Here is a 288,358-nt window from a genome sequence, read left to right on the forward strand (position 1 = left end):
TCTCTCAAGTACTATAAATTGACCCTTTTTAATGTTATAAAAATATAAATGATAAAAGAAGAAAAACATATAAGTGATACCATTTCATTTAACTGCTGCTCTTTATGAATACTATGGGACAATAGACACGTGTTGCAATTCCTTTCTACCTGAACAGGAAGAATGCTGCATGTATCAGAAAAGATGCAGAGACCCTGGCTGGTTAGCTAAGTGGTTAGAGCATTGGCCCATGAACCAAAGGATCATGGGTTCAATTCCTGGCCAAGGGCATATACATGGGTTGCAGGTTTGATCCCCAACCCCAACTGGGATCATGTGGGAGTCAACCAATCGATATGTCTTTCTCACATCAGTGTTTTTCTCTTTCTCTCCCCTTCCTTCCTACTCTATGTAAAAATCAATAAAAAAAATATCTAAGGGTGAGGATTAACAGAAAGAAAAAAAAAAGGTACATAGATCAGCATTTCTAAAAGAATACTATAAATCTTTTTGTTTTTGGTACTTTAGTAGCATTGTTCCCTTATCTTTACATAATGTGTCTGTGGAATATTTGGGCAAAATTGCAACACTTATTCCAGCTCTTATTTCATTATAACAAGATGACTGCAAAACCTTCTAAATGACCTTCATGAATTTTACATACTCTCTTCCAGATTAATTTCTGAATACACTTCAAGTAGGTTACCATCTTTTCAAAGTCTGCACTAATGCCACAATACTGATAGGAAAAAGCCATAATTACTTAGACTCTGAGACTGCAAAGTTTGTCCCAAATCTTTCAGGGTATTTTCATCTCCTAAGAATTCCCCAAATGACTTTTGTAGAAATGCTTGGTCTACTTGTTATCTGCCAAACATGGCTTGTATATTTTCCACCTCTGCACTTTTCTCACACTGTCCCACCCAAACAGAACATCATATCCTAACAACTCTGTCTCATCAAATCTTACCAACTTAGAAATTCCATAGTTTTCTAAAAGTATCCCATCCTGAACTACCTCTCATTCTTCTGAAATTCTTTTGACATGATCTGCAAGTTCCTTAGTTGTTATAAAATATTAATTGAATATTGTAACATGATTAAACTTTTCAAAGTTTAACGTCTGTAGACTTTAACCTCCTTGAAGATAAAAAAAAAAAAAAAAAAAGCCCATCTTACTCTTTTCACATTTTCACTGCGGCCAGCAGTTTGTTGTTTATAGTGGGTACCCAGTAAATATTTGCTAGTTTGACTCTACCCTTATTTAACTAATAAACTGTGGGAAATGGAAGAAAACCAGATTGCAAAGCACAAACCATGACCTTCCCTCTTAGCTCCACATTTCACAGAGAATTGGTCAGATTCGGTGGTTGTCTTTTAAAATACAGATTGACAATCTTTTCTGTTGGTATATTTAGATTTAAAACTTCCATTTTACTATAGGCATTTCATTTTTAACCATATGTCTACTGTTTTCTCTCTCCTTTCTTATCTTCTTTTGTTATCCCATATTTCCCATCAATTACTTTAGTAATTACTCTTTTTTAACTGTCCTTACCATGGTGAAATTGCCATTACACCATGCATCCTTGACTTTTCAATGTTAGTGGGTACTTTTCCCTTCTTCAATGCAAAGACTTTGACCTCTTTAGCTCTATTTATGTCCCATAACAAATTGTTTTCTAAAAATATTTTTTATTCTGCATGTTCTTCCAGTATCTTGCCATTCTCCTAGCAAAGGGGAGTCTATTTTCCCACCTATACCCACCCCTGTCCTTGCAACTGAGGAGACCTATGATGGCCTAAATAGAGAGTGCAGCAGCAAGTAATCCCAGAGGTAAAGTGATACCAAAGACTGGGCTTCTCCAGGTATTCATCTCTCCTGGACCTTCAATGCCTTGTGAGTTCTTTTACACTTTCAACCAGGTGGATTTGGTTTATTTAGTATGAATATTATTGCCTGGAAAAACTGAGATGAACATAAAAAGAAAGTGACAATAGAAAGGTCAAATAAAGGTACATTATGAAGAATATTTCTCTCATGTTGAGGAACTTGGACTTTGTCCTACAGGTAGTGAAGAACCCTTGAAGAGGTGTGCCATGATCTTTTAGAGAAACAATTCTGACATTATTGGAAGAAAGAGCAAAACTGAAGAGAAACAACTATTACAGTGATCCAGAAGGGGGATGAAGAGGCCACAGCAAATGGAAATAAGGAGGCTAATTAAGAGATGTTAAGAAAGTGTATTGTTCAGGACATGTTTGCTGATTGAATGTGGAATCTCAAGTGTATGGCCTGGTGGATTCATTCGCCAAATCTGAAACTACGGGAGGAAGAAAAAAACTGGAGGTGAGTCGAATGTGTTTTCTTTTGGATATGTTGATTATGAAGTCTCATATGGGGTATTTAGGTACAGAACTCACTTAAGAAGTGTACAAATAAAAAGGAATCAGAAACAATGCCAACAAGAAACAACCAGAGAATAGGGAAACAGAGTCAAGACAACCAATTAAGTAAGAAGAGAAGTTCCAAGTAAGATTTAACAATGTTCAGTCCTACAGAGAAGGTAACTAAGATGAAGATGAAAAAAAATTCTTTTGGGTTAATTTGCTTTGAATTGGACAATCAGATCAATATTGCTACTGTAACTTCCAAAAGTAAGTAGCTACTGGAGGAAATAGTGACAATAGATGGAGATAAATGGTCTAACCTATGAAAAAGTGGACAATGGAATTGACTTTCTGAAGTGAATGTTCCAGTGCTAGACAGTGAACTGAGAAAGAATTTAAATTCCACAGATCTTCCCCCACAGGAAAGATTCCTAACTAGATAATAAAAAATCTGACACAAAGTAGTTGATGTCTCAGAGAAAGATTTCAGAGATCAGTAATTCTAACAAGAAACCATCTCAACCACACCTCCACTCTCCACCTTGCTCAATTCCCTCTGGTTACGGGGGCGGAAAAAAAAAAAAAAAAAAAAGGAGAGAATATAAAATGTCCAGGTCTCAAAATATAAGACTAACTGGGAAACCAGTCGATACAAGTTCAAATGTGAAGAAAGTCAAGTGATACCATTTTTTATATAGAATGCACAGCACAGACCTCTAAGCATGAGCAAGATGAGAAAAAACATTCTGGTAACTGTATGCACACTGTGACAAAACCGTAATAAAAGAGTAAATAAATAAATAAATTGGGACAAAGCATTCAAACTATAAAGAACATGACCAGAAGAAACTCACACAAAAGAAAGAAATTCTTATAAACTGCTTCTTAAGGAACTTGAGAAAAATCTAAATGTAATAAGCAAAAGCTCAGAAACAAGATAATTTCACAAAAAAAGAATTTGGGAGATCACTGTGCTATAAAAAATGAGCAAGTAAAAAATGAGCAAACAACATCACCACATAATAAATTAATAAATTAGAAACAGCAGTAAACAGAACAGGCAAGGCTGAAAATAACACCCATTTATGCAACTGACACCAAATGTAAGTCTGGATCAACTCAAAGGAATGCAGAGCCCTGGGAACAACAAATATTTGAATAAGTACAGAAGGATATTTTTTTTTCTCATTAAAAATTGCTTTGAAATAGAAATAAGTGTTTAAAGCTAAAACAATAATGTATTCTGTGGATTATGATAGATACAGAAATAAAATGTAGGGAAATAAGGGACGAGATCAGAGAAATAAAAGAATGTTTTAAGAATCTTAAAATGTGAAGTGCCATACTTTTGGTGGACAAACTCAGGATGGCCTCCCTTATTTCTGATCCTGGTGTTCACATCCTTGCACAATCCCATCCCCTTGAGTGTGGCAGGACCTGTGATGTGCCTCTGACCAACAGTATATGGCAATGGAAGTGTGTGATTTGGTGTGATTACATGATTGCTGGCATCTCCTTCTCCCCTGCTGGTTGTGAGGAAGCAAGTGGCAATGTAGTAAGGAACTGCTGATGCCCTATAGGAACAGAGGGCAGCCTCTGGTCAACATCTGGCAAAAACAAACAAACAAAACAACTAAAGAAACAAAACCCTGAAGTTTTTAGTCCTCGATGCAAGGAATTAAATGCTGCAAAAAACCACGTAAATGTCCCCTATTACCAGCTGAGCCTCCAGATGAGACCCATCCAGGCTGACACCTGATGACAGCCAGCTGAGACCCTAAACAAAGGACCCAATCAAGCTGTGCTTGATCTCTGGACCCACAGAAACGGTGAGATAATAAATGTCTGTTGCTTTCTGCTAAGTTTGTGGTTGCCATACAGCAATAAAAAAAATGATTACTGAGATAACGTTTGGGTTTAAATCTGTCATCTTGCTTTGTGTTTTCTATTGGTCCCATCTGTACTTATTTCCCTCTTCCTCTTTTTCTGCCTTCATCAGGATTGGTATTATTTTAATGTTCCATTTTCTCTTTTCTTAGCTTACTGTTATAAATCTTTATTTGCTTGTTTTCTTTTTTTTTAATCTTAGGGTTTGCTTTAGAGTTCATAACTATAAATGTTTAGCACAATCTAAACTCAAGTTCTTTTACACTGCTTCCAGTGTAACCACCTTATACTAGTGTACTTCCATTTCTCCCCTCCCCATCTTTGTATTATTATTGTCATTTGTTTTGCTTTTACATGTTATAAACCTCACACCAACTGTTTTTGTTTAAACAGTAAAATGTCTTTTAAAGAAATTTAAAGATTAAGAAAAAAACCATATATTTACCTAGGCAGTTACCATTCCAATGCTTCTTTGTATGCCTGATTGTTTGACTGAATGCCAGACACCAAAAATTTATTTAACAGTGATAAAATATTCTTTTATTTACTTTGTTGAGTATGGGGGTCGTAAAAAAAGTTATTGCTGACACAGATATCAGGCAAACAGAAATGTGCTTTAGAAGTCCAGTTACCTTGGAGTGTATTTAAACTAAGAGGTCATAATGTTTTCCTGCAATATATACTTGATTCTTTAAATGATAATTATGACAAATAACAGAATTAAGGAATGCTGTACTTATGATCCATACAAAACACCAATATTTTGGGTTGTACATAATTTAAAGAAATGTTTCAAACACTTTTCAAAATACTGTTGTAGCCAATACATAAGACATAGTTCCTGTGTGATTTTTTTTTTTTTCTTTTCTAAACCGCAGACACTGAATTTTATAATTACTGGTTATATTTTTATTCTTATAAAATTTTAGCTTTGTTCTGGGATACATTTAAGTTGCTTAGAAACAGTCTGATCCTTTTGCCTCCTGCTTTTAAGATGTTTGTTAAGCCTAGATCAGTGCTGAGTCTTGAGATAATCATACTACACTACACCCTACCATTTTGTGCTCTCTACCCAATTCTTGGTCAATCCTGAAATCTCCATTCTAATTCATAGAAAATGTCAACCTTTGCCCCTCAGGTAGTCTCCTCATGGGTGTGCACTAATGGACCTTCTGTTCCAGAGTTCTGTCTGTGCAGTCATCCCTCTCTAGCAACCTGTCCTGTTTTGATCTCCCCAGATGCATATAACTCTATTTCCTCAACTCAGTTACTTCAATAGGCTCTGCCCCATTCCCCCACCTTGCGCCACAAGGTGGGAACTCTCTAAAAGCAAAAAGATGGCAACCTCAGGGCTCATCTCATTTCTTTCTCATCTCTTAGGTATCATGGTACTTTCTTTTTTTTTTTATCCTCACCCGAGGACATTTTTTGTTCAGATAGAGTAGGAGGGAGAGAGAGGAAGAGAGAGAGAGAGAAACATCGACGTGAAGGGACACATCAAGTGGCTGCCACCCGCACGACCAACCAGGGCCGGGGACAAACTGCAACCGAGATACGTGCCCTTAGCGGGAACCGAACCCGGGTCTCTCGGGACCGCAGGCCGACGCTCTAACCGCTGAGCCAAACCGGCCAGGGCGGTATCATGGTACTTTCTATTTTTAGTCTGATATCCCATGTTTTGAAAAACATTATTTCATTAATTTTGTCTATTTTTAGGTTGTTTTAGTCAGGAATATAATATGGTTACTTTGCCTTAGGTGGAACCATGAGTCTTGAATTACTTCTTATGAAAAAGAATGGTTGACTCTGGAGTTAAACCAAGGGTACACAGCACACAGCAAGGGGTCCCACAGGACAATCCTCAAGAATCAGTACCATGACCCTTATCAAGCAACTGGAACACAGCCTTGACTTCATTTTAGGATCACTAGTGAACACTGACTGCAATGTGCTTCAAGTTTCTAGTCTTTTTCAATGAATGTGCCCACTGCTATTGATGTATGCTCCTCTTACTACTGTATGGTGTGTGTGTGGTGCAGATAATTTGTCTCTTAAATCCACAGGTCTTCGGACTGAAGCACCTGAGTGGCCTCATCTCCATCTGGGCTGACGTAGATGAGATCCTGCATCCTGAGCCTCAGCTTAATGCCCTTCTGGGATAAGACTTTTCTGGATTTGGATATATTTGTCATGTGGGGGGAGTGTAATTTGTGGCCCGTGGGTAGACTGGGGTGGATTACAGATGGCCACAAATTACCTGACACTACTTCCATCAACTGGTATGGTGATGACCCCTTTCTCAAATGTAGGTGGGCTGTAACAACTACAAAGCAGGTGACAACTTTAACAAATGGAATATAGCAAAAATGAAACTACTCATTTCTGGGCCTTGTTCCTAAAATGGCCCTAGTCCTAAAAAAAAAAAAAAAAAAAAAAAAAAAAGTGGCACCTTCCACCTCTTCTCTCTTGAACCTGTCTTTTGGAGGAAGCCAGAGGGCATACAGCAAGTCCAACTACCCTGAAATTTCCATAAGGAAGAGAGTTATCAACCTGTCCCTAACTGTTCCAGCCATTCCAGCGCAGACACCAGACATGGGAACAGAGGCCCCATACATATGGTCCCAGTCATCTCCAGATGTTTGAGCCGCTCTAGCTGAGAACCCACACATCAGAAAGTGGAAACAAATAATCTAGCTGAGCCCTGACCAAATTTCTCATGCATAAAACCATGAGATATAATGGTTGTTATAAATAACAAACAGGTAGAAAACAAAGTTGTTTGGATATTCCTATTATAGACACATAGCAGAGATGTCAGGGTGGCATCTGGATGCACATTCTTTTTTTAAAATATGTTTTTATTGATTTTTCTTTTTTAGAGAGAAAGGAGGGAGAGATGGAAACATCTACGTGAGAGAGAAACATCAATCAGCTTTCTCCTGCGTGCCGCCTACTGGGGATTGAGCCTACAACCCGGGAACATACCCTGACTGGGTATCAAACTGGGACCTCTCAGTCCATGGGACGATGCTCAGTCCCATGAGTCACTGGAGTTCAGTGAAGATACAAAGTTGGGAGACATCTCTTTGTTTTGTTTTACTTTTCCTTTTTCCATAGTGGACATTTTCTAGATAATTTATTTGTTATGTCTAATGTTTACTGTCTGTCTTCCCTGATAACAGTGTGAACTCTGCAAAGACAAGGATTTTGTTATTTGCTAACATATCCCCTGCAGGCAGAACTGACCTACAGAAACAGACACTCAAATATTTGTTGAATAAATAAACCAACTGAAAAAATAGCACTTAAGACCATTTTAATGATGAGATTTGTTTGGGAGGGAGTGTATTCGAGAAAAGACAGGTTTGAGAATGGGCATTACAATACTTAGAGGCTGAAAAGATCAGAGGAACCAGCAAGGAGACTGGAAGGATGCAGCCAGTAAGGAGGGAGGATAAACAGAGATGGTGCTCTAGAAGAAAAGTAAAGAAAGTGTCTCAAGAAGAGGCAGTGACCAGTGTGTCAGTAATGCTGATGGGCAGAATAACATGAGCACTGAGCATTAACTACTTGATTTGCCCCTGTAGAAAGTTCACCGAAGACGTTAACATAATTAGTTTTAGTAGAAGAAACAGATTTTTAAAAATGAGTTTTGCTATCAACTGGGGAAGAGAAATGGCTGAGGAAGATAAGATGCCAGGGTATGCTGCTGACATACAATGATTTGTATGCTAAATAGGAAAACCCAATAACATTGAAAGAGTACAGGCAACCGAGTAGGTGAAAAAGGATGAAATCCAGTGCATAAATTAATAAGGATGTAAAAATAATGTATCTACAGTTAGTAAGAGCTAACTAGTACATGGGTACAGATGTGATATGTTGGAAGATATGGTAGAAATGCCCTTCTGTTTGGTTCTATTTTCTCAGTAACACAGGACAAGGTCCTCAGCCAAGAACAAAGACAGAGATATGAAACAGTCCTTCAGCATTGTACTTGCATACACTTGGCACGCATCTTGTTTTAGAACTTATACTGTGCTGTAATTATTTATGAACATGTCTCTTTTTCCACTAAACTATAAAATCAGTTAAAGTAGGGAAAGTAGTTTTTATTTTTGCACAACTGGTACAAAATGCCATGAAAATCGCTGACACAAAATAAATAAATGTTACAGACTCCTCTCAGACATTGCAGTAAGGCCAAAAGTTTGAAAACAACAATAAATAAAACAGTATCAAGCACCTATTTGATAAACATACTTAAATATTGAGAAACTGAAACCATGAAACTTCAACTTATTGTGAAATTTAAAAACTATAGATAGAACAAACATTTTCTTAATATACTAATAAGATGTCAATATTAAAATAACTATGTAGAATTATGAGTTAAATCTACAATATGTGTCACAGTGATCCTAAGTATTCACCATTCATGACAAGTTGTCAAAGTTCAGCTCCAAAAACTCAACATCTTCCAAGAAGGGTTACCACAGAAAATATCTTCCATATCAAAAAAGTTGCACTCTTAGACCGTGGCCATTATTTTGTTAACTATATGGTTTTCTCTTGAAGTCAAGTATAAGAACAAAGAAAAATGAAAAACCTTAGATCAAGTCAGGGAGAACAGAATGTGCTCCTGACATTTAGTATACTCTTGTTACTTAACATTTTGTAGTAATCAGTACTATGCAAAAATGATGATTTGGCTAAAATTTTTAACTTTTAGACTAATCCCAAATAACTGTAAATTGTGTTACTTAGAACAATTACTTTAAAACTCACCAAAACTCAAAGGCACTATTTTAAAAATCTAGAAATAAAAACAAATCACGAACACATTATACTTCATTTAATTCTTTATTACTTTTGGAATATTCTTTTTCCTTCAATAAAAATAGTGATGTATACCTACTTATAGAAAATTAAGAAATTTTTCTATTAAATGCTATAAAAAGAGATTTCGATTATTATTGAATATGCCAACTCTTTATTTTAAAAATGCAAAATAAGTCAATCAACAGACTTAACGTTGAAGCTAACCAATATCCTTCTGAACCAATGATTTGCTATGCTTCTTGGCTAATCCTTCAGAAAAGTCTTTCCATATATTCACTGAATATTTTAGAATACCAAGCAGGTACAGAGCAGGGACATGAGTAGGTCACCCAATACAACTGGCTTTACAGTCGTCCCTCACCACTTCGCGCTTCGACTTTTGTGGCTTCACTCTATCACAGTTTTTTCAAATAAATTCATTAAAAAGTTGATCGAGAGACAGTGAAAATCATACAGCGCATGCTCGGTTGTGTGAGTCAATTATATACCCCTGTATTACAATTACAATTAAAATTACTGTATGTGTGGACTATAGGCCTATGTATTCGAGCAGATCCTTCAATGCTGGGTGCAACTGTTTGACCACTCCTTGTGTGTGGGCAATAACTTTTTTCCAAAAAATAGGGTGTGGTGAAACCAAGCCAATCAGAGCATTCTGTTCACTGATTGGCTATCCTATCCTCTTCCTATCCTGGCCACTTATTGGCTCAGCCTCATGCAAGTTTGTTTCTCTTATACACGCTTCTACATCGCTATGCATTGGAAGCATCTTTGCTCTTGTGTTTGCGATTTCTGAGAACTTTTATCTAAGCCCCATGATGGTTCCTAAATGTGCTGCTGCTTCTAAGCCTTCTGACAATGAAACTAAGTGCCTAAAGGGTGTTATTTCATATCTGGAGGGCTCTGATAATGTCAAAAAACGTATTTAGAAGGTCATCAGCAGGTTTTCTATGCTCTAACTGCGAAAATATTTGATTTATAAATAAAGAATCCTACTTCGCGGAAATTCATTTATCATGGTAAAGTCTGGAACTGACTAATCATGATAAATGAGGGTGGACTATACTCCATTACTGCAGTAAAGTCCACAGGAGCAGGTGGGTGAGGAGACGACACAGTCCAATGATAGAGTGATCAGAGACCAAGAGCACGACTTTCCCTATGACCTGAGGGTCAGCTGTTTAGTTAGATGCAATGGAAATAAAACTGAAAGGTATGACTCAACATTTTTTACTTTTGGTAAAGTCAAATGGTTTCCACCACTGAGCAAACTGCAGAGCTTTTTTCCTCTGATCCTCAAAACTTTCTCGGATCCCTTTCCTCCAAAGTCTTGGTTCTATATCCAGCATCCCACCAATGATTTCCTTGAAAAGAATGAGAAAAATACAGAATGAGAAAAATGTATCAATACTGAAAACAGAAATGAAACTATTTGCTTATTCCGCTACTAAATACAGCATTGAGTAGTTCTCTGTAAAAATGTTCAAATTTTACATAAATATTAGTTTCAAGTTTTGAAAATCTTGTTTTTAATTAGTTCTAACTAAGCAAACCCTGTAATCTTAGGAGTCCTAGCTGTGTCTCCTTGTCAAGCAATCTGTCCATTTTGCTGCTTTTTAGCACATCCACCAGACAGCGGCAAAGGGGAGAAGGAAATAAATGTGAATTAATCTGATTCTTATTATCTGGTTTGAAAAAAATTTAATCAACATCTAACAATTATTAACTTTGTTGTTCAAATGGAGTTGAATCTCAAGCTAATGTTCTCTCTGCTACCCAGTATATTTATAAACCAATTTTTTCTACTATTATCTTTTTTCAGGAATCAAAAGCATATTTTAGCCCTGGCCGGTTTGGCTCAGTGGTTAGAGCGTCGGCCTGCGGTCCTGGGAGACCCGGGTTCGGTTCCCACTAAGGGCGCATACCTCGGTTGCAGTTTGTCCCCGGCCCTGGTCGGTTGTGCGGGTGTCAGCCACTCGATGTGTTCCTTTCACATCGATGTTTCGCTCTCTCTCTCTGTTCCTCTCTCTCCCTCCCACTCTACCTGAACAAAAAATGGAAAAATGTCCTCGGGTGAGGATAAAAAAAAAAAAAAGCATATTTTAATACTGATATATGTAAGCCAAGAATTAAAAATTTTAAATCACCTTCATTTTATTTTATTTTATTTTTTTAAAATTCATATTTATTTTTTTCTTTATTGATTTTAGAAAGGAAGGAAGAGGGAGAGATAGAAACATCAATGAGAGAGAACATCGACTGGCCGCCTACTGCATGCCCCCCACTGGGGATTTGGCCCACAACTTGGGCATGTGGGTCCTGACCAGGAATCGAACCGGTGACCTCTTAGTACATAGGTTGATGCTCACCCACTGAGCCACACCGGCCGGGCAGCACCTTCATTTTAAAAATCACATTCCCAATCCCTAAAAAGAATGGATTTTATCTCTTCATTCTACATTATTTCCTTCATGATTCTCTTCTTATGCTATTAGCTACAGAAATTAATCAAATTTATGCTTGTGTGTATCCATGTATCGAAAGATATGGGGCAGACTTACAATGCTTAGAAAGAGGACAGGATGACAATATAGGAAAACACCGGACTGAGTCAAGTTCTGTACATTGAGTCCAGCTCTGTGTGGTAAGATCTTGGACATAATCTAAGACATAGATTCTTCATTTTAACAATATACCAAGGGGATCTACTGTGTAAAGGAAGTGCCAAATACCGTAGGGGATGCAAAAATAACTAACAGACAGCTGTCTGTCTTCAGAGAGCGCATAACACAATGTGCATTTGTGGTGGGAGCCAGAATTATAACCCAACTATAAAAAGGGTTGTCTTTTTTTTATTTTTAATTAAAAAAAATTTTTTTTGTTACAGATATTTCTCCTTTTTTACCCCATTGACACCCCCCCCCCCCCCCGCCCTGTCCCCGGCTTTGTTGTCCATGTCCATTGGTTATGCACACATGCATATAAGTTCTGTGGTTTATCTCTTCCCACCCCCTCTTCTGAGGGATGTCAGTCTGTGCCCTACTTCCATGTTTATGGGTCTACCATATTCAAAAGGGTTGTCTTATAAAGCAGAGTAAGGTAAATGTAGACTATATAGAGACTCAAAAAATGGAGATTTTATTTGTTAACTAAATCAGGAAAAGTTTCATGGAAAAGTGAATCTCTTTCATTGAGACTGATAAATACAAAGCCAATAGTTTGTAGAAGACATCAGGAGAAAGAGGGTAAATTCTGATTTAATGCAAGAGTTTCTTGGCACCAGTCCAAGTAAGCAATGTTGTTTAAGAAAGCCCAGCTTATAAAGTGACCTACTATTGTCTCTATAAAACATCAAGTTTTGTCTTATGTGCACCATATAGGATTGACTCTTGTTCTGTTACGAAAGCAGTTTGTTAAGGAAGGAGAACATCCCTTTTTGCTTTCTGAACAACTGCTGAGGTAGCAGTCTAAAGGGAATTCTTGGGATCACAGGCTGTTTCCTAAAAAGCAATGTTTTGGAAAAATGGATCAATAATGCAATGTTAATTGAGAAAACTTTCCTTTTAAGATTAAAAGAGTATCATAAACCATAATATATGCATAATATTTGAGGGAGGGCAATCTCCTAATTAAATTTACACGAGTGAAATAAATAATAATTAGGCCCTGGTCAGGTAGTTCAGTTGGTTAAAGTGTCGTCCAGATACGTGAAGGTTGTGTACAATCTTTGGTCAGGGCACACACAAGAAGCAACCAATGAATGTATAAATAAGTGGAACAACAAACTGATGTCTCTCTCTCTGTGTGTCTAAAAAAAAAACCAATAAAAAAATCCCTAAAAAATAAAATAAATTAAATTAAATAATTTACTTCATTTTCACTAGAATTAAGTTTTAAAACAAATCCAGTCATGTTCAATGACAAAATTCTGTCGTCACTGAATAACAATAGAATTTTTCAGAGCAATGAAAACAAATTTTTTTTTTCTAGTTAAGCCTGGAAAAAAATATTCTGAAAATTCTCAAACAAGTTTATGTAATACATTTCAACAGTTCAAAGATGCATATGGTTTTGCGCCCCTGATTAATCCTTTAAGGATGGCAGCATAAAATGTTTTTAATCCAAATCTCTGAAGTTAGGATTGCCCCTGACATGTCCCTATTCACTGTTTACAGGAGATAAAGTGGGGAGGGAGCACAAGGACCCCTGGGAACTCACCAACGCTCCTCTAATTAGAGGATCACTTGAGCAGAAAGGCCAAGCTGCACTAAAGAAAAAGGTCGCTTCTAGAGCTGTTGTTGCCTGGACTTCTTCACACTGCTTCAGTGGCTATATTAATTTCATGCCAGTCCCTGACACTAACTTATATGCTGCCCAGAATCTCAGTAGACACATGTAAGGACTATACCCTAAAAGTAATCTGTAGTAATGAAAAGACCCCATTGGCCATCGAGAGATCTACACTCTAATATCTGCCCAGAAACCGGTATAAAATGAGTCATCGATGATTCTTGAACTATATGGTACTTAATTATAAATGAAGAGGTGAGACTATCTGTTCTCTAGTTCAATCATGAACAATGTACCCCTGGTTCTGTCATTTATTAGCAAATAATGTTGGGCAAGTTATGTAACCTCTCTGCGGCTCAGTTTCTTCATCTGTAAAATGAAAGTACTAACAACATCTATATAATGGAGTTATTGGAAGAATTAAATGAGCACTCAGAACAGCACCTGTCAGTGTAAGCCCTCAATAAATGTTAGCAATTATCATTCTCAGCACAAGGCTGGTTGATGCCACAGGAGAACACTAGGTCACTGCTGACATTGTCAACAAATCTTTGGTTCCAAAGTGACATTCCTAACTGTAACAAATATCCTGGGGTAATTTTATTAATAGTTTCCAGGCTGTCCCTCTAAAAATTGTGTGGAATAGTATTCAATCTCACTGTATATTGTGATCAAAGTTCTGACTTCCCTTCAAAAGGAAAATGCTACCAAATGGCTAAACACTGGAGTTTTATTAAATTTGTGAGCATACCTTTCCAAAGTAACGAGGGAATTTGTGTTGATCTTCAATGACATGGGCAAACCCTCCTTGGAGGCCAAAATCCACAGAGAAGTAAGGTAAGCCTCTGGGCACCTAAGTAAACAGATAAATCACAATGAATATAACACAAAATCAGAAAGTCATGCTTAACCCCTATTAAGTCTTACTCTCTGGCATGTCAGTAACTAAGTAACCCTCAAGAAAAAGTAAACAAGGAGGAGAACCGAAAAATGGCGGCGGAGCGAACGGAGCTACACAGACCGTCTCCCAGAACCAAACTGGAATTACAACTATAACACAGACAAATCGACGGGAAAAACCAACAGAAAAGCAGCTTGCGAGGACCATACAACGAGGGACACTGACTCCATCCCGGTAGGCTTGCGAAGGCACGAGACGGGGGCTGGGAGCCCACGGTCGGCAGCTCCAGCTCGGGAGCGGCCTCAGCTGTAAGCGGCGCCCTCGGGTTACACACCCAGGCGGCCCCACAGCGCAGAGCCGGGACAGAGGCTGAAACAGCCACAGCCACTCACCTTGGTCTCCGGCAGAGGAAGGGAGGTCTGGACTGGAAGGAACTGAGTCGGGACACTCGGGGTTTGGAGGGCGCTCGGAGCTTTGGCTGAGTGCAGCCACGCAGGACTGTGGGCATATTGCTCCTTCCCAGGGCTCTGAGGAGAGGCAGCAGCCCCTCCCTCAGAGATCCAACCCCACCCTGTGGGCCATTGAAGTGCTAATTGAGGCTCACTAACAACCACCATCTGCCCCACCCTCCTGAAAGCCCCTTGGCTGAGCACCAGAGGGAGTTTTTCAATCAACTGACAACCCAAAACTCATCAAGTAACCTAGACTGCTAGCCTCCAAGCAAAAAGCTAGAGGATCCTTTCCTGGGCTGGCAACTTTAACCAGGAAAGTAAGACTTGACAGTGGTGTTCAACGTGGGTCCTCCCTCGCTCATCTAAACACAGGAGAGGGAGCCACAAACAGCAGAACACCACCCACAGGGAGAACTTGACAGGCTCCAAAGCCCACAGTGATAGCCAAAATGGTGAAACACAGAAACAGAAGCCAAATGAAAGAGCAAGAGACCTCCACCGAAGATGAGATCAATGTGGAGCAATTAGGCATGTTAACAGAGCTAGAATTCAGAGCCATGATCTTGAGGAAGCTGAACAGCATGAGTAAGGACATAGAGACACTGAAAATAAGCCAATTGGAAATTAAAAACCAACAAGAAGAGATAAAAAATGACATATCAGAAATGAAAAACACATTGGAAGGTTTAAAAAGCAGAGTAGGGGAAGCTGAGGACCGGATCAGTGAATTAGAAGACAGGGTAGAAAAAATCAACCAATCAGAAAAACAAAAGGAAAAAACTATTAAAAAACAGTAAGACAGCTTAAGAGAACTATGGGACACCTGGAAACGTAATAATATTCGCATCATAGGAGTCCCCGAAGAAGAAGAAAATGAGCAAGGGATAGAGAATATATTAAAAAAAATAGTGAGAGAAAACTTCCCTAATTTGGTGAAGGAAGAAGGCATTCAAGTTCAAGAAGCACAGAGAGTCCCAAGTAAGAAGAACCCAAACAGGCCCACACCAAGACACATAGTAATTAAAATGCCACAAATTAAAGACAAAGAGAGAATCCTAAAAGCAGCAAGAGAGAAGCAAAAGGTTACCTACAAAGGGAACCCCATAAGGCTCTCATCTGACTTCTCACAAGAAACACTACAGGCCAGAAGAGAATGGCATGAAGTAATCAAAGTCATGAAAAACAAAAATCTGAATCCAAGACTACTCTACCCAGCAAGGCTATCATTCAAAATAGAAGATCAAATAAAGAGCTTCCCAGACAAAAAAAGGCTAAGGGAATACATTAGCACCAAACCAGCACTGCAAGAAATGTTAAAAGGACTGCTGTAATTAGCAGTAGAAATGGGAAGAAAAATAGAACCACACTAAACAAAAATGGCAATAAATAAGTACATATCAATAATCACCTTAAGCGTTAATGGATTGAATGCTCCCATAAAGAGACACAGAGTAGCTGATTGGATAAGAAAGCATGACTCATCTATATGTTGTTTACAAGAGACCCACCTCTCAACAAAAGACTCACATAGGTTGAAAGTGAAGGGATGGAAAAAAATTTTCCAAGCAAATGGAAAGCAAGCAAAAAAAAGCTGGGGTAGCAATTCTCATATCTGATAAAATAGATTTCAAAATGAAGACCATAACGAGAGACAAAGAGGGCCACTACATAATATTGAAAGGATCTATCCAACAGGAAGATATAACCTTGATAAACATATATGCACTCAATATAGGAGCACCAAAATATATTAAAAATCTTCTGGAGGACTTCCAAGGAGAAATCGACAACAATACAATCATAGCAGGGGACTTCAACACACCGTTGACAGCACTGGATAGATCCTCTAGGCAAAAAATTAGCAAGGAAACAGAGACTCTAAAAGAAGCACTAGACCAAATGGATTTAATAGATATCTACAGAGAATTAGACCCCAAAACTACAGAATACACATTCTTCTCAAGTGCACATGGGACATTCTCAAAGATAGACCACATGATAGGACACAAACTAAATCTCTACAAGTTCAAGAAGATTGAAATCATATCAAGCATCTTCTCAGATCACAATGGCATGAAACTAGAAATCAATTGCAACAAGAACATGCAAAGACATTTCAACACATGGAGGCTAAATAGCATGTTATTAAACAATGAATGGGTCACCGACGAGATCAAGGAAGAAATTAAAAACTTCTTGGAAACCAATGAAAATGAACACACAACAACACAAAATCTATGGGATGCAGCGAAGGCAGTTCTGAGAGGGAAGTTAATAGCACTACAGGCCTACCTCAAAAAACAAGAAAAATTTCTAATTGACTGTCTAACCTCACAACTTAAAGAATTAGAAAGCAAACAAAAAGAAAACCCCAGAGCAAGTAGAAGGAAGGAAATAGTAAAGATCAGAGCAGAAATAAATGACACAGAGACCAAAAAAACAATTCAAAGGATCAATGAAACAAGAAGCTGGTTTTTCGAAAAGATAAACAAGATTGATGGACCCTTAGCTAGACTCACCAAGAAACAAAGAGAGAGAACCCAAATACACAAAATCAGAAATGAAAGAGGAGAAGTAACAACCAACACCACGGAAATACAAAAGATCGTTAACAACTACTATGAACAACTATATGGCAACAAATTCGACAACCTAAGCGAAATGGACAAATTTCTAGAAACACACAGTCTCCCAAAACTATTCCCGGAAGAGATAGAAAACTTGAACAGACCAATAACAACTAAGGAAATTGAAGAGGTAATCAAGACTCTCCCAGCAAACAAAAGCCCAGGCCCAGATGGTTTCACGGGGGAGTTTTAACGAACATTCAAAAAAGAACTAACACCCATTCTCCTCAAACTATTTCAAAAAATTCAAGAAGAAGGAAGACTTCCAAACAGGTTCTATGAGGCCAGCATAATTCTAATTCCAAAACCAGAAAAAGACACTACGAAGAAAGAAAACTACAGGCCAATATCCCTGATGAACATAGACGCCAAAATCCTGAACAAAATATTAGCAAATCGGATCCAGAAATACATCAAAAAAATTATTCACCATGACCAAGTGGGATTCATCCCAGGGATGCAAGCCTGGTACAATATTTGCAAATCAATAAACGTGATACAACACATAAACACAATGAAGAATAAAACCAAACGATCATATCAATAAATGCCCCAAAAGCCCTCGACAAAATCCGGCATCCATTTCTGATAAAAATGCTCGGCAATGTTGCAATAGAGGGATCATATCTCGACATAATAATGGCCATATATAAAAGACCAACAGCCAACATCATACTCTATAGGCATAAACTAAAACATTTCCATTAAGAACAGGAACAAGACAGAGATGTCCACTTTCGCCACTCTTATTTAACATTGTACTGGAAGTCTTAGCCACAGCAATCAGACATGAAGAAAAAATAAAAGGGATTCAAATTGGAAAGGAGGAAGTGAAACTGTCATTATTTGCAGATGACATGATATTGTACATAGAAAACCCTAAAGACTCCATCAAAAATCTATTAGACTTAATAAATGAATTTGGCAAAGTAGCAGGATACAAAATTAACGTCAAGAAATCGACGGCATTCTTGTACATCAATGATGAACTCACAGAAAGAGAAACTGAAAAAACAATCCCATTTACCATCGCTCCAAAAAAATTACGATACCTAGGAATAAACTTAACCAAAGAAGTAAAGGACCTATTTGCAGAAAACTACAGGTCATTGAAAAAAGAAACAGAGGAAGATATAAAAAAGTGGAAGCACATACCCTGTTCATGGATTGGAAGAATTAACATCATTAAGATGTCCATACTACCCAAAGCAATCTATAGATTCAATGCAATCCCCATCAAAATACCAACGACATATTTCATAGAACTATAACAAATACTTCAAAAGTTCATATGGAACCAAAAAAGACCCCGAATAGCCACAGCAATCTTGAAAAAGAAGAACAAAGTAGGGGGGATCACAATACCAGATATCAGGTTATACTACAAAGCGACTGTAACCAAAACTGCCTGGTACTGGCACAAGAACAGGCATATAGACCAGTGGAACAGAACTGAAAACCCAGAAATGGACCCAAGGCAATACGCTCAATTAATATTTGACAAAGGTGGCAAGAGCATACAGTGGAGTAAAGACAGCCTCTTTAATAAATGGTGTTGGGAAAATTGGACAGCTACATGCAAAAAAATGAAGCTAAACCATCAACTTACACCTTACACAAAAATAAACTCAAAATGGATAAAAGACTTAAATGTGACCCGTGAATCCATAAAAATTCTAGAAGAAAATGTAGGCATCAAAATTTCGGACATCATACGGAGCAGAATTTTCACTGATACATCACCTAAGGCAACAGAAATAAAGGAGAAAATGAACACATGGGACTACATCAAACTAAAAAGCTTCTGCACAACAAAAGAAACAATCATCAAAATGGAAAGGCAACCCACTGTATGGGAGAACATCATTGCCAATGATGTATCAGATAAGGGGTTAATTTCCAATATATATAGAGTGCTCATACAACTCCACAAAAGGAAGACAAAGAACCCAATTAAAAAATGGGCAGAGGAGCTGAATAGACACCTCTCCAAACAGGACGTACAAATGGCCAAGAGACATATGAAGAAATGCTCAACATCACTAATCATCAGAGAGATGCAAATTAAAACAACAATGAGGTATCACCTCACACCTGTCATAATGGCCGCCATCAACAAATCATCAAACAACAAGTGTTGGTGAGGGTGTGTAGAAAAGGGGACTCTAATACACTGCTGGTGGGAATGCAGACTGGTGCAGCCACTATGGAAAACAATATGGTGCTACCTCAAAAAATTAAAAATTGAACTTCCATTTGACCCAGTGATCCCACTGCTGGGAATTTTCCCTAAGAAGCCTGAAACACCAATCAGGAAGAATATATGTACCCCCATGTTCATAGCAGCACTATTTACAATAGCTAAGATCTGGAAACAGCCCAAGTGTCCACCAGTAGACGAATGGATAAAAAAGCTGTGGTACATATACACAATGGAGTACTATGCAGCGGTAAGAAAGAAAGATCTCTTATCCTTTGAGACGACATGGAGGGACCTGGAAAGTATTATCCTAAGTGAAAGAAGCCAAGCAGAAAAAGACAAATACCACATGATCTCACTTATATACAGAATATAATGAACATAACAGTCTGAGGAATACAGTAGACCCAGACACATGGAAGTAGGGCACAGACTGACATCCCTCAGAAGAGGGGATGGGGGGTGGAGGGGTGGGAAGAGATAAACCACAGAACTTATATGCATGTATGCATGACCAATGGACATGGACAACTAAGCCGGGGACAGGGTGGAGGTGGGGTGGGGTGGGGGGTGCCAATGGGGTAAAAAGTTAAAATATCTGTAACAAAAAAATAAATAAAAATTCATATAAAAAAAAAAAAAAAAGAAACCCAAAACACTGATTCAAAAGAAAAAAAAAAGTCAACAAGGAATTTTTAATCTGGAGATACTGAAGTAATGACCGAACATTCAAAGTAACACATTTCATTTCGTAGCCTATCAGCCAGATAGCACTTCATAACATCCAACAATTATCATCAAAACCAATTAATTTCCTGTCTTTGGGAAAAACAGAAAAGAGGTACATTTTAAAGTTATAACAGCAGAATAATTTTCATTAAACTATTTAAATAGAGAATAAAAATAAGCTTCCTTTTATTTTCCTCACAACGTGAATAGGAAGAGGGGCCTAGCCATATACTTGGAGCTATGCTTATAATATCCCTCAAACTTTATTACTATTTATTTATCAAAGATAAATTAAATCCAAGCAAACATAATATTTTATTAACTGGTGACATAGGCATAGCAATACTTAAGTTTATTAACCTCACTTCAGAATATCTACAGGATTAACTACAGTTGACCCTTGAATAATGCAGGGATTAGGAGCACTGACCCCCCACAGCTGAAAACCAGCACATAACTTTTGACCCTGGAAGAACTTAACTACCTCCTCAGTATCCACGGGGGATTGGCTCAGGACCCCCATGGACACTAAGATCCAAAAATGCTCAAATCTCTTATTATAAAATGGCGTAGATCAATGCATACAGTCAGTTGGCCATCTGTATCCAGATTCCCAAGCACAGATAAAAAAGAATACAATTATTTATTTTAAAATTTCCATGTAGCCCTGGCCGGCGTGACTCAGTGCTTAAAGCATCAACCCATGCATCAGAGGGTCATGGGTTTTGATTCCTGGTCAAAGGCATGTACCTGGGTTGCAGGTTCGATCCCTGGCCCCTAGCCAGGGCTCATGCAGGAGGCAACCAATCTCTCTCACATCAATGCTTCTCTCTCTCTCTCCCCCCCTCCCCCTTCCCTTCTACTCTCTCTAAAAAAAAAAATCAATAGAAAATATATCCTTGGGTGAGGATTAACAACAACAAAAAATTCGACATATAAGTTGACCCACACAGTTCAAATCTATGTTGTTGAAGGGTCTTGATCTCCACCCCACTTTTTTCCCTCCCCCCCCCCTTTCTACACACACACAAACACAGAAAGTATTTTTTAACTCTATCTTGATTGGAAAAGGCCATAATTTACTGTTTTATCAATTAAATAAATCTCTGTCCATGCAAGTTTTTCCTCCAAACACCAATTCTGTCATTAGAAATTATTCAAGTGAGTCGATTAATAGCACTCTCTCTCCTCTCTAATCCCCTCATAAAGTCAGTATTTACTCATTTGGGACCTGAACCACCCTTGAAAGGTACTGAAAGAGTTACCTGTTTTTAACAATTACTATAATTGCAAAAAATGTGTATTTATGGTAGAAAAACAGTAGTATATGAATTTCCTCCTTTTAATATTCCAGCTGTTACTCCTGACTTCTTATAATTGTCCTTGAGTTTGAAGGTCTCTGGGTAAATTCAAATTTTCCTTGAGACTGACTTTCCTTGGTTTAAAATAAAATTAGTCCCTAAATGTCTTAGCTGTTTTTCACAAAAATAACTTATATATCACAACATTTAAAAGTTCACAAACAAGCCCTGGCCAGTTTGGCTCAGCGGTTAGAGCGTCAGCCTGCGGTCCGGAGAGACCCGGGTTTGGTTCCCGCTAAGGGCACGTACTTCGGTTGCAGTTTGTCCCCGGCCCTGGTTGGTCGTGCGGGTGGCAGCCACTCGATGTGTCCCTTCACGTCGATGTTTCTCTCTCTCTCTCCCTTCCTCTCTCTCCCTCCCACTCTATCTGTACAAAAAATGGAAAAATATCCTCGGGTGAGGATAAAAAAAAAAAAAAAAAAAAAAAAAAAATTAAAAGTTCACAAACAATTCATATAAATTTCAACAAAATAGCCTTGTAAAAAAATGACCACTTTTCTTCACAAGTTGTTTAATATCATGTCAACTCCTCTGCAATGAACATTCAGATCTCTTTCCCTTGTATATTTCCATAAACTTCACACTACACTGCAAAGATATTAAAAGACCTACAGAGAGTAAACATAATGGGCATTAAAAAAAAGCTTGTATTCACACAGCAAAGAAAAACAATAATCAACAAAGAATCAGAATGAATTACAATTATGTGAATCTCTACTAAAAATCAAGAATCTACTATGAAAAAATAATCATCCCACCCCCCCAAAGGCATGTCAAATACTTTATGATACTGCCAAAAACAGAGAGCTCTTAAAATAAATATAGTAAAGTTTTTTATTCTGAATAAAAATGTTAAAATAACTCAAGATTGTTCACTTCATGCTCAATACGCTTTTATTATTTTAAAATGACACTGGAGAGCTTGTTAACCTGAAAGTGACCTGCTTTGGAATTATTCTTTTTTTGAAATATGTTTTTAATTATTTTTTTTTTAGAGAAAGAGAGGAAGGGAAAGAGATCAAAATATCGATGAGAGAGAAACATCTATCTATTGGCTGCCTCCTGCAAGCCCCCTACTGGGGAATCAAGCCCACAACCCAGGTTTGTGCCCTGATCAGGAATGGAACCGGAACCTTTCAGTCCATGGGATGACACTCAATCCTCTGAGTCACATCAGCTGACTGGAATTATTCTTATACTCAAGTTCTCTTCATAATTCCACATAACTGTTAAATCCTAAAGCTAAGAGGGACTCCAAAAAATCACCTGGCTCATTCCCCATCTGCTGTGACTCAGATAAAACACTATGTGGTAACTCAGAAAAAGTGATTAGTGCTATATTTGAAATACTTCAAAGATGAATAAGCAACTATCAAGGATCTATACCTGTTTCTTATTTTCCATATTGGTTAAGTTAAAATATTAGAACCCCCTGGGTACTTAAGTACTTACCTTAGTTTTAAAAAATAAACTTATAAATAGGTAGGTGATGTTTTACCAGTAAGAAAACTGCACATGCAGTGTAGCAAACAAAGAAAATTACATTTCTTTTAAAATTTCTACTTCAAAATATTGTCAACTGCCATTAAAATTGTGTTCTTAAAAAATATTTAATGGCACTGGAAATTACGAGAAGTGAAAAACAGGCATAAAATATGTATGTACATTATATACCTTTTTCTATATGCTCATAAGATAACTACATAGGACATTTAGGAAGGTTTTTATGTTTTGTTCTAGCTCAACTCACTAGCATGGGAAGAACAAAAGGATCTTAGAAAATATTTTACCCCTGAAGTAAGACTATCTTCAATAATGCATGAAATCTTTATCTTTTGACTAGGACATACTAATGTTATAAAGAATCCTATCGGTCACATGTATCAGGAGTCTAGCTTCCCAAAAGAAGAAATGGGAGAAAAATATTCTAGTGACATTTACTACTAGAACAGGGGTCAGCAAACTTAAAAAAAAACAAAAAACTTATAGCTAGAAGTTGCAATTCAAATTAACTATTTCGGGGGATTTGTAGATCATAGTTTCTGTTGAAACTCTCAACTATGTCCTTGTAGCATGAAACCTGCTAAAGATAATACATAAACCAACTGGTATAGCTGTGTTCCAATAAAACTTTGCTTTATACAAACAGGCAGCAGATTGGATTGGATTTAGCACACAGGGTGGAGATTGCCAAATCCTGCACTAAAATATAAGCTCTATCAAGTCAGGGATCATCTATCTCTGTTTTGTTCCACTGTGTATCTAAAAGCACCTAAATAGTGCCTGGGGTAAATAGGAGGCACTAAGTAAATATTTGCAGACTAAATTAATTTTTTAATAGAAAAACAAAACAGAATTCACAATTCTATCTCTATACCATTTAATTTATATTTCTAGAAAGAAGAAAGATCATTACAAAAGTACTCAAGGTATATGAACCTTGTATCTGAAAGTTGACCTAGGCACATTCCCCCTCCCAAAAGCATGTCAGTATCTTTCTCTTGCCCCCCTTTTTCCCCCACAGGCATGCATTTCCTAAACCTTACCTAAGGGACCCCACGAGATTTGAAACCATAGAAGCAATGGGCAGCTGGGCTAAATTCTCTGAACCTGTGTCCAAGGCCCCCTTTTCTTTGACTTTTCAGTGAGCCAAAGTAGCCCCACCTAGGCTCTCTCTTGTTTCTTCTATGCCTTTCCTTGTTTCACTGACCCCAGCTTTAATAAATGTATTCTCAAAATAAAAATAAATAAATAAAGCTTGATCTTTAAATCAATATTAAACTATGAAAAATGGTAAAAAAAACAAAAACAAGAACAAAAAAACCCCCACAAAAGAATAATAAACCTGTAATCTAACTCAACTGTTGCAAAGAGATGTAACAGGAAGGAAACCTTTGTATAAGAAAATAAATAAATAAATGAGTCCTGGCCCTGGCCAGATAGTTCAGTTGGTTGAAGTATCATTGTGATATGCCAAGGTTGTGGGTTCCATGCCCAGTCAGGGAATGTACAAGAGTCAACCAGAGAATTCATCAATAAGTGGAAAAACAAAATCGATGTCTGTCTCTCTCTCCTTTTCTCTCTCAAAAAAAGAGTTCCAAATTCAAAATAGAGCCTCTAAGAAAATGTCTCTCACTATAAGTCTATTGATAAGAATGCCTCTCTTACCACTTGTTCCATTGTGGTTAAGAAGCCTAAGAGAGGAACTAACACTCAGATAAACATTTGAACAAATATGCATTTGCCAGATCAGACAGAATGAAAAGAATTTCTTCTTTATTTGTGGAATCAGTTAATTCACTTTTGGTCACTCAGACAAATGGTCTCTTTCTCAAATAAGATGTGGAAATTAATGAGGATCCTTAAAACTAGGGTAATTTCGTATATTAGGGGAAAAAAGATACTTACAGACTTTCTAATATCTTTGGAAGAAAGATCAATCAATTTCTTGTTCATAGACCACTCCTCATCAGATTCCATTATGGCTTTCTAAGAAAGTCGTCGTTAATGAAAAAATAATATATATGCAAATACAGTGAGACAGCTTAAAGTCATATTAATACAATAAATTAATTACAGGATATTTACATAGGTAAGTCATTATTTTGAATGGAAAGGCTTTAATTTCTGTTATTTAAAATGAGAACTTCTTGATATTTTTAAAGTCTTATCTTTAGTCAAGATATATTTTTCTCATTCTTAACTCTTCTACTGACGTTAACTTCAGCTAAACTTTATGACAAAAACAATCCTTAATAAGATCAGGCAATTTAATATTGCACATAATTTGTGAACATAAAAGTTCACAAATTCCTTCATAGAAATCTACTCAAGTATACTTAGTTTTATTGCTTCTCTTCCAAATATGAAAAGAATAATTTATATGCTTTCTAGCAACCAAGTAGTTAAACCATTTGTGGCTATATAACAAAGAAGTAAAAGTGCGGGGCGGAGGGGGGGGGTTAGAAATAGCATTATGAGACTTTCTAGGCTAAGATATATGACTAATATTTATGGTAAAAAAGTGTTTAATAGAAAAAAAAGGCTAGGGTGATGAGTATAAAATAAGCTAAATTTTGTATAGCATCACTATTAATGAAGCAAATTTTAATGATAAAATTTACACTCAAATAAGCATAATTTAAATACATCAGATATACTACTGTTCCCTATTTAAAAGGCAAGGGTTGCTTGTGTCAGCACTATAATGTAGCACAGTCTATATAAAATTGAAGCCAAATCCAATAAATGCATCTACAATGATTATATGGTGTGGCCTATATCTCAATGTCTACAGTCACAATCACCCAAGACTATACTAAGGAAGTACAAAACAAACTGACTAAAGAACAGTATAGTAATCTCTTTCTCAGTAATTTATTTTAACATAGGATTGACATGGATTTTGAGATTATCTGGCTTATCCTCCTATACTTTAATAGCATAATTCTACAAATCAAATATTCATATATTTTTTTAAATGTCTAGAGAGAATGTAGATTTTCACCACCTCACTAAGTTTTATAATCCTTTTTACTGAAATTTACAGTTTACATTAATAAACTGTACCATCCTAAACTATAGCGTCTAAACATTGCATTTGCAAATCTTCCAAAAAAGCACCTCACAAAACATTAGCTCCTCTTTTCATTGTGCATATTACTATTTCATATGTGGTTCTACACTTATGTATTTATATTATTCTATAAACTATACTGTATTCAGGTCAGCATGACACAGACTATTTAGTAAAGCTGCTTGAATATTATAATGACAATTAAGTAAATGAATATAGTCATTTACTCTATATTCAAAAATGTATGTCAAGGTTAGATATTAGTTTCTTTTTACAAAGAGCATAATAAGGCATTAAATACTAAAACTTACAGCAATAACTTGTTTCAGCAATTACTATTTGTACTGTTTGTATGTAACTGTCTATGGCTTTCATGAATTTCAAAAAGTTTTCTAGAGTTATGACTATAATTTTGACTTGGACATATCAAAGTAAAATTATTTTTCATTTGAAAAATGAGAAACTGAAATAGTAATTTTAAATTACCATTTGACAGTATATTCACACTTATAAAAAAGCATAATTTTAAAGGTCACAATCCCAAATTTTTTTCTATAGAAATTTACACAAAGTTTTTTATGATTTACTTTATTTCTTTATATACTGTAAAATTTCATTCAAATATACTGGAGGAAAAATAGAAGAATAAAGATAAGTGTATTATAAAACAGCACTGTAGCAAACAGAAGTATGCATGTAAAGACTGTAGATACCTTAAAATAGATGGGAGCCATATCAGCCACTTCCTTCGGGAGAGGAATGCATTCATAAACCATATGATACTGTTTCTTCATGTTCATATTAGTTTCCAAAAAGATGCAGTATAATCCTTTATCTTCAAACATCTTTACCAATGATTTTCTAAACATCTGGAGAAAGAAAAATGGTTAGGTAAATAAAGCACTTAGAGAAGATTCAAAATATGAAAGCCATAAAAATTACAATGAATCCCTTTAAAATAAAAAACAACTCTGGCGAGTGTGGCTCAGTTGGTTGAGCATTGTCCCATGTACCAAGAGGTTGCTGGTTTGAGTTAGGGCAATGCCTGAGTTGTGGGCTTTATCCCTAGTAGGGGATGTGGAGGAAGCAGCTGATCAATGTTTCTCTCTCTCTCTCTCTCCTCTTTCTCCCTATCCCTTTCTCTGTCTCTAAAATCAATAAAACAACATGTATTTTAAAAAAAGACTGGTGCAGCCACTATGGAAAACAATATGGTGTTTACTCAAAAAATTAAAAATTTATCTACCATTTGACCCAGTGGTCCCACTTTTAGGAATATATCCTAAGAAGCCGGAAACACCAATCAGAAAGAATATATGTTCCCCTATGTTCACAGCAGCACTATTTACAATTGCTAAGATCTGGAATCAGCCCAAGTATCCATCAATAGATGAATGATAAAAAAGCTGTGGTACTATACACGGCCGGTCAGTGTGACTCAGTGTTGGGCGTCGACCTGTGCACCAAGAGGTCACCAGTTTGATCCCTGGTCAGGACACATGCCCAGGTTGTGGGTCAAATCCCCAGTGGGGAGCATGCAGCAGACAGCCAATCAACGTTTTCTCTCATCGATGCTTCTCTCTCTCTCTCCTTCTCCCTTCCTCTCTCTCTAAACCAATAAAGAAAAATAAATAAACATGATGCATTTTTTAAAAAGCTGTAGTACATATACTCAATGGAATACTATGTAGCTGTAAAAAAGAAATTATCTCTTATCTCTTGAGATGACATGGAGGGACCAGGAGAGTATTATGCTAAGCAAAGTAAGCCAATCAGAGAAAGACAAATATCACATGATCTCACCTATTTGTGGAATATAATGAACAAAATAAGCTGATGGACAAGATAGACCCAGAGACAGAAGTACAGACTGACAAACCTCAGAAGAGGGGGACGGAGGGAAGAGAAGAGAGAAACCAAACAACTTACATGCATATATAAGTAACCAATGAACAGACAACAATGCTGGGGCCGAGGGGAAGAGAGGTGCAGAATTGAAGGGAGGGGGGCAGAATCGGGAAGAGGGTGTCAATGGGGGAAAAAGGAGAAACATCTGTAACAAAAATAAATTAATAAAAACTTTAAAAATAACCTAAAAAAAAAAGGAAAAAAAATTGTAAAATACTATATCTGAACTCAGAAATAATACTTTGTAGCAACTTTCTAAATCCACTAGATAATTTCACATATTTAAGCAACATGTTTTAAAAACTGAAACTCATGCTGCACAGTATTATATATATAAATAAAATGGTTCTAATGAGCTAAAATAAGAAAAGTAAGAGATAAAGTCAAATTCAGGTGGTAAAATATATAGAACAACAGTGAAATCACAGAAAAACATGCACAAACCAAAACATGTAGAACTCTGAGTGGGTAGGCATCCTTAAATTCTGACAAGCAAAATTTACTTCAAATTTTTTCCTATGCTCATAGTATCTTCATTTGCTTGTTCCTTTATGCGTCTGCTGACCCTTCAATTGTAACCTTGTACATTGAATAATCCCCTATTTTCACATATAATCTAGTCCTACCAAGTATATGAAAATATACTAAAGATGAAAAGAATGTTTTCTTTCCCCAAATAGTTCATTATTATAAAATCCCTGTTTTTTATTATTTTTACTTATTTATTTATTCACTTGTTTCACACTCCTAGACCTGAGGGAGAGTTGTCTGTAGAGGAGCTTAGTGCTAACACAATGTTATCATGTATTCACAGGACACCCCTTATAGTATACAACGAAGGCAGATTAGAAGAAAGGGGAGCAGGCTGAAGACCAGGAGCCAAAAGCCAACTCTCCCCACAGCACCACATGCCCCAAGGTGTCTGAGAATTACAAATCAAACTTGGTCTTGTAGAATGTTATGCAAGTATAGAGTGTCCCCCCAAAAAATGTATACACAGCTTTTTATAATTATAAAGCCAATGTTTATTAAAATACATTTCATTTTCAAAATTAATAGAATTTACAGACACCCTGTATACATTTTGGGGGGTATATCCCATATATTTGTCTAAATAGGAGAATGAAACACTTTATATTGAGATTTGTCAGTTTGATTTATAACTTAGAAAGGAAAGGAAGAAAGAAGAAAAAGAAAGAAAAAGGAAGGAAGGAAGGAAGGAAGGAAGGAAGGAAGGAAGGAAGGAAGGAAGGAAGGAAGGAAGGAAAAGGAGAAGGAGAAAGAGGAGGAGGAGGAAGAAGGAAGGGAGGGATGGAGGGAGGGAGGGAGAGAAATCAAATAATTATAATTTGAGGTGAATTAGAAAGGTACCTAATAAGCAACAGATATGGGATTCATTTTTCATTTCTGACTGCAGCAATATAATTAAGTTGAAAATAGCCTCTTTATTTTAAACACTCAATTTGTTGTTGAATTCAAAGTTTTGGCTAATAATGTAAGGGACTGCTGACTTTTCACCTATAATCTCATTATAGGTGATTGTTAGATAAACCATTATATACGATTACAAATAATTATTTCCTCTTTTAAAAATTCTGACTTAGATGTTACATTTGAAAAAATCACATTAATAGGTACAACATACACACACTTCTGAGGCTAAATTATGATAAATAATAAAATATAAAATACTGGTATAGGTCTCTCTATAGCAAAATTAATCATTCAAAATTTATGCTTGTCATGCCCCCAATCTGATTTCTGCAAAAAAAATGCTTCCCCAAAAATGGGTGTTATCTAAATTCTTTCATTTTCCTCATCCTAGGCAAACAAGAAGACTAAGTTTCCCAGCCTCTCTGGGACCTGGGTGGGCCATATTTAGCTCTGACAAATGAATGTATGTATTGCTTATGGACTGAAGCAGTTCAGCAGTGTGCCTTCTCATGTTCATTCTCTTCCATCCCAGGTGCTGAAAGAGAAGTGCTTCACCACAGGACAGACAGCCTTACCAGGAAAGGAGCCTGGATGCCTGAATTACTGCTTACAGGCGATCTGCCTTAAGGAACTGTCTAGACTATCATATATGAAATTAATGTTTAGAAGATGGCAGTGGGCAGGACCGGAGAAAGGGTGTATGTGTGAGAGAATGAGCCAGTGTGAGTGAGTGGATGTGAGTGTGAACGAGCAACCTCGAGCAGTGCAGAAACACAGGGCAGAAGGTTCCTGTGCTGTGGATGGGGAGCAGCCAGCTACTGCGGTAAGCGGCTTGTCAGGGTGCTTCTCCCTGCGTGGCCAGGAGGCCCCGCCATTTTGGAAGATCCCAGGTCTTCTCTGGGAAGAGGCAGCAGGAGCGGCTAGGGCCCAGCGAACTGAGCCCACCAGTGCACCTTGCACCACTGGACCAGTGGACCCTGCTGTGTCAACACAGACCAGTGCACAGTAGTGGCACTGTCAAAGTGCCTGCTGTGGAAGTTGCAAGCGGCTAGGAACCCAACTCTATTCCCCACAGAAGCAGCCTGATCAGAGCCGAGACATAACCCCAACAACAGAGGCTTGGGAGCAGAAATCCATCCCTAGGCAGCAGCAGCACAGATTGGCAGCTGACACCCATCCCCAACAGCATCAGCGGAGGCTGAGCAGAAGCTAAGCCCCACCAGGAAGCAGCACTCCCCAGCTGCCAGCAGCGGGACCCAGGGCTCCAGTGGATCCCACGCGATATAGCTGCCTGTGGTACCGTCAGGGACCTTGGCTTCAGTGGGGTCTGTGCGATATAGCAGCCTGAGGCACCAGAGGAGCCCGTGGCTCCAGTTGGGCCCATGCAATATAGCTGCCTGTGACACCGTGGGGACCGCGGCTTCAGTGGGACCTGTGCGACACAGAAACCTGTGGCACCAGTGGCGACTGCAGCTCCAGTGGGGCCCATGCGATCCAACAGCAGTACTTAGCAGGACAGACCAATACTGGCCGCCAGTAGTCAATACTCCAGGACCCACAGCAGGCAAGAGGCGCCATGTGCCAGAACAGTCTGGAAGGTACAGCAGCCTTATTTGATACACATGGACCTGCCTACACATCCCAACATCCCTCCTCAGGTCTAGAACTACCAGATAGCTAAAATGAGGAGACAAAGAAACAACACCCAAATTAAAGACAAAGAGGTATCACCAGAAAAAAATCAACATTAAATGGAAGAAAGCAATTTGTGAGATAAAGAATTCAAGCAATTATTTTAAGGGTACTCAAACAATTCGGTGAGAACTACAAGCAACTTATTGAGAATTATAGGGAGCCCAGCGGAAACTACATGAGCTTAAAAAGAAGAGGTAGAAGCTATGAATGAAAATCAAGACAAAAATAACCACATAGATGATATGAAAAATAACTTAGACGGATTCAATAGATTAGAAGAAGCTGAAAACTGAATTAGTGAGTTAGAAGACAAGGTAGAAAAAAATGCCTATTTGGGCAGCAAATAGAAAAAAAAAATTAAAAAACAAAAGGAAAGTTTAATGGAGCTTTGGCACAATACAAAGTGTAACAACATCCACATTGTAGGTGTACCAGAAGGAGAAGAATCGGAGAAAGGAATAGAGAACCTATTTGAAGAAATAATGACAGAAAACCTCCCTAGTTTAGCAAAGGAAAAAGTCACACATGTCCAGGAAACATAGAGAGGCCCAAGCAAGATGAACCCAAAAAGGTCCACAGCTAGACACATCATAATTAAAATGGCAAACATTAAAGACAAAGAAAGAATCTTAAAGGAAGCAAGAGAGAGACAGAAAGTTAACTACAAGGGAGCTCCCATTAGACTGTCAGCTGCTTTTTCAATAGAAACACTGCAGGCCAAAAGGGAGTGGCATGAAGTGTACAAAGTAATACAAGGTAAGGGTCTGAATCTAAGACTACTCTATCCAGAAAGGTTATTATACAAAACTGAAGGGGAAATAAAGAGCTTCACAGGCAAAAAAAAAAAAACTAAAGGAATTTACCACCACCAAACCAGCACTGCAAGAAATGCTAAAGGGACTACCGTAAGAAGAAGAAGAAATAGAAAGGGAAAGAGGAACAAAGGTATAAAATAAAAAAGGCAACTAATAAGTATCTACCAATAATAACCTTAAATGTTAATGGCTTAAATGCCCCAATCAAAAGACACAGGGTAACTGATTAGAGAAGAAAACATGACCCATACTTATCCTGTCTAAAAGAAACCCACCTCACAACAAAAGACTCACACAGGATAACAGTGAAGGGACGAAAAAGAATATTCCAGGCAAATGGAAATTAAAAAAAAGCTGGTGTAGCAATACTCATATCTATGAAGATAGACTTCAAAATGAGGGGCATAATACGAGACAAAGAAAGCCACTACATAATATTAAAAGGATCAATCCAACAAAAGGCTATAACCCTGGTAAACATATATGCACCAAACACAGGAACACCAAAGAATATTTAAAAACTTCTAGAGGCTTAATCAGAGGTTGAGAAAACAGCTGCTTATCAGGACCAGAAGAGAGAAAAAATGGCTGTGGAGTGAATGGAAGCTACACAGACCATCTCCCAGGACCAAACTGGATTTACAACGAAAATAAAGACAAATCTTCAGGAAGGGGCAACCGAAAGACACCTTGGAGGACCACATAATCAGGGACACCGACTCAATCCTGGTAGGCTTGCGAGGACACGAGAGGGGGTCGGGAGCCCACGGTCCGCGGCGGTCTGGGCGGGGACCAGCAGACTCAGCTGAGATCAGGGGACTCGTGGGAAGCTGCTGCTGCCGCCTTGGCTGCAACCCTGCCTGAGTCCTGCGAACTCTGTGGCCTGCTAAGCCCTCAGGTGGCGCTGCACAAACTGGCTAAGACCAGGGGACTCGGTGGGAAGCTGCTATTGCCACCTCGGCTGCAACGCCACCTGAGTCCTGCGAACTCAGCTGCGTGCTAAGACCTCAGCTGGTGCCGCACGGACTCGCTGGGACCAGGGGACTCTGCTGGAAGCTGCTGTCACCATGGCAGTGTCCGCTACCACGGCTTAGGCCTGTGGCCTCTGCTGAGTGCGACACACTTGGCTGGTGCCACAGCCACGGCCGCCCATGGCTGGAAGCAGCGCCCTCGGGTTAAAATTCCAGGCAGCTCCACGACGCAGAGTCTAGACTGAGGCTAAATCGGCAGCAGCCACTCACCTTGTGCTCTGGCAGAGGGAAGGCAGACTGGACTGGAACAGTGTGGAGACACTCGGATTTGGAGGGTGCTAAGAGCTTTTGCTGACTGCAGCCACGCAGGATTGTGGTCATTTTACTCCTTCCCAGGGCCCTGGGGAGAGGCGGCGGACACTCCCTCAGAGATTCAACCCCACCTGGTGGCCACTAAAATACTAATTGAGGCCCATCACAAACCAGTAGCTGCCCCACCCTCTGGAAATCCTCTTACACTGAGCACAAGAGGGAGTTTTTCAGGCAACTCAGAAACCAAGGTTCTTCAGATGACCTCTACTAATAGCCTCCAGGCAAAAAAAGCTAGAGGATAACTACCATTCCCTGGGCTAGCAACACTAACCAGAAAAGCTAAGACTTGACAGTGTGTTTAAAGTAGGTCCACCCTGGCTCATCCAAACCCAGGAGAGGAAGCCACAAACAGCAGAACACCTACACCCACAGGGAAAATTTAAAAGATTCCAAAGCGTACTGTGATAGCCAAAATGTTGAAAAACAGAAATGAAAGCCAAATGAAAGAACAAGAGACCTCTACTGAAGATGAGATAAATGAGGGGCAGTTAAACAAGTTAACAGAACTAGAATTTAGAACCATGATGTTGCGGAAGCTCAACAGCATGTGTAAGGACATGAGCACCATGAGTAAAGACATAGAAATGTTGAAAATCAACCAGATGGAAATTAAAAACCACCAAGAAGAAATGAAGAATGACATATCAGAAAAGAAAAACACATTGGAAGGTCTAAAAAGCAGAGTAGGGGAAGTTGAGGACTGGATCAGTGAATCAGAAGACAGGGTAGAAAAAAATCAACCATTCAGAAAATCAAAAGGAAAAAACGATTAAAAAACAGGAAGACAGCTTAAGAGAACTGTGGGACAACTGGAAACAAAATAATATTCGCATCATAGGAGTCCCTGAAGAAGAAGAAGAAAATGAGCAAGGGATAGAGAATATATTCAAAAAAATAGTGAGAGAAAACTTCCCTAATTTTGTGAAGGAAGAAGGCATTCAAGTTCAAGAAGCACAGAGAGACCCAAGTAAGAAGAACCCAAACAGGCCCACAAAAAAAACACATAGTAATCAAAATGTCAAATATCAAAGACAAAGAGATAATCCTAAAAGCAGCAAAAGATAAGCAACAGGTTACCTACAAAGGAAACCCCATAAAGCTCTCAGCTGACTTCTCACAAGAAACACTACAGGCCAGAAGGGAATGGCATGAAGTAATCAAGGTCATGAAAAACAAGGATCTGAATCCCAGACTACTCTACCCAGCAAGGCTATCATTCAAAATAGAAGGTCAAATAAAGAGCTTTTCAGACAAAAAAAAGGCTAAGGGAATACATTACTACCAAACCAGCACTGCAAGAAATGTTAAAAGGACTGCTGTAATTACCAGGAGAAATGGGAAGAAAAACAGAACCACACTAAACAAAAAAGGCAATAAATAAGTACATATTAATAATCACCTTAAATGTAAATGGCCTGAATGCTCCCATAAAAAGACAGAGAATAGCTGACTGGATAAGAAAGCACGACATCTATATGTTGTTTACAAGAGACCCACCTCACAACAAAAGACTTACATAAATTGAAAGTGAAGGGATAGAAAAAAATCTTCCAAGCAAACGGAAAAGAAAAAAAGCTGGGGTAGCAATACTCATATCTGATAAAATAAGATTTCAAAATGAAGGCCATAACTAGACACAAAAGGGCCACTACATAATATTGAAATGATCAATCCAAGAGGAAGATATAACCCTGATAAACATATATGCACCCAATATCGGAGCACCAAAATATATTAAAAATCTTCTGCAGGACTTCAAAGGAGAAATCGGTAGCAATGCAATCATTGTAGAAGACTTCAACACACCACTGACATCACTGCATAGATCCTCTAGACAAAAAATTAGCAAGGAAACAGAGACTCTAAATGAACCACTAGACCAAATGGATATAATAGATATCTACATAAAATTACACCCCAAAACTACAGAACTCACATTCTTCTCAAGTGCACATGGGAAATTCTCAAAGATAGACCACATGTTAGGGCACAAACAAAGTGTCTACAAGTTCAAGAAGACTGAAAGCATATCAAGCATCTTCTCAGATCACAATGGCATAAAACTAGAAATCAATTGCAAGAAGAACATATAAAGACATTTGAACACATGGAAGCTAAATAGCATGTTATTAAACAATGTATGGGTCACCGAGGAGATCAAGGAAGAAATCCAAAACTTCCTGGAAACCAATGAAAATGAAGACGACAACACAAAATCTATGGGATGCAGCGAAAGCAGTTCTGAGAGGGAAGTACATAGCACAAGAGGCCTACCTCAAAAAACAAGAAAAATCTCTAATAGATTATCTAACCTCACAACTTAAAGAACTAGAGAGAAAACAAAAAGAAAACCCCAGAGCAAGTAGAAGGAAGGAAATAGTAAAGATAAGAGCAGAAATAAATGACACAGAGACCAAAAAAAAGAATTCAAAGGATCAATGAAACGAAGAGCTGGCTTTTTGAAAAGATAAACAAGACTGATGAACCCTTAGCTAGACTCACCAAGAAACAAAGACAGAGAACCGAAATACACAAAATCGGAAATGAAAGAAGAGAAGCAACAACTGACAACACAGAAATACAAAATATCATTAACAACTACTGAACAATTATATGGCAACAAATTTGACAATCTAAGCAAAATGGACAAATTTCTAGAAACACACAGTCTCCCAAACTGGATCAGGAAGAGATAGAAAACTTGAACAGACCAATAACAACAGAAGAAATTGAAGATGTAATCAAGACTCTCCCAGCAAACAAAATCCCAGGCCCGGGTGGCATCACGGGGGAGTTTTACCGAACATTCAAAGAAGAACTAACACCTATTCTCCTCAAACTGTTTCAAAAAATTCAAGAAGAAGGAAGACTTCCAAACTCGTTTTATGAAGCCAGCATAATTCTAATTCCAAAACCAGAAAAAGACACAACAAACAAAGAAAACTACAGGCCAATATCCCTGAGGAACACAGATGCCAAAATCCTGAACAAAATGCTAGCAAATCGGCTCCAGCAATACACCAAAAAAATTATCCACCGTGAACAAGTGGGATTCATCCCAGGGATGCAAAGCTGGTACAATATTCGTAAATCAATAAGTGTGATACATCACATAAATAAAATGAAGAATAAAAACCACATGACCATATCAATAGATGCCGAAAAAGCCTTCGACAAAATCCAGCAGCCATTTCTGATAAAAACACTCAGTAGGGTGGGACTAGAGGGATCATATCTAGACATAACAAAGGCCATATATGAAAGACCTACAGCCAACATCATACTCAATGGGCAAAAATTAAAAGCATTTCCCTTAAGAACAGGAACAAAGCATGGATGCCCACATTCACCACTCTTATTTAACATAGTACTGGAAGTCCCAGCCACAGCAATCAGACAGGAAGAAAAAATAAAAGGGATCGAAATTGAAAAGGAGGAAGTGAAATTGTCATTATTTGCAGATGACATGATACTATACATAGAAAATCCCAAAGACTCCATCAAAAGTTTACTAGACTTAATAAATGAATTTGGAAAAGTAGTAGGATACAAAATTAACGTCAAGAAATCGATGGCATTCTTATACACCAATGATGAACTCACAGAAAGAGAAACTAAGAAAACAATCCATTCACCATTGTGGCAAATAAATTAAGATACCTAGGAATAAACTTAACCAAAGAAAAAAAGGACCTATTCACAGAAAACTACAGGTCATTTAAAAAAGGAAATAGAGGAAGATATAAAAAAGTGGAAGCACATACCCTGTTCATGTATTAGTAGAATTAACATCATTAAAATGTCCATATTACCCAAAACAATCTATAGATTCAATGCAATCCCCATCAAAATGCCAATGGCATACTTCACAGAATTAAACAATTACTTCAAAAGTTCATATGGAACCAAAAAAGGCCTCGAATAGCCACAGCAATCTTCAAAAGGAAGAACAAAGTTGGAGGGATCACATTACCAGATTTCAGGTTATACTACAAAGTCACTGTAATCAAAACAGCCTGGTACTGGCACAAGCACAGGCATATAGACCAGTGGAACAGAACAGAAAACCCAGACATGGACCCAAGGCAATATGCTCAATTAATATTCGACAAAGGTGGCAAGAGCATACAGTGGAGTAAGGACAGCCTCTTTAATAAATGGTGCTGAAAAAATTGGACAGCTACTTGCAGAAAAATGAAACTAGACCATCAACTTACACCCTACACAAGAATAAACTCAAAATGGATAAAAGACTTAAATGTGACCCGTGAATCCATAAAAATCCTAGAATAAACTGTAGGCAACAAAATTTCAGACATCATACGAAGCAGAATTTTCACTGACACATCACCTAAAGGCAATAGAAAGAAAGGAGAAAATGAACACATGGGCCTACATCAAACTCAAAAGCTTCTGCACTGCAAAAGATACAATGATCAAAATGGAAAGGCTACCACTGTATGGGAGAGCATAACTGCCAATGATATATTAGATAAGTGGTTAATTTCCAATATATACAGAGTGCTCATACAACTCCACAAAAGGAAGACAAAGAACCCAACTGAAAAATGGGCAAAGGAACTAAATACACACCTCTCCAAACAGGACATACAAATGGCTAAGAGACATATGAAGAAATGCTCGTCATCGCTAATCATCAGAGAGACGCAAATTAAAACAACAATGAGGTATAATCTCACACCTGTCAGAATGGCCACTATCAACAAATTATCAAACAACAAGTGTTGGCGAGGGTGTGGAGAAAAGGGGACTGTAGTGCTCTGCTGGTGGGAATGCAGACCGCTGTAGCCACTATGGAAAACAATATGGTGTTACCTCAAAAAATTTAGAATTGAACTTCCATTTGATCCAGTGATTCCCCTTCTAGGAATATACCCTAAGAAGCCTGAAACACCAATCAGAAAGAATATATGTACCCCCATGTTTATAGCAGCACTATTTACAATAGCTAAGATCTGGAAACAGCCCAAGTGTCCATCAGTAGACAAATGGATAAAAAAACTGTGGTACATATACACAATGGAGTACTACGCTGCTGTAAGAATGAAAGATCTCTTATCCTTTTGAGACTACATGGAGGGACCTGGAAAGTATCATCCTAAGTGAAACAAGCCAAAGAGAGAAAGACAAGTTTCAAATGATCTCACTTATTTGTGGAATATAATGAACATAACAGTCTGAGGAATGTGGTAGTCCCAGAGACGTGGGAGTGAGGTACAGACTGACAATACCTAGAAGAGGGGGTCGTGGGGAAGAGATAAACCACAGAACTTATATGCATGTATGCATGAACAGTGGACATGGACAACAAATTGGGGAAAGGGCGGGGAGGGAGAGGTAGGGCGCAATCAGTGGGAGGAAAAGGAGAAACATCTGTAACAAAAATTAATTAATAAAAAAAAAAAGAAAACATTTCAAATAAAAAAAAAAACTTCTAGAGGACATCAAAGGAGAGATCAATAGCAATATAATCATAGTAGGTGACTTTAACACCTCACTGAAACCACTGGATAGATCTTCTAGACAAAATACTAATAGGAACACACAGTCCTTAAATGACCAATTAGATCAGCTGGACTAAATTGATATTTACAAAACATTTTCACCCCAAAGCTGCAGAATATACATTCTTCTCAAGTGCACATGGAACATGCTCGAAGACAGACCACATGTTAGGACACCTGGAAAGTATTATCCTAAGTGAAACAAGCCAATCAGGTAAAGAGAAATATCACATGATAATCACTTATTTGTGGAATATAATGAACAGAACAAACCGATGAACAATATAAACCTAGAGACATAAAAGTAGGGTACAGACTGATAAATCTCAGAAGTTGGCGGGGGGGGGGGGGAGTTAAACCACAGAACTTATATACATGTATGGACATAGACAACAATGCTGAGGACGGGATGGACAATGCAGAAGGAGGGTGTCAATGGGGGAAAAAAAGAGAAACATCTGTAACAAAATTTAATTAATTTAAAAATTTTTTAATTAATAAAATTTAACAGATTATGAAAAAAAAGTAAATCTCTACAAATTCAAGAAGACTGAAATCGTATCAAGCATCTTCTCAGATCACAATGGCATGAAACTAGAAATCAATTATAGCAGAAACATTCAAAGGCTAAATAACATGGAGGCTAAATACCATGTTATTAAACAACAAATGGGTTACCAAGGATATGAAGGATGAAAATAAAAACTTCCTGGAAAGCAATGAAAATAAACACACAACAACACAAAATGTATGGGATGCAGCAAAAGCAGTCCTGAGAGGGAAGTTCATAGCACTAAAGGACTACCTCAAGAAAGAAGAAAAATTCCTAATTGACTTTCTCAACCCTACAACTTAAAGAACTAGAAAGTAAACAAAAAGAAAATCCCAGAGCAAGTAGAAGTAAAGAAATAGTAAAGGTCAGAGCAGAAATAAACGAGATAGAGAGTAAAAAGAAAAAAACAATTCAAAAGATCAACAAAACAAAGAGCTGATTTTTGGAAAAGATAAACAAGATTGATGGACCCTTAGCCAGATTCACCAAGAAACAAAAAGAGAAGAACCAAATAAACAAAATCAGAAATGAAAGAGAAGTAACAACTCACACCACAGAAATACAAAGAATCATTAAAACATACTACAAACAATTATATGCCAACAATCTAGATGAAATGGACAAATCTCTAGAAACACATAGTCTCCCAAAACTGCACCGGAAATAGACAGAAAACTTGAATAGACCAATAACAACTACGGAAATTGAAGATGTAATCAAGAAACTCCCAGCAAACAAAAATCCAGGCCCAGATGGCTTCACCAGGGAGTTTTACTGAACATTCAAAGACGATCTAACACCCATACTCTTCAAACTATTCCAAAAAATTCAAGAAGACAGAAGACTTACAAACTCATTTTATGAGGCCAACATAATTCTAATTCCAAAACCAGATAAAGGCACTACAAAGAAAGAAAACTACAGGCCAATATCCCTGATGAACACAGATGCCAAAATCCTGAAGAAAATACTAGCAAATCAAATCCAGCAATACATTAAAAAAATTATTCAACATGACTAAGTGGAACTCATCCCAGAGATGCAAGGCTGGTACAATATTTACAAATCAATAAATGTAATACACCATATAAACAAAATGAAAGATAAAAGCTATATGATCAGTATTTGTGAGGTTTTCTACCAACCAGAAGCTGTGCAGGTACTAAGTCAAATTCAGGAATGTGCTTGGGGCCCAAGGACCAATGGGCAAAGTAGAAAGAAAAAATAGTGGTGAAGTGAATGGAAGCTACACAGTCCATCTCCCAGGACCAAACTGGAATTACAACTACAATAAAGACAAATCATTGGGAGAAGACAACTGAAAAGCAGCTGGTCAGAACCACTACAATCAGGGACACCAAATCAAGCCTGGTAGGAATCACTCGGGGCATGGGATAGGAGTCTGGAGGGCAGTGGAAAGCTGTATTAATGGTGTGTGCTTCTTGCTGAGAATGTGGAGCTTTTTTCAAAAAACACTTTTTTTCTTTATTGATTTATCGGGAGAAAGAGAGAGAGAATCATTGATGAGAGAGAACACGAACCCACCAACTCCCACATGCCCTCCACAGAAAATCAGTCCCACATCCTGGGCATTTGCCCTGATTGGGAGTCAAACTGGCGAACTCTTGGTTCATGGGTTGATGCTCAACCATTAAGACACACCAGCTGGGCAGCGGAGCTTATAAAACAAAACAAAACAAACAAACAAACAAACAAAAAGCACCAAACCAGCTAGACACTCACCTGGGGCTCGGACAGAGAGAGGGCAGACTGTACTGTAACTGAGTGAAAAGAGGGCTCTTGGCTCCAGAGGGGTGGACACCAGGAGTTCGGTGCTGGGCCATTCTCTCACTGGACAGTGGCCATCTTACTCAAAAAGCCACTTCCTAGAGCTCTGGGGAGAAGCAGGGGATGCTCCCACAGGAATTCAACATCACCAAGTCAGGACAGAGAAATGCAAATTAAGGTTCATTAACATCACAAGTGAATAACATAGCAAGAGCCACCTGAGGCTCATCAAGCAACTGAGACTAATAGCCTCCAGGCAAATAGCTAGAGGATAACTGACCCTTTCTTTAGCTTGAAAATCTACCCAGGAATGTAAGCCTTGACAGTGGTGTTTAACCAAAGTTCTCCTACACTCATCCAAGTCCAGTAGAGGGAGCCACAACCAGGGGACACCAACACCCACAAGGAAAATTTGGAAGGCTCCAAAACCCACTGAGACAGCCAAAATGGTGAAACAAAGAAAGAAAACCCAAAAGAAAGAACAAGATAATTCTGCAGGAGAAAATAAATAAATAACATAAAATTAGGCAAGATATCAGGGGGAGAGTTCAGAGCAATAATCATGAGGAAGATCAACAACATGAGTAAAGATAAAAAAAAAACACTGAAAACCAACCAATTAGAAATGAAGAATGACATAGCAGAAATAAAGAACATATTGGAAGGAATAACCAGCAGAGTAGATGAAGCCGAGGACCAGATCAATGAATTAGAAGACAGGGTAGAAAAAAGTCACTCAATCAGAGAAGCAAAAATAAAAAAAATAAAACAACATAAAGCATAACAACATTTGCATCATAGGTGTGCCACAAGAGGAAAAAAATGAGCAAGAGTTAGAGAATATATTGAAGAAACAGTGACAGAAAACTTTCCTAGCTTAGTAAAGGAAAAAGGCATACAGCCCTGGCCGGTTTGGCTCAGCGGTTAGAGAGGAAAAAGGCATACAAGACCAAGAAGCCCAGAGAGCCCCTAGTAAGAAGAACCCAAGCAGGCCCACATCAATACACATAATAATTAAAATGCCAAAAATGAAATAATTTAAATGAAATAATTAAAATGTCAAAAATTAAAGACAAAAAGAAAATATTAAAGGCACCAAGATATAAGCAACAGGTTACCTGCAAAGGAACCCCCGTAATGCTATCAGCAGACTTCTCAACAGAAACACAACAGGCCAAAAGGGAATGGCATGAAGTAATCAAGGTAATGAAAAACAAGGATCTGAACCCAAGACTACTCTAAATGGCAAGGCTATCATTCAAAATAGAAGGTGAAATAAAAAAGCTTCCCAGACATAAAAAGGCTAAGGGAATATATTAGCACCAAACCAGCACTGCAAGAATTGTTTAAAAAAAACTGCTGTAATTAGTAAAAGAATTAGGAAAAAAATATAACCACAATAAACAAAAATGGCAATAAGTACATATCAATAAAAACCTTCAATGTAAACAGATTAAAACTCCGATCAAAAGACACAGAGTAGCTGAATGGATAAGAAAGCATGACTCCTATATATTTTGTTTACAAGAGACCAAACTAACAGCTAAAACCTCACATAGGTTGAAAGCGAAGGAGTGAAAAAAAATCTTCCAGGCAACCAGAAAGGGGAAAAAAAACAAACAAACTGGGAAAGCAATATTCATATCTGATAAATTAGACTTCAAAATAAAGGCCATAACAAGAGACAAAAAAAGGCCACTACATAATATTGAAAGGATCTATCCAACAGGAAGATATAACCTCGGTAAACATGTATGCACCCAATGTAAGATCACAAAAACACATTAAAAAACTTCTGTAGGACTTCAAAGAAGAAACCAACAGCAATACAATCATAGAAGGGGACCTCAATACCCCTCTGACATCACTCGATAATCCTCTAGATCAGCGGTTCTCAACTTGTGGGTCACAACCCACATATTTCCAATGGTCTTAGTAACCGAGACACCACTCCTCTATCCGTCTCCAGGCAGGTCCGCCCACACGCAGATACACCCACATATGAGTACTTGGCATGATGACATCATCATGCCAACCCCATCATACACCCCATACAAATACAGGTGTGTGTGATAGGATTGACGCCGTAATGTACTTATGCAGACCAGTTACACGTGTACAGAGAGCAGCTACTGTGTAGAAAGCAGCTACTCTGTTAAAAGCAGCCACTGTGTTGAAAGCAGCAGTATTGGAGGTAAAACGACACTTCATGAATTATAATTACTGGGTAAATGTAAAATCATGTACTGTAAAATCATCAACTACTGCAAAAAAAAAAAAAAAATCTGTACCATGGGAACTTAATCTGGATGCTGATCAGTCTTTTTATATTCAGCTGTGGTTGATGTGAATACTACCCCCTTGTGATAGTAAAAGGTATGTAATAAAAACAACAACACACAATGGTAAATCATAGAAAACTTTAATAAACTGTACTGACTAAACTATGCCATGTATCATCTTTTGTATTATTAAAACTACTGTTATGTATTATTTTCATTAGCAAACCATCCCATGACAATAGATTGTGTAGAGAAGAACGTTAAGAAAAGAAAATATAGTGAGGATTTTTTACCTCAATAATTACAGCAGGAATTGAGAAACCGCAATGTGTTATTTGTTGTGAAGTTCTATCAGCCAAATCTATGAAGCTGAACAAACTAAAACGACATTTTGATAGCAAGCATACGAGCTTTGCCAGCAAGGCTACCAACTATTTCAGAAGCAAAGCTGATGGACTCAAGAAAGCCAGACTTGACATTGGATGCAAGTACCACAAACAAAACGTAGCAGCCGTTGAAGCTTCATATTTGGTGGCACTCAGAATTGCCAGAGCTATGAAAACTCACACAATTGCTGACGATTTACTGTTGCCAGCAGCCAAAGACACTGCTTGAGTTACGATTGAAGACGAATTTGTTATGAAATTGAGTGCAACTTCCTTATCTAATGACACTGTCCACAGAACAATAGATGACGTATCTGCTGATATTCTTGGTCAGGTAATCCAGGAAATTAAATCTGCACCACTTCCAATATTTAGCATCCAGCTTGATGAATCTACAGACGTTGCAAACTGTTCACAGTTTCTGGTTTACATGAGGTATATTAATGACGGTGACTTTAAAGATGAGCTTCTTTTTTGCAAACCTCTAGAAATAACAACTACTGCACATGATGTATTTCATACAGTTGGTTCATTTCTGAAAGAGCATAAGATCTCTTGGGAAAAGATTTGTGGTATTTGCACAGATGGTGCTCCAGCTATGCTAGGATGTCACTCTGGATTTCAACGCTTGGTACTGAATGAGTCACCAGAAGTCGTAGGAACTCACTGTATGATTCATCGGCAAATATCAGCAACGATGGTGCTGCCACAAGAGTTACAAGAAGTAATGGAAAGCATCATAAGTTCTGACAATTATGTAAAGGCAAGCACTTTAAACAGTCAACTGTTTTCGCAACTGTACAACGAGTTGGATGCGCTAAACAATGCTCTGCTATTTCACACTGAAGTGAGATGGTTGTCAAAAGGGAAAGTTTTAAAAGGGAAAATCTGAGTTCATGATGAACTCAAAACGTTTTTTAATCAGAAAACAAGACCGCAGTTTGAAGCACTTTTCAGCGATAAAAGTGAACTGCAGAAAATAGCTAACTTGGTTGACATTTTTGCCATCTTGAATGAGTTAAATTTATCACTGCAAGGACCAAATGCAACATGCCTCGATTTGTCTGAAAAGATCTAATCATTCCAATGAAACTTCAGCTTTGGCACAAAAAATTGGATGAAAATAAAATTTACATGTTGCCTACCTTGTCTGCTTTCTTTGAGGAACATGACATTGAACCAGACAAAAGGATTACAATAATTTCTGTGAAAGAACACTTGTACATGCTTGCAGACAAAATTTCATATACTTTCCAAATCTACCTGACACCCCATTTGCACCTGCCAGAAGCCCATTCACAGTCAAAGTTGAAGATGTTCCCAAGATAGCACAGAGGAGTTCACTGAACTTATTAACAGCGATGCAGCGTGAACTGATTTCTCTACAATGCCAGTTTCAAAATTCTGGATGAAGTGTTTGCAGTCATATCCTGTTCTGTCTAAGACTGTGTTGTGCCTTCTTCTTCCATTTCCAACAACATATCTTTGTGAAACAGGGTTTCCAGCTTGTTGGTTATCAAAACTAAATACAGAAGTAGACCTGTTGTGGAAGATGATCTTCATTGTGCTCTTGCAAAGACTGCCCCAAGAATTTCTGATCTGGTGAGAAAGAAGCAATCTCAACCTTCGCATTGACATTGGCTTTTTACGCATACTGCCGCAAAATGTAGCAATGTAGTTTACTCTTGTTATACTAAGACTGTTACCCATGATACATCATGCTTCAGGACAAAACTTCATTTATTTGTAATTAGAAATAAATATTTTACAATACATAATTACATATTGTTTTTGTGATTAATCACTATGCTTTAATTCTGTTCAATTTGTAATAATGAAAATACATCCTGCATACCAGATATTTACATTACGATTCATAACAGTAGCAAAATTACAGTTATAAAGTAGCAACAAAAATAATTTTATGATTTGGGATCACCACAACATGAAGAACTGTATTAAAGGGTCCTGGCATTAGGAAAGTTGAGAACCACCGCTCTAGAAAAACAATTCACAAGGAAACAGTGTCTCTAAATGATGTACTATATCAAATGAATTTAACAGATATTTACAAAGAATTACACCCCAAAACTGCAGAATTCATTCTTCTCAAGTACATACTCTCAAAGACAGACCACATGTTAGAACAAACTAAGTCTCTATAAGTTCAAAACAACTGAAATCATATCAAACATCTTCTCAGATCACAATGTCATGAAACATGAAATCAATTACAACAAAAACATGCAAAAAACATTCAAACACATGAAGGCTAAATGGCATATATTAAACAACAAATCAAGGAGATCATAAGAGAAACTGAAAAACTCCCAGAAAATCAATGAAAATGAATGCACAACAACACAAAATCTATGAGACACAGCAAAAGCAGTCCTGAGAAGAAAGTTTATAGCACTACAGGCCTACCTCAAGAACCAAGAAAAATTTCTAATTGACTATCTAACCTCACAATTTAAAGAATTAAAAAGCAAACAAAAAGAAAACCCCAGAGCAAGTAGAAAGAAAGAAATAGCAAAGATCATGAAAAAATAAACAACATAGAGACCAAAAAAAACAATTCAAAGGATCAATGAAACAAAGAGCTGGTTCTTTGAAAACATAAACAAGATTGATGGACCCTTAGCTAGACTCACCAAGAAAGAAAGAGAAAGAACCCAAATAAACAAAATCAGAAATGACACCACAGAAATACAAAGGATTGTTAACAAATACTATGAACTATTATATGGCAACAAATTTGACAATCAAAATGAAATGGACAAATTTCTAGACACACAGTCTGCCAAAATTGAACCGAGAAGAGATAGAAAACATGAACAGACCCATAACAACTAAGAAAATTGAAGATGTAATCCCGATTCTCCTAGCAAACAAAAGACCAGGCTCAAACGGCTTCACAGGGGAGTTAGACTGAACATTCAAAGAAGAAATAACACACATTCTCCTCAAAGTATTCCAAAATATTCAAGAAGTTAGACTTGCAAACTCATTTTATGAGGCCAGCATAATTCTAATTCCAAAACCAGATAAAAACACTACAAAGAAAGATACTATAGGCTAATATCCCTGATGAACATAGATGCCAAAATCCTTAACAAAATATTAGAAAATCAGATCCAGCAATACATTTAAAAAATTAATATCCTGCCCTGGCCGGTTTGGCTCAGAGGTTAGAGCGTTGGCCTGCGGTCTGGAGAGACCCAGGTTTGGTTCCCGCTAAGGGCACGTACCTCGGTTGCGGTTTGTCCCCGGCCCTGGTTGGGTCGTGTGGGTGGCGACCACTCGATGTGTCCCTTTCACATTGATGTTTCTCTCTCTCTCTCTCCCTCTCACTCTATCTGAACAAAATATCGAAAAATGTCCTCGGGTGAGGATAAAAAAAAAAAAAAAAAATTAATATCCTCCCTGAGGACTGAGGGGTCCCCATCACACACCAGAAGCCCCGCTCAGGGTTCAAGTGCCAGAAAGATAAGTCCCCATAACGTCTGGCTGGAAAAACCAGCGGGAACTGAGTCTCAGGGAAGCTGACATGCTGGAGCCCGAGGCAGATCCTTAAAGGGCTGGCGCACGGACTTATTGGACTCACTACCTCTAAGCTTGTAGGGGAGGCAGCTCGAGGGGCACCAGAGACATACAGGGAAGAACTGAGCTGTTTGGCACTGGAGCGAGGACTGGAGAGGGGACGTTCTCTGGGACAAACGTGCTGTCAGAGGCCTTTGTTCCTTTGGTGAACCCTTCCCTGGGGCAGCAGACAGTCGCCATATCTGGGACTCCAGCAACCTGGCTCACACTGGTAGCCCCATCCTGGTAATTCCCTGAGGCCCTGCCCCACCCAACTTTCAGGCCCACCCAAGCTGTTGCCAGTTGCTTAACCATAGGATTGGCCTGTCTTGGATCCTGCTTCAGGTTTTCCTAAATTATTTCAAACAAGCAGCATCTGAACTCAGCTAGCCCCATACCTCGTGTTAAGTAATACATAGAAACAAACACAGGGAGGCAGCCAAAATGAAGAGACAAAGAAACAGGTCCCAAATGAAAGAACAGAACAAAACCCCAAGAAAAGAACTAAGTGAAAAGGAGATAAGCAACCCAACAGATGCCGAGTTCAAAATCCTGCTTATAAGGATGCTCAATGAACTTAGTGAGAACCTCAGTGAACTTAGTGAGGGCCTCAAGAGCATAAAAAAGGACCAGTCAGAAATGATGGATGCACAATCAGAAACAAAGGAGGCATTAAGTGAAATAAAGAATAATTTACACAGATTCAACAGTAGAGTACGTAATCCAAGAAGTAAACCATCGATTTAGAATATAAGGAAGCAAAAAACACCCAATCAGAACAGCAAAAAGAAAAAAGAATCCAAAAAAATGAGGATATTGTAAGGAGCCTCTGGGACAACTTCAAGCGTGCCAACATTCGCATCTTGGGGGTACCGGAAGGAGAAGAGTGAGAATAAGAAATTGAAAACTTGTTTGAAACAGTAATGGCAGAAAACTTTCCTAACTTGGTGACGGAAACAGACATAAAAGTCCAGGAAGCATAGAGAGTCCCAAACAAGATGAACCCCAAGAGGCCCACACCAAGACACATCATCATCAAAATGCAAAAGGTTCAAGACAAAGAGAGAATCTTAAAAGTAGCAAGAGAAAAGCAGTTAGTTACCTACAACAGAGTTCCCATAAGGCTGTCAGCTGATTTCTCAAAAGAAACTTTGCAGGCCAGAAGAGTGGCAAGAAATATTCAGAGTGATGAAAAGCAAGAACCTACAACCAAGATTACTCTATCTCGCAAAGCTGTCATTTAGAACCGATGGCCATATAAAGAATTTCCCAGACAAGGAAAAGTTAAAGGAGTTCATCACCACCAAACTGGTACTGTATGAAATGATGAAGGGTCTTTTTGAAGAAAAAGATAAAATATAGGAACAAACAAAATGGCAATGAATACATATCTATCGACAATGGAATCTACAAACAAAATGAACAGGCAGAACAGAAACATTCTCATAGATACAGAGAACATTTTGTTGGTTGCCAGATGGGAAGGGGGTTCGGGGAATGGGTGAAAAAGGTGAAGGGATTAAGAAGTACAAATTCACTGATAGACTGACAAACCTCACAGGGAAAGGGGTTGGGGGGTGGGAAGAAATAAACCAAGAACTTCTATGCATACCAGTGAACACAGACAATAGTGTGGGAAAAGGCGGGAGGGGGTGGGAGTGGGGAGGAGGGGGTCAATGGGGGAAAATGAGAAACATCTGCAATACATCCAACAATAAAGATTAAAAAATAATAATAAAATTTAAAAAAAAAAGTAGTCACCATGACCAAGTAGGATTCATCCCAGGGATGCAAGGCTGGTACAATATTCGCAAAAACAATAAATGTGATACACCACATAAATGAAAAATAAAACCTTATGATCATATCAATAGACGCTGAAATAGCATTCGACAAAATCCAGCACCCATTTCTTTTTTTTTTTTTTTTTATCCTCACCCGAGGATATTTTCCATTTTTTGTACAGATAGAGTGGGAGGGAGAGAGAGGAAGGAGAGAGAGAGAGAAACATCAACGTGAAGGGACACATCGAGTGGCTGCCACCCGCACGACCAACCAGGGCCGGGGACAAACTGCAACCGAAGTACGTGCCCTTAGCGGGAACCGAACCCGGGTCTCTCCGGACCGCAGGCCGACGCTCTAACCGCTGAGCCAAACTGGCCAGGGCCCAGCACCCATTTCTGATAAAAATGCTCAACAATATGGGAATAGAGGGATCATATCTCGACATAATAAAGGCCATATATGAAAAACCTAAAGCCAACATCATACTCAATCGGAAAAATTTAATAGTATCTCCCTTAAGAACAGGAACAAGACAGGGGTGTCCACTTTCGTCACTCTCATTTAACATAGTACTGGAAGTCTTAGCCACAGCAATTAGACATAAAGAAAAAATAAAAGGGATCTGAATTGGAAAGGAGGAAGTGAAACCGACATTAATAGATGACATGATATTGTAAATAGAAAACCCTAAAAACTCCATCAAAACAATAAACAAATTTGGCAAGGTAGCACGATATAAAATTAACATCAAGAAATCAATGGCATTCTTATACACAAATAATAAACTCACAGAAAGAGAAACTAAAGAAACAATCCCATTTACTATTGTGGCAAAAAATTTAGGATACCTAGAAATAAACTTAGCCAAAGAAGTAAAGGACCTATTTGCAGAAAACTACAGGACGTTGAAAAAAAAAATAGAGGAAGATATAAAAAAATGAAAAGCAGATACCTTGTCCATGAATTTGAAGAATTAATATCATTAAAATGTCCATACTACCCAAAGCAATCTATAGATTCAATGCAATCCCCATCAAAATACCAACGAAATATTTTACAGAACTCGAACAAATACTCCAAAAGTTTATATAAAACTAAAAAAGACCCTCAATAGCCACAGCAATCTTGAAAAAGAAGAACTAAATAGGAGGGATCACAATACTAGATATCAGGTTATGCTACAGAGCCACTGGTAATCAAAACAGCCTGATACTGGCACAAGAACGGGCACATAGATCAATAGAACAAAGAACCCAGAAATTGACCCAAAACATTAGGCTTAATTAATATATGACAAAGGTGGCAGGAGCATACAATGAAGTAAAGACAGCCTCTTCAATAGATGGTGTTCAGAAAATTAGAGAGCTAAATGCAAAACAATTAAACAAAAGCACCAACTTATACCATATACAAGAATAAACTTAAAATGGATAAAGACTTAAATGTGACTCGTGGATCCATAAAATTCCTAAAAGAATATGTAGGCAACGGAATTTCAGACATCATACACAGCAGAATTTTCACTAATACAACACCTAAGGCAAGAGAAACAAAGGAAGAAATAAACACATGGGACTACATCAAACTAAAACGCTTCTGCAAAGTAAAAGAAACAACCATCAAAATAGGAAGGGAACCCACTATAAGTGAGAGCATAATTGCCAAGGATATATCAGATAAGGGGATTAATTTGCAAAATATATAGAGTGCTCATACAACTCAACAAAAGGAAGACAGAGAACTCAAAAAATGGGCAGAGGACCTAAATAGAAACCTGTCTAAAAAAGACATACAAATGGCCAAGAGACATATGAATAAACACTCAATGTCACTAATCATCAGAGAGATGCAAATTAGAACAACTATAAGGTATCACCTCACACCTGCCAGAATGGCTGCCATCAACAAATCATCAAACGACAAATACTGGCCAGGGTGTGGAGAAAAGGGGACTCTAATACATTGCTGGTGGGAATGCAGACTGCTGCAGCCACTGTGTAAAACAATATGGTGTTTCATCAAAAACTTAAAAATTGATCTGCCATTTGACCCAGTGATCCCACTTCTAGGAATATATCCTTAGAAGCCTGAAACATCAATCAGAAAGAATATATGTACCCCCATGTTCATAGCAGCACTATTTACAATAGCTAAGATCTGGAAACAGCCAAAGTGTCCATCAGTAGATGAGTGGATAGAAAAGCTGTGAGAGATATATACAATGGAATACTATGCAGATGTAAGAAAGAAAGATCTTTTATCCCTTGAGATGACATGAAGGGACCTAGAGAGTATTATCCTAATTGAAAAAAAAAACAATCCAGAGAAAGATAAATATCACATGATCTCACTTATTTGTGGAATATAGTGAACAAAACAAGCTGAGGAACAAAATAGACCCAGAGACATGGAAGTGGGGTACAGACTGACAAACCTCAGAAGAGGTGGATGTGGGGGTAGGGAAGATATAAACCACAGAACTTATACGCATGTATGCGTAAACAAGTTTATAGACAATAATGCAGGGGCGGGGGGGGGGGTTGGGAGGAGCATATCAATGGGGGAAAAAAGGAGAAACATCTGTAACAAAAATAAATAAACACATTTACTCAGAAAAAAAAGAAGTTAACTTTTGCTCTCTCAAGGTACTGTGAGTTAGGTTTTCTCTGCAACACAATTGAAGAATAAGAAAATGGGCAATTAACCAACATCAGTGATATGACTGAAGCTACTGATGAACCAGAAAGTGACAAAGCTACCTTCCCATGCATAGTTTAACATGCAGAAAACAACTAAAAATCAAAATCAAATGGGAAAATATATAATTTTGGTTTTATAACATAGTTCATTAGATCATCTCTATTTTGTTAACTTACTATGTAAATTTTTATTTATTGTATATAATTTCTATTAATTGCTACTTATTTCATTATCCAGTTCTATGAAGAGAAGACAATTTTATATACTAGAAAAAGGAAAATCATGACTATAGTGGAGTTGTAGATTTGAAAACCAAACATTTTTGAAGAAGGGAAAAAGTGAATAAAAAGCAGCAACAACAATAATAAAATTTAGGTAATCCAAAGATTATCTCACAAACTTTCTTCATGTTTTTTCATAATCCTTTCCTGGTTTAACTGTTAGAAATAGTGAAGACAGACTCAAAATGTCTTGGATTATAAATAAAAACTCAAAAGTACTAAATTAATAGTGATAAACAAATAGTTCAATATTATAAAGTATATAAACATCATACTAATAACTTCAAAGTGCACAGACATACACATGTGAATACTTCACCTCTGTGTATATAAAAGACTTTAACTTTATTTATTTTATTTTTTTTGTTGTTCTTGATTTTTTCCATCACCTTTTATCCCTTCAACGCCTCTTCTATCTCCCCCATCCCCCTCCACTCCTGCAATCACCACACTGTTGTTCATGTCCATAGTTCTCTTGTTTTGCTCAATTCCACCATCCCTCTCCACCCCACTACACCCTCCCCCAGCTATCTGCCTGCTCTCTATGAGTCTGTCTCTATTTTGCTTGGTAGTTCAGTTTGTTCATTAAATTCCACATTGAGTGAAATCATATGGTACTTAAAAGACTTTAATTTTAAAATATGGATTTGATGGTATAATTTGAAGTTATCAACGCCATTAAAGCAGGAGTCCTCTCCCCAAGTTCAATATAATAAATACAGTATACATATTTAAATAATACTCACTTTTTATAGTTACATAAAAACTAAACAATGAAGAAAGCTCTTTAGTTCCTTATCATAAGACACCAAAACTCTTATGTTCCAGAGAGATACAGAGATCCCATGTAATGGGAATAACATAAAATTGCCATATTACTAGTAGAAAATACTTCATCCTTTGGGTAATAACTATTTTCCACATCTCTAAACTAGCTGCCATTCCTCATTTAGTTAACGGACCTGGACTAAAATTCCTTATGATATATTTAAGTAAATTATACTACAGGATGCTATAATTTTTAATATGTAGTAAGTTACATTACAAAAAAATCAAGTAGATATGAGTGAACAATTTTGAAATTAAAGTATTATCCTTAAAAATATCAAAACTATCATGTAATATTAATACTGTTATTTATTCAAGTTTTCCAAATAGAACATGTCTAAAGATAAAGTTATACAAAGATGAATGTTATGAGATAGAACAAAACATACATATTTAACTCTATGCCTTTCACAGAGTGACCCCTCAAAAATGACATTAATGTAATTTTTAAAACAGCACAAAACACCCTGGCCAGATTGGCTCAGCAGTTACAGAGTCGGCCCTCAGAGCAAAGAATCTTGGGTTCCATTCTGGTCAAAGGCACATACCTTGGTTGTGGTTCAGTCCCCAGCCCCGGTCAGGGTTGTGGGGAAGAAAACCAATCGATGTATCTCTCTCACATCGATGTTTCTGTCTCTATCTCTCTCTCACTCTCTATCCATCCCCACACCCTTCCTCTCTGTCTGAAAATAAATGGAAAAATATCCTCAGGTGACTTTTTTTTTTTTTTTAAAGCACAAAACTACTAGAACAAAGAATGAGAGAAAATACACTAAAAATCAGATCACCCGGGATTATCTGACTTAAACACTAGAAGCTGGTCACATCTGGGTATGGTAGGGGAGTGGGCATAGGAGGAATAAAGAACAAAGCCAAGTTGCAGAATCCCCAGAAGGCTCAGGAGCTGGCAGCACCAAGTAACTATGGAAGTAGACATGAAGGTGTGGCAGAAAACAGATGGTGCAGGTAAATGTCTTTTGAAAAAGCAATTAACACACCAGAACATCTCCTCCACACCAGCAGAACACTATAGGATTATCTTTTGGAGAAGGAGGCTGGGCTGGGAAAACCAGATAGTTGAGAATATCCAGTCTGAGAACAGGGGCATTATAGGAAGTGTTAGTTAATGTTCAACATTTTTTCACCCCAGCCTTCTTCCCCAACTCAGCTCCCAGAATACTGGCAAATTGGCTTAAATGCTCTAGGTAAGAGATTTAAAGAGTCTTTCCAGAGATTGTGATTGGCCCCAAGAAAAAGACCAACATTGGATGTTTCTGAATGAAATGGCCCCATCATTTCACTCCATAGTGACGCCCACTGTAGATGAGTATCAGCTACTCCACCACTATAATACTAATTTGGGATATTTTTTTTTTTTTGGTACATGCCCCTAGCGGTAACTGAACCCAGGACTCTCTGGCCCACAGGCCGACATTCCAACTGCTGAGCCAAACTGGCCAGGGCAATTTGGGATATTTTAAAAAATGGACCTGTGGTGTCTGACTATAACATATGTTCAAGTATATTTGTCAAATTGACAAAAATAAATGTAAAGGGGAAAGAGTTTCTTTATGTATTCAATAAAACTAAAAATTTGGAGCTAATTCATTCAACATTTGTGATTATTCCCACATGCTCTGCTGAAACTTATCTTTGCATTTTTATTAAATCTAAAATTAAATTTAAGTGTTATTAGAGGATGGTGAGAAAAATCACTTGAAAGAAATGGCTCCCGTATTTGCAAACAATATATTTTGCTAAGTCTAATTAATTTTTAAAATATATTCTCTAAATAAGGTGAATGACCATAAAGATATTCACAAGAGCATAATTTGAATTTTTATACTTATTTGAAAGTAAAAAAAAAAATCAAAAAAGTTACATTTCTTTAAAAGAGCTAGAATTCAGATATTTTATTCATTTACTATCTTAGAGTAATTTACAACTTCTAATAAATTTTTTCTTTTATCACACACACAAAACGAGCTATAATGCCATTATTTGCATCAAACAATTTGGTTTTTCCTCCCTCACTCAATTTTCTGTAATGCATATGGCTTACAAAATCTGCTAAACTATAATGTAACCTGTACTAGAATATGCCATGTCTTTGGGCAGAATCAATTAATGCCTTTGTCTGCATTTCTCACAAAACTTGGATTATCTTATACTCACGTACTCAGTATATGTAAACTGAATAAATTTCTTCTTTATTCACCTCAATATTTTTTATCAAGTAGCTTTATTTCTTACAGAAATATAAAACACATAGACTTGATTCCTGTATTACTTAAAATCTTTCTGGCATTGTAGTTTGCTCTAAGTTAAATCAGTTTTGCATATACAAATTTTTTAAAAGCATTTCAGAAAAGTCCCAAAATAATTCTGAAAACTAATTTGCGTACTTTCCATTTTAAATTATTTACTGCACTGGCATTCACCATTAGAAAAAATAAAATAAAATGTCATATAAAACATATTTGTCCACATTCTTACCTCTGCTTGGCCACAGATGCATTGAAACAGTCTGCCCTTTAACTTTCACAGCATAAACTTAAATATTACAGGGAGAAAGAGACTGAATTTCACTGAATGCAGTCAAAATATCTCCTCTTTTGGCATCTTTACCAGCATGATTAAAAGACTAGTATATGGTGTCTTTTGAAGTCTTACCATTTTCACATTTTCTAAGTAGGAGTCCCTGTAACCCCTATTCAGTTGTCAGGTATCAGAAAAAACAGGAGTTTTCTTTCTTTCTTTTTTTCTTGGTGATTATGAGATCTTTAAATAATTTAGCAGCAACTTCACCCATCCTGTGCCTTTCAATTTCTTGAAGCCCCTGCCCTCCACCCCAAAATCCCTGAATCCAAAAACTCTGGACCAAGTTATGAAAAGAAAAGTATGAAAATTAAAGCTGGTAACAAAATCCCTTACAAAAACCACAGCAGCAGAGACAGCCAGTTTCATTATAAAAAAATATAACAACTGCTGAATATAAACATCTAACTTCCAAAATTTATTATTATCTAAAAATATCTTTCCTTTTGGCTGTAATTTATTAGCTTACTGTGGTAAGAATGATTATCTCATGTTCCACAAATGCACAGATTAGAAATCTTACACTGATTTTTTTTAAGTAAAAATAATAATTACTTTGTCAATGTTTATTTAGTGGACAAAAGCTTTCAGTTGTACACCCTACACTATATATGTCAATATATATCTCAATACAAAAAGTGTTTTTTTAAACTTTCAAAACATGACCCTGGCTGGGTAGCTCAGTTGATTACAGCACTGTCCCAATATAGCAAGGTTGCAGGTTCAATCCCTAGTCAAGACACATATAAGAATTAACCAATGAATGCATAAATAAGTGGAACAACAAATCAGTCTCTCTCTCTCTCTCTGTCTCTCTCTAAAATCAATCAATATAAAAATAAAGCTTTCAAAGCATGTAGTACATAAGGGATCATGGTGAAAATATCATAATCCACAGATACACACAATTATGGAAATGTATACAAGAGTTTCAGTTCAAAAAGTTAAAATCATTGGATGAAGTTATAAAACTTGCTGAGATTTATCACAATAGTTTCTAAAAATTGCTTATGAACTTCAGAGATAATGAACATTATCATGCTGACCTGAATTTCCTCCCAGATATCTTCATCCAATAAGGTAGCTGCTCTGTGGTGCTGCAGAGGGACTATCAGGCAGTGACCTTCAGTAAGAGACCGAAAGTTGGGTAAACATAAATAAACCTATAAGAAAAAAATTTGCAAATGTGAAATGTTATTGCTATTTATTCTGCTGTGACAGATGAGCCCTTAGTAGGGAAATATGATTAACATTTAATAAAGTATACTTGTCTATAAGCAATATATTTTAATTTAATATTTTTAGACATCTAATATTTTTAAAATATTTTAAAAGCCATGAAGATAGCTTTTAATTAACTGAACATTAACAGCACAAGTCTCAGTTTTAACTGTTATATATCAAAGATTAAGCTTACCGAAGGGCAAAATGAATGACACTTTATCCTTGATATAATTTTTTAAGAATAAAAAAAAAAAATACACCCTGGCCGGTTTGGCTCAGCAGTTAAGAGCATCGGCATGCGGACCAGAGAGACCCAGGTTTGGTTCCCGCTAAGGACACGTACCTAGTTGCAGTTTGGCCCTGGCCCTGGTTGGGGTTGTATGGGTAGCAATCAGTCGTTGTGTCTCTCTCATACCGATATTTCTCTCTGTCTCTCTCTTCCTTTCTCCCTCCCACTCTATCTGAAGATGAATGCAAAAATGTCCTCAGGTGAGGATTAAAAAAATAATAATAATACACAGCCTGGTAATAGCAGAGATGTCTTACTAATGCTTATTAATTCAAGAGTTCTTTCTCTCATTGGCTGAGAAAAGAGAATTAATTCAAGAGAGAAAGGAAATAACCTCTGTATGACTTTATTTCTCTGGCTAAGTTCTACTTATTTATATACATGTATTACCCACAAGCTGGAGCTATTTTTCCATTATAAACTATTCTTTTTTTTAAAAAGGGTCAATTACCCTGGCCGATTTGGTTCAGCAGTTAGAGCATCAGCCTGCAGACCGAAGGGTTGTGGGTTCTATTCCTGGTCAAGGGCACTTACCTGGGTTGCAGGTTCAATCCATGGCCCAGCAGGAGTCCTGCAGGAGGCAACCAATTGATGTGTCCCTCTCACATTGATGTTTCTTTTTTTCTTTCTCTCTAACCCCCTCACCTGCCCCTCCACTCTAAGAATGGAAAATAAATAAAATAAAAAAATAAAAAAGGGTCAATTAGGCCATGAATGGGTGGTTCCGTTGTTGGAGTGTCACACCCATACACCAAAAAGGTTGCAGGTTCAAGTCCCAATCAGGGCATATACCTAGGTTGTGCATTTGATCCACAGTTGGGGCATGTATGGAAGGCAACCGATTAATGTTTCTCTTTCACATCAATATCTCTCTCTCTTTCTCTTCCCCCGCCCCTTACCCTCTCTCTAAAATCAATAAACATATCCTTGGGTGAGGATTAAAAAAATAGTTTAAAAAAGAAACCCTGGCCAGTCTAGCTCAGTGGTTAGAACATTGGCCCATGGACCAAAGAGTTGTGGGTTTGATTCTGGCCAAGGGCATGTACTTTGGTTATCCCTAGCCCTGGCTGGGGTCCCGTGGGATATGGCCAGTTGATGTGTCTCTCTCACATCGATGTTTCTCTCTCTCTCTTCCCCCATCTCCCCCTCCCTCTCTATCTGAAGATAAATGCAAAAAACATCCTTGGGTGAGAATAGAAGATAAATAAATAAATAAATATTCTAAAAAACAAAGTTGAAAGTAAAATAAATGAAAATAAAAAACAAAGTAAACAAAGTCTATTCTTTTTTTTTCTTTTTTAAGTAAAGCATAGCAGTAAGACAAAAAGGTGGCAAGATGACTTTTATTTTATAAGTAAAGAGAAGGCAGGAATACTGATGACCAGAAAATTATTTAACTGTCTGAGTCTAATGAGTACCAATCTAGTTTCATGAACACACTTGGATTTAAGATATTAACTTTAAATATTAGAAATTCAAGCTGACTGAGATTTACTGAATTGCTGAGGTACTATTTATCATTTCTGCTTCACAGCAAAGCAACTGTTAGCCTCATAAAGCAGGAGAAAGGTCTGCACCTCCCTGGACCCAGCCTGTCTCCTGCATGCGGGAAAATAAAGTCACTGAAATCATAAGCCAAACTTCTCCTATAACACTGTAGGAAGAACTTAAGTGTTACTTTATGTTTAATTTATTCTTACATACTTTTAAAGGTAGGGATACAACTAAAGGGAAATAAAATATATGGAATTTCATAATTTAAAAATGTAAATGTTTATGTAAAGGTCTGGAAAAGAACTAAGAAAAATTAATACAAGTAACTGGTTAAAGTGGGTTTTTTAATTGACTGAATTTTGAATACAATTTTTACATTTACGATTTTTATAAAGAATAGAGGGAAAGCCCTGGCCGGTTTGGCTCAGCGGTTAGAGCGTCGACCTGCGGTCCTGAGAGACCCAGGTTCGGTTCCCGCTAAGGGCGCGTACCTCGGTTGCAGTTTGTCCCCGACCCTGGTTGGTCATGCGGTGGCAGCCACTTGATGTGTCCCTTTCACATCAATGTTTCTCTCTCCCTCCCACTCTATCTGTCAAAAAATGGAAAAATGTCCTCAGGTGAGGATTAAAAAAAAAAAAAAAAGAATAGAGGGAAAGAAAGGAGAGGAAATAGAAGGATAAATTGACTCTCCTAACAACCTAAAGACATTAAAGACTAGAGTTGGAATGGAAAAGCCATTGAATATATGGGGAAGGGGTGTACACAAAAGAAATTAATTAAGAAAAATGTATACATATGTTCCCAAAACTAGAATTTCTTAAAACTAACATTAATTCATTCAACTTCCTCTCCCATCACTTTTTTTCATTCACTCCACTCCAGCTATATTAGTCTTCTTTCTATTCTATGAATATCAAGTTCATTTCCTCCTCAAGGCTTTTCACACACTGATGCCCCTTCCTGAAACATTATTCATTTACATCTTCAAGTTGCTTGCTCCTTGCCATCTTTCATATCTTTACAAAATACCTCCTCAGATACACCTTCTAGACCACCTTCTCAAAATAATACTCCCCATCATTTTATCCCATTTTCTCACTTAATCTTCTTTATGACAATTAACACTTTCTTAAATCAGGGAAATTATTACTTTATTTTCCCCCCTATTTCACTAGAATAACAAGCTCCACAAGTATCTCTGAGTCTCAATTTCCCCCAGTGATTAATTTGGGTCTGGCATATATCAGGTATATAATAATGACTTGCTTAATATAAGAATTAAGCCATCAAATATTTATTGAAATAAGTTACTATTAGTGACAATTAGATAAGTGATTAATAAATATATTGAAGCAAGTGACTAAATATGCATGTTCTGCATACAATGATGAATAAAAGTTATCTATACTCTCATGGAGCTTACAGACTCCTGGGGAAGAGACATAATAAACAAGTAAAACAAAATACAGTAAACTTCTTCAAATTATGAAATATTTTACAAAAAAACAAATAGGTTCTATGAGAAAGTTAGAAAAGAAGAAGCTACTTTAGACTGAGTATCTCTGAGGTGATTTTAATACAGAGAACCAAGTACCAATCATAAAAATAAGGTCACACACCTGGTAAATGGCAGAGTCAGAATCTGAATTCAGATAGTCTGACTCCAAAGTCCAGGGCCCAGTGCTGCCTCTCTAAAAAGCTAAATCATGCAAAATGTGAGTTTTGCGACATTGAAATATTTACACTCACTCTAAAAAAGATTTTAAGAATCAAGAGTCATGGTATCGTAGAAAAGAAAAGTACTTGAAACAGAGAATAAGAGAAGACAGGCAGACTGGAAGATGGCAGCACGCAGGACCGGAGCAAGGGTGAGTGTGTGAGAAAGTGAGCAAGTGTGAGAGACAGTATGAGTGAATGCGAGTGTGGACGACCAACCTTGAGCAGTGCAGAAGGTCCCTGTGCTGTGGACAGAAGGCAGCTGGCTACTGCAGTAAGCAGTGTGTCAGCGAGCTTCTCCCTGCATGGCTGGGAGGTCTCGCCATTTTGGAAGATCCCTGGTCTTCCCTGGGAGGAGGAAATGAGGGGCAGCCAGGGCCAAGTGACCTGAGTCCACCAGAGCAACTTGCACCATTGGTCCAGTGGACCCCGCTGTGTCAACCTGGATGCAGTGCTATCGAGATGCCTGTTGCAACAGCCGAAACTGGCTGGGAGCCGAGCACCATCCCCCACAGCAGAAGACTGATTGAAGCCTAGCACCTTCCCCTACAAAAGCAGTAACTGGGCAAGAGTGGAGCCCACCTCCAACAGCAACAGAGGCTCAGGAAGGCTCGGGAGCTGACACCAACTCCCAGCAGGCAGTAGCAGCTCAGACTGGCAGCTGAGACCCAACCCCAGCAGCATCAGCAGAGGCCGATGAAGAGTGGTGCCCCAGCCCAAGCAACAGCAAGGCTCAGGCAGCTGAGACCTGCCTCTGACAACTGCTGCAGTGGATTTGGAGTGGAGCCCCTCCCCCCCGGCAGCAGCAAAGTCGCAGGAGCAGAGCATCCTCAGCCCCCAAAAGCAGCAAAGGAATGGGACCTGAGATCACCCCCTGGCAACGGCAGCAACACTAGTAGTGCTAACCAGGAGCTGACACTCACCTCCAGCAGCGACTGCTCAGGAGCTGAGACCCACCAGGCAGCAGTATACCCCAGCAGCACACTAGCAGGACCCACGTACCCCAGAAGCACACCAGTGGAACCCACGCACCCCAGCAGAGTATCAGCGGACCCCACAAACCCCAGAAGCACACCAGTGGAACCCATGAACCCCAGCAGTGCACCACCTGGACCTACGCACCCCATGCAGGAGCAGCACAGATAGGCAGCTAAGACCCATCGCCAGTGGCATCAGCAGAGGTTGATCAGGAGTGGTGCCCCAGCCTAGGCAGCAGCAAGACTCAGGAAGCCAAGACCTGCATGACAGACAAATACCAACCGCCAGTTGTCAGTCCTCCAGGACCCACAGCAGGCAAGAGGCGTCATACAACAAAACAGTCTGGAAGGCACAGAAGCCTTATTTGATACACACTGACCCGCCTATATACTCCAACATCCTTCACTGGGCCTAGAACTACCAGATTGCTAAAAAGATGAGACAAAGAACAACACCCAAATGAAAGAGAAAGAGGAATCACCAGGAAAGGGAAGAAAGCAACTTGTCAGATAAAAAATTCAAAGGATTGATTTTAAGGGTACTCAAATAATTTGGTGAGAACTACAAGCAACTTAATAAGATTTATGAAGAGCTCAGTGGGAACTACTTCAGCTTAAAAAAAAGAGGTAGAAGCTATGCATAAAAATCAGGAGGAAATAAAGAATGACATAGCTATTATGAAAAATACCTTAGAAGGGTTCAATTAGAAGAAGCTGAAGACCAAATCAGTGAGTTAGAAGACAAGGTAGAAAAAAACACCCAATTACAGCAGCAAATGAGAAAAAAAAAATTAAAAAGCAGAAGGAGTTTAAGAGAGCTGTGAAACAATACAAAATGTAACAACAATTCACATTATAGGGGTACTGGAAGGACAAGAATCAGAGAAAGGAATAGAGAACCTGTTCAAAGAAATACTGACAGAAAACTTCCCTAAACTGGTGGGAAAAAAAAAGTCACACAAGTCCAGGAAACACAGAGAATCCCAAGCAAGTTGAACCCAAAAAGACCCACAACTAGACACATTATAATAAAAATGGCAAATATTAAAGACAAAAAAAAATCTTAAAGGAAGCAAGAAAGAGACAGAAAGTTACCTATACGGGAGCTCCCAATACACAGCTGATTTCTCAACAGAAACACTGTAGGCCAAAAGGGAGTGGCAGAAAGTGTACAAAGTAATACAAGGCAAGGGTCTGAATCCAAGACTACTTTATCCAGCAAAGTTATCATTCAAATTGAAGGAGAAATAAGGGGCTTCACAGGCAAAAAAAAAAAAAAATTCAAGGAATTTACCACCACCAAACCAGCACTGCAAGAAATGCTGAAGGGGCTGTTGTAAGAAGAAGAAACAGAGAAAGGAACACAGGCATAAAATAAAAATGGCAACTAATAACTATTTATCAATAGTAACCTTAATGGCTTAAATGCTCCAATCAAAAGACATAGGGTAGCTCACTGGATAAGAAAACACGACCTATATATATGCTATCTACAAGGGACCCACCTCACAATAAAAGACCCACAGTGGATGAAAGTGAATGGATGGAAAATTTTTTTCCAAGAAATAAAGAAAAAGCTGGTGTAGAAATACTCATAACTGACAAGATAGACTTCAAAACAAGGGCCATAATAAAAGACAAAGAAGGTCACAAAATAATAAAGATTCAATCCAACAAGAAAATATAACCCTGGTAAACATATACACACCAAATACAGAAGCACCAAAATGTACTAAAAACTTCTGGAGGCCTACAAGGGAGAGATCAGTAGCAATACAATCATAGTGGGTGACTTTAACACTGCACTGACACCACTGGATAGATCTTCTAGGGAAAAAATTAACAAGGACATAGAGTCCTTAAACGACAAACTAGATCAGTTGGACTTAATTGATATATACAAAACATTTCACCCCAACGCTGCAGAATATACATTTTTCTCAGTTACATACGGGACATTCTCAAAGACAGACCACAAGTTAGGACAAAAAGTAAATCTCTACAAATTCAAAAAGACTGAAATCATATCAAGTATCTTCTCAGATCATCTTTAGTATGAAACTAAAACTCAATTACAACAAAAACATTCAAACAGTTGGAGAATAAATAGCATGTTATTAAACAACAAATGGGTTACCAACGAGATCAAGGAAGAAATTACAAACTTCCCGGAAGCCAATGAAATTGAACACACAACAACACAAAATCTAAAGAATGCAGTGAAAGTACTCCTGAGAGAGAAGTTCATAGCACTACAGGCCTACCTCAAGAAACAAGAAAAATTCCTAATTGACTTTCTCACCCGACAACTTAAAGAACAAGAAAATAAGCAAAAAGAGAAACCCAGAGCATGTAGAAGAAAATAAATAGTAAAGGTCACAGCATAAATAAACATAGAGACTAAAAAAACAATTCAAAAGTACAATGAAACAAAAAGCTGGTTCACTGAAAAGACAAACAAGATCAATGAACCTTTAGCCTGACTCACCAAGAAACAAAAAGAGAGGACCCTAATAAACAAAATCAGAAACAAAAGAGGAGAAGTAACAACTGACACCACAGATATACAAAGGATCATCGAAACATATTATGAACAATTATACACCAACAAACTGGACAATCTAGGTGAAATGGACAAATTTCTAGAAATACACAGTTTCCCAAAACTGAACCATGAAGAGACAGAAGACTTGAACAGACCAATAACAACAAGGGCAAGACGAAGTAATTAAGAAACTCCCAGCAAACAAAAGCCCAGACCCAGATGGCTTCACAGGGGAGTTTTACCAAACATTCAAAAATCTAACACCCATTCTCCTCAAACTAATCCAAAAAATCCAAGAAGACGGAACATGTCCAAACTCATTTCATGAGGCCAGCATAATCCTCATTGCAAAACCGGATAAAGACACTACAAAGAAAGAAAACTACAGGCTAATATCCTGATGAACACAGATTCCAAAATCCTTAACAAAATATTAGCAAATCAGATCCAGCAATACATCAAAAAAATTATTCATCATGACCAGCAGCTGAAAAAGCATTCAACAAAATCCAGCACCCATTTCTGATAAAAACGCTCAGCAATATGGGAATAGAAGGATCATATCTCAACATAATAAAGGCCATATATGAAAAACCTACAGCCAACATCATACTCAGTGGGCAAAAACGAAAAGCACTTCCCTAAGAACAGAAATAAGACAGGGATGCCCACTTTTGCCACTCTTATTTAACATACTACTGAAAATCTTAGCCACAGCAATTAGACATGAAGAAAAATAAAAGGGATCCAAATTAGAAAGGAGGAAGTGAAATTGTCATTACTTTCAGATGACATGATATTGCGCATAGAAAACACTAAAGACTCCATCACAAATCTACTACACATAATAAATGAATTTGGCAAAGTAGTAGGATACAACAATAATGTCAAGAAATCGATGGCATTCTTATACACAAACAATTAACTCACAGAAAGAGAAACTAAAAAACAATCCCATTTACCATTGCAGCAAAAAAATTAAGATACCTAGGAATAAACTTAACCAAAAAAGTAAAAGACCTCTTCACAGAAAACTACAGGTCACTGAAAAAAGAAATACAGGAAGATATAAAAAAGTGGAAGCATACACACCATGTTCACGGGTTGGAAGAATTAACATTATTAAAATGTCCATACTACCCAAAGCAGCCTATAGATTCAATGCAATCCCCATCAAAATACCAACAATATACTTCACAGAACTGGACCAAATACTCCAAAAGTTTATATGGAACCAAAAAAGACCCCGAATAGCCACAGAAATCTTGAAAAAGAAGACTAAAGTAGGAGGAATACCAGATATCAGGTTATACTACAAAGCCACTGTAATCAAAAGGGTCTGGTACTGGTACCAGAACAGAGAACCCAGAAATTGACCCAAGACAATATGCTCAATTAATATTTGACAGAAGTGGCAAGAGCATACAGTGGAGTCAAGACAGCCTCTTGAATAAATGGTGTTGGGAAAATTGGACAGCTACATGCAAAAAAATGAAGCTATACCACCAACTTACTCCATAAACAAGAATAAACCCAAAATGGATGAAAGACTTAAATGTGACTCATGAATCCATAAAAATCCTAGAAAAAAATGTAGGCAACAAAATTTCAGATATCATACGCAGCAGAATTTTCACTGATACAACACCTAAGGTAAGGAAAACAAAAGAAAAAATGAACACATAGGACTACATCAAATGAAAAAGTTCTGCACAGCAAGAAAAACAACCATCAAAATAGAAAGAGAACCCACTATATGGGAAACCATAATTGCCTATGATACATCAGATAAAGGGTTAATTTCCAAAATATATAGAGTGCTCGTACAACTCAACAAAAGAAAGACAAAGAACCCAATTAAAAAATGGGCAGAGGACCTAAATAGACCCCTCTCCAAAAAGGACATACAAATGGCCAAGAGACATATGAAGAAATGCTCAACCACACTAATCATCAGAGAGATGTAAATTAAAACAACAATGAGGTATCACCTCACACCTGTCAGAATGGCTGCCATCAACAAATCATCAAGCAACAAGTGCTGGAGAGGGTGTGGAGAAAAGGGGACTCTAATACACTGCTGGTGGGAATGCAGACTGGTGCAGCCACTGTGGAAAACGCTACGGTGTTACCTCAAAAAGTTAAAAATTTAGCTGCCATTTGACCCAGTGATCCCACGGAATACACCCTAAGGAACCAGAAACACCAATCAGAAAGGATATATGTACTCCTATGTTCATAGCAGCACTATTTACAATAGCTAAGATCTGGAAACAGCCCAATTTTCCATCAGTAGTTGAGTGGATAAAAGGCTGTGGTATGTATACACAATGGAATACTATGCAGCTGTAAGAAAGAAGATCTCTTAAGTCCTTTGAGATGACATGAAGGGATCTGGAGAGTATTATTCTAAGTGAAATAAGTCAAGCAGAGAAAGACAAATATCACATGATCTCACTTATTTGTGGAATATAATGAACAAAACAAAGAGATGAACAAAATGGAAAGAGACATAGAAGTAGGGTACAGACCAACAAACTTCAGAAGAGGCGGAGAGGGGAGAAAGAAGAGATAAACCACAGAACTTACATGCACGTATGCATAACCAATGGACATAGACAACAAAGCTGGGTTGGGGGTAGAATGGGGAGGAGTGTGTCAATGGGGGGAAAAGGAGAAACATCTATAACAAAAATAAATTAATCATTTTTTGACAAAAGAGAAGAGAGATTACTTAGGAATCTTTTTTAAAATTAATTTTTGTTACAGATGTTTCTCCTTTTTCCCCCACTGACACCCTCCTCCTGTTCCCAGCGCCCCCCCTTACAACATTGTTTTCGATGTCCATTGGTTATGCTTATATGCATAAGTTCTTTGGTTTATCTCTTCTCTCCCCACCCCTCCCGTTCCCTCCTCTGAAGTTTGTCAGTCTGAACCCTACTTCTTTTATTCGTTTGTTTTTTGTTTTATTTTTATTCTCAACTGAGGACATTTTTCCATTTTTTGTTCAGATCGAGTGGGAGGGAGAGAGAGGAAAAGAGAGAGAGAAACACTGACAGGAAAGGAGCACATCGAGTGGCTGCCACCCACACAACCAACCAGGACCAGGAACAAACTGCAACCAAGGTACGTGCCCTTAGCGGGGCCGAACCCAGGTCTCTCTGGACCGCAGGCTGACGCTCTCACCGGTGAGCCAAACCGGCCAGGGCTGAACCCTACTTCTTATAAGAATATGAAAAAAGAGGCAAATCTACATACACCACTAAATCCTTTCCTTAGAATTTCTTACCTTAATACCTATTGCAACAATAAGGTGCTTGGGAAACTGAGAGCTGTCAAAACAATACAGACATCTTTCCATTTGTGAAACAAGACTCCGGTGTTCAGCAATAGCTTTTTCCCTCTGATTCTCTTCTTCACCAAAATGTCCTTTCTCGGCTGCTTTGGAGACAAACATGTCATCCAGAGTATAACAGTCTCCATCTGTTTTTCCCATAAACTGAAAAAGCAAAATAAGAAGGGGGAAGTAGAGGTAGTAGTTAAGATTCTACCAAAGTACTGTAGCCTATTTAATTCATATCTGTAAGTGATAAGATAAACTCTTACATTTAAAAAAAAAATGGAGAAAAAGAAAAAACATGATTAAAATTTAAGCTTAATCTTCAAGGGTTAATCCATTATCATCCTCATCATTACAGCGTATTTACTATGTGCAATTCTATGATTGTTTTACACTCCTATGAAGAGGGGACCATTTCATTTTGATTAACAAATGAGGAAATTGAACCAGAGAACCACTTTCACTTTGAATTAGCATATACTCTATATAGAACACAAAACATTTTCAACTATATCTCTAGGTGCCTTCTCCACACCTTCCTCAACATAAACTATAGCCTGTGTGATTCTTTTATAACACAAAACAAAATTTTATTTATATCCCTGAGTAAAACCATCGAAGAGCTCTTCATTGTGAACAGAATCAAGTTCAAACTCTGGTTTGGCCTACCAAATCACAGACACAGAAGGGCATGACGGTTAAAAGCTCTATAGCCAGAATAACTACGGTAAAATTCTACTGCCTGTCTGTATAACCTTGGGCAAGTTATTTCATCTTTGTGCTCTTTCTGTATGTTTTATTTCCTCATTTTACAAAATGGTTATAGCAATATTACCTGTCTAATAGGGTTATCTCACTTAATTCTCACAATATATGCCTGGTACACAGTAAGGACTCATAAATGTGAGCCACCATTATTACTACAAATCTCTGTGAACTGGAATTGATAGCGGCTCCAGCCATATCTGATCACATCCCTATAAAAACTCTATGCTCTAGTATATTTTCGGTCCCCAAAAGTACTGTTATGCTTAGGCTTGCACATATTACTCTCTGGCCAATTATGTCATTCCACTTCTACTCATATTTCAATCGGAGGCGTACGTTCAGTTGTCACCTCCATAAAATAACTCTCCAACAGCTTCTAAGCTCTTCCAGTACTGTACTCCTATCAGCCTTATGATGACTACATTGTACATAATTGCTCATCAACTTGTAGTTTTATTTCCATTAGACTCAGTTCTGAGTTCTACTTAGTCTACTAAGTACCAAAAAGAGAACTACATTTTATCATTAAGTACAAAGCAATAGCAAGATACTTTAAAAGATTTGAAGAAAGCTGGAGTAGCTCTACTCAGGTCAGAGAAAGTAGATTTCAAAGCAAACAATATTGTGAAAGATAAAGAAGGTTATTTCATAATGATAAAAGGGTCATACCATGAAGAGGACATAACAGTCCTGAGGTGTATATACCTAAAAATGGTGTTTCAAAATGTATGAAGTAAAATGTGACAGAATTGCAGGAGAAATAAAAAAAAAAATCCACAGTTATAGTCAGAAATTTAAACACCAGTGTTTCAAAAATTTATTGAGCAAGTACAAAATCATTAAGCATATAGAAGACTTGAATAAACTATCAGCCAACTTTATCTAATTGTTAATGCTAGAAATTCTATCCAACATCAGCAGAATACACATTCTTCTCAAGTGCACACAGAACTTTTACCAAGATAGATGACATTCTTGGCTATAAGACAAGTATCAATAAATTTAAAAGGATTCAAGTAACATAAAATATGTACTCTGCACAATGGAATTAAATTAGAACTTATAACAGAAAGATATTTGGAAATGTGCTGACTATTTGAACATTAAATAGCACACTTCCAAATAACCCAAGGTCAACAACAACAACAAAAAGAAAAGTATAAAGTATTTTAAACTGGAAAAAAAATACAACATATGTGGGACGTTGCTAAAGCAATATTCCCAGGGAAAATTAAAGCACTAAACACCTATATTAGAAAACAAAAAAGGCTTCAAATCATTATGTCAACTTCCACTTTAAAAAACTAGGGAAAAAAAATGTAAACAGAAGAAAATTTCTAAAATATCATTGAGAAAATCAGATAAAACGATTAGTAATTAGGTATTTCCCAGAGCTCATTAGCTTCCTTGTCCATACCAGAAATTTATTTTTACCTTCTTTTTCTCTATATTAATCCTTGATTATCTCTTTATTCTTTCAGGTTTGTTTATTTATGTAAACCACCCTAACTTACAAATCATTATTTTAACTTCAGACCTGTATCTCAACCATATATTACTTTTTGAAAAATATCAGAATTGATCTTTTTCATAATAGTGACCAACTATGTGCTAGGTATTAATATAAACTTTAGGTACTCTCCCATCCAAATATCCCTGCAACATAGGAGTTGTCATTCTCCCTCGACAAATTACAAAGCTGAGGCTGAGCAAGACCAAGTAACAATCTAAATTACACAGCCATTAAGAGACAGAGCAAGGAAACAAACACAGGTGAATCTAACTAGAAATCTGAAGAGTGTCTAGTATTTATTGGGCCTCTCTCACTTAAGAAACACATCTTTTAAACACAGAAAGGGTAAACTTTGAATACAGTTTTGAAGCAGAATAGAGAATTTGAAGAAAACTTAAATTTCATCCAGAGTAAACAAACCCAATTACCCAAGAGAATATAAATATCTAATAGGTATTTATCTTATCTAAAAATATATTAGTAGGAGAAGAATATGCACTTTTATATATAACTGAGACTTCATATGAAGTATTATTATAAAAACACTATTAAAAATTAGTTCACAACTGACCAGAGAATATATTCAATTCCAATAAAATCTTCTGTACACGAAAGATAGTATTTCTATTCTTTATATCTATGTTCATGGATATTGCCAAACTTCTGTCTTATTTATAGTGTTTGAATTACATAGGGCACAGTCTTGCCAATTAACACTGAATGATTCACACAACTGAAATAAAATACAATATACTCATCTAAGAACAATAACTATAACTCCCTCCTCCTACACCCTCCAGTATTTGCATTTTCCCCATTATCTTCTCTTTTGAGTTAGATCCAAAATGTTTTAAATTTATCAGTCATGTACACATCTTCTATGACCTTTAGCCTACCATGTTCTTATATTTGACAACAATAATCAACATTTTTTTAAAAACACTTCTTTTTTAATGGACAGAATGTTAACAGAGAGTGGAGAATGTATTCAATCTAAGAGGGGAGAAAAGTGAAGGGAAAAAAAAAAAACTGCTGGAGGAAAGGAGGTCAAGATGACCACTAGACAATGGCCTGTCCCATTTAATTTACTATGTTCCTATCATCCTGAAGTAGCTGGCTCAATACAACATTGAACTGGCCCTTTCAAGATTTAATTACAAGTGCTGGATAGGTGACAACTTGTGGGGCTGGGGCAATCGTCTCCAGGATGAAGCATATGCTCTAAATAAGCATCCCAACTATGATGTTATCTCTCCCACAGCCAGATTCACAGGTCTGGGAATGTAGTGGGGAAAAAAGGAGTGAAGTATCTCACTATTGCCTCTTTTGGCATACTAGCAAAATTTTTGCTTCCTATCTCTGTGACTTGAGGCCCTACTGATTTAGAGGTATTATTCCAAAGGGAGGAATACTTCTACAAAGGGGCCAACAATAACTCATTGAACTTGAAGTTAAGACTGCCACTTGGCTGCTTTGGCTCCTCATTCCACTAAATCAACTCCACTGAAGGGAGTTACCATACTGGCTGGAATAACTAATTCTGACCATCCAGGGCAATTTCTGTTGCTATTACACAGTGGAAGTAAGGGAAGTATACCTTAAATGTAGGCAATCTTTTAGGGTACCTCCTAATATTATCATGACCTATGATTTAAGTCAGTGATAAACTACAACTCAATTAAGGCAGAACTGCCAATCAATGGCCCAGAGCTTCAGTGGCTAAGGTGCTGTTGGGGCAAAGGGAATATGGATTGGCTAACAGAAGAAAGCAGTTATAAATACTAGTTAAAACCACATAACCTGTTTCATAATACTTTGATAGTTATAATATCCCTTCAATATTTTATATGAATATGTATACGTGAATATACATTTAAATATTAAACATTCTTTTACTTTTCTTCTCCTCTTTTATCCCTGTACTGTCTAACACAAAATATATTAATAGTAACTATATTCTGGGGAAAGGGTTAGCATGCTTCTGGTTGTATACGGGGTAGTTAGAGCATGCGAGACAGAAGCAGAACTTCGTTATTTTCTTTATTTGGAGATTAAATATAGTTTAAGGAGATGTACCAAGGTAACAAGGCATGGGGTTTAGTCAATCTGTCAATTTGACTCATCTGAGATACATTTACCAGAATTTCCTTCTCTGTGTGTTATGGTTAAGGTGGGCAACAAAAGAGATGCTTATAGGAGGCTTAGAGAGTAAGAGTGAAGCAGCAACCATTTCATAGCTTGCATACATTGTCACTTATCTGTGGTCCATCTCTTGATATAAGTCAGCAGATGCATCTCAACTGTTCCACCTTTCCCTCCATCCTCCTTCAGCTTCTCTGACTTCCAGACCAGATGTGTGCATTTAGCTCTTGGCCTGGTCCGTAAGATATCCATATACTGTACCATCAAAGTCAGAGGCAACAAGATCTGACATGTGTTTCTGTCCATCCTTGGCAGCTCCAGCTCATGCTTGTGGATTCCAACTTGTTCTTGCTTCTCCCTCCCTCTTTTTACATTCATTTTCCCTCCAAAGTGCCTGCCCTCTGGATTTTAAGCTCCAGCATCAGTTATAAATACAATAGCCTTAAGGAGACTGCTTAACCAGCTCCCACAATTTCATGAGGTCCCTGTAAGAAATCCGTGTCTACATCTCTCTTAGTAGTTATTTCTCTGATTGAAAGGTGACTGACACAGATTTAACCTTCTAAAAACAGCAATGACAAATTGCTTTTGTTCAGGAGCTCTGCTTGCATAAGAAGAATATTTTTTTCAAGAATATCCCAGGAATAATATTAAAGTTAATATCATTAACCACTGTTTAAAAACAGTATTAAAATTCAGACAATTCAAATGTCAACTGTATAATATGATAGTTGAAAATTAATGTAATAATACAGTAAAGTCATTCCTTCTCTGCTTCAGATCACTATTTCTAATGACTAAAGCCAATGACACTGTCTGAGTCCGATCTAAACTGAATGCAGCCAATATTTTCCTTCTCTGATCCTATGCCCTAGTTGCCACATTATTACAGAAAAGTCACTAAATTTTGCCAAAGGTTTCATTATAGACTCATAAGCTGAACTGGCGTGTCAATACAATTAGAAAAACCTACCATTTTTCACAGTGGCTATTTCAGATCACTATTCAATTTGGGCACTTCATCAACTCCCCTCTCACTCTGAGTAGATAACTTCAAAGAGAAAATTAAAATCAGACAAATTTCCTTCCAACCACCAAACCTGCAAAACCATCCAGTAAGCACAGGCCTTGTACTTCTTCTTCCCTGCTATAATAGGAGGGCACATGTGCTGTTATTTAAACTAATTTGTCACCATGCACTGAACCCTAACCCCTCTCTATACTCTGGATAGAACTGACTCTCTACAGTCTGCTCAGATATGCCACTCGTAAGTTCTCTCTCTTTTCCTTTATTATTGCCCTTTCTTTCCCTTGCCTACAACTTTTCCAAATCAGAATTTAAGCATTTAAGCACACTCAAGAATATTCTGCCTTAAACATTCCTTTGGAATACATATCACAGCCAAAGCTAAACCTCTTAGATATATTTTCAAGGGAAGAGAAGTCAGGATTTTATTAACTAGTAACTCATAACTGTTAATAACATGGAAGATGTCATATTATCACTGATGTTTAGAATACAACTGTTACTGTGAACTGGCAGAATAAGTCTTTCTGAACCAATTTCCAAATAGCTAAGGGTTTACATTTAAGTATAAAAACATTTCTTACTGTAGTCATCTTGAAAGGAAATGTTTTCAGTGTTATAAACTTTCCTGCTTTTTAAAACATAATATATGTTAATTAAATAAATTATGTTTATTTAATTAAATATATTTAATTAATCAAGATTAACTTAATCTTTCCCTGATAGTACAGGATAATGATTGGGACAATTACTATAATGTGTCATAATTCCAGAATGGCCCTCTGGAAGGCTACTTACTTCTATACTAGCTATAGAAAACTAAGATGTCCATGACTTTTTAGTTATTTCTCTCCATTTCTCCGTCTTATTCTTTGTTCTCTAAGTTGTCAGTTTCCATTGCTGTAAGCATTTCTTGTGGTAATCTGTTTCCCCACTTCTAATTTGATGCTTTTATTATACTTCTGGTCTAAAACTGAATAACCAAGTACAATAGCATTACATATAATAAAGTAGGATTCTTAAGGCACCTTCTCCAGGTAACCAATAAATAATTGTTTTATTTAGAGTAAAAATGAAAAAGCTAGCCTATAACCTATTAACTTTTGATTAACATCAAGAGAAGAGACACAAATGCTATATTTTAAAATGATGACATATCGTGGAGGGAAAACCTATATGTCTGTCTTATTCTCTGGTCTACAATGACATTCTAGCTAGAAGCAACTTCTTGAATCCTGTTTCTCCTACTTCCAATTATCTTTTGTATATTGCAGTATTATGACACTAAAATATTCACTATAGAGGAATAAGAACACTGATTCTATACATTTTTAAGATTATTTAAAACCCAAAGACTAACAAGGAATTATTTTTCAAAGTGGAACTAAAGTCAACTGGCAAAGACAAAGAAGAGTAAATAACATATTAGGACAACATAACTGAACTGTGATTTTGGTCTTCACCTTACACATTCTCAACATGTGAAGTACCATATTACCTAGCTCTTTTGCAAATAATTAAAACCCTCATAGTTAATAAAGAACCAGCATCATTATCACCCATTTTATTGATGAACACTAATTTTCAAGTACCTGCTTTATAAAATGACTACCCATATTCCAGTTATGAATAACTACTAAATAAGCATACGACAAAGTGAATCTTTTGATGCACTGCCTGCAGATTATTCAATAACCATAAAGTTTAAGTTTCAGTTGAGAGAAAAATCTCAAATAAAATATATCATACTATAGCACCTCTCAGCTGAAAAACTCTATTTCTGAAAATTGTTCTGCCCTGGCCAGTATGGTTCAGTGGTTAGAGCATCGGCCTGCAGACCAGAGAGGCCCAGGTTCGGTTCCCACTAAGGGCACGTACCTCAGTTGCAGTTTGTCCCGGCCCTGGTTAGGGTTGTGTGGGTGGCAGCCACTCGATGTTTCTCTCACATCGATGTTTCTCTCTCTCTCTCTCTTCCTCCCCCTCTCCTTCTTGCTCTATCTGAACATAACTGCAAAAAAAATAAAAAAATAAAGTCCTCAGGTGATAAAAAAATTTTTAAAAAGGATAGTTTATCTATTGAACCAGTATACCCAACTATCAACAACTTATACTTAACAGGTCAAAATCTGAGAGAACTGCCTACAGTTCTTGTAAAATCTCACCATGGTCAGAACTAAAACTGGACCACAATGAGATACATTTCACATCCATTAAGACAGCTCCTATAAAAAAATAAAAATAACAAAACAAATAAAAAACAGAAAATAAGTATGGATGAGATGTAGACAAATTGCAACCGTTGTGCACTGTTGGTGGGAAATGTACAACGGTGCAGTCACTATGGAAAAGTTTGGTGGTTCCCCAGAAAGTCAAACATACCATTTCTCAGCCTTTTGGCTAAGATCAAGCATAGAAAGTCAAACATAGAATTACCATATAATCCAGCAATTCCACATCTAAATATATATCCAGAAGAAATAAAAGCAGGGACTCAAAATAATCAAAAGATGGAAAACACACAAATGGCCATCAATAGATAAATGGATTTTAAAGTACGATATAGCCCTGGATAGTGTGGCTCTGTTGGAGCATCGTCCTGTGCACGGAAAGGTTGTGGGTTCAATTCCTCGTCAGGACCCATACCTAGGTTGTGGGTTTGATCCCAGCTGGGGCATGTGCAGAAGGCAACTCATCAATGTTTCTCTCTCTCTCTCTCTCTCTCCCTCCCTCCCTCCCTTCCACTCTCGCTAAAAAATCACTAAAAAAAAAAAAAAAAATCAATGGAAAAAATATCCTCAGGTGACAATGAACAAAAACAAGTAAACAAAATAAATAAAGTGTGATATACATACACAATGGAATGCTGTTCAGCCTTAACAAAGAATGAAGTTGTGATACATGCTACAACAACGGATGAACCTTTAAGTGCAATGAGCCAGATAAAGAAGGACAAGTGAGCCCTGGCCAGTTTGGCTCAACAGTAGAGTGTTGGCCTGCGGTCCAGAGAGACCCGGGTTTGGTTCCCGCTAAGGGTGCGTACCTCGGTTGCAGTTTGTCCCCAGCCCTGGTTGGTCGTGAGGGAGACAGCCACTCAATGTATCCCTTTCACGTCGATGTTTCTCTCTCTCTCTCTCTTCCTCTCTCTCCCTCCCACTCTATCTGAACAAAAAATGGAAAAAAAAATCCTCAGGTGAGGATAAAAAAAAAAGGACAAATGTTATATGATTCCACTTATATAGGGTACCTAAAATAGACAAATTCATAGAGACAAAAACAGAATAGAAGTTACCAGGGGTTAAAAGAGATAAAGGAGTGGAAATGAGAATTGTTATTTCAGGGGAATAGAGCGTCTGCTTGGGATAATTTAAGTCTAAAAATGTATAGTGGTGATAGTTATACAACACTGTGAATGTACTTAATGTCACTGAATCGTACAGGTAAAAATGATTACAATGTTAAATTTTGTTATGTATATCTTACAGTAAAAAAATAAATGGTACCTTAACTAAGATATATGTGAAATAAATCACTTTTCTGGTGTTCCCACCCCTAAGTAATGTTCAGAAAAAGAAAAACAATTTCATTAAATAGCTTGGACTGGATTCAAGCCATTTTCTAAAAGAAACTGGATTTCTTTTAGAAAATGAACAAACTAAATCAAAATATATTTTATTTAGTTCCATGTAGAAGCAAAGTATCACTTCTACCATTTTATGAAACCAAATTTCAAATTTTCTCTAAAGGATGTTACAAGAAAATATACCTCACAGGGCAAAAGTATGTTTACAGTTGTGAGTCCTCAAAACAGTTTATTCTCGTATTTTTATTACTTATTGCATTATTTTCCATATGAACATCTGTGAACCTACTTCTGCCCCACCCTGTACATGATTTCACACTCCTGGAGTGGTCTTTTCCAACACTAATACCACCCCTTATCAATTAAAGTATATGAGAATAGTATGAGAACTGAATGACGAAAGGATGCTGCAATGAGCTGGAATTTGACATTCCGTAGCTTTGTCTAATCATGCTTTTAAGGAAGGTGTGTCACAATCTCTCAAGATTAGTTTATTAATATTACAGTTTATTGAAAATAAAAAATAAAAGGATTTAGGTTCTAGTATGTTATAGAGACATGTACTTTGTATTTTAAAGACTACTTCCATCAGAAAATATATTATGCCTTGAGTGTCACAAATTCAGAAAAACAAAACTATCAACAGAAACACAAGCATATTTTATTAGAAAATAAAAATCTTGTTTTCTTACAATGTAAGGTAAAACCCTAATTACTCTGAGTCTTTCTCTTCCTATTCTTCTACCTTTCATTTTCCATCCCTTCCAGCTTGTTTTTACGGCACTATCAGTACTAAAAGTATAAAATTACTGCCTACAGTACTAACAAGATTAATGAGGAAAGATGTATATAGATCTCATGAAGATGTGCCTAAGTTTACATTACCAAGAAAACGCATTTTAGATTTTAAATGGAAGAGTTTATATTTAAAGAATGTTGGAGTCAATAGAATGTATTTTAAGAAATACTGACTAAGGGAATTACCATGAAAATAAGTATCATTTAGATATCCTATACCAAAGACTGACAAACCATGGCCCACAGGCCAAATCAGGACAGCCACATGTTTTGGTCAATAAAGTTCTGTTGGAATATAGCCATACCATTCATCTACATATTCCCTACAGCTACTTTTATGTCACAATAGCAGAGCTGGTAGTTGTAACAGAAAGTTGAAAATATTTACTATCTAGTCCTTTAGAGAAAAAATGTGCCAACCTCTATCCTAGACCAATGCCTTTCAATTAATAAAAGAAGCATAGGGTAATGAGCTCTTGTGGTCTCTTCAAAATAATATTTATCATATCTAAACTTAAATTATACTATCCCTAAAAATGCAGTAACAGCTACATTAGTTCATAAACTTTTAAGAGTGAAGGGATTAGCACAGTATTAAGAGAAATGGTCAATATTCCAATTAATTTGTATTATAAGCTTTTAGCATTACTTCAAATTTTTAGCAGAGCTGATTTTAATTATTAAATATACAAAACAAATTGCTACTATGCTATGGTTAATTATTAGCCATGATGAACAAAAATCACAATGCCAAATCAACATTTCTTCTATAGTAATCTGTAATTCCATCAGCTCTACTACATTTAGGTCATTACTTCTGTGTATTTAAAACAAAGTTTATCCTTTTCTATAAGAAATTACCTAATCTGATTCAAGCCAACTCTCTTCCTTCTACTATCATAAACAAACCAATCTTTAGCCAAAAATAAATAAAAAGAAAACATGATGAAGTTAAAACAACTGACTGAAGGAGAAATGTGATGGCACTTACTTCATTTCCTTAGCTGCTACAACAGAATTAACAACTTCATTAAATAATGTATAAAAATAACTTGCTCAGAATAAAACAACACTCTTTCCCAAATCTTAATACCACATGACTACAAATTCAACAGTATATAAATTGGCCAATCCATGCCCTTTAACATCTGAATTGTATGTGTATCAGTTGCACATTCAAAAAGCTTGTCCAGTTTGTAGGTTTACTTATTGCTATCAGTTCTAACTGTAGCATTATTAGGCAATCTTTTTTTTTTTTAATCCTAACCAGAGGGCCTATTTTCCACTGATTTTTTTTAGAGAGAGTGCAAGGAAAAGGGGAGAGGGACAAGGAGAGAGAGAGAAACATTGATGTGAGAAAGACACATCGATTGGTTGCTTCCCACACATACTCCAACTGGTGCCTGGGATGAATCTGCAACCCAAGTATGTGCCCCTGACTGGGAATTGAACTCTCGACCCTTGGGTGGGTGGGCCAATGCTCTAACCACTGAGCAATGCCAGCCAGGGCTCTAAATTGTTTTTAAAAACAAGTATTTACTTATGAATAGTATAAAAAATGAATAGAAGAGAGGGAAAAAAAAACATATATTAAGTGCCTACTGTCTACCCTAGGAAGACTTCTTATAGATTCATTTAATAAAGATGATTTCATATGACTATTTAATCCAAAACCTGTCATTTTATAAAATTAGGACATCATTTTGTAAGTAAAAAATTTCTATGGTAGATAATGTAGACTGGGAATAAAATTTTAAGAGTCAAATGTCATTGGCAAAAAATTTAACATCAACAAAGCATCATTAACATATGCTTTACCTTACATAATCACCATTTTGTAATTTTTGTTATAGTTAGACCATTACAGCTCTGCTCATAGCAACCTTCAAGTATACAATACAGTATTGCTAATTATAATCGCTATGCTGTACATTAGATCCCCCAAACATAGTTATCTTATAACTGAAAGTTTAACCTTTTGACCAGTACCTGTCTGACTTATTTCACTTATCATAATGCCTTCAAGATCCATCCCTGTTGTCGCAGATGGCAGAATTTCCTTGTTTTGTTATGGCTGAGTAATATTTTTACGTATGTATATAAATGTATATATGTATCAATATACATACAAAGAACAGGGCAAAAGTAAGTTTATAGTTGTGAATATACAAGATAGAGTTTGTGTATTATTACTTATTCATTATTGTATTATTTTCCATATGAATAACTGTAAACCTACTTTTGTCTCACCCTAATGATTAGTGATATTGATTATTGGACATTTGTATGTCATCTTTATTTTTTTAAACTCATCTTTATTGTTGGATGTATTACAGATTGCCTCCCCTTCCCCCCCCCCCACTGACTCCCTCCTCCCCAATCCCACCCCCCTCTGCCTTCCCCACAGTATTGTCCGTATCCAGTGGTTATGAATACATGCACAGAAGTTCTTTGGTTTGTCTCATCCCGCTTTCCCTCCCCTCTTCCCTTTGAGGTTCATCAGTCTAACAACCAATTTGTACTACTTTCCTTCATCTTTTTCACCCATCCCCCAGTCCCCGCCCATTTGGCAAGTAATAAAAAGTTCTCTGTATCTATGAGTCTGATTTCTGTTCTGCTTGCTCATTTTGTTTGTAGATTCAATTGTTGATAGATATGTACTAACTGCCATTTTATTGTTCATATTTTTGTTCTTCTCCTTCAAGAAGAACCTTCAACATTTCATATAATACTGGTTTGGTGGTAATGAATTCCTTTAGCTTTTTCTTGTCTGGGAAACTCTTGATATGTCCATCGATTCTCAATGATAGCTTTGCAGGATAGAGTAATCTTGGTTGTAATCATTGCGTTCATCACCTTGAATATCTTTTGCCACTCCTTTCTGGCCTGCAAAGTTTCTTTTGAGAAGTCAGCTGACAGTCTTATGGGAGCTCCTTTGTAGGTAATGAAATGCTTTTCTCTTGCTGTTTTTTTTTTTTAATCCTCGCCTGAGGTCATTTTTGCATTTATCTTCAGATAGAGTGGGAGGAAGAGAGAGAAATATCGATGTGAAAGAAACACATCGAGTGGTTGCCACCCACATAACACCAACCAGGACCTGGGACAAATTGTAACCAAGGAACATGCCCTTAGCAGGAAGCGAACCAGAGACTCTCCAGTCGACGGGCTGACACTTTAACCACTGAGCCAAACTGACCAGGGCTTTAAGAGTCTCTCTTTGTATTTTACCTTTGGCATTTTGATGATGATGTATCTTGGTGTGGACCTCTTTGAATTCTTGTTTGGGACTCTCTGTGCTTCCAGGACTTGTATGTCTGTTTTCTTCACCAAGTTAGGGAAGTTTTCTGTCATTATTGTTTCAAATAGGTTTTCAATTTCTTGTTTTCTCTCTTCTCCTTTTAGCACCCCTATGATGCAAATGTTGGCACACTTGAAGTTGTCCCAAAGGCTCCTTACACTATCCTCATTTTTTAAAATTCTTTTTTCTTCTTGCTATTCTGATTGGGTGTTTTTTGCAAACCATTGATATTCCAAACTGATGGTGTGCTTCTTGGCTTTACCTACTCTACTATTGATTCCCTGTAAATTATTTTTTATTTCAGTTAGTGTATCCTTCATTTCTGACTGGTCCTTTTTGATGTCGATGTTCTCACTAAGTTCCTTGGAGGTCTCCTTAAGATCTTTGAAGGTTTCACTAAGTCCCTTGAATGTCTCACCAAGTTCCTTGAGCAACCTTATAACCTGTGGTTTGAATTCTGCATCTGATTGATTGCTTATCTCCATTTTGTTTAACTCTTTTCCTGGAGTTTTGTTCTTTTTTTTCATTTTGGACATATTTCTTTGTCTCATTTTGGCTGCTTCCCTGTGATTGTGTCTATGTATTAGGTAGAGTTGCTGTCTCCCAAGGCTTCATAGGGTGGTCTATTGCTGTAGGTGTCCTGTAGGATTGAGTGGCACAGCCTCTCTGATCACCCTAGCTGGGCCCTTGAGGTGCACCCCCAGTGTAGACATTACACCCTTCTGTTGTGTCTTGATTGCTGTTGGCACATCAATGGGAGGGATTTATACAGGCTGAATAGCTGCAAGGACTGGCTGTGCCCACTGACCACTGGTTTCTCACTACCTTTGAAGATCATCTGTGTAGGGGCCCACCACTTACTTCATCAGGGCCCTAGTACCCACCGAGTCCACTCATTGAGTATGTCACTTAAGGGAGTAGTTGGGCGGTGGTGTTTTGATGTGTTCTAAAGCTGTCCACTGAGTGTGCTGGCTCTGAGGAAGGTCAGCAACTGTCTGTGTTCTATCGATAGCCACCGGCATAAATTACAAAGCAGTCTGCAGATGGCTGCTTCTTGTGCTGAGCTTGGAGGTGCCCAGGAAAAGCCAAGTTGTAAACCAAGGCTGGCTGCTTCTAGTGCCAGGCCTGGGGCCACTTAATGAGAGGTATGGGGCTTGCTGAGACCAGATGCTTCTTGTTTGAGAGATTTTAGGAAACTCTGAAGCAGGATCCAAGAGAGGCCAATCCTATGCTAAAGCCTTTGGAAACAGCTTGGATGGGCCCAAAAGTTGGGTAGGGCAGGGCCTCAGGGAATCAGCAGGGCAGGGCAAACACTGTGAGCCAGGTTGCTGGAGTCCCAGATATGGCAGCCACCTGCCACCTCAGGCAAGGGCTCACCAAAGGAACATCGGCCTCTGCCAGTACATCTGTCCAAGGGGAAAGCCGTCTCTCCAGCCCTCGCCCCAATGCCAAAGAACTCAGTTCTTCTCTGTATGTCTCTGACACCCCTCAAGCTGCCTCCATCTGAGCTCAGAGGGATCAAGTCCGAGTAAGTCCATTCACGGACCCTTTAAGAGGATCTGCCTGGGGGTCCAGCAGCCTCAACCTCCATTAGCCTCAGTTCCCACTGTTTTTTTCAGCTAGAAGTTTCTTACTGGCACTGGAGCCCTGATCTGGGCGCCTGGTGTGGGACGGGGACCTCTCACTCCTCAGGGAGGACCTTCATAGCTGAGGTGTCCCTCCTGATTTTTGTCCGCCATATGTGGGTGGGGACCAGCCTATCTGCGTCCGCCCCTCCTACCAGTCTCCATGTGGCTGCTTCTTTAATTTCATAGTTGTAGGATTTCCATTCAGCTCAATGTCAGGCAGATCTGAATATGGTTGTGTTGTAATTTTAATGTGATTGTAGGAGGAAGCAATACTGCCTTAACCTATGCCGCCATCTTGACCGGAAGTAGTACGTCATCTTTACAAAAATTTGTTCAAGACATCTGCTCATTTTTAAATGGATTATTTGGTTTTTTGCTATTCAGTTGTATGAGTTCTCTATATATTTTGGATACTAATCCTTTATCAGAGAGATAGTTTGCAAATATCTTCTCCAATTTAGAAGAATGCCTTTTCATTTTGTCAATAATTTCTTTTACTGTGCAGATGCTTTTTAGTTTGATGTAGTCAAACTTATTGATTTTTGTTTTTGTTGGCTTGTGTTTTTGGTGACATATAGAAAAACTCACTGCGATGAGGAAAAAAATGGCAGCGGAGTGAATGGAAGCTACACAAACCATCTCCCAGGACCAAACTGGATTTACAACGAAAATGAAGACAAATCATCAGGAAGGGGCAACCGAGAGGCAGCTTTGAGGACCACATAACCAGGGACACTGACTCAATCCTGGTAGGCTTGCGAGAACACGAGAGGGGGCCAGGAGCCCACGGTCCACAGCAGCCTGGGCTGGGACCAGGGGACTCGGCTGGAAGCTGCTGCCGCCTCGGTTGCGTCCAGCGACTGCAGCTGACTGGCTGGGTGCTACGCCCTCGGCTAGTGCCACAGCCTCGGCCGCCCTTGGCTAAGAGCAGCGCCCTCGGGTAAAAAGTCCCAGGTGGCTCCACGACGCAGAGTCTAGACAGAGGCTAAATTGGCAGCAGCTACTCACCTTGGGCTCCGGCAGAGGGAAGGGAGACTGGACTGGAACTATGCGGGGAAAACTCCGGATTTGGAGGGAGCTCAGAGCTTTTGCTGAGTGGATCCACAAAGGACTGTGGTCATCTTAATCCATCCAAGGGCCCTGGGGAGGTGTGGCAGCCCGTGCCCCAGAGATTCAACCCCAGCAGGTGGCCATTGAAATGCTAATTGAGGCCCATTAACAACCAGCAACTGCCCACCCTCAGGAAATCCACTTACACTGAGCACATGAGGGAGTTTTTCAGGCAACTCAGAAACCAAGGTTCTTCAGATGACCTCTACTAATAGCCTCCAGGGAAAAAAAGCTAGAGGATAACTACCATTCCCTGGACTAGGAACTCTAACCAGGAGAGTTAAGACTTGACAGTGGTGTTTAAAGTGGGTCTTCCCTGCCTCATCCAAACCCAGGAGAGAAAGCCACAAACAGAAGAACACCAACACCCACAGGAAAAATTTGGCAGACTCCAAAGCCCACTGCGATAACCAAAACGGTGAAAAACAGAAACAAAAGCCAAATAAAAGAACAAGAGACCTCTACCGAAGATGAGATAAATGAGGTACAGTTAAGTAAGTTAACAGAACTAGAATTCAGAGCCATGATCTTGAGGAAAATCAACAGCATGTGTAAGGACATAGAGATGCTGAAAATAAGCCAATTGGAAATTAAAAACCACCAAGAAGAGATAAAAAATGACATACCAGAAATGAAAAACACATTGGAAGGTCTAAAAAGCAGAGTAGAGGAAGCTGAGGACCAGATTACTGAATTAGCAGAAAGGGTAGAAAAAAATTCAACCAATCAGTAAACCACACACACATCCAAAAAAAAAAAAAAACCATTAAAAAACAGGAAGACAGCTTAAGAGAACTGTGGGACAACTGGAAACGGAATAATATTTGCATCATTGGAGTCCCCAAAGAAGAAGAAAACAAGCAAGGGTTAGAGAATATATTCAAAGATATAGTGACAGAAAACTTTCCCAATTTGGTGAAGGAAGAAGGCATTCAAGTTCAAGAAGCACAAAAAGCCCCAAGAAAGAAGAACCCAAAAAGGCCCACACCAAGACACATAGTAATAAAACTGCCAAAAATTAAAGACACAGAGATAATCCTAAAAGCAGCAAGAGATAAGCAACAGGTTACCTACAAAGGAAACCCCATAAGGCTCTAAGCTGACTTCTCAGAAGAAACACTACAGGCAGGAAGGAAATTGCATGAAGTAATCAACATGAAAAACAAGGATCTGAATCCAAGACTATTCTATCCAGCAAGGCTATCATTCAAAATAGAAGGTCAAATAAAGAGCTTCCCAGACAAAAAAAAAAGCTAAAGAAATACATTAGCACCAAACCAGCACTGCAAGAAATGTTAAAAGGACTGCTGTAATTACCAGGAAAATGGGAAGAAAAATAGAACAACACTAAACAAAAATGGCAATAAATAAGTACATATCAATAATCACCTTAAATGTAAATGGATCGAATGCTCCCATAAAAAGACACAGAGTAGCTGATTGGATAAGAAAGCATGACTCATCTATATGTTGTTTACAAGAGACCCACCTCACAACAAAAGACCAACGTAGATTGAAAGTGAAGGGATGGAAAAAAATCTTCCAAGCAAACGGAAAGGAAAAAAAAGCTGGGGTAGCAATACTCATATCTGATAAAATAGATTTCAAAATGAAGGCCATAACTAGAGACAAAGAAGGCCACAACGTAATATTGAAAGGATCTATCCAACAGGAAGATATAACCTTGATAAACATATATGCACCCAATATAAGAGCACAAAAATACATTAAAAATCTTCTGGAGGACTTCAAAGGAGAAATCGATAGCAATGCAATCATAGCAGGGGACTTCAACACACCACAGACATCACTGGATAGATCCTCTAGACAAAATATTAGCAAGGAAAGAGAGTCTAAATGAACCACTAGACCAAATGGATTTAATAGATATCTACAGAGAATTACACCCCACAACAACAGAATTCACATTCCTCTCAAGTGCACATGGGACATTCTCAAAGATAGACCACATGTTAGGGTACAAACTAAGTCTCTAAAAGTTCAAGAAGACTGAAATCACATCAAGCATCTTCTCAGATCACAATGGCATGAAACTAGAAATCAATTGCAACAAGAACATACAAAGACATTTGAACACATGAAAGCTAAATAGCATGTCATTAAACAATGAATGGGTCACTGAGGAGATCAAGGAAAAAATCCAAAACTTCCTGGAAACCAATGAAAATGAACACACGACAACACAAAATCTATGGGATACAGCGAAAGCAGTTCAGAGAGGGAAGTACATAGCACTACAGGCCTACCTCAAAAAAACAAGAAAAATCTCTAACAGACTATCTAACCTCACAACTTAAGTAACTAGAGAGCAAACAAAAAGAAAACCCCAGAGCAATTAGAAGGAAGGAAATAGTAAAGATCAGAGCAGAAATAAACGACATAGAGACCAAAAAAACAATTCAAAGGATCAATGAAAAAAGAGCTGGTTTTTCGAAAAGATAAACAAGACTGATGGACCCTTACCTAGACTCACCAAGAAACAAAGAGAGAAAACCCAAATACACAAAATCAGAAATGAAAGAAGAGAAGTAACAACTGACACCACAGAAATACAAAAGATCATTAACAACTACTATGAACAATTATATGGCAACAAATTCGACAGTCTAAGCGAAATGGATAAATTTCTAGAAACACATAGTCTCCCAAAACTGGACCAAGAAGAGATAGAAAACTTGAAAAGACCAATATCAACAGAAGACATTGAAGATATAATCAAGACTCTCCCAGCAAACAAAAGCCCAGGCCTGGATGGCTTCACGGAGGAGTTTTACCGAACATTCAAAGAAGAACTAACACCCATTCTATTCAAACTCTTAAAAAATTCAAGAAAAAGGAAGACTTCCACACTCGTTTTATGAAGCCAGGATAATTCTAATTCCAAAACCAGAAAAAGACACAACAAAGAATGAAAACTACAGGCCAATATCCCTGATGAACATAGATGCCAAAATCCTGAACAAAATGCTAGCTAATCGGCTCCAGCAATATACCAGAAAAATTGTCCACCATGACCAAGTGGGATTCATCCCAGGGACGCAAGGCTGGTACAATATTCGCAAATCAATAAACGTGATACACCACATAAATAAAATGAAGAATAAAAACCACAAGATAATATCAAAAAAGCCTTCGACAAAATCCAGCAGCCATGCCCTGGCCGGTTTGGTTCAGCGGTTAGAGCGTCGGCCTGCGATCCTGAGAGACCCGGGTTCAGTTCCCTCTAAGGGCGCGTACCTCGGTTGCAGTTTGTCCCCGGCCCTGTTCGGTTGTGTGGGTGGCAGCCACTCGATGTGTTCCTTTCACATCGATGTTTCTCTCTCTCTGTTCCTCTCTCTCCCTCCCACTCTACCTAAACAAAAAATGGAAAAATGTCCTCAGGTGAGGTTAAAAAAAAAATAAAAAAAAAAATCCAGCAGCCATTTCTGGTAAAAACGCTCAGCAATGTGGGAATAGAGGGATCGTATCTAGACATAATAAAGGCTATATATGAAAGACCTACAGCCAACATCATACTCAATGGGCAAAAACTAAAAGCATTTCCCTTAAGAACAGGAACAAGGCAAGGATGCCCATTTTCGCCACTCTTACTTAACATAGTACTGGAAGTCTTAGCCACAGCAATGAGACAGGAAGGAAAAATAAAAGGGATCCAAATCGGAAAGGAAGAAGTGAAACTGTCTTTATTTGTAGATGACATGATACTATACTTAGAAAACGCCAAAGACTCCATCAAAAATTTACTAGATCTAATAAATGAATTTGGAAAATTAGCAGGATACAAAATTAACATCAATAAATCAATGGCATTCTAATCCACCAATGATGAACTCACAGAAAGAGAAACTAAGAAAACAATCCCGGAGAACCGAAAAATGGCGGCGGAGTGAACGGAGCTACACAGACCGTCTCCCAGAACCAAACTGGAATTACAACTATAACACAGACAAATCGACGGGAAAAACCAACAGAAAAGCAGCTTGCGAGGACCATACAACGAGGGACACTGACTCCATCCCGGTAGGCTTGCGAAGGCGCGAGACGGGGCTGGGAGCACACGGTCTGCAGCTCGGCAACGGCCTTAGCTGGGAGCAGCGCCCTCGGATTACACTCCCAGGCGGCTCCACAGCGCAGCCAGGACAGAGGCTGAAACAGCCACAGCCACTCACCTTGGTCTCCGGCAGAGGGAGGGCAGACTGGACTGGAACTGTGTCGGGACACTCGGGGTTTGGAGGGCGCTCAGAGCTTTAGCTGAGTGCAGCCACTCAGGACGGTGGCCACATTGCTCCTTCCCAGGGCTCTGAGGAGAGACAGCACCCCTCCCCCTCAGAGATCCAACCCCACCCTGTGGGCCACTGAAGTGTTAATTGAGGCTCACTAACAACCACCATCTGCCCCACCCTCGTGAAAGCCCCTTGGCTGAGCACCAGAGGGAGTTTATCAATCAACTGGCAACCCAAAACTGATCAATTAACTTCGACTGCTAGCCTCCAGGCAAAAAGCTAGAGGATAACAGTACGTTTCCTGCGCTGGCAACTTTAACCAGGAAAGCAAAACTTGACAGTGGTGTTCAACGTGGGTCCTCCCTCGCTCATCTAAACACAGGAGAGGGAGCCACAAACAGCAGAACACCAATACCCACAGGGAGAACTTGACAGGCTCCAAAGCCAACAGTGATAGCCAATATGGTGAAACACAGAAAAAGAAGCCAAATGAAAGAGCAAGACACCTCCATCGAAGATGAGATCAATGTGGAGCAATTAGGCATGTTAACAGAGCTAGAATTCAGAGCCATGATCTTGAGGAAGCTGAACAGCATGAGTAAGGACATAGAGACACTGAAAATAAGCCAATTGGAAATTAAAAACCAACAAGAAGAGATAAAAAATGACATATCAGAAATGAAAAACACATTGGAAGGTTTAAAAAGCAGAGTAGGGGAAGCTGAGGACCGGATCAGTGAATTAGAAGACAGGGTAGAAAAAAATCAACCAATCAGAAAAACAAAAGGAAAAAACTATTAAAAAACAGGAAGACAGCTTAAGAGAACTATGGGACAACTGGACACGTAATAATATTCGCATCATAGGAGTCCCCGAAGAAGAAGAAAATGAGCAAGGGATAGAGAATATATACAAAAAAATTGTGAGAGAAAACTTCCCTAATTTGGTGAAGGAAGAAGTCATTCAAGTTCAAGAAGCACAGAGAGTCCCAAGTAAGAAGAACCCAAACAGGCCCACACCAAGACACATAGTAATTAAAATGCCACAAATTAAAGACAAAGAGAGAATCCTTAAAGCAGCAACAGAGAAGCAAAAGGTTACCTACAAAGAGAACCCCATAAGGCTCTCAGCTGACTTCTCACAAGAAACACTACAGGCCAGAAGGGAATGGCGTGAAGTAATCAAAGTCATGAAAAACAAAAATCTGATTCCAAGACTACTCTACCCAGCAAGGCTATCATTCAAAATAGAAGATCAAATAAAGAGCTTCCCAGACAAAAAAAGGCTAAGGGAATACATTAGCACCAAACCAGCACTGCAAGAAATGTTAAAAGGACTGCTGTAATTAGCAGTAGAAATGGGAAGAAAAATAGAACCACACTAAACAAAAATGGCAATAAATAAGTACATATCAATAATCACCTTAAACGTAAATGGATTGAATGCTCCCATAAAGACGCACAGAGTAGCTGATTGGATAAGAAAGCATGACTCATCTATATGTTGTTTACAAGAGACCCACCTCTCAACAAAAGACTCACATAGGTTGAAAGTGAAGGGATGGAAAAAAATTTTCCAAGCAAATGGAAAGCAAAAAAAAGCTGGGGTAGCAATTCTCATATCTCATAAAATAGATTTCAAAATCAAGACCATAAATAGAGACAAAGATGGCCACTACATAATATTGAAAGGATCTATCCAACAGGAAGATATAACCTTTATAAACATATATGCACCCAATATAGGAGCACCAAAATATATTAAAAATCTTCTGGGGGACTTCCAATCGACAACAATACAATCATAGCAGGGGACTTCAACACCCCGTTGACAGCATTGGATAGAACCTCTAGGCAAAAAATTAGCAAGGAAACAGAGACTCTAATTGAAACACTAGACCAAATGGATTTAATAGATATCTACAGAGAATTACACCCCAAAACTACAGAATACACATTCTTCTCAAGTGCACATGGGACATTCTCAAACATAGACCACATGATAGGACACAAACTAAATCTCTACAAGTTCAAGAAGATTGAAAACATATCAAGCATCTTCTCAGATCACAATGGCATGAAACTAGAAATCAATTGCAACAAGAACATGCAAAGACATTTCAACACATGGAGGCTAAATAGCATGTTATTAAACAATGAATGGGTCACCGAGGAGATCAAGGAAGAAATTAAAAACTTCCTGGAAACCAATGAAAATGAACACACAACAAAAATCTATGGGATGCAGCGAAAGCAGTTCTGAGAGGGAAGTTCATAGCACTACAGGCCTACCTCAAAAAACAATAAAAGTTTCTAACTCACTGTCTAACCTCACAACTTAATGAATTAGAAAGCAAACAAAAAGAAAACCCCAGAGCAAGTAGAAGGAAGGAAATAGTAAAGATCAGAGCAGAAATAAATGACATAGAGACCAAAAAAAACAATTCAAAGGATCAATGAAACAAAGAGCTGGTTTTTCGAAAAGATAAACAAGATTGATGGACCCTTAGCTAGCCTCACCAAGAAACAAAGAGAGAGAACCCAAATACACAAAATCAGAAATGAAAGAGGAGAAGTAACAACCAACACCACGGAAATACAAAAAATCGTTAACAACTACTATGAACAACTATATGGCAACAAATTCGACAACCTAAGCGAAATGGACAAATTTCTAGAAACACACAGTCTCCCAAAACTATTCCCGGAAGAGATAGAAAACTTGAACAGACCAATAACAACTAAGGAAATTGAAGAGGTAATCAAGACTCTCCCAGCAAACAAAAGCCCAGGCCCAGATGGTTTCACGGGGGAGTTTTAACGAACATTCAAAAAAGAACTAACACCCATTCTCCTCAAGCTATTTCAAAAAATTCAAGAAGAAGGAAGACTTCCAAACACATTCTATGAAGCCAGCATAATTCTAATTCCAAAACCAGAAAAAGACACTACGAAGAAAGAAAACTACAGGCCAATAGCCCTGATGAACATAGACGCCTAAATCCTGAACAAAATATTAGCAAATCGGATCCAGAAATACATCAAAAAAATTATTCACCATGACCAAGTGGGATTCATTCCAGGGATGCAAGGCTGGTACAATATTCACAAATCAATAAACGTGATACACCACATAAACAAAATGAAGAATAAAAACCACATGATCATATCAATAGATGCTGAAAAAGCATTCGACAAAATCCAGCATCCATTTCTGATAAAAACGCTCAGCAATGTAGCAATAGAGGGATCATATCTCGACATAATAAAGGCCATATATGAAAGACCTACAGCCAACATCATACTCAATGGACAGAAACTAAAACCATTTCCATTAAGAACAGGAACAAGACAGGGATGTCCACTTTCGACACTCTTATTTAACATTGTACTGGAAGTCTTAGCCACAGCAATCAGACATGAAGAAAAAATAAAAGGGATTCAAATTGGAAAGGAGGAAGTGAAACTGTCATTATTTGCAGATGACATGATATTGTACATAGAAAACCCTAAAGACTCCATCAAAAATCTATTAGACTTAATAAATGAATTTGGCAAAGTAGCAGGATACAAAATTAACGTCAAGAAATCGACGGCATTCTTGTACACCATTGATGAACTCACAGAAAGAGAAACTGAAAAAACAATCCCACTTACCATCGCTCCAAAAAAATTACGATACGTAGGAATAAACTTAACCAAAGAAGTAAAGGACCTATTTGCAGAAAACTACAGGTCATTGAAAAAAGAAATAGAGGAAGATATAAAAAAGTGGAAGCACATACCCTGTTCATGGATTGGAAGAATTAACGTCATTAAAATGTCCATACTACCCAAAGCAATCTATAGATTCAATGCAATCCCCATCAAAATACCAACGACATATTTCATAGAACTAGAACAAATACTTCAAAAGTTCATATGGAACCAAAAAAGACCCCGAATAGCCACAGCAATCTTGAAAAAGAAGAACAAAGTAGGTGGGATCACAATACCAGATATCAGGTTATACTACAAAGCGACTGTAACCAAAACAGCCTGGTACTGGCACAAGAACAGGCATATAGACCAGTGGAACAGAACTGAAAACCCAGAAATGGACCCAAGGCAATATGCTCAATTAACATTTGACAAAGGTGGCAAGAGCATACAATGGAGTAAAGACAGCCTCTTTAATAAATGGTGTTGGGAAAATTGGACAGCTACATGCAAAAAAATGAAACTAGACCATCAAGTTACACCATATACAAAAATAAATTCGAAATGGATAAAAGACTTAAATGTGACCCGTGAATCCATAAAAATTCTAGAAGAAAATGTAGGCAACAAAATTTCGGACATCATATGGAGCAGAATTTTCACTGATACATCATCTAAGGCAACAGAAATAAAGGAGAAAATGAACACATGGGACTACATCAAACTCAAAAGCTTCTGCACAGCAAAAGAAACAATCATCAAAATGCAAAGGCAACCCACTGTATGGGAGAACATCATTGCCAATGATGTATCAGATAAGGGGTTAATTTCCAATATATATAGAGTGCTCATACAACTCCACAAAAGGAAGACAAAGAACCCAATTAAAAAATGGGCAGAGGAGCTGAATAGACACCTCTCCAAACAGGACATACAAATGGCCAAGAGACATATGAAGAAATGCTCAACATCACTAATCATCAGAGAGATGCTAATTAAAACAACCATGAGATATCACCTCACACCTGTCAGAATGGCCGCCATCAACAAATCATCAAACAACAAGTGTTGGCGAGGGTGTGGAGAAAAGGGGACTCTAATACACTGCTGGTGGGAATGCAGACTGGTGCAGCCGCTATAGAAAACAATATGGTGCTACCTCAAAAAATTAAAAATTGAACTTCCATTTGACCCAGTGATCCCACTGCTGGGAATATAGCCTTAGAAGCCTGAAACACCAATCAGGAAGAATATATGTACCCCCATGTTCATAGCAGCACTATTTACAATAGCTAAGATCTGGAAACAGCCCAAGTGTCCACCAGTAGACGAATGGATAAAAACACTGTGGTACATATACACAATGGAGTACTATGCAGCGGTAAGAAAGAAAGATCTCTTATCCTTTGAGACGACATGGAGGGACCTGGAAAGTATTATCCTAAGTGAAAGAAGCCAACCAGAAAAAGACAAATACCACATGATCTCACTTATATACAGAATATAATGAACATAACAGTCTGAGGAATACAGTAGACCCAGACACATGGAAGTAGAGCACAGACTGACATCCCTCAGAAGAGGGGATGGGGGGTGGGGGGGTGGGAAGAGATAAACCACATAACTTATATGCATGTATGCATGACCAATGGACATGGATAACTAAGCCGGGGACAGGGTGGAGGGGGGGTGGGGTGGGGGTGCCAATGGGGTAAAAAGGTAAAATATCTGTAACAAAAAAATAAATAAAAATTCATAAAATAAAATAAAAAAAAAAATTAAAAAAAAAAAAGGGGGTGGGCATTTGGGGTAGAAAAGCAGGGTAACCTGTAACTTCTTTGTCATACATCTTGTGAATGGCAGACACTATTCCTTCCCCACCTAAAATCAGTTTTAATACTGGGGGGACGGGGGGCACCACTATTTCCTGTACTCATACAAATATTTACAAACATCAAAATATATATTGAATTTGTTTTTGAACCAAAATTGGCTTTAGTCCACACACATTATTCAGCCTCTTGCCTTTTTTCTCTTAATGTCTGATGGTGAATGCCTTCTAGTATAATAAAGAGGCTCTAAAATTTAAAAAAGAAAAAGAAAACAATCCCATTTACCGTTGCAGCAAAAAAATTAAAATACCTAGGAATAAACTTAACCAAAGAAATAAAGGACCTATTCGAAGAAAACTACAGTTCATTGAAAAAAGAAATAGAGGAAGATATAAAAAAGTGGACGCACATACCCTGTCCATGGAAGGGGAGAATTAACATCATTAAAATGTCCATACTACCCAAAACAATCTATAGATTCAATGCAATCCCCATCAAAATACCAAAGGCATATTTCACAAAATTAGAACAAGTACTTCAAAAGTTCATATGGAACCAAAAAAGACCTCGAATAGCCACAGCAATCTTCAAAAGGAAGAACAAAGTTGGAGGGATCACATTACCAGATTTCAGGTTATACTATAAAGCTACTGTAATCAAAACAGCCTGGTACTGACACAAGAACAGGCATATAGACCAGTGGAACAGAACAGAGAACCCAGAAAAGGACCCAAGGCAATATGCTCAATTAATATTTGACAAAGGTGGCAAGAGCATACAATGGAGTAAGGACAGCCTCTTTAATAAATGGTCCTAGGAAAATTGGACAGATACATGCAGAAAAATGGAACTAGACCATCAACTTACACAATATATGAGAATAAACTCAAAATGGATAGAAGACTTAAATGTGACCCGTGAATCCATAGAAATCCTAGAAGAAACTGTAGGCAACAAAATTTCAGACATCACACGCAGCAGAATTTTCACTGATACATCACCTAAGGCAATAGAAACAAAGGAGAAAATGAACACATGGTACTACATCAAACTCAAAAGCTTCTGCACAGCAAATGATACAATCATCAAAACGGAAAGGTTAGCCACTGGATGGGAGAGCATAATTGCCAATGATATATCAGATAAGGGGTTAATTTCCAATATATATAGAGTGCTCATACAACTCCACAAAAGGAAGACAAAGAACCCAATTAAAAAATGGGCAGAAGAACTAAATAGACACCTCTCTAAACAGGACATACCAACGGCTAAGAGACATATCAAGAAATGCTCATCATCACTAATCATTAGAGAGATGCAAATTAAAATAACAATGAAGTATCACCTCACACCTGTCAGAATGGCCGCCATCAACAAATCATCAAACAACAAGTGTTGGCGAGGGTGTGGAGAAAAGGGGACTCTAGTACACTGCTGGTGGGAATGCAGACTGCTGCAGCCACTATGGAAAACAATATGGTGTCACCTCAAAAAATTAAAAATTGATCTTCCATTTGACCCAGTGATCCCACTTCTAGGAATATACCCTAAGAAGCCTGAAACACCAATCAGGAAGAATATATGTACCCCCATGTTTGTAGCCGCACTATTTACAATCGCTAAGATGTGGAAACAGCCCAAGTGTCCACCAGTAGACGAATGGATAAAAACGCTGTGGTACATATACACAATGGAGTACTATGCAGCTGTAAGAAAGAAAGATCTCTTATCCTTTGAGACTACATGGAGGGATCTGGAAAGTATCATCCTAAGTGAAACAAGCCAAGCAGAGAAAGACAAGTATCATATGATCTCACTTATTTGTGGAATATAATGAACATAACAGTCTGAGGAATGGGGTAGTCCCAGAGACGTGGAAGTGGGGTACAGACTGACAATCCCCAGAAGAGGGGGCGGGGAAAGATAAACCACAGAACTTATATGCATGTATGCATGAACAGTGGACATGGACAACAAACTGGGGACAGGGCATGGGGGGGGGATCAGTGGGGGAAAAAGGAGAAACATCTGTAACCAAAATTAATTAATAAAAAGGGAAAAAAAAGAAAAACTCAGTGCCACACTGACATCAAGGAGCTTTTGATCTGTTTTCTTCTAGGAGTCTTATAGCTTCAGGTCTTACATTTAAGTCCTTAACATTTCTTGTTAATCTTTGTGGTAAGTGTAAGATAGATGTCCATTTCATTCATTTGCATGTGGATATCCAGTTTTCCCAAGACCATTTGTTGAAGAGATTATCCTTTCCCCATTCAATATTTTTGGTTCCATTGTCAAATATTAGTTGACCATATATATATCATGTACATTTACTTGTGGTTTCTCAATTCTGTTCCATTGTTCTCCTTATCTGTTTTTATACCAGTACCATACTGTTATGATTATAATACTTTGTATTATAGTTTAAAATCATAAAGTGTGATGCCCCAACTTTCTTCTTTCTCAAGGTTTCTTTGGCTATTTAGAGTCTTTTGTGGTTTCATAAAAATTTTAGAATTGTTTTTACTATTTCTGTGAAAAATGCCAATGGAATTTTGATAGGGATTGCATTCAATCCATAGATGGCTTTGGGTAGTTTGGAAACTTTGCCAGTATTAACTCTTCTAATCCATGCATATGGAGATAGCTTTCTATTTATTCTGTCTTCAATTTCTTTTATCAATATCTTATAGTTTTCAGTGTACAAATCTTTCACCTCCTTGGTTAAATTTATTCCTAAGTATTTTATTGTTCTTCAAGCTATTATAAATAGGATTGTTTTATTTCTTTTTCAGACAGTTCATTGTTAGTGTATACAAATGAAACTAACTTTTGTATGTTGAATCTGTATCCTGAAATTTTATTCAATTGTTTATTTGTTCTAATCGCTTTTTGGTGGAATCTTTAGGATTTTCTATATACAAGATTATATCAGCAGCAGAGAAAATATTATTTCTTCTTAATGTGGATGCCGTTTACCTCTCAAAAGCAACCAACACAGTTATTTAAAACCCCCTACCTCGCCCTGGCCGGTTTGGCTCAGCGGTTGGAGCAGCGGCCTGCGGTACAGAGAGACCCGGGTTCGGTTCCCGCTAAGGGCACGTACCTCGGTTGCAATTTGTCCCCGGCCCTGGTTGGTCGTGCAGGTGGCAGCCACTCGATGTGTCCCTTCACATCGATGTTTCTCTCTCTCTCTTCCTCTCTCTCCCTCCCGCTCTATCTGAACAAAAAATGGAAAAATGTCCTCGGGTGAGGATAAAAAAACAAAAAAAACCCCTACCTCTCTTCTCTGGCTTCTGAAACACCACACCCTCAGTTTTCCTTCTCAATGTAACAGAGAAATATCAATCAGCTGCCTGCCCTGTAGGTGCTCCAACTAGGTATCAAACCCGAAACCTTTTGGTGTATGGAACAACGCTCCAAATAAACTGAGCCATCGGGCCAGAGCTAAATGCTTCTCTTTTATAAAAACACTTAATGGTAGTGCTTGGTAAGGATTGCAATGGAAGAGATTGAACAGAAAATGCTATTTGTAATAAAAATTCATCCTACTACATAATTATGTATTAATATATATTTCACACAAATATAAAGACAAGTTTATTCCAAGATGTCTTCTCTACAATCTATAATCTATTACACCAAATAAACTCCTTGAGCATAATTATGAAGAACTGGAGGAACATTAAGACAGAATAGATAGGCAACCTAACTAGTAACATGCTGTCAACATTAAACTCTGGCCCAAAACTTTCCCTTATATGGTAAAGCAAATAACATATAATCAACATTTTCATGGAATATATTTAAAAACTAAACCAAAGGTCATTAATTAATAACAAACTAAATCCTAAATATACATTTCCCGATCAAATCAATTCCAAAATGCATGTTCCTAATATGTCTAACACAGATTTTAATTTAATAAATCAAGATTAGAAAAAAACAGCTCAGTCTGAAAAGTAGATCATTACTAGACTGAGTAAGCAACTTCTCAAAATCAAAGGTATCCTAGAATATATCTTACCTTAGATGCCATTCTCATAAAAAGTTTGTTTTGATTTTCTGCTGTTCCCATCTTCTCATTCTTGACTAAATCATTTAGGTTTAAATTGTCATCATCATGAAAGTATCTGACCCTTTCTTTTTCCTCATGGGTTGAAGCCTATGACAAAATAAACATTATTAATTTAGTGAAAAGTTAAGTTTCTAAAATATATATATATATATTTTTTTGGTTAATCTTCATCCAAGGATATTTTTCCATTGATCTTTAGATAGAATGGAAGGGACGGAGAGAGAGAAAACGAAAGAGAGACACACACATCGATGTGAGAGACAAACATCAACTGCCTCCTGCACAACCCCGACCAGGGTGGCGGATTGAACCTGTACATGTGCCCTTGACCAGGAATTGAACCCACACTACCTGTCCATGGGCTGATGCTCTAACTGCTGAGCTGAACCAGCCAGGGCCTAAAGTATTATAATGAATTATCTATATCTGATATTAAATGTACAAATACCACTATGTATCACAGTTAATCTCTATTCAATTTGCTTCCATGTGGAAGAATTTCCATTACAATAACTCACTGCTTTTCTGCCCCTTTCTTTTCCTCTTTCCCAGGGATGGAGGCATAACATTATCTGATTTCTGAGTTTTGGAGGAAAGGCAGAATTGTTTTATCCCTTCTCTCCTCTCTTCTTTTCTCCTCCTTGTAGTAACAATTCCCCACCCCTGTGGAGGGAAGTCTGAAGTTATCCAGAGATCAAAAAAGCATATTGAAAACTGAGGTGAAGTATTAGCAAATGCACTTCAAACAACTCTATCAGAAACAAAGCTGATATTCTGATTCTTATCTAAATCAATCCTGAGTTGTTCTATAAGTTGGTTCCATAATACATGTGAAAAATAAAGAGTACTATTTATTTCCTCTCAAATCAAATCCCCAATATTATTGTCACATTCCTTTATACAAATAAAATCTGCTCTTCAACTTCTTTGAGAACCACAGTCCCAATATTTTTTCCCAACTATTTCTGTCTTCACTAGCTTAAACCTCATATTCCATGACGTCAATCACTTTCTAGACCCTGACCCTTAATTTCTGGTTCTGTTATCCTTTCATTATACTTTAAAAGTAAACCTCAATCTTGAATGGGTGTGTCTACCCTCTTTATTCCTATACCTAGATAACTTGGTAGCAGGCAACTCAAAAAGAGCCCTCGATGCCATATGGCAATGCGTCTATGGATCCCCAGTTAGTTCTGTCATTTCATATAATTCAAACCTTGACTAGTCTGCCTCATCCCCCTTCAAACTCCTAGTCCCTTACACTTCATTAGAAGAGCTATCTATTCCAGGCCTATTTGCTGAATGAGTTCATAACTATCTCTAGCAGCATAGGCACTCAGCAAGCAAATAATAAACATGTGACAGAAAAATTCTGAATGAACTAATCTTTTATAGGCCCAATCACCACTTGTATGGCATTACCAATTTAAAACAAAAAAACCTAATTTGGGAAAACTAAAAACATTGTTTTTACCATCTACAGAGCCTCATTGTAGTGCTAAACACTAACTGCTAGAGCTGAAAGATGGGAAAAAAAATAAGGTTTATAAAGGATCCCGGCAACTACATAATTACTATGTTACTATACATGGATATCCTACTTCCAGGTCTCATATTAACTAACACAGATAACAGGTCTGGGAGACCAAGGTTTTCCCTAAAAGCTATGATAAGTATATCAAAAGAAGCTAAAAACAATGTCAAAGAAATGTACACTAAAATTTAAATTGCCTTAAACAGTCAATGTTCACAGCTATTTGAAAGCTGTAGTTGAATTAGATTACATTTTATAAAGGGCGAAAGGATATAACTAAGAATAAAAGTAATAACATAATTTAATACCTTCTAATATTTGCATTATACAGCTACATTTCAAGAAATATTTTGAAGTATTCATATGCAAAGAAAGCCTCAAGGGGAAAAAAGGAATTCTAAAGAAATAAAAAAATACGTGAAACATACCATCTGCCTCCTCCTTCTTCCTCCTTTAGATTCCAGAGGTTTCCCTGGTGTGTTCACAGGCCAAACTCTTCCAGACTGATCTGTTCTGACAAGAACCACTTCTTGCTGGTCTTCAGTCTGTTGGAAGATTTAGAGATAACTATCAAAATTATTGTGAAGAGTGTTGAATGCTTATATTTAATAATGACAAGGATATAAAAGCAAAAAAATGATTCTAGCTTTCACTAAGATATTATGGATTAGCTAAAGTCTCCTGGACTTTCATTATGCACTATAATGTAAAATGACCATAACCTTTTCAGGGAGAAGGTGGGAAAAAATATCTAAAGTTCATTTTATTGTTTGTTTTTTTTAAGCAATCACAGAAGCAAACTTCAAGTCAAGTTTTCACCTAGACAATATTAAAAGATGACAAAGAACAAATATTCAAACAGACATTGTGTGAGAGTATCTATCATTTATACAGATGTTGTGTCTAATTAATTTTAAAAGAGATGTGGAAGTGGGGTACAGACTGACAATCCCCAGAAAGGGAGTGGTAGGGGAAAGATAAACCACAGAACTTATATGCATGTATGCATGAACAATGGACATGGACAACAAAGCTGGGGACAGAGCATGGAGGGAGGGGGAGGGGGGAATCAATGTGGGAAAAAGGAGAAACATCTGTAACAAAAATAAATTAATTTAAAAAAATTAAAGAAAAAAACTTTCTAAATTGCAAAAAAAAAAAATTCTGCTGAAACTTGCTTCTAAGAAATAAAGCAAATGACAAAACAAACTTGTTAAATTAACACTCTACACAACTGTTAAATTGGATACTTTACACACAATGACACTACACACAACTTCTATTTTTTCCATTAACAGTGCTGAAATGCTTTGCACTTCTCTGAATCTTCGGAAGAAGTTATATCTCACACGCTTTCAATCTGTAATCTTTCTCCTACAAATTTTTAGCCAAATATATATAGGCCTGGTATAGTGTAGAATAAGAGTTAACTTCATCCTATGATAAAAAGAGAATGTTACTGGAAAGGTTCTAATAAAGAATTACATAAAGAATACTAGATAACTACTTTATTAAAAACCAATTTGAAACTAGCCCAAGCAAATTATTCACATTTCAATTTTCTTCTCAAATTAGAATCAGTTGTTAAAAATAAATTCAATTTCATAGAGATTTAGTTCTCCTGTTGAAATGTACTAACAAAATGCATACCAATTCCGATCTTACATTCACACACAATATTAAGTAAATGATAAACATACTACTTTTCTTGTTCAGTTAATTAATTAACATTAATTAATGAAGTATCATATTTTAAAGGGCATCTCTATTCACTCTCTTACTGGATAACAGAGATAGGCAAAACACTGTAATGTGGTTTTTCAGTTTATCTTACTATTAAAGCTGATCTCCTAAGGACTTTCAAATTACTAAATCTAATAAAATACTTACCAATTATTATTTAACTTAATTAGAAAGCATTTGATTCTGTTTATTATATTCTCAGCCTAAGTCGTCTTTGTCCAATTTTAAATACTCTACTTTCCTGGTTCTGCCTTACCTCTCTGACCCATTCATTCATTCATTCATTCATTCAATATTTTTAAGTGTTTACCTTATGTACTAAGTAACTAAAAGAAATCTAGTCCCTGCCTATAAGCTTACTACCTTTTCAACAAATTATTCTCTACGTAAATTTCTCTACAAAGAAAGTCAATTTCACTTTCTCCTGTTTTTCAAGTTACGATTCAATGATGATTCCACCAGGATTCCTTGGTTTCCAGCCCTCCAGCCTGAAACCTAATTATTACTCATACTGTCAAAAAATTCATTATGTTAAACATAAATATAATTATGTCATTATTTGGTGAAAAATCTGCAAAGACCTCATATCATCTAGGAAATCAAGAGCACTAAAAGTGTCAACACAGACCAGTGCCAATCTGAGAATCACCAGCCAGGATGAGTCAAACACAAAAATGAGTGTATAAAACTTATACAACAAGCCCGGCCGGTGTGGCTCACTGGTTGAGCATCGACCCATGCACCAAGAGGTTGCTGGTTCGATTCCTGTCAGGGCACGTGCCTGGGTTGTGGACCCAATTCCCAGTGGGGCATGCAGGAGGCGGCCAATCTATGTTCTCTTTCATCGATGTTTCTCCGCGCCCCCCCCCTTCCCTTCCTCTCTCTAAAATCAATAAAGAAAAAAAAATTTTAATAATGATAACATTAAACCCTTTATATACTAAAATAAATAACATTTTCTCTATTTTCAAAAACTATATTTTCCAAATCAAAAAGAAATTAGCAAGAAGGGTCGCATTATTTTACATTTTTGCGAATCTCATGAATGCCTGGCTTCGCAGAGGATAGCTAGGTTCTCCTCCCTTTCTGCATGCAGTGTTCCCATAGCAGCTAAGAACTAAAAGTGGCTGCCTTTAGGATCAGATCAAGTCTGGAAAGGGCTCAAGACAATGTTCCTCTTTGATACAGGCCTGTTAGCACTATTTGTATGTAACACGTTGATTTTAAAAAAAAGGAAAGAAAAAAGCATATATTACTTTGATTCAAAGCTGGCAACAAAAATTTTAAATGTTTATTTGAAAGTCTTTTCTAGCACTTTTGAGAATAAAGAAAAGTCTTCCACTAGATCAGATTTTCCCACCAGATGGCATTCTGCAAGTATGCCATCACTGAAAGCCATATAGCAGTTATTATTGTTCTTAGTACTTTCATGATTTTTGAACCATCTCTACCGTATGTCTAATTATGTCCACAGAGAGAAGGTTGTTTATACACACAAGTACCCAGCAAAGGCAGTGAGTAGACTGAACACCAAGCTACATTACATTCACTGAGATGTATATCCTGATTCAAGGCTACTTTGTGAGTTACACAAAGATATTCACAGGAAGCATCTGCTCAAAGGATGCACCTAAATCCCATAAAGGTAACAGATGGACTCAGAGCAGCTTTACTTATACCTCCTCTTTTCAATTCTTAATTCTGTTCATTTTTGTCTTTTATTTTTCCACCCTTGATCAGTCTTAGATGCTTATCTATTTTATTAGGGTCACCCTAAAAAAAACCAACCAACAAACAAAAAACCTCTTGGTTGTTTTTTAATCACTTCCACTTATTTTTGGTTTTCTATTTCAGTAATTTCAACTCTCATCTATCCATCATATCTCCTATATACTCTTTGATACATTTTCTTTTTTGTCTTCTGTGTTGTCATTGGCCAATACCACAGGTAGCACTGTGTGTGGTGCGGACTCTAGAGCCAGAATGCCCAAGTTCCAATCCTGCGTCATTATATAACCTTGCAAGTTATTCAATTACCTCAATTTCCTCATTTGTAAAATAAACAAAATAATAAGGTGTTTTCAGGATCACATAAATTAATACATGTCAAGTATTTAGAACAATGCCTAGGTATAAAAGTAAGTGACAAATAAATATCAGCTCTAATTTCTAGTTCCCTTTCAGTTAATGAAATACTTCTTTCACTGACTGTGTCCTCCCTGGGATTTATACCAGGGCATCCTTCAAATTCATAGGACACTGTTTCTTCTTCCTATCTACTTATTATTGTTTTACTTTTGCCTGGTTTTATTTCCTAATATCTTATTCTTTTTATGAATACTATGTTCTCATAACTGAAGCTACTAAACATAATTAATTTTAAAACCATTTTAAGACTGTGTTACCATTTTAAATTTACAGGCAATGAGTGTTTATATCCCAATTATTATTTTTTTTTACTATCTTTCTGAGGGAAAACTAAATTTTTTGGTATGCTGGTATTAGCAAGCTTATCTTAAGTGGGAGTTTATCCCTTCCTTCCTGTCTCTCTGCATCCTCTTAACCCTCACTAACTGGTAGTCTGAAAACTGTTTCCACTCAGTCCATCAGGATTCCCAGTTCTTACAATGATATCTCACACTGTGATATTAGGGATATTTCACATGGCTGTAAGGTTATGTCCACTTTCTCTACACTTCCCATCATAAATAATTTCCTAGGAGCTACAGCCTTAAGTATTCAAAGCATTTTCCAGACTCATTTCCAAGAACACTCAAACCTGGTTCAGGTACAGAGATGCTGTGTGAGTGAATCTTTTACATCCTATCATATCAGATGAGCTCAAGCCTAAATCTGATTAGTTCTGAAGCTGGATCCCTGCAAGCTCCAGCTCCTTATTGTTTTGTTTCTATTCAGTTTCCTATTCACAGAGAAGTGTATCTTTATTTTTGAGCCATGTTACATCTCTTTCAATTTTCTCATTTTATATTTTGGCTGTGATTGCTATGTTTTAGAATAGAGTTAAGGCCTTAGCTCTAATCATAGCACTCAGAAATGCCGCTCAATAATTTTCCAAATTCTTTAAGTTATAGAGACCATCGTGCAAACTAAAAATATATTCCATGAACACATCTTTTAAGTTGTTCAAGCCATCTTGTCAATCCTAAAATTCTTCCAGAGCATACTCTAGAATTAAAATGAAGGTACATATTTATTTTAGCCTCAGTTTTATTTCTTGTCAAATTGGTATAATAATAACCTGCCTAACCTCTCTCTCTCTCATAAAGCTGCTGACAGAATATGAAATATGTATAACCTTGAGAAAATTAAATATTAATGTAAAATATCATTACTTAAAAATTATGAGCAATATTTAAGACTAGACTACAGTTTATTTCACAATTTCAAAAGTGGATTACTTGGGGCCACTAATAGTTTTAGTTTTGCTAAGCAGATGTTGTCTAGAGCCAGTATAATATCTGGTTCTAGCATAATATGAAAAACCAATTCAGTTCTTCAGTCTTCTTGTTTCATCATTGCTCCTTTGTAATCCTTACACTGAAGCTAGCTATGAGAATATAAATTTATATTACATTTCTAACCAGGTTCCTTTCAGCACTTACCAGGATGGGAAAGGAGGAGAGGATTTAAATTTTGTTCTAATGTTGACTAATATTTTAGAATTTTTTCACATTAAAATAATAGAATTCATTTAGATGTGAAAAATATCTTAGCTATTTTGACAGTTACAAAATAGGCACATTTAAGAACAACAAATGCTATACTTCATACATAACAATAGCAGTGAAATCTGAACTGCCCTATATTTGTCCTATTTGAAAACAAACCAAGACAATTTTTCCAGACAGAAATTAATATTGATATAATTATAATTGTATAAAGTTGTAAAATATACCTCATTTAATTTTAACAACCCTGTAACATAGGTATTAAGCCACATTTTACTAATGAGGACACTAAGGGGCACATACAATAAGTAATCAAATTCCAGATCCAATTCTAGGATCTTTGGCTTCAAAATCTCATGTAATTTCATCCCTATACTTTTTCCATTACATGCTATTTCTATTACTCAATGTCTCTAATAAAATGAATTAGTAATAACATTTTACCAAACACTGTCACTTTTTTCCCCACATTTTACCAAACACTGTCACTTTTTGAAAAGCAAAAGTAAGTTGACAATGCTTTTTTTTTTTTTTTACTAGTTTTTTAATTATGGAAAATTTCTTTCAAAACAATAAAAATTTGCCCACCTTTTGACTGAGAATGTTTGAGTACTTTATTAAGGACTCAACAACAAAGCCATATTTTAACTGTTGGTTGGATATATTTTATGAGACTATCTGGCTTTGCAATGAAACTGTGGGCAATTTGAAAAGATATGTCCACAACTGATATAAACAGTAAATTAAAGACACTGCAGACTTTTCATTTTTTAATATTCTATTTCATTTCATTCTTTTTAATCAATGAACTCATAACATTCACAATTACTTTTATATTATATAATCCAATGGCATAAATGTGTCTAAAAGGATGAACAAGATATGGTTCCAGTTGCTAGGGAATTTATAAATAATATATATAGCACAGAGGGGGGGAAAGGAGGAAATAGGGGTTTATACAAATCTTCATAAGAATACTAAGTAAGAGAAAGTTTAAGTCAAGTAGAACTAGATCACAAGGGATGGAGAAATGGATCCTTCCTTGGGTACAAATGAAAATGAGTCTCCAGAAACAAAGATAGCCAGGTAAGAAAGGGCTTAGAATTAAAGGGGAAAAAAACTGAACAAAAGCAAAAGATCTAGTAGGGCTTAAAATTTTCTAAGCAAAGCAATATGCGTGTTTTGGAAAAAAATTAAATTCACTTTATATTTTAGTTCTCAATAATATTTTAATGGATCTTGTCTCAAGATAAATAACTTAGCTAAAGAAGTAAAGAAAGGGAGACATAAACTGAGGTTCTAACTCCCCAAATACAGAGTTCTTTCCACTATACCAAAAATGCATTTAGATTAGTTCTAGTAGCAACAGGAAGGGCATTTTTATGCATCAAGAAATAGTGGCAAGAAGATTACTTAGGATATTACTGTAATACTCTAAGCAAGAGATGATGAAGCACTGAATTGGAGCAGTGACTGATGAAGTTAAAAGGATGAGATGTGTATAGAACGGAAGGTAGAATAAAACTTAATTTAGAAAAAGAGACAGATGATCATGCAATTAAGAGAAGAAAAATTATATATAAGGGGATGATTTTATATATCCTAAATTTATGGTACACCCATAAAAGTCTAGCAGATAACTGAAAATACTAGCCTAAACTTCAGCCGAGTTCAAAGCTAGATTTACACATCTGAGATCCACATTTCTCATAAAGATGTTAACTGAAACCATGAGGGAGATTATAGTCTGGATGATCCTTGTCTACCTATCCAACCTATTCTTCCTATACCCTCACTCACACCTTACTCTATAACCTTTCAGAACAACATACCATCTTTAAAACACAACATCTTGCTATCACCTTCTCACACTTACCCATGCAGCCCACCCTTTCCTATTGGTTTGCCAGAGAACAGTGGTAAAGTTGCTTAGAAAAAAGAAAGTTGTTTTTGTTTGTCTTTAAGAACATTGAGACTTAAGAATATTTGCAAGTAATGGGAAAGGGATCAACAGAGAGAAAGAAACTGAAAATTCCATATAAGAAAAGAGTTAACTGGTGGGAACTAGTTGCAGAGCACAGAAAAGGAAAAAAATAAGGAACACTGGAAAGAACTTAGCCTTAAAGAAAATGAGAATGCTGCCCCATTGCCATATAGAAGATGAAGAAAGATTTATTTTCAGGGAGAAAAGACAGACATTCAAACATTCCTAGTCATCCATTCCTGAATAGTAGAACTTCCCTGAAAACATTCATATTTACAATCTCTATTTTCCAAATAGGGTAGGAAGCAAAGTACTAAGTATAAAGTGCAAAATCTGTGAAGAATGGCAAAAGTTTTGAGTAACTGTTGAAGAAATGTAACATTTTGGGGGTGGGGCAAATCTGAAACAACAAAAAAACACATCATTCTGAATTTCTTCAGTATCCTTTCCTTAAACAAATTTTAAAAATTATATTATTAAGACACTGAATATACTGACATGAGTATAATTTCATTAAATGATAAATATTGTGCAGCGTGACAAAGGCTGACACAATGAGTAGAAAAAAAGATTACAATTATGTAAAATAATGCATATGCACATATTTATAACGGGCAGAGAACAGAGAAACACACCCATATTTTTTGCTTTGTTAAGTGTGCAAAAATATTTAACGTGTCATGAGGGAGGCCGGGAGGGAGGGAATATGGAGGAAAATATTTAAAATATTTATCAGTGGGTTATCCCTGAGTGGTAGGATTTGGACTCTTTTTTATTTTCTCCTTTATGGTTTTGTTGTTTGTTTATTTGTATTTTCCACATTTGACAAAGAATGTATATTGTACTTATAATAAGAAGTGACCTAAGAATGAAAAATATAAAGAAAAATATACTTCAATTTATTTTTTCAAGTCCATATACAAAATCACTTTAATGGACATTTTTCTATTTTATTATGTGAGCACTTTTGGATAACTTAAATTTTTGTGTTTAGAGCTTACATATCTGTCGCATATAAAATTAATTTCAACATCTAGGCAGCATTGTCTTTATATCTCAAATATCAATCAAAGCAACTATTCTATTTTTATTTACTTTAAATAATTTTTTTTCTATATTGATGTGAGAGAGAGAGAGAGAAAAACATCGATGAGAGAGAAACACCGATTGGCTGCCTCCTGCATGCCCCCCACTGGGGATTTGGCTCACAACCTGGGCATGTGCCCTGACCAGGAATTGAACCAGTGATCTCCTGGTGCAGGGTCAATGTTCAACCACTGAGCCACACCAGCTGGGCTTAAATAATTTTAAATTCCACACACATATCTAACCTTATTTCTTGCCACCAAATTAAAATTTAATTGAGACTCAACTCATCCTATACTTAACTTATTAAAAAAATTAGAATAAATGACCTTATAGATTTTAATGAGAATTAAATAAATTTCTATATCTAAAGTGTTTAAAACAAGTCTTGGCACAGTATACCCTCAAAAAATATCATCTATTACCATAATAATGATAGCTGGAGTAGTAGTACTATACATGTCAATTAATATGATTGTCTTGAAAAATAAAATTGTCTTGAAATTCAATTAAGTAAATTTAGAAATAAAACCTAAGTAAACATAAAGTATTAAAAGAATAAAAGTAAATTGGTTTTCTGAAGATAATAATTCTTTACTCCCATATGGAGTAACATTTCATTTTCCCTTTACATTTAAATATACAACAGGAGCCCTGGCAAGTTTGGCTCATTGGTTAGAGCGTCAGCCCATGGACCAGAGAGTCCCAGGTTCAGTTCCCACTAAGGGCATGTACCTTCGTTGCAGTTTGCAACTTGTCCCCAGCCCCGATTGGGGTCGTGTGGGTGGCGACCAACTGATGTGTCTCTCTCACATTGATGTTTCTCTCTCTCCCACCCCCCACATTCCCCCACACTCTATCTGAAGATAAATGCAATAAATAAATAAACAACAGGAAAAGAAATGTTGATGATAGACTTAGTAAAAAAAATCTAATGAGCACTTGGGGGAATTGAGGCAGAGAGAGGCTGCTGCTGAGTCATTCTTCATTCTTCCTTCTCTAAGAAAACCTACTATTTATGGCTTCAGTATCTGTTGGGAGAGTCCTGGTTCAAAATTTGAGTGAGTCCACAAAATAATTCTTCACCTCAAAATTCAATCTTGTAAATATAAAATCACAACTATCCAAAATAATTACAGGTTTCTCTAAATCATTATACTTGAGAATACTTTTCACAAAACAAAATAAAAAACTGCTTCAGAAAGAATGAACAATTAAATATGGCCAACGGTCATATGAGTGGGTATTTCTTAGTCCATAACTGATACCTATGGGTCATCACTCACATCCAGGATAATACTTGACAGCAATGTTAAAGATTATTTCTGTGGCATAGAAATAAATCATACAGATAGTAGTCATAAAGGAAATAGCTTTCCCTTTGGCAATGTTACCAAAACAGTGATAAGATTTAAAAAATAATGGCTATAGCCTCAAAACATTCTTTGGAAGCCCAAATTGCACCAGGTCAGCAATTCTCAACCTGTGGGTTGCAACCCCTTTGGGGGTCGAATGACCCTTTCACAGTGGTTGCCTAAGACCATCAGAAAACACATTTTCCAATGGCGATTCATAACAGTAGCAAAATTACAGTTATGAAGTAGCAACAAAAATAATTTTATGGTTGGGGGGTCATCACAACATGAGGAACTGTATTAAAGGGTCATGGCGTTAGGAAGGTTGAGAACCACTGCACTAGGCCCTCTTTACTACCCCTATATTTCTACACTTTTCCTTTGAAGTACCATCAAAGCGGTAATTATATATTCATATGATTAATCTTATTTATATGCTGTTTCCAGAGAGAATGTTTTCCAAAGATAAATATGATGTCTGAGTTAAGATCTAAAGGAAAAATAGGCGGTAACTAAAACAAGAGTGGTAAAAAGGATAATATTCTTTTTTTTTTTATCCTCATCCGAGGACATTTTTCCATTTTTTGTACACATAGAGTGGGAGGGAGAGAGAGGAAGAGAGAGAGAGGGAAACATCGATGTGAAAGGGACACATCGAGTGGCTGCCACCCCCACGACCAACCAGGACCTGGGACAAACTGCAACCAAGGTACATGCCCTCAGCGGGAACCGAACCCGGGTCTCTCTGGACCGCAGGCGGACGCTCTAACGCCTGAGCCAAACCGGCCAGGGCAAAAAAAGGATAATGTTCTTAACAAAGAAAAGCCTTTGTGCAAAGGCACTGAGGCAGGAAGTGTTGTAGCTCACTGTCCTTAGAATCCAACTTGTCTTTAAGCTGCCCCAATTAACAACCTCAGAGACAGCAAGATGAATAATGGGGAATGTTATAGAGGGCTTTAGCCCCATAAAAATTAACTAAAGTTTGACCTTCACTGGGAATTTGAAAAGCAACATCCTTCAAGAAAAGGGAGGACAGAAACGGCCCCAAGGCCAGAGTGTCCTGCATGCTCTGTAAAGAAACTGATAGGGAGAAACTGAAGCTCCCTTTACCCCATAAAACTGTAACTGTTCAACATGTATATATTGCACCTGACTGACCGCTGATATCCGTCTCGAATTTGTTAGTTTTTAAAACTTAGATAATAAAATGAATAGCAGGACAGATATATGCTGACCCAGTTTACCCAGTTCCCTTTCGCCTCAGCTCCCTCCCACCTCCGTTCCCTCCTGCTTATCGCTAACTGCCTCCGCTTCTGTACAAGCAGCTTGCTTGCTCTGCTAAACTCTTGAATGACCCCTGCCCTATATAAGCAACCCTCCCCCTGAGCTCGGGGCTACAGTTCTCCTCTGTGTAGGTTGGCTGCAGTCCCTGCGCAGGTAATAAAACATCCCCAAAAACTGAAAAATGGAGTCTGAGTGTGGTCGATCTCCTGGGTTACAACAGAAGGAAAGCAGCCACTTCTGAGGCCCAGATGATGATGAAGACATAATGGTCATCTTAGTGTAGTAAATAAGAAAAGCAAACTGCAGACTTAAGATTTAGCAGGTAAAATTGACACTAATTCATGATGAATTTGATGTGACATGTGACAAAAGCACACAAATATAAGACCATATACACGGGTATGCAAAAGTAGGTCTACAGTTGTTAGTATGGAAAATAATACAATAATTCAGAAATAATAATACAAGAATAAACTGTATTTCACATATAAGTGTAAACCTACTTTTGCCAACCCCTGTATGTTACTATTAAGTTTGTTTGCATTTCTGTATCATCTATGAAAGTGTTTTGCTTTCATTTAGCTTAAAATGTTTGCTCTTTAGCCCTGGCCGGTTTGGCTCAAAGGTTAGAGTGTCGGTCCACAGTCCAATTAGTCCTGGGTTCAATTCCGGTCAAGGGCACGTGCCTCGGTTGCAGTTCATCCCTGGTCGGAGTCATGTGAGAGGTAACCAGTCGATGTCTGTCTCTCTCTCTCTCTCTCTCTCTCTCTCTCTCTCTCTCCATCCCTGGTCGGAGTCATGTGAGAGGTAACCAGTCGATGTCTCTGTCTCTGTCTCTGTCTCTCTCCCTCCATCCCTCTCTATCTGAAGGTAAATGGAAAAATATCCTTGGGTGAGGATTAAAATAAAAAGTATGCTCTTTAGTAATAGTCTATTTAAAGAAATAAGCCCTCTAGTAATATATAAGATACTATTATTTCTAATTGTAGGTCACAGATATGAGGGATACTTTTGGGATGGTAAAAAAACAGGTTGAACTCTTTACAAAGTAGGTACATCCACTGACCTATTTTGCTTGGCTGGGGAAGAAACTAGCTAAATGACTAAAAGGAGGTAACAGTTTTGTGCACTAACTCAGTGTTAGGAAATGCTATACAACCGAGTAAAATGTACCTATAGTAATATGACATGGTCAGTAGTGGCATAAATGTCAAGCTACAGTGTTTATTTTAAATTGAAAATATTTGATTTGGAAAATTGAGAATGCAAAGTGATTTCTACAAAGAAGGAACTAAAAAATATTTGTTGAATAAAGATTAAGCCTCAGTGCTTAAAAATAAAAGGTAAATCAACAACAAAGTTTTTTAATCTTATAATTAATGTTTTCTGTTTTACTGTCTTTATGGGTATCAGTTACAGAGACTGGGATGCCAAAACAAAGAAACACCGTCTAAGCATACACATATTCTAGGAATCACAGCAATGGTAATATAGTGAACTTAAAATATATCTAAGAATCAGATTCAAAATACAGTGTTAAGGTAATAATAAATTATGGACAAACTATTGGAAATACTTTCAAGTACCTGACTTTATGTACAAACTGCCACAGCTGAGTTTACTTCATTAGTTATTAGTTAATGTTTCTCTATGACCATCTAAGACTAATTCAGTTAATTCTCCAATTTCTTTCAAGAGAATGTCTATTTAACGCTCTCCACACAGCTGCCTAGGGATTATAATAACATATTTCTCTTTCTTTGTCAGCAGTGTGAAGTAAATATTACAGTTGCTACACCATTATGCAGTGACTATTTCATTATTTATTGCAAACAGTAAGCTGAATTTACTGGACTACTAGAAAAAAAAGCATAGAGCTGAATTCCCTGAGATTAAATGTGTCTTCCACTGAAGTACTACTAACCAGCATAAGTTATAGAAGGGTAGATTACCATCTAATATATTAAAGAATGACGATTAGATTTGTCCTGATATAGAACTGACAATTTTCCCAAATTCAATGACTCTCATCACTCAGTGTCCAAGCACAAGTTAGGTGGAGATACTGCGTTAACTGGGTTATTATTTAAAGAAGGAAGCTATACTTGTAGGAAGGCAAGACTAGAGGATTTAGAAATTCCTGGATCATTTTAAGATTTATAGTAGGAAACTACAGGGAAGAAAATAACTGAAGACACTATACAATAAATATTTCAAGTATTTCTTGGTTATTTACAATGTGCCACGCATTTCCCTAGATATGAACTGAAAGAGCAAGCCCTTGTCCTAAATATTAAATAGTTCACCCTATAAAGAAGAAGAGAAATAAGCAAATCAATAATCTTAAATGCTGATGGTTTTGCACTAAAGCCAAACAATATTCACAAATCATTGAATCAAGAGATTTGCCTTATTCACATAACCTAACATTTCTAACCAATTAGCTAGAAAATGAAGATTCTTCCCTGTTCAACTGTTCTATGAATGGGATTTTCTTTTCTCTGAAAGGGCAAAATTTCTATCAGAAGTATTTCAGGATTTTCCTCTAAAATATAAGCACATTTCTGTGGTGTAGTAAACAAATTTGAATTCTATTCTCATATCTTAACAAAACTACTTTGAAAGGAAGGTGAGTCATCAGGCCCTGACCCTGATGAAATATATGACTTGAATGGCAGTAGACATTTATTTCAGAATTGTTGCAGAGGTTTGTTTTAAGAATATGCATGGTAAAGCCTGAACAAATTGTGTAAATATCCCATCTCTGCAAAGAAGATAAATTTTCTTTCTGGTCAAAGGATCCTTAGGATAAAAACCTTTCTTTGAGAGCTTTAAAGAACTATATAGGCCCTAGCCAGTTTGGCTCAGCGGTTAGAGTGTTGGCCTGAGGTCCAGAGAGACCCAGGTTCAGTTCCTGCTAAGGGCATGTACTTCGGTTGCAGTTTGTCCCAGGCCCTGGTTGGGTCATGCGGGTGGTAGCCACTCGATGTGTCCCTTTCACGACGATGTTTCTTTCTCCCTCCTGGTCTGACTGAATAGAAACTAGAAAAATGTCCCCGGGTGAGGATAAAAAAAAAAAAAGGAACTATATAGTTTCCAAAAGAGGCTGACAAATAGAAATTGTACTTTGTTCACTACTTTTAATACAGCTTTGAATTCTATTCCACTGAGTTATGAGGTCCAATGTTCAAAAGCTAGCAGGAGCTGAAATACATAAAGACATCAGTGCCCTGGCCGGTTTGGCTCAGCAGTTAGAGCATTAGCTTGCAGTCCAGAGACCCAGGTTCAGTTCCCGCTAAGGGCACGTACCTCGGTTGCAGTTTGTCCCCGGCCCTGGTTGGGTCATGTGGGAGGCAGCCACGCGATGTGTTCCTTTCACGTCGATATTTCTCTCTCTCTTCCTCTCTCTCCCTCCCACTCTATCTGAACAAAACATGGAAAAATGTCCTCAGGTGAAGATAAAAAATAAAAAAGAAATTAAAAAAAAAAGACATCAGTAATAATATAGAGTTACATGCTCAAGGAATAAGATACTCTATAATATCCTTAAACAGAAGAAGAAATGTTGTTTAAAAGAAGACCTACCTCAATTTTTTTCAGTTGAATTGCTTTCAATTTCAAGAATAACCTGAAGTCCAGCCACAGCTTTAGGGGCCTTTACGTATATAGTGACAAGTGTCAGAAAAGAGATAGGTATAGATTAGAAGGTAATGACAAGAATACAAATATATGTTATTTGAAAAGATAAATTCCGTTGTGAATACTTAGGCTTCATAAAGGAGGCAGAGAGAAACTGGAAAGTGGACAAGCCTCAAGAGGGTGATATCTGACACAGATAATAGCACATGTATATGTCAAAGAGACATGTAGGTTATAAAAGTGCCTTGAAAGTAAAGTTGAAAGTGGGGCTCTATTCTGGGAGGCTATGCACTGCAGAAGACTTAGTATTTAGTACAGTCACTAAGAAACCACATAAAAGTTTCAGAGTATAAAAGCATTTCAGGTGACCACAGGACACCTGAAAAAATAAATCTGGCAAAAGTATACAATAGGTGGTACAGTATACCTAGTTTTTGCTTTATTCCTTTAGTGCCTACTTTTTATTTTTTTTTTTATCCTCACCCGAGGATATATTTCCATTTTTTGTACAGATAGAGTGGGAGGGAGAGAGAGGAAGGGAGAGAGAGAGAAATATCGACGTGAAGGGACACATCGAGTGGCTGCCACCCGCACGACCAACCAGGGCCAGGGACAAACTGCAACCGAAGTACGTGCCCTTAACGGGAACCGAACCCGGGTCTCTCCGGACCGCAGTAGTGCCTACTTTTTAAATCTATAAATAGTTTCTCGTTCTCAATTCCTTAATCTGTGCAAGAAATTCTTTATTATCCACTTGCTAGTACAACTTTGTATAAACAGTTAATTTCATAAATATACTCTCTATACTATTATCTAAGTCATTAATAGCAGCTTGAAAAAAATTCTATGGAACTTGACTTCACGCATTCTCATCTCCACTTCATACTGACATTAAATTATGTAAATTAATCTTTAAGAACAGTCCTTTAAAGTTAGGTATAAACCTCATTATAAATTTCTCAACACTGTAATTCACCCAACTCAACCCTTCAACTTTTTCTATCTACATTTATTCTCATGGTGACTTCATACAGTATTAGATTAAACACCATTTATAGCCCTGGCGAGTTTGGCTCAGCAGTTAGAGTGTCAGCCTGCAGACTAGAGAGTCCTGGGTTCAGTTCCTGCTAAGGGCATGTACCTTGGTTGCAGTTTGTCCCCGGCCCCGGTTGAGGTCCTGTGGGTGGCAACCACTCGATGTTTCTCTCACACATTGATGTTTTTCTCTCTCTCTCTCTTCTCTCTCTTCCTCCCACTCTATCTGAAGATAAATGCAAAAATGTCCTCAGGTGAGGATAAAAAACAAAACAAAACAGCAACAACAAAACACCATTTATATACAAATAACTACATAATTTCTGTTTTCAGCCCAGGCTTCTCCCAACTCCCAACTTCATGTATCTACCTGCCTACTTGACATTTCCACTTATTCCACATCTAAAAGACATCTAAACTCAGTAAGAACTTCTAATTGTTGCCCAAAAAGCCGAATCCTCTTTTCCTCTACATCTCAAATAACGGCCACTCTGTTTTTCCAGTTGTTCAGGAGGCTCAGGCCTCCTCTCTTTATCTCATACTTCCCTCCACCTAAACCATCATAAAAATCCTGTCAGCCCTCCTTTCAAAATATATACAGAAAACATGTATGCATATGCAAAAAAATAATCACTTCTAATAATTTTCTCAGCTTTCTTAGTCAAAGCCACTATCATTTCTTGTGTATATTATTGCAAAAGTTTAACAACACTCCCACTTCTGCCCTTAGTCTCTTTTCAATCAATCTACTCTTAACAAAGAAGCCAGGTTGGTCCTGTCAAAACATTTAGTATCTTTCATTTCACCCAAATAAAAGCCCATTTCCTTACTATGACTGTCAAATTGAACAGGAACTGGCCTCCTATAGTCTGATTTAGATCTCCTATTTCCCTCTCTCATTCATTCCACTCCAACAATACTTGTCTCCTTGCTGTTCTTGCTACACATCGGACATGTTCCCATCTTTGGACCTTTAAAAATTCCTTATGCGCAAAATGCTCTTCACTCAGATACATAGGGATTCACTGCTTTACTTAAATTAAGTCTTTGCAGGGATGTCACTTTTCAATGAAATTAGTCTGTGTACCCCAAGCCACCAGCACACCTGGCATTCAAGATCCCCACTACCTTTCCATAGGATGTATAACTTTCTAAAAGGCTAATTTATTATTTTTATTGTAATTGTCTCTCTCTACCCAGATGAAACTCCATGCAGGGAGGTATTTTCATCTGCATTGCGCACTAATACATAAATGAATGAATCATGGAACAAAATGATTTTACATAAATGGACACAAAACTAAAGTCTCTTATTCTGTAGGAGGAAAACTTAAAAACCAGTTTGACTTTCACAAAGTCAAATAGTCAGTAAATGACAGAGTCCACAATAAAAGCAGGTCTCCTTCGCCTGGGCTTTTTTCCATCAGGACATACTAGTGGAACATAAGACATTTCATATGAAAATAAATTTTACATTTATCTTCAGATAGAATGGGAGGGAGAGAGGGGGAAAGAGAGAGAGAAAGAAACATCTATGTGAGAGAGACACATACACTGGTTGCCACCCACACGACCCCAACTGGGGCCAGGGACAAACTGCAACCAAGGTACACGCCCTTAGTGGGAACCGAATCTGGGACTCTCTGGTCCGCAGGTCAACGCTCTAACCACTGAGCCAAACCAGCCAGGGCTGAAAATAAATTTTAAAAACAAGCAAACAAGCATTAAACCAAACACAAACACAAACACAAACACACCGATACAATTAGAGATACATTTTATATTAAAATATTACTGCTGCTGCCTGGCTGGTGTGGCTCAGTGGTTGAGTATCAATCAACCCATGTACCAAAAGGTCGCGGGTTCTATTCCCAGTCATGGCACATGCCCAGGTTGTGGGCCAAATCCCCAGTGGGGGCATGCAGGAGGTGGCAAATTGATGTTCTCTCTCATCAATGTTTCTCTCTCTCTCTTGCTCTCCCTTCCTTTCTCTAAAATCAATAAAAAAATAAAAATAAAAATATTACTGCTGCCAAGTAGTATTATACAAGGTAATCATATATCTACAAACAACTTTTATTACTTACCTCTACCCCAGATTTTTTTGATGATATCTGTGTTATAGTTTCTTTGAATTTATTTGCCTTTTCAAGTTGGGCTTTAAGTTGTTCAGCTAATTCCTTCAAACAGAAAAACAAGAAAAATAGGTGTGAATATATAAATTTCTCATTGTGTAATATTTCAAATGTATACAATAGAAAGAAAAATAGCATAGTAAACAGCCATATCACCTAAATGCAGTTACCAAATCACAGCTTAGTATATTACTTCTAAACAAATTGATCTCAGTTACAAACTTCTCAAATACCTGTGGCATTTATTTATGCGTTGAAAGTAAATAATTACAAGGACATATATTTTGGGAATATAAGAAGATGGAGGAAATACATAACTTTAAGAATGACATTTTTATAATTTCTTAGCTATTATAAACTTCCATCTTCCAACTCTCAGTTATTTGTAAGGGAGATGTCACAAGACTTAAAATATTACCTTCTTCATTGTTGATAAGTAATTTAGATGAAAATTCTAAATATATTTTATTTTTACTCTAGAAAGTCTACAGGAATTTATTTAAAATAACTGACATACAAAGCAATAAATCCAAAGAAATAAACAGATTTATATGATAAGCAAAAAATAGCATTCTCTATTGCAGTGGTTCCAAACACAGGAACATAATCCTTTAAAACATGTTAACCTCCTAACTTGGTGACCTCTCTTTCACTATTTTTGTTTGTTTGTTTTTTTGGTACGTGCCCCAAGCGGGAACCAAACCCGGGACTCTCTGGTCCGCAGGCCGAAGCTCCAACCACTGAGCCAAACCGGCCAGGGCTCTCTTTCACTATTTTAACTGACTTTTTTGTGCTTTCAAAACTCAAACTTTATTTTCTTGTTATTGTCATTGTTGTTTTGTACCTCTTACCAATTTCTGGGTTGAAGTTCTGTGTTACCAAGGACCAGACTCAAAGAGGGAGAGCAGCATACAAAAGATAGGCTTTTTATTAGACGTAAAAATGAATAAAAATAAAAGTATCTTGTTTGGCCACCTTTAGCTCTACTAAAGACTGTTGTACTGATAGTATACAAAAACAGAAGACTTTATTTACATTTGAGTTTGAGATGAGTACATACTTATGATCATGAGGGAATCTATTCTGTCAAGACATAAAAAGCTATCTGACTTTGCTAATCTGCCATGTGCAATGTAACATGTATAACTGAAATGTGACAATATAACAGACAGATAGATGCAGATCTTACCAAATCATCACTATTTCCTTCAATTTGAGGTAAATCAGTCTTAAATCCCAACATTAGTACAGAAATTAAATGAGCTAACCTATACAAAGTATCTAACACACTATCAGGCACAAACATACTGCCTTAAAATTCTAATAAATTACCCTAACCAGTTTGGCTCAGCAGTGATAGCTTCGGCCAGAGGACCAAAGGGTCACAGGTTCAATTCCCAGTCAAGGCCACGTGCCTGAGTTGCAGGTTAGATCCCTGGTCCCAGCTGGGGTCATATGGGAGGCAATCAATTGCTGTCTCACACTGATGTTTCTTTCTCTCCCTCCGTCCCTTCCTTCCACTCTATCTAAAAATCAATCAATGGAAAAATATCCTCGGGTGAGGATTAACAAAACAAAACTTAATAAGTTAATTAACCATCCTCTTCAAGAGCTTGTATTTTAGGTTCCTGTGTATGGGAATATAAGAAAGTAACAGATGTCCTTAACAATGCATGATTAAAAAAAGAAAAAAAAAATCAGTGATATCTTTATCTCCCTCAAATGCTCAATAAGTTAGAAATGCAAGAATAAAGCATATAGCAAAGTAAAAAAGAAATTAAAAATCATTTAGTTCCCTAGGATCTTAAATTTCAGAAATATGACAAAGACAGTAGGTAATTCATTTAGAAGTAGACGAACAGTACTGCTTTTAGAAGTGTTCAGTTTCTTAGATCTCTTATCCTTTGAGATGACACGGAGGGATATCCTAAGCGTAACAAGCCACACAGATAAAGACAAGTATCATATGATCTCATTTATTTGTGGAATATAATGAACATAACAGTGTGAAGAATAGGGTAGTCCCAGAGACGTGGAAGTAGGGTACAGACTGATAATCCCCAGAAGAGGGGGTGGAAGGGAGAGATAAACCATAGAACATACATGCATGTATGCATGACCAATGGACATAGACAACAAAGCTGGGGACAGGGTGGGGAGGGAGGGGAAGGAAAATGTCAATGGGAGAAAAAGGAGAAACATCTGTAACAAAAATTAATTAATTAATTTAAAAATAAATAAATAAATAAAAACAATAAAAAAAAGTATTCAATTTCGTTAAAGAATCAATAAGCAGCAGTTATCCACATTGCTAAGGAAAATTCCAAAATTACTCATCAGAAGTTAAATATTTAATATTTAATTAGCTTATTTAATTACATATAAATCTTACCATATTTCCCATCATCTCTGCCTTGATAATCTTGGCTCCCAACTTGTTCTTCTCATCAACACTCAGGATGTGAATGGGCTCATCCTCTGCACGACATCTGTTTGAATGGGGCAGATTAATAGCATATGAAACACAGGTATACCACAAACAACAGCATCAATGTTCCACCATAAATTAATAGTTTAAGGTTCTGTGTTACAATGCAATGATGGCCTATGGCAGTTATAATAATAATTAAACAAAGTCCCATTAACAATAAGGTAAATAATATAAGTCAACTATGCCTCATTATTTAATATTCCCATACTCATTATAAAACAAGGAAACAAACAAAAATAAATAAAAACACTACAATCAGGCCATAATTCTACACATGTGAGGAAACGTTTTTCATTAAATGTGATATTATTAATAATCCACGGAAATGACACATTTAGCTGCAATCAAAGAATAAATACAATGATCATGTGCTCTTTTGCAAAGTCAACCCAAAATTAGTCACACAACTTAAACTAATATACAACTAATTTCACGTACCAAATCTATACTAAGAAAGCAACGGAGAAGAAAACAGAAATTTCAAGCCAGTGTCAGATTCCTGGTACATAAATGCCCCAGTTAATTGCCTTAAGAAAAATTTGAGACTAAAATGCAGAGCCTAACTCCTCAGTAAAGAAGACACAGCTAAAAAGTCCAGAATTCCCAAGCAGCTAAAGAAGAGAGAGCCATAGAGAGCTCCCCTGAAGTGTTCAGCAAGAAGTTACCCATAGTAAAAAAAAGAACTATCTTGCCCTGGCCGGTTTGGCTCAGCGGTTAGAGCGTCGGCCTGCGGTCCGGAGAGACCCGGGTTCAGTTCCCGCTAAGGGCATGTACTTCGGTTGCAGTTTGTCCCCAGCCCTGGTCGGTTGTGTGGGTGGCAGCCACTCGATGTGTCCCTTCACGTCGATGTTTCTCTCTCTCTCTGTTCCTCTCTCCCTCCCACTCTACCTGAACAAAAAATGGAAAAATGTCCAGTTTTTGAAGGTGAGGGTAAAAAAAAAAAAAAAGAAAGAAAGAAAGAAACAGCAGACAAGGGCACTAAAGGTTATGACTGTATTGCATATGTTCAAAATGTCAGAAACAACTAAGCTATAAAACAGATCAAACTGAATTTCTACAAATAAAAATTACAATGTCTGAGATTTAAAAAAACCACTGGATAAGATTAATAAAACATTAGACTGCAAAAGAAAAAATTAGTAAACTTGAACATTAGAAATACATAAAGAAAAAAAATATTTAAAGTGAAAAGAGCATCAGAGAGCTGTGGGACAGTCTTAAATACCCTAATATGCATGTCACTAGTGTCCCTAAAAGAAAGGAATGGGAGATAGAAGAAACAAAAGCCAAAACTCTCTAAATTTAAAAAAAACCTACACCAATGCACATCGATTACTCAAAACTAGTGATAAAAGGAATATTCTGAAAGCAGGCATAAAGGGGAAAAAAGACAAATTTATTCACATAAAAACAAAGATAAGTAAGACAGCAGATTTCTCACCAGAAACAATGCAAGCAAGTCAGCAACAACATCTTTAAAGTCAACCTAGAATTCTGTATCAAGTGAAAATATCTTTCAAAAACAAAAATGAAATGTAGACTTTTTCAGACAGAACAAGAAGAAAGAATGTTAAAGAGAAGCCTTCAAGCAGGAAAAAAATTATATCACACTGAAATATGGACCAACCCCAAGGAAGAAAAAGCAACAGAAATTATGACTATAAAGGTCAATATATAATACTTTTTTCTTATTTAAATCTCCTTAAGATAACTATTTAAACAAAAATAATCATATATGAGGGGTTTATGAAACGTAGAAGTAAAATGTATAACAACAGTATCAGAAAGAATAGGACAGAAATAGAAACAAATTATTATAAAGTTTCTATGCCATATAGAAATTGCCTAATATCACTGGAAGATAGGTAAGTTAAAGACATATACTATTCAAAGCTAAAGAAACCACTAAAATAACAAAAAATACATATCATATAACAATAACAGAAATTGAATAGAATCATAAAAATACTCAATCCAGGAGAAGTGAGATAAAGACTAATTAGAAAACAAAGAATAAGAAAAATAGAAAACATACAGAAAAACTAAAGATTTGAACCTAATTATACCATATTACAAATAAACGGTCTAAACACTTGAATTTAAAAGCAAAAATAGGGATTCCAAAATGGTGGAAGAGTGAAAGGAAGCTACACAGACCATCTCCCAGGACCAAACTAAAATTACAACAAAAATAAAGAAAGATCATGGAGGGGAAAGCAACAGAAAAGCAGCTTACGAAGACCACATGACTAGGGACACCTATAGATCCTGGCAGGACTGCGGAGGCACGAGAAGGGGGCTGGGAGCACAGGAATAGCAGCAGACTTAGCTGTGAGCAGTGCCATCAGGGTTAAACTCCTAAGCGGCACCACAGAACAGACAGCTGAGAGAGAGAGAGGGCTAAAATAGCCAGAGCCACCCAACTTGGGCTCCAGCAGAGGGAGGGCGAACTGGACTGGAACTGTGTGGGGGATACGCGGGATTTGAAGGGCACTCAGAGCTTTTGCTGAGTTACAGCCAAACAGGACAGTGGTCATCTTACTCTTTCCCAAGGCTCTGGGGAGAGGCAGGAGCCCTTCTCTCTGAGATTCGAACCCACCAGGGGTCCACTGAAATGCAAATTGGGGCCCATTAACAACCTGCATCTGCCCAATCTCAGGAAATCCCCTACAATGAACACCAGAGGGAGTTTTTCACTCACCTGAGGACACAAGGCTCTTCAAGTAGCCACTACTAAGAGCCTCCAGGCAAAAAGCTACAGGAAAACTAAACCTTTCCTGGGCTTGCTACTCTACCCAGGAAAGAAAGAATTGACAGGGATGTTTAACGTGGTTCCTTCCTCGCTCATCCAAACCCAGCAGAGGGAGCCACAAACAGCAGAACACCAACACACACAGGGAAAATTTGGCAAGCTCCAAACCCCACTGTGATAGCCAAAATGGTGAAACAAAGAAACAAATCCCAAATGAAAGAACAAGAGACTTGTACCAAGATGCGATAAATGAAACTCAGGTAAGTAAGTTAACAGAGCTAGAATTCAGAGTCATGATCTTGAGGAAGCTCAACAGCATGACTAAGGGCATCAAAAACATGAGTAAACACATAGAAACACTGAAAATCAAGCAACTGGAAATTAAAAACCACCAAGAAGCACTGAAGAATGGCATAGCACATTGGAAGGACTAAACAGCAGAGTAGAGGACACTGAGGACAGGATCAGTGAATTAGAAGACAGGGTAGAAAAAAATCAACCAATCAGAAAACCAAAAAGATAAAACCATTAAAAAACAGGAAGAAAGCTTAAGAGAATTGGGGGAAGACTGGAAACGTAATATTCGCATCATAGGAACCCCTGAAGAAGAAGATGAGCAAAGGTTAGAGAATATATCTGAAAAAACAGTGACAGAAACTTCCCTAATTTGGTGAAGGAAGATGGCATTCAAGTTCAAGAAGCAAAGAGGGCTCAAAGTAAGAAAAACCCAAACAGGCCCATGCCTAAACACATAGTAATTAAAATGCCAAAAATTAAAGACAAGAGAGAATCCCAATGGCTGCAAGAGATAAGCAACATACAAAGGAACTCTCATAAGGCTATCAACTGACTTCTCAACAGAAACACTAGAGGCCAGAAGGGAATGGCATGAAGTAATCAAGGTCATGAAAAACAAGAATGTGAATCCAAGACTACTCTACCCAGCAAGGCTATCATTCAAAATAGAAGGTCAAATAAAGAGCTTCTCAGAAAAAAAAAAAGTTTAAGGGAATATATTACTACCAAACCAGCACTGCAAGAAATGGTAAAAGGACTACTGCAATTATTAGAATAAAAAAAATTAGAAAAACACTCAACAAAAATGGAAATAAATAAGTACATATCAATAATCACCTTAAATGTAAATAAATTGAATGCTCCAATAAAGAGACACAGAATTGCTGATTGGATAAGAAAGAATGACTCAGTATATGTTGTTTACAAGAGACCCACCTCACAACAAAAGATTCACATAAGTCAAAGTGAAGGGATGGAAAAAAATCTTCGAAGCAAATGGAAAGGGAAAAAAAGTTGGGGAAGCAATACTCATATCTGATAAAATAGAGTTCAAAATGAAGGCCATAACTAGCGACAAAGAAGGCCACAACATAATGTTGAAAGGATCTATCCCACAAGAAAATATAATCTAAGTAAACATATATGCACCCAATATAGGTGCACCAAAATATATTAAAAATCTGGAGGAATTCAAAAGTGAAATCAACAGAAATAAAATCATAGCTGCAGACTTCAACACCTCGCTGACATCACTGGATAGATACCCTAGATAAACAATTAGCAAGGAAACAGTAACTCTAAATGAAGCACTAAACCACATGGATTTAATAGATATTTACAAAAAATAACACCCCAAAATTGCAGAATTCACATTCTTCTCAAGTGCACATGGGAGATTCTCAAAGATAGACCACATGTTAGGGCAGAAACTTTCTCTACAAGTTCAAGAAGAATGAAATCATATCAAGCATCTTCTGACCACAATGGCATGCAACGAGAAATCAATTACAACAAGAACATGGAAAGACATTTGAAAACATGGAGGCTAAATAGCATGTTATTGAAAAATGAATGGGTTACAATGAAGATCTAGGAGAAATTAAAAACTAACTGGAAACCAATGAAAATGAACACACAACAACACAAAATCTATGGGATGTAGAGAAAGCAGTTCTGAGAGGAAAGTTCAAAGTACTACAGGCATGCGTCAAGAAACAAGAAAAATTTCTAATACACTATCTAACCTCACAACTTAAAGAATTAGAAAGCAAACAAAAAGAAATCCCCAGAGCAAGTAAAAGGAAGGAAATAATAAAGATCAGAGAAGAAATAAATGACATGGAGACCAAAACACAATTCAGAGGATCAATGAAACTAAGAGCTGGAACTTTGAAAACATAAACAAGATTGACGGACCCTTAGCTAGACTCACAAAGAAACAAAGAGAGAGAACCCAAGTACACAAAATCAGAAATGACAGACGAGAAATAATAACTGACACCACAGAAATACAAAGGATTGTTAACAAATATTATGAACAATTGTATGGCAACAAATTTGACAATCTAAGTGAAATGGACAAATTTCGAGGAACACATAATCTCCCAAAACTGAACCGGGAAGAGATAGAAAACTTGAACAGACCAATAACAACTAAGGAAATGGAAGATGTAATCAAGACTCTCCCAGCAAACAAAGGCCCAGGCCCGGACGGATTCACGGAGGAATTTTACCGAACATTCAAAGAAGAACTAATACCCATTTTCCTTGAACTATTTCAAAAAATTCAATAAGGACAAAGACTTTATAGCTCATTTTATGAGGCCAGCATAATTCTAATTCCAAAACCAGAAAAAGACACTACAAAGAAAGAAAACTACAGCCCAGTATACCTGCAGAGCATAGATCCCAAAATCCTGAACAAAATACTAGAAAATCGAATCCAACAATACATCGAAAAAATTATTCACCATCATCAAGTGGGATTCATCTCAGTTATGCAAGGCTGGCACAATATTCGCAAATCAATAAATGTGATACATCACATAAACAAAATGAAAGATAAAGACCATATAATAATATCAGTAGATGCAGAAAAAGCATTTACCAAATCCAGCACCCATTTATGATCAAAACGCTCAGCAATCTGGGAATACACGGATCATATCTTGAAACAATAAAGGCCATAAATGAAAGACCTACAGCCAACATCATACTCATTGGGCAAAAACTAAAAGCATTTCCCTTAAGAACACGAACAAGACATGGATGCTCACTGTCGCCACTCTTATTTAACATAGTACTATAAGTCTTAGCCACAGCAATCAGATAGGAAGAAAAAATGAACGGGATCCAAATGGGAAAGGAAGAAGAAAAACTGTCATTATTCACAAATAATACAATACTATATGTAGAAAACTACAGGTCATTGAAAAAAGAAATAGAGGAAGATATAAAAAAGTGGAAGCACATACCTTGTTCATGGATTGGAAGAACTAACATCATTAAAATGTCCATACTACCCAAAGCAATCTATATATTCAATGCAGTCCCCGGCAAAATACTAACAACATACTTCAGAACGAGAACAAATAATTCAAAAGTTCATATGGAACCAAAATAGATCTCGAACAACCACAGCAATCTTGAAAAAGAACAAGAAAGTTGGAGGGATCACATTACCAGATTTCAGGTTATACTACAAAGCCACTGTAATCAAAACAGCCTGGTACTGGCACAAGAACAGGTATATAGACCAGTGGAACAGAACAGAGAACCCAGAAATGGACCCAAGGCAATATGCTCAATTAATATTTGACAAAGGTAGAAAGAACATACAGTTGAGTAAAAACAGTCTCTTTAATAAACGGTGTTGGGAAAATTGGACAGGTACATGCCAAAAACTGAAACTAGATCATCAACCTACACTATACACAAAAATAAGCTCAAAATAGACAAAAAACTTAAATGTGAGTCATAAATCCATAAAAATCCTAGAAGAAAATGTAGGCAACAAAATTTCGGACATCATACAGAGCAGAATTTTCACTGATACATCACCTAAGGCAACAGAAACAAAGGAAAAAAGGAACACATGGGACTACATCAAACTAAAAAGCTTCTGCACAGGAAAAGAAATAATCATCAAAATGGAAGGCAACCCACTGTATGAGGAAGCATAATTGCCAATGATATATCAGATAAGAGGTTGATTTCCAATATATATAGAGTTCTCATACAAATCAACAAAAGGAAGACAAAGAGCCCAATTAAAAAATGAGCACAGGCGTGTCAGTGTGGCTCAGTGGTTGAGCATCGACCCATGCACCAAGAGGTCGCCGGTTCAATTCCTGGTCAGGGCACATGCCCAGGTTGTGGGCCTGATCCCCAATGGGGAGCATGCAGGAGGCGGCCAATCGATGTTCTGTCTCATTGATGTTTCTGTCTCTCTCTCCTTTCCTCTCTCTGTCAAATCAATAAAGAAAAAAATTTTTTAAAAATGGGCAGAGGAACTAAATAGGTACCTCTCAAACAGGACATACAAATGGCTAAGAGACACATAAGGAAAGGCTCAACATCACTAATCATCACAGAGATGCAAATTAAAACAATGAGGTATCACCTCACATCTGTCAGAATGGCCGCCATCAACAAATCATCAAACAACAAGTGTTGGCGAGGGTGTGGAGAAAATGGTACTCTTATACACTGCTAGTGGGAATGCAGACTAGTGCAGCCACTATGGAAAACAGTATGGTGTTATCTCAAAAAACTAAAAATTGAACTTCCATTTGACCCAGTGATCCCACTTCTAGGAATATACCCTAAGAAGCCTGAAACACCAATCGAAAGAATATATGTAACCCCATGTTCGTAGCAGCACTATTTACAATAGCTAAGATCTGGAAACAGCCCAAGTGTCCATCAGTTGACGAATGGATAAAGAAGTTGTGGTACATATACACAATGGAGTACTATGCAGCTGTAAGAAAAAAAGATCTCTTATCCTTTGAGATGACATGGAGGGACCTGGAAAGTATTATCCTAAGAGAAACACAGAAGGACAAGTATCATATGATCTCACTTATTTGTGGAATATAATGAACATAACAGTCTGAGGAATGGGATAGTCTCACAGACGTGGAAGTGGGGTACAGACTGACAATCCCCAGAATGGGGGGGAGGGAGAGTTAAACCACAGAACTTATATGCATGAACGAAGGTAATGGACAACAAAGCTGGGGACAGGGTGCGGAGGAAGATGGAGGTGGGAATCAGTGGTGGAAAAAGGAGAAACATCTGTAACAAAAATAAATAAATTAATTAAATAAAAATAAAATAAAATAAATAAATAAAGAATTCAACTTATACCCAGGATAATGTTGAGACAAATTAACAACTTCTAATAATCTTTTACTGAAATCTTTCCAGTCCCTAAAAATAGGCATTCTTCAAGGTCCTACACAGGTCTCTTTACACCACTCAATTTTTTCTTTCACATACATGTAGATGACTCCTAGACTGTTCTTTCCCTCTCCAGTTGATTGAGGAATTGGTGGAAAGCCTCAAACCATCTGTAACATCAAGATTAAGCCCTGGGTGGTTTGGCTCAGCGGTAGAGTGTCAGCCTGTGGACCAAAGAATCGAGGGTTCGATTCTGGTCAAGGGCATGAGTCGAGGGTTTGATTCTGGTCAAGGGCATGTACCTCGGTTGCAGTTTGTCCCGGCCCTGGTCGGGGTTGTGCAGGAGGCAACCAGTCGTTATGTCCCTCTCGTCTCAATGTTTCTCTCTATCTTCCTTTCTCTCCCTCTCTCTCTCTCTCTCCCACTCTATCTCAAGATAAATAGAAAAATATTCCTGGGTAAAGATTAAGAAAAAAAAAAAGATTACTGCAGCTTCCCTGGCCAGTTTGGCTCAGGGATTAGAGCTTTGGCCAGTGGACTAAAGAGTTGCAGGTTTGATTCAAGGTCAAGGGCATGCACCTGAGTTGCAGGTTCAATCACCAGGCCAGTAGGGATTCTTTGAAAGGCAACCAATCAATGTATCTCTCTCACATCAATGTTTCTCCTTCTCTCTCTTTCCCTACTCCCTCCCTTCTACTCTATTCTCTCATCAATGTTTCTCTCTCACTCTCTTTCTATCCCCACTCCCTCCTTTCTACTCTACCTAAAAGAAAAAAAAAAAATTAATGGAAAAATATCCTCAGGTGAGGATTAACAACAACAAACATTAATGCAGCTCACAAAGAATACCGTTTTCAGAGCAAAAGATAGAGCTTTTAGTAATTGCCTATACCACACTATTTCTATCAGAAGCTTACAATTTAAATATGACAGGCACTTCCCATTAAGATGGCGGCGTACGTAAACGCGGTATCGCGCCCTCCCACAACCACATCAAAGTTACAACTAAACAACGGAACAGCCCTGACCGGTTTGGTTCAGCGGTTAGAGCGTCAGCCTGCGGTCCTGAGAGACCCGGGTTCGGTTCCCGCTAAGGGCGCGTACCTCGGTTGCAGTTTGTCCCCGGCCCTGGTCGGTTGTGCGGGTGGCAGCCACTCGATGTGTTCCTTTCACATCGATGTTTCTCTCTCTCTCTCTGTTCCTCTCTCTCCCTCCCACTCTACCTGAACAAAAAATGGAAAAATGTCCTCGGGTGAGGATAAAAAAAAAAAATTAAATGAATAAATAAATAAATAAATAAATAAAAACAACAACGGAACAACCATCATTCAAAACCACCTGAAATCAAGCTGAATGGAAGTCCTACAACTACGGAATTAAAGAAGCAGCCACATTGAGACTAGTAGGAGGGGTGGAGGCGCGACGAGCTGGTCCCACACCCACATGTGGCGGATAAAAATCAGGAGGATACCTCGGCTGGAAAGGTCCTTCCTGAGGATTGAGGGGTCCCCATCCCACACAGGTGTCCTGCTCAGGGTTCCAGTGCCAGGAAGAGAAGTGCCCATCACTTCTGACTGGAAAAACCAGCGGGAACTGAGACTCAGGGAAGCTGACGTGGCTGGAGCCCCAGGCAGCTCCTTAAAGGGCCCGCACACAGACTTTTCGGACTCACTCCCTCTAAGCTCAGAGGGGAGTTAGCTCCAGGGGCACCAAAGACACACAAGGAAGAACTGAGCTGTTTGGCACTGGAGTGAGGGCTGGAAGGGGGCTTTCTCCGGGACAAATGTGCTGTCAGAGGCCTTTGTTCCTTTGGTGAGCCCTTCCCTGGGGCAGCAGACAGTCCCCATACCTGGGACTCCAGCAACCTGGCTCATACTGGTAGCCCCGCCCTGGTGATTCCCTGGGGCCCTGCCCCACCCAACTTTCACACCCACCCAAGCTTTTACGAGTTGCTTAACCATAGGATTGACCTGTCTCAGATCCTGCTTCCTAAATTCTTTCAAACAAGCAGCATCTGGTCTCAGCTAGCCCCATACCTCGGGTTAAGTAATACACAGAAACAAACACGGGGAGGCAGCCAAATTGAGGAGACAAAGAAACAGGTCCCAAATGAAAGAACAGAACAAAACCCAAAGAACTAACTGAAATGGAAATAAGCAACCTAACAGATGCTGAGTTCAAAATACTGCTTATAAGGATGCTCGATGAACTTAGTGAGGGCTTCAAGAGCATAAAAAAGAACCAGTCAGAAATGATGGATGCACAGTCAGAAATGAAGAAGGCATTAACTGAAATAAAGAATAATTTACACAGATTCAATAGTAGAGTACGTAAATCCAAAAAGCAAACCATCGATTTGGAATATAAGGAAGCAAAAAACACCCAATCAGAACAGCAAAAAGAAAAAAGAATCCAAAAAATGAGGATAGTGTAAGGAGCCTCTGGGACAACTTCAAGTGTGCCAACATTCGCATCTTGGGGGTACCAGAAGGAGAAGAGAGAGAACAAGAAATCGAAAACCTGTTTGAAACAATAATGGCAGACAACTTTCCTAACTTGGTGAAGGAAAGAGACATACAAGTCCAGGAAGCATAGAGAGTCCCAAACAAGATGAACCCCACGAGGCCCACACCGAGACATATCATCATCAAAATGCAAAAGGTTCAAGACAAAGGGAGAATCTTAAAAGCAGCAAGAGAAAAGCAGTCAGTTACCTACAAAGGAGTTCTCTTAAGGCTGTCAGCTGATTTCTCAAAAGAAACTTTGCAGGCCTGAAGGGAGTGGCAAGAAATATTCAGAGTGATGAAAAGCAAGAACCTACAACCAAGATTACTCTATCCTGCAAAGCTGTCATTTAAAATCGATGGCCATATAAAGACTTTCCCAGACAAGAAAAAGTTAAAGGAGTTCATCACCACCAAACTGTTATTATGAAATGTTGAAGGGTCTTTTTGAAGAAAAAGATAAAATATATGAACAAACAAAATGGCAATGAATACATATCTATTGACAATGGGATCTACAAACAAAATGAACAGGCAGAACAGAAACATTCTCATAGATACAGAGAACATTTTGTTGGTTGCCAGATGGGAAGGGGGTTGGGAGAATGGGTGAAAAAGGTGAAGGGATTAAGAAGTACAAATTCGTTGCTAGACTGACAAACCTCAAAGGGAAAGGGGTTGGGGGGGGTGGGAAGAAATAAACCAAAGAACTTATATGCATAACCAATGGACACAGACAATAGTGTGGGAAAAGGCGGGAGGGGGGCAAGTGTGGGGAGTAGGGGGTCAATGGGGGAAAAATAAGAAACATCTGTAATACATTCAACAATAAAGATTTAAAAATAAAATAAAATAAAAATAAATGACAGGCAGCCCTGGCCAGTTTGGCTCAGCAGTGAGAGAATCAGCCCATGGAACAAAGAGTTGCAGACTTGATCCCAGTCAAGGGCACGTACTTTGGTTGCAGTTCGGTCCCCAGCCCTGGTCAGGGTGGTACAGGAGGCAACCAATCGATGTGTTTCTCTCTCTCTCTGGCATTGATTTTTCTTTCTCTCTCTCTCCCTCCCTCCTTCCCACTCTATCTGAGGATAAATGGAAAAATATCCTTGGGTAAGGATTAATGGATAAATAAATAAATATGATGACATTACAGAACCAGACAGAATAATAAGACTATATGACTGTAGCCCATACTCTACTTAGCTATCACAGAATTCAAGACCTACAATCACCCAAATGCTAAGCCAACCCTAATGATTAACAGGAAATGAAAGCTTCATCCCACTTAGCAACTGGGGACTGGAATTAGTCTACCCTCCTGAGTACCTGGAGTAAAGCCTGGACAATTACATATGCATACAGCCTTAGACATTCTCTAATCCCTGTCATGTTTATAAAGTCAATACAATTAGATTTCTCCTCTGATTTCCTGGAAGCAAAGCCCTGACTTGAACCAGAGCCCATTTGACAGCTTCAGATGGAGTCATGGACAACACAATTTACCAAACTTATGACCCTGAATCACAAGGCTTAAACCTACTACTGCCACCACTGAATTATTTTATGTCCTAAAACCTCTTCCTTTCGGGTCATATTCATTTGGTGGTATTTTGATGATCATTCAAGTATAATTTAGTCATTATCCTTGTACACTCACTATTTATGGTTATCTCCTAAAAACCTACCTCTATGGCTAAATCAAGTTTTCCTAGGCCTGATTTCACGCTACCTGGGTTTCCTATTCTACTAACCCAGCCTTATATATAAGTACAAGAATAATAAAACAAGTACTACCTATTTCCCTAGTCATTACAGATACAACCACCATCCTACCTGTATTTTGCTCTGAAAACTCTAACATTACCTTTAAAACCTGTCAACTTTCCAAAGTGGATTATTTCTTTCTCTGCAAAACCACCACCATAAATCATGCTTCCCTGTGCAGGATCTTTCACATTCCTTTTCACTTCTTATTTGGTCTATAGCAAGATATTTTTCATTAGTCTCCTAGACCTCAAGTAGGCATGTGACACTTACAATTACAATTATTCTTAACAATGGAGTAATTTCCTTTGAAAGTAATATGGAATCAATACCAAAATATTTCCTGTAGCATGTCCCCTTAAAGATATTATTAACTTACTCAGTTTTTTAGGTTGCAAAAAAGCAACAAATTTTGAACAAATATAGGTATTGAATTCTTCCAGTTTATTTTGTTAAATAAAACTGAAAAGAAATGCAATCCATAATATGAAACTACTGAATTGTTAAATGTGCATATCTTATCTCTTCCATCAAATTTAAGAAATAGGAGATCACAACCCACATCTAATTAATAAGTGATGTTATAATATAGTTCAGTTCGTTGTATCCTCTGGACCTTAATATTAATTTATCAGTTTAAAAATAAATGCCAATATACCCAGCAACTGAAGACTTTGTGTCCTGTAGACGTTCTTTATTCAGAGAGTCGTCCCTCAAGCTTTCATCCTGTGATATTTGTCTTGCATCTTCTGAAATGTGTTGATACTCAACACTGCAACCGGTTTCTAATGGCTTTCGAGTTGAATGCTTCCTCTCTCCTTCCCTCTCATCGTATGGACTCCATGATAAACTTTCTTTGCTGTTCTCTGTGGGTTTTCGAAAACCATAATGTACAGAACCCTGAGCGACCAGTGCTGAAGATGAACTAGATGGTTCAAAGTTTCTGCCCTTGCGATAAAATGACAGTTCATCATCGGAGGGTCTTTTAAATTTAGTTCTCAAATTTCCAAGAGAAGAAAACTCTTGATTTTGCCTTGAACTGGAATCTTTTCTACATGTTTCTGAAGACCCAGATTTATTATCTTTTTCATCACCACTAAACTTATCTTTAGCTTTCGTAATATCTGTTGAATTACGTCTGTCCCTTGAGCTTTTATAATATTTTTTCAAGTTTGATTTTCTACCTTCTTCACTACTTTGTGCCTTATCTGAATATGTTGGCTTCCTCCAACGCTCTCGTCTACAGTCTTCTTTCATGAATGCAGTTTTTTCAGCTTCTTCTAATTTCAACTGAAATATTTCCACTGACTAAAAAGGAGAGAAATTAAACAAGATACATAAAATTTTAAAAGGTTCAATGACTTGTACCTCATATGCCACTGTGCCATGATGTAATGTTATTTACACAATGAAAGAAAAACCCAACAAAGAGGTCAAAAAAAGATCCATATAATCATCCTACCTGACATGGGACGAACCCATACAATCATCCTACCTGACATGGGCTGATTTGTTCCCCCCAACAAAGTTACAAGTTTAAGTTCTAACCCATAGTACCTCAGAATGTGATGATACTGGGAAACAGCCTTTAAAACAGTGATTAAGTTAAAATTGTAACACTGAGGGGGGAAAAGCAAAAGTAGTAATCATTTCCCTGTAACTATCTTCCCATATAACCCAATTAAAGAATTAGATTTAATGAGTTTAAAATACTGGCATTTAGAAAACTGACCGACTAGCACATCAGAAACATATTAAATCAGGAAAAGATTCAATATACAATTGAAAAAATAATAATTTAAGATAGCCTTAAGTATACACAAAAAAACTGCACAGAGAAATTTACTAAAAAGCATAAATGAAAATTTAAATAGGGAAATACCTAGTACTTCAGGATAATGTGACTCTACATAATAAGATATTAATTGTCCTTGATTTTTCTATATAGTTAATGAAATTCAAATCATAATTCCAAAAAGAGTTGTAAGTTTATAATAGATTTTGGAAAAATGTTTCTGTTGAACTTGACAAAGTGATTCTAAATTTAACAAAAAAAAAAACACATAGGAATAAAAACCTGACTTTTTAATGACACATAAAAAAGACAACAATGCTACCTAGTAAATGTTCATTAATTACTTGCTACCTGCATGAGTTACTAAAAACTATAATAATCATAACAGTATGATACCAATTCCAGGAAATAGCAAAAAAAATCAGCAATAGCTTTGAAAGTAAAAGAACAGACCTATTTATAAAAGACGATTTAATATATAATGAATATGTCATTTCAAATTAGTAGAAAAGAATAATCCATTCAACATATTGTAAACAACTATCTAAAGATTTGTTGAAAGTTACATGTATACTTTACACCATACACAAACATATTTTAGATAAAGATTACAGAAATGCATAAAAAATGAAACTGAACAAATACTCAAAGCAAACATAAATGCATATCTTTATGATTTGGGGAATGAAGAAGGTCTATTAATGAATAACACCAAGAATATTAAATCACAAAAGAAAAAACTGATGTAATATGTTAAGCAAAAATAAAATTATCCATAGCAAATATAATCCTTCCTCCCTCTTGTCTCCCTATACACCTGATAAGAGTTCTATTACTAATCTTATTACAATCAGCTTGGTGTTAATTTATAACTATACATCTGATTTATCTGTATAGTTCTGCACATAGTAGGTGATCAATAAATATTTTGTTAACTGACCTAAAAAAAAAAAAAAAACATGAAACTGAGAGGAAGAAACATAAACAGATTTTTTTAATTATTATTTTTGTTAATCCTCACCCCAATGATATTTTTTCCATTTTTTATTAGAGAGAGTAGAAGGGAGGGAGGGAGAGAGTGAAAAAAGGAGGGAGAGGAAGAGGAGGAGGGAGTGGAGAGAGAGAGAGAGAGAAACATCAATGTGAGAGAAACACATCTATTGGTTGCCTCTTGCATGCATCCAGATCAGAGATGTGTCCTTGACTGGGAATCGAAGCCAAGACCCTTCAGTGTAGGGGCCGACGCTCTAACCACTGAACACACCAGCCAGGGCTAAACAAAATTTTTAAAAGGTCTTAAATAAATCAGTATCCTAAAAGCAAAATTAGTAAATACTATCAATAATGAATTCACTCAAAAATACAAATGGTCAGAAAAAATATTTAAATACTTCAATTCACTAATAATTATATAAAAATAAAAGCAGCCCTGGCCGGTTTGGCTCAGCGGTTAGAGCGTCGGCCTGCGGTCCTGAGAGACCCGGGTTCTGTTCCCGCTAAGGGCGCGTAACTCGGTTGCAGTTTGTCCCCGGCCCTGGTCGGTTGTGCGGGTGGCAGCCACTCGATGTGTCCCTTTCACATCGATGTTTCTCTCTCTCTCTCTCTGTTCCTCTCTCTCCCTCCCACTCTACCTGAACAAAAAATGGAAAAATGTCCTCGGGTGAGGATAAAAAAAATAAAAATAAAAATAAATAAATAAATAAAAGCAAAGAAAAATCTGTTTACCAAGTCATTATAATAAAAGTATAATTTGATCAATCTTTTCACAGAGAATTGTGACTATGTCTATATCTCACTTAAGTGTCTATATCCTTTAAAATAGCAATTTCATTTTTAGTAATTCATCTTAAGAAAATATCCAGAGCCCTGGACAGTTTGGCTCAGCAGTTACAGTGTCAGCCTGTGGACTGGAGAGTCCCGGGTTCGGTTCCCACTAAGGGCACGTACCTCGGTTGCAGTTTGTCCCCAGCCCCGGTTGGGGTTGTGTGGGTGGCAGCCACTCAATGTGTCTCTCTCACATCGATGTTTCTCTCTCCCTCTTCCTCCCTCTTTCCCTCCTGTGCTATCTGAAGATAAATGCAAAAAATCCTCAGGTGAGGATAAAAAAAAAGAAAAAGAAAATATCCAGATAAGTATGCAAAACGCATTCTACAAAGATGGTCAGCACAGTGCCATTTAATAGGAGAAAAAATAAAAACCTACAAATGTACCTCCATTGACAAATAAATAATGGTAAAACCATATAAATATATATTAAAAAATTAAGACGTCATTAAAATGTTATTTACTGACCTCTAACTGTGTCTATATTAGTAAGTGAAAAAAGCAGCATGTATTCTATTAACCTATTTAATAAAACTATAAGCCTAACTGAATAAAACTGATTTTATCCAGAAAAATGTATGTATCAAAATGTTAAAGATTATGTATCTTAAAACAAAGGACACTTTTTCTCTTTTTTTGTGTGTGCTAGTCTATATTTTCAAAACCTTACTACTTTCTAAACTTGCTTTTTTCTGGAAAATAAGCAAAAAAGGACATCAATAACTACTGAAACAGTAAGATTATCCACAGATGAGGAATGGGAGAGTTGGTCCTAAAATATCATGTACCATTGCATGGTACCATTGTTTAAAGAATACACGGATGGGCAAAAGTAGGTATACAGTTGTTAATAGGAGAAATAATAAGATAATAAATAATAATACAAGAATAAACTCTGTTTCATGTACTCACAACTGTAAACCTACTTTTGCTGACCCCTGTATACACACACACGCGTACGTACATACTCTTAAAAAGTTATATTCCAAAATTCGGAAATACAACAAAAACTCTTAGGAGAAAAAAAATATATATATATCGAATTTTCTACCGTGGTTATCTACAGAGGTAAACTATGGAGGCTTTCCTGTATTATTTATACTTTCCTCACAATGAGAAAATGCTATTTTTACATTAAACACATACACACTTAAATTTTAGGTACTTATATTTTATATTCATTATGTCAATAAAAATGTTAAAGTTTACATAATAATGAAAAGCAGAAAATGGCTTCAACAGTATATACATTTAAAATTTAATACCAAATGAATTCAAAAGTGTTTCATGGCACAAACACTGACAAAATTAAAGAACTTAATTTCCCACATAACTCTGAAAATAACACATATCTTCTTAATGTGAATACTCACCCCATATCTTTCAGCTACAATGTCTTCAAAACTTCTATTTTGTTTCTCAGCTTGTTCCTTCATTCTTTGATAAGACTTGGTTAGCCAGCTTAATCCACCATCTTCTATTACTGAAACTAAATTTCAATATTAAATGTCAGTTAATACTTTTCATTTGGCATAAGAGAATTAATGTTTATTACTTGTAAAATCACTTCTAAAGTATAAACTTAATATTTTTCTTGAAAGTAAAAAACATACGTGCATTTAAAATTTAACATATATTTGAGTGCCTATACAAAGTATAGAGTTTTGTGACTATCAGGAAAAAATAAATAAAACCATCCTCAAAAAACTACAATCTCAGAGAATGAGGATAAAAGAATACAATAAAGGTATTAGCTAAATATTATAAAAATATAGAAAAATTAGAAAAGAGAAGGATTTTTTTCTAAAAGGAAGGTAAGAAAAAATTTCACAAACCAGGCTAAAAAAAAATAAGTTGCATTTCTTCAAACAAAGAGTAGGCAGGGCATTCCCAGAAATAAATGAGGAATAAAGGTACACACATAGAGGGGAAAAATCTACCTCCAGTATAGCATACAAATAAATAAGAAAATTATAGATGATAATTCTTAAATGTATATTAAATCAAATTATTCTATGTTAGTCAAGATTACCATGAAAATCTGAATGCCTTCAATGAACTTTATTAAGCCGCTTACATTTCCTTCTATACACATCACACTTTGATATGCATAAAGAAGAAATCTATTAAATATTTATGTCAAAACCCTGTTCCTAATTTTTCTTGTCCAAATATAAGAATACATCACCCCAGTTCTATCCAATAAAAATAGCCCTGACCGGTTTGGCTCAGTAGTTAAGAGCACTGGCCTGCGGACCAATGAGTCACAGGTTCAATTCCAGTTAAGGGCACGTACCTTGGTAGTGGTTCATTCCTGGCCCTAGTCGAGTCGTGCGGGAGACAACCAGTCGATGTGGCTTATCACATACATGTTTCTCTCTGTGTGTCTCTCTCTGCCTCCCTCCCACTCTATCTGATGATAAATGGAAAACTATCTTCAAGTGAGAAATAAAAAACAAACCAAAAAATTGCACACACACAGACCGCAAAAGACATGCACATTCAAGAATCTTCATTAAAAATCTGCAGTAAAACCTAGCTGGTTTGGCTCAGAGGTTGGAGTGTCAGCCTGCGAGCCAGAGTCCCGGATTCGGTTCCCACTTGGGGCACGTACCAAAAAAAAATCTGCAGTAATCACAGGCTAGAAAATAACTCATGTTTATCATTAGACAAGTGAATATATAAATATATATAAGTTATGATATATTTCTAAAGCAGATACTATATAGCAATGAGAATGAGTAACTACAACTGTACAAACATGGATGAATCTAAAAATGTGGACAAAGAAGCAGGAAACAAAAGAGGACATAGTATATAATTCCAGGAAAAACGGATTTTTGGTATAGAAGCCAGAATAGTAATTACCCTTCTAGCAAGAGCATAGAGACTAGAAGGACCACAAAAGGAGCTTTTGGGATGTTAATAATGTTCTGTTTCTCAAACTGTGTGTCAATAACACAGATGTTTTCACTTTGTGAAAACAACTAGTCTGTATACTTATAAGTTGTGTACTTCTCTATAAGTGTTAAAGGTCAATAAAAACGTTACTTAAAGAAAAAACAGATTTTTTAACCCTCAAATTCTAGTCCCTCATTCAAACCTGAATTTATCTTTACTAAGCAATCTGCTCTAAGATAAGCGTCTTTCTTTACAGGTCTAAAATACTTTGTACTTCAAAACCTAGATCTCTAGTTAACTCAATGACTCACTTTTTATTCAAGTTTATTTTGCTCTTTCTCTTTTGTTCTTATTATCTAGTCTTTGAGCTCAAAATTAACAATGCAACTACTCAAGAAAGTTAATCTAAATCTGCAATTTATACAGTGATAAGAGAAACCCCTTGCAATTAAACCTATGTTAATATCCCAGCTATGTAATTAAATTATTTATTCCAAAGATTTGTGAAACTAATAAAATGGCTGATAGGCACAAAAATTTCCTGAACAATCACCAATATATTAACAGTTTTCAGAGACAAAAATTCTCAGAGAAAAAGTAAGACTACTTTTATTCCCGTGTTGATAGTTATGAAAATCTAACAGGAACAAAAATTTTCATTCAATTCAGTCATTATTAAAATCCACAATTTTAGAAATATTTTTTTGGTAATGTCACCTTCAATTGATTATATATTCTATTTCAATAGTCTATTATAATATTTTTAACAAGAGAAATAACAAAATTTAGTATTTAAAAATAAAAGATACAAATTTGTAGCACCATCAATCATGAAATGCAATCCAACAATATTTGGTGAAATTTACTATGAATATGAAAATGTGTGGAAATTTATTATGAATATGAAAATGTGTGGAACACAGCAGGGAATAAAAACATGTATAAGACATAGTCCTGTCCTCTATGCTGCGATAGATATATCAAAGAGTTATAGTAAGTTCATTGGTACACAACACTTAAAATATACCTGTATCTAAAATTATACTTTATAAGTCAAAAATTAAGAGACTGAAAAAAGTATGTTTCCATCATATTTAAAAGTTATATGGTTATAAACCAAAATCAACCAAATGAATCTGTGCTACATTCCCCATTTTTCACAGAAGACAGGATAATATAAATATAGCAATAGACTAAAGATCAGGAGACCTAGAGATTTTTAGTCTTGCTGCTGCTACTAACTAGTTTAAAGATCTTAAGCGAGTCACTGACTTCTTTGGACCTTTGTTTCTTTATCTGTAATATAAGACAGCTGATTTAAAACACCTTTGAAATTTCTTCCAACTCAAAAGCTTCTAAAAGAGAGACCAACAAAATTGAAGGGAAAAGTCTATAATAAGAACAGAAAATATCAGAAGAATTTTTTGCAAGCAAGTTTTTGTTAGTTTTCAACTAACTACATGATAACAAATATAGTCTTTTAATGAAGAATCTGAAGTAACTAACACTGGACTAGAAATCAGAAAACCTGAGTTCTAGTACAACTCACAGGACTAAAAGCAAATTACCTTAGTTTCCTGAGCTATAAAATTAGGACAATAACATCTACTTTGCTATCTTCACATAGTTGCTACAAAAATAAGCTGATATGTAAATATGCCATGTAATCTTTAAAATGTACAAATATTTCCATTACTAAAATATGATTAAAAATAATTTTGTATGATTGCTGAAAAGTTTACTTATTTTTCCACTTAATTTTGTCTAAAATAAGAAAAATCAAGATTAATGAATTATTAAAAATATGGCACCTCAATTACTACAAAAAAAAAAAAAAAGTTGAACATTTAATCATAAGGAAAGTACTATTTGACATCATCGAGTGTTTACTATTATTACAGACACTGAGCTAAGAGATTTTCTCATTTAATCCTCACAATAACTATATGATAGGTACTATAATTAGTCCCTATTACAGATGAGTAAAATGGACACACACATAGAGATCAGGAAACACTTTCCCAAAATCATGAAACTAGTAAGTGGAAAGGCAAAGTTCCAATCCCAAGTATCCTAACTCCAAAGTATGAGTCCTTAACTATAACACCATGTCACCACTACATACCTCAATACTAAACTTTTAACACTTTTCAGTGCCTAATGATTTCAGCTCTATCTTTAGTCTACTAAACAGAAAGATCATACTATCTGCATTTCAACTTTGGGATCTGAACCTCTGACAGACATAAGTTTTCTGTCATTTTCCCTTTGTAAGTAAATACAATATGGAAAAGGGAAGTGGTGAGAGCATGTTGTGAAGGGGAGGAAAGAAAGAGTATTTAAAAGCTTTATGAAAGGTCATTTTCTCCATTTAGCCCACTGAAAGATACTACCTAAGGTAGAACTTTGGGTCTTCTACACTCAGTGAAGTTAAGAAGCTATTGACTAAAAACACCGAAAAATTGGGTTGGTCAATTCTAAGTTTTCCTCATAGATCATTCATTGACTGTCTCTGACAATACTGGTGGCAAATGCTCAGATCATAAAATCAGCCTTATGTAGTAATGATTTACGGTGCTAAATTACTAGTCCCCAAACTTTTAAGTTTCTGAAAAATAGTGTTTCAAAGTGATCCTTGTATGACTACGGCTACTATTATATAACCCAACAGAAACATTTCTTCTCAAGCTGAAAAGCAATAAAGAAAATGTTATAATTATTAATAACTCTGGTAAACTACTAAAATCAAACTATTGCCCGGCCAGTGTGGCTCAGTGTTTGAGCACTGACCCATGCACCAGCAGGTCTCAGGTTTGATTCCCAGTCAGAACACATTCCCAGGTTGTGGGTCCAATTTTTAAATCAAACTATTTTTTTTTAAACTGCAAGGTGGCTCTTGAGATAGTTCTATATAAAATACAAAAGAGTTTTAAATGGCCAAAATAAAAATAAACTATGTAGTCCTGGATGGTTTGGCTCAGCAGTTAGAGCATTGGCCCGCGGACCAAAGAGTCACAGGTTCAATTCCGGTCAAGGGCACAGTCAAGGGCACGTACCTCAGTTGCGGTTTGGTCCCCGCTCCTGGTTGGGGTGGAGCAGGAGACAACCAATCGATGTCTCTCTCACATCGATGTCTCTCTCACATCGATGTCTCTCTCTCTCTTTCTTTCTTTCGCTCTCTCTCTCCCACTCTATCTGAAGATAAACAACAGTAAAATATCCTTGGGTGAGGATTTAAAATAATAATAATAATATAATAAATAAATAAATTATGCATTAAAAAACAAAAAATATTCTGGCAAATTACTAAAATGAAAAAAATCATGATTTACAATAGTATTGTCTGTACACTAGGTTAACTGTAGTTAAACTTTTACTTGAGTTGTCAATGTAACACTTAATTGGCATTTTGGTATTTTTTAATTATGGTATCAAGTATAATTATGTGATTTTTAAATGTTTTGCTTCCATCTGCTGGAAAATGACAGCACTATCTTTAGGTCAATACAAATTTTATGAATGCTGGAAAAGTAGGAATTTCTAAATATATGAAATCACATCTTTAATGTTTATACGTTATTTTCATGAAATTTCACAGACAATACATTTTACGTTTTGTTATAGAATGTAACAAACCAAAGCAATATTATTCCCTCACAGAATCATACTTTGTATTAATCCATCTAAAATAAAAACTCAAATTTAAAATCATTAATAAATAAAAAATATAATCAGTTTGATCCCAAATATATCATCTTCCCAATTACTAATAATTTAAATAAGGCCTCACAAAGACTGCATTTTATCACTGCTTATCATATGTAAACTGAACATTCAGTAATAATCCATAAAAATTTCACATCAGATAATCAATACACTCAGAGTTGGTTTGCAAACATAGACACACACAGATAATTATGAATGTGATCAAAATTACAACATCAACCAGAAATATTAAAATAATCATTTATAATATTTAAATTTACTAAATCTCAAAATCTTATTTGGATTATTAAGTATTTTTGAAATTCATAATACATCTTGCCAATCTATAAATCAACAAACTCAGTTCACTGCCTTAGGAATACCAAGTTATAAGAAATGGCTGTGTGGCCACAACCAAAATATAAAGATACCTTTAGTAACTGATGACATATTACAGTCTTCTGGTGGAAGACCTGTCCCACCATCCTTCCAGTATGGATTCAATTCTCTTTCCAGCAGTCTTGACTAAAACAAAACATTTCCAGGGGTTATAATTTAAAAGTAATCCCACCATAAAATGTGTTAATAAGTAACGTATCTGAGACTCAGTTAACAGTTGTTACCTTTGACAAATATTTAAAACGTTGTTAGGACATACTATTCTGCAACTTTCAGAAAATAATGTCTAAAGTAACACTGACCCAATGTTTCCATTAAATGCCTATTATGGCCCTTACTGGGTAGCTCAGTTGGTTGGACACCAAAAAGGTTATGGGTTCAATTCCCGGTCAGGGCACATACCTACGTTTTGGGTTTGATCCTCGATCAAGGCACATATGGGAGGCAATTGATCAGTGTTTCTCTTCTCTCTCTCTCTTCCCCACATCCTCTCTCTAAAAATAAAAACATATCCTTGGGTGAAGATTAAAACAAAAAAGCATACTATGAATCAGAACTGTGCTAGAAACAGAAGATACAACAATCAATATGCCTCACTCTGCCATTGCTAGTTTATGAGACAGGAATACAGACAACAATCAATCAACTGACAAATGCTTTGAAGATAAAAATACAGAGTACTAAGGCCACACAAAATTCAAACACCTCTCACACTGAAGGATTAGAGACTTCCTAGAGTAATATGTACAGTCTTAGACCTATGGATGAATAGAAATTAGCCAAATTTTCTTTTATGGAAGAAAAAGGCACGGAGATGTTCCAGGTAAAAGGAACAACAGCATGCTCATAGACCCCTAGAGAAAAGTGAAAATATAGCACTTTTAGGGAAATTAAATTGAGAAGCATAACAAACAACAGTTAAGAGATTAGGTTGTGCAATAATCACAGATTAGGACACATAAGCCATTTTATTTATTTATTTATTTTAATATGTTTTTATTGAATTTTTAGAGAGAGAAAGAGAAAAACATCTATGTGAGAAACACCGATCAGCTGCCTCCTGCACAACCCCCTACTGGGGATCAAGCCTGTAACCCGGGCATGTGGCCTGACCAAGAATTGAACTGGGACCTCTTAGTCCCAGTGGATGGGACAACGCTCAATCCACTGAGCCACACTGGCCAGGCATGAATAAATTATTTTTAAAGGCTCTTAAAATGTATCAATGAGCTGACCAAAAAAAAGGCCAGTGTGGCACAACTGGCTGGAGAGTCATCCCATATACCAAAAGGTTTCAGGTTCCATCCCTGGTCAAGACACACATGGAAGGCAGCTGATCAATGCTCTCACTCACATCAATGTTTCTTTCTCTCTCTCTCTCTCTCTCTCTCTCTCTCTCTCTCTCTCCTTTCTCTCTCTCTCTCTCTCTCTCTCTCTCTCTCTCTCTTCCTCCCTCCCTTCCTCCTATCCTCACTCCCTCCCCTTTCTCTCTCAAATCAATAAGCATATCCTCAGGTGAGGACTTTTTAAAAAAGTACAGAAAGTTCAAAGGACAAAATTTAGGTTAAATGTTAACTTAGAGGGATAAGCAAAATGATAAGGATTTGATTTCTTTTGTACCAAAAAAGATTATGTCATCTTGACTACAAAATCTCACAGTATTTATCATCAAGGAATTTCTGCCAGTAGTCTCATCTAGACACTCAAAGAGAAACACATCACATACTCAACAGGATAAAAAAAGGCTGGAAATACATACTGAGGAGAACAAATGACAATAGGCAAGAAAAATCATGAGATACTATCTGAAAATATACAAATGAAAAAGGATTGAATATGTAAATACTGCAAAATAGTAAGAAAAAGAAAGCTTAAGAAGAAAAATAAGCAAAAAACCTAAACAAGAAATTCACAGTATTGGAAATTTGAATGCCCAAACAACATAAAAAGCTCCCGCATAGTAATCAGACAGATGCATATAAAAACAATAAAATGCCATTTAATTAGCATGACAAAAATTTTTAAATTTGACAATACAGATTCTTAGTATGGTAAAAGAACATACATTGTTTGGGCAGTATATGTTGTTATAATCTCTTTGTTAAGTATTTATAAAAGATAGGTGCATATTTTATAACTTAGCAATTTCATTTCCAGATATGCACCATGGAGAAATTTGCACATATGTGCATGAAAAAAAATACAGGGTGGGGCAAAAACAGATTGTTCACATGGAAAACACAATAATTAATAAATAAATAATACAAGAATAAATTCTGTGTTTCATGTACTCAAAAATGTAAAACTTGCTTTTGCCCAACCCTGTACATAAGGACCTTCACTTAGCATTGTTTGTAATAGTGAAAAACAGCAAACAATGTAAATGTCCACAGATACCCAAAATGAATGGATATTTACAGTATGTCATAGGCAATGTAAGTGATGAAAAAGAGTGAAATAGAAATAAAAATATATCAACACAGACTGGGTCTATAGGTACATGCTATAGGCCTATAACTTACAGCACAATGTGGGCATAAGAAGCCCAGAGGACACAGACACAACCTTGAGCATTGGTTTTTAAACTTTTTGTGACCTTGACCCAAAGAGAGATTGTGTGTGTGTGTGTGTGTGTGCATCTATCTCCAGAATTAAGGAAACAAAAGGTATCTTCATTACATGTAATACATGCTGATATCTTTTTAAATGCTGATTGCAATAAATTAATTTCACAATCCACATTTTGAAAAACACTAGCCTAGAAAATCAAAAAAATTATATTCTCAAAATCAAGAAGAGATATAAAATCAACACAAAAGCTTCAGTTAAAAGCCATCATTTTAGACTTCTTCCCATTATATTCACTTTATCCCCACTCCCATTACAAGAATTAACATTTGGTTCCATGGCTAGGGCCAAATGTTAAGAACATGATTACATGCAAAGACCAACACACTCAAACTGATATGCAGATATTTGAAAATTGGCTAGTCTCAGTCACTAGTCTCAATGGTTTAGTTCTGCACACAACAATCTGAATTCTTAATGAAGCAAAAATCAAAAATTACTACAGATTGTGAACTTCAAAACTAAATCCAGGGATTTAAGGAGCAACAAGATAAACTCATGGAGAAAATGATAATAAATTTCTACAATTTCAATTGTACAAAAAATAAAAAAACACCCAGTATATGCAAAGTTCTATACTAACTGCTAAGGAAGACACAAATATAAACAAATATAAACAGGTTCTCATAAAGCTTATAATCTCATAAGGGAAATAGGATTAAGACTATTAAACTATAATACTTTACAGAAAACTATAAGTACTATAAAAGAAAGGAGCAAATAAAGTGCTATGGAAACATAGAGAAAGAATACTTTTATTTCAGTCAAAGGAAATAGGAAGAATTTCATAGTATATATTTAGTTAGGCCTTGAAGGATAAACAAGATGCAGACATTTAGAGGGAGGGAATTCACCCAGAAAGAATTAGATGAACAAAAATTCAGAAACAGGAATTTGCAGAGAAATATGAAGGAAAGTAATTAACGTAGTTCAGCTGAGGTACAAATTACCTATGAGAAGGAGTCCACTCTAATGTGTTTGGACTCTATTTGCAGGCAGCTTTTGAGGAGGGCTTTTAAAGAGAACAAAAAATGCAACACCTTTTTTTTTTTTTTCAGTCCAGGCCCTGAACAAGTTAGGAACTACAGTAAAAAGCACAAGAGGGGGAAAAAAAAATTACCTTTATTGATGATAAAGGTTAAATTGGAAGAGAATTTTTCTTTCAATGAAAGCCAAATGGGCCTGTCAGCTGACTGACAATGAGGCCGACTTTCCCAGGCAAGAAACAGCACTGAACTAACGCCCAACTCACCTCATTCCCCACATGGTCTCTGCAGGCAGCCTATTCCATATGCAGGAAAGGCAGAACTAAGCAAAGCATGCCCAGTTTATTCTTTCCAAACTCAATACAGATAATTTACTCCATATTCTCAAGGACAGAATGAGAAAAAGGAGTGGCACGAAATACCACTAGTAAAGTTTCTTCAACCAGAAAGAAACATTAAAAATGGCAAAGACACATTCTTTAACTAGAATCGCTGAAGACTTCTAAACAGAATACCATGATCAAAACTGTGCTTTGAAAAAATTACCCTGACATCAGCTGTAGGATGCTGAGAAACAAAGAGGTTATTGTAATTGAGTTTACTATGTTCTAGTGTTTGATATGGAGAATATCAGCAAAACAATTAGCCCACAAGTCAACAAAGACTAACAAAGCAGACTGTCAATGTCCACAAATAGCACAGCATTATTTCAGACACAAGCATGTAATTGCAATGGATGAAATCAACTTCTAGACTTCATACATCACCCCTTTTTTGTTCTACCATGCACTAATTATCCCCCTATTGTACTTTCCCTTTTTCTTTTAGTACAATGAGTCCCAACTTCTTCAGGTCTAACTCAGAGAAAAAGACATTTTACAGAACTTAGTCAAGATATTCCAAAAACCCCTAGTTTCCAATGTTCCACATGGATACGTGCTTAATTATAAACCAATATAATTAACCACACCTACAATTTCAGAATTAAAATTAAACTGGATAAAACAACACTGATCATAGAATTCTTATGGTCACTCCTTCATATTTTTCCTTTATTAGTCCCTCTAATGCTGCACCCAAGGTAAATTCTTAAAGACTCTTCCATTTTACTAATTCTCTCTTCAGCTATATTCAATCTGTTGTTTAACCATTGACTGACTTTCTAATTTCAACCATAATCATTTTCATTTCCATAAGTTCTTATTGGTTCTTTCTCTAATTTGCCTTCTAAATATTTTATTCATATTTTCTATAACTGTTACTATATAAACCTATTCAATATTCGAACAGATTAAGTTTCATAGGTATGATTCTGCTGTTTATTGTTTTAGATAACTCTTATTCATGACTATCCTTGTATTTTCATGTATTTTATAATCTTAGATTATGAGCATAAATTCCACAGAACTTACTTCTGGGAAATCGATGATGTGTAAATTGACAATGTGATTGATCCTCCAAAAAGGACTGGTGCACTTCAAGGCACTACCAACTCAAAAATACTTTAAAATAATTTCTCACCTTAAAGATTATCAGACCATACAGGTAGCATAGTTCAAACCCTAAACCCTTAAAATCCAAGCTATAAACCAAACTCAATTATCACTCAACTATATATGCCCTAGATTTATAAATCTAGCATACCTTTAAAATGAGTTCCTACAGCTCTGACTATTGGGGCTCAGTTAGTTGAGCATCGTCCTATGCACTGAAAGGACACAGGTGCGATTCCTAGTCAGGGCACATGCCCAGGTTGCAGGGTGCATACAGGAGGGAATTGATCGATGTTTCACATCAATGTTTCTCTGTTTCTCCCTCTCTCCCTCCCTTCCTCTCTAAAATCTATTAAAAATAAATAAATAAATAAAATGAATTCCTACAGGAAACTTATTTTAAAAGAACTTATATCATATTTCATAGTTGTTCCTACTAATTTTTATTAAATAACACACACAAAATAATACAAGTAAAACTGCAATTGCACAAATATCTTATTGAGTCATTAAGGCAAATGAGAAAGTTAAAGTGTTTTAAGCATCTTACCTGTTCAAGTGCTTGGATTTTCTCTTGCTCTATTTTCTTTATAGTTTCTTTTTCAGCTTTGAGTGATGATGATGACACAGTTTTAACAGACATAAAATCAACAGCCATCCACTCATCCCTCTGTTAAAAAAAAAAAAGTCATTTCGATCTAAACTAATTAAAACTTAACACTAAATACTGAGTAGCAAGAGTAGGCACTTTGGAGGCACTCAAACCTAAGTTAAATCCTTTGTGACTAACTTGAGACAAGTTTCTTAGTCTCTCTGACCTTTATTTTCTCTCCTGCAAAATAGAATAAAATCCCTACTTTTCAAGATTGTTTGAAGAAGTAAACAAGAAAACAAGTTTAAGGCACCCAGACCAGAACCCGACAACAGACACTCCAACATTAGTTTCTTTCACCTTTCTTTCTTTCTTCCCTGTGGCTAATAGTGTATAAATAGCATTCTTCCTCAGGCTAACGAACTATACCCCAAAATCTGTGAACTATCCAACTATAAGTATTGCTACAAAACTTATAACATGAGGAGAAGGTAAAGAAAAACTGATTGAACTCTACTCACTGTAGAAAGGTCAGACAAAGGTTAAGAGTACAAGGTTTCAAGCACACAAGGAGAAAGAGCCACTTCTCTATCAAGAACCAGAAACAGGAAACCTTCTAGAATCTAGAGGGACTAGAATAGAGATAAGCACTTACTTTCTCAAAGAAGGAGGAGGGGAGGCTAAAGGCTCAGCAAGTAGCATTACTGCCAGAATTATTCATAGAACTATACTGCTTTCAAGGTCTAATTTTTCTATTTAAGAAATTAGAATCATTTTTAATTTAACATTCATCTATTCTTATAAATTCACACTTCTTTGTTTAAAATCAGGTGGCTTACCCGAATACTTTGGTTGTCTCCTTCTTTTTCTGACTTTTCACCTTTCAGTTTCCATGCCTTTTCCTTGCCAGGAGTCTGGGATGGAATGGCCTCAACCCACTCATTTTCAGAGCTCTAAGAATATTTAGCATATAAGTAAACTCTCAAATTTGCATACTTTCACATTAAAATTAGGTGCTATTGTTAAATAGCAGAAATTCAGCTTCCTAGAGAAATTCATATACTATACTTCCCCTTTAAAAGATGACAGTGAGCCTGGCCAGAGTGGCTCAGTGGATGAGCATCTTATCATGGGTTGAGAGGACCAGGTTTGATTCTCAGTCAGGGCATATGTCCGGGTTGCAGACTCGATCCCGTTGGGGGAGTGCAGGAGGCAGCCAATTGATGTATCTCTCTCGCATCAATGTTTCTATCTCTCACTCCCTTCCTCTCTCTCTAAAAAAAAAAATCAATAAAAATATATTTCTTTTTAAAAAGAGTTGAAATTCCCTTAAAAATAAAAATAAAATAAAAGATGACAATGAAAATTTGAAGAACACATAAACTCTTTATTTAGGAATGAGCTCACGAAGCACCAATTAAAGCATTTCTATATTCTTACTAGTTTATTGTCAAGTCAAGGGAAAGCAAAACAGAGATTAGAACTGCTGGATAGAGAACTACTTTACCACAAAGCTGCAGTCCCTTCTAACGTCTAGTAGTACTGACATCTTTGCTTAACCTCAAAGTTTCAACTGTTGAGAGTTCTCTAGATCTAAAAATGCAGACATCTCAGTTAACAGCTAGGCTGGAAAAGCACTTTGCTGACTGTGCTTAAATAACAGATTTTTAAATCAACAAAGTGGTATTTAATCAACATCACCTGTGTGCTGGAAAGGTTTTGGGTTTTGTTTTCAACAAATATATCGATCAAGTCTTCTATGTTAAGTACCATAATAAGTATTTTCACATATGCTATCATGCTAATTCCTTAAAACAACCCAGCATGAAATATTATTTTGGTTTTACAGACAAGAAAAGTTCCTGAAAATTAATTAATGTGTCCAGGTTACACGGTATCCAAATAGGAGAACCAGAATAGAAATGTAGATCTGTCTGGCTTTAAAACCCATTCTTTAGAGCTGTACAACTTAAGTGTAGAAAAGATCCTAGAAATCACACACTGTAAACCATTTATTAATACACAGCAGAACTCTGAAGCCAGGGAGGAAAAAATGGGTTCCCTGAATGAAACCAGTATTCTTTCATTCCACAAAGTTTCTGGAAATTACCTAACTAGAGAACAGAAATATGTTTAGTAAAAGATAAAATCCATATGGTGTAAACATATTTGTTCCTGGCATTTCAACTGTTTCCCAGTGCAGAGCAGATTTTATTAATTTATTCATTCATTTACGTCTTGACTTCTATTTAGAGAAAAACCTTAGAACTACTTATTTATATATGTAGTTACATTTTAGGAAAATCACTATAAATGTATTTCTGGTTTACTCATACTTATATCGTTAAATCAATCTAGAATTAAATCTTCCTATCATTCAAAATATGCTGGCTACTCGACAAAACTATCCAGTTGTATTTCTCACTATGAATTAGTATACTGCATTCTCATGTAAAATAGTTTTGCATGAGCCAATTATCATCTGAGGGTATACTGCCAAAACTTTACTTTCTGAAACTAAGTGATGAGGGCCAGACTATAATAATTCACCTGAGAGTATAACCTGTGAAAATCATAGCTAAGAAATCAATTACCCTAACATCTCTAATTCATTGTTCTGTAAGCACAATATACTTCTTTCTTCCTGAAAACAAGTATGAAGAATTGGCCTGCTTTTCTTTCCTTTGTGAGTCCTCTCATCCCAGAACTGGCTAGAGACAGAACAGACCCAGCATTCTCTTTCTTTTGGCCCCAAAGATAAATATATGAACATTCTCTTTCAAAGACTTAAATGTTAATTTCTCTGAAAAAACAAATAGAAGTAAAAGACTTTCAAATGTCTTGGAACTCCTTTCCTATATTTGCACAGTACTGCTATTCCTGCTTCTCCTAATTTTCCAACTGCTTTTACTTAATGTCCTTCATTGGCTCCTCAGTGCTGGTTGGTGTTCTTCCTTTTCAGTTTCCGTAGGCAATTCATTTATTCTAATGACTTCAACAAGCAATGACTCCCACATCTCATCTCCGTCCTTACCTCTCTCTTTAACCTAAGATTCATATTTCTAATAATTCCTGAACATTTCCAAATAGATGTCTCCCAGGCATTTTCATATCCTAACTAGTAAGTTCTCATACATTCATAGACATGGACAACAGTGAAGTGATTGCAGGGGTGTGGGAGAGGAAGGTGGAGATGAAAGAGAGCACAGAGGGATAAATGGTGGTTGAAAAAATTAAATTAAATTTTTAAAAAACTGAAAAAAAAATTTTATTTTTCTATACCATACATTCTTTCTTTAAATAAAATGTTCTCAAGTAGATGCCTTGGTTAGTTTTTATACATACTTACTGATGAACTAACATTTGACTCATTGTTTTTTTCATACTTCTGTCCCTTGCTCTTTTTTTTCTTCTCTTTCTTTACTTTTTTTGAATGCTTGTCTTTTTTCTTCTTCTTCTTTACAGAGTGTTCCTATAAGTAATCATTTTGAAGACGAAATTAGATTGTATCTTACTTTAAAAGGAAGCATTTTAAGGAAAAAAGAATCTATTTTCTAAAATACTTTAAATTTGTCAGGAAATGAGGTAAGAAATATGAAAAAAATGAGTAAGATATTCTAAGAAACCTTAACATGCTTTTACTAATAAATCATAGAACTGAGATATCAAAATATGAGGGACGTTTTATTTGTAGACTCATTTGACAGATGCAATCAAATACACACACACACACACACACAAACATGTGTATGTATGTTTATATACATGCATATATCCTTCTATATATACATGCATATATCCTTCTATGGCCTTCTATGGCCCCAAAAGAATTTGTAGAAGATTATTAGGCCATTTAAAATACAACAAAATGGCATAAATTAAAATTATGGAAAGAGAAAACAAGGATTGAGACAAAAAAACATGACATTAAGCTTAAAATGCATAAGTGGGTCCGAAATTTGAAGCTAAGCTTTCTACCAGCCAATTCAATTAACAAAATCTGTCCTATATCACAATGTCCAATATATTAATATATATTATTTCTGCCAGAGAGATAAAAGTACTCTGTATGTGATATTCATTCAGTAACTTTTGAAATAGTCTATAAAGGTGCTCCTCCAAAATTAACTTGAGCAAGTGCAAAAAAAGTTAGACAGGCTTACATCAAATGAATTTGTTAGTATTCACCTGTGAGAATTGTTCAATCCGCTCATTTACATCAGGTAGCATCCATGTATCCTCACCTCGAAGTCGTTTCAGTTCTCTACGCCTTTCTTCCTTTTCAAAATTGGCTTTAGCCTAAAATGAGTGGGGGGAGGGAGTAAAACAAAAGCTTCTCCCACTTTCATATATGTTCTCATGAATCAATTGTTTCTTGCCAGGAATTTTCTTCTACCAAAGTGTAGGAAAAATTTTAGAAGAAAAAAAAAAGCTTTCATGGGATCTATTCTAGAAACTCCCCTTTCCTTACACTCCCAACCTACAGTCTGACTTTAATCTCTTTCCCCATCACCATCCCAGTGTTACTACTGCCTGAGACCTTTGTAATTGATAAAGTGACTGACCTTCATATCTTCAATCTGCAATGCCCATAACCCTCTATCCACACCCCAAAAAGGCTTCAGAAAGAATCATCTTTCTAAAAACAAAGAATCATATTGCTAATTTTTATTCATCCTTCAACAGTCAAATAAAGGAAGTTCTTCCTAGGAGGTTGTTTCTGCACTTTCATTCTCTCTCCAAACTCCAAAGCTGGGTTTGTCCCTCTCAAACTCTACGTGTATCTCTATTATAAAATTTATCACAGCTCACAAACCCAACTCTCTCCAAAAACTGCCTGAAATACCAAAGAGACAAGGATAAAATATTTTATTATTCATGTATGTTACATACGCTGAAATCAAAGAACAATACTGACTGACCTTTCTCCTGTTCAGAATTAATCATGCACTCTTCCCCTTTAAAATCTGGCTGTAGCCATTATGCCTTCCCCTCCTGTGTCCTCTACCTGCTCCTTCTCATCTGCATTTAAACCTATTTAATATATTCCACCTTCAAATCAATAAAAACAAAAACCCTCACTAGTATTCTATGATGTTCTTCCCTTCATTGCCACGTTTCTTACATCTTTTCAGATAATTCAATACAATTTACTTCCTCCATTCTCTCAATCTTAATGAGAAATACAACGTTTCTCAACCTTCTTCTAGGGTCTCTGGTGTCAACCCTTGTTTGGATCAGTAAGTGTGTACAATACGCCAGGAATTGATACCAAGAGTAGACAGGAGAATGAAACGACCAAACACAATGGACTCCAATGCGTCTTACATGTGTTCCTGAAAATGAAATTTTTCATTTCACATACAGCAAGAGCGAGGGCTTGGGCCGTGAAATACGCTGGGGAGACTCGTTTTTGATGGCGGAGTCCCTCGAAAGTGCGCAGCCTAGGTGACAGTAATACCAAAGAAGGATTATGTAAAAGGTAAGAAACGGCTTCCTGAAAAGAAAAGGAGCAACCGGAGCAGAACATCTAGAAAGCGGGAGATACCCAAAAGTTCGCACACATCCCAAAGGGAGAACCCAGCTAAAGTGATACTGAGGTGGTGAGGGGAGTCAGGGAAGGAGAGCCAGAGGCCTAGCTTCCACGAAGCCTCCATTCCCACAATTCTAAATGGTTCCAAAGCCCCAAAACGAAGATACCTGGCGCAACACCTCGGCCCTGGCCAGCCGGGTCTGCTCTTGACGCTTTTCGATACTCCTCGCACTTTCAAATCGACCACCGGCAGCCGCCATACTCGTTCTCGTCGTAAAGTGAGGAAGCCGTCAGAAAAATCTCAGGTTACGGCTGTCGTAATTTAACAAACAAACAGTACTTCCTACTCCCCAAGAGAGCATGCGCAGATCTGAGTGGTGCTTGGGTTCCGTTGATTGCTCTCCAACGCCAGGTTTGGGGAGTGGACTTGAAGACTGAGCTGAGGCACTGCTCTCCTGCAAATATTGGGATTCCCCCTGAGCAGAATTAATGTCATTCTTGATTAATTGCGCAGTTTGCACAATACCAGCAGCATCCTCACCTACTTCCTCTTAAAATCACCTAAGTTCGAAGCTCACAGAGGTTAAATTCGTACATCTCAAAAGTTTCCACTGAAGTGCCCTTCTCGCCAAAGAATTTCCCTGGCTGGAGGAACGGACTAAAGGGAAGTTGGCCTGAAAGATAGCCGGAAAGGCAAAGTAACTTTGAAGATTTGGTGGATTGCTTTGGTGGATTTTTTTCCCCACAGTAAAGGAAAAAAGTCATGTGAATTTTGCATTGTACTCCATCATTTATCAGTGCTTACTTAGGCTGTTATAAATTTCACATCATTTTTTTTCTTTGACTTCATATTACTTGCTCACGCTTTTTCATTACAGTGTGCATTACCTATTATTTGTGTAGTTTTTGTTGTTTTATGTTTGTATCTCTCAAACTTTTAAGTTTCATTTAGAATAAGACATTCACTGCCTGGCCACAGTGGCTCAGTCTTTGAGCCTAGACCCACGCAATTTGAGGTCGCTTGCTGGATTCCTGGTCAGGGCTCATGCCCATGTTGTGGGCCAAATCTCCAGTGGGGGCCATGCAGGAGGTGGCCAATCAGATGTTCTCTCTCACTGATGTTTTTCTCTCTCTCTCTCTCTCCCTCTCCCTTCCTCTAAAATTAATAAAGAAAAAAAGAGAAAATTCGGAAGTATTAATCAAGGGCTTTGCGCTTACATTTATAATAATAAAGAAGTCTGGAGAATAATTATAAATTAGATACCTTAAAGATATTACAAATAGTTAACATAAGCCATGTTAGATAAATATACTTTCTTTCAGGTTTTGTAAAACTGAATTTGTGTTTATAAAAAGCTTTCCCAGGAGTTTCTACATCAATCTATGAAAATTTTAACTTTGACCATGTTATATTTACTTGTTTGATATATAAAATAGAATATATAAAATAGAATGTATTCATATTTTTGTTACAGAAAAGTGAATTTTAATTTACTAATTGACATTGGAATATTCATCCCACTAACTACCTTGACTGATTTTGTCATAACTAACTCAAATGACATGAAAGTTTTTTTCAGATTTTGCAGGGCTTCAGAAAAACATCTGTTCCCCCTTGCATCAATTATGAGGCAAATAAAAATAAATGGCAATTATAACAGAACATGCAATATTATATGACAAAAACTTTTCAGTTCTACTCAAGGTACAACAGAAGACTAGAACAAATGAAGACATATACTATGTGCTTGAAGAAGGCTCAACATCATAAAGAAATTAATTGTCCATAGATTAATTTATAAACATAATACAATACCAATAAAAATAACAAAAAAAAATGTTGGGATCGGGGAGAGGAACTACACAGGTTAACAAAGAAAAATAAGGGAAAACCAAGTTGTTTTGACTAGTTTGCATTTGGCCACACCTGATAGAAATCCATGGTTTAAGTAAATAAGGGGCAATATAATAAGGAGCCTGAAGGTACCATGTTCAGGTTTGTTGTAGGTGCTAAAGGAATCCGGTTGTTTCTCTTCTGCTTTGTAACATTTAGTTTGTGACTTATGTCTTCATAGTCACAAGGAATGCACTGCATTTTCCCACATTATGCACAGCATCTATAAAGACAGATGTAAGAATAGGAGGGTAGAACAAAGGGCAAAAAGTGTATGTCAATTAAGCCTACCCCAATTTTATTAGAAAAATGACTTTTTCTAAAACCTGGTCCAGTATATTCTATTTAAATCTTATGTACCAGAAAGAGGTCACATGACCACAACTTACTACAGAAGAATCATGACGATTCCAGGATAGTTACCTTATAGAATGACACTCAGGTAGGGTTTGTCTGCGGTTTCATTGTGATCAGACTCGGGTTAGGCATCTTGAACAGAATTATTGCAAAAGTGTGACTGAGTTTTCACTGGGATCTGTTAAGTAACACACAATTTTTATTTGTTCCATTACTAGCGATGTTAACACTGATCTTTTAAAGTGGTGCCGGCCAAACTTCTTCCCTGCAAAGTTACTCTTTTTTCTTTTGTAATTAACAAGAATTTTTTGAGGCAGTTCTTGAAACTATGCAAATTCCTCATCAAACTTTCAAATCATTCATTTTTTTATAGCAGTATGGACTTATGATTTCTATTTTATTCAATAGATTCATATTTTTATTCAGAAGGATAGAGTTGTACCTCGCCACTTCGCACGTCAACTTTCGCGGCTTCACTCTGTCGCAGCTTTTTCAAATATATTCATTAAAAAGTTGATAGAGACAGTGAAAATGATACAGTGCGTGCTCAGTTGTCTGAATCAATTATACGCCCCTGTATTACAATTAAAATTACTATACATACGGACTGTAGGCCTATGTATTCAAGCACCCCCGCAAATCCTTCAATGCCAGGTGCAACCGCTCGACCACTCCTTGTGTGTGGGCAGTAACTTTTTTTTTTTTTAAATCCTCACTCGAGGACTTTTTTTCATTTTTTGTTCAGACAGAGAGGGAGGAAGAGAGAGAGAGAGAAACATCCACGTGAAAGGGACACATCAAGTGGCTGCCACCTGCACGACCAACTAGGGCCGGGACAAACTGCAACCAAGGTACACGCCCTTAGCAGGAACCAAACCCAGGTCTCTCTGGACTGCAGGCCGACGCTCTAACTGCTGAGCCAAAGCCACCAGGGCTGGGCAATAACTTTTTTCCAAAAAATTGGATGTGGTGAAACCAAGCCAATCAGAGTGTGCTGTTCACTGACTGGCTATCCTATCCTCTTCCTAGCCTGGCCACTGATTGGCTCAGCCTTCTGCAAGTTTGTTTTTCTCATACACGCTTCTACATCACTATTCATCGGAACCGTCTTTACTCTTGTAAGTGTTTGCAATTTCTGAGAACTTTTATCTAAGCCCCACGATGGCTCCTAAACATGCTGATTCTACTAAGCCTTCTGATGATGGAACTAAGCACCGAAGGAAGATGCTTACCATCCAGGAGAAGGTGAAACTTTTGGATATGATCGAAGATGGCAAGAAAATCATGAAGGTTGCCCACCATTACGACTTGAATGAGTCTACCATTTGCTCCATCCATAAAGAGGAAAAGAACATCTGTGCAATGACTACTATCTCTTTCAAAGGAAGCAAAGCGCATTGTGACAAGTCGTAATAAGTTCATAGTGAAAATGTAGTCTGCCCTAGCTGTTTGGATCAGTGACACCTGCAAGAAAAACATTTCATTGGATTCGTTGGTCATCTGGGAGAAGGCGAGGCAGCTCTATCAGTGCTTTACAGTGAACGAACCTCAACCAGGACCCTCTTCTGCAGCGTTCATAGATTTCACGGTGAGCGAGGGTTGCTTCAAGAAGTTCCAGAAGAGGTATCATCTGAAGAGTGTCATTCTCCACGGAGAAGCTGCCTCTGCTGACGAGCCTGCAGCAGAGGACTACGTGAACAACACATTCCAGAAGATCCTTGGGGAGGGCAAGTATCATTCAGAACAGGTGTTCAATACAGATAAAACAGGACTGTTCTGGAAAAGCTTGCCTTCCCGGACATTCATTTTCAAAGATGAGGCCAATGTCCGTGGCCTCAAGGCACATAAGGATCGCATGACTATCATTATGTGTGGAAATACTGAGGGATTTTTGCTTAAGCCTGCCCTTATCTACAAGGCCAAGAACCCTAGGGCCCTGAAGAATAAAAACAAGAACCTGCTGCCAGTGCAGTGGATGCACATCAAAGCGTTATTAGCGCATTTAAGACCCTCTGGACCGAATTATTATTATTTTTTATCCTCACCCAAGGACATTTTTTCATTTGTTTGTTCAGAAAGAGTGGGAGGGGGAGAGAGAGAGAAAGAGACAGAAAGAGAAACATCAACGTGAAAGAAACACATCGAGTGGTTGCCACCCACACAACCCAACCAGGGCCGGGGACAAACTGCAACTGAGGTACGTGCCCTTAGCAGGAACCAAACCCGGGTCTCTCCAGACCGCAGACCAACACTCTAACCACTGAGCCAAACCGGCCAGGGCTCAGGACCCTCTGTATGTGAAACACCCTGCAGCACCTCGTCAAAGGCATGGACCTTGAGGAGAGCTTCTTGCTGAAGGAGTACTGGTGGCAGTATACCATCGCGACCTGTCTGAAGAACGTCCAGGCCATGTTGAAGGACATAAAGACAGAGACCGTGAAGGTCAGCTGGAAGATGCTGTGGCCTGAAATTGTCCACGACTACAGAGGATTCACCCTGGAGGATATAAGCAACTCGGCAGTGGATAAGACAGGCTAGCCCGGATGCTGGGAGAAGAAGGTTTCGCGGATATGACCCGCGATGACATGGATGAGCTACTTACTGGAGACACATTCGGATCCCTTAACTGACGAGGATCTGGTGGAGATAACTAAGTCCGCGAGTGAGGAGGAGAAAGAGCAGCCAGAGGTTCCTGGGGGTCAGGAGGAGGAAGTTGGCCTTACACTTGAGCGTCTCTTGCAAGTTGTGAGCACTATTAAGATAGTACAGGACATTCTTGGTAAATGGGACCCACAAATGATGCGTGCATTGTGGTTTCAGAATACACTTGATGGAGCCATAGAATCCTACAAAAGCTTCTTCACGCATATGAAAAGACAGCGCCAGCAACTACCTATCATGATATTCTTCAGCCGCGCACCCAGACACCCACTGCCTATTCCTAGTATCCTTTAGCGGAAGAAGACGATGAATGCATTTGCTGAAGATACTGCATAACCTGTAGACTCTCCTACTGAGGTCATCCCTTCAGAGGAGCAGTAACCTTGCTCTTCTTTTTATTTTATTTTTTTTTTACTTTTTTCTTTAATTTTTATTTCTCTTACTAGCAAATACTATTAAACCATGGCTATAGCACTTAAATGTGTGCATTTTCAATGGGCAAAGTGTAGAGAATAATGTGAAAATATCAGCAGGTTGATGTATTAGAATCTTTTTGTGAGAACATTAAAAACAACTATAGTAAAACTTTTTCATTTATCCTTATGAGAACTATTGCTTAGAGTATTTTTGTATTATACAAGGTGGGGCAAAAGTAAGTTTACAGTTGTTTGTATAGAAAATAATACAAAAATTAATATATAATAATTCAAGAAGAAATTCTCTGTTTTGCATACTGACAACTGTAAGCCTACTTTTGCCCAACCTTGTATTTTGTAACTACTATATTGTCCTTTTTTTTTATTTTTTTTAATTTTTTTTTACAGATGTTTCTCCATTTTTACCCCATTGGCATCCCCCTCACCACCCCACACCAGCCCCATCCCCAGCTTTTTCGTCCATGTCTATTGGTTATGTATACATGAATATAAGTTCTGGGGTTTATTTCTTCCCACCTCAACCCCCCCCTTTCTGATGGATGTCAGTCTGTGCCCTACTTCCATGTTTCTGGGTCTACCGTATACCTCAGACTGTTATGTTCATTATATTCCGTATATAAGTGAGATCATGTGGTATTTGTCTTTTTCTGCTTGGCTTATTTCACTTACAATAATACATTCCAGGTCCCTCCATGTTGTCTCAAAGAATAAGAGATCTTTCTTCTTTACAGCTGCAGAGTATTCCATTGTGTATATGTACCACTGCTTTTTTATCCATTATTCTACTGACGGACATTTGGGCTGTTTCCAGACCTTAGCTATTGTGAATAGTGCTGCTATGAACATGGTGGTACATATATTCCTTCTGAATGGTGTTTCAGGCTTCTTAGGGTATATTCCTAGAAGCGAGATCACTGGGTCAAATGGAAGTTTAATTTTTAATTTATTGAGGGAACACCATATTGTTTTCCATAGTGCCAGCAGCAGTCTGCATTCCCACCAGCAGTGTATTAGAGTCCCCTTTTCTCCACACCCTCACCAACACTTGTTGTTTGATGATTTGTTGATGGCGGCCATTCTGAGAGGTGTGAGGTGATATCTCATTGTTGTTTTAATTTGCATCACTCTGATGATTAGTAATGTTGACCATTTCTTCATATGTCTCTTGGCCATTTGTATGTCCTGTTTGGAGAGGTGTCTATTCAGCTCCTCTGCCCATTTTTTAATTGGGTTTTTTGTCTTCCTTTTGTTGAGTTATATGAGCACTCTATATATATTGGAAATTAACTCCTTATCTGATATATCATTGTTCTCCCATACAGTGGGTTGCCTTTCCATTTTGATGATTGTTTCTTTTGCTGTGCAGAAGCTTTTTAGTTTGATGTAGTCCCATGTGTTCATTTGTTTCCTTTGTTTCTGTTGGCTTAGGTGATGTATCAGTGAAAACTCTGCTCCGTATGATGTCCGAAATTTTGTTGCCTACATTTTCTTCTAGAATTGTTATAGATTCACGGGTCACACTTAAGTCTTTTATCCATTTTGAGTTTATTCTTGTATATGGTGTAAGTTGATGGTCTAGTTTAATTTTTTTGCGTGTAGCTGTCCGATTTTCCCAACACCATTTATTAAAGAGGCTGTCTTTACTCCAATTTATGCTCCTGCCACCTTTCTCAAATATTAATTGAGCATATTGCCTTGGGTCCATTTCTGTGTTTTCAGTTCTGTTCCACTGGTCTATATGCCTGTTATTGTGCCAGTACCAGGCTGTTTTGATTACAGTCACTTTGTAGTATAACCTGATATCTGGTATTGTGATCCCACCTACTTTGTCCTTCTTTTTCAAAATTGCTGTGGCTATTCGGGGACTTTTTTGGTTCCATGTGAACTTTTGAAGTATTTGTTCTAGTTCTGTGAAATATGTTGTTGGTATTTTGATAGGGATTGCATTGAATCTATAGATTGCTTTGGGTAGTATGGACATTTTAATGTTAATTCTTCCAATCCATGAACAAGGTATGTGCTTCCACTTTTTTATATCTTCCTCTATTTCTTTTTTCAATGTCCTGTACTTTTCTGCAAATAGGTCCTTTACTTCTTTGGTTAAGTTTATTCCTAGGTATCTTAATATTTTTTTGCCGCGATGGTAAATGTGATTGTTTTTTTGGTTTCTCTTTCTGTAAGTTCATCATTGGTGTATAAGAATGCCGTCAATTTCTTGACGTTAATATTGTATCCTGCTACTTTGCCAAATTCATTTATTAAGTCTAGTAGATATTTGATGGAGTCTTTAGGGTTTTCTATGTATAATATCATGTCATCTGCAAATAATGACAGTTTCACATCCTCCTTTCCAATTTGGATCCCTTTTATTTTTTCTTCATGTCTGATTGCTGTGGCTAAGTCTTCCAGTACTATGTTAAATAAGAATGGTGAAAGTAAACATCCCTGTCTTGTTTCTGTTCTTAATGGAAATGTCTTTAGTTTCTGCCCATTGAGTATGATGTTGGCTATTGGTCTTTCATATGTGGCCTTTATTATGTCAAGATATGAACCCTCTATTCCCACATTGCTGAGCGTTTTTATCGGAAATGGATGCTGGATTTTGTCAAATGCTTTTTCAGCATCTATTGATATGACCATGTGGTTTTTAATCTTCATTTTGTTTATGTGGTGGATCATATTTATTGTATGTGAATATTGTACCAGCCTTGCATCCCTGGGATGAATCCCACTTGGTCATGGTGAATAATATTTTGATGTATTGCTGGATCTGATTTGCTAGCATTTTGTTCAGGATTTTGGCGTCTACGTTCATCAGAAATATTGGCCTGTAGTTTTCTTTTTTATTATTATTATTATTTTTATGAATTTTTATTTATTTTTTTGTTACAGATATTTTACCTTTTTACCCCATTGGCACCCCCCACCCCACCCCCCCTCCACCCTGTCCCCGGCTTACTTGTCCATGTCCATTGGTCATGCATACATGCATATAAGTTCTGTGGTTTATCTCTTCCCAACCCCCCACCCCCCAACCCCTCTTCTGAGGGATGTCAGTCTGTGCCCTACTTCCATGGTCTGGGTCTACTGTATTCCTCAGACTGTTATGTTCATTATATTCCGTATATAAGTGAGATCATGTGGTATTTGTCTTTTTCTGCATGGCTTCTTTCACTTAGGATAATACTTTCCAGGTCCCTCCATGTCGTCTCAAAGGATAAGAGATCTTTCTTTCTTACCGCTGCATAGTACTCCATTTTGTATATGTACCACTGCTTTTTTATCCATTCGTCTACTGGTGGACACTTGGGCTGTTTCCAGATCTTAGCTATTGTAAATAGTGCTGCTATGAACATGGGGGTACATATATTCTTCCTGATTGGTGTTTCAGGCTTCTTAGAGTATATTCCCAGCAGTGGGATCACTGGGTCAAATGGAAGTTCAATTTTTAATTTTTTGAGGTAGCACCATATTGTTTTCCATAGCGGCTGCACCAGTCTGCATTCCCACCAGCAGTGTATTAGAGTCCCCTTTTCTCCACACCCTCGCCAACACTTGTTGTTTGATGATTTGTTGATGGCGGCCATTCTGACAGGTGTGAGGTGATACCTCATTGCTGTTTTGATTTGCATCTCTCTGATGATTAGTGATGTTGAGCATTTCTTCATATGTCTTTTGGCCATTTGTATGTCCTGTTTGGAGAGGTGTCTATTCAGCTCCTCTGCCCATTTTTTAATTGGGTTCTTTGTCTTCCCTTTGTGGAGTTGTATGAGCACTCTATATATATTGGAAATTAACCCCTTATCTGATACATCATTGGCAATGATGTCTCCCATACAGTGGGTTGCCTTTCCATTTTGATGATTGTTTCTTTTGCTGTGCAGAAGCTTTTTAGTTTGATGTAGTCCCATGTGTTCATTTTCTCCTTTATTTCTGTTGCCTTGGGTGATGTATCAGTGAAAATTCTGCTCCGTATGATGTCCGAAATTTTGTTGCCTACATTTTGTTCTAGAATTTTTATGGATTCATGGGTCACATTTAAGTCTTTTATCCATTTTGAGTTTATTTTTGTGTATGGTGTAAGTTGATGGTCTAGTTTCATTTTTTTGCATGTAGCTGTCCAATTTTCCCAACACCATTTATTAAAGTGGCTGTCTTTACTCCACTGTATGCTCTTGCCACCTTTGTCAAATATTAATTGAGCATATTGCCTTGGGTCCATTTCTGGGTTTTCAGTTCTGTTCCACTGGTCTATATGCCTGTTATTGTGCCAGTACCAGGCTGTTTTGGTTACAGTCGCTTTGTAGTATAACCTGATATCTGGTATTGTGATCCCACCTACTTTGTTCTTCTTTTTCAAGATTGCTGTGGCTATTCGGGGTCTTTTTTGGTTCCATATGAACTTTTGAAGTATTTGTTCTAGTTCTATGAAATATGTCGTTGGTATTTTGATGGGGATTGCATTGAATCTATAGATTGCTTTGGGTAGTATGGACATTGTAATGATGTTAATTCTTCCAATCCATGAACAGGGTATGTGCTTCCACTTTTTTATATCTTCCTCTATTTCTTTTTTCAATGACCTGTAGTTTTCTGCAAATAGGTCCTTTACTTCTTTGGTTAAGTTTATTCCTAGGTATCGTAATTTTTTTGGCGCGATGGTAAATGGGATTGTTTTTTCAGTTTCTCTTTCTGTGAGTTCATCATTGATGTACAAGAATGCCGTCGATTTCTTGACGTTAATTTTGTATCCTGCTACTTTGCCAAATTCATTTATTAAGTCTAATAGATTTTTGATGGAGTCTTTAGGGTTTTCTATGTACAATATCATGTCATCTGCAAATAATGACAGTTTCACTTCCTCATTTCCAATTTGGATCCCTTTTATTTTTTCTTCATGTCTGATTGCTGTGGCTAAGACTTCCAGTACAATGTTAAATAAGAGTGGCGAAAGTGGACATCCCTGTCTTGTTCCTGTTCTTAATTGAAATGTTTTTAGTTTCTGTCCATTGAGTATGATGTTGGCTGTAGGTCTTTCATATATGGCCTTTATTATGTCAAGATATGATCCCTCTTTTCCTACATTGCTGAGCGTTTTTATCAGAAATGGATGCTGGATTTTGTCGAATGCTTTTCCGCAGCTATTGATATGATCCTGTGGTTTTTATTCATCATTTTGTTTATGTGGTGTATCACGTTTATTGATTTGCGAATATTGTACCAGCCTTGCATCCCTGGAATAAATCCCACTTGGTTATGGTGAATAATTTTTTTGATGTATTTCTGGATCCGATTTGCTAATATTTTGTTCAGGATTTTGGCGTCTATGTTCATCAGGGCTATTGGCCTGTAGTTTTCTTTCTTCGTAGTGTCTTTTTCTGGTTTTGGAATTAGAATTATGCTGGCCTCATGGAACGTGTTTGGAAGTCTTCCTTCTTCTTGAATTTTTTGAAATAGTTTGAGGAGAATGGGTGTTAGTTCTTTTTTGAATATTTGGTAAAACTCCCCCGTGAAGCCATCTGGGCCTGGGTTTTGTTTGCTGGGAGAGTCTTGATTACCTCTTCAATTTCCTTAGTTGTTATTGGTCTGTTCAAGTTTTCTATTTCTTCCGGGAACAGTTTTGGAACACTGTGTGTTTCTAGAAATTTGTCCATTTCGCTTAGATTGTCGAATTTGTTGCCATATACTTGTTTATAGTAGTTGTTAATGATCTTTTGTATTTCCGTGGTGTTGGTTGTTACTTCTCCTCTTTCATTTCTGATTTTGTGTATTTGGGTTCTCTCTCTTTGTTTCATGGTGAGTCTAGCTAAGGGTCCATCAATCTTGTTTATCTTTTCGAAAAACCACCTCGTTGTTTCATTGATCCTTTGATTTGTTTTTTTGGTCTCTATGTCATTTATTTCTGCTCTGATCTTTACTATTTCCTTCTTTCTTCTTGCTCTGGGGTTTTCTTTTTGTTTGCTTTCTAATTCTTTAAGTTGTGAGGTTAGACAGTCAATTAGAAATTTTTCTTTTTTTTTTGAGGTAGGCCTGTAGTGCTATGAACTTCCCTCTCAGAACTGCTTTCGCTGCATCCCATAGATTTTGTGTTGTTGTGTGTTCATTTTCATTGGTTTCCAGGAAGTTTTTAATTTCTTCCTTGATCTCCTTGGTGACCCATTCATTGTTTAATAACATGCTATTCAGCCTCCATGTGTTGAAATGTCTTTGCATGTTCTTGTTGCAATTGATTTCTAGTTTCATGCCATTATGATCTGAGAAGATGCTTGATATGATTTCAATCTTCTTGAACTGGTAGAGATTTAGTTTGTGTCCTATCATGTGGTCTATCTTTGAGAATGTCCCATGTGCACTTGAGAAGAATGTGTATTCTGTAGATTTGGGGTGTAATTCTCTGTAGATAGCTATTAAATCCATTTGGTCTAGTGCTTCACTTAGAGTCTCTGTTTCCTTGCTAATTTTTTGCCTAGAGGATCTATCCAGTACTGTCAACGGGGTGTTGAAATCCCCTGCTATGATTGTATTGTTGTCGATTTCTCCTTGGAAGTCCTCCAGAAGATTTTTAATATATTTTGGTGCTCCTATATTGGGTGCATATATGTTTATCAAGGTTATATCTTCCTGTTGGTTAGATCCTTTCAATGTTATGTAGTGGCCGTCTTTGTCTCTAGTTATGGTCTTCATTTTGAAATCTATATTATCATATATGAGAATTGCTACCCCAGCTTTTTTTTGCTTTCCATTTGCTTGGAAAATTTTTTTCCATCCCTTCACTTTCAACCTATGTGAGTCTTTTGTTGAGAGGTGGGTCTCTTGTAAACAACATATTGATGAGTCATGCTTTCTTATCCAATCAGCTACTCTGTGTCTCTTTATGGGAGCATTCAATCCATTAACGTTTAAGGTGATTATTGATATGTACTTATTTATTGCCATTTTTGTTTAGTGTGGTTCTATTTTTATTCCCATTTCTACTGCTAATTACAACAGTCCTTTTAACATTTCTTGCAGTGCTGGTTTGGTGCTAATGTATTCCCTTAGCCTTTTTTTGTCTGGGAAGCTCTTTATTTGATCTTCTATTTTGAATGATAGCCTTGCTGGGTAGAGTAGTCTTGGGTTCAGATTCTTGTTTTTCATGACTTTGATTACTTCGTGCCATTCTCTTCTGGCCTGTAGTGTTTCTTGTGAGAAGTCAGCTGAGAGCCTTTTGGGGTTCCCTTTGTAGGTAACCTGTTGCTTATCTCTTGCTGCTTTTAGGATTCTCTCTTTGTCTTTAATTTGTGGCATTTTAATTACTGTGTGTCTTGGTGTGGGCCTGTTTGGGTTCTTCTTACTTGGGACTCTCTCTGTGCTTCTTGAACTTGAATGCCTTCTTCCTTCACCAAATTAGGGAAGTTTTCTCTCACTATTTTTTTGAATATATTCTCTATCCCTTGCTCATTTTCTTCTTCTTCGGGGACTCCTATGATGCGAATATTATTACGTTTCCAGTTGTCCCATAGTTCTCTTAAGCTGTCTTCCTGTTTTTTAATAGTTTTTTCCTTTTGTTTTTCTGATTGGTTGATTTTTTCTACCCTGTCTTCTAATTCACTGATCCGGTCCTCAGCTTCCCCTACTCTGCTTTTTAAACCTTCCAATGTGTTTTTCATTTCTGATATGTCATTTTTTATCTCTTCTTGTTGGTTTTTAATTTCCAATTGGCTTATTTTCAGTGTCTCTATGTCCTTACTCATGCTGTTGAGCTTTCTCTAGATCATGGCTCTGAATTCTAGCTCTGTTAACATGCCTAACTGCTCTACATTGATCTCATCTTCGGTGGAGGTCTCTTGCTCTTTCATTTGGCCTCTGTTTCTTTGTTTCACCATTTTGGCTCTCACAGTGGCCTTTGGAGCCTGTCAAATTTTCCGTGTGGGTGTTAGTGTTCTGCTGTTTGTGGCTCCCTCTCCTGGGTTTAGATGAGCGAGGAAGGATCCACGTTAAACACCGCTGTCAAGTTTTACTTTCCTGGTTAAAGTTGCTAGCCCAGGAAAGGTACTGTTATCCTCTAGCTTTTTGCCTGGAGGCTAGCAGTTGAGGTTACTTGATGGGTTTTGGGTGTCAGTTGATTGGAAAACTCCCTCAGGTGCTCAGCATAAGGCAATTTCACAATGGTGGGGCAGATGCTGGTTGTTAATGAGCTTTAATTAACACTTCAATGGCCCACAGGGTGGGGTGGATCTTCGAGGGAGAGGCTGCTGCCTCTATCCAGGGCCCTGGGAAGGAGCAACATGGCCACCGTCTTGCGTGGCAGCAACTCAGCAAAAGCTGAATGCCCTCCAAATCCTGAGTGTCCCAACACAGCTCCAGTCCAGTCTGCCCTCTCTCTGCCGGAGCCCAATGTGAGTGGCTATGGCTTTTTCAGCCTCTGTCCCGGCTCTGCACTGTGGAGCCGCTTGGGAGTGTATCCTGAGGCCGCTGCTCCCAGCTAAGGCTGCTCCGAGCTGCTGTCCGTGGGCTCCCAGCCCCCGTCTCGTGCCTTTGCAAGCCTACCAGGATGGAGTCAGTGTCCCTGGTTATATGGTCCTCGCAAGCAGCTTTTCTGTTGGTTTTTCCCGTCGATTTGTCTATGCTATAGTTGTAATTCCAGTTTGGTTCTGGGAGACGGTCTGTGTAGCTTCCGTTCACTCAGGTGCCATTTTGGAATCTCCAACCTTGCTCTTCTTTGCTGTGCAGTACATCTCTTCATCTAAATCACTTCATGATCAAACAAGTTGCACTATTTTCATAGGTTAGTGGTTATGTGTAAGAACTGTGTGTGTGTGTGTAATTAAATGTACAATAATAATACAATATTGGTAACATCTAATATGTCTTATTTTGTCTTATTTTGTCTAATATATTGGGTAATACAAGTGTAATGTTGACCAAAAGGTGTCATTTCATGTCTACAGGGCTCTAATAATGTTAAAAAACACATTTAGAAGGTCATAAATAGGTTTTCTATGCTCTAACTGCGAAATATTTGATTTATAAATAAAGAACCCTACATTGAAGAAATTCATTTATCACAGTAGAGTCTGTAACTGATTAACTGTGATAAACAAGGGCCGACTGTATACATTATTATTAATATTTATTTTGATACTCAATTGTTCCAGGTTTGACCAGTGAGAGCCTCTTTACTGGCATTTTTCTTGTACAGGAAGCTCATTGTATGTCCATCTATTATAAACGATAGCTTTATAGGACAGAGTAATCTTGGTTGTAGGTTATTGCTTTTCATCACTTTGAATGTTTCTTGCTACTCCCTTCTGGCCTGTAAAGTTTCTTTTGAGAAATCAGCGGACAGTCTTATGGAACTCTCTTGTAGATAACTAATTGCATTTCTCTTCTGGCTTGTAAGATTCTCTGTCGAAACCTTTGCATTTTGATGATAATGTGTTTTGGTGTGAGCCTCTTTGGGTTCATCTTGTTTGGGACTCTCTGTGCTTCTGCACTGGTGTGTCTGTTTCCTTCCCCAGTTAGGAAAGTTTTCTGTCATTTATTCAACTTTCAATTTCTTGCTCTCTCTCTTCTCCTTCTGGCACCCCCATGATGCGAATGTTGGTACAATTGAAGTTGTGCCAGAGGCTCCTTACACTATCCTCATTTTTTAAATTTAATCAATTTATTTTCATTGGAGATGTTTCTCATTTTTCCCCCACTGATATCCCCCTGTCACCCCTCCCTGCACTGTCCCCAGTTATGTTGTCCATGTCCATTATTCATGCATACTTGCATATAAGTTCTGTGGTTTATCTCTACCCCACCACCCTCTCTTCTGGGGATTGTCAGTATGTACCCCACTTCCACATCTCTGGGACTATGCTGTTTCTCAGACTGTTATGTTCATTGTATTCCACAAATAAGTGAGATCATGTGATATTTGTCTTTCTCTGCTTGGCTTGTTTTGCTTAGGATAATACACTCCAGGTCCCTGCGTGTCGTCACAAAGGATAAGAGATCTTTCTTCCTTCCTTACAGATGCATAGTACTCCATTGTGTATATGTACCATAACATTTTATCGATTTATCTACTGATGGGCATTTGGGGTGTTTCCAGATCTTAGCTATTGTAAATAGTGCTGCTATGAACATGGGGGTACATATATTCTTCCTGATTGGTGTTTCAGGCTTCTTAGGGTATATTTCCAAAAGTGGGATCAATGGGTCAAATGGAAGTTCAATTTTTAATTTTTTGAGGTAACACCATATTGTTTTCCATAGTGGCTGCACCAGCCTGAATTCCCACCAGCAGTGTACTAGAGTCCCCTTTTCTCCACACCCTCACCAACACTTGTTGTTTGATGATTTATTGATGGTGGCCATTCTGACAAGTGTAAAGTGATACCTCATTATTGTTTTAATTTGCATCTCTCTGATGGTTATCGATGGTGAACATTTCTTCATATGTCTCTTAGCCATTTGTATGTCCTATTTGGAGAGGTGTCTCTTTAGTTCCTCTGCCCATTTTTTAATTGGGTTCTTTGTCTTCCTTTTGTTGAATTTTATAAGCACAATATATATTGAAAATTAACCCCTTATCTGATTTATCATTGCCAACTATGCTCTCCCATTGAATGGATTGCCTTTCCATTGTGGTGGTTGTTTCTTTTGCTGTGCAGAAGCTTTTGAGTTTGATGTAGTTCCATGTGTTAATTAACTCCTTTGTTTCTGTTGCCTTAGGTGATGTAGAGTGAAAATTCTGCTGCGTATAATGTCTGAAATATTGTTGCCTACAAGTTCTTCTAGGATTTTTATGGATTCATGAGTCACACTTAAGTCTTTTTATCCATTTTGAGTTTATTCTTGTGTATGATGTAAGTTGATGATCTAGTTTCATTTTTTTGCATGTAGCTGTCCAATTTTCCAAACACCGTTTATTAAAGAGGCTGTCCTGACTCCACTGTATGCTCTTCCACCTTTGTCAAATATTAATTGAGCATATCATCTTGGGTCCATTTCTGGGTTTTCTATTCTGTTCCATTGATCTGTATGACTGTTCTTGTGCCAGTACCAGGCTGTTTTATTACAGTGGCTTAATACTATAACCTGAAATCTGGTAATGTGATTCCTCCAACTTTTTCTTTTTTTTCAAGATTGCTGTGGCTATTCGAGGTCTTTTTTGGTTCCATATGAACTTTTGAAGTACTTGTTCTTGTTTTGTGAAGTATGTTGTTGGTATTTTGATGGGGATTGCATTGAATCTATAGGTTGCTTTGGGTAGTATGGACATTTTAATGATGTTAATTCTTCCAATCCATGAACAAGGTATGTGCTTCCACTTTTTTATATCTTCCTCTATTTCTTTTTTCAATGACCTGTGGTTTTCTGCAAATAGGTGTTTATTTCTTTGGTTAAGTTTATTCCTGGGTATCTTAATTTTTTTTTTTTGCTGCAATGGTAAATGTGATTGTTTTTTTGGTTTCTCTTTCTGTGAGTTCATCATTGGCATATAAGAATGCCGTCGATTTCTTGACATTAATTTTGTATTCTGCTACTTTGCCAAATCATTGATTAAGTCTAGTAAAGTTTCGATGGAGTCTTTGGGGTTTTCTACGTGTAGTCTCATGACATCTGCAAATAATGACAGTTTCACTTCCTCCTTTTCAATTTGGATCCCTTTTATTTTTTCTTCATGTCTGATTGCTATGGCTAAGACGTCTAGTACTATGTTAAATAAGAGTGGCAAAAATGGGCATCCTTGTCTTGTTCCTGTTCTTAAGGGAAATGCTTTTAGTTTTTGCCCATTGAGTATGATGTTGGCTGTCACTCTTTCATATATGGCCTTTAGTATGTCGAAATATGATCCCTCTATCTCCACATTGCTGAGCGTTTTTATCAAAAACGGGTGTGGGATTTTGTCGAATGCTTTTCTATTGATATCATAATATGATTTTTCTCTTTCCTTTTGTTTATGTGGCGTATCACATTTATTGATTTGTGAATATTGTACCAGCCTTGCATCCCTGGGATGAATCCCACTTGGTCATGGTGAATAATTTTTTTGATGTATTTCTGGATCCGATTTGCTAGTATTTTGTTCAGGATTTTGGCGTCTATGTTCATCAGGGCTATTGGCCTGTAGTTTTCTTTCTTCGTAGTGTCTTTTTCTGGTTTTGGAATTAGAATTATGCTGGCCTCATAAAACGAGTTTGGAAGTCTTCCTTCTTGAATTTTTTGAAATATTTTGAGGACAATTGATACTAGTTCTTTTTTGAATGTCCGGTAAAATTCCCCCATGAAGCCATCTGGGCCTAAACTTTTGTTTGCTGGGAGAGTTTTGATTATGTCTTCCATTTCTTTTGTTGTTATTGGTCTATTCAAGTTTTCTATCTCTTCCTGGTTCAGTTTTGGGAGACTATGTGTTTCTGGGAATGTGTCCATTTCGCTTAGATTGTCAAATTTGTTGCCGTATAATTGTTCATAATATTTTTTAACAATTTGTTGTATTTCTGTGGTCTCAGTTATTATTTCTCCTCTTTCATTTCTGACTTTGTGTATTTGGGGTCTCTCTGTTTCTTGGTGAGTCTAGCTAAGGGACCATCAATCTTGTTTATGTTTTCAAAGAACCAGCTCTTAGTTTCATTGATCCTTTGAGTTGTTTTTTTGGTCTCCATGTCATTTATTTCTGCTCTGATCTTTACTATTTCCTTCCTACTACTTGCTCTGGGTTTTTCTTTTTGTTTGCTTTATAGTTCTTTATTTTGTGAGGTTAGGTAATATATTAGAAATTTCTCTTGTTTCTTGAGGTAGGCTGGTAGTGCTATGAACTTCCCTCTCAGAATTGCTTTCAATGTGTCCCATAGATTTTGTGTTGTTGTGTCTTCATTTTCATGGGTTTCCAGGAAGTTTTTAATTTCTTCCTTGATCTCCATGGTAACCCATTCTTTTTCCAATAACATACTATTTAACCTCCATGTTTTCAAATGTCTTTGCATGTTCTTGTTGCAATTGATTTCTAATTGCATGCCATTGTGGTCTGAGAGGATGTTTGATATTATTTCAATCTTCTTGAACTTGTAGAGACTTAACTTGTGCCCTAACATATGGTCTATCTTCAAGAATGTCCCATGTGCACTTGAGTAGAATGTGAATTCTGCAATTTTGGGCTGTAATTCTCTGTAGATATTTATTAAATTCATTTGGTCTAGCACTTCATTTATAGTGTTTGTTTTCTTGTTAATGTTTTGTCTAGATGATCCATCCAGTGATGTGAGTAGGGTGTTGAAGTCCCCTGCTATGATTGTATTGTTGTTGATTTCTCCTTTGACCTCCTCCAGAAGATTTTTAATATATGTTGGTACTCCGATATAGGATGCATATAAGTCTACCAAGTTTATATCATCCTGTTGGATAGATCTTTTCAATATTATTTAGTGGCCTTCTTTATCTCCAGGTATGGCTTTCATTTTGAAATCTACTTTATCAGATATGAGTATTGCTACTCCAGCTTTATTTTCCTTTCTGTTTGCTTGAAAGATTTTTTTCCATTCCTTTACTTTCAACCTATGTGAGTCTTTTGTTGTGAGGTGGGTCTCTTGTAATCAACATATATGTGAGTCATGCTTTCTTATCCAGTCAGCTACTCTGTGTATTTTTATCAGAGCATTCAAACCATTTACATTTAAGGTGATAATTGATATGTACTTATTTATTGCCATTTTTGTTTAGTATGGTTCTATTTTTTTTTTCTATTTATTCTACTAATGATAGCAGTCCTTTTAACATGTCTTGCAGTGGTGTTAATATATTCCCTTAGCCGTTTTTTGGCCGAAAGCTCTTTATTTGACCTTCTATTTTGAATGATAGCCTTGCTGGACAGAGTAGTCATGGAATCAGATCCTTGTTTTTCATGACATTGATTACTTCATGCCACTGCCTTCTGGCCTGTAGTGTTTCTGTTTAAAAGTCAGCTGAGAGCCTTATGGGGTTTCCTTGTAGGTATCCTGTTGCTTATCTCTTGCTGCCTTTACGATTCTCTCTTTGTCTTTGATTTTGGCATTTTAATTACTATGTGTCCTGTGGGCCTGTTTGGTTCTCTTACTTGGTGCTGTCTGTGCTTCTTGAACTTGAATGCCTTCTTCCTTCACCAAGTTAGGAACCTTTTCTGTCACTATTTCTTCGAATATATTCTCTAACTCTTGCCCATTTTCTTCCTCTTCGGGGACTCCTACGATGCAAATATTATTATGTTTCCCATTGTCTCACAGTTCTCCTAATCTGTCTTTCTGTTTTTTAATTGTTTTTTCCTTTTTGTTTTCTTATTGGTTGATTATTTCTACCCTGTCTTCTAATTCACTGATCTGGTCCTCAGCGTCCTCTGCTTTGCTGGTTAGTCCTTCCAATGTGTTCTTGTGATCTGAGAAGATGCTTAATATGATTTTAATCTTCTTGAAATTGTAGAGACTTAGTTTGTGTCCTAACATGTGATCTATCTTTGACAATGTCCCATGTGCACTTGAGAAGAATGTAAATTCTGCAGTTTGGGGGTGTAATTCTCTCAAGGTATTTATTAAATCCATTTGATCTACATCATTTAGAGTTTCTGTATTCTTGTTAATTTTTTTCCTAAAGGATCTATCCATTGATGTCAGTAGGGTTTTGAAGTCTCCTGCTATGACTATATTGTTGTTGATTTCTTTTTTGAAGTCCTCCAGATTTTTAATATAGTTTGGTGCTCCTATATTGGGTGCATATATGTTTACCAAGGTTATATCTTTCTGTTGGATAGAGTCTTTCAATATTATGTACAGTTGTCTCACCACTTTGCACTTCGACTTTTGTGGTTTTACTCTATCGCAGTTTTTTTCAAATATATTCATTAAAAAGTTGATTAAGACTGTGAAAATGATACAGCATGCACTCAGTTGTCTGAGTCAATTATGCATCCCTGCATTATAATTAAAATCAAAATTACTGTACGTATGGACTGTAGGCCTATGTATTCAAGCACCCTCACAAATCCTTCAATGCCACGTGCGACCACTCAACCACTCCTTATGTGTGGGCAATCACTTTTTTCCAAAAAATTGGATGTGGTGAAACCAAGCCAGTCAGATCATGCTGTTCACTGATTGACTATCCTATCCTTTTCTTTTCCTGGCCACTGATTGGCTCAGCCTCATGCAAGGTTGTTTCTCTTATACACACTTCTACCGCTATGCATTGGAAGCAGCCTTGTTCTTCTTCACTGTGCAGTACATCTCTTCATCCTCACTGCTTCATCATCAAGCAGGTTGCACTATTTTCATAGATTAGTGGTTGTGTGTAGTGTGTGTGTATAATTAAATGTACAATAATAATATGATATTTGTAACATCTAATGTGTCTTATTTTGTCTAATATATTGAGTAATACAAGTGTAATGGTGACTAAAAGGTGTTATTTTATGTCTAGAGGACTCTAATAATGTTAAAAATGTATTTAGAAGGTCGTAGACAGGTTTTCTATAGTTTAACTGAAAAAAATATTTGATTTATAAATAATGAATCTTACTTTGCAGAAATTCATTTATCCTGGTAGAGTCTGGAACTAATTAACCGCGATAAATGAGGGCCAACTGTAGTGGCCTTTTTTGTCTCTAGTTATGGCCTTCATTTTGAAGTCTATTTTGTTGGATATGAGTATTGCTGCCCCAGCTTTTTTTTCCTTTCTGTTTGCTTGGAAGATTTTTTCCATTTTTTCCACTTTCAACCTGTGTGAGTCTTTTGTTTGAGGTTGGTTTTTTGTAAACAACATATATGTGAGTCATGCTTTCTTATCCAGTCAGCTACTCTGTGTCTTTTTATCAGAGCATTCAGTCTATTTATATTTAAGGTAATTATTGATATGTACTTATTTATTGCCATTTTTGTTTATTCTGGTTATATTTTTCTTCCTGTTTCTTCTACTTACAGTAGTTCTTCTAATATTTCTTGCAGTGCTTGTTTGGTGCTAATATATTCCCTCATATATATCTGGGAAGCTCTTTATTTGACCTTCTATTTTGAATGATAGCCTTGCTGGATAGAGTATTCTTGGATTCAGACCTTTGTTTTTCATAACCTTGATCACTTCATGCCATTCCCTTCTGGCCTGTAGTGTTTCTGTTGAGAAGTCAGCTGATAGCCTTATGGGGGTTCCTTTGTAGGTAACCTGTTGCTTATCTCTTGCTGGCTTCAGGATTCTCTCTTTGTCTTTAATGTTTGGCATTTTAATTATTATGTGTCTTGGTGTGGGCCTGTTTGGGTTCTTCTTACTTAGGGCTCACTGTACTTCTTGTACTTGCATGCCTTTCTTCTTCACCAAATTAGGGAAGTTTTCTGTCACTATTTCTTTGAATATATTCTCTAACCCTTGCTCATTGTGTTCTTCTACTGGAATTCTTATGATGCATATGTTGTTACATTTTATATTGTCCTAAAGTTCTTTTAGGTGTCTTCCTGTTTTTTAATTGTTTTTTCTTTTTGATTCTCTGATTGGGCAATTTTTTCTACCTTGTCTTCTAATTCACTAATGTGGTCCTCAGCCTCCTCTACTCTACTGGTTATTCCTTCTAATGTGTTCTTTATTTCTGCTATATCATTCTTCATTTCCACTTGGTTGGTTTTCAATGCTTCTATACCTTTACTCATGCTGTTGAGTGTCTTTATTACTCTGAACTCTCCCTCTGATATCTTGCTCAATCCCCTTTTATTTATTTCATCTTCTCTCCAATTATCTTATTCTTTCATTTGGGATTTGTTTCTTTGTTTCACCATTTTGGCTGTCTCAGTCAGTGTTGGAGCCTGCCGAATGTTCCCTGTGGTGTTGGTGTTTCTCTGGTTGTGGCTCCTTCTTCTGGGTTTGGATGAGTGTGGCAGGATGCATGTTAAATACCACTGTCATGTCTTTCTTTCCTGGGTAGATTTGCAAGCCCAGGAAAGGTTCAGTTATCCTCTAGCTTTTTGCCTCGAGGCTATTAGTCTCAATTAGTTGATGAGCCTTGAGTTGTAGCCCTCAGCTGAATGAAAAAAAATCCCTCAGGTGTTCAGGGTAAGAGGATTTCCAGAGGGTGGGGCAGGTGCTTGCAGGCTATTAATGAGCCTCAATTTTTATTTCTTTGGCCTAGCTGGATGGTGTTAAATTCCTGAGGGAGGGGTCATTGCTTCTCCCTGGGGTTCTGGGAAGGGGCTATTAGAGCTATATGGCTACTGTCCAGTGAGGGGGTGAGAGAGTGATTCAGCGAAAAAACTCACACTGCTGCCCCAGCTCTCCAAGTTCCCAAGTTTCTCCACACAGTTCCAAATCAGTATGCCCTCCCTCTGCTGGAGCCCAAGGTGATTGGCTGTAGCTAATTTAGTAGTGTCTCAGCCCTCTGCACCGTGGAGCCAGCCCTCTGTGCTGTGGAGCTGGTTTTAAATTTTAACCCTGAGGGAGCTGCTCACAGCTAAAACAGCTGCTGTCAGTAGGCTCCCAGCCCACCCTGTTGCCTCTCGCACCTCCGCAGTACTTAACAGGCTCAATTTTGTGTCCTCTTTCTGACCATTGTTATATGGGTCCTCTCCAACTGCTTTTTTGTTGTTTTTTTCCTGATGATTTGTCTTTATTTTAGTTGTAATTCCAGTTTGGTTCTGAGAGATGGTCTTTGTAGCTTCCATTCACTTGCTTCCATTTTGTAATCCTCTGGTGAAGATATTTTTATATGCTGATTTGCCATGTGTATATCAGATGAAGTATCTGTTCAGCTTTGATTTCTTATTGGTTGAGTTTTAAGAGCCTGTTGTATATTATAAATTAGAAGTCCTTTATCAGATATGTGTTTTATAAATATTTTCTCCCAGTCTATGAATTGTCTTTTCATTCTCTTGACAATGTCTTTCACAGAGAAGATTTTTAACAATATGTTTTCATTGATTTTTTTAGAGGGAGATAGAAACATTGATGTGAGAGATATGCATCAGTCAGTTGCCTCCTGCATGGCCCCTACTGGGGATCGATCCTGAAACCTGGGCATGTCCCCTGACCAAGAATTGAACCTGGACCTCTCAGTCCATGGGACAATGCTCAGTCCATTGAGTCATACCAGCAAGACAAGAATTTTTAATTCTAATAAAGTCTAACTTGTTAACTTTTTCTTTCATGGATTGGGCTTTTGTTGTATCTAAAAATCTATTACCAAGCCCCACGTCACATGGATTTTTCTCCTATGTTTTCTTCTAGTAATATTCTATATTTTTGCACTTTACATTTAGGTTTATAACATAATTTTAGTTATTTTTTGTGAATGATGTAAGGTCTGTGCCTAGGTTTATTTTTTGCATATGCTTGTTTAATTGTTCTAGTACTATTTGTTGAATAGACTGTCCTTTCTTCATTGAATTGCTTTTGCTCTTTTTTCAGAGATCATTAACTACATTTCTATTGGTTATTTCTGGACTCTATTGTTTCACTGATCTGTGTCTATTCTTTCACCAATATTATGCTGTCTTGATTAGTGTAGTTTTATAGTAAATCTTAAAATTGGGAAATGTGAGTCCTCCAACTTTATTTTTCAGTATTGTGTTGGCTATTGGAGGGCTTTTTTCTTTTCCTTTGAAATTCAGAATATTTGTCAATATCTACAAGATAGCTTGCTGAGGATACTCTCATATATTTTCTATAGTCTATATTTTTAGATTTATATAAAATGGTATGATATTAAATATGCATATATTAAATAAAATTCTTCAAACTAAGGCTAGAGATTCTGATATGCCCCATTCTATACCACAAAAAATATCATTTGTTGCTATCACCTTTCAAAATCATTGCTCCTGAAGGTACTTTATTAACCAAACACAGATAGGACTTTATATTACCAGACCCTGTTCTAAGAACTTTAAAAAAAAATTGTTCACTTAGTCCATAACAACGCCTTGTGCTATAGGATTTATTATAATAATATTTATTCTTCATATGGAAAACTGATACATGGAATGTTAAATAATTGGCAAAGATTATATAGCTTGTAAATTATAGAGCCACTATTTGAATTCAGATAGTCTCTGTCCCCTCTGTATGTGTTTAACCACTATTATAAATATTGCCTGTCAATAACAAATGAGAAACTTGGTCCTTTAGTGAGTTATTTCTTGCTTGTTAATGAGTGAAAATGGTTTAACAATATTTTTAACAAAGTAAAATATTCATTTACTTTACTTATTTTACAAAAATCTGAGGGTTTTTTTTCCTACTACTTTTTAATAATTACAGAAATGAGTTAATCAATCTTAATCATGCCAAATAAGTTACACATTATAAAATCCACTTGGTAGATTTACATGATAACAAAATTCTGAGTCAGGGAACAAGCCTATAAAACTTGATTGCTTAGGCTTAAAGTTTAAATGATTAGAAATTCTTTTGTGTTTGGAACCATTTAATTATGACCACCCTCAACAGATTATTATATCTAATTTGTATTTTTTCAAGATAATTACTAACATGGTTCTAGAACCAGACCTTGGGAAGAAAATGAGGGCTCAGTTATTAGGAACAAAAGTGAATCTTCTTCTCATATCATTTATTTATTCTATTTTCTTAGTGCACATTCTTTGGTGATGGCATTTATCACAACAAAGAATTACAACAACAAAATGACCACAGCAGCACGTTTTCCTTCTTGAAGACTATAGCGTGTGCAATGCTGCTCTCTTGGCACCAAGGAGTTAATTTTTTTTCTAAGTAAGATTTGACATCTGTTGTCTATATTAAATATAAAACTTAGACATGTTCAATATTCAGAACTTTAGAAACAGACATTTTATTGACATTATTTATACATATGATCACTGACTCATCCATATCTTCAAGAATTAGCTAAACACCACTTCTTCAACTGAATGTTCCTCACCCCTCAGGACTGGAATATTTGCTCCCATACCACTTCTTCTTTCTTTTGCCATATTACTGTATTCCCATACAGATGAAGCTGCTGTAACAAAGGGACCCAAAAATACAGTAGCTCAAGTGAGACAGAAGTTAACCTGCTGTTGTATAAAGGTCTGACTATACAAAGGTAGAGACAGGTGGTGGTCCTCCTGCATCATCCAGAGACCCAGGTTCTTTGTTGCTTGGCCAACCTCTAGGGCACTATCCTTGTCTACAAGGTCAAAGCTGGCTCAACACCACTACATCTGTATTGCATCCCACAAGAATAATGACCACTAGCAACATGGAACTCTTGAGAATTAAAATGTGGTCAGTGTGCCATGGTTGGTGTGACTCATTTGTTTGAAGTGTTGTCTGTACACTGAAGGGTCTCAGGTTTGATTCCTAGTCAAGGCACATATCTAGGTCGTGGATTAGATCAATGGTCGGGGTGCATACAGGAGGCAGCCGATCCATGTTTCTCTCTTAGATCAATGTTTCTCTCTCTCTTTCCCTCTCTCTTCCTCAAATCAATTTTTTTTTAAATCCTTGGGCAAGGCTTAAAAAAAAAAAGGAAGATGCCTGAAGTGTTACTTTCCAAGGAGCACTATGTGTTTTTATGTGTTTTGGTTTCCCATGTATATTGAAGATCTTTAATAGCATGCTAGTATTTCAATTTTGCCTCAGTTATCCTGTTTTATAGACTTTCTAATCTTCCTTTGATTCATCAAAGACTGATGAGGAAAGTTATAAATTCATTAACTTATGGCAATGAGATTCCAAAAGTGCCTTATGCTTCTTTTTTCTCCCCCTGTTCATGACACTGAATGACTGGATTCAAACAACCTTTCACTCATTTATTCAACAAACATGTATCAAACATGGAATATGTGTCAGGCACTATATAAAACCTGGATCTACTAAGATGAAAGCCATTACCCTATCCTTAAAAGCTTACAGTCTAGCAGGACAGGCAAACAACCTGAAAATTATTCAATGACATCATTGCTCTTCCCAAATGGACCAGGCATGTGCAGGTCATTTGCGCATCTTATTCCCTCAGCCTGGAGTGCTCTGTCAAAATTATGTAAGTATTTATATAGTTTCAACAAGACACACTCAGAGAAGTCTTATTTATATCCCTGTTCAGTCACTTCCCTCTGGGTAATCATTTTTACTAGCCTTTGGTCATACTTTTCCAGTTTCTTTTTTAAAGCTCTAAGCACAAAGGGAAGCATACTAGACATTATGTTCTTTATGATGTGACATAATAGGAAGTACATAGCATCACTGATAAGGCATTTTTGCCAAAACAAAAGACAGAACATATGGATTCAATCCAACATCTAGATCTAACTAGTTCATTGGAAACACAGGAGCCAGAGAAACAGGTTAAGTGACATCACATGGAAGTGATTGACCAAATCCAGAATTACGCTAGATAAATAGTACATCCTGGAGATCACTCCATAGGAAGATATATATATATATATATCTTTCCAATTCCTCTTTTTACCTGCAGAGCATCCTATTACAGAATGTATTCATTCATTTATAGCCTGTTTTCCCCACCAAAAATAAGTCCTATTAGAGTAGGTGTTTTAGTCTATTTTTGCTTCAGTGCCTAAAACAGTGTCTATCATAAATACATTTTTGTTGATGGAATTTCAAAGCATGTGGGCTCTGGCAGAGGAATCCCTGTGGTGATTAGGACTGCAGATAGTGGGGCAGGGTGAGGGATGCTCCGAGTTCAGTGTTGAGATTTCTGAAAAGTCTTCCCATTGGCAATAATCCTAAACTGAATCTTGAAACATCTGTAAGAATTAGCAGGGCAAGGGATGGGAGTGGGAGGGGGACTTATGGGAAGAGAGCATAGTGTGACTAAATGTGCAGAGGCATGAGAAACATGGCACATTGGGAGGGGGAAAACAGGTGCACGGTCTGCCCCTACACTAACAGATTAGCTGGGAGTAAATTAGAATGGCCCCTTCTTCTGACATAACAACCTTGGAGGAATCCTGCTTCTTTGAATGGCACTCTGACACTGACTTTATTCCTGGGCTCCTCCCTCAAAAAAATCTATAGAGGTTAGAGGTTTAGTATTGCATAAGCTTGGTACAAGAGAACCACAAGGAAAGATGCCTCAGTTATGAGATTATTTCTCAGCAAGGCACCTCCTCCTTGGTCTTCTTTACATCCCAAAAAATAGTTCTCCGCATCAGGAGCCTGGCATGATTGCTTAATTAAGTTGGTCCATGTACATAGATAAAGGAAGATTGGGAAAGACCATTTCTCTTTCCTTTTTGCCTCTGGCAACTCAGGGATTATCTAGAACATCTATATCTAAGGGGAGAGATCTGATAGGTAGCTGAACTTACATATCTGAGGTAAGAATTTGTAAGAAGCCATGTACTTTTCACTATTCTAGATATGAATTCCATCTTTATGGAATGTGTGCTGGCTATATTTCATTGCATTTATATTTACAAGTCAAGTAAAAACTAAGAAAACCATTCCTCAGTAAGTCCACCATGCCAGTACTTCTCCAGAATTGCCACAGTTACCTATTTCTCTGCTTTAGCTCCAGACAAAGCAGCTAGCCTATATTAAGAGACCACATTGTCCAAAAGTCATCTTCACCTCCTCTGGTCCACATTAGTTAAGTGCTAATGTGTTTAACTTTAATTGATTGAATTATTAATAATTGAATTTAAGATTAGAGATGTCACTGCAATGAACTTTCATTATCGTGTATTGTTGTAGTAGAATTGCTTTGAAAATATTTTCTCCCCTCTCTGTCTGATATACCACGACTACTGTGAACACTGGAGTTCTACTACCCAATAAGTTTGGCTCCACCACATATGTAACCAAAATCTAAATTAGGAGGATATTGAGAGCACTTCATATACTGGGGAATTAGGTGGCTACTGTTTCACGAGCATCTGATGTTCCCGGGTTGAATCTGGCACCGTGGGTGCTTTCCTTTCACATCCCCACTCCATGTGGTCTATCCCCATGACTAGTCCTCACCAGTTTTTAGTTTTTCCTTTCACTGGGGTACAACTGGGCTTGATTCTAAGGCTACAACCTGGTCCTGAGCTGCAGTTCAGTTGGAGGAGAGATTTGGAATCTCCCCTACCTGACAGCCTCTTGTGGGGCTGGACCCTACTTTTGTTATCTCTCATACTATTTTGAAAGGAACCCCCAACCTACATGATTCTGATCCCTACCAGACTACTAAGAATCCCCATGGTCTGCCCCTTGGCCTGACCCCCTTGAATACTGACACCTGCCCTAATTAGAGCAGAAATGGTTAAACTCCCTTGATCTTAATAACTTAGCAATGCTATTCCTCCATGGGAGTGGCCATATCTTCTGCCACTGATAGTTTCCTCAAGTTCTTGCTAGTATTTACTTGTACTCCCCACTCAATATAAACACTGATATGTTGTGCGGCAAGGGGTCAAGATAATTGGTCCCTTTCATCTCAGTAGGTTTGAGACCTCCACTATTTTGCCAGTATTTCAGAATGTGGGATAGCTGAGTTTATAGTCATCAGATTTTTAGTCCTCTGAGGAAGGAAGTTAGGGAATAACAAACTATGAATTTGTTTTCACATACAAAAGTCCATTGTGTTTTTAAGTAGCAATTGGCAGAGAGTAATGGCATATTTCTATGCAACGTAATCCTAAATCTCATATACTTTGGAGCACAATTATTTTTCCCAGCAGCAGATTTACTTTGCTAGTTATGCTGTGCCTGTAATTTTATTAAAACAAGTCTGCTTTCCCTGAGCATTGTGCCTTATAATAATATGAGGAAACATCACAAAAGACTGTTAAGTGGCAGGAGCCAGTCAGTCTTGGCTTAGATATTTTGAAGAGCTGTTACTATAGAAAAACCCCATGCATTGTGGCATTAGACATCAGGTAACAAGATCTTTAATGGTATTAGGGTGGAAGCAGGGTATAATTTGGAGTGAGGCACTAAATATGAGCATAGTTATGGTAACCACACACTAATAGGAGAACAACCTAGACAGAAGGAAAAAATTAGAGAATACATTTATTCAATGACAATGTGACACAATGTTCACATGTTTAGGAACCATGGTTGTATACTTCACAGTAACTATTTTGTACTAAAAAGTCAAAACTGAGAGAGTGGGGAGAAAGAGGATAAAGAGAAGAGAACAGAAAGAGGGAGGAGAAAAGCCCACATTTATTTATTTATTTATTTATTTGTTCTTTGTTGCTTTTATTTATTTATTTATTTTTATGAAATTTTATTTATTTTTTTGTTACAGATATTTTACCTTTTTACCCCATTGGCACCCCCCACCCCACCCCCCCTCCACCCTGTCCCCGGCTTACTTGTCCATGTCCATTGGTCATGCATACATGCATATAAGTTCTGTGGTTTATCTCTTCCCACACCCCCACCCCCCATCCCCTCTTCTGAGGGATGTCAGTCTGTGCCCTACTTCCATGTGTCTGGGTCTACTGTATTCCTCAGACTGTTATGTTCATTATATTCCATATATAAGTGAGATCATGTGGTATTTGTCTTTTTCTGCTTGGCTTCTTTCACTTAGAATAATACTTTCCAGGTCCCTCCATGTCGTCTCAAAGGATAAGAGATCTTTCTTTCTTACCGCTGCATAGTACTCCATTGTGTATATGTACCACAGCTTTCTTATCCATTCGTCTACTGGTGGACACTTGGGCTGTTTCCAGATCTTAGCTATTGTAAATAGTGCTGCTATGAACATGGGGGTACATATATTCTTCCTGATTGGTGTTTCAGGCTTCTTAGGGTAAATTCCCAGCAGTGGGATCACTGGGTCAAATGGAAGTTCAATTTTTAATTTTTTGAGGTAGCACCATATTGTTTTCCATAGCGGCTGCACCAGTCTGCATTCCCATCAGCAGTGTATTAGAGTCCCCTTTTCTCCACACCCTCGCCAACACTTGTTGTTTGATGATTTGTTGATGGCGGCCATTCTAACAGGTGTGAGGTGATGCCTCATTGTTGTTTTAATTTGCATCTCTCTGATGATTAGTGATGTTGAGCATTTCTTCATATGTCTTTTGGCCATTTGTATGTCCTGTTTGGAGAGGTGTCTATTCAGCTCCTCTGCCCATTTTTTACACATTTACTGAGTGTGTTTTCCATGACAATCTTGATTACAACAACAGATCAAAATATATTATGTTTTTAAAGTGTCCCTGTTTGGGGCTGAACTAATCTGAGGAAAAAACATGTGATAGTTCATGATAGTGAAAGTGAACAGTCTTTGGGAGCCAGAAAAGGAAGAAGCTAAGAACAAGCATTAGCCATGTTGTCCAAGAGGAAAAAGCTGAGAAGACTTTGACATGCTAGTCACCAGAGAGATGTGGTCTGTTGTTTTCTCAATTCTTATCATGGAATAAGAACAATGTCTTTCAAAACTCTTCAATTTTCTGTTTGGATTCCCAGGCTGTCACATGGCATGAATCCAGGGGACACCATTTCCATTTTACCCTATGGATTCCACACTCTCTTGAGGACTAATGCTACCTCCTAAGAATCTTAATACTGACAAGGGAGTGGAACTACAAGCAAGAAGATATAACAGGTGTTCTTTGTTGAAGTCTTGTCTCTGGAAAGAAATGTCTTCCATTATACAGGAACAAAAAGGACTTGACCAGTGTCTTATGACCTTGGGTACTGAGACTTCCTATCAAAATTCAGTTTCTGGACCTGCAAACCTGAGGCCCAGCACACCTTCCACTCAAGTAGGAGGCCCTGTCTGAATGGTAGCAAGTCTTCTCATTGTTCTGTAACTGCAATAAATTTTATAATTCTCTATATTATGTTATGGTAATTGAGTGCCATTACTGAGCGGGTGCTAAATATCTCACAAAGTAAACATGGTCATTCCCCAGTAAGTTTGTCATCTAAAGGGGAAACTCTCCAAAGCTATCAGTGGTGCCACATAGAGTCATATGCTAGGAGGGTTATGCTGCAGAAGTTTGAGTACAACCACTTATCTGGTTTCTGCAGATTTCCTCAAACTCTAGCTAATTTTTCATCATGACTTATCATCTTTGAGTAAAACCCAAAGGTCTGCATTATTTTGCTATTACCTAATTTCTTATGGGACTATTTCCCACAGACCACAAAAACCTGTACAATTCAGAGTCAGTGTATTTCTAGAAAATAGGTAGAAAACATTTGAGAACAATCAAATCATTAGGAAACCCCATTCTATTTGCAAGATTATAGCACATTTTCCCTTCAAAGTGCCTCAGCTCACAGGATGTGGTTATAGTGCATATTGTGAGCTCATGTTGCATCTAACATCAAGTTGTGTTCATGAACAAGTGTACTGAAAAAGAGCATTTACCAAGGGGAGGGGAGATGTAAAAAGTACATCATGGCATGGTGTAGAATAATGATGCCATTTTAAATATTTTAGTCCCTCAAGCCAGATTCCCAGAGAAGTGCTCCTGGGATTGGGGCAGCTTACTTTATTTTAAAATTTCCTATAGCAGTGCTTAAGGTTAAAATTTCCTATACCGCCCTGGCCAGTTTGGCTCAGCGGTGAGAGCATTGGCCTGTGGTCTGGAGAGACCCAGGTTCGGTTTCCGCTAAGGGTACGTACCTCGGTTGCAGTTTGTCTCCAGCCCTGGTTGGGTCATGTGGGTGGCAACCACTCAATGTGTCCCTTTCACGTCGATGTTTCTCTCTCTCTCTCTCCCTCCCACTCTATCTGAACAAAATATCAAAAAAAAAAAAAAAATTTCCTATACCAGTGCTGTCCAATAGAACTTTTTGCAAAGATGTAAATATTCTATATCTACACTCTCCGATATGGTAGCCAAAGCTAAATGTGGCTACTGAGCACTTGCAATGTGAAAAACTGAATTTTTAAATTTTATTTCATTTTAATTAATTTAAATAACTACATGTTGTTAGTAGCTACCATATTGGACAATGCAGCTCTGGAAGAAATAGGACTTCAAGAAATTGATTCTGGCCCTGGCTGATGTGCTCAATGGTTTGAGTGTCAGCCGGAGGACCAAAAAGACCCAGGTTCAATTCCCAGTCATGGGCATATACCTGGGTTGCAGGTTCAGTCTTGCCCTGGTCGGGCTGTGTGCAGGAGACAACCAATTGATGTATCTCTCTCACATTGATGCTTCTCCCCCACACCCCCACCATCCACGCTCTCTAAAAATCAATGGAAAAAATATCCTCAAGTAAGGATTTAGAAAAGAAAGAAAGAAAAGAAATTGTGTCAGAGAACCATTGGAAAGTTCTCTCCCTGCTTCCACAGCACTCCTCATTGAAGAATAATGACAATGTCACTCGTGGTGATCAGGACCAAGGGATGACAATGGTTTGCAATTTCTTTCTGTCATTCAGTGAACTGCAGGAGACCAGCAGCTGCTAAAGACCTAGGGATGTTTATGACCAATGGATGCTGCTTCATAAACAAAAGCTTGGCTTACATCAAACAAGTCTTCTAAATGTGATTATGCTTACAGACTGGGTTTACCAGTTAGATACTGTAATACAAAATACTCAGACAAAAATTATTTTTTAGCATATGTCCAAGTTTTACTAACCCATTAATGAAAGAACAAGCAGGAGGACGATCACTGGTTTCAGAAGCATCTGAACAACTGAAATGTATAGTCTGTTAGGAGAGAAATGCTGAAATAAAATTGCTACATTAGCCCGGCCAGTGTGGCTCAGTGGCTTGAGCATCATCCCACAGACTGAGAGGTCCCGGTTTGATTCCTGGTGAGGGCACATGCCTAGGTTGTGGGCTCGATCCCCAGCAGGGGGCGTGTAGGGGGCAGCCCATAAATGTTCCTCTCTTACATGGATGTTTTTATCTCTCTCTCCTTTCCTCTCTCTAAAAAAGTCAATAAAAACATATTTTTTAAAAAACTGCTACATTAGCCCTGGCTGGTTTGGCTCAGCAGTTAGAGTGTTGGCCTGCGGTCCAGAGACACCTGGGTTCGGTTCCTGCTAAAGGCATGTACCTCAGTTGCAGTTTGTCCCTAGCCCTGGTTGGGTTGTGCGGGTGGCAGCCACTCGATGTGTCCCTTTCACGTCGATGTTTCTCTCTCTCCCCCTCCCACTCTATCTGAACAAAATGTGGAAAAATGTCCTCGGGTGAGGATAAAACAAACAAACAAACTGCTACATTAGGTACACAACTGGTTAGTTTTCTATAGGGCAATAATCTTTGGGGTTAGCTTCTCTATCTGCCCCAAGAAGGAAGAAGAGACACAGGTGGAAATGAAGAAGGGAGGGTGGCACCTCAAACTGTGGAGTAACTCATGCTGGATTTATCTTTCTCAACACCCAACATCTCTTTCAAATATCTGGATTTCTTCCAAGGACACCAGCTAGACTCTTTTGCCCTTGCTCTCACCCATCCAAGTAGTCGATAAGCTTCTTTCATAGGATTCCTGACCATTCCTTTCTTTTACTTCCCATTGCTACCCAATCACTTATTTTTTTATCATGTAACTGTCAAAGTCAGTTAAGCAAACAAAAATTTTCTGTGTTGTTTAAGATTCATTAAAGCTTCTCAAATCACTTTTTATCTCTACTGTGATAAGTTGTTCATTGACTACCACAAAGACAAGTAGATCTGTTATGTCATGAAGACCCTGCCCTTTAAGAAAAGCTTAGTAAGTTTTTATGTATTTAAAATCTAATACATTTTAAAACCACCTTTAATTTTCACAATTACAATTGTTTTCTGAAGTATAATGATCTAAACAATGTTTAAGAAGCATTTGAAACAATTAAAAGGCACCAAAAGTCTTTAATATGTTAGAAGAAAGGAACAAAGAGAGGGAGGGGGAAAAAACAGTAAACCCTCAAATTTCTGAGTGCTAAAAGAATCATCTTCTTTTCTTTTTAAGTTAGGTGGTTACAGCTCAATTATTATAGTAGAAAGGAACCAGACATACATTGGTCTGCAGTGCTTTGAAGCTGTGTACCCTCCTTAAAGAAAAATATTTTTTTATCTCATTATTATTTTTTAATAGAGTGGGAGGGAGAGAGAAGAAGAGAGAGAGAGAGAGAGAGAGAGAGAGAGAGAGAGAGAGAGAGAATCAACGTGAAAGGGACACATCGAGTGGCTGCCACCCACACGACCCAACCGGGGCGGGAGACGAACTGCAACCAAGGTACGTGCCCTTAGCAGGAACCGAACCCAGGTCTGTCTGGACAGCAGGCTGACACTCTAACTGCGGAGCCAAACCAGCCAGGGCTATCTTATTTTTTGTTACAAGAGCCTTACTTGTTTTTCTTTTTCTTTTTTTTTTAATCTTTATTGTTGAATGTATAACAGATGTTCCTCATTTTTCCCCCATTGACCTCATCCTCCCCACTCCCGCCCCTCTCCCGCCTTTTCCCACACTATTGTCTGTGTCCATTGGTTATGCATATAAGTTCTTTGGTTTATTTCCAACCACCCCCTAACCCCCTTCCCTTTGAGAACCGTCAGTCCAGCAATGAACCTGCTCTTCTTAATCCCTTCACCTTCCCCACCCATCCCCCAGCCCTCCTCCCATCTGGCAACCAACAAAATGCTCTCTGCATCCACGAGAATGTCTCTGCTCTGCCTGTTCACCTTGCCTGCAGATTCCACTGTCGATAGATATGTATTCATTGCCATTTTGTTTGTTTATATATTTTATATTTTTCTTCAAAAAGACCCTTCATCATTTCATATAATACTGGTTTGGTGGTGATGAACTCCTTTAACTTTTTCTTGTCTGGGAAAGTCTTTACATGGCCATCGATTCTAAATGAGAGCTTTGCAGGATAGAGTAATCTTGGTTGTAGGTTCTTGCTTTTCATCACTCCGAATATTTCTTGCCACGCTCTTCTGGCCTGCAAAATTTCTTTTGAGAAATCAGCTGACAGCCTTATGGGAACCCTCTTGTAGGTAAATAACTGCTTTTCTCTTGCTACTTTTAAGATTCTCTCTTTGTCTTGAACCTTTTGCATTTTGATGATGATGTGTCTTGGTGTGGGCCTCTTGGGGTTCATCTTGTTTGGGACTCTCTGTGCTTCCTGGACTTGTATGTCTGTTGCCTTCACCAAGTTAGGAAAATTTTCTGCCATTATTGTTTCAAACAAGTTTTTAATTTCTTGTTCTCTCTCTTCTCCTTCTGGCATCCCCAAGATGTGAATGTTGGCATGCTTGAAGTTGTCCCAGAGGCTCCTTACACTATCCTCATTTTTTTGGATTCTTTTTTCTTTTTGCTGTTCTGATTGGGCGTTTTTTGCTTCCTTATATTCCAAATCAATGGTTTGCTTCTTGGATTTACGTACTCTACTATTGAATCTGTGTAAGTTATTCTTTATTTCAATTAATGCCTCCTTCATTTCTGACTGTGCATCCATCATTTCTGACTGGTCCTTTTTTATGCTCTTGAGGCCTTCACTAAGTTCACTGAGGTTCTCACTAAGTTCATTGAGCATCCTTATAAGCAGTATTTTGAACTCAGCATCTGTTAGGTTGCTTATCTCCATTTCGTTTAGTTCTTTTCCTGGGGTTTTGTTCTGTTCTTTCATTTGGGACCTGTTTCTTTGTCTCTTCATTTTGCCTGCCTCCCTGTGTTTGTTTCTGTGTATTACGTAACGAGAGGTACGGGACTATCTGAGACCATATGCTTCTTGTTTGAAAGAATTTAGGAAAACCTGAAGCAGGATCCAAGACAGGCCAATCCTATGGTTAAGCAACTGGGAACAGATTGGGTGGGCCTGAAAGTTGGGTGGGGTGGAGCCTCAGGGAATCACCAGGGTGGGGATACCAGTGTGAGCCAGGTTGCTGGAGTCCCAGATGTGGAGACTGTCTGCTGCCCCAGGGAAGGGCTCACCAAAGGAACAAAGGCCTCTGACAGCATGTTTGTCCCGGAGAAAGCCCCCTCTCCAGCCCTTGCTCCAATTTCTTTCTTATCGCCCATGGACTACTCTACTAGCCTCCTAACTAATCTCCTCACACCCTGTTCTGCCTTCTCTCTTCCCACCCCAGCTGACTCCTTATATCTTGACCTGATTAATCTCCCTGAATTGCTGCTTTAATGTAACCATTCTCAAGCTTGGAAAACTATTAGGACTCTGTTCCAGTTATGTAAGTTCCACTTTACTTAACTAGCAAGCTCTTTTTGCTGGTATCCCAACCTCTCTCCCCCACACAGACAACATTGTCTAAAATGGTTCTCAGCCCAAGCTACCCATTAGAATTACTGGGCGTTGCCTAGGACCCAAATCTCAGATATTCTTGTTTCACTGGCCTGCAGTGTGGCCCAGACCTCAGTATTTTTAAAAGATTCCTGAAGTGCAGGAGGCAGAGAGCCACTGCTCTAGTGAAACCAGACTCAGAAAGTAGGTATGTGACTTTCTGCGTTCAACTCTGTAACTCCCTCACCACTTTCACCTACTGAACACCTTACCTGTTTTTCAAAGTGTAGCTAAAACACCACCCCTTCCATGAATTTCTTCCCTGGTTACCCTACCCATATGTTTCTCAGCCTTTCTCTCAAATCCTACACCAGTCTGTTCTGCTTACAGACTCTCTTATTGCTATAACCAATCAATTATTTATTTTAGGTCCTTGCAGTTCACAAAGTTCTTCCATATCTCTCTCCTCTAACCATTTTTCATTGACTATATGATGGAGGCTTTATCTTGTTTGTTTGTTATTCCCAAGCTCACACAGTTGGTAAATGACAAAGTCACCACCTGAACCTGAGTCTCCTGATCTCATTGGAAATATTTCACACAGAATCAAACCTCCTTTTACAATGAAAGAAAAAACATTACCATTATGAGCCTGTCAAATGCACACAGATCTGGGTCCCAGCCTTAGAGAGTCTAGTTCATCTGGCTGCACAGGCCCAGGAACCTGGATTTCCAGTAGGCAAGACCACATAATTCTTGTGGAGGTGATTTACTTTGTGCTCAAGAGTATTTCCTCTGTGACTGTGAAAGTTGCTTTTTAGAACCACATCTGTTGGTTTTCCACACCAGTAGGTAATGGCTGACCAGAGTCTTCGTGGTGGTCACTGCAGACCTCCCTCTGGGCTGTGACATGTGGGCTTGCTTTGTACTTCTCCTCTGGGAAGCACAGAGATCACCTGTGGCTTTTCTCATTTCAGAAGGGGTTTGGAAGAACTTATCTGGTTTCCTTCAGAGAGACTCTTCAATGACATTTTGTTCAGCTGACTAGAAAAATGGTTCAAGGTTGCCTGGGGTAAAAGCTCTACCTAGATAGAAGCAAGACAATCCCCTTCTGTGGGGAAAGTTTCCAGTATTTTAAATTGTGCCATTTCACAACATCCTGACATTCTGAAGGAGATGTCCATTTAGTGGAACCCAAAATAAAAACTGTCTCTGGACATTTGGCATGGAGTTTCTCCTCCTGGTTAGATATGTTGATGGTATCCTGGCTTATGTGTATGAACTTTGTGTAAACCAAGATTACTTGGGTCTGTTCATTTCTCAAGCAGGATTTTTATAAAGGCTATGTTCTAACTAGAGGCATGTAGATTTTTCATTCCTTAAGGGAACTTTTCTTCCTCTATGTAGCATTATGTAGCAAGAGAATAGAACACTATTGGATGAACTACTCAGTGAAAAGCTACTTAGTGGTGAAGCCACTAAATGCCTTTTTGTGTTTAAATTTTTTTGAAGTAGGTGACTGTATTCCTTATTAAAGTTTTAAAATTAAAAATGTATTAACATTTTGGTAGCCTCATCAGTCCATAGGAGCTCTCTGTCAGCATATCCAATTTATTTAGTTAGAACACGTATCAGAATTTGTAACTACAAAACATTTGCATATTAACTTGTTTGTTTACCTCACACTATATTAAGTTTTAGGAAGACAAGGGCCAGGTCTGTTTCATTCACCATTGTATTTTCAAGGACGCCCAGTGCCTGGTACATAGCAGGCATTTAATAATTAGATTGGATATTGAACAAATCAGTGAATGCTGCAAGCACTAAGAGTGACAATGTGTCCTCTAAAACCCAACAGCAAGAACATGCAAAGACATTTGAACACATGGAGGCTAAATAGCATGTTATTAAACAATGAATGGGTTACCAAGAAAATCAAGGAAGAAATTAAAAACTTCCTGGAAACAAATGAAAATGAACACACAACACCACAAAATCTATGGGATGCAGCAAAAGCAGTTCTGAGAGGGAAGTTCATAGCACTACAGGCCTACCTCAAAAAACAAGAAAAATTTCTAATTGAATGTCTAACCTCACAACGTAAAGAGTTAGAAAGCAACCAAAAAGAAAACCCCAGAGCAAGAAGAAGGAAGGAAATAGTTAAGATCAGTGCAGAAATAAATGACATACAGTCCAAAAAAACAATTCAAAGGATCAATGAAACAAAGAGCTGGTTTTTCAAAAAGATAAACAAGATTGATGGACCCTTAGCTAGACTCACCAAGAAACAAAGAGAGAGAACCCAAATAGACAATAACAGAAATAAAAGAGGAGAGGTAACAACCAACACCACAGAAATACAAAAGATTGTTAACAGCTACTATGAACAACTATATGGCAACAAATTCGACAATTTAAGCAAAATGGCAAATTTATAGAAACACACAGTCTCTCAAAACTGGACTGGGAAGAGATAGGAACTTGAACAGACCAATAACAACTAAGGAAATTGAAGAGGTAATCAAGACTCTCCCAGCAAACAAAAGCCCAGGCCCAGATGGCTTCATGGGGGAGTTTTACCGAACATTCAAAAAAGAACTAACACCCATTCTCCACAAACTATTTCAAAAACCTCAAGAAGAAGAAAGACTTCCAAACTCATTTCTGAGTCCAGCACAACTCTAGTTCCAAAACCAGAAAAAGACACTAAAAAGAAACAAAACTACAGGCCAATATCCCGGATGAACATAGACGCCAAAATCCTGAACAAAATACTAGCAAATCGGATCCAGCAATACATCAAAAAATTATTCACCATGACCAAGTGACATTCATCCCAGGGATGCAAGGCAGGTACAATATTCGCAAATCAATAAATGTGATACACCACATAAACAAAATGAAGAATAAAAACCACATGATCATATCAATTGATGCTGGAAAAGCATTTGACAAAATCCAGCATCCATTTCTGATAAAAACGCTCAGCAATGTGAGAATAGAGGGATCATATCTCGACATAATAAAGGCCATATATGAAAGAACTACAGTCAACATCATACTCAATGGGCAGAAACTAAAATCATTTCTCTTAAGAACAGGAACAAGACAGGGATGTCGACTTTCACCACTCTTATTTAACATAGTACTGGAAGTCTTAGCCACAGCAATCAGACGTGAAGAAAAAATAAAAGGGATCCAAATTGGAAAGGAGGAAGTGAAACTGTCATTATTTGCAGATGACATGATATTATACATAGAAAACCCTAAAGACTCCATCAAAAATGTACTAGACTTAATAAATGCATTTGGCAAAGTAGCAGGATACAAAATTAATGTCAAGAAATCGACGGCAGTCTTATATACCAATGATGAACTCACAGAAAGAGAAACCGAAAAACCAATCCCATTTACCATTGCAGCAAAAAAATTAAGATACCTAGGAATAAACTTAACCAAAGAAGTAAAGGACCTATTTGCCGAAAACTACAGGACATTAAAAAAAGAAATAGAGGAAGATATAAAACAGTGGAAGCACATACCTTGTTCATGGATTGGAAGAATTAACATAATTAAAATGTCCATATTAGCCAAAGCAATCTATAGATTCAATGCAATCCCCATCAAAATACCAACAACATATTTCACAGAACTAGAACAAATACTTCAAAAGTTCATATGGAACCAAAAAAGTCCCCGAATAGCCACAGCAATTTTGAAAAAGAGGGACAAAGTAGGTGGGATCACAATACCAGATATCAGGTTATACTACAAAGCGACTGTAATCAAAACAGCCTGGTCCTGGCACAAGAACGGGCATATAGACCAGTGGAACAGAACTGAAAACCCAGAAATGGACCCAAGGCAATATGCTCAATTAATATTTGAGAAAGGTGGCAGGAGCATAAATTGGAGTAAAGACAGCCTCTTTAATAAATGGTATTGAGAAAATTGGACAGCTACATGCAAAAAAATTGAAACTAGACCATCAACTTACAACATACACAAAAATAAACTCAAAATGAATAAAACACTTAAATGTGACTCATGAATCCATAGAAATTCAAGAAGAAAATGTAGGCATCAAAATTTCGGACATCATACGGAGCAGAATTTTCACTGATACATCACCTAAGGCAACAGAAACAAAAAAGAAAATGAACACATGGGACTACATCAAACTAAAAAGCTTCTGCACAGCAAAAGAAACAATCATCAAAATGGAAAGGCAACCCACTGTATGGGAGAACATCATCGCCAATGATACATCAGATAAGGGGTTAATTTTCAAAATATATAGAGTACTCATACAACTCAACAAAAGGAAGACAAAGAACCCAATTAAAAAATGGGCAGAGGACCTGAATAGACACCTCTCCAAACAGGACATACAAATGGCCAAAAGACATATGAAGACGTGCTCAATATCACTAATCTGCAGAGAGATGCAAATTAAAACAACACTGAGGTTATCACTTCACACCTGTCAGAATGGCCACCATCAACAAATCATCAAACAACAAGTGTTGGCGAGTGTGTGGAGGAAAGGGGACTCTAGTACACTGCTGGTGGGAATGCAGACTGGTGAAGCCACTATGGAAAACAATATGGTGTTACCTCAAAAAATTAAAAATTGAACTTCCATTTGACCCAGTGATCTCGCTTCTAGGAATATACCCTAAAAAACCTGAAACACCATTCAGAAAGAATATATGTACCCCCATGTTCATAGCAGCACTATTTACAATAGTTAAGATCTGGAAACAGCCCAAGTGTCCATCAGTAGACAAATGGATAAAAAAGCAGTGGTACATATACACAATGGAGTACTCTGCAGCCGTAAAGAAGAAAGATCTCTTATTCTTTGAGACAAAATGGAGGGACCTGGAAAGTATTATCCTAAGTGAAATAAGCCAAGCAGAAAAAGACAAATACCACATGATCTCACTTATATACAGAATATAATGAACATAACAGTCTGAGGCATATGGTAGACCCAGAAACATGGAAGTAGGGCACAAACTAACATCCCTCAGAAGACGGGGTGGTGGTGAGGGAGAGATAAACCACAGAACTTACATGCATGTATGCATGACCAATGGACATGGACAACAAAGCCGGGGACGGGGTGGAGGGCGTGGGGAGGGGGGTGCCAATGGGGTAAAAAAGGAGAAACATTTGTAACAAAAAATAAAATAAAAATAAAACCCAATAGCATGATATAGTTCTGATTCCATTACTATTCCTCTACATAACAGATTATTTTCATACACCTGTGAGCTTCTTGGAGATTAATTAAACCTGATACAAGAAGTATAAATAGATATAAAATGTCTTTTGCAAACTTTAGCTCTAATATTTTTAATTATGATATTCTTTCAACCAATAATTATTGATTCCCTATTGTGTATCTTATTCTTATCAAGTTTGCATTCTACAATAAATAAATCATTCATACACATAAATGAGAGACAAAAAGCATCCCAGATAAAATTATTCATTAAAAAAGAAATTATTCTGAGGGACTGGGAAAGAGCTTTATGGAGGAGATAACATTTAAAGTAGGTCTCAACATGGAAGTGGGGTACAGACTGACAATCCCCAGAAGAAGGGCTGGTGGGGGAGAGATAAACCACAGAACTTATATGCATGTATGCATGAACAATGGACATGGACAACAAAGCTGGCGACAGGGTGGGGAGGGGGGAAGGGGCAAATTAGTGGGGGAAAAAGGAGAAAAATCTGTAACAGAAATTAATTAATTTAAAAAATAAATAAATAAAACCTGAGATTTGAAAAATAAAAAAAAAAATAATAATAAAGTAGGTCTCAAGGTAAGATCTGAATATGTGAAAGTAACAGAAAAGGACATCTTGGGAGCAGGAAGTGTAAGCATCAGTATACAATACAGGGAAAATGTGAGTGTGCATGGGAAGGAGCAAATAATTTGGTATGAATGGAGCCCTGAGTGTGAGGTGGGGAGCAGAAAGGTTTGAGAGAAGAGATCTAGCAGAGAACAGTTTGAAAGAGTTGTATTTATATGAACTGGACTTTAAATTTCATTGCTGAAAATCACTGATGTAGTTCAGTGAAGGAGACTAATCTTCATATTTTATAAAATTGATTTTGGTAGCAGTGTAGAAAATCAGAGGTGAGGCTTAAGACAGGGGAGAAGAAATCAATGTATGAAACATTTAGAAACAGTACTCAGCATGACTTGGTGAACTAAAATGCAAGAAATGATTGTGCACAGCACAGGACAGAATCAATTCACAGCAATAAATTTTGTGGTATAGGCTGTATGTGGTATGGAGTTCAGGGCAAGGGATAATTATGAGCAGAAGAAGCCTGGGAAGATTTTTGAATACCTAGTTAAGAGATTGTACCTGCTGTGTGTCCTTGAGAAGCTGGGGTTTGCTGCTAAGTAAATCACAATCTCAGTTTTAAAGAACTAAGCTTTTTATTCAAGTGCAGATCAAGAATCCAAAATGTGGCTTGCTTCTCATTATTAAAATAATACAGTATTTAGATAGAATAATCTAAGAAAAAGTAAAATGAGTTGCAAATGTATTTTGGTAGTTAATCCAGCTACAAACCAGGTACCAGGAGATGCCTTAATTTGCTTAAGGAATTAAATCACATCTATAACAACAGCTTAGTTCCAGGTCAGGCCCTGGGCTAGTAGTAGAGGTGGTGAATCTGAATGCGGTAAGGAAGACTCTGGATGTTCTGTTTAAGACTTCAAGAACTTTGAATACTTGCTTAGATGTTGAGACTCTATCTTTGTGAACAAGGAATTGATCCAGAAGTTTTATCGTCAGTTATGAAGGAATTTCATGGGGCCATTGAAGCTCTCAAGGCAGCTGAAATAGGAGAAGCTGACTTTCTGGAGAAATCCTGATGAGATGTCTAGCTCTGCAAGAGGATTTGAAGATCTCATTGTACTCAAGAACGTACATTGAAATTACTGCATCAGCAGTGTAGCAACATTCTCCTTTTTAATAGAACCACAAAATTATAGCTTTCTAAATCAATAAGAAGTGGCTTATAGACAGAACTCAGATGAGTCTACATCACATTTTCTTTCTTTTTTTTTTTCAATCCTCACTCAAGGACATTTTTCTTTTCCTATTTATCTTCAGATAGAGTAGGAGGGAGGGAGAGAGAGGGAAACATCAACATGAGAGGGACACATCGACTGGTTGCCTCCTGCACGACTCAACCAGGGCCAGGGATGAACCACAGTGGCAATTGAGGTATGTGCCCTCAACCGGAATTGAACCCACAACTCATTGGTCCACAGGCCAACGCTCTAACCACTGAGCAAAACAGGCCAGGGCACATCTTCTTTTTTAAACCCTCACCCAAGGATATTCTTCCATTGACTTTTTTAGATAGAGTGGGAGTGAAGAAGAGGGAGAGAGAAACATTGATGTGAGACACATCAATTGGTTGCCTCCCACATGACTCAGGTCAGGGATTGAACTTGCAACTGAGGTACATGCCCTTGACTTGGAATCGAATCGGTGACTCTTTGGTCCGCAGGCTGACGCTCATAGCTGAGCCAAACTGGCCAGGGCACATCTTACTTTTTTAAACAGCTCTAATGCATTGGCATTGCAATGTTCATAGTTACATATTCCTTATTTATAGCTCTGGTAGCTTTAATTTTCTAGGCAGTTTGTCAGTGTGCACATCTGCTGTTTGGTTGCAGTACAGTATTAATGTAATAGTTATGACATGTTGACATTTTCATTATAAACTTTAATTTCAAATTGTTTATGCTAAATGACTGTGGATTTATGTTGCACTGGGCTCAGAGTTGACAGAATTTCAGCCACCATTTGTGAATTTTGATTTAGATTCATGATGCATATTTGAATCTTATTTTTCATAAGAGCACAAAAAGCTTTTGTTGTAATCTGCTCTTTAACAAAGAATATTTAGTATTTTAAACATAAAGTTTGTCTGGTAGTTAATAATAGTGTGAACCAGATCAATTTTGAATTGATTAAAAAATTAAACTTTTATAAACTCAGATTTTAAAAGTAATGATAGCACTTAGTATTTGTCATTTGAATCATTTAAAGTTGAACATATTAATTAAGAATAATTTTGTTCTAAGTTTTATACTCTATAAATGACAGCCTAAAATATAATGCCTGATATGTTTTCAACATGCAAAACTCTTTTTACTTTTATTACATAAAAATAATTTAAGTGCTTATCTAATATATCTTGAGTGGTTATCTAATAATTCAGTAGGTAACTGGTGGTTCTCTTAGCACTAAACAGATGTCATCCAACAAATATGTTACTATTTTCTGAAGGAATAAAGATTTCCAGTCATTAAAAAAAAAAAACAACCAAATAATCAAATGTTCCATAATGTCTAAGATTATTTTTGTGTGTAATTATTTTTACCCTGAAAGTTTTAACAAGTAAAAGTTTGGTTCAAAATAAATATAAGAAAATTTAAGATAGTATTGACTCTGTTTCTATAACAAAATCTCAATGAAATATTTTCCTCAAGACTGATACAAATTTAATCTGGTTTTATTTTAGACTTTGTTAGTTTCCATTTAAACGATGGTGCAAGCATTTACTCTTTAGCAGCATTTTTTGTTCTTCAGGGAAACTGAAGTGAGTTTAATAATATTTAAATGGAAACCTTCTGTATTGTTTTTAAAATTTAGTCGTTTGACCATTTTAACTTTTTAAATGCATGGTATCTTTACCAAGTGCACAAGAAGGTCTGTTATTGGGAGAACTGGTTGGGAGATGATAGGAATTTGTGATGAGAGGACTTCTGGTCAAGATGGCGGCGTGGGTAAATGCAGTATCACCTCCTCCCACAACCACATAAAAGTTACAACTGAACTACAGAACAAACATCATTCAAAACCACCTGAAATTGAGCTGAATGGAAGTCCTACAACTACGAAATTAAGGAAACAGCCACATTGAGACTAGTAATAAGGGCAGAGGCAGACGGGCTGATCCCACACCCATGTGTGGCGGATAAAAATCAGGAGGGACACCTCAGCTGGGAAAGTCCTCTCTAAGGAGTGAGGGGTCCCCCTCCCACACCAGGCCAGCAGCTCAGGGTTCCAGTGCCAGGAAGAGAAGTCCCCATAACTTCTGGCTTTAAAGCCAGTGGGAACTGAGGCTGAAGGAGGCTCAGGCTGCTGGAGACCCGGCAGCTACTCTTAAAGGGCCTGCACATGAACTCGGACTTGCTCCCTCTGAGCTCCAGCATGGGGGAGGCAGCTTGAAAGGTACCAAAGACACACGGGGAAGAACTGAGTCATTTGGCATTGGGGCGAGGGCTGGAGAGGCAGCTTTCTCCGGGACAGATGTGCTGTCAGAGGCATTTGTTCCTTTGGTAAGCCCTTGCCTGAGGTGGAAGGTAGCCGCCATACCTGGGACTCCAGCAACCTGGCTCACATTGTTTGTCCCACCTTGGTAATTGCCCAAGACCCTCCCTCACCTAACTTTCAGGCCCACCCAAGCTGTTACCATTTGCCTGATATAAATATTGGCCTGTCTAGGATATTGCTTCAGAGTTTCCTAAATTCTCTCAAACAAGCAGCATCTGGTCTTAGTGAGCCCCATACCTCTGGTTAAGTGGCCCTAGGCCTGGCACTAGAAGCAGCCAGCCTTGGTTTTCAACTTGGCTTTACCTGGGCACCTCTAAGTCCAGCACAAGAAGCAGCCATCTGCAGACCTCTTTGCAGCTTATGCCTGGTGGCCCTGGGTAGAACACAAGCAGTGGCTGACTTGACCCCAGAGCCAGCACACCCAGTGGACAGCTTCAAAATACTGTGAAGCACCACCATCCAACCACTTCCATAAGTGACACACTCAAGGAACAGATTCAGTGGGTACCAGAGCCTTGCTGAAATAAATCTTGCTCTGTGTGGTGGGCCCATACACAGTTGATTATCCAAGGTAGTCAGAGGTCGGTGGCTAGTGGGCACAGCCAGTCCTTGCAGCTTATCAACCTCAGTAAAACTCTCTCATTGAGTTGCCAACAGCAATCAAGGCCCATTTACAACTGAAGGGTAGAAAGTTCACATGAGGGGTGCACCTTGAGGGCCCAGCTGGGAGACCAGGGAGGCTGTGCCACTGGGCTTTACAGGACATCTACTACAATAGGCCACCCAAGGAAGCCCAGGAGACATAGCAACTCTACCTAATACATAGAAACAAACACAGAAAAGCAGTCAAAATGAGGAGACAAAGAAACATGTCTCAAATGAAAGAACAGAACAAAACTCCAGGAAAAGAACTAAACAAAATGGAGATAAGCAATCTAACAGATGCAGAGTTCAAAACACTGCTTGTAAGGAAGCTCAATGAATTTAGTGAGAACTTCAGTGAACTTAGTGAGGGCCTCAAGAGCATAAAAAAGGACTAGTCAGAAGTGAAGCATGCACTAACTGAAATAGAGAATAATTGACAGCCCTGGCCAGTTTGGCTCAGCGGTTAGAGCATCGGCCTGTGGTCCAGAGAGACCAGGGTTCAGTTCCCGCTGAGGGCATGTACTTTGGTTGCAGTTTGTCCCCGGCCCTGGTTGGGTTGTGCGGGTGGCAGCCACTCGATGTGTCCCTTTCACATTGATATTTATCTCTCTTCCTCTCTCTCCCTCCCGCTCTGTCTGAATAAAAAAAATGGAAAAATGACCTCAGGTGAGAATTAAAAAAGAAAAAGAGAATAATTTAGAGATTCAATAGTAGAGTAGGTAAAGCCAAGAAGCAAACCATTGATTTGGAATATAAGGAAGCACAAAACACCCAATCAGAACAGAAAAAAAAAAAAAAAAGAAAACAAAAAAGCATCCAAAAAAATGAGGATAGTGTAAGAAGTCTCTGGGACACTTTCAAGCATGCCAACAGTCGCATCATGGTGGTGCCAGGAGGAGAAGAGAGAGAGCAAGAAATTGAAAAACCTATTAGAAAAATAATGACAGAAAACTTCCCTAACTTGGTGAAGGAAACAGACATACAAGTTCAGGAAGCACAGAGAGTCCCAAACAAGATAAACCCCAAGAGACCCACACTAAGACACATCATCATCAAACTGCAAAAGGTTCAAGACAAAGAGAGAATCTTAAAAGTACCAAGAGAAAAGCAGTTAGTTACCTACAAGGGAGCTCCCATAAGACTGTCAGCCAATTTCTCAAAAGAAACTTTGGAAGCCAGAAGGGAGTGGCAAGAAATATTCAGAGTGATGAAAAGCAAGAATCTACAACCAAGATTACTCTATCCTGCAAAGTTATCATTTAAAGAGTTTCCCAGATAAAAAAAAAAAAAAAAGCTAAAGAAGTTCACCACCACCAAATAATTACTATATGAAATGTTGAGGGGTCTTTTTGAAGAAAAGAAGATAAAAAATATGGACAAACAAAATGGCAATAAATACTTATCTATCGACAATTGAATCTACAAACAAAATGAACAAGCAGAACAGAAATATTCTCATAGATGCTGAGAACATTTTGTTGGTTTCCAGATGAGAGGGTGATTGGGAGAATCGGTGAAAAAGGTGAAGGGATTAAAAAGTACAAATTGGTTGTTAGACTGACAAACCTCAAAAGGAAGAGGAGTGGGGGGCTGAGAAGAAATAAACCAAAGAACTTATATGCATATATGCATAAGCAATGAACACAGACAACAGTGTGGGGAAAGGCAGGAGGGGGGCGGGAGTGGGGAGGAGGGGTCAATAGGGGAAAAAGGAGAAACATCTGTAATACATTCAACAATAAAGATAAGTTAAAAAAAGAAAAGAAACATCGATAAGAGAAAACATCAGTTGGCTGCCTCCTACATACCCCCACTGGGGATGTGGCCCGTGACCTAGGCATGTGCCCTGACCTGGAATCGAACTGGACATCTCTTGTTGCATGGGTTGAAGCTTGGCCACTGAGCCACACCGGCCGGGCTGAGTAAGTTATTTATTTTAAAAGACTACATACAGCTTGGCCGATGGCTTGGTAGATTGAACGTTGTCCCAAGGACTGAGAGGTTCTGATCTGGTTCCCAGTCAGGGCATGTGCCCTGGTTGTGGGCTCAATCCGCAGTGGGGGGTGTGCAGGAGACAGTATATCGATGTTTTCTCTCCCACATCAATGTTTCTATCTCTCGCTCTTTTCCTCTCTAAAAAATCAATAAAAACATATTTAAAAAATAAATAAGAATTTGTGATGATGATTCATTTATCTGATAATAAATACTCCATGTTTTTATTTATAATATCATAGGACACTTTTGTCAAGTTCCAAAATTTGTGTATACTTTAGGCCATAACAGTTAATAGTTTTATTTATGACTCTGTAGATTAAGTTACTATGTATGAGACAAAACAGGGAAATATACTGAACAGAAATTATGTATACAGAGGACTTCTTTAATATGTTACATTTCTTAAATGTAAACATATTTTTAATGTTAAGTGATATTTAAAGAAACTAAATAAAGTAATGATACAATCGCAATGTCGCACCTTTTGTTGGTGACAAAATAAGACAATTTTGGTGGTTAAAATTTTTTTTAATTAAAAAAATAATAAAACAGCAGCTTCAATTTCAGTTACCACTTTACAATAATCCACAATCATCCTCCAAGATCCATATATTTTACACCAGCCAAAAAGGTGAATTTATGGGCATATGGTAAGAATCACTCTCTTCAGGAATGTGGCATTGCCTTTGGTTTACCATTTTCCTTAAGGAGGCAGGTCTAGTGGGTTCTACTTGGCATTTTCTACAATAGGCCTTACTCCACAGGGAACCAATGCAGGAATTCTAGCAGTTTCTGAGTATGTCTATTCCAATTATTCATTCTGGAACTGGAAAGTAACCACAGAGTGGGTTTGGGGGACCCACTGGGCCTGCTGTGAGAGGATCTAAGCTAAAACTCCATTGACCACCTGACTTCCATAAGCCCCTGCTCTGCCTGGTGGACCACAGTGATGTCTTGGGTTTCCTGGAATTAGTGTCAGTTCACAACCAGAGTCCAGTAATCCTCAAAAGGTCTAATTACTTACTTTCCTCCAGTACACAATCACCTGGTTAATGGCTGTGTGTCCCTTTCAGGAAGGCTGGGAGAAAGATTTGCAGTACATGTTCTTAGCAGTGCACCAGAATCCTTCCTCAAGGAGACCCAGCCTCCTCTTCATTGAAGGAGTTCTGCATCTGTAAACTGACTCAAGTCTTGGAATTGTGGAGGGGCCATGACTCTGTTTTGGTGATTCAAGTTATAATTGAACTATAACTTTTCTGCTTATACTGACCAAATAAAAATTTAGTAAAATCTCATCTAATTGTTTTTTAGGAACACCCTACTCAACCAACCAGTACCATTGGTCTCTGGGAGTCACACTGTTCTGATTGTTGCTTTGCCTCTTCTTTAAGTAACTACGCCCATCCTGCTTTTGATGGTTGAGGATAGCTACCCCAAAACTGAATTAGCCCCATTGCATTTTGGATCCCAGTTTGTTGGCAGCAGTTCCCACTGTAATTTCAGAAAGCAGAGCAGCCTCAGAGCTCTTCAAGGATCCTAGGGTCTCCTCATAAATTTGAGATCTCTTTGGGGGTACTTGAGTGCCAACTCTATTCCCAATGTCACCATTGCACTGAGTGGCAATGACACCTCTCTCTGGCAACTACTTAGAATCAAGATAGTCCCTGATGTTCTGCCTATCATTGTCCACATTGCTATTAATCCCATGGGTATAATGGTCCTGGCCAGAATATGCTGCTACATCATTTCTGCCCTACCAGACGTCTGGTGGTGCCAATGCTGAAAATCTGATGCAGGTCCATCTGTTCCTTTTTAGAGGGGATCTAGAGCAACAGTAAAATCCTTGTTGTTGGCAATCCAGTATCCATTGCCATTCTGGTTAGTGTAGGCCAAATTTCCTTTGGGAATCCTTTTCCTCATTCTCAATCCCATAGTTTGTGTAGTACTAATGCTACCCAAAGATACACAAGAGGGCCCCGATTGTTTAAGCCAAACAAGGTACTCCATTTCTCTGGCCACAGTGTTAGTGCAGAGTATTGCACAAAGCCCAGGCCTGAGCCAATTAGCACTCCATTCTCATGGTCATAGTGGTAGTACAACAGATCAGAGATAAACCTATACCACCAGTCTTATGACTATACGTTCCAGTAATCAATGATAATCTGCAAAATGTTTTTTTTTTTACTTAAATCCACATTTTATATTTTTGTTTATATCTTTTGATTTTTCAATTTTTTTTCAATTACAGTTTGCATTTACTATTATTTTGTATTAGTTTCAGGTGTACAGCACAGTGGTTAGATAATCACATACTTTATATTAAGTGTTCCCCCTGATGGTTCCAGTACCCACCTGGCACCATACATAGTTATTGTAATACTATTATCTATATTTCCTATGGTGTGCTTTATATCCCAGTGACTATTCTGTAACTACCAATGTGTACCCCTCAATTCCTTCACCTTTTTTCACCTAGACCCCCAACCCTCCTCCCCTCTGAGAACCATCACTCTGTTCTCTGTATCTATGAGTCTGTTTCTGTGGTGTTTGTTTGTTTATATTGTTCTTTAGATTCCACATATAAGTGAAATGGGTTTTTTAAATTGGCTTAATGTTTCCACTAGTCTCACTGAAAGTCATTACTATAGATTTAAATTGCTGTATTTAACAAGGAGACTTATTAGTCTAGCTTTTTTTTTTGTTTATTGTCCAAGAGAAAAATTAAGTAAGTTTTCTATAGGAGAATCCCTGGTATCCTATTTAACACCTATCTTACCTTTCCTATCCCTGCCCCACGGTCAAATTGAAGAATACACTTCATACTCTTTTAGTTTTCACTTAGTCTTTTCTCAATATGGAATCCAAATATGTATCCAAAAGGCTGGATCAAGAACTAATTCAAGTTATAGGGATACAGATATATTATACCCCCACCCCAGCCCCTGGCCACATACACACACATGCACTCCTACTACACGTTTGGGAGCTTTGCATGCTGAATAATCCTGGGGGCACCTTTGCATCCTAGAGCAACAGTACTTCTGGTGCTTAGACTTTGGGGCTGCCTTTAAATCTCATGAGCATAAGCAACGGAAGGTCATTGCCTGGAGGCTATAGCTTGAGTTTTAACTTTTATGGAAAGCTGACAAAAATATGACCCTCTCCTATGGAAGATGTACAAAGTTTTGTGTGTAGTTGTGGGTCATTTGCAAAGCCTCTGACACTTGTTCATAGCCCACAGGTTAAGAACTCCTTCCTTAACTCTAGGGAGCTCTCTTCACTCTTCCTGTTGATCCTTTTAAACAGCTTTTAAAAGCTTTTATTTCCTTAAATGAACTATTTTCCTTGCTGAAAACTGTAAAAGTCAGAATGCACACTCTTTAGAATTGGATTAGATGCTATTTGCTATTTCTTATTAATCAATAACAAACTCCAATTGTTTTTGCCAGAGTGAAGACAATAAGACTGCACTCTAATAGAGTTAAGTGTTTTTTCTTTTCCTTTCACAATTTTTTTCAGGTTTCTTGAGACCTGTAAACAGCCACAACAGACGGTAAGGCAGCAATAAAGCTCTTAACTCCCTCTTTTCATCAGCATTTATTCTCCCCTTGCTTCAGCAAAGGGCATTGGAAGGTTGTGCTCATGCATGCCTTGCTCTTCTTGGGGAAAATTTTTCTCTTTAGAGATTTACTAAAAATAAAGTGCCACCAGTCATCTGCCAGTCCATTGCTTACAATGATTTGGAATCCCTGGATACATGTTTGTCTTGGTCAAATGGTCCCTAAAGGAAACTATGATACGGAATCCTGAATTCTGTTTATGCTTTCACACATTGACTTAACATCCAACTGATCAGTGATGCATGAAGTATCTGAACTCAAAGTATAGTATTTGCTGCGTTTATTTGCAGATGTGTTGCCAGGAAGATCTACTCAGGGCAGCACCACAGTGGACTCCTGCCTAAAAGCAAGAAGGAAAGGGCAAACCAAAACTCCATTTGACCTAAAGGGTAGCAGCCCCACAGGAGAGATCCTAAGAACCACAGAGAAGTCCCACACTCAGCAATGGGAACATCATTGACTTCTATTCACCTACACTCCATATCCAACCCACAAGAAATCCTGGTGGTTCTACCCTCAAATTACATATCGAAAAGCATGTTATCACTCACCACCTCAACCACTGCCACACTGTTGCAAGCCAATCACTGTCTGTCATCTGGCTTGTGTAGATCCTCCTCCTGTCGGAACTCCACAGGGCGGCCAGAGTATCCCTTTAAAAAGGAACTGGGATAATGTCACTTGCTCACCCAAATAGCTCACCATCTGAGAATAAAAACCAAAGACTAGACTCTTGCCCTGTCCTGGTGGTGTATCTCACCTCCCAGATAACCCTGATCTTATCTCCAACTATCCTCACTTACTGTGCTCCACCCACACTGACCTCCATGCGGCCTGCCCTTCATCTTAGGCCTTTCACCTTAGGTCTCTGCATTGGCTGTTTCCTCTGTCTGGAATGTTGTCTTACAGATAAGTACATAGTTAACTCCTCCACCTTCTTCAAATCTTCACTAAAATGTCATTCTCTCAGAGAACCATCCTATCCACACTTATTATTTTTTAAAATTATTTTTTAATCCTCACTCGAAGACATTTTTATTTTATCTTCAGATAGAGCAGGAGGGAGAGAGGAAGATAAAGAAACATCCATGTGAGAGAGACACATCGAGTGGTTACCACCCACACGACCCCAACCGGGGCCAGGGACAAACTGCAATCGGGATACATGCCCTTTGCGAGAACCGAACCCGGGACTCTCTGATCTGCAGGCCAATGCTCTAACCACTAAACCAAACTGGCCAGGGCCATCTTATCCATGCTTTAAAAACTGGAACCCATCTGCCATCCCACCCTTCACTTCTTTTCCTGCTCTACCTCTTCTCTGTGGAGAAAAAAAATATGTATCGTTTTACAACATATGTTTTACTGATCACATTAAAAAAATTTTTTTCTCTATTAATTTTAGAGAGAGAAGAAGGAAGAGGGAGAGATAGAAACATCGATGAGAGAGAACATTGATTGGCCACCTCCTGCATGCTCCACTGGGGATTTGGCCCACAACCTGGGCATGTGCTCTGACCGGGAATTGAACTGGTGACCTCTTGGTGCATGGGTTGACGCTCAACCACTGAGCCACACCAGCTGGACTACTGATCACATTTATGGCTTATTGTCTATTCTACCATATCCCATCATACACTCCCTCCACTCTAAGTAAGTGTAAGGTCCATGAGGGTAGGAACTTTTTGTGTTCACTGATGTATCCATTATTTAAAATAGTGCCTGACTCACAGTGGGCAATCAATAAATGTGCACTGAATGAATTCATTAATGCTTGTCAAATATACAACACACACACAACCCCACAGGTAATGACCAGATTGCTCGCAGGGCAGGGGAGGGGAAGGAACAAGCTGGCATTTATCGGCTATCTCTTATGTAATAATTGCTATGCTTGATATTTTACATGCTATCTCACATAACCCACCCAACAACTTGCTTGCATGGTAGGTATTATTAGCCTGTCTTTATAGATCCCTATTTCTCCCAAAGTCCCTCAGCTAGTAAGTGGTGAAGTTCAGTTGTAAATCCATGTTTATCTTGAAAACACTTTGTTCTTTCTAGAACCAGTACACTAATTTGCCTCAGGTCAGAAGTATACCAGGTAGAGGAGTTTAGCAAGGCAGATGTTAAAAAATAAAGCAAGCACAGTTACCACTGCACTCTGCTAAACAAAACTAATTTTCAAAGACTTGACTATAATTCTTATAGCATATAAAATGATTAGTCATCATAGCTCCATTACTTCTTTTTTATCACAATTCAAGATGTATTTTAAAGTTATAGTAATGAAGACAGTGATATATTGGTGTAAAAATAGAACCAATAGATCAATTTAATGGAGTCTAGAAATAGACCTACACACATACAAACAACTATCAACAAAGGTAAAAAGATAGCAGATAGACACATATGGATACCTGTATAAAAATAAAAACTTTGATCTAAACCTTGAACTATATACAAAATTAATTATAGACAAAAATGTAAAATGTGAACCTATAAAAGGTATAAAAGAAAACACAGAAGACAATCTTTGTAATGTTGGGTTAAGTAATGGTTTCTTAGATATAAGAACAAAAGCATGGTCCACAAAAGAAAGAAAAATTGATACATTAAATCTTATTAAAATTAAGAACTGCTATGTTTTAAAGATAATTAAAAATTAAAAGAAAATCCAGTTTGGAAGAAAATCATTTTTTAAAAATTTTTTATTTATTAATTTGTTTTTGTTACAGATGTTTCTCATTTTTAGCCCACTGACACCCTCCTCCCTTCCCCCCCACATCCCCAACTTTGTTATCTATGTTCATTGGTCATGCATACATGCATGTAAGTTCTGTGGTTTATCTCTTCCCCCATAAACCGCCCCCTCCTCTGAGGCTGGTCAGCCTGTACCCCACCTCCATGTCTCTGAGTTAATTTTGTTCAGCAGTTTGTTTAGTTCATTATATTCCACAAATAAGTGAGATCATGTGATATTTGTCTTTCTCTGCTTGGCTTGTTGCGCTTAGCATAATACTCTCCAGGTCCTTCCATGCTGGTGGGACACTGCTGGTGGGAATGAAGACTGGTGCAGCCACTATGAAAAACAATATGGTGTTACCTCAAAAAATTAAAAATTGAACTTCCATTTGACCCAGTGATCCCACTTCGAGGAATATACCCTAAGAAGCCTGAAACACCAATCAGGAAGAATATATGTACCCCCATGTTTGTAGCAGCACTATTTACAATAGCTAAGATCTGGAAACAGCCCAAGTGTCCATCAGTAGACAAATGGATAAAAAAGCTGTGGTACATATACACAATGGACCCAGCTGTAAGAAAGAAAGATCTCTTGTCCTGTGAGACTACATGGAGGGACCTGGAGAGTATCATCCTGAGTGAGGCAAGCCAAACAGAGAAGGACAAGTATCATATGATCTCACTTATTTGTGGAATATAATGAACATAACAGTCTGAGGAATGGGGTAGTCCCAGAGATGTGGAGGTAGGATGCAGACTGACAATTCCCAGAAGAGGGGATGGTGGGGGAGAGATAAACCACAGAACTTATATGCATGTATGCATGAACAGTGGACATGGACAACAAACTGGGGACAGGGCGAGGAGGGAGGGGAAGGGGGGAATCAGTGGGGGAAAAGAGAGAACCATCTATAACAAAAATTAATTAATTAATAAAAAAATAATAATAGAGTCCCCTTTTCTCCACATCCTCGCCAACACAGCCTGGTACTGGCACAAGAACAGGCAGATAGATTAATGGAACAGAATAGAGAACCCGGAAATTGACCCAAGACAATGTGCTCAATTAATATTTGAGAAAGATGGCAAGAGCATACAGTGGAGTCAAGACAGTCTCTTCAATAAATGGTGTTGGGAAAATTGGACAGCTACCTGCAAAAAAAATGAAGCTAGAAAACCAACTTACACCATACATGAGAATAAACTCAAATGGATAAAGACTGAAATGTAACTTGTGAGTCCATAAAAATTCTAGAAGAAAATGTAGGCAACAAAATCTCAGACATCATATACAGCAGAATTTTCACCGATACAACACCTAAGGCAACAGAAAAAAAGGAAAAAATGAACATGTGAGACTACATCAAACTAAAAAGCTTCTGCAAAGCAAAAGAAACAACCATCAAAATGGAAAGGGATCCCACTATATGGGAGACCATAATCGCTAATGATGCATCAGATAAGGGGTTAAGTTCCAAAATATATACAGTGCTCATACAACTCAACAAAAGGAAGACAAAGAACCCAATTAAAAAATGGGCAGAGGACCTAAATAGACACCTCTCCATAAAGGACATACAAATGGCCAAGAGACATATGAAGAAATGCTCAACATCACTAATCATCAGAGAGATGCAAATTAAAACAACCATGAGGTATCAACTCACACCTGTCAGAATGGCTGCCATCAAGAAAATCATTCTTTAACTTTATTTTTATTGTTGACACTATTAGAGATGTCTCCATTCCCCCTACCCCCTTTGCCCACCTCCACTGAGCCCCTGCCCCTCCTTCCCCTAGACCAGCACCACATGGTTGTTTGTGTCTATGGGTTACGCATATATGTTTTTTAGCTAATCCCTTCACCTTCTTTCATCCTCTCCTCTGACAGCTGTCAGTCTGTTTCATGGATCCATGCCTATTATCTTATCCAGTGCTGATTTGAACAGATTATCTTCCAGACTACATATAAGGTTTTGAAGTCACCTGTGAGGAGCTACTATTTCTAACCTAATAATTCCTACCTTCAGGCCAGACATTTTCATTCAAATGCTGATCAAAAACAGTAGAGGGAGACTTACACCCTACACAAAAATAAACTCAAAATGGATAAAAGACTTAAATGTAACTCATGAATCCATAAAAATCCTAGAGGAGACTGTGGGCAACAAAATCTCAGACATCATACGCAGCAGAATTTTTACTGACACATCACCTAAGGCAATAGAAACAAAGGAGAAAAGTGAACACATGGGACTACATCAAACTCAAAAGCTTCTGCACAGCGAAAGATACAATCATCAAAACGGAAAGGCTACCCACTGTATGGGAGAGCATAATTGCCAATGATATATCAGATAAGGGGTTAATTTCCAATACATATAGAGTGCTCATACAACTCCACAAAAGGAAGACAAAGAATCCAATTAAAAAATGGGCAGAGGAACTAAATAGACACCTCTCCAAACAGGACATAAAAATGGCTAAGAAACATATGAAGAAATGCTCATCATCACTAATCATCAGAGAGATGCAAATCAAAACAACAATGAGGTATCACCTCACACCTGTCAGAATGGCCGCCATCAACAAATCATCAAACAACAAGTGTTGGCGAGGGTGTGGAGAAAAGGGGACTCTAGTACACTGCTGGTGGGAATGCAGACTGGTGCAGCCACTATGGAAAACACTGTGGTGTCACCTCAAAAAATTAAAAAGTGATCTTCCATTTGACCCAGTGATCCCACTTCTAGGAATATACCCTAAGAAGCATAAAACACCAATAAGAAAGAATATATATACCCCCATCTTTGTAGCAGCACTATTTACAATAGCTAAGATCTGGAAACAGCCCAAGTGCCCATCAGTAGACGAATGGATCAAAAAGCTGTGGTACATATACACAATGGAGTACTATGCAGCGGTAAGAAAGAAAGATCTCTTATCCTTTGAGACTACATGGAGGGACCTGGAAAGTATCATCCTAAGTGAAACAAGCCAAACAGAGAAAGACAAATTTCATATGATCTCACTTATTTGTGGAATATAATGAACATAACAGTTTGAGGAATGGGGCAGTCCCAGAGACGCGGAAGCAGGGTACAGACTGACAATCCCCTAAGGAGTGGGGAGGTGGGGGAGGGATGAACCACAGAACTTATACGCATGTATGCATGAACAGTGGACATGGACAACAATCTGGGGAAGGGGCAGGGAGGGGAGGAGGAGGGGGGAATCAGTGGGGGGAAAAAGGAGAATCATCTGTAACAAAAATTAATCAATAAAAAGAAATAAATAATAATAATAAAAAAATCAGTAGAGGGAGGAGTGAAGAATTATGAGGCACACTATATCGTGGTCCTTTAACACCCTCTATTAAAACTTCAGATTCTTTCATTAACTAAAGAATAATTCTTCAAAGCTATAGTCATAACTGACAAAAGTTAATTGGAAGTCATATCTTACATTCTCTCTTCCTTTATGGGAATTCTTTTACAGCAAAATCAAGACTTCTCTCAAAGAAGTTTCCTCTTCAACTTCAAGGGAAGACAAACCACATAGATGTAGCCAGGCATCGAGAAGCAGCTGAAAATGAGTTATGTAGGGAGAAGTAATACATTCTCTGCCCACTTCTGTGAGAGGAAAATATTCAGTGAGCTGACTTAACAGCCCTGGCAAGAACAATGGACTTACTGCTTAGTAACTTCTTGACTGACAGTGGAAGTTGCTATTTCAAAGCAGAAAAGCAATAAAGGAAATGATGCAGAGAAAGAATTTCTCTTAATTTTCTTTTTGAAACATCAAAGAATAGAAAAATATTACAATTAGCAAAAAAAAATAAGCAGTATGTTTTAAAAATTTTTATCTCTATAGTCAGTCGACATGGCTTACTGGCTTTACCTGGAATCTAAATTTTCAAGCACAATATTCAGACACATTTAGGAACTGGCTAAGATCATAATTCTTTAATATATAAGTAGTGTTTTATTTTCCTCAATATATTTATTATAGAAAATTGTGTAATTATATTGGATTGTTATTTGAAGTACATAATCCTACTGCAAATATTTATGAAAAATTTTGTTGATTAAATAATAAACCTTTTTCAAACAAGTGTAAATCTGGAAAAGTCATTACATGAGAATCTATCTTGTTTTACTGATTGTATTTTATAAACTTTTAGTTTTGTCCAAGAACATGCTTTTGTTGCCCAGCTGGTGTGGCTCAACGTTTAAGAATAGTCCCACGCACCAAGAGGTCACTGGTTTGAATTCCAGTCAGGGAACATGCCTGCCATTTTGGGCTCGATCCCCAGCAGGGGACATGGAGGAGGCAGCCAATCAATGTTTCTCTCTCTCTTTATCCCTCTCCCTTCCTTTCTCTCTAAAATCAATAAAGAAAAAATATATTTTTAAAAAAGAACATGCTTTTGTTTTCACTGATTTTCTTTATTGTTTTTGTTTTCTATTTCATTGATTTCTGCTCTGATCTTGTTTCCTTTCTTCCGCCTACTTTGCATTTCATTTGCTCTTCTTTTTCTAGTTTCTTAAGAAAGCTGAGTCCTGGAATTTGGATCTTCTTTCCTACCGTAGGCATTTAGTGCTATAAATTTCTCCCTAAGTACTACTTTATTAGCAGTGTGTTAGGAATCCGCAAGCCCACCCTAAGTTCAGTGATTCGCAAGGAGGATCCACAGGACTCAGCACAGTTGAATTCAAAGTTGTGATTTATTATAGCAGAAGGATAGCACAATCAGCAATGGAGTATGTGGTATGAGGTCAACAGGAAACCAGGCACAAGCTTCCAACAGTCATCTCCCATTGGAGTCATAGAGAACATATTCCTGAACAAGATGTTACAACAAAAAGTGTGAAATGTTGCCAAATAGGGAAGCTGATTAGAGACAACATCCATGGTTTTTATTGGGAGCTGGACACATAGGCACCCCTTTGCCTGGCATATACCCAAATTCCACAGTGAGCCACTCTTATCAGTTAGGGTGGTAGGAATCCTCCCCATTGCTCTGCCCCTGAAATCCAAGTTCCCAGATTTCAGGTAAGAGGTGACCTTGGAAGCAGGTCCTTCTAAGGATAGCAGTGTTGGGCCTGCTATGTGAATTTCTGTTTGCAAAAATTCTAATGTGTTGTGCTTTCATTTTCATTCAGCTCAAAATACTTTCTATTTTACCCTTTGAATTATTCCTGAATCTGTGGGTTATTTATACTCAAAATTATTGAGGATATTTCCAGAGATCTTTTTTGCTATTAATTTCTAATTTATTTTCATTGTAGCCAGAGAGCATATTTTATATAACTTTAATTATTTTAAATGTATTAAGTCCTGTTTTATAACCCAGAAGATGGTCTTTCTCAGTAAATGCTCCTTGTGTACTTCATAAGAATGTATATTCTACTGCCGTTGGTTAGAATGTTCTAGAAATGTAAATATGGTTAAGTTAGTGAATTGTGTTGTTTAAGGCTACTATTATCCCTACTGATTTTCTATGTATTTATTTGATCAGTTATTGAAATCTTGAACTTAATCATGGATTTATCTACTAAAAATCACTAACACTTAGTAACAAGATATATAATTATCTAGGCAGCCATAATTCACAGAAAGCAATTTTTCTTTAAGTGGTCTTAAGTAGTACTACTATAAAAGCAATGCATTCAGGGAGTAAAGTATTTAAGAAACACACACACACACAACTTTCCCTTCTGCATGATCATTTGACCTACAGTTAACTCTCTACTTTTGTTCTTTCTGGAAACGACCTAAGTAGTAAGTTAACTTAGTAATTATGAAATATTAGTAGGTGAAAAATAACCGACTGCACCTAGACAGAAACAAACTATGAGTAAACTAGAAATACCCAATAATGACACCACAGCTTTGGCTGTAAGGGCACAATTAGGTCTGACTGACAACTCTAAGTTTTCCTATTTAAATAAAGGCATTAAAAGAGCACATTTGCCTTGGCACCTAGATCAATGCATTATGAATACCAATGAACTCCTGGTAATAAACTACAGGCAGGATTAGCGGTTATTTCGGCCCTTTAAAAATAACCTTTTGGCCTGGCCAGTGTGGCTCAGTGGCTGAGCGTCGACCCATGTACCAAGAGGTCACCAATTCAATTCCTGGTCAGAGCACATGCCCAGGTTGTGGGCCTGATCCCCAGTGGGGGGCACGCAGGAGGCTGCCAATCAGTGTTCTCTCTCATCAATGTTTCTATCGCTCTCCCTATCCCTTCCTCTCTCTCTAAAATCAATAAAGAAAAAATAAATAATTAAAAATAAAAATAACCTTCTGTGGCCAGGTGAATCCCCAGACCTATTTTGTTTTCTTTCCCCATGGCATTTATCACTATCTGGCACATTTATTTATTTATTTATTTACATATTGTCTGTCTTCCCTTCTAGAACTAACTCCATGAGGACAAGGACTTTGTTCTTTGTTGCCTGTCCACTGCTCCCCTCCCAGTATTTACAATAGTAATGGATACACAGTAGGAATTCAGTAAGTGTTGGATAAGCTCCTACTAATGTATGGGTATTATCTGACTTACTGAAAGTTTACTGCGCACCTATGTGTCAAGCCCTATGCTAGCTGTGATGACAGAGTGGTTATTGTTTATGACTTTATGGAGTTAATATTCACAGATAAAATTTCAGGTAATTTTCTACTAAACAAATTTTCTTTATTAAAGTGTTATATGATTTCTTCACTATGATTCTACATAATTGAATTCAGTTTGTAACATTTTGTACCAAAAGTTTATCTTCAAAATGCTGTCCACTTACCCCAGGACCCCAAATACACCACAAACTACTTCAGTCACTTTAAAATCCATCCCTGTTCCTCCCCACAGGAGAAGCCTGCAGTTATGGAAAACACGAGGTCAGCAATAATAGTAGACTAAATGTTTCCAAACTGATCTCAGCTCCAAATTTCTCCCAGGTGCATGCCTTTAGTACTTTACCACTTGTTTTCTCTTTAACTAAAAAGATAGTTAATTTAGTCTGTTTTAATTTTATTTATCCTCACCTGAGGACATTTTGTTTTGCATTTATCTTCAGATAGAGTGGGACGGAGACAGGGAGAAAGAGAGAGAGAGAGAAACATCGATGTGGGCTGGGGACAAATTGCAACCGAGGTAGGTGACCCTAGTGGAAACCAAACCTAGGCCTCTCTGGTCCGCGGGCTGACGCTCTAACCGCTGAGCAAACCCGGCCAGGGCTAGTCTGCTTTATTTTTAAAAAGCTGATCACCCTGCTAGGTGGCTCAGTTGACTGAAACATCATCCCATACACCAAAATGATGTGGGTTTGATTCTCAGTCAGGGCACATAACCTAAGTTTACGGGTTTGATCCCCAGTTGGGGTGCATATGGGAGGCAACCGATCAATGTTTCTCTTTCTCTCCCCTTTCCTCTCTCTAAAAAATCAATAAAAAAAAAAATCCTTGGCTGAGGATTAAAAAAAAAAGTTAAGCATTTCTTCATTGTATATGATATGTTCATAGAGATAATCAGACCTTTTGAAGAATCACACACCAGTTTCCCTGATCATAGTAGCTTTGCAGAATGCTGACATTATTCAAAGTCTGGCAGGCAGCTTCCAATTCTCCCTCACAAAACATGTGGTAGAAACGATGAAACACAGGACTTGGGTCATGGGTTCCTGCTGGACCAAATGGCTCAGTAGGTTTTTCTTTACCAGGGTTCCCCTTAAGGTGCCAGGGAACCAGTAAGTCCTGAGAGTGAAAAGAAGTCCTGTTAGTATGGATCAGCAGCTTGGAATTAGCAACTTTCCTCAAGTTATATCTTCCCTTCTGAAAGTCACTAATGGAGGAGACAGAACTTGCTAAGTTTTGAATGCCCATGTCAGGCATTTGCTCCACAAACAGCTCCTGCATGGGTAGATCATTGTTGAGCTCCTCTTTCTTTCCTTGGCTGCTTCTGTTTTCTCTGAGATACTTGGACTTCTTATTATTATACTCTTGTTCCATTGCCCAGACATAAATGAGTGCCTTCCCACCAGGCCGCAGGAGTCGAACAAGTTCCCGAAGAGCTGCCACTCTGCGCTCCTAGCAAAAACATGTTGCCATTTATCAACCAGGAGAGAAAACAAAAATATAACTAACTATAGGACTGTTCTCAATTAAGACAGATAGCCCAGGAAATCTAACAAAATATCTTATATAAAACAAAAAAGGGAAATTTTGTTCTGTGATTGAGGGGTTTAAAAATAGGGTTGAAGAAGAAAAAGGAAATTTTTATTTCTGTTAATAAAGTATAGACATAGAGGGTTTTCTGTGTTTTGTTTTGAATTCAGTTAGTCATAAGGTATACTAAAACGGCTGGTGGCTCCAGCACCAGCTGAGCTATAAAGTTACTGCTTAGGTTGGAGGAGAAATCACTGACACCCAAGAAAAAAGATTATTTTTCCTATAAAATTCACTTATTTTAAAATTAGGAATATATGTGACTAATTAAAGGCATCAGTGACATACTACTACTACTAGTCAAGTACCTGACTTTTGAAAAAAGAATAGGAAAAGGAAAGAAACAGAATGGGAAAGAAGTGAGATTCCGATGTCAGGAATGAAAGTGTGAGTTGAGAGGGAAAGATGGCATACAGAAGTAGAGAGGAGGCTCAGAGGCTGAGGAAAGAGTATACTCAAGATGCATAGAGTTGATATTCTCTTCAAGTCCTACAGCTAAAATTTAAAGATAAGTAGGCTGCTGTGGACCATGGGTTACAAGAGTCTGAAGGATCTCAAGATAATTGGGCAAAAACTTGCTTTAAAGGACACCGACCGGGTAGCTTTGCAGGAGATCATACCCTGAAACCAAAGGCCACTGCTAACTCCCTGAACTCCTGGAATGAGACCCGTACCTCCAGGTTGGCTAAATCTACCAGGAATCCACCTGCTATCGCTTACTATAAGACCAATGTAGTAAAGGCCGGCTTGGTAGATGACTGAGAAGTTTAATGCCCTGAAGGTTCCTGTGCCAGAGGATAAATATAATGCCCTGCTGAGTTCTGAAGAAAAAGATGTGAAAAGCTGTGTTGAGTTTTTATCTAAGACCAGGATTAAGCAATTCCGTAACAAGCTGGAAAAGATAAAGAACATAATTACATTTGATCAGATGACCATTGCGGGTTTGAATGAAGTCTTTCCCGAAACCAAACTAGACAAGAAACAACATCCCTACCGGCCTCACAAGCCAATGAGAGTTTACAAACTTGAGTCTGGGAAAAAGCTCTGACTCTCATATTATAAACTCTGGGCATTAAAAATAATTATATGATGAAAAAAATTTAAAGATGAGTAAGACTCAAGATAGGAAAAAGGCAGAAACATGTAGCAATAAAAACAGAGTCCTATCAGTTTAACCAAGTACAACTCCCATGTAATTCATCTCCATTCCACATGCTCTCTTAACAAACGGTGCAAAATGTGATAAGAGAATGGAAAGAAAAGAAAAGCTAATACAGGTCCAAACCAGTAAAATCAATGAATACATCCTGCCACTTTAGTTACAAATTCTTGGAGAAAGAAAGGCAGTACTTACAGCTATTGCAAAGTGGTGAACAACTGCAATGGAGATACAGGCATCACAAGACCCGCTGCGGATGGGTACTGCCAATGCATCACAGACCAAGGCCTGAAATTGCCTCTCTCTACAAATGTCCACAAGGTTTTGGCTACGATCACAACCAATCTATAATAGAAAAAGAAAGCATAACATCTTATTTAAATGCCATGAGAAATTAAGAGCCATGGATTTATTCCTTACCATAAAGTTATGAGACAGGCTTTATATTCACTATGAAATGGTCTAAGACCAGGATATTACCATTCTTACAGCCAGTACAAAGTCAGAATACATAAATCGCAGGGCAGCATGTATTACCTTAATATGTATCGAAAAAAACTCAAATTAGAGAATGGAAACAAATGACTAGAATAAAAATGACGGTGGTGGAAAGGGGAGGTCCTAATTGGTATCTAATTGATTACCATTCAGAATCTAGATCTCTTTGTAATATCACACACTTAAAAATGAAAACTATCCCATAAACACAGACATTTGATCTTTTCAAGGGAGCCAAATATAAGAGGATCTAAGGTATCTCTCATTACTAATAAACTTATACTCTGATGGCTTAGATAGCAGAAAAATAGCTGATTTTTATCCCCCCTTTTTTTTATCCTTACCCGAGGACATTTTTCCATTTTTTGTTCAGATAGAGTGGGAGGGAGAGAGAGGAAAAGAGAGAGAGAGAAAAAGAGAAACATCAACGTGAAAGGGACACATCAAGTGGCTGCCACCCACATGACCCAAACAAGGCCCGGGGACCAACTGCAACCGAGGTACGTGCCCTTAGTGGGAACTGAACCCGGGTCTCTCTAGACCGCAGGACAACACTCTAACCGCTGAGCCAAACTGGCCAGGGCTCCCCCTGCTTCTTTATACTTTTTAATATGTATTACTTGTGCAATCAGAAAATAAAATCCCAAAACAATAAAAAAGTAAAATAAATCCAGCTGGTGTGGCTCAGTGGTTGAGTGTCAACCCGTGCCTCAAGAGATCACTGGTTTGATTCTCAGTCAGGACATATGCCCAGGTTGTGGGCCCAATCCCCAGTGGGAGGCATGCAGGAGGCAGCCAATTGATGTTCTCTCTCATCGATGTTTCTATCTCTCTCTCCCTCTCACTTCCTCTCTCTCTGAAATCAATAAAGGGGAAAAAAAAATTCTTTAAGTAAAATAATTTATTTCATTTTTTAAAGTTATTGACTTTTGTTCTGTTAAACACCTAATCTATATATGTCAAGAATAAAGTGCTGAGTTCAAAATTTATAAAATGACATTTACTCAAACCTTTTAGTATAACCAAACCATCCTATAGGAATGACAACATTGAAGGCTGTCAGCATCCTTTCATCTTCCCAAGCAGGCGAGGCCGAACACACTTGGTGCATATGTCTGGTTCTCTGGGAAGTGTTTGGGGTTGGGACTGCCTATTTTCTCTCTAGTTTTGTTATTGTTGGACACAGTTTTGCTGTTTAATTCAAACAATGCTGTGTGTGTGTATGTGTGTGTGGTGTGTGTGTAAGAGAGATGGAGTAGAGAACATGTATGTGCACAACATGCACATGTAAACTGAGGAAAGAATGGGAGGGTTAAGAAATATTAAATCACTAATTAATAATTATGTCCACATGTTTTTTTCTTAACCCAGTCTCTACAACAGAGAAAAGATATGTACAAGTATATTTCGTCAAACAGAAGTAGCCACCTCAAGCTTATAGTTATTCACTCGAATTTTTGATGCAGTGAACATTGATCATTCGGGTTCCCTCAATCCATATGAGAATAAAGAATATGAACCTTCATGTCAAAGCAATTCTTACTGAGTTATATCATACTACCACGATAGTCATACTTAACAGGACTATATTCAATTTCTGATTGGCATTAAACAGCTTCTATATGCTACCAAGAACTGCATTAATTTCTCAGGTATAATACAAGGCACCAAGCTAGAGTTAAAGTATAGCAATTTCCTTTTGACATATTTTAAGATGTCACAGTACTAAGGGCCCATTAATAACAACAGTGGCATGATTCCCAATTGCTCCCTTTACCAGTATAAGTAAGGTAAATAACTGGCGTATTACTTTTATTTATTTCCATACATATTCTATGCCACTGAGCCAACAGTCACAATATCAAGATAACAATACTACTCAAGTAACGTGCATATTAGATTTTGGTGCTTGATAGCTTTTGTTACAATATAACTCAGTTCATGGAAATAGAAGTTTCGAGTATGTCCAATTCTCAGATTGCTATACTTTGCTAAAAGTCAACAGGAAGAAATCCAACTTGCCTATTAAGCAAATCCCCAGAGACAGAGCTCCACAGTTACTCAAAGGAGGAAAGTTACTATTAAGAACCACAGATAAAACAGAACAAGGAGAACAGCAGCCAAACAAAACCAGAGAAAATGTCCTTTTTCTTCACTCCTTCTTGCCAACAGAAGGGGCATTTTAGCCATAAAGCACCAGGTTTAGTGAAGGTCCTCAATGACCAGGGACCTGGCTCATGACTGGCTGTGTACTTTCATCTCTCACTTATTTTAATTGAGTCTTCCATATACTATAGTTAAAGCATCACTATTTTTTTCACTTCCTTTTCTGTTTTTAAATTCCCCTATGTTTTTATACCAGGAATAGTACCAAGTATTTTAAACTCTCCCTAATAATACAGTATAATGTCAACAACAGGACAGAAAATGGCTTATTTATAAATATTCACGGATATTAAAAGGCTCACATACTTCTGTGTGTTGGATGGAGATCAATGACATAAAAACACATAGTGATTGGACTTAAAATGAATAATTATACTCCTGTATAATTAAAAAAATCTTCAACTAACAAACATGTAATTCTGAAAGTACATGTAAAAATGAAAAAAAATATTCAATCTAAGAATCAAAGCTGCAAATTAAAACAAGGTTCCATTTTTCTCCTATCAAAGTATCAAAACATTTTAAAACCAAAGTACACTACTGCAATAATACTTAACTCTCATAAAGTATTGTTGACAGTACAGATTGGCTCACCCAATTTTAAAAAGCAATTTGTCAAACCATTAAAAATATATATATATTTTTTAGAGAAAGAGGAAGAGAGAGAGAAAAAGAGAAAAACAGATGTGAGAGTGTAACATCGATCTGTTGCCTCCTACACTCCCCCTACCAGGGATCAAGCCCACAACCCAGGCACATGCCCTGACCAGGAATTGAAACAGAAACCTTTCAGCGCATGGGATGATGCCCAGCCACGTGAGCCACACTGACCAGTGCTGGCAAACCATTTTTTAAGGACAATAAAAGTGTTTACAACTTTTGACTCCATAATTATTCTTTTAAAAATTTATTATCCTAAGAAAATAGTACAAAGTATAAAAAACGCTAAATAGGCTAATATAATTGCCTTTTACTGAGGACCCACTATATATTAAAGCAGATTCTTTGTAATAATGTACTTAATCCTCATAACACATTGAGTTAGGTATTATTACCGCCATATTACAAATGAGGAGACTTCATCTCAAAGAACATAAGTAATTTGCCCCAAGTTGAACAGTATTTAAGTGGTGGAGCAGGAATTTAAACCTAAGTCTTTCTCACTCCAAAAATCCATGTTCTTCCTTTTTCCCACATTCATTTTCTGAATTGTGGCTATAAAATTTTTATTTCTTATACATTTTTTAAACTATTAACAAAATATGCAATTGTAGGAAATCAGACTGGTAGCATAAGTTTAAAGTGCAGAGAAATAGGCAAAGGCAGTAAAGTACAGTAAGAAGAGCATACTAAAATCTAGATTTAAATTCTGGCTTCAGCAATAACTAACTGAACAACATAAGAAAGCTACTTAATATCTCAGAGCCTCTTTCCTCATCATAAAAATACCTACTTCTCAGGGCAAATATGAGAATAAAATAAAATGATGCATGATAAATATTTCACTAACTGAAAAATGCTATCCAAGTGTTAGTTATTATTAGTGTATGGAAGGAGTTGATATGAAGAGATCCATGAACCCTGAAGATACCGCATTCTGAGGGAAGGCCCGCATTTTGAGGTTGTCACATTTCCTTCAAGGTTGCAGAACACAGACTGTGTATATTCCAGTTTCATGTAAGAAACCACAGATGAATTCACAGGTTTGCTTCTCACCATTCAACAATTAATAGACTTCTATTATGTGCCAAGAAAGTGCACAACAAAACAGACATGATTCCTCTCATATCTGAAGTTACAGCCTGTTCTCTGTCACCACAGCTAGCCTTCAGTCTGTCTTGGCACAGCGCCATAGAGTATGGATTCTGGAGTTAGAGATGAGATGCTAATATATGCCTTGGGCATGACAAATCCAAACATCAGTTTTCCGGTTTGTAGAATGGGATAGTAACACCAATCTCCTGGACTATGCATGTGAGAAAACTCAGCACAGCACTAGCACACAGCAGGTATTTGACATTGTTAGGTTCTTTCTGTTCTTTCCTTTACTGGGGCAGTCAACAATAAAGCACACGTGCATGTGCACATGCACATACGTGAGCACGCACACACACACACACCAGAAATGTACAGAATAGGCCTATATAAACATATCTCCAATTCTTGGCATTATTATTATATTTGTAATCCTAACAATTTACAACCAAGAAAGTCCATACCTCATATTGAGTAACTGTCTAAAAAACACATTTGGATCAAATGTGATTTGCAATCAATGCACAGAACATTTAGAGAATGAGGCAGACCACATACATCTCATCTAGTATTGATACTATTATAAAGGGAATAAGTCTCTTAAAAGTAAAAAAATCTTTGCATATAAAATTTACCTCTGAAAATAAAGCCAACATTTAGTTGACAGAAATGAAAAAGTCTAAGGAAGAAATGGTTCTTAGTCAGAATGTAAAATTTTTTAGTTAAAGAGAAGAATAAAGCCAGGCATGGTTGAGATCAGATAAAAACAAATTCACCACATATAATTCTTACAGAAACGAAAAGCAGTACATAAAACTATTTCCCTGAGAGCCCAAGCTGGTACTTTAAAATGCATTTTGTTAAAGAAATTATTTATTTTTTATTGATGTTAGAGAGAGAGGAAGGGAGAGGGAGAGAGAGATAGAAATATCGATGAGAGAGAACTTCGATTGGCTCCTGCATGCCCCCCACCGGGGATTTGGCCCACAATCTGGGCATGTGCCCTGACTGGGAATCGAACTGGTTGCCTCTTGGTGCATTGGTACATGCTCAACCACTGAGCCATACCAGCCGGGCTAAAGAAATTATATATAAAGTGATATTAGTAATTTTTTAGATTCTGTGACTGTCCCAAATTTGAATACTCAGAATAAATGTCTCAGGTCACATCCCCTCATGAATGTCAAAATGCATATATTTTCATGTTCAAAGATGGCTGTTCAAAATACACTCAAGGAGGAGATTCCAAAATGGCAGTGTAGTGAATGGAAGCTACACAGGCCATCTCCCAGGACCAAACTGGAATTACAACGAAAATAAAGACAAATTGACAGGAAAAAGCAACAAAAAAACAGCTTGGAGGACCACATAACCAGGGACACTGACTCAATCCTGCTAGGATTTCAGACACATGAGAGGGGGGGCTGGAGCCCATAGTCCTCAGAGGCCTTAGCTGTGAGAAGCACCCTTAGGTTAAACTCCCAAGCTGCTCCACAGCTCAGAGCCGGGACAGAGGATAAAATAGCCACAGCCACTTACCTTGGGCTCTGACAGAGGGAGGGCAGACCGGACTGGAGCTGTGTGGGAACACTCGGGATTTGGAGGGTGCTCAGAGCTTTTGCTGAGTTGCAACCACACAGTACTGTGGTCATCTTACTCCTTCCCAGGGCTTTGGAGAGAGGCGGTGGCCCCTCCCTCTGAGATCCAACCCCACAGGTGGCCATTGAAATGCAAATTGAAGCCCATCAACAACCCGCATCTGCCCCACCCTCGAGAAATTCCCTTAAACTGAGCACCCCAGGAAGTTTTTCATTCAACTGAGTAGCCAAGGCTCTTCAGGTAACTGCTACTGATAGCCACCAGCCAAAAAAATAGAAGATAACTGTACCATCCCTGGACTAGCATCTCTAACCAGGAAAGTAAGACTTGACAGTGGTGTTTAACGTGGGTCCTCACTGGCTCATCCAAACCCAAGAGAGGGAGCCACAACAGCAGAATACCAACACCCAAGGGTAAAATTTGGCAGGCTTCAAAACCCACTGTGATAGCCAAAATGGTGAAACACAGAAACAAGAGCCAAATGAAAGAACAAGAGACCTCTACCGAAGATGAGATAAATGAAGTGCACTTAAGCAAGTTAACAAAACTAGAATTCAGAGCCATGATTCTGAGGAAGCTCAACAGCATGTGTAAGGACATGAGTGCCATGAGTAAAGACATAGAAATGTTGAAAATCAACCAGTTGGAAATTAAAAGCCACCAAGAAGAAATGAAGAATGACATATCAGAAATAAAAAACACATGGGAAACTCTAAATAGCAGAGTAGAAAAAGCTTAGGACTGAATTAGTGAATTAGAAGACAGGGTAGAAAAAAATCAAACATTCAGAAAACCAAAAGGAAAAATAATTAAAAAACAGAAAGACAGCTTAAGAAAACTGTGGGACAACTGGAAACGTAATAACATTCACATCATAGGAGTCCCCGAAGAAGAAAATGAGCAAGGGTTACAGAATATATTTAAAGAAATAGTGCCAGAAAACTCCCCTAATTTGGTGAAGAAAGAAGGCATTCAAGTCCAAGAAGGACAGAGAGCCCCAAGTAAGAAGAACCCAAACAGGCCCACACCAAGACACATAGTAATCAAAATGCCAAAAATTAAAGACAAAGAGAGAATCGTAAAGGCAGCAAGAGATTAGCAACAGATTACCTACAAAGGAAACCCCATCAGGCTCTCAGCTGACTTCTCACAAGAAACACTACAGGCCAGAAGGGAATGGCATGAAGTAATCAACATGAAAAACAAGGATCTGAATCCAAGACTTCTCTAACCAGCAAGGCTATCATTCAAAATAGAAGGTCAAATAAAGAGCTTCCCAGACAAAAAAAAAAAAGGCTAAGGGAATACATTAGCAGCAAACCAGCACTGCAAGAAATGTTAAAAGGACTGCTGTAATTAGCAGGAGAAATGGGAAGAAAAATAGAACCACACTAAACAAAAATGGCAATAAGTAGGTACATATAATAATAACCTTAAATGTAAATGGATTGAATGCCCCCATAAAAAGACACAGAGTAGCTGATTGGATAAGAAAGCATGACTCATCTATATGTTGTTTATAAGAGACCCACCTCACAACAAAAGAGTCACAGAGGTTGAAAGTGAAGGGATGGAAAAAAATCTTCCAAGCAAACAGAAAGAAAAAAAAAGCTGCAATAACAATACTCATATCTGATAAAATAGATTTCAAAATGAAGGCCATAACTAGAGAAAAAGGCCACAATATAATATTGAAAGGATCTATCCAACAGGAAGATATAACCTTGATGAACATATATGCACCCAATATAGAAGCATCAAAATATATCAAAAATCTTCTGGGGGACTTCAAAGGAGAAATCGATAGCAATACAATCATAGCAGGGGACTTCAACACCCCGCTGACATCACTGGATAGATCCTCTAGACAAAAAATTACCAAGGAAATAGACTCTAAATGAAGCACTAGACCAAATGGATTTAACATATCTACAGAGAATTACACCCCAAAACTATAGTATTCACATTCTTCTCAAGTGCACATGGGACATTCTCAAAGGTAGACCACATGTTAGGACACAAACTACGTTTCCACAAGTTCAAGAAGATTGAAATCATATCAAGCATCTTCTCAGATCACAATGGCATAACACTAGAACTCAATTGCAACAAGAACAAGCAAAGACATTTGAACACATGGAAGCCAAATAGCAAGTTATTTATCAACAAATGGGTTACCAATGAGATCAAGAAAGAAATTAAAAACCTCCTGAAAACCAATGAAACTGAACACACAACAACACAAAATCTATGGGATGCAGCGAAAGCAGTTCTGAGAGGGATGTTCATAGAACTACAGGCCTACCTCAAGAAACAAGCAAAATTTTGAATAGACTACCTAACCTCACAACTTAAAGAACTAGAGAGAAAACAAAAAGAAAACCCCAGAGCAAGTAGAAGGAAGGAAATAGTAAAGATCAGAGCAGAAATAAATGACATACAGTCCAAAGAAAAAAAAAACAAAAAACAATAATTCAAAGGATCAATGAAACAAAGAGCTCTTTTTTCGAAAAGATAAACAAGATTGATGGACCCCTAGCTATACTCACCAAGAAACAAAGAGAGAGAACCCAAATACACAAAATCAGAAATGAAAGAGGAGAAGTAACAACTGACACCACAGTAATACAAAAGATCATTAATAACTATTATGAACAATTATGTGGCAACAAATTCGACAATGTAAGCAAAATAAACAAATTTCCAGAAACACATAGTCTCCCAAAACTGGACCGGGAAGAGATAGAAAATTTGAACAGAACAATAACAACAGAAGAAATTGAAGAGGTAATCAAGACTCTCCCAGCAAACAAAAGCCCAGGCCCAGATGACTTCACGGGGGAGTTTTACCGAATATTCAAAAAAGAACTAACACCCATTCTCCTCAAACTATTCCAAAAAATTTACGAAGAAGGAAGACTTCCAAACTCATTCTATGAGGCCAGCATAATTCTAATTCCAAAACCAGAAAAAGACACTACAAAGAAACATAACTACAGGCCAATATCCAGGATGAACATAGATGCCAAAATCCTGAACAAAATACTACCAAATTGGATCCAGCCATACATCAAAAAAATTATCCACCATGACCAAGTGGGATTCATCCCAGGGATGCAAGGCTGGTATAATACTCACAAATCAATAAATATGATACACCACATAAATAAAATGAAGAATAAAAACACATGATCATATCAATCGATGCTGGAAAAGCATTCGACAAAATCCAGCATTCATTTCTGATAAAAACGCTCAGCAATGTGGGAATAGAGGGATCATATCTAAACATAATAAAGGCCATATATGAAAGACCTGCAGCCAACATCATACTCAATGGGCAAAAACTAAAAGCATTTCCCTTAAGAACAGGAACAAGGCAAGGATGCCCACTTTTGCTACGCTTATATAACATAGTACTGGAAGTCTTAGCCACAGCAATTAGACAGAAAGAAAAAATAAAAGGAATCCAAATTGGAAAGGAGGAAGTGAAACTGTCACTGTTTGCAGATTACATGATATTATACATAGAAAACCCCAAAGACTCCATCAAAACTTTACTAGAGTTAATAAATCAATTTGGCAAAGTAGCAGGATACACAATTAATGTCAAGAAACTGATAGCATTCTTATACACCAATGATGAACTCACAGATAGAGAAACTAAAAAAAAAAAAAAAATCCCATTTACCATTGCGGCAAAAAAATTAAGATACCTAGTAATAAACTTAACCAAAGAAATAAAGGACCTATTCGCAGAAAACTACAGGTCATTAAAAAAAGAAATAGAGGAAGATATAAAAAAGTGGAAGCACATACCCTGTTCATGGATTGGAAGAATTAACATCATTAAAATGTCCATACCAACCAAAGAAATCTATAGATTCAATGCAATCCCCATCAAAATACCAACGACATACTTCACAAAACGAGAACTAGTACTTTAAAAGTTCATATGGAACCAAAGAAGACCCTGAATAGCAAAAGCAATCTTGAAAAAGAAGAACAAAGTTGGAGGATTCACATTACCAGATTTCAGGTTATACTACAAAGCCACTGTAATCAAAACAGCCTGGTACTGGCACAAGAACAGTCATATAGATCAATGGAACAGAACTGAGAACCCAGAAATGGACCCAAGGCAATATGCTCAATTAATATTTGACAAAGGTGGCAAGAGCATACAGTGGAGTAAAGACAGCCTCTTTAATAAATGGTGTTGGGAAAACTGGACAGCTACATGCAAAAAAATGAAACTAGACCATCAACTTACACCATACACAAGAATAATCTCAAAATGGATAAAAGACTTAAATGTTACTCATGAATCCATAAAAATCCTAGAAGAACTTGTAGACAACAAAATTTCAGACATCATATGCAGTAGAATTTTCAATGATGCATCCCCTAAGGCAATAGAAACAAAAGAGAAAGTGAACACATGGGACTACATCAAACTCAAAAGCTTCTGCACAGCAAATGATACAATCATCAAAACGGAAAGGCAACCCACTGTATGGGAGAGCATAATTGCCAATGATATATCAGATAAGGGGTTAATTTGCAATATATACAGAGTGCTCATACAACTCAACAAATGTAAGACATAGGACCCAATTATAAAATGGGCAGAGGAACTAAATAGACACCTCTCCAAACAGGACATACAAATGGCTAAGTGACATATGAAGTAATGCTCAACATCACGAATCATCAGAGAGATGGAAATTAAAACAACAATGAGGTATCACCTCACACCTGTCAGAATGGGCATCATCAAAAAATCATTGAACAACAAGTGTTGGCGAGGGCATGGAGAAAAGGGAACGCTAGTACACTGCTGGTGGCAATGCAGACTGGTGAAGCCACTATGGAAAACAATATGGTGTTACCTCAAAAAATTAAAAATTGAACTGCCATTTGACCCAGTGATCCCACTTCTAGGAATATACCCTAAGAAGCCTGAAACACCAATCAGAAAGAATATTTGTACCCCCATGTCTGTAGCAGCACTATTTACAGTAGCTAAGATCTGGAAACAGCCCAAATGTCCATCAGTAGACGAATGGATAAAAAAGCTGTGGTACACATACACAATGGAGTACTATGCAGCTGTAAGAAAGAAAGATCTCTTATCCTTTGAGAGAACATGGAGGGACCTGGAAAGTATCATCCTAAGTGAAACAAGCCAAACAGAGAAGACAAGTATCATATGATCTCACTTATTTGTGGAATATAATGAACATAGCAGTCTGAGGAATGGGGTAGTTCCAGAGACGTGGAAGTGGGGTACAGACTGACAATTCCCAGAACAGGGGGTATTGGGGGAGAGATAAACCACAGAACTTATATGCATGTATGCATAAACAATGGACATGCACAACAAAGCTGGGGACAGGGCGGGGAGGGAGCGGGAGGTGGGAATCATTGGGGGAAAAAAAGGAGGAACATCTTAACAAAAATAAATTAATTAAATAAATAAAAAAAATAAAAATAGAAATAAAAAAGAAAAACAGTAAAAAAAAAAAAAAAAAAACCACTCAAGAATCATGGCTCCACCCAAGCTGGAATCTCAACAGCTTAAAAAACTAGGCTTCCCTTTTATCATAAATAATTTCATTTCTGGTAAAATAAAAATGAGAACTACAACCAGACAAGTAGTTTTCATTCATTCACTGTAATAACACTGCTGAGCCTTCCCTAGAGGTCGGACAATGCTGCAGCGTCCAGGAATCACACAGGAAAGAACACATATAGTCTTCCCCTGATAAAATGAGTGCCGTCAATAGAGAGTGAGTGTACTTGAAATTTTCCAGTCCTTCTAAATATGCTCCTTCTTGAATCAGCTTCCTTCAGATTTTGGTTCAGTTGCCTGTTTATCAAGTAATCATTTTTCTCAATTGTAACATGAAATTTTATCATTATGACTACATCAATGAGTTGACTTCCGCCTAGTTTCACTGTCACAAATGATACCTAACTAGATAAAGCCATGGGTTATCACCAAGAAAGTACAACAGCAGAACTTAAAAACATTTTTTTTTTTTTTTTGAGGCCTTGCCCCATCCAACTTTTGGACCTAGAAACATTTCTGTATAGTACCTTAAACATAAAAAGTCACCTTATTCTGAACTATGCTTGATTGTGATTTTAAGTGACACTTCAAAAAACTATTCTCCTTTCAACATGAACACACTTAACTTACTAGACCTTATTTTTTATAAACTAAAATTTAATTGTAAGCATGGTAACAATATATTAGTACTGTTTGATCTTGATGCTAAATTGTTCTTTTATCTGAATGCACAAACTATACCCTTCCTCAACTGCAGTAGTAACTTTGTTTCTTCATGTAGGTGCACAATACCTAGGATGAGGTAAAAATAAATTATCAGCAATATGACATACTACCACAGCCCACAAATGTGGACTGCTCTCATTCTCCTTACCAGCTCCCCTTCTCTAGTCCTTCCTCCTCCTCTAATCTTGAAAACGGGAAGCTCCAGTCCTCACAGAGCAGTGATGACATGAGTATTTACAACAATGCACAAGTGCAGGGAGAACTTCCTACTTCCTAGCACAGTAGAAAAAAAAGAATGGTCCATAGAAAAGAAAATTACAGCAACTGAAAATAGAAAGTTTGGCATCAGGCAAGAAATGGGTTCATATTTTGAGTCTAGCACTGTAACCTTGGTCAAATTCGTTTTTCTTTATTGATTTTTAGAGAGAGGGGAAGGGACAGGGAGAGAGAGATAGAAACACTGATGAGAGAGAACATCATTGGCTGCCTCCTGCATGCTCCCACTGGGGATCGGGACCACAACCTGGGCGTGTGCACGATCAGGAATCGAACTGGCAACCTCTTGATGCATGGGTCGACTCTCAACCACTGAGCCACACTGGGAGGGCACCTTGGTCAAATTTTTTAATCTGCTTGAGCCTTAGTCTCTTCAACAATAAGACACTAACAAATAGTAACCTTTCTTTGTCCTGCTATGAGTAAAAGGACACTAGATTTGGAGTCAGGAGGCAGGGGTTCAAGTTCAACTTATATTCCCAAATAATATGACATCAGGGAAATAATATAACCTCTGTGAATCTCAGTTTCTTAATTTACAAAAGATGGATAAAAATATTTGCTCCATCTTTCTCATGCCTAGGAGGATCTAAACAAAGAAAATAGTTCCTATAAAAATTATTTCTGATGTGTAAAAGATTTTTATAAATATAATTTTACTGATAAAAGAATCTTCTTTGAAAGCAAAATCTAAAGGGAGAAAAAAATACAAACAATGGCATGCCCATAAATTTCTATGTGAATAAAAAGAAGGGGAGCATTTGTTAATTTTCAATTTGTTGGTTACAATTTTTCTGCAATCTAAAAAAAAAAAAAATCATTGTATCATGAAGGTGATAATACCCTTACAAATAAAGCAGAAAGCCAGAAGCAACAATTACTTGCCATGTACAACTCCTTATTTATGCCAAGATACTTTCCATTTCCACAGCCAATATCAGCCACTAATGAACCACTTGGCAAAGCTTTCAAAAACTCCACGATGTGTGGCCAAGGAGTATGTCTCGTGCTGCTGAAGTGCCCAGCGATCTCTTCATAAACTCGATGGACATATTTTTGCTCCAACTGTGAGGCTTCTTTATTGCTCTCTGGAAATGATGGAGGAGGCTCCTTCATCTGGCTGTCACAGACCAAAGGGTAACCTAATGAAAAAATAAGGCAATATAAACCCCCTCGTTTTTTTAAATCCAAATTATTCAAAAAGTCTCATGTTTTCTTAAAAAGAAAAAGCAAATCAATTAAAATTTGGTGACTAAGAATAAGAAGCCTCTGATTTATCAGTTAAACAATAGCTCTTACCTAGCAAATCCAATTATATGGGTGATGGATACAACAGAAAAAGAAGGGGGAAAACCTATTTGCAACAAAACATGACTACAATTCTGCATGCCTTATAATGAAGATGCCTATTTCATCCTAGGATTAAGGGTCCTTTTATTCAGTGAAGCATCTTGATAAGACAGGCCTAAGCAATATATATTCACTCAATATATACCTATTCATTATATATACTCTTTAGAGCAATTTTATAACAATTTATCACAAAGTTAATAATGCTAATAAAAATATTAAAGCTTGCCAAGGATATTGTACACTTAAAAAAATCACAATATTAAAGTATTCTCTTCAATAAAGGTTGTTGCTCCACCTGTACTTGTGCCATTTGAATAAATAATCTCACATCACTTCAGCTATTTACGCCGTGCGCAGTAACTCAGGATGTGCAGTGCAGACTGGCAGGGGCAGGTGGTTGGGGTAAAAGCTGCCTACATTTTCCTTGGAAACCTCATGCCTTCTATCCCGTACTATCTCTGATCCATATCACAAATTGTCACTTTTCATTCATCCTGGCTCAAAATGTAATGAAACTTGGAATTTTCTGTATCTGGTTTTAGTAATACTTGGCACATTACAAAGCACTTCTAAGAGCCATAGGGTTCGAGAGAGAGAATACCTGCTCCAACCCCAGCCTCTTTCAAGTTCTTCTCTTGTTCAAAAGTTAGTTGAATGAGAAGGCCTCTTTTAACAGGTTATGCCAATTTTTAATCACTCAAAGGGAAAATAAACAAAAGGCAAGATGAATTTCATTTCAGGAAAAGCTATGTTCATTCCCTTTATATATGTTCACACCCATGTCCATATCTATATCTATAGCTACCTATGTTTTTGATACATAAAATAAAATTTCCCATACATGGGAAAAAAAAAAAGATAGGCCTAAGCAGAAGAAATTTAGCTACTCTTGGCAGGTGAAGGACATAGGAGTTCTGGGGGCACTAGGACTCTTGGAAGAACAAAACCTAGAAGCAAAATGTCACTTGGTAATAACCACAAGCATTTAATAAACACTATTTGAAGCAGTGTGTGTGTATATATGTGTGTATGTGCATATGTATATATATTATTATTATAAATATATATATATATATTTATAAATCTCAATTCTCACAGTAACACTGTAAGATAGGTACTATTACACTCATTTTACAGATGAGAAACTGAACCACAGAACATTAAATAATAATCCCAAAGTGACAAAGACAGTAAATCATAAAGCCAGAATTTGAACCCAGGCAGTGGAGGCTCCAGAGCCCATATTCTCAATGACTACACTGTGTTGCCTTCTTCAATAGAATGCACAAACCCCAGTAGAAGACTTGACAGAGGAAATTTAGGATATAATGTCTCAAATTAATTTTGAAGTTGTTCCTTGTTCTCTGCAATAGTCTAATACTTATTTTAAATCATTGCCTGTTCTCTGCTATGCTGTAATTCTCGTTTGTCTTCAGCCATAGTTTGTGACACACAACATCTTTTTATGGGTAGTATTCTAGAGAATGAAAGGAATAGTGCCGCTAGAGAAACCACAGACAAGATTAAGACATGAATTAGAAACAGTAATGGGCTACAGCATTGATGGCTTCAGAAAATTTCCCTCAATATAACTAGAGTAAGCCAAACCCTGAGAAAGTCCAGAATGGGGGTGGGAGTATCTAGTCCCTACTAATGTGTGAAGTGAAGCTCTAAACATTTTAAGTGGACATTTAAGAAAAGGGTAGCCCAGAAAGCTTGAGGACTCTAAAACACACATGTGGAAACAGATAGGTTACATTATGTTGGTTAAATCAGAATTACAATTACACTGTAATATACATTCCAGTTATCCTGAATTGGTCTTAGTAAAATTTTATTCTCTTGGAAATTATGAACATCTGAGTTGTCTAAAGGGAGTAGCAACCCTTATCATTTAAAAATCCATAAATGTTTACCAAAAATATCCAAAAGATGACCCTGAACTTTTTCTAAAAATGTAGACTATGGTCAGCCCTCACTTATCGTGGTTAATCAGTTCCAGACTCTACAGCGATAAATGAATTTCCGCGAAGTAGGATTCTCTATTTATACACAATCATCCCTCGCCACTTTGTGCCTCGACTTTCTAGAGTGAAGCCGAGAAAGTCGAGGCGCGAAGTGGCGAGGGACAACTGTATACAATCAGAGTTTCTTATAGGATCCCTTACCTGTAATTAATTAATGCCCATAACAAAGAAACATTTGTATAAGAAAACTAGCTTGTCTAACTAGACTTCAAGTTTCTTGAGAACTAATGTAGTAGACATTTCAAGTTTTCTAACAGGATAACATCTTGTAGCTATAATAAGGGTATTTAATTTTAAATGTTTTCAAGATTATGACTAGATCCAAAAGCAAATGAGAGATATCTCCCATAACTAAAAAACCCAGGATATAAAAATGATCTTACATCACTGTCATAAAAATATTATTTATAAAATTAAAAGGGTTTTTATTTATTGAGTCTAATAAATATAGGCCATGATATACTTGTGTAGACAACTCAAAATAGCATCCTCTTGACAAGTTTTCAAGTACTTCTTTCATTCCTTCATAGGTTTCCAAATTGACAAAAACCATTGTTTTTCCCCCTAGAGTTATCTCAATTTTTCATTTCCAATTTCCACTTTGGGTTAATGAGAAGTAATTTAAAAACTTGACAAACTCTTTCCAACAAAACCTACTTTTGTGATATTTTAATGTCCTATAACTGTAGCACTCTTAACTGTGACTTTAAAAATATATATTTATTTGGCATCCAACTATGCTCAAGTACTGTTTTTAGAAAATAAACATGAATAAGATGCAATCCTTACCTTCAAAGAATGTAAACTTCAATGGGGGTGGTTAAGAAAAATATATGTAAGTACAATGCCAGGCAAAATGTGGGAAATGTCATTAGAGAAGGTAAAACAAATCTTTTGGGACTTTAAAAGATTTTCATACTAGATTTATTTTGTTTTACAATAAAACCAAAATTATATACTTACTACAGTTGCAAGGTGTTTGCCTCACTTTCCTAAATGTAAATGATGTCCGTATACCCCTCTTGCTTAAAGTTAAGTTTCCAACATCACCAGTGATAATTCCACTTCTGTGACCCTTGGATGCTTGAACACTATCAAATTTTCTGGGTGTTATTCTAAAAATAATAGTCAAAATAATTTATTTAACATGACATTCATAAAAACATTTTTAGGTCCTTTAAAAACATTAAGGAAATAGAGTAAATCTAGAAGAATGTACTGCAAATATCTATTGGATTCCCTGAATTGTTAAGCATTACAGGAAAAAAAAAAAGAAATAGAAGTCTATGTCTTTTAAAAGGTTATCTATCATCAGGGTAATCATATTAAAAGCATGTACAGCCCTGGCTGGTGTGGCTCAGTTGGTGAGATCATCATCCTATGTAACAAAGGGTGGTGAGTTCAATTCCCAGTTAGGACACATACCCAGGTTGTGAGTTCGATCCCTGCTCAGGGTGTGTATGGGAGGCAACCTGTTGATGTATCCCTTTCTCTTTCTCCTCTCTCTCTCTCTCTTCCCCCACTCCCCTCTAGAATCAGTGAAAAACATATCCTCAGGTGAGAATTAAAAAAATAAAAATAAATGTACAGCTAATGAATTATTCAAGGGGGAAAATGGGATAACAGCAATTAATACCAATTCCAAGATGAAGGTGGAAAAAAAAAACAAGGAACAGATTGGGCAAAGAGGAAACAAATAGATGGCAAATTTAAATCCAGTACCAGTATTACATTAAATGTACAAGGACTAAAAAGTCTAATTAAAGAACAAAGGTTTTCAGACTGCACTGGAAAAAATCCAATTATATGTTGATACCTTAAATATAAGGGCAGAGAATGATTGAAAATAAAAAGATACAAAAAATACACAAAATATACAAAAAAAAGGTTTTATATATACCAAGAAAAATCAAAAGAAAAGTGGCATAGCTCAATCAGACAAAGTAGACTTTTAAGGCAATAAGTATTACTGGAGATAAAAAAAAAAAAAGGACATTTTATAATGATGACAAGATTAACCCAACAGAAAGATATAAAAGCCCTATATATTTGTATACACCTAACTAATAACACAACCTCAAAATAAAAGGAAAAAAGTGAAAAAAAAATCTAACAGAAATAGACAAATACATAACCATCATTGGAGTTTCAAATAAACTTTCTTAATAAGTGAAATCTGTTAAAAGTACATCAACATCAGAAAATAACAGATAATGGAACAAAAGAGTACATGATTAACTCTTTAAATTTTGTAATATAAATACAATAAGTAAAAAACAAAGATTGAAAAATAAAAAGAGAGAAGTATAGCTGTTGTGGATTGTAAGAAAGTTTAAAGAGAATCTTTGGAGTAAGAGCAAATTTTCAAATGGAAAAAAGAAATCATTTGGTAAGAAAATATGTCCTTTTTAAATAAAATTTACAGAGAATGAAATGCACAGATCTTAAGTGTACAATGAGTTTTGAAAATTGTATACAACCATGTAACCACCACCTCAATGAAGATATAGAACACTTCCATTACCCAAAAAACTCCCTGTGCCCCCCTCCAATCAATCTTTCCCCACCTTGAAGCAACCGCTGTTCTGATATTTTTTAGTATAGCCTATTCTTGAATTTCATATACACTTAGCACTATTTTGTGTCTAGCTCTGTCCATTCAACATAATTTTGGGATGCATCCATGTTGTTGTGTTTATCAGTAATTCACTGTCTCTTCATCACTGAGTTAATATTTCAGTCTATGAACACACCACAGTTTATCCAAAATCTCCTGTTGATATATACTTTGGTATCCCCAGTTTGGGACTTTACAAATAAAGCTTCTGTGAACATTCATCTATATATCTGTATCTATCTATATCTATATCCATATCTATTTATTTTAGATATATATTTTTATTACTTTGGGTTTTAATTTGCACTTCTCTGATGAACTAATGATGTTGTATATCTTTTCATGACCTTATAAGCCATTCACAGATCCTTTCTGTGTTGTAGGGTCTGTTCGAACCTTATCCCCAATCCTTTGTAAAATATTTGTATTGTGGATATTTTCTTCCCATGTGTAGCATGCTTTCTCATTTTCTTAATGATATCTTTTGATGAGTGAAGTTTTTAATTTTGATGTAGTTATTTTGTCTTTTTTTTTTCCTTTTACAGTAAGTGTGTTTTCATATCTATGTAAAAAAACTTTGCCTACCTCAAGGCTACAAAAATGTCCTTTTGTATTTTCTTCTAGATGTCTTATAGCTTTTGCTTTTATATTTAAATTTATGATGGCTTCATATTAATTTTTGTGAATGGTGAGAGGTAGATCAAAGTTATTTTATTTCCACATGAATGTCAAATTATTGCAGCACCATCTATTGAAAAATCTCCTTTCCACATTGAGTTGCATTGGTATCTTTGTCAAAAACCAATTCACATTGTATGTTAAGTGTATTATATCCCACTGGTCTATTTGTCTATCCTCTTTTGATTACATAGTGTTACAGTAAATCTTAAAAATCAGATAAAATAGCCCTGGCCGGTTTGACTCAGCAGTTAGAGTTTTGGCCAGCAGACCTGAGTCTCAGATTTTATTCTGGTCAAGGGCACGTACCTCGGTTGTGGTTCGTCCCTGGCCCTGGGTCATGCAACCAGTCGATATGTCTCTCTTTCTCACATCAACGTTTCTTTCTCTCTCCCTTCTTCCCTCTCACTGTCTGATGATAGAAAAGTATCCTCGGATGAGAATTTTTAAAAAATCAAGTAGAATAAATCCTCCAACATTGTTCTCCTGTTTCAAGATTACTCTGATTATTCCAGATCCTTCACAATTCCTTATAAATGTCAGAATCTGCTTATTAATTTCACAAAAAAGACTTTTAAGATTCTGATTGGATTACAATGAATCATCAGAGCAATCTAGAGTCAACTGATATCTTAATAATTAATTTCCTATCCATGATCATAGCATCTCTATTTCTTCATTTATTTTGGTTTTATTTAATTTCTCTCAGTGACATTTCATTATTTTCAGTGCATACACATTGCATATCTTTTGTTAAATTTATTCCTAAGAGTTAAATCTTCTGAGGCCAAGTATTCTGTTTTATTTACCCTACAAAGCAGGTTTCATATTCACAGGAAATGTGCTAAGCCTGAAAGATACCAGCAAATTAGAAAAAAAGTGTAATTTTATACTTCAGTTGTTGATACCTCTGTATGAAGATACCGGATAAGTTTTTTCTAACATCTAGAAGAGAAAACGTTCAGCCATATAATTAAAATAAATTTGATGATTTAATAAAATAATGTAGTGTATTTCAATTCTTGCTTTTCATTTTATCATTGTTATACTGTTTCACTCAATCTGTTATTAGGATAAGAATTCCTAAAAGGCAACAAAAGCAAAAATAAACAAGTGAGATTACATTAAACTAAAAAGCTTCTGCATAGCCAAAAAAACATCAATAAAATGAGAAGTCAACCTTGGAATGGGTGAAAAGATGTGCAAATTATATATCTGATAAGGTGTTAATATCCAAAATATATAAAGAATTCATACAACTCAATGACAAATATATATCACCACAATCTGACTTTAAAAATGTGCAAAGGGCCTGGCTGGTGTGGCTCAGTGATTGAGCGTCGACCCATGCATCAAGAGGTCCTGGTCAGGGCATATGCCCAGGTTGTGAGCTAAATCCCCAATGGGGGGCATGCAGGAGGCAGCCAGGTGATGTTCTCTTTCATTGATGTTTCTATCTCTCTCTCTCTAAAATCAATATAGAAAAAAAACCTGTTTTTAATTTGCAAAGGATCGGTATAGACATTTTACCAAAGAAGATATACACATGGCCTATAGGTACATGAAAAGGTGCTCAATATCACTAATCATCAGAGCAATGCAAATCAAAGCCACAATGAGATTATCAACTCAAACCAGTTAGAATGGCTATTACCAAAAAGGAAAGAAACGACAAGTGTTGGCAAAGATGTGGAGAAAAGGAAACCCTAGTGCACTGTTGGTGAAAAAGTAAATTGGTGCAGTTACTATGAAAAACAGTATGGAGGTTCTCCAAAAATTTAAAAATAGAACTACCATATGATCCAGCAATTCCACTTCTGAGTATCTGTTCAAAGGAGACAAAAAAACACTAACTCAAAAAGCCCTCATATTCATTGCAGCATGATCTACAATAGCCAAGATATGCAAACAAACTAAGTGTCCACTGATGCATAAATGAATAAAGAAAATGTCACACACACACACACACACACACACACACAAAATGGAACTTTACTGAGCCATAAAAAAAAGGAAATCCTGCCTTTTGCGACAACATGGATGGACCTTGAGAGCATTATGCTAAGTGAAATAAGTCAGACAGAGAAAGACAAATACCATTGATCTCACTTATATGTGAAAGTAAAACTAAAACATAAGCATATTTTAAGATACAGAGAACAGACTGGTGGTTATGGAGTGGGGACAGGAGTGGTGTGGGGGAAAGGTTGTGAAATGAATGAAAGTAGTCAAAAGGTACAAATTACCAGTTATAAAATAAATAAGTCCTAGAGACATAATATATAATATAGTGACTATAATTAAATAATATTGTAGTATATATTTGAATGTTCTAAGAGAATAAATCTTAAAAGTTCTCATCACGAGAAAAAATTTGTAGCTGTGTGGTGGTATTAACTAGACTTACTGTGATGATCATTTCACAATATATACATATAAAGAATCACTATGTTGTGCATCTGAAACTAATACAATGTTATGTTTGTATGAGAATTAAATCTCAATTTAAGAAGAATCAGAATTCTTAGGCTGATTGCTTTTTAAACCACACCATAATTAATTAATTAATTAATTCAGAGTACTGAAAAGAAGTATTTTACATGTCTTCGTGCTATTTTAAAAAGCATTTTATGTCATTTTCAAAAAAATAAAGTTTTGAATATTGACCTTGTATGCTATAACCTTTCTATATTCACTTACTAGATCTAGCACTTGTGTAGATCTCCTAGGATTTTCTATATCTACAATTGTAGAGTTTTACTTCTTCCTTTCAAATCTGTACGATTTTTATTTATTTTTCTTGATTTCTAATATTTCTTTTTCTAGAAATTCAATATAATATTAAATAGAAGTGGTGAGTGCATACATCCCTGTCTACTTCAATATCTCGGGAAAAAAATCATTCAGCGTTACTCCATGAAGTCTGATGTTAGCTGTGGGTTTTTCACAGATGCCCTTTATCAGATTTAAGACATTGCCTACTTGTCCTAGTCTGCCAAGTTTCCATTATGAATGGATGCTGAGTTCTGCCAAAAACATTTTTTGCATCAAGATGATTATGTATTTTTCTCCTTTGTTCTTTTTTTTCTTTCTTTATTTTTAGAGCGAGAGAAAGGGAGAGGGAGAGATAGAAACATTGATGAGAACATCATTTGGTATCCTCCTGCATGCCCCCCACTGGGGATCAGGCCCACAACCTGGGGTGCCCTGACCAGGAGTCAAAATGGTGACCTCTTGGTGCATGGATCGATGCTCAACCATTGAACCACACTGGCCGGGCTCCTTTGCTCTTTAAATGTGTTGAATTACATTGTTTGGTTTCCAGATGTTAAAGCAATCTTGCGATCCTGGGATCACCTCCACTTGGTCTTACTATATTTTCTATCTATTGCAGGATTGGATTTTCTAATATTTTATTAAAGAAGTTTTGCATCTCTGAGAGAAACTGGCCTATAATTTTCTTTTGTTGCAATGTCCCTGACATATTTTGGTGTCAGGGTAATGACGACCTCATAAAACAAGTTGTGAGAATAGCTCTCTTAAAAGAACTTGCACTAAAGAAAATTTTTTAGAAGCAAGCAATTATTGCCTGAATTTATATGATTGTTACTCTGATAGCTTCAAATGATTAGAACTACAGTGTTGAACAAAGTCAAGACATTTCAAAACAATGAGTATCTTGAACCTCTTATTAGCGAACCAATTTCTCTCCTGGGGACTAGTTCTCTATGATGGTTCTCTGAAGTCAATTACTTCACTTGCCTAGAGTTAAATCATATGCAAAGGTCAAGCTGTACAAAACTACTTTTGACACCAATCTCAGATTTTTAGAAATAGATAATCCATGTTAAGAATAATTAATTCTTTAAACATCTCTGAACAGCTCTTTCCCCATCCCCTGCACTCAAATTATAATCTAGTTGGAAAAATATTTTTAAAAATATAAGACATTTTTATAAATTAAATAATAGTTCAATACAATAGAAAAGACATTGTAAGGTAGTAGGAGACAATAGAGTCTTTTAGGAGTTAAGATATAGGGGAAATTATTTCAGGCTAATGTAGTCAGAAAAAGCTTTATAAATTATAAAGGCAGTAAAAGTTGAGCTGTATAGTATCTTTAAAAAAGTAAGTGGAAAGGAAAAAAAAAATTACTACATTAAGACTTGTCAAAAGTGTGAAGGCTAGAGGCACAGTATAAATTCAGAGGAAAGGAAACAAACAAGTTTAGCTATAACATGGTTAAGAGCACAGATCCAAGGTCAGACTGCCTGGCCTCTGATCTTGGTTCTGCCACTTAATGGTTTTGTGACTTTGTACAAGTTATATAACCTTTTAATGCTCAATTTCCTTTAAAAATGGAGACAAAACCATAGAAGAACTGTGTGAGTCAAATGAGTTCATATATATAAGGCTTTTACAGTAATGCCTGGAAAAATAACTTAAAAGGAGAGTTCACATAAACTCATGAAATAATGTCTCCCAAGGCCAGTCAAATAACACAGAAGAGTGAAGCGGATTGATCTGTTTAGAAATATATTGTTTGTCATTAAACACATAGGGATAGTCTTCATTTAAAAAAAAAAAAGTATTCTTTTCCATTTTTTTAAAACACACATTCCCACTCATTAGCTTTCCTTTTCCTACTTTTAATACCAACATGAGTTCAAGAAATACTTCATTTTCATTTAACTCTATTATAAGATAAAAATAGTACAAGCACGGTGATAAGTGACAAGTGATAGTCAGCCTTAGTTCAGGGAGTCACAGAGTGGTAGGAACTGCAGGGAACTTGAAAATGTAGGCCTTATCAAAAGCCAGCCATTGATAGTCTTGCCTACTGCTCCATATGATACTGTAGCCCAATGTTGTCAGATCTTCCCAATTTTCAAAAGCAGCAGGAAATTCAGATTTTTATGTAAAAGCTCCTGATTCTTATATGGAGGCAATTTGTTAAAATGCTCCTGAGTGGACCATCACTGCCCCTGCCAAACAGTCTGGCTGTTGTATTTGACTGATGTGCTCCCAGTTTGTCTCCTTTGACTTCAGGCACAGTGGCTAGAATACTAACCTAGAGCTACATCAAATTAAAAGTGTTTGGAATTCATATTATAGGGTCACATTAATCAACCTGCTTCAATTCATATCCATTAACAGTGATTTCCAGTTTTTTTGATAGCACAGAGATAAAAATATTTTTATCAAGGTTTATTCCCTATAGTTTATACATACATGGTGGGGCAAAAATAGGTTTACATTTGTTCATATGGAAAATAATACAATAATTAATAAATAATAATACAAGAATAAACTCTGTTTCATGTACTCACAACCATAAACCTACTTTACCCTACCCTTTATTTTTAAGTATATTAAATGTCCTTTTTCAGTCTATTCTCTGTTCCACACAGAGATTCTGGTGAACACCTCAACAGCTCGTATATCATTTGTGTGGTCAGCCTCTTTCTGTTCCTGTCTGTCTGTGCCCCCTCCCTCCCTATACTCCCCTCCTTCCCATTCCCTTCCTAACTCTCTTTCTCTCACACACATACACACGCACACACTCACATTACAGGCAATGAGTATCAATGGAAGCCTTTAAAAATAATATTGAGGATTCGCCCCCACTGAAGTTATTGTAGGGAATTTTGATTCCTAAAAACAAATATTACCTGTAATTCAATCTTCCAGAGACACTGCTCTTAACATTTAACAGCACAACATGCTTTGGATAAGAGAATAATGTGATCAAAATGATGTTTAAGAGAACTAATTTGTACCATTACCCAGAATAAACTAAAATACTTTCAAAACACAGGCCTAAAAAAGTAATTTGTTATTTTGTATTTGCTATAATGCCATTACTCTTCAATTTAAATGTTACCAATAGTAAAAATGCTTGACCCTAAAAGGAGAAAATATAAATATTCTCCTTTAAATGGCCATGAGGGAAAAAAGTCAGGCAGATTTATGCCTCAGTGCACAAAATCAGGCCATCTGTTTTTATGGCTCACATTTAGGACAGGTTACAAATTCATTTACATGTTCATTTCCCAGAATTCTTATAAATACATCAGCTAAAATCTCCAAGCAGAACAGTATTAATACACACAGAACTCAGCAGTATTTAAAGTGCATATATGTGAATTTTAGCAGTGTGATGCTTCCTTCTCAAAAGGCTAAAGATGTATTCCTGCCAAAAGTATATAACCCATTTCTTTCAGATTAGATTCAATCAAACAAACTCAAATTGAGGGGCATTCTAAAAAAAAACTGGCCTCCTTAAAAGTGTCAGTGTCATGAGAGACAAAGAAAAGTTGAGGAATTGTTTCAAAATAAAGAAAACTAAAGAGAACTGACAACTAAGGGCAATGTAGAATCATAGACAGAATCCCAGATCATAGGGAAAACTAACCATGAACTACTGACATAGATTCTCTGCTTGACCAAACTTTAGTTAGACTTCTCTCGGCCAGACTAGGCTCTTTATCTGGGCATGTCCTCCAAAAGCCCAATTTTAACAAGAATATTCTTAAGTCTGTTTAGCCAGAATCCCTCACCCTGAATATCTGATCATCCTTTATAGCTGACCACATTCCTCATTTCCCACTATACCCCATTATCTGATCACCGTGGCCTGAGGTTTCCTCGTAGTAATTTGCCATCCACCAAGTCCCATCCACAACCCTGGGCTTCCTGGCTATAAATTCCCCTTTTCCTTTTTGTAATTAAAATTGAGCCCAGTTCTATTTTGTGGTCTCTTTTCCCCTATTGCAATAGTTCCTAAGACAAATGTGGTTTTGCTGCTTTAACTACTGATAGGCTCTGGTTTGTCTGTGATAGTACTATAAAGTACAATTAGCAAAAGTTAAAAACTGATTGTATAAGAGTATGATAAGACTATTTTATCAATATTGAATTTCCTGAATTTGAGAACTGTACTACAGTTTTATAGACAAGGGGTTGGCAAACTTCCTATAACAGGGCTAGATAGTAAATATTTTAAGCATAGAGGGCCACATACAGTCTCTGTCACAAATTCTTTGTTTTTGTTTTTATTCTTTACAACCCTTTAAAAATATAAAAGCCATTTTTAGCTAAAAAGCTGTATAAAAACAGACTAAGTGCTGACTTTGGCCCACAAGCCATAGTCTGCCAACCTCTCATACAGAACACGTCCTGCTCTTAGGAAATACGCAATGAAGTAAGTTACCTTCCTAAGATTCAGCAAAAATAATAATGATAACATGTGCGAGACAAATAAAACACATGGCAAAATGTTCACAACTGACAAATATAGGTGAAAGATAAGAGAGTTCACAGTACTAAGCTTGCAATTTTTCTTTAAATTTGAATTTTTTTCAAAAGAAAAGGTTAATATTTTTTAAAAGCCCTATAAGTGCCTAGGGGTTTAAAGCCAGAGAACCCAATGTGCAAGCCTGGGGCATGGTTCTGGTGGCTCACACAAGAAAGAATGAGAACTCTCACAAAGCAAAGGATATCTGTCCTTAAGGTCATTTCAATACATACCCATGGGTCCAAAGGTATCTAGATTCTCCTGTCATCACTAGCAAACTCCGACGCAGCAACATGACTGACACTGTGACACCATCTGGGTGCTTAAAATCCATGACAATCTTGAAGTAAAGACAAAAGCATAAAGATTAATCCAAAGTGTCATATGCTCCGAGGATAAGAATGATTTATTGATTCAGGCTATCTTTCTGGGCTAACAAATTAAAATGTGACAATGCTTATAGGATAGCATGGCACACTGGTTCTCAAACTTTGGTGCACATAAAAATCAACCGCATGACTAAAAAACATACTTCATCCACAGAGAAACTCAGCAGGTCTAGGTGAGAGGCTCAGGAGCCTACACTTCTAGCAAGCACCCTAGGAAATTATGATGCAAGTAGTCTGAGGATCATACACTATATACACACTATATAAAACACTAGGGTAGTAGTCAAATGTAAGGACTGTGGAGTAGAAACATTCATATCCTGGTGCTTCCATTTACTAGCCATATGACCTAGGGGACAAGCAAGCCACATAATCCCTCTGTGCCTCAGAGATATAGAATAGGGTTCAAATGGACAGACTTCAGAGGAGGGGGCGGAGGGGAGGAGGGAAAAGATAAACCAAAGAACTTATGCATATAAGCATAACCAATGGACATATACAACAATGTTGCGAGGCGGGGAGAGGGGGAGAGAGAAGAGTGTCAATGGGGGAAAAAGGAGAAACATCTTTAACAAAAATAAGTTAATTCAATAAAAATAGTTTTTCATAAATTAAATATATAATGACAAATCACAGTATCTAGCACAGAGTAAATAGAAAAAATAGTGGCTATTATTATTAATAAAATTGTAATAATTAATTAATACTCCAACGAGAAATAATTATTAGATGCAGATTTTCATATAATCCATTTTGCCTTTAAAGTCATGCAACATTTTGGATATTAGAGGCTAATTTACAATAGATAATCAAAGAATACGTGAACATTTTCAGTTACTCTTCCCAAGTTTTGCTCAAATATTATGAATAGCAACTTATAAAGATACAATACCCAAGAAAATGTTTTTGTTTTCAGGAACCCAAACACCAAAAGAATTCAATCTAAACATAGCAGCAGCTAACTAATGTGAATTTGAAAGGCATGCCAACAGGGCTTAAAAATGTTTTGAAGTGAATCAATCCATTTGAAAAATAAATGTGACAACCAAGTATCAGTGGATGAAGAGAATGTAGCACAGTACTTTGTTTAAATGTAAATATAGCACAGTATGTGGCACAAAGCAATCATTCAATAATACACATCAAATCAGATAATGCACAAGACTAGTTTTGGAACCTATAAAGAATTATACAGCTCTAAGTTGGTTTATCCTTTTCTCATCTGACCTTCCAATCTAAGTATTGAAAATAAACTAAGATGATATAATTTAAATTTCCAACAATTATCTGTTTCAAATGATCACATAATTTCAAAGTCTTATTCTAAAAGCATTACGTTTATAAACATTGTAGATGAATTCTGAAGTTTTGGGGTAAGTATAATGGTGATTGTGACTTCCCTGAAATGTATAAATAAAATAAGATAAACTAATAGAAAATTTATAGGTAGACATTTGATACAGCATATATGTTAAGATGGTAAGGGTAGAATTCAGGTGGTAGGTATATAGGTATTTACTATACAATTCTTTCAAACTTTCTGTATAATAATTTGCATAACAAAGTGTTAGAAATAAAAACCCACTGTGGCTTATTTTTTTTAAACTTACCTTTATTGTTGAATGTATTACAGATATAGCTCCCTTTTTCCCCCATTGACCCCCTCCCTCCCCAATTCTGCCCCTCTCCTGCCTTCCCCACACTATTGTTTGTGTCTATTAATCATGCATATAGGCATAGAAGTTCTTTGGTTTATCTATTCCCACCCTCCCCCCTTCCCTTTGAGGTTCATCAATCTAACAACCAATTTGTACTTCTCAATTCCTTTATCTCTTTCAACCATCCCCCAGGCCCCTCCCATTTGGCAAGCAACAAAAAGTTCTCTGTACTTATGAGTCTGTTTCTGTCCTGCTTGGTCATTTTGTTTGTAGATTTAATTATTGATATGTATTTAGTGCCATTTTATTGTTCATGTTTTTTTTGTTCTCCTTTAAGACCCTTCAACATTTCATATAATACTGGTTTGGTGGCGATGAACTCATTTAGCTTTTTCTTGTCTGGAAAACTCTGTATATGTCCATCAATTCTAAATGGTAGCTTTGCAGGATAAAGTAATCTTGGTTGTAGGTCATTACTTTTCATCACTTTGAATCTCTCTTGCCACTCCTTTCTGGCCTGCAAAATTTCTTTTGAGAAATCGACTGACAGTTTATGGGAGCTCCATTGAAGGTAAGAAACTGCTTTTCTCTTGCTGCTTTTAAGATTCTCTCTTTGTCTTTAACCTTTGACATTTTGATGATGATTTGTCTTGGTGTGGACCTCTTCGGGTTCATCTTGTTTGGGATGCTCTGTGCTACCTGGACTTGTATGTCTGTTTCCTTCACCAAATTAGGGAAGTTTTCTGTTATTTTTTCAAATAGGTTTTCAATTTCTTGCTCTCTCTCTTCTCCTCTGGCACCCCCATGATGCAAATGTTGGTATGCTATACTGTCCTCATTTTAAAAATTTTTTTTTTTCTTTTTGCTGTTCTGAATGGGTGTTTCTTCCTTCCTTATATCCCAAATCAATGTTTTGCTTCTTGGCTTCACCTACGCTACTACTGATTCCCTGTAAATTATTCTTTATTTTAGTTAGTGCATCCTTTATTTCTGACTGGTCCTTTTTGATGTTGTTGATGTTCTCACTAAGTTCCTTGGAGTTCTCCTTAGGTTCTTTGAAGGTCTCACCAAGTTCCTTGAGCATCCTTATAACTAAAAGGTCTGAGCTGGAGGGAGAACACATCCACAACGCAAGGCCAGTGTAGAGCCAAATGGCTTTATTGCATACACCTGGGTGCAGGCAGGCTGACTCCTTAAAAGAGTCCAGCCTCAAAATCTCTTTGTTCTCTGGTTTTTATAGGCCCAAACTAAACTAAAAAAAAAAAAAACAACACCTAAAACTAAAAAACTAAAAAAAACCCACATTCTCTTGGCACCACGTAATTGGTGTCAGGGCTGATACAAGTTGTCTCAGAGGTAAGGAGTCTGCTCCAATAGAGGTCTGGGCCATCATTAATCTCCCTCTTTTTTATGGTCCCTTCAAGTTTTCCAAGGCCATCATTAACCCCTTATCTTTACGGTTCCTCTGGGTGTCAGTTCCAGGTTTTTCAGAAAACTGCTCTGGTGTTTATGTGCAGGAATAACTGGTCAGAAAGGAGTTTAATTTTGTTAAAACATTATTAACCCTTTCAATAACAAGTGTTTTGAACTCTGCATCTGACTGATGTTTATCTCCATTTTATTTAATTCTTTTTCTGGAATTTTTTTCTGTTCTTTCACTTGGGACATGTTCCTTTATCTCCTTATTTTGGCTGCTTCCCTGTGTGTGTTTCTTTGTATGATGTAGAGTTGCTATGTCTCCTAGGCTTCACAGGGTGGCCTATTATTGTAGGTGTCCTGTAGGGTCCAGTGGCACAGCCTCCCTGATCACCCCATCTGGGCCCTCCAGGTGCAACCCTAGTGTGGACTGTCCACTCTTCTGTTGTAATTGAGTCTTGATTGCTATTGGCATGTCAATGGGAGGGATTTACTCAGGCTGATCAGTGCAAGGACTGGATGTGCCAACTGACCACTGGCCTCTGCCTACCTTGGAGGATCAACTGTGTAGGGGCCCACCACACAGAGTTAGACTTACTTTAGCAGGGCTCTGGTGCCCAGTGAATCCACTCATTGAGTGTGGTACTTGTAGAGGTGGTTGGCTGGTGGTGCTTCGATGTGTTCTGAAGCTGTCCACTGGGTATGCTGGCTCTGGGACAAGGTCAGCCTCTGCCTATGTTCTACCCAGGGCCACCTGGCATAAGCTACAAACTGATCTGCAGACAGCTGCTTCTTGTGCTGGGCTTGGAGGTGCCCAGGAAAAGCCAAGTTGTGAACCAAGGCTGGCTGCTTCTAGTGCCAGGCTTAGGGCCACTTTATGAGAGGTATGGGACTCGCTGAGACCAGATGCTGCTTGTTTGGGAGATTTTAGGAAAATCTGAAACAGGATGCAAGACAGGCTGATCCTATGGTAAAGCCATTTGGAAACAGCTTAGGTGGCCCCGAAGATTGGATGGCGTAGGGCCTCAGGGAATCACCAAGGTGGGGCAAACAGTGTGAGGCATGTTGCTGGAGTCCCAGATATGGCAGCTGTTTGCTGCCCCAGGGAAGGGCTCACCAAAGGAACAAGGGCCTCCCACAGAAAGTCTGTCCAGGCATTGTGCTTATTTTTAAATCACTATTATAAAGGTCTCAATTTTCTGAATAGACACTAAGGTCTACACTTAGGAAAGAATAATAAACATATTAATTATTTTATTAGAAACAATATTTGTGGCTTACAGGAATGAAAACTGTTGATGGGAGAATATCCTTAAAAATTAGACTCCAGGACTTCCGGTCAAGATGGCGGCGTAGGTAAACGCGGTATTGCGTCCTCCCACAATCACATCAAAGTTACAACTAAACTACAGAAAAACCATCATTCAAAACCGCCTGAAATCAAGCTGAATGGAAGTCGTACAACTATGGAATTAAAAAAAAAAAAGCAGCTACATCCAGACTGGTAGGACGGGCGGCGACGTGAGGGGTGGCGGCGGTGCGGCGGTGGCGCACGGCAGCGAGACAGGCTGGTCCCACACCCGAGCGAGGTGGATAAAAATCAGGAGGCTCCCGTGGCTGGGAAGGTCCTTCCTGAGGACTGAGGGGTCCCTGTCCCACACCAGGTGCCCCGTTCAGGGTTCCAGTGCCAGGAAGAGAAGTCCCCATAACTTCTGGCTGGAAAAACCAGCGGAAACTGAGGCTCAGGGAAGCTGACCTGGCTGGAGCCCCAGGCAGCTCCCTAAAGGGCCGGCGCACGGACTTACCAGACTCTCTCCCTCTAAGCTTGGAGGGGAGGCAGCTGGAGGGGCGCCAGAGACATACAGGGAAGAACTGAGCTGTTTGGCACTGGAGCAAGGGCTGGAGAGGGGGCTTCCTCGGGGACAAACGTGCTGTAAGAGGCCTTTGTTCCTTTGGTGAGCCCTTCCCGGGGGCGGCAGACAGAAGCCATATCTGGGACTCCAGCAACCTGGCTCACACTGGTAGCCCCGCCCTGCTGACTCCCTGAGGCCCCGCCCCGCCCCACACAATTTTCAAGCCCACCCAAGCTGTTGCCACTTGCTTAACCATAGGATTGGCCGGTCTTGGATCCTGCTTCAGGTTTTTCCTAAATTCTTTCAAACGAGCAGCATCGGGTCTCAGCGAGCCCTATACCTCTCATTAAGTAATACACAGAAACAAACACAAGGAGGCAGCCAAAATGAGGATACAAAGAAACAGGTCCCAAATGAAAGAACAGAACAAAACCCCAATAAAAGAACTAAGCGAAAGGGAGATAAGCAACCTAACAGATACTGAGTTCAAAATACTGCTTATAAGGATGCTCAATGAACTTAGTGAGAACCTCAGTGAACTTAGGGAGGGCCTCAAAAGCATAAAAAAAGGACCAGTTAGAAATCATGGATACACAGTTAGAATTAAAGGAGGCATTAACTGAAATAAAGAATAATTTACACAGCTTCAATAATAGAGTATGTAAATCCAAGGAGCAAACCATCGATTTGGAATATAAGGAAGCAAAAAATCCCCAATCAGAACAGCAAAAAGAAAAAAGAATCCAAAAAAATGAGGATAGTGTAAGGAGTCTCTGGGACAACTTCAAGCATGCCAACATTCGCATCTTGGGGGTGCCGAAAGGAGAAGAGAGAGAACAAGAAATCGAAAACCTGTTTGAAACAATAATGGCAGAAAACTTTCCTAACTTGGTGAAGGAAACAGACGTACAAGTCCAGGAAGCACAGAGAGTCCCAAACAAGATGAACCCCAAGAGGCACACACCAAGACACATCATCATCAAAATGCAAAAGGTTCAAGACAAAGAGAGAACCTTAAAAGCAGCAAGAGAAAGGCAGCTAGTTACCTACAAGGGAGTACCCATTAGGCTGTCAGGTGATTTCTCAAAAGAAACTTTGCAGGCCAGAAGGGAGTGGCAAGCAATATGCAGAGTGATGAAAACCAAGAACCTACAACCAAAATTACTCTATCCTGCAAAGCTGTCATTTAGAATTGATGGACATAAAAAAACTTTCCCAGACAAGAAAAAGTTAAAGGAGTTCATCACTACCAAACCGTTATTATATGAAATGATGAAGGGTCTTTTTGAAGAGAAAGATAAAATGTATGAACAAACAAAATGGCAATGAATACATATCTATCAACAATGGAATCTACAAACAAAATGAACAGGAAGAACAGAAACATTCTCATAGATACAGAGAACATTTTGTTGGTTGCCAGTTGGGAAGGGGGTTGGGGGAATGGGTGAAAAAGGTGAAGGGATTAAGAAGCACAAATTCATTGCTAGACTGACAAACCTCAAAGGGAAAGGGGTTGGGGGGTGGGAAGAAATAAACCAAAGAACTTACGTGCATAACCAATGGACACAGACAATAGTGTGGGAAAAGGTGGGAGGGGGGCGGGAGTGGGGAGGAGGGGGTCAATGGGGGAAAAATGTGGAACATCTGTAATACATTTTACATCCAACAATAAAGATTTGAAAAAAAAGAAAATTAGACTCCAATTCATTCATTAGACAAATACAGGGGTGGGCAAAAGTAGGTTTATAGTTGTGAGCATGTGAAACACAGTTTATTCTTGTGTTATTACTTATTAATTACTGTATTATTTATATTACAACAGTAAGTCTACTTTTGCCCACCCCTGTATATATGAGTCATTGTTGAGGCATCAAAGGTTGCAATGATGGCCCTGGCTGGTGTGGCTCAGATGATTGGGCATCATCTCATGCACTGAAGTTTGCTGGTTCAATTCCTGGTTGAGGGCACATACCCAGGTTGTGGGCTCAATCCCCGATATAAGGAGTACAGTAGGCAGCTGACTGATGTTTGCTCTCACATTGATGTTTCTCCCTCTTCCTTCCTCTCTCTCTGAAAAATCAAAGTTTTCGGAAAAAAAAATTTTTTTGCCCTTATTGATTTTAGAGAAAGAAGAAGTAAGAGGGAGAGAGAGAGAGAGAGAGAGAGAGAGAGAACATTGACTGGCCACCTCCTGCACACTTCCCACAGGAGATCGGGCCCACAACCTGGGCATGTGTCCTGACTGGGAATCGAACTGGTGACATCTTGGTGCATGGGCTGATGCTCAACCACTGAGCCACACCAGCTAGACTGAAAAATTATTTTTTTTAAAAAAGCTGCAATGATAAATAAAATATATGTTTTCTGCCCATCAAGAGGTTACAATTTCTGGCTAATTAACAGTTCACATGTTTTACAAATACACAATACCTATATATTTGTAAAATTCAAATACATTCTCTCCTATCAACAGAGAGTAATGATTTCAAAATAGGGAAATCTCAGTTTCAACAAATGATTAGAACTGACAAAACTGTGAACATGAGATTAATTTGGAAACACTTTACTTACTGTTTACCAGTTTACTATAAAAGGATATAATAAAGGATAAAATAAACATCCAGATGAAAAGATGCACTGGACAAAGTATGTGGGAAGAAGTATAGAGCTTCCATGCCCTCTCTGGGAACACCACTCTCCCAGCACCTCTATGTGTTCATCAACCTGGAAGCTCTCAACCCCATACTACTGGGATTTTATGGAGGCTTCATCATGTATGCAGGATTGATTACTAACTCCATTTCTAGCCTCTCTTCCCTATCTGAAAAATGAGGGGCAGGGCTGAAAAACCTAAGCTTCTAATCATTGCTCAGGTTTTCTGGTGACCAACCCCCATCCAGAAGCCCAATAAAGTCATAGCATTACAAAGAAAGACATTGCTATTACCCAAGAAATTCAAAGGGATTTAGGAACTCTGTGTTAGGAACTGGAGTAAAAGACAAAATATTAGAACAAAAGATGTTCCTAGTCTCTCATTACTTAGGAAATCCTAGGGTTTTAGGAATTCTGTGCCAAGAACTTGTGACAGAGACCAATATATATTTTTTCTATTATATCATAGGTATATAATGTGAGAGTATAATTTTTTAAATTTAGAAAATAATTTTTATTTATGAAATTAAATGTACATTTTCTATGAAAATTTTCTTAAAATATTCCACCACAAAAATAAAGTGTTATCAGTATCATCATATTTAAAATATCTGCATCTTAACTAAATAATGCTTGTTAAAAGACACAACAACAAAAAATTGTTTTACAATTCACTAACGATTCACAATCAGTAATGCTCCCCTGCAACTGCTGAATCATTCTGCCATGTGATAGCTTTGCTCCACAAGAGTTGTTTCCAATTATTCTTTTCGGTTTTATCTATTTCCTTTATTTTATGAGGTGGCAGAGTCAATAAAGATCAAGTTTCTAGAAAGCTCATGGGGCATAACTGAGGATAATGCTCAGTTCAAAGCAAACAAACATAAAACCCTAGACATTCTGATCTCATAGAACCTTTACACATCTAAAATACAATAGAATAGAAACTCTGGACATAGCTATCATTCTATCACTCGAGTAAATACAAGATTCATATCAAAGTACATAAAGGAATAAACAGATCTTCATGTTGGCTGAACAGGGAATGGAAGACTATATTGTTACTAGGAACACTTCTGAGAAAGAAGACAAATTAATCCTCATCTTTTTCAGTTAGAAATAGGCAGAGAATTAACCTTTTAAAATTCTGAAGGGTATATAGGCAAGAGACAGTACACTGTGAAGAATGATATATGATTCACAGAGGACGATAAAAGCTGAGAAGACAGTATGACTATAACTACAGAAAACACTTCATAGCTAAGAATGCAGCAGAATAGAGATGATGACCTGTTTCCCATAGCCTTTTGTCAAATATAAATCCTCTGTAGTCACACTGATGTTTTCACTGTACTCAAATGAATTTTTTTTTCTTTTAAAAACAAACATGAGGGGGAAAATATCCCACATTAAAGCATGAAGATGAGATGGTACCTTATGATAGAAGAGTGGTCCCACAAGTAGCACTATGCGGCAGCTAAATACCACTGTAGCCATAAGGAACTTACTTCTCATTGTTTCTGAGAGAGGATGCGAGAAGCAGAGCACTATTTCATGTTATGGGTGTAAAAAATGTCCTAGTAGATCAGATATCATGCACACATGTAGGGCATAGCTGGGAACTTGTTTACAGTACTGCATATGTAAAACAAGCAAAATTAAACACATCTACTTTATAGCACATGTCAGCAAGTTCTACCTTTCAAACACAACCCTGCCTAACAAAACAGGGTCCCAGCTGCTAAATGAACAGATCCTGCCATCTCTTCCTCTTCTGCCCCAAATACAGATGATTTTTAACTGTTTTATCTGGCTGAGCTTAAGTAAAATGTAAAATAAAAAGAGAAGGCATCTTTTAGTTTAATAGTCTAAACACATTGCCAAATGTCACAATAGAGACATTTGTGACATAACAGAAAAATAGCTTATAAAGAAAAGAGGCTAAATTGGAGACACCTTAGCCACCACTGAATGTTCAAAATTCAATATGTATAATGCTAAGCTTAAATGCCTCTGAGATACTATGATCATGCTTACATGTTTGCACTGAGAGACTTCTATCAGCTCTCATTTATCACAATGTAACTTCATTTGTTTGCAAGATCTGTGAAATGAAATTTACCACCATTAAAAAATGGACTCTCAAAAGGAGAGTCAATCACAAACCACTTCAGTAAAATTAAGTTTTACTTTATGTATGATAAGGCTAAAGAGGTAATGAAACAATTTACCTAAAAAAATTTGTTTAGCCCTGGCTGGTTTGGCTCAGCAATTAGAGCATTGGCCAGTGGACCCAAGAGTCTCAGGTTCAATTCCTGGCCAAGGGCAAATACCTCAGTTGCAGGTTCTATCTCAGGCCCAGTTGGGGTTATGCAGGAGGCAACCAATTGATGTGTCTCTCTCACATCGATGTCTCTCTCTCTCTCTCTTTTTCCCTTCCTGCCTCCCACTCTATCTAAAAATCAATGCAAAATATCCTTGGGTGAGGATTAAAACAATTTTTTTTTTTTTTTACTTTTAATTCTTATTTACGTGTTAAAGTCTGTTTAGTAGATTACACTCAACCAATGTTTTGAATAAGTGAATGCATTCGTCATAAACATTTTATTAGAAAAATTTTCTAATTAGTGGCATTTTCAGGCAGAAGGCTTCCTAAATTCCATTTACTTATTTTCTGGCTTTCCTCCTTAAGCAAAATAAATCAACAGATTCATACTCACAGATAACCAAAACGAGACAGCCATGATTACAAGAACAATAGTAGTCATGTGTATACCTATTCCTGAGGCCCTGGATTGCTCCTTATAAGGAAAAACACACTCTAAAACCCACCAAGACTTAGCATAAATAGATGCTTGCTACATAATGAGCTATCACCTCACACCTGTCAAAATGGCTATTATAAAAAAGGCAAGAAATAACAAATGTCAGTGAGGATGTGGATCAAAGGGAGCCTTGTGCACTGCTGGTAGAATGTAAATTGGTGCAGCCACTATGGAAAACAGTATGGAGGTTCCTCAAAAAATTTTAAATAGAACTACTATATGATCCAGCAATTCCAGTTATGGGTATTTATCCGAAGAAAACAAAAACACTAGCTCAAAAAGATATCTGCAGCCCCATGTTCACTGCAGCATTATAAAACAACCAAAACATAGAAGCAACTTAAGTGTCTATCAATGAATGAATAAAGAAAATGTGATTTTTTCAGCTATTAAAAAGAGGAAAATCCTGTTATTGTGACAACATAGATGGGCTGTATGGGCATTATGCTAAGTAAAATAAGTCAGACAGAACAAATTCCATGTGCTCTCATTTATGTGTGGAATCTAAAAAAAAGAAAAAAAATGAACTCACAGATTCAGAGAACAGATCGGTGGTTGCCAGAAGTTGGGGGGGAAGGGCAAATAGATGAAGGTGGTCAATGGATACAAAGTTCCAATTATAAAATACATCCTGGGAATGTAAGGTACAGCACAATGACTATAGTTAACAACAATGTATTGTATTTTTTTTTTTTTTTTATCCTCACCCGAGGACATTCTTCCATCCTTTGTACAGACAGAGTGGGAGGGAGAGAGAGGAAGGGAGAGAGAGAGAGAAACATCGACGTGAAGAGACACATCGAGTGGCTGCCACCCGCACGACCAACCAGGGCCGGGGACAAACTGCAACCGAAGTACGTGCCCTTAGCGGGAACCGAACCCGGGTCTCTCCAGACCGCAGGCCGACGCTCTAACCGCTGAGCCAAACTGGCCAGGGCAATGTATTGTATTTTTGAAAGTTGCTAAGAGAGACCTTAAAGGTTCTCTTCAGAAAGGGAAAAAAATTTTAACTATGTATGGTGATAGATGTAAACTAGACTTACTGTGGTGATTATTTCACAATATATACATTTATCAAACAAACCATTAATATCTCAAACTAATAGAATGTTACATGTCAATTATATCTCAGTTAAAAAGAGGGATGGGGGGAAGTAGCAGAGAGTATGGGGGTAAGTGATGATGGAAGCAGTCTTGACTTGGGGTGGTGATCATCATATGTAGATGGCGCATTATAGAATTGCACACCTGAAACCTATATAATTTTATTAATCAATGTCATCCCAATAAATTCAATAAATAAATAGCTACAAGATGTTTTAAAAAAAAAAGAATAGGTGAGTGCTGGTGTTGACGATCATGGTGATGGCAATTTTGGTGGTAGGAGTGAAAGCAACAATAGCTGCTGTTATTATTATTAAAGGCTTAACAACTCTCCGTGACAATTAAAATTTAACAATAATTTATCACAGAAAGCACAAAAATGAAAACACTCCATGGTCCATTAAAAGTTACTAATATAAATTAACTAGAACCCAAGTCTCCTGATGTGTCCAAAGCTGAGTCCAGTCCCAGTGCAAGCACCTAAGGATATGGAAACAATGCACACAGTCTTTAACTTTCTCAGTTTCTAGCACTGCACTGAAATATTTAACTAAGTGATTATTGGGAGCCTATATTACTTCACTTCTATTTATTCTTTGTCTGAAAGATTAATCTGAAATCCTGCTGGAGTTGATACTACACAGATTTAGCATTTCAGCATTTAAAAAAAAATTTTTTTTCAGAGAGGGAGAAAGATGGAAACATCAATGAGAGAACATCGATTGGCCACCTTTTGCATGTCCCCCACTGGGGGTTTGGCCCACAACCTGGGCATGTGCCCTGACTGGGAATCAAACTGGCAACCTCATGGTACATGGGTCAATGCTCAACCACTGAGTCACACCTGCCAGGCACATTTCAGCATTTTCTAACTCAATGGTTCAAATCCTGGCTAAATGCTATAAATGCCTGTGAGTTTTCTTTAAATATAGAAAATCAACCTTCATCTCAGACACTCTGAATCAGAATAAACCACAGTATCTGCTCTGGAAAAAGATATTCTAGCAGGGAGAATACAAATGAACCACAGGGACCTCAAGTATTTAAATATCAGATAAAGGCTATAAAACAAAGATGGTTATCATATTCAAAGATACAAATGCTAAGCTTAAAAATTTCAGCAGAGAACTGGAAATTATATTTTTAAAAAGATACTAAACTTGAAGAAGAAACAAAGAGATATCCTAAAACATAAAAATACCATGACTGAAATTAGGTCATCAATGAGGAGGTTTAACAGTAAATCAGATGAAGCAAAAGAAATAGTGACAGAAGAACCTATTTGGAGTAAAGCATGGATAGATAAAATACAGAAAACACAGGAGACAGGGTAAGTGTAACAAAGAATATAGAGGAAAGGTAGATGAAGAGATAGAATGGGACAGAGGCAAAATTTGCAAAGATAATGGATAATAATTTTTCAAAATTGATGGGGAAAAAAACCAATTCATAGATTCAAGAAATTATCAATAAATACTAAGCAGAGTAAACAAACCCATCAAAATAAGCAAAATAATCTGGCACATCAAAATAAAACTATAAAAAACAATAGATAAAAAAATATTAAAAGAAGCCAGAGAAATAAACAAAGGCCATCTTCAAAGGTAACAAGGGCAATAATGTAAGCCTGAAGCAAGTAAATGAAATCTTCAGTGAAATGAAAAGAAATAAATGCCAACCTCAAATTCTACACCCAGTGAAAATAGCCTTGAAGCGTGAAGGTGAAATAAAGACATTTGCATAGTACTCCATTGTGTAAATGTACCACAGTTTTCTTATCCATTCGTCTACTGATGGACATTTGAGCTGTTTCCAGATCTTAGCTACTGTAAATAGTGCTGCTACAAACATGGGGGTATATATATTCTTTCTGATTGGTGTTTCAGGCTTCTTAGGGTATATTCCTAGAAGTGGGATCACTGGATCAAATGGAAGTTCAATATTTAATTTTTTGAGGTAACACCACAGTGTTTTCCATAGTGGCTGCACCAGTCTGCATTCTCACCAGCAGTGTACTAGAGTCCCCTTTTCTCCACACCCTCTCCAACACTTGTTTGATGATTTGTTGATGGCAGCCATTGTGACAGGTGTGAGGTGATACCTCAGTGTTGTTTTAATTTGCATCTCTCTGATGATTCGTGATGTTGAGCATTTCTTCATATGTCTCTTAGCCATTTGTATGTCCTGTTTGGAGAGGTGTCTATTTAGTTCCTCTGCCCATTTTTTAATTGGGTTCTTTGTCTTCCTTTTGTGGAGTTGTATGAGCACTCTATATATATTGGAAATTAACCCCTTATCTGATATATCATTGGAAATTATGCTCTCCCATACAGTGGGTAGCCTTTCCATTTTGATGATTGTATCTTATCCTTTGAGACGACATGGAGGGACCTGGAAAGTGTCATCCTAAGCGAAACAAGCCAAACAGAGAAAGACAAGTATCATATGATCTCACTTATTTGTGGAATATAATGAACATAACAGTCTGAGGAATGGGGTAGTCCCAGAGATGTGGAAGTGGGGTACAGACTGACAATCCCTAGAAGAGGGGGTGGGGGGGGAAATAAACCACAGAACTTATACGCATATATGAATGAACAATGGACATGGACAGCAAAGCCAGGGACAGGGCGGGGAGGGAGAGGAAGGGGAAATCAGTGAGGGAAAAAGGAGAAACATCTGTAACAAAAATAAATTGATTAAAAAAAAAAAAGACATTTGCAAACCAAAAATAAAATGGAGTTAGCCAACAGCAGACCTTAGACTAAAGGAAATTTAAATGTACAGTATACAAAAGAAAAATGATCCCAAAAGGAAGGAGAGATACAAAAAAGAAGAGCAAAGAAAATGGTAAATAGGTATAAATGAACAATGACTTTACAAACCAAAGAAATATCTTTAAAAATTAAGAGAATTCAAATACACAATAATTGTAGGTCAAAATTGGAAGGGAGTAATGGAGTTAAAGTATACTAAAGTTCTTTTATTTTTCATCAAGAAAGTAAAGATACCAATTAAGTTTAGACTTTGAATGATTCTCAAATAATTTTGTTGAATGAAAGAAGCCACACAGCAAAGAGTACATATTGTATGATTCCTGTATTAAAAAATTCTGGAAATATTAAGTAATTGAAGGTGTAGACAAACAGGGGAAGATGAGAAAACCTCTGGGATGATGGATATATTCATTGTCTTGAGTGTGGTGAAGATTTCATGAGAGTATATATAAATATGTACAGTTTAATGATAATTACACCTCTAGAATGCTGTTTTTAAAAGAAAGTGTTGTGGGATATAGTTAAAACAGTGCTTGAAAGAAAAACTTATAATCTTCAAAATACATTTCAAGAATATTTCGCAGGTTCTAAATTAACCAATTGGTGGACAATTAGCCAGAGCAAGAAACCCATGAGGAACAAACGTTTGTTTTGTTTTGTATGGACGAATAGCAGTGGGTGGTAAATGGCTGAAAATAAAAGATAATGAATTTTGATTTAGAGGAGAGAAAATGTCTTGTAGAAAGTTGGATATTCATATTCAAAATCTGAGGGGGAAAATAATCAAGACTGAAAATATTTTTTATCTCCCACATTGCCCGAGACAATACTGGTTACACAAATAAAAGCTCTTTTAACAAACATCCATTTAACCAATCAATATGCTTCATTCTTCTGGAAAGCACACTCATGCCCTGAATGTTTATTGATAACAATGTGTTCATGTACTTCTATTCTCACCAGTGAGCTATACACTTAACAAGTGTGGCTCACTTGGTTGAGAATCGTCCACTGCACCAAAAGGTCACCGGTTCGATTCCCAGTGAAGGGTACGTACCTGAGTTGCCAATTCAATCCACCGGCCCAAGTAGGAGCACGTGCAGGAGGCAACCAATCAATATATCTCTCTCACATCGATGTCTCTGTCTGTCTCTCTCCCTCCCTTCTTCCCTCCCTTCTACTCTCTCTATAAAAATCAATGGAAAAATATCCTCAGGTGCCGAGTAACAATAAAAAGAAACAAACTTAAAAACAAATTTATGAGACCAAATCCTAGGTCTGGGAAAGTAGCTAGGAGAGAATTAAAATAATTACACAGCATCAAGAACAAACAGAAGAGCACAAGATGCAACAGTGGGTAAATGCAGAAAGAAAAGATGAAAGCCATCTTTCTGGTAACTACCTGAAATTCAAGTTCAAGGCCATAAAAACACTAGCTTCCCTTTGTTACAGAAGTGAAGTTTTCAAGCAAGGAGACCAAAAAGCAGCATACCTTAATAAGCCTTTCCATGTATGGATTGCTCTGAATTTGAACAACATTTTAACATTCACTAACTCATTTTATTCCCATCAGAATCCTTCAGTCAGGCAAGAGGTATTATTAATGCCATTTTACAGATGGAATAAAGGGCCCCAAATATAACAGACTGTTTTAAATATTATAATAAATTTAAATGGTTATTTTTTTCAAAATCGAAAAAGATTCACTCCCCTCAAAAAGCTATCTTTTATAAGCAAATCTACTGTTCTTGTCATAACTTACAATATGCACACTTTCCTGCTATTACAATGATGGCTTTAACCAAAAAACTCCATCACTCAAATTGGCAGCTAAAAATTATATGCCTGTAGTGACACCAAATGGAGATAACTATTACAGCAGATTTTCAGTGCAACTAAAGGGCAAGTTTTCCCTTCTTTACAGCTTTTATTTATTTATTTTTTATTATTATTTTTTATCCTCACACAAGGACATTTTTACATTTATCTTCAGATAGAGCGGGAGGGAGAGGGAGGAAGAGATAGAATGAAACATCAGTGTGAGAGAGACATATCAAGTGGTTGCCACCCACACGACTCCAACCAGGGCAGGGGACAAACTGCAACAGAGTTACGCGCCCTTAGCAGGAACCAAACCTGGGCCTCTCTGGTCCACGAGCTGATGCTCCAACCGCTGAGCCTAACCAGCCAGGGCTATAGCTTTTAATTAAAAACTACATAATGACTTTGTAAGGTGTCATAGGAACCCCTAGTTTCCATTCCTCCTGTTTCCCTAGAAGGGGAGAGAATTTCCATAGGAATGAAAGTATAGGAAGAACACACCTCACTATTCTCCACTCCTTCACTTCCAACTCCCAGAAGAGAAGGCAATGCCTTTGTTCATGGTTAGCCTGAGGTCTAGCTGTCGTGGCCAACCCCTCTCTCTCTTTTTCAGACCCAGCTGGTTTGCAGAAGCTAAAATGTGCTCCTTCATGTCCCATGTTATAGGGCAGCCTCTGGCTCTCCCATCGCCTGTGTGCCATGGATGAGCTATGAACAAGTCCACTTGGCAACAGATCTAAAGCCATGTTCTTCCATGTTTCTTAATAGTTAAGCTGACACTGATATTCCTTTATCTTTTGTCTCATTTCTCAATCGGTTACACAGTTGGGAGGAAAAGATAAAGATGTTCTTTACTGGCCCCCATAAGGCTACTTGCCAAGACAAGAGGTAAAATGAAAATAAACCAGAGAGAAAAGAGCTCTTTCTTTTTCCTTCCCATTCTCATTATTTTTCAAAGAACTGAAGAAGAATCCATACATGTAGTTAAAAGATAGTTCTGTCTTATTGAACAAATAGCACTACTCTCTAGTAACAGTATCAACATGATTACATGAGCTCAACAAGAGTTAAAAAACCAAAGCACTGAAGACCTAGAGATGGGAACTACACAAATACCAAAAAACACTAGCAAATAGTATTTACCTCTAGGAACAAAATCAGATTTTGAAGCAACTTATATGACCTCATATTTAAAGGATTCTTCTAGATTTAAAAATCTGATTTCTATCTAAAACTCTATCTGCAGCTTGCATAGATCTTTTGTTAAAGCTTTTTTAGAGAGAGAAGGGAGAAGGAGAGAGAAAAAAACATCACTGTGACAGGGAAACATTAATTAGCTGCCTCCTGCACATCCCTCACTGGTGATCGAGCCTGCAACCCGGGCATTTGCCCTGACCAGAAATCTAACCTTTCAGTGCATGGGATGAAGCCCAACCAACTGAACCACACAGGCCAGGGTTGCATAGATCATTTTATATTTGGCTAAATCTCATAGGAGGATATTTTTTCCAGTTAGAGAGAGCAGAAGGGAAGCAGTGGAGGGGCAGTGGGGAGATCAATGTGAAAGAGATGCATCAATTGGTGGCCTCCTGCATGTGCCCCAGTCCTGGGATCCAACCTTCAACCCAGCTACCTGTCCTTGACCAGGAATTGAACCTGTGACCTTGAACCTGTGACCCTTCAGTGCACAGGCCAACGCTCTAAACTCTGAGCTACAGTGACCAAGGTTACATGGGTCATTTTGAATCATGCTTTTGATAGTTTCTTTTTTTGTTGTTTATTTGTTTTATTGGGGTGACACTGGCTAATATAGTTACATAGGTTTCAGGTGTAGAATTCTATAATACAATGTATGTATATTGTATTGTGTGTTCACTACCCCAAGGCAAGTCTCCTTCCATCACCATTTATTCCCCCACAATTCAAGTAAAGTGCAGCTATAGAAACAAGTCAATGAATAAATAATGAATCTCTTGCTCTTCATCTGTAAAAATAAAGACATTTCCCTGTACTACTCAACGTTTTTGAAGTTAAATTAGGTAATATGTGTGAAAAACTATATCAAAATTCCAGGCATGGACATTTTAATTGTTTCCATTTTCTACAGCCTGCAGCTACTGTATTTTGCCACTAGATGACAATGCTGCTTTAGTAAATTATTGCACAAAGGGAAGTCTGGATTTTATTTAACTTTTAAAAGTAAAATGTTAGGGGTGGCAGTAGGTGGAAGTGGGCAAAGCGGGGATAAATGGGAACAGAAAGAGACTTTCCTTTGGGCGATGAGCACGCATGCAATACGCAGATGATGTTTTATTGGATATGTGAAACCTCTATAGTTTTATGAACCAGTGTCACCCCAATAATTTAATTAAAAACTTAATATAAAAAATAAATAAAAGTAAAATGTGTAAAATATTAAAGGGCTTTTCCTGGCATCTGATGAGTTCATAGATAAAACTTTCAACACCTAAAAGAAGCTGATAATTTCACATTCTGTAAGAAATAAAAGTGCTAATGGCGCCTTTACTTTTCATTTTAAAAATCTTAATTCGTTTGAATTAAGAAACGAGGGAAATCCTTAAAAAAGGACATTGTATAAGGTAAGACATTTGTTGATAGCGAATAAAAATGTCTAAATATTACCTCTGATCCCAAACTGAGAGAAATGATCTCATCTTCAAAAGCAGAATGTGTGTCAATATGAGCTGGAATTCCTGAGATGGAATATAGGAGAACATGTTACTTCATTTTTCCTTTCAATAGATTCGAGATGACTCTAAATATAGCCTCAGACTATTATGGTTAAAGCACTGTTTGCTAATCAGAAAAATATTATAATTTTAGTTTAAAAGAAACAGGGTCAATGTGACTTTAAATAAAAGTAAACTACATCTACACTAAAAATATCTCAACTTCATGTTAAAGTGCCATTGAGACTTGATTTTAAAAATTAATACTTGAAAATCACTGCTTTACTAGGACACTTACTCAACCCCAGACCAAGAGGAAGACATGAAAAATAAGTAACAAAGTCATTTTTTTCCCTTAAACACTAAATTCGTAAGAACAAAAGCAATAGCCAGGTGTGAAGGCTAAGCATACAAATTAAGATAAAAAGGGAGAAACATCTTTAACAAAAATAAAATTTTTTAAAATAAATTAACTAAAGAAAAAAAAGATATGCTTTCCTCCACCAATCTTTCAATCTATGTTAATTGAACATCTCTTAAGTGAAAGGAACTTTAGTATATATAAAGCAAATAAGACAGTCCCTGTTATCAAGAAGCTTGCAGACCAATGTTAAGATTGATTGGTAAATAAACAATCATAATACCTGGTGACAAAAGCAGAAAAAAAACAACCCATAACTCTTGCCATTAATAAAACTTTTAAGAACATTTGATTACTACAACTATTGGATGAAGATGCTGCTAACAAGTGTAAAGAAAACAATAAGCTAAAGATTTTTCACTAATATGTCATCCTAGAATTGTCTTCCATTCTCAACAGAGAAAAAGGAACAAGATCATCCAACCAATTAGCCTTCTTCTCTGTACAGGCATAACTCAATTACAGACTACCACAATAAAGTGAGTATCATATTAAAGTGGGTCATAATCTTTTGGCAGGTGGAGAGTCTTGCCTTCAATTTGTAAAAAGTGCAACATCTGTAATGAGCAATAAAATGAATCGCAATAAAACAAGGCATGCCTGTATTTGTAAATGATTTGGTTTCTTCCATTTTACAAGTCTCCTATATTTTAAAAGCAGTTTTCTCCCTCTCTAAATAAAATACTGAGAGGGGAACAAAAAAAGTCATAAATATTTGCTGGCACACTGTTGTAATAGTCTGAGTTCTTTAAAGATTTTCTACTGCATGATGAATAATAAACTTTGATTTTTTTTCTATTGTAAAAAACCATCATAAATAGCAATTGTGTCAGTTTGTTTACACTTTGAGATGCAAGTGTCTCAAGAGATTGATAAAGTTTTGCAAGGGGTTAAAGTCAACACAACAAAACATAAGCAAGTTACTCTAAGAGTATGAGCTAAAAAATGATCTTTGATCTTAGAGAGTTACATAATCTACTTAGTTATGAAATTTGATGATAATTTTAAAAGAAGAAATACTCACCATGCCCAGGTTCATACTGGTTCACAGTCAACTGATCAGGTTTATGTCTAATGAAACCTTTCTCCAGCCATTTCTCCAAAATGCTATCACAAATCTCAGGAAGACCTGAAGTAATAAGCCAGTCAGAGAAAGACAAGTATCACATGATCTCACTTACTTGTGGAATATAATTAACAAAATAAGGTTATGAACAAAATTGACCCAGAGACACAGAAGCAGGGTTTAGACTGATAAACTTCAGAGGAGGATGGAGGGGAGGGAAGAGATAAACCAAAGAACTTATGCATATAAGCATAACCAATGGACATAGACAACAATGCTGAGGGTGGGAGGTGGGAACAGGAGGAGGGTGTCAATGGGGGAAAAAGGAGAAACATCTGTAACAAAAATAAATAAATTAAATAAATAAAAGTGAAATATATCACAGTATTTACTTTGCATATTTTACCCAAGAATAAAAAATAGTCCCTGTGATAAAAATCATATAGCTTTTAATTTAGTAATCAGACCCAAATATAATATAAACCCACAAGCAAAGCAAAATATAAAGAAAACCTTCCTAAGAATTTCTTAAAGTTATTGTATTGATTTTACTAAATTGAACATCCAAAAATAACAATTTTGCTAACTATAACTTTGGTATTTTATAAAACAGCAATAAAATTACAACATTCACTATATTCTATACTGGGAATTAAACTGATCACTTTCTTTTAATTTTAAACTATTTAATTTATTTTAAATCTAATTATCTTAAATGACTTCTCTTAAAAAAAGAAAAAACAACAACAACACTTTTCAAAGTGGAACTAACTTATTTTCACTGGAGTCATAAGTATTATTTCATGAGAGAAGGAAACCCTTAAGTAAGACCAAAGTCATAAAAATACAGATAAATTAAACTCAACAAATTTGACAATCATTAGAAAAAACTGGTAAGGGATATGAAAAAGAATTCACAGGAAAAGAAATACAAATGGTCAACCTCAATACTAATCAGGTAATCATGAAGTTAAAAATTTTACAATTATCACATGTCAGTCAGGGTAGGGGAAAGGATGCACACATGGTAAGAACATGGCACAGTTGTTTTAGGGGACAATCTGTCAGCCTATTAACATTATGACACAATTCCAATTTACTAATCTCCCTTTAGAAACTCTTGCTTGGTGCATAAAGAGGCATGTACAAAGGTTTTCACTGAAGCACTACTTGTAAAAGTTAAAAACTAGAAATAATTTAAATGTCTATCAAAAGGGAACTAACTGAAAAAACCTATTATTATTATTCAATAAAATGAAACACTACATAAGGTCTCCAAGACATATACAGGGACAAGAACAAGTTGGAGTAATAAATGTAATATATGAATATATAACTTATACAATATAATACTACATATTAACAACTATACCCTCTTACATTTGGATGTAAACTCATTCTGTAAAGGTTTGGAATAATATATACTAAACTGTCAACATACTACTTCGAAGAAGAAGTATGGAAGTACGAATAGTGTTCAAAAGAAACTTTAGCTTTATCTGTATGATTAAAGGTTTTTAACACAAAATTGTACTATTTAGCTAATTTAAATGTTTTAAGTTTAATCAACTGTTTTGAAAGTTTACCTAAAAATGACAAATGAAATACCCTCAACTATGATATACTTCCAATATCTTTTCTTTTGAAGTAGCATTTATTATTACTTACCCCCAGGTAATGGCTTATCTTTATCTACATTGTTATTCTCATAATGGAATTCATAACCAAAATGCTTTACTCTTCTGTGTTTTAAAGATTTTTGAACTGTATGAATAGAAGAAAATAAACTATTTGGGTAAAAAAAGAATTTCATTCTTTCATGTATTTCAAAGTCAACATTATGCGTAAGGATTACTTTAATAATGATAACTTTTGTTAACTGCTAAATTATTGTCTTTAATAAAATCAACCATTCTACCTCATACCTGCTGTTATTTTAAGTCTAAAATTGTAACAAACACTTAAAGAATTTCACCCAATCAGTACATGTTTGGCCACTCACAAGACTGCTAATGATATGGAAAGAGTCAGAGAAACCAATTTGAAAATATTTCCAGGAGGCTCTTACTACATGATGATGGTATGGCAGAGGGAATCTGCTTTGCGGAGGAGACATCAAATAAGAAAATATATGTAAAAGGGCGTATAAATGTTAGGTCTACAAATGTTGGCTAACCAGTATTAATAAGCTTAGAATTTTAAATTAATAGCTATATAAATTTTATTATTACTGCTACTAAAATTTGTTGGTATGACTTGCCTAACATTGGATCCAAGCTACTTTAAGTAATTTTGAGGAAATATCAGAGTTTTAATAAACCAAAGGGGGAGAAGAAAAGAAGAATCAGTAACAGCATTTTGCAGACACTTTTAAAAATAAAATTTTAAAGGTTTTACTTACAATTTTCTTGGTTTGTATCTTCTGTCCAGTTAACACTTTCCAAAAGCAGTTTCTCTTCCTCAGAAGAAATAATTTCTTCCACCACTTTGAGGCCTGGAGGTAAGGCCTGAAGCCCCAACTCTTTCCACTGTACTGTGGGAAACCAAATTAAAATAGTCATAATACAAAACTTCAAGTTCCTATATACAAATAACACTGTCCAATAGCCATCTACCAGTTCATGAAACTCCCAATCCTCATTTTATGAAATAAGAATGCCAAAAGGCATGCCATATTAAAAGGGCAAAACAAAGACCAAGTAAAAAATTACAATATATTTTATCATAATTACCAACAGCAAATAGAATAGTATTAACTTAAATATTCTGTTTGAACACAATTTTGGGTCATTTTTTAAATCTCACTAAGAAACAAAGTTTTACAGTTTTGGTCAAGATGGCAGCATATGTAAATGTGGTACTCTGACACAACTAAATGAGAATTACAACTAAACTACAGAACAACCATCAATTAGAACTGCCTGAATCTAGCTGAACAGAAGTCCTACCACTAAGGATATAAAGAAGAAGCCATATCGACACTGGTAGGAGGGGCAGAGACATGGAATGGGCTGGTCCCACATCCACATGTGGCGGATAAAAATCAGGAGGAATAGAGGTCCCCTCTGAGGAGTGAGGAATCCCACCTCCATGCCAGGCCCCCAGTCCAGGGTTCCAGTGCCAGGAAGAGAATGCCCCATAACTTCTGTCTGTGAAAATCAGTGGGGATTGTGGCTGAGTGAGAGAGAGTGCTTCTAGAGTCCCAGGTGTTCCTCTTATAGGGCCTACTCATGGACTTACTCAGACTCCCTTACTCTGAGCTCCAGTGCTGGGGCAGCAGTACAAAAGGCACCAGAGCCATATGGGAAGGAACTGAATTATCTGGCAACAGGGAGAGAGCTGGAGGGGCAGCCTCCTCTCAGGCAGATGCTACTGTTCCTTTTCTGAGCCTTCGCCCCACAGAGTCAGCAGGCCTGAGTCTCCATCAACCTGGCAAACATTGTTCACCCTACCCTGAGGATTCTCTGAGACCCCACCCCACCAACTTGCTGGCCCATCCAAGCCCTTTCTAGTGTTTTTTTCCATACAAATGGCCCGTCTTGGCTCATGCTCCAGATTGTCCTAAAATCTCTCAAACAAGCAGCATTTGACCTCGGTGCACCCAGTACCTCTTGCTAAGGGACCCCAGGCATGACAAAGTGGCAGCTGGCCTTGGTTAACAGCTTCATTCTACTGGGCACCTCCAAACCAGCACAAGTAGCAGCCATCTGCAGATCTCTCTATAGCTCATGCCAGAAGGCCCCAAAGCCAGAACACCCGGTGGACACCTTCAGACCACATTGAAGTCAACCACCTGGATGAGCAACACACTCAAGATGCAGATTCAGCACGCACCAGAGCCCTGCTGAAGTATGTCCTACTCTTTGAGGTGGGCCCCTGCATAACTGATCCTCCATGGTGGTTGAAGCTAAATACCTCCCATTGATGTGTCAATAGCAATAAAGGCTCAACTACAACAGAAGGGTATACACGGCCCACACAGAGGGTGCATCTGGAGTGCCCAGCTTGGATGATGTAGGAGGCTGTGCCACTGGACCCTATAGGACACCTACTACATAAGACCACTCTGCCAAGCCCAGGAGAAGTAGCAGCTCTACCTAATACACAGAAACAAACACAGCAAAGCTGCCTAAATGAGGAGACAAAGAAACATGTCCCAAATGAAACAACAGAATAAAACTCCAGAAAAAGAACTGAGACAAGCAATCTACCAGAGGCAGAGTTCAAAACACTAGTTATAAGGATGTTCAATGAACTTAGGGGAAGAGTAGATAAACTTAGTGAGAACTTCAACTAAGAGCTACAAACATAAAAACGTAGATAGAAAACATAACAAAGGCTCTACCCAGTTTGGCTCTGTGGAGGAGCATCAGCCCAAGTCACAGGTTCGGTTCCAGTCAAGGGCACATACCTCAGTTGTGGTTCATCCCTAGCCCTGGTTGGGGTCGTGCCAGAGGCAACCACTCAATGTGCCCGTTTTACATAAATGTTTCTCTCTCTCTCTCTTTCTCCCTTTTCCTCCCTCTCTCCCTCCCTCCCACTCTATCTGAAGATAAATAGAAAAATATTCTCAGGTGAGGATTTAAAAAAAGAAAGAAAACATAAGAACCAGGCAGAAATAAAAAATACATTAACTGAAATGAGGGATACATTACAGGGAATCAACAGTGGAATAACTGAAACAGAGGATCAAATCAGAGATTTGAAAGATAAGGAAGCAGAAAACATCCAATCAGAACAGCAAAAAGAAAAACAGAATCCAAAAAAATGAGGGTAGTTAAAGGAGTCTCTAGGACAACTTCAAGTATATTAACATTTGCATCTTGGGGATGCCAGAAGGAGAACAGATAGAACAAGTAATTGAAAACCTATGTGAAAAAATAATGACAGAAAACTTCCCTAACCTGGTGAAGGAAATAGACATACAAGTACAGGAAATCCAGAGCATCCCAAACAAAATGAACCCAAAGAGGCCCACATCAAGACACATCATAATTAAAATGCCAAAGGTTAAAGACAAAGAGAGAATCTAAATGCAGCAAGAGAAAAAGCAGTTAGTTACCTATAAGAGAGCTCCCAGTAGATTGTCAGCTAACTTCTCAACAGAAACATTGCAAGCCAGAAGAGATTGGCAAGAAATATTTAAAGTGATGAAAAGCAAGGACCTACAACCAAGATTATTTTACCCAGTAAAGCTATCATTTAAAAATCAAAGGACAATAAAGAACTTCCCAGACAAGAAAAAAAACTAAAGGAGTTCATTACCACCAAACCTGTATCACATGAAATGTTAGAGTCTTCTTTAAGAAGAAAAAAAATTTATTAAAAATATGAATATACAGTGGAGTAAGGACAGCCTCTTTAATAAATGGTGCTGGGAAAATTGGACAGCTACTTGCAAAAAAATGAAACTAGACCATCAACTTACACCCTACACGAGAATAAACTCAAAATGGATAAAAGACTTAAATGTAACTCATGAATCCATAAAAATCCTAGAGGAGACTGTGGGCAACAAAATTTCAGACATCATACGCAGCAGAATTTTTACTGACACATCACCTAAGGCAATAGAAACAAAGGAGAAAATAAACACGTGGGACTACATCAAACTCAAAAGCTTCTGCACAGCGAAAGATACAATCATCAAAACAGAAAGTCTACCCACTGTATGGGAGAGCATAATTGCCAATGATATATCAGACAAGGGGTTAATTTCCAATACATATAGAGTGCTCATACAACTCCACAAAAGGAAGACAAAGAATCCAATTAAAAAATGGGCAGAGGAACTGAATAGACACCTCTCTAAACAGGATATACAAATGGCTAAGAAACATATGAAGAAATGCTCATCATCACTAATCATCAGAGAGATGCAAATTAAAACAACAATGAGGTATCACCTCACACCTGTCAGAATGGCCGCCATCAAAAAATCATCAAACAACAAGTGTTGGCGAGGGTGTGGAGAAAAGGGGACGCTAGTACACTGCTGGTGGGAATGCAGACTGGTGAAGCCACTATGGAAAACAATATGGTGTTACCTCAAAAAATTAAAAATTGAACTGCCATTTGACCCAGTGATCCCACTTCTAGGAATATATCCTAAGAAGCCTGAAACACCAACCAGAAAGAATACACGTACCCCCATGTTTGTAGCAGCACTATATACAATAGCTAAGATCTGGAAACAGCCCAAGTGTCCATCAGTAGACAAATGGATAAAAAAGCTGTGGTACATATACACAATGGAGTACTACGCAGCTGTAAGAAAGAAAGACCTCTTATCCTTTGAGACTACATGGAGGGACCTGGAAAGTATCATCCTAAGTGAAACAAGCCAAACAGAGAAAGACAAGTTTCATATGATCTCACTTATTTGTGGAATATAATGAACATAACAGTCTGAGGAAGGGGGTAGTCCCAGAGATGCGGAAGTGGGATACAGACTGACAATCCCCTAAATAGGGGGGTGGTGGGGAAGAGATAAACCACAGAATTTATATGCATGTATGCATGTATGCATGAACAGTGGACATGGACAACAAACTGGGGAAAGGGCAGGGAGGGAGGAGGAGGAGGGAATCAGTGGGGGGGGGGGGCGGAAGGAGAAACATCTGTAACAACAATTAATTAATAAAAAATAAATAAATTTAAAAAAATATGAATAATCAAATGGCAGTAAATACATATCTATCAACAATTAAATGCAAATGGATTAAATGTTCCAATCAAAAGACATATAGAGACTGAATGAATAATAAAACAAGACCTTTACACATGCTATCTATAAGAGACTCAGTTCAGATTGAAAGACACATACAAACTGAAAGTAAATGGATGGAAAAAGATATTTCATGAAAATGGAAACAAGCAAGCAAAAAAAAAAAAAAGCTGGGATAGCAATATATATACCAGACAAAATACACTTTAAAACAAAGGCTATAACAAGAGACAAAGAAGGACCCAGCACACTTCTGGGTATTTATCCGAAGAAACACAAAACACTAAATTAAAAAGACATATACATCCATATGCTCATTGCAGCATTATTTATAATAGCTCAGATAAGGAAGGAATGTAAGTATCCATTAATAGATGAATGGAAAGAAGCGATGCATATACACAAAAGAATACGACTCAGCCATTAAAAAGAAATCTTGCCATTTGCAACAACATGGATGGACCTAGAGGGTATTGTGCCTAGTGAAATAAGTCAGAGAAAGTCAAATGCCAGATGATTTCCCTTATCTCTGGAATCTAAAAAACAAATAAATGAATAAACAGATGGCAAACAGATGCATAGATACAGAGAACATTTTGACAGTTGCCAGATGGGAGAGAGTGGGGGGATGGGTGAAAAAAGGTGAAAGGATTAAGAAGTACACCTTGGTAGTTACAGTATAGTCATGGGGATGTAAAGTACAGCATGAAGAATATAGTCAATAATATTATAATAATTGTGTACGATGTCAGACGGGTACTAGATTTATATGGGGTATTCACTTAATAAGTTATATAAATGTCTAATCACTGTGTTATACCCCTGAAAGTGATATAACATTATACATCAACTGCAATTGAAAAATAAAAAATTATTTAAAGTAGAAAAAAAAAGAAATAAGGTTTCTCATAATATCTACAGTATGCCCTCTATAAACAAGTCAGATTGTCTATACATACTGAAATTCCCACTTAGGTATGAAAAATAAGCTCAACCAAAAGCAAGAACTAGTTTTAAAAAGATACCTGAATAATAATACCTTTTTCCACAAAATTCAAGTACAGAATGATCTTTTGTCCTAAATCATCCACTATTTTTTGTCCATTGAGGGTAGCATAGGCTTTCTTGGAGTCTTCTATAGTTTTGTATGTTACAAATGAGTAGGGTTTATTAGGTGGCATTAGGAGGGCATCCACCTGTCCAAGTTTCTCTAACACCGGGAGCAGTTGGTTTCTACTCATACCATTACCCAAACCACCATTGGCAACAACCAGGACCTTAAAAAAGAAATTAAAAAAAGAAAGTTAACATGAACAACTGCTATCAAGTTGTTTATTTTTAAAGAATATTTTTAAATAAGACAAAATAAGATTGTTTTAAAATAAGATTTCTACAAAGGTATTACAAAAGAAAAAAGTTTCCTTATAGTGGTTATTTAGTTTTTTAATTTCATACAAAGTATCTAAATCCATTTACTAAATATTTGAGGATGAAAAAGTACTCCTATGTTGTAAACAACATTGATTTTTTTTTTTTTTTATCCTCATCCAAGGACATTTTTCCATTTTTGTTCAGATAGAGTGGAAGGGAGAGAGAGGGAGAGGAAGAGAGAGAGAGAGAAACATCGATGTGAATGGGACACATCGACTGGTTGCCTCCCACATGACCGCAACCAGGGCCGAAACGAACCACAACCGAGGTACGTGCCCCTGATCAGAATCAAACCCGCAACTCATTGGTCCACGGGCCGATGCTCCAACTGCTAAGCCAAACCAGCCAGGGCAATAATATTGATTTTTAAATAGTCTTTTCAGTAAAACATTCATTTCTTAATCACCTACAAACAAATTAAAGGATAACATTCATTGTTCATAAATATAATTTACCATAATGAAATAGAAAGAGGAAGGAGGAAGAAGGAAGAAGGAGTTACTGATACTTGCTTTTTGCCCGACACTGGTGATATGCTTTAACCTACTTAATCTTCCTTAACATGATCTTCACAACAATTCTATAAAATGGGTGATACAGGTTAAAATAGTGATTGGGAGGAGCTGGACTTCAAACTTATTTCTGTTTACAAAATTCACACTTTTAGTATCACCAATACATAGTGTTTACTAAAAACTAAAGGTAGTGGCTCAAAGAAAAACCTATTACAGATTCTGTTGAATATAAAATGGGGAAATCTTCCTCTGTGCCTGAGTAATTCATTCATTTTGTAAATATATTTTTTTCCTTTTTTTAGTTTCATGCTTACTTCCTGTCATTTATAGTCCTGCACTAAATTTTATCCAAGGAATTCTGATAATTATAGCCTAGTGCCCTTCTAGTTTTGGTACTTGAAAAAACATTCTACATAGTGTTAAAATCTTTAATTTATGATTCACTACTCCTAAAAATTTTGTAGCATAACAAAAGTAAAGCATTTATGACCTACTCTCATCAGTTTCATCATTTATACCAGATATTAGGCAAATTTCTGAAAAGTGTCAATAGTAAATATTTTAGGCTCCACGGGTCATATAAGACTCTGTCTGTCACCTTGTCTTGTGGCAGATTTAAAAATGTAAAACTCACTCTTACCTCACAAGCCAGATTTGACCTAAGGACAGTAGTTAGCCAGTACCTAATTTATACTAAACTGGAGATTAGAACATAATGTACTAGTTTCACATATACAAAATTAGAATATCTAAAACCTTGTTTTAAAAGTATATAATAGAATTGTTATAAAATTGAATAATAAGAAAAGTAAAGCTCTGTTCTTTCATGTGACAGCCAATACTTTATATATGCAGTATACATATATACCTAATAAACAAAAACAGTAATACAATACTATAAAATATGGTGTAAAATTTAGCCTGAGATGGCTTACCCTGGACCTCATTCAGTGAGGTTTATAAATTAAAGTAGCAAAATAATTTGGTTATATGCAGCCATAGTTACAAAAACATTTCCATATTTGCAAATCTAAGAAACTGCTAAGGTTTTATAAATGGACAGGGTCCACTGAGTAACTGAGAAAGATGGTGAGGTGTGACTTGAAGAATACTAGTGATTCTCAAGAGATGCTGTCTAAGTGATTTGCAGGCAATTCTAAAGACAAACCACAAAAAGTAAGTTCAGTGGAGGGTGGAAGGAAGGAACTTATTCCCTATTATATGTGAGTTATACAATATGATTAAATATAATAATTGGTTTTTTTATAATTTTCAACCAAGCAATTTTTCCAATATATGAAGTAGAAAATTCAGAGGTTTTTTTTTTTGGTTAATCCTCACCCGAGGATATTTTCCATTGAATTTTAGATAGAGTGGAAGGGGAGTGGGGGGAGGAGAGATAGAGACATCGATGTGAGAGACACATCGATAAGTTGCCTCCCATCCCACATGGCCCCAGGACCAGGGATCGAACCTGCAACCCAGGTAGGTACCCCAACCGGGAATCGAACCCATGACCTTTCGGTCTGAGTGCTGACGCTCTCAATGCTCAGCCAAACTGGTCAGAGCAGAAACTTTTTTTTAAGTTATTGTCAGTCCTGATAAGTTGAGGATCACTGCTCTAGAAAAATTTCACAATGGCTACAAATTTTCACAAAGGCACCTATATATATAAGAGCATTTGTTCTCCCCTGGACAGATAATATATAATTTGAGGTCCTTCTATAATTTTATTCCTTTCTCTTAAAAATATTGTGGAGAAAAATATCAAGCCTAAATAACATGACATTTTGGAAGCCACAGAGGTAAGAGTAAAGCTTCTAGCAATCTACAGAAAAGACAGGTCCAATAAAAAAAATACCAGCTTCACAGGTAGCAAAGAAACAGAGCCAATTTCTTCTTTTACCACTTCTCTTCATGACCCATGTAAGGAAAATAAAGCAAATTACACTTGGGAAGAAATGAGAATAAGGTATGTCAGTATAATCTTCCAAATGCTGCACAGCTTCAGTGGCTCGTGGCAGAAAGTGTACGCAGGCATGTTAACCCTAACCTATCTATCCCAACCTTTTTAAAGATATTTGGCTTAAATTCTACCAAGTCTTTAATATGTAACAAAATCTAAATGAGGGCATTTTACCTGCTAAATTTCACTCTCCCTCGAAAGAGTACTCATTCCTAAACTATGATGCAGCACAGAAGATAGCATACGTATGATATAATGGAAAGGTATTGGTCTGAGAGTCAAGAGACCTAACTTTGAATCCCAGCTTCACCTTCTCAATTGTTTGTCTTTGACCCTTGGCTAAATGATAGCTAAGCTTCCTTCCTACTCTTATCCTATATCATAAGAATACAATATATTCATATGGCACTCTAATGACTAATTAGTACTATCATATACATGTTCTCTTTAGAATCTAACAATCCAATGGGATAAAAAAAAGTATGCAATACTATGTCCTTACAAATGATGAAAGCTGGGGTCAAAGGATGCTGTTCATGTCAAATAAGTGGAGAATCTAAGAGTCACACACATACATATATAAACACACACACACATATATATACACATATATATAATTTAATTATTACCATAAGATAATGAAAAGGCTTTGTAAATAAAATCTAATAAATAAAAATTATTTTATAATTTTATAATGAAATTATAATTATTTTATAATGAAAATAGTTTACAATACAGATGGTTAGGAATAAAAGAAAGAAGACTACAAAAGATCTAGCTTTAGGTTCAGTCACCTAATATCAGTGAATATATCACAACCTCTCAAAACAGTTTTCTCATAAGAGTTTTTAGGGAATTAAATATAATAATGAATATAAGAATGCTTTACAAACTGTAAACAGTTGTACAGTTAATACATACCCACAACTTTCTCTTCTTCAACCAACACAATCAAGAAAAATTCAAACTACACTAAGGCTATGTCAAAAAATACAAAGTTAGCAGGTCCTAACATGTATATTTAATACAGATGTAATACATGACTGAACAAGAACAGCCACCTTCTCTGAGCAATTACTAACAAATGTTACTCTAACACATTAACATGGCAATACATTCACATTCAAATGATAATAATAGTTTTAGGTCACCTGAGTGGCATAGGATACTGTTTCAATGCCTTCATGTCTCAGCAAAGTATGCCTGGCTTTAATCTGTTTCCTTAAGAACTTCTTCTCAGTTTTATTGAGTTTGCAATTACTTTGATGGTTGCTATCCATGGCAATACTGAAAAAAAAAAGTACAAAATAACTACCTTAAGAGTCCTAAAAGGACAGTCATAATGATGCTATTCATATACTGTATAGTTTATAAACATTTCTATGCAACAATTTTTTTAAATGCTGACTTGACCTTTTACAAACCAAGAGAAGTGAGAACAAACAGATATGTGGACAATAAAGAAATACTTAAGAAGGTAACAAAGAAGCAAGAATATCTAACAGCATCTCTTGAGGTTCTACAAAATGTTCCAGAACTCTAGCTCTATTAAGTGAGCTACCTTGCCATAGGGGATATATCCCTTTACTTAAGAAGTTCTAAGTAAAATGTGCCACAAAAATTTCACAAACATAACGTTAGGAAAAAAAAAAAGAAGAACAAAAACAAAAATTTCACAGAATAATATACAGTATGATTCCATTTACATAAAATTCAAAACCTAAAAGTAAGGCATATATTGTTTAGAAATATATATACCAAAAGGCAAAGAAAAGCATGGAAATGATAAACACAAAGTTCAGGAAACAATATGAAAGGGACATATGAAGTCATCAACAGTATTTCTTAAGCTAGTTAGTGTTAACAGAAAAGAGAATGAGGTTAGGAAGTTTTAGGAGTCATCATTAGAAAGGAAGGGGATGGCTAAATAGATATTTTTAACATTGCACTAATTATAATGATTTATTCTAATGTTTCTCCCCTTCCACTGGACTATGAACTGTTTGAAAACAGGGATTAAACTGTATTTTTTTTGTTTGTTTCCCCTAAGCCTCCTATAGTGCTATAACACAGTATAACGGTGTTTAGGGGTCCAGGTTCTAGGTTTAAATCTCAGCTCTACTACTTAAGCGGATCCTGTGTAAGTTAATTATTTATTTTTGTGCTAACATTTATTCACCCATAAAATAGAAATAACAGTGCCTATTCTTGTCACGTAACTCCATCCAAACCCTGGACTAAAAAATTTGACCAAACTCTAATGTGGTTTCCAGCAGCATAAAGCCATGTCCCTAGGATGACCCCAGCTACTCATTAAAATGCCTGCCTGAGAAAACTCAAAATGCTATCAGGACATTTTACCATTTATTCTAACAACATCCGGTCAGGAGGTCCCTGATCTCCCTTTCTTAGGGCACTTACTAAAAAGGGCTTATAATTGTAAATATGTATCTCTTGCAACACAGAAGTGTCTCTGAGAGCCATTCCTTTGACATATAATCATCAGGAAGGATAGGACCTGTCTCCCAGTCTCTGTGGCAGAATCGAATTCAAACTTTGATAATTGCCAGTAGCAAACACAGCTGGCCTAGCTACATTTGCACTGACAGACCTTTTGCATATTTTCACTTCTCTGACTCTACTGAGCAACCCATTCTACCCCTCCCCATTCTCCCTTAAAACACCCAAATCAATTCTGCACAAATCAAAATGAATTTGTGCTCTTTCTGTCAATAGTTACTAAATAAAATGTTTTCACTGCTTTACATAATGTCTGGCTGTGTTAATATTTGACACTATCTCATAACTTTGCTAAAGGGATTAAATACATATATTACTAAATCGCTGTCAATTTCCAGAAGAACCAGATCAGAATGGTTTAAGAAGAAAAGGTGAGAACCTTCAAAGAAACTATCTTATTGCTATTCTATTCCAAGGTCATCATCTTTGGAATGGCATCTTTGCAGTATGCAATAGAGAACAAGGGATGAGTGCACACCGAATTTTTTTCTTAGTATGTCACATGAGCAAAAACTACAAAGTGGAAGAAATGAGAAAGATGTTGCACATATCTTTTTTAAAGTCTGACATTAAGAGTCCACCACCAGCAGATGGAACCTCATAATCACATTTCTATCATTCCTTTGCCTTCACCTTCTCTCAGTCATGCAATGTCATTATTATATGTGAAGAAACAAGTCCTGATAGCTCTGGAGGCTCATTTGTTCCCCATTCCAGTGACTTGCTATGCACTGGCCCAGCAAGTCTGAGTCACCTCAACAAGGAACAGGCTGATAGCAGTTGCTGAGGTCTCGAGGTGCTCCCTTTATAAAAAAGCTACTTTCCTGGCCAAGGAATTTCTACTATTGCACAAAGGCTTGGATGGTCCTTGCCATGTTAGAGGAGTATTATGGGATGTTACAGGAGGTCATTACCATGCAAGGCAAATCTAATCACGCCCAGCCTAAGCACACTCTCTATAGCATAACAAGAGTTTAGAGATCACTCCTGGTAGTAAGTTTAAACCCAATATATCTAATTGGATATTGTCCTCTGTGGTAATAGCAGTGTGTTCATACCCACCCTGAAAAACAGAATGCCTATAATAAACCAAGCACTATAGACAAACATTTCTGTGCTTATATATAAATTACACTTAACAGCAAAGATTAGAAAGAACTTAAATTCCTGTCAAATGAGGCCTGATTATGAAGTACAGCACAGATATACAGGGTATACATATAAATCTCTAGAACATACAAGAAATTAGTGATATGGGTTGCCTCCAGGAAGGGGAAATGGGTAGACTGGTATAACAATGAAAGGGAGCTTTCCTCTTTTGTAACTTTTGAATTTAGTAGCTATTCAAATTGCATTACCTATTAAATTTTTTTAAATTTTGAAATAATTAGAAAAATTGACCCCATCATTTTTACATCACCCCATTTTAATTCTTTGAACACCTACATTATATTTTTATGCCTTCATTAATTTGTTTATTCTCCATCTTCTTCCTCTAATTTACTACAAAGCAAGCTCTATGAAAATAGAAATTTTGTCTGGACTGCTTACCTTGTAGCACTTAGCACCTAGAACATGATCTAGCATCTAGTGAACGTTTATTGAGTAAACCTAAACTTATTAAACTTACTAACCCTGCCATCTGACTTCTAAAACTTCTTCAGAATTCTGAGTTCGGTGGCCTTCTTCAATGTTTTCAGTAAACTTGGTGTGTGCATCCCTATCTCCGTAGTTGTTACATTGTGGTATAATTACCTGTTGGTGTGTTGCGCTCACACCAAAGGCTGTCATCTACTTGAGGGTGGAGACTTGAGTGCCTGGCGCCCTCAGTAGGTATGTGTTACCTGAAATCAAAACCAAAGGCTTGATGACACTGGCCCGAGGGTCTCTGAGGTCACTCAAATAAGGGCACAGAAACTTTCGGCTATGTGAGTTACCACACCTCTAGCAATGCCTCTTCTTCACTGTATCCGCACTGGTCAGAAAACCAAGAAGCGCCGAACTAATACTCCCCAGGCTGCAACCGCCATTTCCCAAAGAAAACAGACTGACACAGACACCACGTGAGCATAGCACCAAACACAAACGCTCGCCCTTCGAACACTGACCGGACCACCCCAAGGAACAACCCTCTGCCCAGGGACCGCACCAAAGTAACCCTAGGGACATCGCTCCTCTCCCTAGGTTCTCCGCTCAGCTTGGTGAGGCCGACATAGACATGAACAGGCAAACAAGACAAGGCGACGATTTGCGATCATCATGCCCGCCAGTAAGAAGTACCACAAACCTCCGCTTCGGCTCTGGCAGGGTTCTCGTCACCCGGGGCTTCCTTCTTCGCTAGGCTCTCCAACCTACGTCAGAAAGCTGCGGCGGGTACCCGCACACCCCATCACCTGGGCGCAGCCATGTTGGAGAAGGCTGCACTACATTTCCCATGAGTCTGTGGGGCCACGAAGGGCGCTCCCACAATGCCCCTCGCCTCCCAGAGAACCGGATCAAGTCTTCCTCTGCCAGGAGTTTTTGACCAGTAAATCTTTCTCCGTTACGGTGGACTGTCTGTGATGATGGAAATGTTTTGTATTATCAATTGTCCAATATGGTAGCCATAGGTACATGTGGCTTTTGAGCATTTCAAGTATGGCTAGTACAGCTAAGGAACTAAAGTTAGAGTTTTTAAAATTTCAAATAGCTGCCTGTGGCTAGTGACTACCAAACTGAACCATATAAAATATCCCCTTATCTCCTATTGACCAAATTCAATTAGTTCATTTCTTGAAGGTACTTGAGGGTACTGAAGCTTTTAAAACTTATAAAATTCTTAGCCACCTTGAAACGTCTCTCTCTGCTTTCTTTACACATTTTGATCACTCATTTTCAGAGTTTTTCACCAGCTTCCTTCCTCTTTCCACAATTAAATGCAGTGGATGCTTCAGGTTTTGTGTTTGACCATTTTCTCTTATTCTGCAATCTTTCCCTGTGTCCCTCCTGGAGTTTTAATGAGATTAGTGAATCATTTCCTAATCTTTATTTTCAGGCCTGACTTCCCTTTCTTCAGTCCAGACTTCCATTTAGGAGGCAGTTTGGTTTAGGGAAAATAATATGGGCATTAGAGTATGACCTGAAGTAAAAACTGCACAACAGCATTTACCTTTGGGGATTGAAGTGATAAGTAACATAAAGTAGCAATTAAATAGTTGTTCATTTCTTTTACTAGGATTCTGCTCTTGAGTTACAGGCCCCAGTTTCCAACAATCTGCTACCTATCCTTGCCTCCGTGTTCTTAGAAAAAAGTGGATATGTGTAAAACTTTGCATGCAATCATTTTTATACAGGCCTTTTTCTTTTCTCTCGAAGAAGATGTCTCCCTGAAGCAATTTTCAATTACATTAAGATCATGTTTTATTCATTATATAACTCCAGCTTCCTCCATAGTCTTGTAATACTAGGAATTCAATAAATGTTGAACTGAAAAGAAACTTAGTTTGAAGATAGAATTTAACTTCACTTGTGCCAAAAGCTTTACATGATGATCTATAATAATTTTTGAAAGGTATTATATGCTGACCTAATGATACTTTCCTTAGTAAAGCCCTATGTGACTAGTGCAGGGTTGGCAAGATTTTTCTACAAAGAACCAGATAATATTTTCAGCTTTGTGGCCACATATGGTCTCTGGTCACATACTCTGTTTTGGTTTTCTTTTTTAAAATAACCCTTTAAAAATGTGAAGAGCTTTCTTAGCTCCCTTGGCTTATGCCAGCACCATTTGTCTCATGGGCTATAGTTTACTGATCCCTGGACCCTCTTCCAGGACTCTGTAATCCTTAGCACAGTCTCAAGGTGAAGCTAAGATTAGCACCACCACTGAAGATATTTATTATGAATTACAGTATAATTGAGTTTAATCAGATTAGCTAACACTACATTTTAAAGCATGGAAAAGTTGAGGTCTGCCCCAAAGTAGATAGAGATCCAGAAATTAAGGCTAGGAGCATCATATCATTTAGAATTGCTTTTAGTTGCCAGTGACAGAAAACTGGTCTGATTGCTTAAATAAATAGCTATTTTCCCTCAAATGACAAGCTATCAAGCAACAGTAATCACTGGCCATGGTTCTGCTATTCTGCTATTGAAAAATGACATCAAGAACCCTAGTGCTTTCTAGTCCCCTGCTCCACCATCCTTGGTATTTTAACTTTTTATCCTCATTCTTTTTTTAATTTATTTTTTAATTTTTTAATTTTTTTTTTTTTTTATCTTCACTTGAGGACATTTTTCCATTTTTTGTTCAGATAGAGTGTGAGGGAGAGAGAGGAAGAGAGAGAGAGAAACATCGACGTGAAAGGGACACATTGAGTGGCTATCACCCACACAACCCAACCAGGGCCGGGGACAAACTGCAACCAAGGTACGTGCCCTGAGCCGGAAACGAACCCGGGTCTCTCTGGACCGCAGGTCAACGCTCTAACCGCTGAGCCAAACCGGCCAGGGCTATCCTCATTCTTGATGTCTCCTGATTATGAAGTGGCTGTTGCCACTCCAGACATCTTATCCCCACAATAGCATCTCTAGCTGGGAAAAAACAGCAGAGTCTCCATTTTTTCATCCAAGAAATGAAGCTCCTGATGGACACCCACCCTTGTTACTTTGATCACACATGGATTGCATACCATTATAGGCAGAAAAATGGGCCCCCAAAGATACCCACACTCTAATCCTTGAAACCTGTGAATATGCAAATATAATTAAGTCTGCAGACCTTAAATGTTCCAGGGGCATAGTACAACCACATGATTTCCTAAGAGCAGAACATTTACTCTGGCTGGAGCTAGAGAGATAAAGCAGGAGTCAGAAAGATTCCAAGTGTGAAGGATTCAACACACATATGGACTAATTATGCGAAGCTCATATGCGAAGACTAGAGAGAGGCTTCTATGAGCTAGGACCAGCCCCCAGCTGATAGCCAGCAAGGAAATGGGGACCTTGGTGTCCTGCAATCATAAAGAACTGGATTCTGCCAACAACCTGAATAAACTTGGAAACAGATCCTTCCCACAGCGTCTTGATAAGAGCCAGCCGACACCTTGATTCTGTCTATATGAAACTCAAAGCTGATAAACCAAGAGAGCCAACCCAAACTAATGACCAACAGAACTGTGAAATAATAAACTTGTTACAGCAGCAATAGAATGCTATTACAAATGCTTCCTCCAAACCAATCACTAGCTAAATGGAGTAGAATGACTCTGACTGCTTGCTTTAAGACAGTCAGATTAATTCCATGGAGCTGAGATGAGGCCTATTCCCTAGATCAAGACACTTTGATGGACTACACTGTATCTGAAGAAAAATAACTTTAGGGTTATATTAGCAAGAAAAATGGGATAATAGTTATTGGGTAGACAATAACAGGATGTTTCATAAGGGGATGAACACCAGGTGACTGGATGATCAGAACACAGTCTAGCTCAAACCCTAAGAAAGAGATGCTAGAAGGATGAGCATGCCCATAACTAATAAAGCACTCAGAGGTAGAATTCCAATAGGTATTTTATTTCTACTTCAAGATTCCTCTAATTTGGGGAGTAGATTTTTGTGTTAGAGCTGATTAGATGATCTTATCTTTTAATTACTTTATGGCTAAGACCTTATACTAAGAGCATCAGTTTTGCCATTTTCTATTGATCATTTGTACTTGAATTATTCATCTTCACCTGTAGGGAATTTAGAATTTTCTAACCTATTTGTCTATTTTGAAAAAAAAAATAGTTTTTTGATTATATAAGCATTTACCAAGCGCAAAAAATCATGGCTTGCTTGAAGCAAAGAAGGAGGGTGCCAGAGGCAGTTCCCCTGCCTGCACACTCCCACTCCACTCTTCTTTGTGATATGTGCCAATCAGACATGCAGACTTAATGAAGCCTCCAGTATACTAAATGTGAGTGGAGGCTAATTTACTTTAGATAAAACTATATATATAGAAGTTCCAATGTATTCTTCTGGTACCCAAGTTGTGCATACTGCACAGTAGAGGCCCCTGCACTAAGGCCTGTTTCTCAGAGGATGGTCCTTAGACAGCTGCATCAGAATCACTGGAGAACTTGTTAAAAACACAGAGTTTCACACCCCAGTAGACATGAGTCCACTAAAAGCAATTATAAATTGTAGTCGTTTACCTGAATCACAATGAATTATACTGTGAGTTTCAAAATCTCTAGGGCCAGGGCCCAGAAATTGGTATACTAAACAAACAACCCTGCTGTTTTTGCAAGTGTTCAACCATCGAAGAAAAATATTCTGTATTATTCATTAACATAGAGCGCTTTAAAAATCTGCCCCAGAGTAACAAACTGCCACATTCCTAATATATATGGGGTTATTATTTTAGGTGAAATGTTTTAATTTTATAAGATACAAGGGACCAATAAGCTAGAGGATACAGTGGTCAGATTATCAAATTATTAAAGAATGCATACACTTATGTCTCATAAAATTCTATTCATCAGCAGTCCCTATCCCATTTTATAGACAAAGCAACTGTGTCTTAAAAGACAAAGTGTATAAGATGTTTAAGTAGGAGATAGTTTTAAGAGTGATTTACAGTCATGTCTGTGTTCTCACATAAATAAAAAGGCTCTAGTATACAAGTTAAAACATATTCCCAACTACCCTTTAGTGAGGTATTAAAGTACTAAACGTTTAACATACATTTTTATCTAATCCTAACAAAACAACGCTAGGAGTCAATTTTACAAGTATGGAATCTGAGGATCTGAGAGGTCAAGCAACTTTTCCAGGATTGCTCAAGTAGTGACAGAGGGCAGAGTCCAACTCCAGGTCCCTCCTCTTTCCAACTGCACGCATTATGCTGAGGGACACCACTGCAGAGAAAATGTCTTATTTTGGAGGAATTCTGAAGTGTATACGAGTGTTATAAGACAAATATAGACATGGTAAACATGGAAAATGTTTTATGTAAATGGTTGCATCTTTTATAAAAGCAAGTATGTGCAAGAATAATTTACACAGTATAAGTTTTAAACCCTCACTAAAAATAATGTGTTTAGAATTTTAATCGAAAGTGTAGATGCTATATTATTAATTTTTTTAAAAAAGCAGCGTTCATTGTCTTGTGTTTTTCTTTTGTTCTAGCTTTCAGTGTCAGAAATAAAATGGGCTAATATCATGTTCTCACCTATTTGAAATCATGGCTTAGGGGACCAAGCAGTTAAAAGGAAGTTAACTACACCTATAATTTACTTTTTAACATCTCTGGAAAGCCTGTTGACACTCTCAAGATGAAGAATTAATAATTAATTAGCATTGATCATGGAACTCTGCATGAAATTTAACACACCATAATAGAAATAGATAGCTTTGAAAAATCATTTGAAACAAGGAACTGAATAAAGGTGAATTATTGAGATGGTGATACAGGTAGACCATGATCTCAAGTTAAAAAATATTTTCCATGTCTATGAAAATAATTGTTTGGGGTTTCTGAGTCGCTGATAGATTCCTTATGTCACCCCCTTTATTACAAATTCCTCCATAGTTTTAAATGCTCTCTCGGTCCAATAATATAAATGTTATTGTGACAGTAGCTTTGTGTTCATTGGTTCTAATCCAAGCCAAGGGGACTGGGGTGGGGTGAGGCAGTTAGACAAGCCTTAATTGAGAATTCAGGAAACAAAAGGTGTTAGGACTGGGGGTTTAGAACCTAAAGAAATACAGTAAGCTTATAGGCACATCCCTTTCAATGTAGTAGGAATCTTTGACAAGTAGGTGGCAGCAGTAGAAGCACGAACTTCCTCAAAAAAGCATCCAGGGCAAGTACAGATACTAGGAAATCAGCCAGCCTGCCAGAATCACCAACTGTGGCTGGCTGGCTGGCTGATGGGGAAGCCTTTGGAAGTGCCGCATCACTGAAGCGATCCCACTCTCCTTCAGATCAGAGTCCAAACAGGAGTCTAAAAACTAACAGTAATGGTTAGGAGTATTGAGCAGATGTTACCAGGCCTTAGTAACAAAGGGTCACACAGAAGTCAGTCCAGTTTATAACAAGAAAATCTAACGAGACATCACAGGATCTAAATAAAGCACTACAAATAAGACGCAGAAAGTTGAACAGGCTTTAAAAGAGACACGAGTCACAGAGCAAATAGCAATTGGATTGGGAACCAAAAATATTGACACAGTGGCCAGTGCCAAAGATCTAAGCTGGGCCCCTTGTTCTGTCAATTAATGAAGTAGTGGTAGGGAGCATATTGGCAGGCCTCCCTAGCAGGACTGGAGACTGGGCCAGGAAGTATTCTGGCAATGGAGAGCCATCATGTACTGGAAACAGTTCAGTCCTCAGGCCACAGTGAAGATGTCCACAAGAGCATAAATGGAATGATGTAGGTCACAAATGCCTCCTCCTTTTCCTTAGCTGCTAAAGTGAGCACAGTGATGAGGAATGAAAACAGGGTGTCAATTCGTTAGATAAGACAAGTCCAGTGAATGATTTTCCCAATATCTTAAGAGGTGGTTGGGGGGAGGAGTCAGACCTAATCACCACAAGGAGAGAGATTGCAGGAAGGAATCCACTCCTAGTACAATGCTTCACATCCCTGGTGATGCCATTTTAAAAGTAAGGCTCGGTCTCCAGATCTAGGATTCAGCATCAGACACATAGTACAGCCTTGAACAGGTCTTGCTCAGTCCAAGGTGGTCCTGTCCTCTCAGGATTCAAGCTCATACTTTCCTTGTCAGGTCACTTTTGGAACAAGTGTTTGGCAGAGATTGTCCCAAGGTAAGGGATGTGGCAGGTAGGCAAGATCAGAGTGCTCCACAGCCAGAGTACCTTGTGTTTTTTTTCTGATACAAATGGGACAGTCTGCTATGAAGAAATTTCTAAAGGAATTGGGCTTCAGGCTTTGATCACCATGATCTAAGTTCTTGGGCCACAAAACAAACATGGTGAGACCACTCCTTGCTCCCAAAGCTCTGAGGGGGAGAATGGGAATATTGTCCATCAGCTATGAAATGCTGAGCTCCACACTGAAAAGCCCTAGACCATGGAAGCCATGGAAGAGATAGCATTTAAAAGGAAGCTCAGTGGTCAGGTATATGAGGATGGCGTAAGGCTATGCCAAGACAAATAGGCACGAGCATGTGTGCTGGACGGAAGTGCCTGCAGGTGAGGTTCTACATGAACCTGGGGATTGAGGCTATAGCCAATAGTCCTATCACTAAAGACTTAGTCAAGGTTGATAAAAATCCAGCCCTACTAGAAGTGAGTGTGAAAAGTGCAACTCCCATCCCTCCAAATAAGGTGGTTTCCATACCAAGCACTGGCCAGGAAGCCAGAGTCCAGGTCATGTGCAGGTGCTGGAAGCAGACTACATAAAGCAGCACTGCCAGGCCTTTAATATGAAACTGGGCCATCCCACCCTTGATGTACACTGGGTATACAGCTGGAAAATTCCCATACTGCCACAACTGACAGATCTGCAGCAAACAGCTGGGCATGTGCTCTTCTCTGCTGTGGGTGCACTTAGCTTTCCACAGGAGAAAGACTTCTAACCTTGAGTTAAAAAGATGATTTACTGCTTCTCTCACACACCATCGCTGTTTCCCTCCCTGCAGATTTGTCAGGGCTTGTCCATAAATGCTGTTGTGGGGGCTGTTACTCATACAGCAGGTTTCTTACCCCTTAAGTCAAATGATCTTCAGCTTGATTTTCATGTGTTCGGGAGAAGAGTTCATGACTAGGTTCTAAGTGCTAGAAAACTAGAGAGAAAGGTAAGTCCACACCAAATAGCTAAACAGGATTTCTGTGACTCCTCCACACATGTAAAGCTGTTAGTGAGGTGGGCCACACTGTATGACATATCCCACATACTGGGTTTTCAAGACTGAGTCTTCCTCAGTGAGGAAGGAAATGTAAGGCCTCAGAGCACCAGCCTCCTCCAGCAGCTCCTGGCATAAACACCACAGAGCCACAATATTACCAGAGTGAAGTCAGGGCCTAAAAGGCACAGGTGAAGTTGTTAGTTCAATTGTGTTCCTACTTGCAAGTCAGGCTGTCAAAAACAACTCTCCAACCCCTTTGTGGACATAAAGGCCTGAAAGAGACAGATACACTCAAATAAGGAAATTACATTCAGTCAGCCTGGCAGCAGCCAAGACCAGGAGACATCACCAGCAAGAAGAGTCAGGACCCCGTCAGCCACTGTGGGCAAGGTCTGCTTAAACCCAAAGGGAAGATGCAGAATTACACAGAGCCAATCCACCCCTGTTGCCAGAAAACAGTACAACCAGAAAGCAGGAAATATTTATACTTGACATACAGGCAATATAAAGTAATAAAGTCATCACCAAAAATGGTGACAAAAAATAGCAAGACGGAGAAATCCAAAAGCAGGCCATTCTTGGAATTAACAGCAAGCATCTTTAGGGAAGTCCACCAGGAGGCAGAAGGCCTCAGTCACCAGAGTTTAAAGGCAAGTCCAGTCCTAAAGAGAAGAACTCTTTGTATGGGAGAGCATAATTGCCAAATATATCAGATATGAGGTTAATTTTCAATATATAGAGAGTGCTCATAAAACTCAACAAAAGGAAGACAAAAAAAAAAATTTAAAAATGAGCAGAGGAACTAAAT

General features: G+C 37.4%; 2 protein-coding genes across 9 annotated transcripts; both read right to left on the reverse strand.

Moving 5' to 3' along the window:
• Positions 1–9,916: 9,916 nt before the first annotated feature.
• CWF19L2 (CWF19 like cell cycle control factor 2) lies at positions 9,917–153,386 on the reverse strand. Of its 2 annotated transcripts, XM_036257910.1 has the most exons (18): positions 153,257–153,386; positions 151,745–151,855; positions 150,906–151,028; positions 148,396–148,509; positions 147,515–147,634; positions 141,890–141,983; positions 136,226–136,341; positions 131,892–132,541; positions 118,913–119,009; positions 116,473–116,565; positions 98,999–99,115; positions 96,986–97,123; positions 67,273–67,482; positions 56,785–56,901; positions 26,949–27,104; positions 25,068–25,148; positions 14,141–14,242; positions 9,917–10,463 (listed from the first exon to the last, which is right to left on the reverse strand). In XM_036257910.1, the coding sequence occupies exons 1-18, from the start codon at positions 153,347–153,349 to the stop codon at positions 10,320–10,322; spliced, it is 2,676 nt and encodes an 891-aa protein (XP_036113803.1). In that variant the 5' UTR covers positions 153,350–153,386; the 3' UTR covers positions 9,917–10,319. The 2 variants fall into 2 exon arrangements, with proteins under 2 accessions (XP_036113803.1, XP_036113804.1); XM_036257911.1 differs by lacking the exon at positions 67,273–67,482 and having other exon boundaries at positions 10,310–10,463; positions 153,257–153,381.
• A 52,343-nt stretch (positions 153,387–205,729) lies between these two features.
• Positions 205,730–280,129, reverse strand: ALKBH8 (alkB homolog 8, tRNA methyltransferase). Of its 7 annotated transcripts, none has more exons than XM_036257917.1 (14): positions 280,001–280,110; positions 279,469–279,557; positions 276,345–276,480; positions 272,321–272,558; positions 266,956–267,087; positions 266,223–266,318; positions 264,513–264,617; positions 263,021–263,091; positions 244,113–244,219; positions 234,251–234,402; positions 230,793–231,049; positions 217,508–217,657; positions 215,464–215,682; positions 205,749–205,829 (listed from the first exon to the last, which is right to left on the reverse strand). In XM_036257917.1, the coding sequence occupies exons 3-14, from the start codon at positions 276,471–276,473 to the stop codon at positions 205,761–205,763; spliced, it is 1,725 nt and encodes a 574-aa protein (XP_036113810.1). In that variant the 5' UTR covers positions 276,474–276,480; positions 279,469–279,557; positions 280,001–280,110; the 3' UTR covers positions 205,749–205,760. The 7 variants fall into 7 exon arrangements, with proteins under 7 accessions (XP_036113811.1, XP_036113810.1, XP_036113805.1 ...); XM_036257912.1 differs by having other exon boundaries at positions 215,464–216,015; XM_036257913.1 differs by lacking the exon at positions 205,749–205,829 and adding an exon at positions 214,755–214,805 and having other exon boundaries at positions 215,464–216,015.
• Between the last annotated feature and the right edge of the window lie 8,229 nt (positions 280,130–288,358).

This window comes from Molossus molossus, unplaced genomic scaffold (genome assembly GCF_014108415.1).
Source record: "Molossus molossus isolate mMolMol1 unplaced genomic scaffold, mMolMol1.p scaffold_m16_p_13, whole genome shotgun sequence".
Lineage (NCBI taxonomy): Eukaryota > Metazoa > Chordata > Mammalia > Chiroptera > Molossidae > Molossus > Molossus molossus.

Bases quoted from the DNA above. Each gene is read 5' to 3' on its own strand.
- CWF19L2 (XM_036257910.1), bottom strand. From the start codon at position 153,349: ATGGCGGCTGCCGGTGGTCGATTTGAAAGTGCGAGGAGTATCGAAAAG. The intron at 148,510-150,905 runs GTAAGTATGTAT...AAATATTCTTAG, and splicing joins AGTCAAATGTTAGTTCATCA to AGCTCTGAAAATGAGTGGGT. The intron at 99,116-116,472 runs GTAAGTAATAAA...ATCTTCCAACAG, and splicing joins CAAAAAAATCTGGGGTAGAG to ACTGAAGACCAGCAAGAAGT.
- ALKBH8 (XM_036257912.1), bottom strand. From the start codon at position 276,473: ATGGATAGCAACCATCAAAGTAATTGCAAACTCAATAAAACTGAGAAG. The intron at 264,618-266,222 runs GTAAGTAATAAT...TTATTACTTCAG, and splicing joins AGATAAGCCATTACCTGGGG to GTCTTCCTGAGATTTGTGAT. The intron at 205,830-215,463 runs GTCTGATTATCT...TCCTTTTTAAAG, and splicing joins GGTGTGTGATTCTTCAAAAG to GGATACTCTGGCCGCCCTGT.